At 42.7% G+C, this 285437-nt stretch overlaps 2 protein-coding genes across 7 annotated transcripts; both read right to left on the reverse strand.

Moving 5' to 3' along the window:
• Positions 1-51962: 51962 nt before the first annotated feature.
• Positions 51963-172164, reverse strand: SLC15A2 (solute carrier family 15 member 2). Of its 6 annotated transcripts, XM_061609115.1 has the most exons (24): positions 172101-172164; positions 153450-153496; positions 146588-146675; positions 144547-144688; positions 142749-142841; positions 138477-138576; positions 124271-124361; positions 118745-118822; positions 102517-102599; positions 98746-98832; positions 94201-94290; positions 90170-90214; positions 87868-87900; positions 86728-86816; positions 80525-80606; positions 79349-79474; positions 76845-77009; positions 72958-73004; positions 71907-71987; positions 67865-67975; positions 66029-66125; positions 61567-61713; positions 59370-59474; positions 51963-54267 (listed from the first exon to the last, which is right to left on the reverse strand). In XM_061609115.1, the coding sequence occupies exons 1-24, from the start codon at positions 172147-172149 to the stop codon at positions 54091-54093; spliced, it is 2253 nt and encodes a 750-aa protein (XP_061465099.1). In that variant the 5' UTR covers positions 172150-172164; the 3' UTR covers positions 51963-54090. The 6 variants fall into 6 exon arrangements, with proteins under 6 accessions (XP_061465099.1, XP_061465101.1, XP_061465098.1 ...); XM_061609117.1 differs by lacking the exon at positions 172101-172164 and having other exon boundaries at positions 51963-54176; positions 153450-153721; XM_061609114.1 differs by lacking the exon at positions 172101-172164 and having other exon boundaries at positions 153450-153721.
• A 14354-nt stretch (positions 172165-186518) lies between these two features.
• Positions 186519-198813, reverse strand: LOC133378184 (uncharacterized). The gene is made up of 8 exons (XM_061612967.1): positions 198740-198813; positions 198015-198124; positions 196465-196518; positions 195212-195295; positions 192762-192855; positions 191332-191402; positions 187091-188233; positions 186519-186883 (listed from the first exon to the last, which is right to left on the reverse strand). Exons 1-8 carry the CDS (start codon positions 198811-198813, stop codon positions 186519-186521), a joined length of 1995 nt encoding a protein of 664 aa, XP_061468951.1.
• Between the last annotated feature and the right edge of the window lie 86624 nt (positions 198814-285437).

Raw genomic sequence — 285437 nt, forward strand, 5'->3', positions numbered from 1 at the left:
CTAATGTTTATAATTTTATGATAGGTGACCCATGTTTAGGTCAGCAACAATGAAGGACAGGCTAGAAAAAATTAAGTAAAAATAAACAAATTAATTTGAACCCGATATGAATTGGGCCCATATTAATTAACTATTATATGGCCCACATCAGGTCCAAAGGAGGGTGTGTGTATGTGTGTATATGTGCACACACAAAAATAGATAGATTTTTATCCTGACAACAAATCTATGAGGTAGTGTAGACTAAGAGATATTAACTGGCTCAAGGTCATCCAGTGATCTTTATGACTGAATGGGGATTTCAGTGTCGGTTGCCTTGGTTCTAGACTGACAATCTAGCAGCTATAGCACACTTGTTTTGAGTTGGGCCCATTCTTACTCAGGCTGGGCATAGCTCATCCATCACTGATCTTATTAACAAGGTGGTGGATAATGATGCAATCACACAATAATTTTGGCCTGTGCCAAAGTCTACACAGATCTGTTCGATTCACATCTTCAACTCACCAGTTTGGATGTCTCTAAAATTAGGGCTCATTGAGACTATACTAAAAATCCATGTTTTCCATACTGGAATTGCTGGTAGTCCAAGCTTAATTGTTATGCAATTTCTTTGTTCTTGAATCAAACTTTCCCCTCATTCATACCTGTAGGTGTGCCCTTTTTTGTTTACAAACTCTCCCTCCCTCCTCATCTTGTTGTGTTGCTGATTCGCTCAGATCAGAAGAGAGAGGGGCGGGGGAACCAATGGGAACCCAACAGAATCAAGAGGCATGGAAAGAGGTGAAAATGCAAAACAATGCAACTGACATCTCTCCTCAGCAACTCTTTGCAATTGTTTCTCTCCTTTTCACAGTATAGCTGGTATGAGAAACTGCAGATTAAGGGAGAGGAAAGTGTGGGAAAGCAGTGATTAGAGGCCAACGTCATATGGAAGAGGGAAAATTAATGGAGACATTAGGGGCTTACATTGCAGATTAAATGGAAGTATGGATGAGCCATGAGACAAAATCTCAAATGAATTCAATTCTTAACCTGGCAGGATCATCTTTTCATTTTTTTTATTACCCCTCTTCAGGAAACATGCCATCCCATATGACAAACGTTATACTAACCTATGTCTCTCAGGAGCCTGCCTTGTCTAGACTTTCCTATCTTCCAGAGCTCCGTAAGTGAAGACTAGTGCACTAAAAGCATTCGATTTACAACAGTAACACTCAAATTTGGCATTTTGGTGACATATTGGACAAGTCATCTAGGGATGACAAATTTATTTTACTTTAAAATCTGTATGGGTAGGTCATGAATTTGTGCTCTGTTCATTCGTTTATCCAGCACCATTGACTTTTGAATCTATGTGCATGAAGTTATAATATACAATATATAGTAACAGATTTTAATTGTACTGTGCCTTGGTGAAAATTGGATTGCTGGCAGATCATCACTGCTGACCTTGTGCAGCTGTACAGGAGAATACTAATGTACCGGCAGCTTGCTCAGCAGATCAACAGCTTTATGGAGATCGTACCAAATATCATGAAGCCAAATCGAAACCACATTCTGTATCTGAATGGCTTTGGGGACAAACAAAGCCATGTTGAAAGCCAGTACCCATGTTCTTCTTTTGGGGGTCATGTAGGGCTTTGAGGGCATTGTGCAGTCTTCTGTTGTAGTGGTGACATTACCATAGGAGGAAGTTGCAAAGAGGAAGTTAGTAAGAGAGTAACAAAATATTTTGTCCCTCCTTCCCCCAGGACAAGAGTTATCTTGGAAGCAAATGGCCTGGGAAACAAATGGAATATAATCTCTGGGTTCAATATCCCACTGAATTCTAGCTGCTGCGAGTGGGTGAGTGGGTAGGTAAGCACTGAAGAAGGGCTGTTACTTTCATGTACTGGGCATTGTGATTCCCAGAAAGATGTGATTGGCCACTCTTGTAAGCAGGATACTGAATTAGGTAAGAGGACACAACCTTTTGTCTCTTCTGAATGGATGAAATAGGCAATTTCTGCCTTTTTGTATCATCGTGGCACACATACACAAATGGTGCTAATTTACTGATTAATTTAAATTACTTATAAATAGTCACACCAGTCCTAATCACTTGTGATGAATACAAACAGCTTTCAGATGACAGTCAAGGAAGCTCCTTTCTATCAGGTCACAAAACAACTAAAGCTGCAACCCTTGGATAAGCCACACTGGATACAGTGGAACTTGCTTCTAACTAAGCATGCATAGGATCGGGACAGTGAATATGTTTGTGGACTAGTAACTTTTTTAAATGATTTTAAAATGAATGAAAAATGAATGTACCTTTAACACCATATACTCCCTACCCAATTTATGAAACATTTCTTTACACTTAAATTTCTCTGGAAGCTAGCATTACATATGGTGAAATCCTATGCACAATCAAGCCATCAGAAGTTGCAATGCAGCAGAGTCTTTTGGGCAAACTCACTGGTTACTGCCAGGCGCCACTATGGAACTATTCTGAACAAGACTTTTAAGCAGAGTTCGTTCCCAGTTTGCATCTCTATTGGAATTGTTTTTATTGTTTGTGTGTTTGCCACCCTGGGCTCCTTTGGGAGAAAAGGCAGGATATCATCATCACCACCATCATCATCATCTCTGTGCCTCCACCCACCTCTGCTTGTCATGGTCTTGCTATGGTTAACATGATCATTTATTGCTACAGGGTTCTTGACACTGTCCAACAGAGGTTGCCTCCAGACTACTGATATTTTGTGGGAGGGATTCAAGCTCATACTGGAAATGTAGGTTTATTCAATTAAAGTGGATCAAAGTGCTCTGTTGGCATGGCACAACAAACAGGCCTTTTGCAGTTAGGAAAATAACCACGAAATTCATTGAAAAGTGTGGAATGGACAAAATGATTAATGGGACATGTAAACACCCTGCAAGCATATCAGGTTGAATGTTCATTGTCCTATAATCTTCTCCCATCCCCAACAAATCAGAATGAATGCTTAATAAAGACCAGATGTAATCTGAGCTCTGTGTAAGCTTTGTGCAAGCAAATCAGGATGGATGTTCAATAAACCAGCCATTTGGAGGAACCTTCATTGTCGCTTCTCATTCATACTGCTTTTAACATTTTTTTTTTAAAAAAAAACTGAATCAAAAGACGGTTGTGCTGGCAGTATCTGATTCTATAAGCAGCCTTAGGGAATTTACTGGCTCTTTCCTAAAATAGCATCCTTGAGAAGATTACCCCCCCAACACACACATGCAACACACCGTATGGTAACTTGCACTTTACAAAAACAGGCTTAGCAGACATTAAGGCGGTGAAAAAATACCCGTACCACTATATATGCTGCATCTTCATTTTGTCAGCATCCCTCCATAGAACGATTTGTAGAATTCTCCATCCATGAATTGCCATACATAACTTCTCCATAGTTCATTGGCTTCAAACATTTTATCGACTTTCATCACTATGTGAATCCCTGGATATTTATTCTGCAAGCCCTTGGGGACCCATTGAAAATAAAATTTATTTTATGAAGCTTTATGACAAAGGTTCTTCCACAGATAAAATCCTCCTGTTATTGCTCAGTTTTTGTTCTCTGGATGGAATACTTTGCCAACTCACCCCCTAAAACCCATTTTAGATTAGGATAGTGGCCATAAAGATGCCCACAGGATGTTAGTCCTCATGATTAAGTAGGAGGTTGCCTGGTTATTGCCTATCATTTGCTCAAGGGGAAATGTTAGGACAAAACAGGATGGCAGCAAAGATAAGGTACAGATATGGACCTTAAGCTTGAATTCTGTGCTGTCTCCTTCAAATGCACAAGGCACTTTGCTTCTTAAATTCTCATTCCAGCTTATTTGAAGACTGCATTTAAATAGAGGTTTGTCTCAATTTAAAGCCATTGTAAATTCATCCTGGGCTTTTTTCCAGTCATGTCACTCATCCATTTCCCTCAAACATACTTTTAATCTGGTGATCACAAGCAGAACAGGAATATTGAACAGAGTGAACATTTGCTAATTGACCACAGACCATTTCTGCTGGGCTGGAGGGGAGAGGCAGAAGCTCAATGGACAGTCATCACCTTCATGCTGCTCTGGTTATATGGTAATGCCATGTTAAAAGACAGGAAGGCATTTTCTCTCCAATTCAGCTTGACTGAGAATCTCTTGCAATTTTGTCATAGCTGTGGTTGTTGCAGAATGGTCTTCCCAGCAACAGTATGGCTATGGGTGCGCCCCACTTTCCATTTCCAAGCCTAAGGACACTGATTATCTGAGCTTCATTACCTTTTGGAGGAGATATCACTGGAGACTTATGGCATTTCTCTAATATTTGGGTTTATTTACAAATATACATGTTGAGCATAGATGGAGACAATCACAATAACACTCCTATGAACAGCAAACCTATTAGCTCTCATCAGATTCCCAGAGAGACAGCCCAGCACTCCCAAAGGTGCCTTACCCTTCCCTGCAGCTCACTCTCTGCTTCTTTCTCAGTATTTAATTACAGTCTTTCTGCTCTTTTCCAAAAAGAACTTATTTAATCCTATTTCACAGAGAGAGAGATCTCAAGGCCCACCCTTTGTCATGTGTGTGTGTGGGCATGCAGGGAGCCGCATCCCCTTTGGCTGCTTCTTAACTATTCAGGGTCATTTACCTGTAATTAATAAAAGATGTGGCTGGCATGCTAATGGCCACTGATCATTATGATGCATTAAGCAGTCATTCTGGCTAGGGGTGAATGAGTATCTTGATTTTGGTTTCTCCTGTAAGTCCAGACCTCCACATCATTTTGTGAATTTTTTCTGCATCATTTTGTGAATTATTAAAAAAAGTCCTCATGAAAACTCATCAGCATTTTATAATACATACTCATTTCTGTTGTTGTTGTTATGTGCCTCCAAGTCGACTACGACTTATGGCGACCCTATGAATCAGTGACCTCTAACAGCATCTGTCATGAACCACCCTGTTCAGATCTTGTAAGTTCAGGTCTGTGGCTTCCTTTATGGAATCAATCCATCTCTTGTTTGGCCTTCCTCTTTTTCTACTCCCTTCTGTTTTTCCCAGCATTATTATCTTTTCTAATGAATCATGTCTTCTCATTATGTGTCCAAAGTATGATAACCTCAGTTTCATCATTTTAGCTTCTAGTGATATACTGGGCTTTTGGCCTGATTAAAAGGGCTCTTTTTGTGTTCTTATGAAAGGTCATGATACAGGGGTGCTAAGTTTGGCAGCATTCACCCACCTCTAGTAATGTCTAATTCCAGTTGTCTTCTGCTACTTATAGAAAATACCCAGGCATGAGTCTTCCATGTGCTTCCCCCACCCCTGCCATTTGACTCTTGGTCTCCAGTAGTGACCCCCTCTAGTTGTGCAGAAGAAGCGTTATATTATCTTCTCCCCCATACTTTTATAAGATGATTTGTAGTAGAGTGTTGGATTAGGACCAGGTTTCAAATCCCTACTCAGCCTTGAAATATCTCTCACTCTAAACTTCACAGGATTGTTGCAAGCATAAATGGGGAAGGAGGGAAACATTTACACTTCCTTAAATTCCTCGGAGGAAGGATGGCATGTAAATGTAATGGATGGATAGATAGATAGATAGATAGATAGATAGATAGATAGATAGATAGATAGATAGATAGATAGATAGATAGATAGATAGATAGATAGATAGATAGATAGATACTTAAAACTTTCACCGAGTTGAGGTAGGCATTGGGAAAGCTGATAGATTCTCTATCGGCATCCATCTATGTGTCTTCACCTTCCATTCTGGCAGACAGTACTTCCCTTCCCTTTGTGATGGCTGTGACAGATTCCAGTTGGAGTGGAGAGTTATACCTTTTGTTATCACTGGTAATATTAACAGCCAGGAAGCCTGCTTAAGCCTGACGAAAATTAGTAATATTAAGAGCAAATTAATCAAGAGGGCAGACAGGTATGTCACTGGAGCCATTTATCTGCTGATCTCTTTGCTCTGAAAGGCCATATTTCATGTCCTCCTGACTTATTACTTGGGTAAGCTTCTAGATGTCCGTGATTTGCTTTAGGGGAGACAAGAGGCTGAGTAAAAAGACAGTGACGAGAAACCACTTTAGGACCCTGCCATTTGCCAAAGAAGAATTATCCATGACTATCCTCTGTGATTTGTCGGAAGAGCTCAACAACCAGAGGGGACTCTGCAGCCATAGATCCACTTTGCTTTTATCAGTTGCTAGTATGTTTATGGCCCACAGCAAGACATCATAGTGGATGGAGGAGACTCTTCCAACCACACGCAATTGCAGCCATTAGGCACAGCGTATGTTTCACAGGGTGAACAGAGACAATCTATACTGAGATTCATTTCTGGCGCAGTGTATTGAGGAAGGGAGCAAAACTGCCCAACCTGTGCAGGGCCAGCTTAAGACATTTTGCTGCCTGAGTTAAAGGACAAGATGGTGCCTCCCCTTCCCTCCCCAATTTCATGTAGAAAAGCTGACCAGACTGGCTGTTGAATCTTACTTCAACACTGGCCATGGAATGGAATCCTCCACCCCTCCTGAAGGTAAGGAATTTGATTCAGTTTGCATCGAAGGGCTAGTCTACCTAATTTACACTTCTTGAAACACACAAACGGAAAAACAACCATCCTCTGACATTCATATTTCTCTGAATTTTGCGATGCGGTTCTCCAGTCAAGTAATATGTGCAAAAACACATCTCGTTAAGGAAAATTGCTTTGCAAAACTGGGTGTATTAGGCAAGATTGTATAGCAAGGTGTCTATTAGGAGACATTCACACTAAAATGCTGATAAATTTCCATGGGGACTTTTAAAAAAAGAATGTATAAACTGATGTGGAAATGTGAAGAAATGAACTTAAAATTGGAAAAATGAGAAATGGAGATAACAACAACAACAACAACAACAATAATAATAATAATACATTTATAACACCTCTTCCAGCAAACCCAGAAACCCAGGACATAGGGCAGCCTGCATGGCTCACTACTGCTCCCTGCCTCCCAGCATCTGTTGCCTGAAGTAGGTGCCTTACTCTACCTATTGGTTGGGCCGGCCCTGGATCTGCGCCATATGCTGAGCAGTGGGTGCTGCTGATTATACCCATGGAGCCAATTCATGGTTCATGGCAGTCATCTTGAACCATCAATTGTTAATATAGCAAGCTGCTTTATGCTGAATCAGACCCATTGGTCCATCTAGCTCAGGAGTGTTGGTGCTGACTGGCATTGGCTGTCCAGGGTTTCAGGCAGGAGTCTCTCCCAGCTCTACCTAGAGATGCTGGGAATTGAACCTGGGACCCTCTGCATGCAAGGCAGATGCTCTGCCACTGAGCTACGGTGCTTCCATAAAGTCACTGGGGGCAACAAACAAAAGAGGAAGAATAATTGTACCAGTGTGAGCTCACCTATTTTAGTAACATTGTGCAGGTATCCCTAAATGGAGAAGAAGGGTCAATTGCACTCTGCCGCTTAATTGATTTCCCAATGCTATGCAATGCATCATGCTTATCAGATTATTATGTCATTTAAAATATGATCAAAACCTAACTAATATTATAGCCCCTAAATACTTTTGACTAACACAATATCTTCTCAAAGCAGAAGATTAAGCAATGTAAGTAGGCAATTTAGATTGACTAGAATGAAAAATTGGAGTCCATTTACATTTACAATTTCAGTAATGAAATGATAACACAAACTATTACTGTCTCTGATAGGAAGTGAGAACTCAGTTCCACCCTCCTAAAGTACCCATTTAGAACTGCACCAAAAATGACTGTTACTCAGAAACCATACAAAGTTATCCCAAAGCTTCACTGCCTTTATGGAGCTTTCCTCCTCATAGTGGTTTTCTGAAAACTGGGCGTCAAGTAATGTTGAGCAAAGCAATGGGAAATTTGTTCCATTGTTGCACATTTGGATGCCTCCGTGAGGCAATGATGCCGTCTCACTAGATATCTCTCACAGGAGCCGAGATTTTGATGAGAGTTCTGAGGCACAATACCAGGAGGTGTGTCGCGGAGGCAAGAGGGGAGTAGGGACAGCTCAGGGCAGCAGCCACGCCTGGAGAGTGGTTCAGTATTGATACATGCAGTGCCATCCTACTGCTTTTTAATGTTTGTAAGTGCCTTGCACAGGCTAATGATGTCATTGATGTGTACCCCAGCACAGGACTGCCAGATACTCTCTAGATTTGGTACCTGCTTTGTTCAGTCCCAGCACATCTATGGCCTTCGCCACTGTCAAGGTATGCACACTGAGCCCCTTCCCTCCATCCCAGCCACACACCCCAATGATTGCATGAGTGCTGCTATCAGCATCACCATCATCATCCCACCCCTACATGTGAACGGACTTGGGATCTCAATGGGGACATACCCTTAAAAGGGTGCTGTAAGACAAGGATGGGGAACCACAGGCCCAGGGATCAAATGCAGCCCTCCCAACCTATCTGGCCCCCAGGACACATGCTCCCCCCAGCCACCCACCTCAGTGGCCCTGCCTTGCAATGTCATGTGTCTTCTACCTCTAATAATACTTCTTGTTTCTCTAGATGGAGGACAGTGAGGTGAGTGTGTGTAAAACCTACCCTACTGTAGAAAGGTAACATGAGCATTTGTTGCTCTGTTCATTTTTGCCTCTGGTTCCACTAGGGGTGGAGAGATCTGTCAGTTTCAGTTCTCTCAGTTTCTCATTTTTCCAATGTTAAATTCAGTTCTGTACATTTCTGCAGCAATCTGATTTTTTTCCAAAAAACTCCTCATGAAAATTCTCCACCATTTTAGTGCGAATTTCTCCAAATAAACACATTTTTGTAGGCAGTTTTGACAAAGATACACATTTTTGCAAGCCATTTCTCATCATATCATGCCCTTTTGCATGTTATTTTCACTCATACATTCATTTTTATGTACAAGTTCCACTAATATAGGCATTTTTGAAAATATTGTTTAGTTGGCGAGCTGCACCCCAAAATTCAAATAAGTACAAATTTAGAAGGACGGCTGTGTTTCAGTTCTCATATTGTTTTGGAAAGTGCAAATTTAATAAATTCTGCTTCAAATGCGAATTGAATTGAAATTCTCACCCATCCCTAGGTCCCACCCATCACTGGCATGTAGCCCCTGGAAGATTGTCCAGAAGGGAATGTGCCCCTCAGGATCAAAGAGATTCCTCAACCCTGTTGTAAGATAACACAATCTGACAACAACAGAAGATCCTGTATAAAATTTTAAATATCAATTTTAAGACCCTATTTCCTATTCAATAGGAAAAGAAATTCTGTTTTGAAAACCGGCAGATCCATTGGTTTGAAAGGGGTCCAGGGAATGAATTGGTATAAGTTTTTGAGAATCCTGGTGGGAATCACCTTAACCTGAGTAACTGCACTGAGAAAATCAGAGACAGTTGGATGGAACTACAAAAGCAGCGGAAGGGTCATAGGGAAGCTGGCTGAGGAAGAACAGTCATTTTTCAAACAAGAATATTTAAATGCACAAAACTGATTGAGAAGGCAAGGGCACTGGATTGAAATCCCCATGGCTATTCAATAAAACATGGGCTAAATCCCTTCTTTTTTCTTTTTTTTGTTGACTATGATAAAAGAAAATCATAAGGACTTTGTTCATAATGAATATTGAAGGATTTCTGTGATGCTCAGAGTGCTGTGGAAGCTGTCAAATGAAGTAGCTCAATCCAGAACCGAAGATGGGAGTGATTCAAGGCAGCTGGGTCAGAATTGTGCTTTTTTTTGCTTTATTTAGATTGCAGTTTCCTCTTCTGACCCCAGCTGGTGAACTAAGTCATTCAGGTTTTTTCTTTTCACTTCCCGGTAATTTGTACAAACAACAAAACCTCTGAAGTTATCAAAATTATTGGAATCGTAGCATTTAAAAGAAAAAATCAGCCCTCATGGAGGACGTGCCTTTAAAATCATAGTTAGCAACTGGAGGCTCCTGTGCCAAAACTGCCCTTGTCCTGAGTGTTGTCTAGCCACACAGTTACCAACCTAGAAGCCAGCAAAGAGAAAATGGCAGCTGTGGCAACAGAACTTGCTGGTAGGCCACTTGAGGATATCCTGGTCCACTGCCTCTCATGTGCTTCTCAAACTGGCCCTTGGACATACAAAGGTGCCTAGTGGGAGTTGTAGTCTTAACATCATCTGGAGGGCATGAAGCTGGTGAAGCCTGCCTTACTGTGAGTTGGCCCACTGGACCATCTAACCCAGTACTGCTAGACTCAACTCCCAACATCCCATCATCTCCAATCAAAATAATAGGAATGGTAGTCCAACAATACCTGGAGGGCCACCAGTTCCCCCTTCCGTAGCCTTAACTATTTGAGTGCCCTAATATTCATCCAGGAATATTCAATAATACAGACAAGTTCCTTGACTGCTTTAGGGTTATATGCATTTAATCTCCTTTTCAGAGATACTTTGTATGAGATATTTTTAGCATCAGAATGTTTCTATGTGGGCATCATCATCTAGGATAATAGAGTTCTGGTGGTCAGAACACCTTCTGTTTTGATGTTTTCCTAGTCTTCTTAAACATATTTTATACTTTAGCAGAGATGCTTGTAAAATTCTGAAGGGTGAAAAGAAAAATGCCAAGGACTGCATGGATGAACTGTGAATTGAACAGGAACTAAACAAACTCCTTTTTGAATGGGGTGAACTGGAACGAATTGCTTTCTAAAATGAACTTTCCCAGCACTGGCCAGATGGATCTGAAACAGTCTTCCAGTACCTAGCTAAGACACAGTACTAGATGGTGCTCATTTGGACTGGTAGAGCTGAAGACAGGGAGGCCCACAGCAGGTGGAACCATAGCCAATGACAGGCAGAGCCAACTAACTCTAGTTTTGTCCCCATTCCCTCCCTGCTGAGTTCTACAAGGGCAAGACTGACATTAAGTGTGCAACTCAACTGATATTTATGCCGGGCTAAGGGGAGTTTGATATGGCCAACCCCTGGCAGAGCCGGCAGGGTCACAGCTCCAGTGGGCTCCACCAGCAGAAGCCTCCCACCCCGGCTCAGCCACAGCAGAGCTGGGACCCTGCTGGCTTAGCTGGGAGTCCAGCTTGGCAGAAGGGGTGCTGGCAAAAGCCATCGGAGGAGGGACCAGGGGGGAGGACTTCTGCAATATTCAGTTGCCATTGGGGTGCTCCTGCATGTCCTGATCTGGGCAAAAGTTTTGCTGAGAAAAAGGCCTGTCTAGGAAAATAATTGCAGTGGAAGTCTATGAAGAGTGCTTACTCCCCAGTAGGGGTATTTGTGAGAGCCGGCTTTTCCTTTCTGATCCCCGTATGCAGCTCCTGTCTGAGTCCATGTTCAGCCAGCCCAGAGGCTCCTGAATGCCAATTGGATACTGCAGACCTTCCCGCCAGCACCTCCTCCTCCGGCTTCCACCAGCTTCCTGTCAGTTGGATTGCTCTGCCTGGAAGAAGGCAGTTCAACCCTGAGCAGGTTGTAAGTGAGAGCATAGGCAACTGGAGGATGGCTGAGGGCAGTGCCCTACTTGCCCTAATGGATCAGCCTCAATTGCTGAGACCATTTTACCGGCAACCAACAGTCACAATAAGCAATTTTATTTATTAAATTCGCTCTTTCCGAAATGATATGAGAACCGAAACATAGCCATCCTTCAGTAATCCACACTTATCCAAATTTTGCGATGCAGTTCTCCCACCAAACAATGTTTACAAAAATGTACATATCAGGGGAAAGTGTGTTGACCCATAGGCATGACTGCCTTGTGTTTCCATCAAGACTAAAGCAAAGAAGAGCAGAGCAGGGGTTAAGCTGCTTGCAGAGCCTTGCAGAGCCTTGGCGAGGCTGTCAAGGCCAGCACCTGGTGCTGCCAAGGCAACCAAGGGAGATAAAGGCTGGACAGCTCTGCCAGCCGAGTGTGGGGGAAAAGTCTATGGAGGAAAGCGGAGCTGGTGTTTTGCATCTGTCTGAGGCTTGTGTTTTATCTACAAGTAAAAGACTCTTAAAACTTTCTGCACTTGTCTCTGTTCTCTGGTTATTCTTACCGGCTAACACCGGAACTGGGCACGCGCTTATTCACACGAACGACAAAGTGTGTACGAAAATGAATATGTTAGTGAAAATAGCATACAAAAATGCATTATATTAGGATTAAAATGCTTGCAAAACTGTGTACATTAGTCGAAACCAGAGCTTGGAAGATTACTTTTTAAAAGTAATAAATTACAGTTACAGTTACATGGCCCAAAAAGTAGTAATTACCGTTACAATTGCAATTGCTCTGAAAGTAACTGATTACTTTACTTTTCCTCCAAAGTAATCAGTACAATTACATTTCAGTTACTTTTCTTTAAAAAAAGGCCTACAAGATGCTGCACATCTAAGTAGCCTAAAAAAACATTAAAAATAAACAAACACATACAGAGGTGGTAGAATAATTATTTTTATTCATAAGATAGCAGTGGTGGTCTCTCCGCTGGTAAGGGTGGTGGGGAGGGAGGCTGAGGCCACTATTCAGATCTTTGCACATCAAACCAAGTGTACCCCCCACTCAACCAGCCAGCATAATCTCTCTCACTTAACCACCTCCCAGATCCTGCCCTGCCACCAACTAAGGGACACTCACTCAAGCAAACATTTTCCCCTGAGATGCAAAAACGTTAAAAAAACTGCAAATGCAGCACAGTAGCCAGAGAGGGTGGGGGAGGCCACTTTGTGTGCCAAGTGCAAACACAGTATTCACACACACACACACACACTGTGTCATCTTTCGCCTCCACAGTTCTTTATCTCCATTCTGTTGCTGCCTCCTTCTCCTCCTTTATCCATGTTCTTGACCTCCAGATCCTTTTTCCCTCCACTCCATTCTTCACTACCATTATCTGTTTTTTTAAATAATTGTTTTCTCCACTCCACCCCGTCTCACTCTCTGCCTCCTCCCTCGTTGCCTCCTGCCCATCCACAGGGCATGAGGAAAGAGCAACACTGCACAGAAGCCCAGTTTGAGGCACATGATTTTCATCCACAAATCAGAGGAGCAGAAGACTTCCCCTGCTCCTCCCCCCAAGTAATGCCCAAAAGTAATTCTGGAAACATTACAATTACTCCACAAAAGTAGTAAAATTACTCCTATTACAATCAAAATGTAAAGGAATTACCCATTCGTTACTCAAAAAAGTAATGAAGTACAAACAATTCGTTACTTGTAACTAGTTACTTCCAAGCTCTGGTCGAAACTGCATACAAAATGGTTTATTAGGAAAAAATTGGCACTAAAATGCTAAATAATTTTCATTAAAAAAACCCATAAATTAATGCAGAAATGTGAACTAAATTTCAGATTCAAAAAATGAGAAAAGGAGAGAACCAAAATTAACAGCTCTTTCTATCCCTATTTGAAAACCACAATTAAAAAAAAATGCCGTAAGGGGTCATTATTAATATTAATCCAAATAAATCACTTTCATGCACCAAAGGGCACTGATGCTTGCTGTATCAACTGCTGAACATCGAATCCATCAAGTACCAATGACTGTCCACACTGAGCAATACAGTAGAAGTCAAGGGCACTATATTAAAACAAAGTGAAAAAAAGCAACAGAAATGATGGAAATGATGTTGCCACCAAATTCACTTTTACAAACATCAATGCAAAAGCTGAAAGATATTTATAGAAGAAGCAATTAACTTCCAAACGAAGGGAAAATAGAAACAAACAAAGAGTGTTTGCCTGTTGGCTTACTGTGGAAATCTGTGCTTTGCTAACAAGGAGTCACCGGTGTTTGCGTTCTGATTAGGAGGGAGTGAACTGAGAGCAAGCCAAGAAGATAGAAAGTAAACTGTCCATAAAAGCTGACCTCCCATGTTGCATGCAGACTGTAATTCTTTTCACTCACTAAGGGAAACCAGATGTGCATTCATTAGCACTTTCCCTTTCCACAAGTTCTTTGTACTGATTACAAACAGGAGAACGGATTGGTGGGATTTGGGCAGTAATTGACCAGCCTAAAGGATCCGTAGTCCAACTGAATGAGACAGAGAGAAAGGAAGGTAGAAAGTAAACATAACACATTTATTTGAGCTAATAATAAGCTGCTTCAGCATATTTTTCTGCCCCAGTCAGAGGGAAGAAGAATCAGAATGAATGCAAAGTGCAACATTTTTGAATCCCAGCTTTGAACCTTGGAAATAAGAATTGCAATTTAGCTCACAATTACATATGCTTAAGTCCCTCTGAAAGCAGGAACGTAAATCAAGTGTATCTAACTGCACACTGGATTGCAGCCATTATTTGGGATTTATGTTAGAAAGCACAATTTTTCTGTAGCATATCTCAAAAGATGGGAGGTCATGATTCAGTTCAGACAAACAGGAAAAAGTAGGATATTACAGCAGTGTTTTGGCATGTTCATACCACAGAAGAGAAGTTTGTTGACTGTTCTGCTCCATCGGTCCTGGCTCTTATCCTGCTATGAAAATGTATTCAGAAGTGTTTGGCCTGCAGTGGGGCAAAAATGTTAGGTTGACTTCCTTTTCATTGCATTCACTGGTGCATGATGAGGGGTTACCTGCAATCAGAACAGGTACTGCATACTTTGTGTGAAGAACGCGCCAATCTATTGAGAAAGGGAAGGGTGTTTAGCCAGTACACCAGGTCAGATAGCCTTTGGCCCTCCAGATATTGTTGACTCCAACTCCCAGCCAGCATGGCCAATGCTGAGGGATGATGGCAGTCACAGTCCAATAATATCTGAATGGATACTGGTTAGCTACCCTGCACGGCACAGTAACTCCTAATTGCAGGGTAGTGGAGTCGTTTGCACACCCATCTCATTGCTTTTAGTCTGAGGAATGAAGAAGATGCATCGTTCCAGAATTCTTGCAGACAACAAGTACAGTCTACATAGGACATACATGCAAGACATACATGCAAGCCCACGAGGGTTTGGTTCACCTTTGCATCTGGAGGTCACCCAGCACACAAGACCTGGGTAATGCTGTTTCTCTTATAAAAGTGTAAAAGTGTAGGGTGAAAGGAGCCTGAAGGCACAGAGCCTTAAGAAAGCAATATTTTGGTATGGAATAGGGCAGTGGTTCTCAAACTTTTTTGGTTCGTGGTGCACTGTAAAACATATAAAAAATTTCTGCCACACTTCGTGTACAAAATTAAGAATATATTAATATATTTTAAACTATGAATAAAAATAACTGAAACTATAGAAAACTATTGCTTACCCTATACAAATGGGTTTCTTCTCATTTTTAAAATATACTTTCATAATATTTGAGGCACACCTAGACACCTCTTAGGGTGCACCAGTGTGCCTGGGCGCACCGTTTGAGAATCACTGGAATAGGGGTTGAAGGACATGTTGCAGATAGCAAACAGCAAGTTCAAATAGATTATCTGAAACTGGACAATATGCCACATTGAGCCGCTGGGGAAGGAAGCCTCTTTTTTGACACAGGAGCACAGACAGAACACACACACATACTGAAAGTAAGCAACAGTTCCCAATTTGAGGCAAACTGGTTCTACACAGCAATTATTTCAATTTAGATAGAGGCAAGGCTACTTCTGCTTCAGCGGAAAGCAGGAAGATGGTTCTTTGATTTACAGTGTATTCCTGGGGAAGGGTCATAGCTCAGGTAGAGTATCTGGTTTACGTGTAGAAGGTCCCATGTTAAATCTCCAGCATCTGCAGATAGGACTGGAAGACAACCCTGTCTGAAAATCTGCAGTGACTGCCAGTCAGTGTAAACATTACTGAGATGGATGGAACAATGCTCTTGACTTGACATAAGGCAGCTTGTTTCCCCAGAAGAACCACTGGGCTCAACACGGCTTATTCACTAGTAAGTGTACTTAGGATTGCATCCTTAAACTGCTTGCAACCAGTTTTAATATACCTGCAACTTGCCATTGCATAAAGCTAATGACCCTTAATATGGAAGATAATGGATTAGTGTGTCACCAGCAGTGCATAGAAACTAATTCTCCCAGCCCTGGAAACATTGTGAAAAGGAGGTTGGTGAAATGTGGACCTCATTTGAGTGCTACTTGGTGCAGCAAGGTAGTGCTCTGATGGCTTCATGACGTGGCATGTCCCTGATTTTGCAACATGAACGCGACTTTTTTTTTTTTTGGCCATGTCCCTACAGATGCAACAAACCATAAAATTATGGACAAGTGACTATCCTACCCTGCTCACTACCAAATCTAAACAGATGGAAATGCCTTCCTAAAGAACAAACAGCAACAAAAGGTTGCTTCTTCGGAGGTAAGGTCCTTTGTGGTCAGTGGGGCTTACTCTCAAGTAAACTTGCATAGGATTGCCACTTATGCACAGTAAGCCCCTTATTTCTGGATAACATTTATTGGATCAATCTGCACAAGTAGTTAAACATCTGTTAAGAATTTCATCCCTGGTGGCTGCGAGAAGTACAGATGCCATTTATTTCCCTAAGTATGCCCAGTCTCCTTTAATGCCATTAATTGCATTATTTCAATTAATGGAGCCGAACTAGCTGGCCTGGGCTAATGAGTTATTAATGAGATCATATTAGATTTGGACAACCCCAAGCATCAAGTGTATGAGTGTTCATCTTTTTGCAGCATGTCTTTTTCATTCATTGAATCTCCTCGAGAATCACCAAGGTTCCATTTTGCTTTCCCTTCACACCAGTCCTGTCAGCGATGTTCAGCTTTGCCTGGTATCAGTTATAGGCAGACTGGAGTCATATTTTACTTGCGATAGTGTATGTTCTAAAGGGCAGGGGGAATCAGTGGTTGTTTACATTGCCATTCCCCAATCCCCTGCTTTAAAGTAATTCATGACAAGGCTGAAACCATTCATTTTATTAAGCTGTTATTTGTGGCTCGATATTATTCTGCTTCATTGATCCTGAGGTGATGGAATTGCTCCTTATTAATTTAGGGCCATCTGTTACAGATTTCAATTTTCCTTTGGAGCCTAAATTCTTTTAAAAAACAAAAGGGGGAAGGGGGAGAACTGGAGCCACGACAGATATTTTGCTTGACTAAGGGTTGGGTTCATTTTTATTTTCTTTCTTTGCATGTTAAGGACACATCATTGAGATATTGAGGCACAAAGAAAATGTTTGGGTATGTGAGCAGATTTGCCTATTCTATCAAATCTGAACATTCTGATCTTGTGAAACTTGCCTTGGTAGCAATTCTCTCTCACTTCTGTTAGTCCTGGTTTACTTGTGGTGTAGTTTTCAACAAACCTCTACTGTAATGTCTTTCAAATAGGGTTTTAAAGATACAAAAGACCTCTTGGTTGCCAGGCCCAGCCTCCTAAAAGTCTTCTGTATCTTTAAAAGTTGTGCAGGGGGAAGGGAGAATTCCACCTTGTGGTTTTTCCCATTACAGGGTTGCAAGAACACCTGCACTTGGCTGACTTTCTCTTCTCCTAAAGATACAGGATCAGTCTCAGGCCTTGAACCTGGCAACCCTACTTTCAAAGGAATTAAAAATATGACATTCTTTGACATTTCATAGCTCAAATATGCAAGACAACATACACGCTGAACTAGACATACAAACCAAAGACTAAGTACACACAAATAAACTAAAACATGAAATTACCCAACCAAATAAAGTAACAGTTTATACTAATAACCAGTGCTTTTTGTGTGTGTGATACTCACTGGTACAGAGAACCACCATATTTTATTTTGTTGCCTCTAGCAACCATTTTGTGCTGGCACCAATGGCATTTTGAGCAAGGTATGAGTAATGGTACCTCATGCCTCATTTTTTTTACCAAAATAAGCACTGCTAACAACAACAGGTGCAGAGGTTTGAAAAAGAACTGGTTTTACTAGTGTTCTGCACACCCTGGCCATCAGCTGATGGGTGGGGCTTGCACAGGACTTTGCAGGTGTTGTTGCTCAGCTGATCAGCAGTGCTGCCAACCCCTTTCAGCCCAACTGCATCCTTACTCCCCCTCCATGTCATATATGAAGTCAAGTATAAGGTAGGTGGGCCAAATTTGGCTCGCAGGATAGAAGTTCCCCACCTCTGCCATATACCCATGAGAGGCCATGTCTGCCTGCTAAATCGCTATACTCTGCTGGTAGCATCTAGCAGGCTTGACAAATGGAGCCTTGAAATCACCTGGGGAGTGTCCACACCAGTAATAAGTGCCTCATGGAACAACCTAGAATACATTCAGGAGGATCCTCAAGGCAAATATCTTTAGGTGTTACAGCTGAGGCATGCACAAAAAGGGTACCTACAACTTTAATGGTTACATAAAGGAAAAGATTTATCAGGTGCAGCTGGCCATACAGGGCTGAGAAAAGCAGGTTTTTCTGAGTTTCCCTTCTAGGAAACAAAAGGAATTCTTCTCTGAATATGTTAATATGGATGCAAGATGCCCTTGTGCTGAATTTCTGCCTGTTCCGTAGCTGTTAAGGGTGCAGGAGCCTTTCTAGGAAAAAGTCCAACTACAGGGCACTTAGGAATATGTGGACAAACAATTTCATGGTGTACGGGTGGGATTCAACTGTGGGTTTATCCACATGGTGATTTACTGTGTATCTGGTGCTACTTGCACCTTCTTTTAATTCACAGGATTCACATGATGTTGCAGGCAAGCAGAAGCTATCATGCAGTTTCCCACTTTAAATCCGTTTAAACCCAATCCTGATATAATCTGAAAAGGGAAGGAAAAACGTCTCCACTTTGTATCTCTAGGGCTTACAGACACTTTGCTCCAATGCTCTTAGGTGGATGTGTCAATCATTCCCCTCTCCACGCCCACTTCCTCCTCCTCCCTTTGTTCATTTCATATCCTCTGGGCTGAACTTCTGCCACTCTCTCCCCTTTTCAAAGTAAGCCCTGGACAAGAAAGGGGGTGGTGGAGAGAGAATATCTGGAGAGGAAAAAAAGTCTAAATCACTCACAGCGGGAGCCACTTTAAAAAAGAACAAGAACCTCCATCCCTGTCTCCATGTTATTATTTTAATCAAATAAGTTTATTATTTGCAAGCAATGGGCTCAGTTTCCAGAGTATCTAATCCCCCTTTCTCTTTCAGCCTTTTCCCAGGGATGCTTTGCAAGAAGGGGAGGGATCTAGTCAGTTTCATTGTTTCTTGTCAATTGCACACTGAGGCATTCTCCCAGCTTCAGCCTTGAAGCCTGAACAACTGGAGGGAGTGCTTATCTACACAGGAGCCTAACTTCGTACTAAAAATGCTGCTTTTACCATCGCAATAGATTTTCAAGGTCCACAATTCTTATTCAATGGTAACTTCCAATCCACTATTTTCCATTCACACAAGTAGGATGCAAGTAAGATCCTCTGGGAAGGATTAGTGTTGCTGTTTCCTTGTGGGCCTGTCCTCTAATCTTATATGTTTACTCCCTCTGGTTGTTCGGGTTTCAAGGCTGAAGACGGGAGAGCGCCTCAGTATGCAATTGACAAGAAATAATGAAACAGACTAGACCCCTTCTCCTTCTGGCAATGAAAGCATCCCAGGGAAAAGGCTGGGTGAGAAAGGGGGATTAGATACTCTGGAAATGGAGCCCATCGATTGCAAATAATAAACTCACGTGATCAAAATAATAACGTGGAGACAGGGAGGGGGGTTGTTGATTTTTTTTGAAGTGGCTCCTGCTGGACAAAGTTCTGTTGGAAACTATTAAATATTATTATGGAACAAAGTGGTGCTGATGTAAATTGTTGGTGGGGGAGGGGGAGAGGTGCGACTGGGGTTTTCTTTTTGCCCACACCTACTCCCTTCTGCTGCAGCTTCCCATTATGAAATCACCAGGCAAGTCTAGGTGAGAAGCCCAGTAGCCAGAGACGGAGCCCAACAACAACCTGTTGTGCTCATTCAGCTTCCCCAGCCCTGATGGCTGGAATTCATTTACAAGCCGATCCTTCTGTTTTCTGAGTGATTGATGTCAAAGATTGTGCCCTGGGGTACTTGACCTCAGCAACCCCAAGGGGGTGTCTTTGCTTCCGAGAACAGTCCCAATTCCCTGGGCCACTGCATCCCGGACAACACTCACTTTCCTAGGGTTAGTTTATACCTAACGCCAACCCTAGAAGGTATACTGCCACCCCCCCTTTACTATCTCACACTCTGAGTAAGGGGAACTCAGAGCACTAATTTAAATCCTAGAGCAGACCAATTGTTAAACTCCTTGCTCTGGAGCATTAACCTAAATTAATCAACAGTAGTCAGTAGTGTGTGGTCAAGGACTGGATTTAGCATCATTAACTCCAAGCAATACACACCAATAAGAAAAGGTACTTTATTTAAAAGAAAAGAAAGGTACATATAAAAAAGAGAGCAGCATTACTTTCCTTTAAAGCCAGTTACCCACAACTGGGCTGAGCAAGAGATACATTTACATAATACTGTGAGAGATTCAAAACAGACAAAAAGAAAAATAACAAAACTTGCCTATTCTTGCTAATACTCAAATTGAAAGCCTGGTTCCCAATGGCTTACAAGCATCTTCAGGCAATTCAAGGTAGATGGAATAGGGAACAACTAACTGAAGGATCACCTTTATTTTATGGGGTTTAGTTGGCAACAGGGAGGGGACCAATTAGCCATCCTAGGCGCCCCTTCCGTGATCACCTTCTTTAAAGATAAGGAGGGCTAGACAGTCACACCAAGCGGTCCTTGATCTGCAATACCCAAACTCCTGACTTTGATCTTAGGAAGCAGATAAGTGATAATAGATAGGACTCAGCTGCATCTTCTTGACATTAGCAATTTGCAACTGCCTGGCACTAAAACACTTGGGTTTCCCCAGCACAGAGTATCCCGTAGGTCTTTGCAACAAAGCCCCCAGAATTCCCTCTGTTTGAGCCATTTTAGCTTGACCAAACTTAGCTATTCTTGACAATTTAGACTCCCCCCCCCAGACATTCTCTCCCCACCCCCTCTGTCTTGTCTGGGGTTTACTTTGAAAATGGGAGAGAGTGGCGGCAGTTGCTCTTCAGCCCAGAGGATATGAAATGAACGAAGGGAGGAGGAGCGAGTGGGCGTGGAGAGGGGAACGATTGACACATCCACCTAAGAGCATTGGAGCAAAGCATCTGCAAGCCCTAGAGATACGAAGTGGATACTTTTTTCCTTTCCTTTTTGGATTATATCAGGAGTGGGTTAATACAGATTTAAAGGGGAAAACTGTGTGATAGCTTCTGCAAATTAAAAGAGGATGCAAGTAGCACCAGATACACAGTAAACTGCAATGTGGATAAGCCCTAAACATGTAAAATACAGCGACACTAATCCTTCCCAGAGGATCCTACTTGCATCCTACTTGTGTGAATGGAAAACAGCAGATTGGAAGCTACCATTGAGCAAGCAGTGTGGACCTTGGAAATCTATTACGCTGATAAAAGCAGCATCTTTAGTATAAAGTTAGGCTCCCGTGTGGATAAGTCCTGTGTCCTCTGGTAGTGGAACAAACTTCCATTCACACAACAGGAAGTCCCTTCCTCTCCTCTCCTCCCTCCAGCCTGCTGTACACCCCCAAAAACTGTGAGGATTGGGGGGCAGGTTTTTGGGAGTAGGGTGGGCTGCAGTGGGGAGGGGAGGAAGGTGAAGCCCTGTTGCATGAGTGGAAGTTTGCTCATGTGACACTGGATATCACCCTGTGCATCAATTTATAACCCACTTCCTTACCCCTAAAAAGGACCCTCAGAGTGGTTAACAAAACATATAGAAACAATTCATATGCAAACAATAAACAATGAAACCAAGGCAGCAATGACAGTACAAGACAGAAATCTGAAAGCAGCAAAACCATCAAGAGCGAAGAAAATGAAGAGGTCAACACAATGCGTGAGAAAGTGTGCCTAAACAAGGCTGTTTTAACTTGCCATCTACATGCTCTACTAGGGCAGTGAATTCTATAGGACTTTTATTTCCAATCTTAGCACTCTGGCGCTTAGCATAGTCTCCAAAGAGCACTCAGAGGGATCTTTTCTCTTTGATTGTACCACTCAGCACCACAACGCTGAGTTGAGAGATAAGCCCCTCACCTTCTCTTTAAAAGGTAGCATTTCCCTCAACTCCCATCCCAGCATTGGGGGAGGATGCTCTCTTTTACTCTTAAAGAGCTAGCAGAGGGCTTTACCTCTCATCTTGGTGCTATGATGTTTAGTGCTAAGATCAGAGGTGTTTGGTTTTTTAAAGACCCCTCTACCTGCTCTTTAGAGAGGATCTACAATCTGTCTCTGATCAGGAGAAAACTTGCTCTGTCTGCTCTTTAGAGATTGCTTTTTAAAGAGCAGGCAGAATGCTTTGTTTCCTGATTAGCCAAATAAAGCTAATAAAGAGGTATTAAGATAAAGCTTCAGGAACTTCCAGTGACTTGGCGGCCTGGATTTTTCTCGGCAGGAAGCCACAGGTTAAACCCCCTCTCCCATATATTATAGAGCTTTGATAAGCTGAGCAATATAGATGATTAGTATTATTTTTGACCAGGACTGCTTTAGATCATTTTCAGTTCCACAAAGTTTAAAAGGCAGTAGCAACAATACTTTATTCCATGGGATAGTTACTTAGCAAACATTAAAAATTCTACAGAAACATAAAAAATAAAAAATGCAGCATATTTGTGTAAGCTATATATCATGCAGGGTAACAAATACATTGCGCAATAAATTGAGCACATTTTGTACGTAAAATGATGCATCACCTTCAAAATCAAATTTATCACCACTTCAGTTTCACTTCATGTGCTGAATCAGAGTCGCCACCTCCGTAATTAAACCAGTGGTTTGTATCACACTATAAATCAGGTCAAACTAGAATGAAATGTGTTGCATATTAAAATGCATTCATCAGCTCATAAGTTCATTATAAAACAAAAAGAACCTTTATGAAGATGTGCCAACAGAGAGCTCTTCATACAAGGTACACACACTTCCACACAGACAAAATCCGCTGAATGTAGTGGCATTGAAAAGCTGGCTTCATGTTAGGTATGTGATGCTGTAAATGCTCAGCAAAGATGATGGTGTGTGGCAGTGACCTATACTTGTCTGGACTCTAACCACCAGTTTACAATAGGAACAATCCACCTAGAAGGTTTGCTTTGTAAGCCCCATGAAAATGAATGGGTGTTGTGCAGCCCATAATAGTATTCTTACATAGCAATGCATGCTCATTTCAGTGGGGCTTGTGCAGGAGAGCTTGTCGTTGGATTGTGCTTCTTTAATTTAGTATTTATTATTTTGATATATTTTAAATATGATTGATGCCACACATGCATATTGTACACAAGCTTCCCAGTGTCATTCCTCTAGAGTAGTGATGTGGCTGGGATACTGTTCTCATCATGCATGAACTTGGGCCATACTTGTGAGAGATGATGGGAGTTGGAGTGCAACAACATGTGGGGGGGGCACAGTTTCCCCATCCCTGCTCTAACGTCATCTTGGACAAAATGGGCCCCTCCTAAAGCAGGAGGTCTAACATTCCCAGTTGCAGCACACGCTGTGGGGTGCCAATGCTGCTTGCTTGCCAGGACTGGGATGAACCAGGGCAGAGTGGTGGCGAGGATGGGGAAGCACCAGGTGGGTGGTGGCGGCAGTCACATACGTTTCCAGTAGCCACACTGCTGTTCCCCCCTCCTTCCCTCTCTTCCTTGCCCTGATCCCAGTGAGCAGAAGCACTGCTGCGGCTGGGAGGGTAACGCAGTGATGGCACCTCAGCTCTTATGACTGAGCATTTGTGAGCACACTCCAGCAGAGCTGGTTCTGCCCAGGGCCGACTTATCCATTAGGCACAGTAGGCACAGTGCCTAGGGCCCACGATATTTCTAGGGGCCCATAAAAATGTTTTAATTTCTTTTAAAATCAGAAGGGAAAAAATGAACTTTTAGGGTCGAAGAAAATCTTTTATTTTTTTTTCTCACATCAGAAAAAAATGAAATTTTTAGGGCTCACGAAAATCTATTAAATTTTGCCTAAAATAGAAAAAAAATAAAATGTTGGAAGTATTTAAAGTTATATCAAAAATAATTTTTAATATTGATATTATTATGGAGGAAGGGGCCCATGAAGGCAAAAGTGCCTAGGGCCCACGAAAGTCATAATGCGGCCCTGGTTCTGCCATGAGGCAAAGTGAGGCCCGTGCTTCAGAAACTTATTTTGGATGCCATGAAACAGTAGCAGATTGTTAGCTGGTACTGACATTCCATGAAGATGAATCCTGGAAGATTCAGGATATACAAAAGAATGTACTTCTTCACACAGCACATCGTAAAAACAATGTAAATTGCTTCCACAAGGAAGTGTGTATGCAGAAATATTTCTGGTCTATGAATTATTAGTTTGGGTCATTAGCACCCCACTCAACCCATCATTACATTTAGAATTCCAGAGGGTGTCTGCCCCTGCCCCCCCTGCAGACACCCTTGCCCTCAAGAGTCAGTGAAGGCCACCAACATGGATGGCTTTTAAAGAAGATTATACAAATTCATGGAGGATAAGGCTATCAGTGGCTACTGGCCATAATGGCTACTCTCTACCTCCGTTGTCAAATGCAGTATGCTTCTGAATAAAAGTTGCTGGAATCCACAGAAGGGGAGAGTGCTCTTGTGTTCAGGTCGTGCTTCCCATGGGCATCTGGTTGGTCACTGAGAACAGGATGCTGGACTAGACAGGCCACCGGTCTGATCCAACAGGCTGTTCTTATTTAGTCAGTAGCGACCTGTGGGGCAGTGCAGGTGGGGCTCCATTGGTCTCCTGGCTTTCCAACACAACAGCCCACTGCCACTGCCACTGCCACAGCCCAAGAGGCAGAGGGGCAAGAGGCGGGGAGCTTGATGTGGTGTGGCCCATGGCAGCAGGAGTGTTTCAAATAACTTGACCTGCCATGACTGGTGTGGCTGGGTGGGTGTGATTTGATGATTTGCCTTAGGCAGCAATATGCCTTGGGCTGGCCCTGACAGTGTACTTGAAACTTGCCATCTTGAAGGTGTTTTTGCTACTTTCCTGACAATGGGAGTGAAGGGTGCCATCCTGGAGCGTGTCTCCTCAGAAGTAGAAGTAAGCATCATGTGTTAAGTGGTGTTTATTCCCAGGTAAAAGGGTATAGGATTGCAGCCTAAGATTGGTTGGGGGGATGTTGCAGGCCACAAGCCCTTTATGTAACCTCTTAACTCCTTGCATGGGTGGGGAAGGGACGAGGTGCCACTCAGATGGCAGCAAACTTGTTCCATGTGTGTGGGCTGGCTGTGGCATATCTAGGAAATGATGATGCCATCCTAAAGCATCTAAGTGTTACCAACATGGATGTTGATATCATTCTCTGAGCCCCCCCCCATATTATATATGAGAGGAACAGTATCTCTTGTATGTTGATATTTTGATGTTGTGAACCGCCCAGAGAGCTTCGGCTATGGGGCGGTATAAAAATTTAATAAATAAATAAATAAATAAAATCTTACGTGAAATGTGTACACAATTTGCTGCCTCAGTTTTATGGTTGGTCAAATATGTCAGTTCTGGTTTCTCTCAGTTTCTCATTTTTCCAGGGGCGTCACCAGCCGGGTGCGGCAGGTGCGGGCCGCACCCGGGTGACACCATGGAGGGGGTGGCACCAGAGCCGCCTGGCCCCGCCCCTAGGCTGTGGACAGCACCAGGTTCAGGAAGAAGCAGGACAGGCAGACGCCACTGAGGGCCGGTGGAGATCTGAGCTGCCTGCCCGGCTTGTGCGGCATGCCACGTGTGCTTAGATGTCATCGGAGGCGCCGCGTGAGGGAAGGGCGCCAGCGGCCTGGATGATCTCCCGCGGGGCGGGACCTCAGGGTCCAGACTCCAGGATTTAATCACTGGGAGAGATCGTTAGCTTGGAGCGTGCGCGCAAGAGACCAGCCACCCCTGTCGATGCCCCTGGGAGGGTGCGCACCAGAGGTCCGCACCCCCCCGCACTCCCGCTAGTGATGTCGCTGCATTTTTCCAGTCTTAATTTGTGGCATCAGTTTCTGATTATTTATTTATTTATTAAGTCCTCATGGAAATTCATCAAAATTTTAATGTGAATTTCTCCTGACAGACACATGCTTCTATGCAATTTTGCCTAATATACCTATTTTTATAAAACAATCTAATCTAATACATTTTCTATGTTATTTTCACAAACATATGCACTGTTATGCACACTTTATATATGTATATGCAATTTTGCACACATTACTTCGCTGGTGAACTGCACTGCAAAATGCAGAGAAGTGTGAATTTCGAAGGATGGCTGTGTTTAGGTTCTCGTAATGTTTCAGAAAGTGCGGATGAGGTAGGGTTGCTGCCTTGAAATGCAAACAGAATCGAATTTCTCCCCCATCCCTATGCGGTTTGCATCAGCATGCCAAATTGTGACTGAGCCTGGTTTGCCTTCACAAACCTCCGTCTCTCCTTTTCTCTCTGCGTGGTTTGCTGTGCTTTTAGGCTGAATCCGTCAAGTGTGAGGGCATCCATTCTTCTTTTCCAAAGAGGAAAGTTAGAAATGGGATTTAGTAAGCTCTCTCTTTCCCCCCCAAGCATAGCTATGCTGCTTTCGTATTACCTGCCTTTTAATCTCACCTCCTCAATTCTAATTCAATTAGATCTTGACAGCTAGCAGATGACATAACTTCTATTAAATTAGCACTCCACCCCACAAGGTCCTGTTCATCAGTATTTCTCTCAACCAGACATTGCTTCTTCCAGTTTTCCCTGATGAGTCTTTCTATGGTTAGATACAAAGAGCATCTTGCTGACACCACATCCGTCAAGGAGGAAAACAGACACAACAAGCACAGCCGAAATGAAATCTCACAGAAATAGGATTGCTGTTTCATGATTTGAAGGGAGGGAAAACATCTGGCACAGAGGCTGGGCCTTGGCTAGAGCTTGGCAAGAGTCAGGAGGAAGAGTCAGGTGTGATAGACATCATCACATTTACCACATCACCATACTGCTGTGCCCCCCCCCACTGTCCTCAGTTCAACAGAGCCAGTGTGAATAGCCTCATAAATATATTCTACTCCTCAAGTAGTGCTTTTTCACCCTGAGGGCCACATTCTCTACTGGGCAACCTTCTGAGGGCCACATGCCAGTGATGGGCAGGGCCAGAGGATACAATGGGAAGAGCACCAAATGTAACTGTATGAGTTGCACAGCAGGCTAGTTTCTAAGCTCATTCATGCACCCATCTATGGTGTGTGTGTGTGTGTGTGTGTGTGTGTGTGTGTGTGTGTGAGAGAGAGAGAGAGAGAGAGAGAGAGAGAGAGAGAGTACTCACTAGTACAGGGTACCAGCACCTCTTTTTTGCTGTCCAATTGCAGCCATTTTGTGCTGGCACCCATAACACTTTTATCAAGATATGAGTAAGTACTAGCACCTCGTTTTTTTTACCTCCGCTTTCTATTCTCAATCCAGACAAGCAAGAGGCATTATCAGAGTTCAAGGACACATTCCAGCCAGGCAAAAATACTAAAGATGAGAAGCAGGGCCAGTGAGGAGTGTATGAAGCATCATCTGATATGATGTGCAGGGCTGACATCAACATCCAAATGCCCCAGTGCACATGCATTAGCTACAGTGATAGATAGAGAGGCCAATTGGGCACATGGGCAGTTGTCCAAAGGCCTGTCTGCCAGTTGTGAGTGGATGGATGGAGAAGTGGGGACATCTTTCTTCCTCTTTCACATGTGTGAATCACACACTTGTGTACTGGGCATAGGGTTGCCAGGTGTCCGGGTTTTGCCCAGAGACTCTGGATATTTAGGGTGCTCTCCAGACCTTCGGATGAGTTACTTTAATCTCTGGACTCAGCTTTCATTTTAAAAAAAATAAGTTTCTAGGTGGTCTGGTTCATGAGACATACGCCAAAATGTCAGCCACCCCACCACAACATCAGTTAAATGAGCTGGTAGCTGGCTGCTCTAATCCTACCCTTTCAGGTTTTGTAGCCAATAAGTGAAGTCAGGGTTGTGCTTGACAAGGCAGTAACCAGAGCCCTTTGAAAGTCAGGAAACTTGTTTGTTCCTCCTTTTCTGAAAATCTCATCAATTGAGTAAGTATATAGCTTTCAGTCTTTTTCTCTTTTGTGTGCAGGAGTCAAACAAGTTTAAATTTTCCTGGTCTGTTGAAGAGGGCACTGTTTTGAAAACCTTCCCAATATGAAGCTTTAATCCAATACTTGCTTTTCTGGGAGTAAAGCTGCAATGCTAATCCCACATATCCAAAGTAAACCCCACTGAATCCAATAGGACTTACTTTTGAGGCGACATGGTTAGGATTGCGCTGTAAATTAATGGGACTTTTGAGTGAACATAGCAAAGAATTGTGTTGTAAATCTTTCTCTCCCTCTCCAATCCTATTATTTAAAGCAATTAGGCAGGACTTACATAGGTATCATTGCTTTTATTATGTTGGAAACTAATACTGCTTTTTTAAAAAAATGTTCTGCAATGACCAACTGGTTTGAAAATAAACTATTAATATGGGGTGTATGTATTTTTACATCTCCAGGGTGTGTGTGTATATGGAGTCTTTCCAACAACCCTGAGAGGTAGGCTTGCAGACTGGAAATCAAGACAGCTCACAATAATAAATAAATCCCTTTAAATCCAATAACCATACAAACAAGTATAAACCATTGCAAAACAGCTTAAAGTGGCATGATTCTGAATTTTGGGTTGGGTGAATGAAGTTCCTTATCACTTGAGGTTGCAGTTCTGTGCACACTTCCCTGTTTGAGTAAGCCCCACTGAATACACTGGGACTTGCTTCTAAGTAAACAAATGTAAGATTGCACTATAAATATCTTTACAGGTTGTGTAAAAACATATTTGATAGTCATGCTTATTATACAGCCACGAGAGTGGCTGTATACTATAGTCAGCATGGATTTTTCACATTCCGCAATATTAAATTGAAAATACCCCCATGCCATTATGATTCTTCCCATAAGCTCATTTCAAAACAAAACCTTACAAAACATATAGTCCTGAACTCAGAAACACTTGCTTAACAACCCTCCAAATTTTCATGATGATACACAAAACAATCTGAGAGAATTGAGAGTTCAAAGTGTAAAAAGAGAGAGAAAACCCAGAGCCAAATTAATTAAAAATCAGCCATGTTCACAGAGTACCTGTAACCATATTACTGACCATGTCCATACTCTGACCTTCATCTTCTGCAGTTCAAAAGTTAAAAAAATTCCTGGCTGATTTTTAATTAAGAAATTTTGGCTTGAACTCAATGATAATGTCGGGTATGCTCAGTAAGAACCAACTGTCAGTCTTCTAAAAGCCAGACTCCCAGCTGCTTGGCTTGCATAATCAGGGGGCCACACCCACACCAGACTTTGATTTCACGTGAGACAGTCATGGCTTCCCACAAAGAATCCTGGGAAGTGTAGTTTGTGAAGGGTGCTGAGAGGAGACTCCTATTTCATTGACAGAGCTCCAGTGGCCATAGTCGTTTAACAGTCAGCTTCTCTGATTGAAGATCTGTGAGGGAAACAGGGCATCTCCTAGCAACTTTCAGCACCCTTCACTAACTACACTTCCCAGGATTCTTTGAGAGAAGCCATGACTGTCCAAAGTGAAATAAAGATCTGGTGTGGACGTGGCGAGTGACAGCTTTGGTTTAAATTTGGGTGGGAGGCTACATGTGCCTTCCGTAGAATAAAAAGATGAGGGAAACCCTGAAAAAGAATGATACTGTTCACAATGTTTTCCTTTTGAAAAGGAAAGGGGCTTCCCCTCTGCCCAGTGCCCACCCACCCAACCTCCTCCCCTCCTCCCCCCGCCCCTCCTCCTCCTCCTCCAGGACTGTGGAGTTGGAGTCGTGAGCAATTTTGGGTGGAGTCGGAGTTGGAGTCGGAGTCGGTAGAAATGTACCGACTCCGACTCCGATTCCAACTCTGACTCAGACTCCCACTCCTTCATAAATGGCAAATGTATATTAACTAGTAATAATACATTTACTGTAGTAAAATGGTAGCACAAGGCATTTCATCACCACCACGTGAATCCAGAGGTTGGAAAAGTTACTTTTTAAAACTACAACTCCCATCAGCCCCAGGGATTGGGCTCGTGGGAGTTGTAGTTCAAAAAAGTAACTTTTCCAAGCTCTGGATTCACGTGGTGGTGATGAAATGCCTTGTGCTACCATTTTACTACAGTAAATGTGTTATTACTAGTTAATATACATTTGCCATTTAAGAAGGAGTCGGAGTCGGACAGTAGACAATTGACATATATAAATGTTTGCAGTCCTTTTATAAGGCATCAGAATGTGAGCCCACTGGTCAAATCAGAAGTAAAATAAACTCATAAATAACATGTAAATGCAAGCAGTCAGCAAACTGATTCTGTTTCAAGGAGAAGCCACTGAGGAAGACTTTCCTAAAGTTGAAACGCATCTGGCTCCTTTGTTACTTTTATCTATTTTTGGTGTGCTTATTAGGCACCTTTGTTATAATCCAGTTTTCTTGGTGTGCATTTTATTGGCATTTTTACTGTTTTTATTCATTTCTGATGTGGAATTTTCTTTGCTTAGTGTTCATGTTCTGTATATTTTATGGTTATTACTTCCTATTATTGTTTTTGTATGTTTGTACCATGTTTTTATTATATCTTATTCACTAACAACTATTTATAGCATACCCATCTATTAAAAGTGCGTAAGTATTTCACTTTGGGCATGTTGGTATATTCTATCCTTCATTAGATATTTTTTCTTACTTCAGTATTTATTTGTATATTCTTTCTAGTGTGTTCATATCTTGCTTTTTTCTTTTTTCTTTTTAGCAGGTGCTGAAAACAGTAAAATGAAGGTGTCTGCCTAATGTCAATAGGCAGGGAGTTCCAAAGTGTAGGTGCTGTCACATTAAAGGACTGCTTTCTTACAAGAGCAGAACAAGTACTATGTGGCTCCTGTAGCATGGAAAGCACACCTTGAACTTGGCCTGGTAGCAAATTGGCAACCAGTGCAGATTTTGGAGCAGAGGTATTATGTGCTGACCTGGTCTCACTCTTGTCAGCAATCGTGCCACAGTATTCTGCACTAACTGCAACCCCAGCGTTAGATTGTGCTGCACGGGGATTTCTGTGACCTTAGCTGACTGGTTGCCAGGATTTTTTTAGTTTTGGTTTTTGGTTAGGAATCCTGACTGGTTGTGGGATGCTGAATTTTCTTTCTTACTCATATAAATCTTCTTGTGGTTGGTATGGTATTACACAGAGCTTGGAAAAGTTACTTTTTTGAACTACAACTCCCATCAGCCCCATCTAGTGGCCATACTGGCTGGGGCTGATGGGAGTTGTAGTTCAAAAAAGTAACTTTTCCAAGCTCTGGTATTACATTTAGGAAATCATCACTGTCTTTTGTTTTTCTTTTCTATTTGCATTTCATTTACCTTTATCCTCACTCCCGTACATCCATAAAAGCAACAATAGTGGTTCCATGTGCTCCTCTCAACCCTGTTAAATCCACTGATGATGCACCTTGTTGTTTTCATGACTGTTTGCTTCTTGTCCAATAGTGGTAAAACAGGATTCACATACTGGGCAGCGTGGCTGCAATTGTTTTTGTTCCCATGCTGCTGCCTATGAAGGTCTACCAAACCATGCATTTTTTCTCTCTGTCAATTATTATTGACTGGAATTGGGTTGGCTGTCAAAGTGAGTTTATAGTAGCCCACACGGAGATGGAAAAGAGTAGAGAATCTTCTTACTCATTTCTCAGACCTCTTTCTGAAGTGAAGGGTCAAATCTGTAAAGAAGTTTGGAGCAGCCAAGTTAAAGTGTAAGGGCAGGGCATTCCAGGCAGGGGGTTGACAACCTTACTTGGATATGGATATCTTTGCAGAGGATCCCAGGTCAAGCTTTACCAACAACACAATCCAAACCAGGGGATACCAATATGGTTGCGAAATTCTGTGCAGCCGCCATTGCTCGTAGGAGGGTGTTAGTTAAAGATTTTAAAATGTCTCACTAGTTTCTATTAATAATCAGTTTTAACGATACAGTTTTGTAAACGGAAGTTTCCCTCTGTAAATATTTATTTTATAATGCGAATTTGTTTTGTTCTGTATTTGCTGGTCTACGACTTAAATAAATAAATTCAGTCATCCAAACCATATCTCCTGAGAAGTAAGTCCTATTGAGTTCTATGGGGCTTAGTCCCTTTGTAAGTGTGTTTAGAATTGCAGCCTTCAGGGGCATCCATCTTTACTCCTGAATGCTCACATCTTACATCTCCACAACACTAGGGTCCTTTCTTCCTACCATGGCCTTCTGGTGACTGGCCTAGCCTGAGGGCACTTAAACCCTTTTTGCCAGAAGCAAGTAGGCTAGATTAAATGTTCCCTACCCAGGCTGTATCTTTTAGCTAAGATTTGTATCCTAATTTCCAATCAGATAAATGTTTTTGTTTGAATTGTATGTGCCAAGCAACTGTGGATGATGTATCATGTATCATGCCTAATGTTATCACTTGGGCCTGCCCGTGACATCAGTTGGGATTGCCCCATGACATCACTCAGGCAAGTCCCTATGACATCACTCAGGCCCGCCCCCCAAATGTCAGGGTTTGGGATGCTTCTGCATAGTTTGGGATGCGTAGTTTAAAACACTTGACTTTGGTCTTGTAGAAGAAATTCTGAGGTGAAAAGTTGCTTGTGAAGCAGTGGAACTCAGCAAGGAGTGGGGGTAGCCAAGCATGGGGGTGTGCCACAACCTGTGGCTGGTGGGTTACATTTAGCTTTGTAGTGACAAATCATGTAGGGCTGATTTTTAGAACATGACATGAATACAGAGGCACTGGAAGGTGCCGAGGTGTCTAACCAGGCAGTTCTCAAAGTTGTAGTTTCTGCTAATGTGAATGAGGCTGTGGGTGTGTTTAGAATCTGTTTGGAAGGGCTTTCTGTGATCTGCTGCAGCTGCCTGCCTAAGCCTTGGCTATTTCATTTCTCCCCTCCTGCAGGTATATAAACAGGGTGGGGCTTCCTGAGGCAGCGCCTTGGCATGGCGCCAAGTGCGACACTACGTGAGCACTTAGTTCACACTAGGAGTTGCCTTGGAGATTTGGAGTCCAGAGACATACCGCTATCACTGTAAGGAAGAACTGGGCTGTAAGCCAAGATAGCGAGTGAAAGGAGAGAGTGAGTGACCACCCTGCCATCGTTGCATCTGAGACTGCTGTTGAGACCTGTAAGATAAGGCCAAGCAAGAGACAACATGCACAAAAAAGATCAACCCCCCGCTGTTGCTCAGCCCCACCCTCAGAACACCAATTTTTGGGGGTTCCACCATGCTCCACTGGTGGGGATAGCACTGGGGAGCTACTGCCTACCCATTGGGGGGGATCTGCTGTGGCGGTGTGACTCTTGGCAGCAGGAGGCTGGCTGAAGCAACAGGAGAGATGCAAAGGGCTGAGGGGTAGGGAGTTGGATTACACCCTTAACAATTTGTTGTAATTGATGGAGGTATTTTTGTTTTATTGTCACTTGTGGATATTTTGTCAATATAATAATATGTGAAAGGGATCCTTGAATTTTACAAATTGTTCATTTTTAGTTACTGTATATTTTGAATTATTATAGGATGACAGTGCAATCTTTTTGTTTTGTTTTACATATTTCTATGGTTGTAAACCACCTTAAGTACAGTAATGTAAGAAGGCAAATGAAAAATGAAATGAAAAATTTAACACAAGCCGAGATTGGTGCCCAATGGTGTGTGTACATGTCTAGGGTTAGATCCCAATTCAATTGCTGTCTATTTATCAAGAATAGCTAAGGCTGAGCTAAGGGTGACCAAAGTAAAATGGTTTAGCCAGGGAGAATTATGGGGAATATTTTGCATAGGTTCCTGGGATGCTCTGTGCTGAGAAAAATTAGGGTGTCTTGTACCAGCCAGCTGCGGATTGTTATCTATCAGCCTGGTACCAAGGTCAGGAGGTCTGAGTTGTCGTAAATTAGTAGTCCTGCCCTTGCTATAAACTTTCTAGGCAATTTCATCATCAAGAGATGTCAGGATTGGCTAATTGGCCCTCTTGCTGTTGCCAGGCAAAACCCTCTTTCTAAAACTGAAAGTATCCTGGGGACATCAAAGCCAGTGCTAGTTATCCCCCTAAACAAGTTATTTTGTAAGCATTGTTTGCAACCCTGCCATTAAACTCCATTGAATTACAAAAATCAATTACTTTAGAACATTTCATAGATTATAAACATGATGATATATTTATAATTAATTATTACAAGAAAGCAGCTTTAATAGTTTTCTTCCTTGTGGTTGGCTTGATTCCTAATCTATAGTTGTTGCTGCTGGTGAATGCAAAAGGTAATTGGTTTGTTTTACTACGCTTGGTGCATCTAGCTGGAGACTGCAACGTCAATCCACTGACTAATGCTTAAAAAAAATGTCTCCATTTCCCCAGGAAAGCAGAGATGGGGAACCTGTGGCCCTCCAGATGTTGTTGGACTACAACTCCCATCAGCTCTATCCAGCATGACTAATGGTCAGGGATGATGGGAGTTGTAATCCAACAGCAACCAAAGGAGGTTCCCCATCCCTGCCATAAGCATTTGAAATCCACATGTAACAATGTTCATGTGTCAAAGAAGTTTGAAAGAAAATGGAGGTCCCATTAGAGAAGAATGTGTGTTTTGTGCCAGAAAGTCCCAAACTTTTATACTGGACCTTGGAGGCCCTGCACAGACATTCAAGCTTGTAGAAAGAATCATATTCTTTCATGGCAAAGGCTTTGCCTGTGGAAGGAAGCCAAGTTCTGTGCAGATGACATCTTCTACATGAAGTATATGGATCACACACATGAGGCAGTGGGAGTAGTAGACAGGGGTGTAAGAAGCATGCAGATTGGATAAATCATGCAGCCATTTGCATGCAAGATTCCTACATCACACAATATGGTGTTGGCATGGTGCTGTGTGAAGAAGGGGTCAAAATGTCTGTACTAGCTTTGTTGGCTGTCCACACCTATTGCCATCCACTCTCACAGCTGTCCTTCCCCTAAGTAAGAGGCATAACAGTGGAATAAACGTTATTTTCAGCAGAAGGAGAAAATAACTGATGCTGGTATTTTGAATAGAAAGGATTAATTTAGGGTCTTAGAATTTGGAGGCTTTAAAAAAAAATGCAATAGAGATCCTCCAAAACTTCATAGCTTTCCTGTGTGCAAGACCATAGCTCAGTGCGTGTAGAAGACACAAGGTTCAATCCAGGGTGTGGTCAATGCATCATTGCAGGAGGGACTGGTCCCAGCCACCTTGAAAGAGGCAGTGATCCAACCACTCCTGAAAAAGCCCACCCTGGATCCATTGGTTTGTGACAACTACCGACCGATTGCAAATACCCCCCTTTTAGGGAATGAGAGGGTTGTGGCACAGCAATTGCAAGTACTCTTGGATGAAACAGATTATCTTGACCCATCCCAGTCTGGGTTCAGGCCTGGTTATGGGACTGAATTGGCCTTGGTCGCCCTGATGGATGACCTTTATCAGGAGAAGGACAGGGGGAGTGCGACCCTGTTATTGTTACTTGATCTTTCAGTGGCTTTTGATACCATTGACCATGGTATCCTTCTGGGCCGACTTGGTGAGATGGGTATTGGAGGCACTGTTTTACAGTGGTTCCGATCCTATCTCCAAGGTCGCTCTCAGAGAATAGCATTGGGTGACTGTCTTTCGGTCCCCTGGCAGATGTGCTGTGGGGTTCCACAGGGTACCATCTTGTCCCCCATGGGAGCAGTCATCAGGAGGTTTAGGGCAAGGTGTCAGCAGTACGCTGATGATACCCAGCTCTATTTCTCCGTAACATCTGAATCAGGAGGGCCGTGCAAGCCCTGGATCGCTGCCTGGACTCGGTGGCGGGCTGGATAAGGGCCAATAAACTGAGTCTGAATCCTAGCAAGACGGAGGCACTGTGGGTTGGTGGTTCCCGAGTTCAGATAATTGGTCAGTTGCCTGCTTTGGATGGGGTCATACTCCCTCTGAAAGAGCAGATTCGTAGTCTGGGGGTGCTCCTGGATCCATCTATGTTGCTAGAGGCCCAAGTGACCTCCGTGGCTAGGAGTGCCTTTTACCAGCTTTGGCTGGTGAGACAGCTGAGGCCGTTTCTGGACCGGGATAGCCTGACCACTGTTGTCCACTCACTGGTAACCTCCAGGCTGGATTACTGGAATGCACTCTATGTGAGGCTGCCCTTGAGGTTGGTCTGGAAGCTGCAGCTGGTGCAAAGAGAGGCAGCAAGACTGCTCACTGGGGAAGGGTATCACTAGCATGTCAACCCACTGCTGAAAGAATTCCACTGGCTGTCCATTTGCTACCAGGCCAAGTTCAAGGTTCTAGTTTTGCTGTACAAAGCCCTATCCAGCTCGGGACCAGGATACCTGAAAGACCATCTTATCCCTTATATACCCAGTCAATTACTGCACTTTGCAGGTAAGGGCTTCCTGCAGATACCATCTTATCAGGAGGTTCGTTCTGCAATATAGGAAACGTACCTTTTGTGTGGCGGTACCTACCCTGTGGAATTCCCTCCCCTTGAATATTAGGCAAACACCATCTCTGCTAACTTTTCGGCGCCTTTTGAAGACTTTCCTCTTTCAACAAGCCTTTTGAATTGAGACCTATCCCATTCTGCCTCTGTTATAGAATTGCTTGTTAATATGTGGTTTTTTAAATATGTTTTAACCCTTTTTAAAAAGACTTGTTAAAAACTTTTAAAAAATGTTTTTAACGTTTTGTTTTAATGTATTTTGGGGTCTGTTTTTGTGATGTTTTGGGGTGTTTTTAGCGTTTCTGTTTGCTGCCCTGGGCTCCTGCCCGGAAGAATGGTGGGATATAAATCAAATAATAAATTAATAATAAATAGATAAATCCATGGCACCTCCATTTAAAAGGTTCCAGTAGCACTTGATGGGAAAGATGTCTGCCTGAGGCTTTAGACACTTCAAAGCTAGGTGGACAAATGATTTGGACAAAGTATAAGGCAGCTTGCCATGTTCCCAAACCAATATTTCTTCCTTAACTAGGACATGTTCATAAATTTGGGCTCGGTATCAACTAGTAAATGTTCCCTAAGGCTTTAAGTGGACCCTCTGCCTATGCCATTGACTACGCCCTTTAAATATTATTTATCATTTCTATTGTACTGTTCACTGAATAATTTTTTATCTTCTTTTTTTAGCCTCGCAACAGCTCTATGAAATAGGCTAGGCTGAGAGTTAATGCCTTGCCCAAGGCAAAGCCACATAGTGAACTTCATGACTGAGTGAGCAGAAATGAGTCTACTCCTCTCTAGTCTATACCTCTCAAAGCTATCATCTACTAAACATCAGATTTACCAATGAAATAGCAACTCAGAAAGAAAAATGGAGGAATTTTCAAAATGGTATTGATATCTTGGATTTAATTCAGCCCGTCCACTGAGCATCACTTTGCACACAGGCTTTGACCATCTATGATAATAGGATGTTTTAAGTGACATCATTGCTAACTGCAGCTGTAGCTGTCAATAAGATTAAAATCCCAAATCCTAGAAGAAGAAAAGGCAAGCCTGTTAATTTGTTTTGTTAAATTAAATGCTTGCAAAACTGTTGCATCAACAACGCACAACAAGAAAAGCCTGCCCTGAAGTAGTATGCTCAGTGCACACACAATGCAATGCACCACTGTATTGTACCTTAGCCATTGTTAGTGGCACATTTATTATCATAAAGGAAGAAAAAATAAACTTCCTGGCTGAAAACCCAAGATCAATTTGTGCTCAAGCCATCGCTCTGGATTCTAAGTGCTGTAATTAAAATGAAGGGTGGACATTCCTCAAAAGCAACAGCAGACATAAAGCCTTGTCATAATGAGGATGTGCTTGCAAGGCTGACTGAGCAGCCTGCCACAATCCCCATTACTTTTCAAGTCTGTGCTGTTTGGACTCTTGTTTTTCTGTTAGTTTGAGAGAGAAAGGTAGGTTAAGTGCCATGTTGCACTTGATGCTGCACATGATGTTTAAACAAGTGTGCTTAACCTGGTCAGTTTTCTTTTGAAGAAAAAGCAGCCATAGTTCCCAATCCAGGTAGCGGGGTGGATGCTGGTTTTCTGCTGAAAATTGCTCCATCCGGACTGCTTCTTGCCTCCGATAGTTCTCCTTAAAGCAAACAGCAGGCACCTTGGGGGGGGCAAATAGCTGCCAGACAGGGGACAATTTTCAGTCCCAAACTGGCACAACAGCCCTAATCTGGATCAGGGCCATATTCTGGATCAGGGCTCTGTGGCTGATTTCCTACTAAAATAAAAGCAGCTAGGTTATACAGTCAGGTATAGTTGCCCCAAAGTTATAATTGCCATTGGATCAATTTCGTTGGGGAGGAGTGCTGGCTTTTGAACATGCCCGAGCACTTCTGAGGCAAGGATTCCAAACATTTTAAATGTAAAGCAGCACTAAGGACAATACCTGAAGACTTATGATTTCTTCAGACATTGAGGTTATTGGAAGAAACAGCCTGACCTATCACTCACTGCCTTGCATCACTGCTATCTCTGCCTGGACATGCTTGGTTCTTCCCAAAATTTCTCCATGTGTGTTTGCCCAGATGGCAGCTACTGCAACAGTCAAGTATCCCGAGAAAAAGCAGCTTCCTTAACCATGGGAAGCCCACTTAAACCGATGGTTCAGCTCACTTCATCCTACACTGGTCCATGTCATAGGACCATCCAAAGCTGTCTTCTGTGGAGGTAAACCATTGGTCCATCTATCTCAGTATTGTCTCTAAAGGCTGGCAGTGGGTCTCTCCCAGCCCTGTCTGGAGATGCCTAGGATTGAACTTGGGACCATCTGCGTACAATACAGTTGCTCTACTGCTGTGCCATGTCCCTTCCCCTCTGTCTGTCTTATAGACCGGCAGGAAACGGTGTGTGTTCAATTCCCACACTTAAAGTGGTCTGCAAGTGTCCTTTAAATAATATATTGTTTGAATGAACACTTGAAACCTTGCCCATCTTCCCCCTGGTTGCTTGGGTGACACAGCGAAACATCTGTGTCTGTAGTGGTGCACTCTATTTCATCCTAGGCCTTTTGGGTTTTCAACCTATTGTTTCAGGATGGATGTACGTGTTATACAGAAATGCCAACTGACACACCCATTTGCTTTCCCCACATCTCAGACAATGTTCATTGCATACAAAGGCCCCGGTCCTACCATTAGGTAGGGTAAGGCAGCTCCTCGTGGTCAGATGGCAGAAGCTGGGGGTGCGGAGCAAAAACTTCTCTCTATCCTTTTTCTTTACATCATATATACATTTATATTTTATATACCCCATTTTTTATGGGTCCCCCTCACTACTTGTATTTTTAAGGGAAAGGGATGGGAGTAGCAGTCTGGCCCCCAAAGCCTAAACAGCTTCAGCTGAGCTCCAGGCATAGTTAGAGCTTGTTGTCTCATTGGACCTATCTAAGTCTCTGTAGACTTCACCAGCTATCTGCCTGACCAAATGCTGTTGTGTCCCATGGACTCCCATTCATGCTCAGGACAGGACATAGCTGTCATTAGTGCTAATAGCAGCTTCTTTACTAAAATTAATAGCTTGGGGGTGGAGTCACTGGGCATGCAATGAGGGAGAAGGGTTAACCCCTTTCCCGTGCTCTGTCGTCCAAGTTCTGATTCCCCTCCCCCCTTGCAGCTCTTACTAGTGCATGGGGAGGAACAGGACAACACACATTAAACACAATCATGCATTTAATGTCACACTTAATTTGACCCTAAGCTACTGGAGGGGAAATCTTACCTCTATGGTTAGGGGAAAAGGAAATACATTCATAAAGGTCAGTGCATTTATAATACGAGAAAAGTCTTGGACAATTATCTCAGTGGTTTCTTTTTTATAACCCCAATCTATCCCTTTGGAATTGTATAAATATCTCACACAGCATCCAAATTGGCTCATCAAATCAATTTATCAGGGAAACCAAATTTAATCTTGCTATTTGATGTAAAGGATGTCTATGCAGGGAAGCATGGATTTAATGATTTACTCAGCTTATCCTGCTTAAAGCACCATGAATGTAGTTCAACAGAACTCGAGGGAGCCATAATGGAAAGCATGATGGAGAAGATGGAGATGTCAGCCTGTTGACAGCTTTATCTCAGAGAAACTGCAAGGGGAATCCAGAATGATGTAGGAGACTGAAGAGATGAAATAAACATGGGGGCAAATGTCATCATTGGTAACAGTCAAGTGAGACAAGCAAACCCAGAATACAAACTTCTGTACAACATGAATACTTTTTGCCAGCAAGAGTGTGACCCTGAGTGCTCTTCTCTGGTAGTATTGAGTAGTCAAGGTCTGCCAACTGTTTGGGGAAAGATGCAACACAGTACAACTAATATGACTGTGTCAGAGACACTAACAGGAGGTGGTATGTTCTATACAGTGCGAAGGAGGAATGAAAAAAGATTTGATAAGCTGAAGGCTTGGGAATGTGGTGCCCAAGATCTCAATCCTAGACATTCTAAAAGGTATAAGAGCCACCTTTGGTCTCGAGGGGTGAAAATCCTATGCATTTTTTCCCTCTGAGAAAAAATTAAGTGGCAGAAACCGGTAAGGAGAACATTGATTTAATGGGTCAATCTCAGCTTGACGTGATGGCAGTTTTCCAGGGGCCATTCTATAGATATCCCAGCATGGTGAGGCTTTATTCATTTATATCAAAAATGAATACTGCTTTACTATAATAAAATCTCTAAGCGGTTGGTCAAAAAGTGACACAGGAAGCTGCCTTATAGACTATTTGTGCATTGAACCTAGCATTGTTTACATTGACTGCAGCAGGTCTCCAGAGTTTCAAGCACAGGCCTTTCCTGACATCTGATCTTTCTTAAACTGGAGATATCAGAGACTGAACCATGCAAAACGTGTTCTCTCCCAGTGTATGATGGTAAATGAAAGTGCAGGTGACTATGAATCTGCAAGCAACCCCTCTTGCATCGGCCCAGCAGACATCATAGTGGATTCTGATGTCAATGCCTGCAGTGCCTGAGGGACAATCAGGTGGCTCCTATAGCACTTGTTTTACCATGAGGTCAGTGCAAGCGGACATACATTCCTTATTGTATTTGGAAATCCATTGCCTGCTCCTGCTTTGAAATGCCTGTTGTCGATCTGCTTGGAATTTCTACGGATGGCAGAGAGGGGTTATTTTTTTTTAAAAAGGGTCCAAAGTATTCCAATATTTAATCATATGACCTTTATAGCTCTACAGTCTCATTTTCTCTCAGGTTAATGTGCCACAGTGAATTTGACCAGCCAACAGTTAGTGTGCCTCCATTTTCTTGGTCAATCTGCTCATTAAAAAGAATTGAGATGTTCTTGGTGGTTTCCAATCTTTTCTTTTGTGTTTGTGAGCTGAATGATACCATTATCGTTGCTGAGGAACACACTTTTAACTTCATCTTTTCAGACAGCACAGAAAAGTTTTAAAATTAAAAACAGACTTGTTTTTTCACCTTTAAAAAGCATCATCAAAGACTGTTCGTTTCCCATCCCACATATGAAGAAAGGTGATATACTGTAATAGAAATTAGTGCTGCCTATTGTGACCCAGTTGATCTAGGGGTGATGTTCAACCATTCGGTATGAAATTTTGTGACCTCTCTCAGTGGCCGTATTACATATTAATGCAGCCCGGGGGGGGGGGGAAGCACTATTTTAACATTCAAAAAGTGGTGCCCCATGACAATTCATTTTATAGTTCACCTGTATTGCATCCTATTAGAGGACGGGCAACTTGGCTTCCTAATAGGATGTTACAAATACACCCCCTCCATAGACCTTTTGCTCTCCTCCATGATTCTTTAAGCTGTGTGACAGTCACAAAAAGTGATTGGCAACAGGTTTTCTTAATTTACCAGATTTTCTGGGGAAAGAGTAAAGCCAGATTAAAAAGGGGGGGGAAATACAGGTTGCCATTTTGATGCTGACAGTGTTGCAGCACCAATCCCACAATGAACACCCATCCAGAAGCACCCTGGGTGTCATGATAAGGCAGCAAATTATTAGTTATTTAACTTATTTCTGGTGTTTTTTTAAAAATGCCAGGAAACAATGCAATAAGAGTGAGGTTAATGTTTGTTTTGCTTTGCTAGGAGTTGTTGCGTTTGGCATCTGCACACACAATCACTAGCGAAGTTGCATTTAAAAGGAAGACTGGCAAGCAGGGCTGGTTCTAAAGGGCGTCCAGGTGGGGCACTGGCCTGACGGCCCCTGGAGCTACAGGGGCCCCTCCGCTCCCCTTCTGTGATCCCCGGCAGCAGCCGTGGATCACAGGGCAGGAGCTTCCGCCTGCCCGCCATTCTCTCGCCCACCTACCTGTCTCCTGCCTTTTAGCATTGCCCTTAATGAAGATGGCAGCCGAGGTTTCCCTAAGGTGCTGAAGCCCCTGCCGCCATCTTGGTTGATGGCAGAGATGCACACGCATAGCATGCACACGTGCTATCAACCAAGATGGCGGCAGAGGCTTCATCCCCTTAGGGAAACTGTGGCTGCTATCTTCATTAAGGGCAATGCTAAAAGGCAGGAGACAGGTAGGTGGAAGGTTGCGTGTGTGCATGCACCCGTGCACACGTGTGCACATGCCAGGGCCCAGGGCAAGTTGATGCCCAAGGGCCCTGGCATGCCTGGGGCCAGCCCTGCTGGCAAGAGTCCTATGTATAAAACAAAGATATAAGTACTATATTTATTGTATGGTGACATGTGAAAAAGGGCCTTCTCTGTGGCAGTGCCCATTATGCCCATTATGGAATGTGCCCCTTCTCCTCCTCCCCTGTCATCTGTTTCACCTATCCTAAGCATGATTACACAGGAGTAAATTCCATTGAACTCAATAAGCATGCAAATGATCAGACATGCCCTCCTCCCCCTCTCCTCCCACCTGCTCCCATCCCCCCTCCTCTCTGCCCTCCCTCCCTCCTCTCACCTCCTCCCCAGTGGTCAGTGTAACCTATCCTAAGCATGATTGCAGGGGAGTAAATCCCACTGAACTCAATAAGCATGCAAATGACCAAACCTGTCCTCCTCCTCCCATCATCCTTTCTCCTGCTCCCCTTCCCTCTGCCCTCCTCCTCCCCTCCCTCCCCCTCCCTTCTCCTCCCCAATGGTCAGATTCACCTATCATAAGTATGATTGCAGAGGAGTAAATCCCACTGAACTCAGTAAGCACAAAAATGTCATGTTTTCAGTGCCAGGTCAAGACTTTCCTCTTCTCCCAGGCATTTTAGCATGTGTTTTAAATTGTTTTAAATTTTTAAATTGTGTTTTAAATTGTTTTTAAAAGATGTGTTTTTAAATTTGTATATTTGTTTTAATGTTTTTAGTTACTGTAAACCGCCCAGAGATCTTCGGCTATGGGTGGTATATAAGTACAATAAATAAATAAATAAATAAATAAATAAATAAATGATCAATCCATTCACAGCAAACTTGCACAGGATCCCATTTCTTACCTCCCAGATTTAAAAGCATAGAATTTCATTAATAGGCAAAAAAACCCCTTGCAGTTTAAGAATGTATCTATAGCCAACAGATATTTCTATCAAACTTTAAACAGCAGGGAAATTGGGCAGCTATAGTGAATGCACCAGGGCAACAGGAGACCTGACCTCCTCTCTGAGATATTGTACTGCCCTATAAATGTGTACAAATGCAAACACAATTTGGGTTCGTCTTTCTGTGTAGCTTGGAAGAATTTGGTAATGTGCCTCTGAGCATATGGTGAGCGGTGGCAACACTTGCAATTGGGCTAAATAACAGAAACAAGACTTTATTTATTTATTGTTTTATTTATATCCCGCCCTTCCTCCCAGCAGGAGCCCAGTGCTGATCTTGTGCTGATCTTGTTTTAGCAGGGAGGAAGCAACAATATTAAGACAGTTGATATAGTTCAGATAGTCACTTTAAATATGTTTGATTTACTTTGCAATTTTAGTGAAGCTTACTATAGTAAATTATTTTCTTTGTCTTCTGTTTCTGTGAAAATGGGAAGTACAGCAACACTTTGCATAATTTACACTTTTAAAACTTGAAAAACAATTGTGGAATAATGGCACTGCAGAATAGTCTCCAGTGGACATGAGGAGTATCTCCGGACTCTTAGCATTAATTTATTAAAAATTAAGTTTCTAGGTGCTCTGGTTCAAAAGATATAAACCAAAATGTTAGCCACATCCCTCGCAACTTCTGTTAGTACGGGCTACTCTAATCTCTACCCTTTCAGGTTTTTAGCCAATAAGTGAAGACAGGGTTGTGATTGACAATATTTGTTGAGCCCCCCAGGCAATACCTAAACCCCATTTCAAGTTCTGAGAACAGTTTCCTTTTCCTGCTTGTCTCACATCAGGAATTCAGTAAATATATAGCTTTCAGCAGCATCAGGGCTGGCTCCAGGAATGCCGGGGCCCTTGGGCATCAGCCTGCCCTGGGCCCCTCTGCTCCCCTTCCGTGATCCGTGGCATGAGCTGTGCCGCGGATCGCAAGACAAGAGCTTCTGAGCCACCCGCTGCCGCCGCCCGCCACCATCCCCGCCGCTTCACCTACCTTTCTCTGCTGTTCTTTGCGGCCGCGTGAACTGCGCACGCAGGGTTGCCATCAATCAAGATGGCGGCCGAGGTTTCCGTAAGGGACTGAAGCCTCTGCTGCCATCTTGGTTGATGGCATGCAGCACGCGCATTGCATTGTGCAGCTGGTGCCACGGATCGCAGAAGGGGAGCGGAGGGCCCCTCAGGGCCCCCCCAGGGGCTCCTGTAGCTGCGGGGCCCTCGGGCCAGTGCCCAACCTGGCCGCCCTTTGGAACCGGCCCTGAGCAGCATAAAGAGTAATTTCTCTGTACAAGATTGGGACTTGCTTCTGAGTAAACATGTATAGGATTGCACTACAACAGAAGATCACAGCAGGATCTTGGTGGGCAAACACAGTAAACATAATTATAATAAAAGTGTGCATGCAGGTGTTTTTAATTACTTGCAAAAATGGCATTTTATACATTTTATCTTTCAAATAATTTTTGAAAATAAGTTTTAAAAAGTGTACATGCTGCAGTGTTATACTTTTCTAATTAAGGAGTCAAACAAGTTTAAATTTTACTGGACTGTTGAAGAGGGCAGTTTATTTGTCTTATCCATAACCTGTTTTGAAAACCTTCCCAATATGAAGTTTTTCTGGGAGTAAAGCTGCAATGTAATTCCGTATATCTGGGAGTTAATCCATTGAATTGAGTAGGTCTTACTTTTGAGTAGACATGGTTAGGATTGAGCTGAAAATCAATGGGACTTTGGAGTGAAGATAGAAAAGGATTGTGTTGTAAATCTTTCTCTCTCCCCCCCCCCTTTTAAAGCAGTTAGGCAGGACTTACTTAGGTGTCACTGCTTTTACTTGGCAGGAAAATAATACTTTTTTGAAAAGAAAAAAGTTCTGCAATGGCCACCTGGTTTTGACAATAAACTATTATATGGAGTGTATGTATTTTTACATTTCCAATGTGTGTAACCAAGGCAGCTCACAACAAGAAATAAAGCTATTTAAAATCCAATAACCATAAAACAAGTATAAAACAGCTGCAAAACAGCTTAAAGTGGCATGATTCTGAATTTCGGATTGGATGAGTGAAGTTCCTTATCACTGAATTGCAGTCCTGTGTATGCTTCCCTGTTTGGGTAAGCTTCATTGAATATATTGGGACTTGCTTCTGAGTAAACATACACAGGAGTGCACTATAAATGTCTGTACAGGTTGTATAAATAATAAACATCTTTGACATTCATGCTTATATAAATATTTCTTCATACTATGTCTTGATATGTATCTGATTTCACACTATGGTTGTAAATTATTGTTTACAAATTATTTCCTCTACATTTTAAGTGTGCCCTTCTTCCTTGGGGTGGTCATGGTCCCCCTCTGTTGTTTTCACTCTGAGGGGCAGATTAGGCTGAGAGATGGTGCGTAGCCCATGGTCACCCAGTAAACCTTGTAGTTTATATCCATTTTAAATTTTAATTAAAATGATTTATATGTAGGCAAAGTTTATGAAGTAATGCAGATCCACATAATATATTTAAAGCACATCCAACTCCCATTTAAAGCTCATTACTTCCCCCAAAGAATCCTAGGAAATGTAGTTTTCCCCTCATAGTTATAGTTCCCACCACCCCTAACAAACTACAGTTCTTAGGATTCTGTGCTGGGATTCATGTGCTGCAAAGGTATGTTGAATGTACTTTAAATGCATGGTGTGGATCTGCCCTAGTATGCTGGGCATTCATTAGTGAATTGAAAAGAACCATTTTAAAAGATACTTTTTAAAACGGCTGTAGCTCAATGGTAGGGCACATGCTTTGCATGTAAAGGTCCAAAAGCCAGTGTCTGGAAGAGACTAATGCCTGGAATCCTGGAAAGTCAATGCTAGTCCATGTCATCAGTACTGAGCTAGATGATACCAAATGGCCTGTGTCTGCATAAGGCAGATTCCTTTGTGCCTAAAAGAGGAAAGAGACCCAAGGGTCACAGTGATTCCGAAATTTGTTTCTGTATTTTATTTACAACATTTATATACCACTATATTGTAAAAAAAAAAACCCTCAAAGCAGTTTATAAAAGGAATTTAAACAATAAAATTATTGGCAAAACAGTTAAAGACAGGTATTTAAAAACATCCAAAATAATAAAACCAACAATGAGTTAAAAACAGATAAAAAACATAATAGCTTCTACATGCCTGGGTAGGCTTGCCTAAACAAAAATGTTTTTAGCTGGTGCCGAAAAGAGTACAATGAAGAGCCTGTGTAATGTAAATAAGCAGGGAGTTCCAAAGTGTAAGTGCTGCCACGCTTAAGGATCGATTTCTTGGAAGTGCAGAACAAGTACTATGTGGAACCCGTAACATGGAAAGCACACCTTGAACTTGGCCTGGTAGCAATTTGGCAACCAGTGCAGATTTCAGGGCAGAGGTATTTTGTGCTGATAGTGTCTCACTCATGGCAGCAATTGTGCTGCAGCATTTTGTACTGTCGAGTTCTATGGAGCTTAGTTCCTTAATAAGTGTGTTTAGAATTGCAGCCTTTAGGGGCATCTGTTTTTACTCCTGAGCGCTCCCATCTAACAGCTCCACAACACTAGGCTCCTTTCTTCCTACAATGACCTTCTGGTGACTGGCCTGGCCTGAGGGAGCTTAAACCCTTCTTGTCAGAAGCAAGTAGGCTAGATTAAATGTTCCTTACCCAGGCTGTCTAAGCAGGTGAGAAGGAATAATCCCATCACTTCTGCTGGACTTGGAAACACCCTCATTTAGCTAAAATTTCTAGCTTAATTTCCCATCAGAGAATTTTTTGTTTGTTTGAGTGGTATGCTTCAAGCAACTGTGGTTGATGCTTAATGTATTATGCTTATTGACATCACTAGGGCCCGCCCCTGAAATCTCAGGGTTTGGGATGCTTCTGACCTGAATCTTCCAACATTCACCTTCATTGGATGTCCATAAATTCTTGTGTTATGAGAGAGGGAGAAAAGCTTTTCTGTATCCACTTTCTTCATGCCAATCATAATTTTAATAATAATAAATAAAATTTTATTTGTTAGTCGCCCATCTGTCTGACTTAACAGACATTCTGGGCGACATTTTATACACATCTATCATGTTACCTCTGATTCACCTTTTCTCTAAACTAAAAAGTCCTCAATGCTGCAACCTTTCCTCATAGGAGAGTCAGCGGCGTCACTAGCGGGAGTGGGGGGGGGGTGCGGACCTCCGGCACGTGCCCTCCCAGGGCATGGACGGGGGTGGTTGGTGTTGCGTGCACGTGCGCACGCACTCACCACGTGCTCCAGGCTGGTGGTGGAAGGCCCGTCCTGGCTTCACCGCCAGCGAGCGGGCGCCTGCTGTCGGCCTTGCCCGCCCGCCTCCGAGGAGGAGTTGGCTGCGCCGACAAGGAGCGCTTCTCGGCTCCTTTGCCGGCCAACAGCGCAGGGCGAGGCAGCTCTGGGTGTCACCCCCCTCAGGGTGTCACCCGGGTGTAGTCCACACCCTCCACACCCCGGTAGTGACGCCCCTGAGGAGAGTCGCTCCATCCCCCTGATAACTTTGGTTGTCCTTTTCTGAACCTTTTCCAGCTCTACAATATCCTTTCTGAGACAAGGCAACCAGAACTTTGCACAGTATTCCAAATGCAGCTGCACCATAGATTTATATAATGACATTATTATATTGGCAGTTTTGTTTTCAGTACCTTTCCTAATGATCCCTAGCATGGAATTTGCCTTTTTCATGTACAGCGAGTTGTACAGTCTTACTTTAAAAAACAACAACAAACTTATAATTGTCTCTTTTACCACCACTTGCAGATATGTATTTGGTAAAAACTCAGATGGGGGTATATTTGGCAATGTGAATGGAAAATAAAAAGTCATATTGAATGTAAAATTATTCTTATGTTACTGGAACTGGATTCCTTTAATTAAAGCTCTGTGTGTGCGACAATCTGTGCTCCCTTACTGAGACACACACTCTCTCTCTCCCTCTCGTAATTTTGATTATTTGTTTTTAAGAAAGAGCTTGTGGAAATTATGTGGTTTTAAAGAATATCTCATTGGGCCAGTGGCATTGCCTTCTGCAGATAAACCTTTTATTTCACAACAAAATAAAAATTCCCAGTAATTTTCATTCACTTGATGCCATGTGTGTTCCAAAAGCCAAGTATCCAAATTGAAGGCTTATAAAAATTTAAATGCTCCGCTAATTTAAAATCATGTCTGCTCATGCTAATCAATGCTGGAATTCAGCTGTTCCTTCAGGCATGGGATTTGGGATGAGTGGGTAAGAGGTCTATTTTTTCTATGTGTGCTTCAATTTGGAAGCAGCTCTGAAAGCATCACAGTTGTGCAGTTCAGCTGTTGCAGAGCTAATTTGCAATGCGTCATAAAACAGAATTAGGAAAAACAAACAAATTTCTTGAAGAATAAAAAATGTACCCTAGTAATCCCTGAACATAATAGGCATAAACAGAGAAAATGGTGGGAAAGTGAAACTTTTCAGGGGGAGGGGGAGCAAAAGAGAACACAGGGCTTTTGCACATTGAAGTTGCACGTTGAAAACATGAGCCCTGTGCAGGAGCCCTGTCCTTTTTTGCATCTGTTCTTCCTAAATACGGCCCTCTATAACTAGCACCTCAAGAAACCAAGAGTGCTATTTGACCTCACTAGAAAGAGCTTGGTAGCTTCCCACTCATTGTATTGCCCTCTGAATTGCTCTCATGCAAAGTACAGTACAGTTATATAGCTATCTTTGAAGTATAAATGAGTGTGCTTAAGCAGTTCCTTAACCTTGTGATTTCTGAGATATCTAGGGGGAAAATGTGTTTTTATATGCAATCAAATCAATACTTTTGCCAGGCCCATTCCCCTGTGCCCCTCTTTCATTTCCATCATGGATGTCCTGTAAAAATAACTGACAAGAAATTCAGGTGAGGTCTGTACTAGCCGATCTGAGTAGTGATTCCATCAGAGTGTATCTGTACCATAAGCACTTATGTTAAAGGAACTGACTTAACAAACACACTATATACACCACTTTTCATTTCTTCCACATAATTTGCACATATGAATACTTCCAAGAATTTGTATAGAAGGTCCTCCAGAGTAATGCAAGGATGTGACATTGACATTCTACGTTATCATTCCAGAGTCAATGTGGCTCTGACAGCCTATGGCAGGGCTTGGGGAACCTGTGGCCCTCCAGGTTTTGCCGGACTATAACTCCAATGATCCCTGGCCCCAAGCTATGCTGGCTTGGGGTGATGAAAACTGGAGACCAACAACAAGTTTTCCACCTCTGTTCTGCATGGAAATGAGGCTGGCACTTAAAAACTGGTGCCCTAAGGACAAGAATGGTGGAGGCTTCAGTTAGGGCCAATGCCAAGGATCAGCAAGGTAGGACACCTGCCAAGGGTCCAGTTTCAAAAGCCCCCTGGACCTGCTCCTCCCCTCCATCTTTACCATCTGCTTGTTCACCTGTCTCTTGTTCTGGCCCAGAAGGGATGAGCAAGCAAACAGCAGTGGAAGTGAGGAGCAGCTGCCAGTGCCTGTTTACTCATTGTCTTTGTCTGGTACATATGAATTTAAGAAGCTGCCTGACAGTGATTCAGACCATTAGTCCATCTAGCTCCTTAGGGTTGCCAGGTCCATGGCCTGAGACTGATCCTGTATCTTTAGAAGAGAAGGTCAGCCAAGTGCAGGTGTTCTTGCAACTTTGTAATGGGAAAAACCACAAGGTGGAATTCTCCCTCCTCCCCTCCACAACTTTTAAAGATACAGAAGACCTCTTGGAGGCCGGGCCTGGCAACCAAGAGGTCTTCTGTATCTTTAAAAGTTGTGCAGGGGGAAAGGAGAATTCCACCTTGTGGTTTTTCCCATTACAGTTTTGCAAGAACACCTGCACTTGGCTGACTTTCTCTTCTCCTAAAGATACAGGATCAGTTTCAGGCCAAGAACCTGGCAACCCTAAGCTCCATACTGTCTACACCGACTGGCAGTGGACATCCAGGGTTTCAGTCACAGGATATTCTTAGCCCTTGGTGGGGATGCCAGGGATTTGAACCTGGGACCATCTGTGTGCAAAGCAGATACTCTAACACTGAGCTATGGCCCTTTCCCGAACTACCAATGATGAGATAGAGGAGCAGTTGGCAATAATGGTGGTAGACTCATTGAAAGAGGGGGACATTAAGGGTGTCTTTTCCAAGGGCCCCCCAAAACTGAAGCCAGCACTAGCTTCAATGTAACCACTTGCAGTAGGAACAGAAAAAATGGCTGCCCAACAAAGGCTGTTGTAAAAGTCACCCTGAGGCGTTAGGTCTACGCAGCTTACTGTAATCAGATAGAGACATTTTCTCCATACCACCTCAACCTTTTAAAAACATTAAAATCTGTGTGAATGCCCCCCTAATTGGTGTGGATCAAACTACAGATCAGAACTAGATAATGTGAAAGATATGGAGCAAAAGGATGACTTTCTGCAAATTGTGGTTCTCATCTGGAAATTCATCTCTTTTCACTACATTTGTCACTGCATCGTATACAGACTGTGGTATGCCTCTCCTAGCCACAAGAGCCTATATTTTTTAAAAAGGCAATGGGTGGAGGTGGGAGAAATCTCCAACCATCTACGATTGGCATTAGAGCTCGGCCAATCTTTATGAGGCTATAACTTTCAAGTACAAAAATATAGTGTGCTTGTACAAGTTGAGAAATTGGACAATTATATTACAGCACTGCTGAAAAGTTGCAGTTCTAGGGATTGCAAAGAAATAAATGCATCTCTGATTAATTATTTTACAAGAGCAAACAGCATCATTTATGTTCTTATCTGCTCTCCTCTGAGCCTGAAGAACAGAAAGAGATAAGAAAACCCATCTCTTTTCTTTTGCACAGTCATATAAACCTTGGTGCTCTTATGCCCCAACTCTTAACATATCCTGATCAAGGAATTGTTGATGGGTTTTGGAGCTTCTTAGAGACACTTCCTGCAGATACTTTAATCCACAAGAACTTCTCAATTTAGATCTTATGTATATGCCAATCATGTACCTTCACTTAAATGAAAGCAAAAGCTTTGTGTATATATCAGAGTACAAGTGGAATCTGAACAGGGCTATGTGAGTGTTTTCATTGAAAGCAATCACTAACACTAAGCTTCCACATAACCACTACTATCCATATATTTGTGCTCGTGGATCTTTCCAGCGTTACTATTATTACCTGCTTCCTGCCATTTCTCATAAGACAGCTAACATGGGGTTTGATAGACTGAGAGACTGTGTCTGACCCAAAGCTACCCAGATCTTTCTAATCCATGTTCAAGAGTCTATCTATGAGGGACACTTTGGTGCAATAAAAAGAAATAGATGGATATAAAGTCACATGCAGCTTTCATGCTAGTTTGTACATGAAAATGATTTCTGTCTAGGAAAATGTCACATTTTAAGGGCTTATGGGTATATACAGACTTGAATAGTGATATTCCTGAGCAACAGCATAGTCAATCTGATCCATGTACAGGGAAAGATATACAATCACAGCACTCTCCAGGCCAATTCACTAGAGTTTAGTGAGTGGAACATACAAATATCTCAATGTGGGCTAAAATTTTACAGGTCTTACATGCATATGCGCCACTAGCCGATAACTCCAGGAACATTTCACCTTGCAAAATAGCAGATTGAGAAACCAACTAGATGTCACTTTAACAGTACGATTAGCAACCAGGTTTTTTTTTCAGGTGTATGTGCCGATTTTCATCAGAAGCACAGCACATGGGGAGGTGAGATTTAACCTCCCGCCTGGCAATTCACATTAGAAAAAAACCCTCTCCCATTGGTGCTAATGGAAGCTTTTATTCTTTAATGCCAATTGTCAAATTTTGGGGAAGGGGAAGTGATTTTCATCAAGATTGCAACTAGGGAGGGAGGGGGGCACACCTCCCCCCCCACAAGCTGTGGTCGCAATGAAAATCATCCCATTGTGCCTGGTATTTAAATTTTTAAAAAATCAGACATGGTTGCTAATCATGCTATTTAAGTCTGGCTTGGCCCTAAGAGCTAAACTTCACATTCAGAAATATATTGAGATACAGCCCTCCCAGGGTTCTATGACTTCAGAGTTCTGTAGGTGAGGTATTCCCTGCCCATAGAAACTGTTAGCCTACTGGGCCACACAACAACGTCCTTGTTCACACATATCACTAAACCAAATGATGGCTTAGCATGAATAAACAAACATACTGCTGCACAGTGAAAAAATCATGGCTGCTTTGTTCCTTCTGCTGCTGCTACACTATATGGAATTAAGCCATGGTTTGGCATAGTGTAATGTCCAAACCCAGGCTCATGGCTTCTTTCCCCCCAGCTTTCAAGAAGAAACCATGGTTACAGCTCACCATGAGCCCAAGTTTGGATGTAACGATAAGCCAAACCATGGCTTAGCAGTGGTTGTGATTTTCTCACTGTACATCAGCAAACTTGCTTATTCATGTCAAGCCATAGTCTGGCTTAGTGTTACGTGTGAACGAAGCATGTGCTTAAACCACATGCATTTGTAGAGAGAAGGAGTGGATGTAATATTTATGAATTTTATGCTGTTTTTAGTATTGATTGATGTAACTTGCCCTGGGATCACTTGAAGAGCAGAATAAAAATGAAATGAATAAAATAATGCTGAGTGATCCTTCGCTGTGAGATTCTAGTTTTCTATGTGTAGGGAGTTAACTGTGTGGGATAGTATTCAAATAGACACAACAAATCTGTGGTTCTAAGTGATCATGTCTAGGAAAAGACTGAGCCATGTGACATTTGGAGAAAATAGTGTGAGCACACTGGGGACAATGTCTCTAAACAAGCACCAGCATCAGCCCTTTCAACATTAATTTTAGAACTTTTTGGGAGCTTTAAAAAATCAGGTTGGTGATTCTGTAGGGAGGGCTGTGGAAAGGGAAACCTGGGGGGGGATACATAGGTAAGCATGTAGACAAAGAAATGGGACAAGTGGGGAGAGTGATTTTAAGCATATCTGATTCCCCCCCCAGATAGTACCCATTTTTGCATTACTTGGTAGAAACTGAAACTTTTTTTTTAGTTTATGCATTACTCATTTATTCTTTAGGACATTTCACTCATTCACTTCTTTACAGCTTTGTAAATAAACCTGACCTATTGCTTGGGAAGATTTAATTTACGCTCGCTCCCCACCATGTACACTTGAAAATAACTATTCCATCTACTTGATGGGGGCAGAAGAAATGGGCAGATTTAAACCTGCATTGCATTTATTTTTAATACTACAGTTCCAGGGAGTTTGTTTACATTTATTTGGCTGACTTTAAAGGAGCCTATTTTGCACTTTCCCCAGAATATAATACATTTTGTAAGATGCCCGCATGAAAAACAAATCCATTTCCTCAACATCTTGTTGAAAGAGAAAGGCTACAAAATCCCACTCCAATGTCCACAACTACCTTTATAGCTCTGTTTTCTTGACAACAAGTCCAATCATATTTTTACTGCTTGACGTCTCTTGTTTGTTCTCTCTGTCAACGAGTTCTTCTGGGTCCATGCCAATGTAGAAATATCCCATGATGGAGAAAATGACAAACACAATAAAGAGTAGCGCAGCAAAGAGGACAAACTCAATCCACTGGAGAAAGAAAAGATTGTGTTTTTGCTTTTTAAAAAAGCATTTATAATATTTATTTACCAGCAACACTTAGATACTACTCTTCTTCCAATAGTACAGAAGCTCAGTCAAAAAATGTTTCACTTCTAGTTGCCAGCTGCATATTGCAGGTGGAAGATGTACAAGAGTGGAAGTTTGAAAACCACCCAGGAGGCATTCTGGTAGGGCCAAACTAGATGTAACTTTTATCACATAGTTTGGTCTTTTTTCTTTAACCAATAGTTGGTATGGCCCCATCCCCAGCCACACCAAGCTTAATTGGGGCCATGGCCTGTGTGTGTGTGGGGGGTATGGATGGATTTAATCCTTTGCCCCCATTGCAGTACTGATCTGGATCAGGGGTCCTGAACCTGCTAGTTACATTAGGGAAAAGCTCCCATTTGCTGTAGTTTATAAAATGGCCCTGGAATGCCCCCCAGGAGAACACATAGTCAAAATGCTGGTCTTTTTGGCACGCATATGAAATATATGTCGTAAGTAGGGAATGGAGGGATCTGTCCATTTCAATTCTCTCTCTCCGTTTCTCTTTTTTCAATCTTAAATTCAGTTCTCCACATTTCTGCAACAATTTGTGGATTTTTTTAAAATCCTCATGAAAATTAATTAGCAATTTCCCCTTATATCATGTATTTTTGTATGTTATTTTCACTAATATATGTATTTTATGCACATTTTACATTTTACCCTGGTATATGCATCTTTGTACACATTAGTATGCCGAAGAACTGCATTGCAAAATTTGGAGAAGTGCGAATTTTGAAGGATGGCTGTGTTTTGGTTCACGTATTGTTCTGGAAAGTGCATATTTGGTAAGTTCTCATCATTAGTTCTCATAACCATAGCAAAATGTGGCTCTCTCTGTGTGTATTTATGTGTGTGGGAGAGGATTAACATAACAGGAACTGTTGCATTCACATTACCCGGGCACAGACACACTTCTGGTTCACATGGGCGGGACTTTGGGGCAGAAGTCGAGGTCCCCACTCAGCAGAATGAGCAGGAGGGCTCCGAAACACAGCAGAAGTAGCTTACTATTTTGCAGTAAGTTAAGTAATACACGTTGCCAGCTAAGGGGCCTTCCCCACCACTACTATAAGTCCATTAAGTCAAAAGTTTAAAAATACCTAGAGAATTCCTCTGTGCTGTGAAGAACACCCACATGCTGGAGAATGAGTGTGGATGAATTTGATACTGTCATGTAGAAGTAATTCTGTGGCACTGCCACACATCATGTAAGTGGTCACTTAGAGTCAGATGGATCTAGTTAACTTCTCTCTCTCTTTTTTCAATGTCCTTTCTATGAACATTTTCCAGCAATGTACATATATAGTTACTGCTACAGAATGTAACAACACATGCTCTCAGCTAAATGCCCTGGCATTAATTTTTTTTAGCTATTAATTTGTGAGGGAGGACACTAAATTGGATGGGCTACTAATTCCATTCTATTCTGCTTCTTGCATCAGCTCTATGACTTTATTAGTTAATTGCTCATTTGCTCAGTGGCCTTTCTCTGCATTATGCAGGTTAATCAGTTATGTTTTAGATATATCTCTTCCCCCTTGTAGAAGTTACTTACTTCTGTATTCATTATTTCTGGGATATATACTAGGACCATTGTAGGCAAGTATCCCAATCATATGTTAAATTGTTGGTAACAATCTAGATTATAAGTCTCTCTCTGATAATTTTAATTTAGCACCTATGTTCTTGAAAGGAGGGCTCAGTTTCCACTGGGTGTATCTATTCTTTTGGATATGCCTGAATCAATGCCTTCTGGCTTTTAGTGTCCACTGATGTGTTTGCCAAACTAACAGTGAAAATGCTCAGTCATATTAAGAGGCTGTATTCTTTACAGTATTCTTTACAGAGGTTGAAGTGATCACATATATGCCATACCTTTAAAGCACATTTAATGCACATTTAAAGCACATGGCTTCCCCTAAAGAATCCTGGGAACTGTAGTTCACAGAGGCTAGAACCCATGACAAACTGCAGTTCCTAGAACTCTTTGAGGAAAATGGACTGGACTGCCTTCAAGTCAATCCCGACTTATGGCTACCCTATAAATAGGGCTTTCATGGTAAGCGGTATTCAGAGGGGGGTTACCATTGCCTCCCTCTGGGGCTAGTCCTCCCCAGCTGGCTAGGGCCTGCTCAGCTTGCCACAGCTGCACAAGCCAGTCCCTTCCTTGTCTGCAACTGCCAGCTGGGGACAACTGGGCTCCTTGGGACTATGCAGCTTGCCCACGGCTGCACAGGTGGCAGGGCACGTAACCCCTGAGCCACTCACTGTGGGAGTGATCTTTAGCTGGCCCTTGACACCCAGGAGACACGAGCGGGGATTTGAACTCGCAGACTCTGGACTCCCAGCCAGGGTCTCCTCCCCACTGTGCTAAAAGCCATGTGCTTTAAATGTGTGATGTGAATGTGACCATCGTTGGGTCACACAGTCCATTTTAGAGCATTGCTCTTTTGTACAACATGCACTATTATCTCAATTGAGGAATATCTTTTTTTTATGTAAAAACAATCCTGGGTCTCTGGGTATGCATTCAAATATACAAATGTAATGCATGAACTGGGCAATCAGATCCATTTGTGGCCATGGGAATTAATTCTCAACTGTATTGGGGACTGTCAGTATAATCACCAGTGTAGTCAGGCCTAGGAAATAAATAGATGGCTGTCATTTCCATCTAGCCCTGTGCTGACCTCTTTCAATCTTCAAGGTCTCAGGCAGAGAAATGCTTCTCCCATCACCCACTACCTGATCCTTTTAACTGGAGAGGCCAGAGACTGAACCAGCATACAATGCACATATCTCTACCACTGAATATAGTCCCCCCCAACACATAGCTGATGTCAGATAGTGACATCTTTCATTTCTATTTAGATGTCATGTTCTGCATGATAGATCTGATCCTCAAATTAAGAAATATCTGGAAATACTGGGTTGTAATTCAACTAAATCCTACTCAGAGCACTGAAATTAATGATGCTCAGTTAGTCATGTCTATTAACTTCAGTGGGTTTACTCTGAATAGGACTAGCACTGAATACCACCCACTAGATCTAACATTGTTCCCAGGAATCCAGTGGTTCAACTTTGTAAGGCAAGCGAAGCTGGGATGATAAAGCAATGTTGGTTTTGGCTGAACCCAAAGCATAGTCTGGGGGCAGGGATGGCCAACCTTCCAACATTTAGACTCTTGTACTTTAAGTACTAAATGTAGCTAGGAGAATTTGGCCAAGTGCAGCTTTTGCATCTCCTGCAGTATTATGACACGATCAGTAGCACTGCTGAAATCTACTGCACATCTCATACAGGAATGCTATTGTTGAAAGGATGGCCATCTGGAGTAATTAGGTCAGTGTAAAAAATAAAATAAAAAATCAACTCATAAAGTGTAGGAAGATGTTTCTGGTTTGACATAGCACAGCTAAGCAGATCAAGAAAGGAAATACTGAGCAGGAGGCAACACACTGGTGAAATGAATTGCTCAAGAGGATTGGGCAGGAAGAAAATAGTGTGGTGTGTCAGGTCGATTGTGGTGCATGGACCAGAGTGACCTGAGTTTAGATCCTTGGTCAGCCATGAAGTTTACTGGGTGACTTTGGGCCACTCATACTTTCTTAGCCATCCTATCCCATGCGGGGGAGAATATGATAACTCCATATATGTTGCTCAGAATTCCCCAGAATTTGGATGGGATACGAGCACAGCAATAGCTTTATGTATGGGCACTGCCCAATCAGCAGTCAGTTAGTTGTATGACACGCTTGCTGAGAGTCTGGGTTCTTTTCTGTACCCTCAACCTTCCCCAGTCTGGTGCTCTCCATTTGTTTTGAACTACAGCTCCCAACATCCCTGATCATTGGCAAAGGTGACTAGAGCATAATGATGGGAGTCGTAGTACAAGACACCTTCTGAGCACTAGGTTAAGGAAGGCATGATTTAGCCACAGGAAGAAAGATTCCTATACTGCAGTTATAAGCATCCTATGGTAAAACTATGTAGCTTCCTTGGATGGCAACATTCAGAACAGAATTCATCTTTCCAAAGTCTATCTAAGCAATGTAATTGCCTGGGTTCTATACTGATTGCAGAATATAGCTTACACTTACTCTTCTAAAAGGGCACAGGGTGAGCTAGGAAAATAATCTGAATTGAACTCAGGCCCATGGCCCACTAGGGAGCAAAGCTTGACACAAAATAAAGCAATTTGTGTGTTAATTTATCCCTTAGGTTTTCCCAGATGTGCATAATTGGCTTTATTTTTATCCAGATGCATATGGAAAGTCATACTGTGTGTTGGGGGGTGGGTAGCACCACTGCCAAACAGCATTGCCAGTTCTTGGGAACTTCAGACTGTGAAAGGTGAGCAGGAGGGATGCTAGTGGAGGATCAGGGGGAAGAAGCTGGTGGAGAAGTGGCAGAGCCTAGTGACACCGGGAGATATACCAGATGGGTTATGGGGCAGAGTCTGGCTATGCTTGGTGGGGCTCAGTGATGGTGCCTAATGGGCATGGAGAGGAGCCACAAACGAAAGCTCTGATCAAGCCATGCGGAAAATAGTGTGTCACAGTTCTGGATCCTCACTCTGAGATTTTATTCTGTCACCTGGAGACCTTGAAAAAGAGGCTGAACCCTCTGAAACTTCAGGTCAGAACCTTAGAACTGGCAATGCTGTTGCCACTCCATAGATAGAACTAGAACCAATAATTAGCAGTGATTATTTCATGTGCTGCAAGGGTTGCTTTATCAAACCCACCAGACAAAGAGTCATTTCTGGCAAAAGATGTTCTCAGCTCTCCCTCTATAACATGGGTGCAGTCCTCCAGATGTTGCTAGACTACAACTCCTATCTGCCCTGCCAATTGGCCATGCTGACTGGGGCTGATGGAAGTTGGAGTCCCAACAACATAGGCCGAGCTGCCGCTTCCCCAGCCCTGCTCCACAAGAATGACCGCCAAATGTAATGAAAGCAGATCAGCATCTCCTGCAGAGTGTTGCCAACAATTCCAGTATTAGCACTGTGGATAATATATTCTACCCCATACCTGTTGCATTGGTGCAGCCTGGGCAACAACAAGCACAATTACATTTCCAAACGCCACAGTTAACAGCCAGCCTGCCTGCAACACCGACTTCATGCTGACAGGAGCCTGGGGGGGGGGGGAGGAAGAAAACGAATAAGAACAGTTCATTCCCAAACACTGAGAAATTTCCTCAGCAACCTCAGTTAATACCATGCTGGAACTGAGCACAACCATTTTCTTGTTTTGTGATGAAGCAAGCAAACCATCTCATGGCTTTGAGGGCCAGTCACACATCAATACATATTCATTAATTACTTGTTTCAACACTTGATGACTTGCCAGGGCTAGCTAAGACTGGAAGCACCTGTCATTTTAGGTTTTCTTGGTTTCTCATTTTTCCAATCCTAAATTCAGTTCCCCAGATTTCTGAAGCAATTCATGAAAATTCTTCAGCATTTTAGTGTGAATTTTTCCTAATAAACACATTTTTGTATGCAGTTTTGACTAGCGTACATATTTTTGCAATCAATTTATCCTAATATAATGCATTTTGGTGTGTTATTTTTACTAATACATTCATTTTTATGCACATTTCCCTCTAATATGTGCATTTCGTAATCTGGTTGGAGAACTGCATTGCAAAATTTAGAATAATGCAAATTTTGAAGGAAGTCTCATATTGTTACAGAAAGTGTGCATTTGATCAATTTGGCTTTAAACGTGAACTGAACTGAATTTGTCCCCCATCTCCAGGGCTAGCCCTATCATTCGGCAGACTGAGGTGGCCACCCCAGGCAGTGGTTGTGGAATATTGGAGTAGTGCAGTATTGGAGGACATGTGGCCTCACCTTCCTTCTTTTAGCTATCTAGCTATTTAGCTGCCCTCACGTGCAATGAAGGATACTGTCTCACTGCCAGAGCTGAAGTTGTTCAACTGCCAGTCCAGTTAGCTTCTAAAGGAGGGGCACCATTTACCTCAGGTAGAAAAACATCTTGGACTGGCCCAATGACTTGCAGCCAAATGTGTGAACTGACTCTGTTGAATAACACTGTATCATTCTGAGGTAATGTGAAGTGATCTGGAAGTTCTCGCTGAGGTGTCTGGCATGTAATGGTTCATTCTCCTCTGACTATCACAACCTGATGCTGCAGCCGTCGAGTGATGAGCATTATGTGTGTAAATCAATCAACCCTGAGTCATGGAAGAAAATGGCACTGAGATATCAGGGAGATTCTGAGAAGTAGTGCATCCTCCTTCTGCCCTCCGACAATGTTAATGTAAGTGTTGTTCCCCTCATTCTACCTGCCTGTGCCACGTGAGGCTTCTCTTTGTGTTCTCCCAGGGACCCCAACAAGGGACTTGAGGAACAGGGGGGAATGGAGAAATCCCACATAGCCTTTGAAATCAGTCTGGCTATATAAATGCCCCATTGTTTTCCTGGACGGCCGAGAGAAGGAACATAAGTGACTGCTTTATATCAGCACAGACTGTTTATTCAGCACAGACCATCTATCTTAGTATTTTTGTTCTGATTGGCACCAGCTCTTTGGGGTCGCAAGCACGGATTTCACCTCATCATCAGCAATCTGATCCTTCTTTTTTTTAATGCTGAAGATGCCAGGAACTGAACAGGGAGCATCCTGCATGCAAAGCATGTACTCTTTCACTGATCAATGGCCCTCCCCATTGGATACCACCAAGAAGAACTAATCCATGATTATGTCAGCACAATATAAGGAAAATATTTGAGAGAGAAAGCACATGGTGCCGGCTAAACCTGCTCCCAATTATCTTTCATTCCATATTGTTATAAGCCTAATATATTTCTAGACATTAAGTTTGAAAAGGATTACTTAATGTATGATAGACTAGTTTTTTCAGTCACCTAATAAATTGTAAGTCATCTATATTATATTGTGATAGCCAAAGCTAATATTTCCATTGACTCCTGAAGCCTTTGTGTGGACTGTGGTTCCTATCAATTTGACCTAGTTTATAGTTAAATAAGTTTACAGTTTTCTTGCAAGCCAATTCAGAATCAGCAAATTTGGTCAGGATTGTGGTGCAAATCTACACCAAGTCTGCACCATTTGTTTTCTCTGCTCTCAGCATTTGGAACACCTGGCAAGGTGGAACTTCCTCGCCTGTCATTCCAGTCACTGAGCATGACAGATTTCTGATTTTTTTTCTTTGTGCTCTAAGTTCTAAACACACTACCTGGGAGTAAGAGAAGGCAAGGCCTGTAATGGAGAACATCACTTCCCCAGCTGATATTAACAGGTACTGTGGAATCTGCCATGAAATATGGACGTTATTGGCTGCAATGTCTTCTGTCTTCCATGTCTTAAGGGTCTTTGTAGAAGTCTACGTTAGGGGGGGGAAAGTCATGATGATTAGGTGATGTTAATGCAGAATCTGCTTTGGTGATTTCAGGGGTGGGGGGGAAGAGAAGGCTTTTCTTTTGAAGACTGAAGCAATTTTCTCCTCTTGGGCTCACTAAACAACTGTGAACTCTGCTAGTGGACTGAAATAAAGTCACATTAAAAGCATCAGCAAACTCTGCTTTTACCGGGAAGGTGCTGGAATTGTTTATGAGATTTACTTAATCACCATAAAGGGGAAGGCAACACGAAGGCATGTTTTAGAAAGCTAAAAGGGGTGAGCAGTAATTGTTTGCATTACTCACTGGACTATGGAGAAATGTCACAAACACCTTCAAAAGAAGTTTGATGTTGACAAATGATTGGGCATAGAAGATAATGATCCTAGTGATTTACATACTGCAGTTCAGCCATATTGCGGCACCATATGCATAATTTAGTTTCTTTATGCTTATGTCACAAAGCATAATAGATCTGGAAGCTGAACAAAGCATACAATTAATTACAACAGCCAGATTGGAAAAGATCAGTCACTTGGTCAATAAGAAGAAGAATAGGTATATAATGAGAAGAGATACAGCCAACAGAAAATTCAAGGTAGGCCAGAATGACTTGAGTGCCATCAGTGGCAGTTTTTACCATCCTGAGACATACTGCTAAACTCACGATGGTTCATACTATTATAAATCTTGATCCTCCTTGTTCTGAAGGCAATACATGAATGTGCACCACCCCAACCTCCGAGCTGTGACAGACTTCCAGAGGTCCCTGAGCTTGCCCAGGGTTTGGTTTCCTTGGAAAGAAGGTCAGCAGAGGTTGTGGTATCTTTTAGGAAATATGGTTATTATTTACACATATTGCAACCTGAGATTAAGGTGGAGGGATTCAAAGCATTACTAGTCCAATAGATCTTGCTTTTCCATCAGGCTTACAGGAGGCATCCTGAAGCCATGCTACAGGCAGCAAGTCTCTCTGCGTGTCCCCCTAGTTCCCAGCTTCTCCAGTCTAGACTAAAAACATAAGCGTATCTTCCAGCTCTCAGATGGGTGGGAAGAAGGGCCTCTCTCCTGATAAGAGTTCCAATAACAACAGGATCTCTCTGCCCAAAATCTATTCACCTGTTAATGGGCACTTGATAGACCCATCAGCTAACCTGGCCACTCTATTATATTAACAAAAGTGACTAGTCTGACCAGTAGAGCACAGAGGTGTAGTTGTGCAAGGTCTTGGGGGGTCTTAGACCCCTTATGTTTTTGGAAGCAGGTCCCAGCAGGGTCCCTATGTCTCCAGCATCCTACAAGCCAATCAGTATGAAAGGGAAGCATGTTAGCCATTGAGAAAAGTCTTCTAACATGCTTCCTTGCCCTTTCCTGCTGACTGGAGCCAATCAGAGTGAAAGGAGGTGAGTAAAAGACTGAGAAGACTTCTCAGTGCTAACACTCTCCTCTTTCATGCTTATTGGCTCCTTGACATTAACAAGGATCTCATTCTCAACGCCACAGCAAAAAGGCAGGGAGGGGGGCATGGCTATGATTAATAGGAAGGGATCCTGCACTTCTGAATTTGCCACTACGTGACTGGTAGAGCAGATTTCTTGCTTGCATATCCCAGCTTCAGATACAAGATCACAGGCTTGAAGGGGACCCAAAGAAATCATCCATCTCATCCCACAATCCCATAGCAATACATGCTCCTCGTTATAATACAGCTACATGGGCTTTGGGTCTCTCACATCTATAAACTCAATTCAGAACATAACTGCTTGCAGGTAAAGACTAATTCACATGCCTTAGAAATGATGATGATGGTGCTGGTGGTGGGCAGTTATTGCCCATCCTTCACCCAGAGGTCTCAGGGTGGGTTACAACAACCTTAAAATACAGTGTTAAAAGCAATTAAAAACAACCAGAATCACAAACAGGGTGGGTCCTAAAAATATATGCCTCAGGTGTCAAAAGCCAGGGCAAAGCGGTGCTTCTTCAGCATTTGCCTAAAACCGTACAGTGTGGTTGCCAGATGCACCTCGGTGGGGAGTTCTACAACTAAGGGGCTGCCACAGAGAATGCCATCTCTCGCCCTCCCCCAAACTTCTATACTTTGTTGTCTGGAATGTGTGATACATCTGCTTGCCTGTTTTTTAATACAGTATGGGAAATCATGATGGACAAGGCAATATATCTACTAATTTTTCCAACACAGGAAGATATCCTCCCCTCTGAGGAAAGTCTAACTTATCTGGGGCTTTTTCATTTTTGGGGATGGGAGCAACTAAATATAGTTTATAAAATTATGCATGGTGTGGAGAAAGTGGGTAGAGAAGTTTTCCTCCCTCTCTTGTAACACCAGAAGTCAGAGTCATCCCATGGAATTCATTGGCACTAAATTCTGTACAGATAAAAAAGAGTGCATCTTCTCCCAATGCATAATTAATTTATGGAATTCATTGCCACAAGCTGTAGCGATGGCCACTAGCTCAGATGCCTTTAAACAGAATCCTGTTTAATTTGTGGAGGATCACTCTACCAGTGGCGACTAGTCATGATTGGTAGAGAGCCACCATTTGCTATGGAGCGACAGTGGGAGGAGGCTGTTGGGTTCATTCCCTGGTTATCAACGTCATGGAAGAAATAAATAATAATCATCTGGTTGCTCCCTATGGGAAACAGAACGTTGGACTAGGCAGACCTTTGATGTGATTCAGCAGGGCTGTTCTTATATTCTTATTGGATCCTAAATTCTACTGATTTTGAAGAGTCTTCGAGTAAGGGTGCAAGCTAACACCTCATACATATTATTGGAAATTAAATGGAACTGACTCCCCAATAAGCATGATTACTTTAGATATGCCATCTAACACAGCAAATATATGCATGCTTATTTGCGAGTTAACCATGACTTCCAATTCGGGTACATAGCAGTGGACTGCGTAAGTCTTGGTATGTGGTAGGGATGCCCATTGTACGTCAGAACTGTCTCCTTATTCAAAGTATACAAGTGCCTTAAGACTCCCTTTAAGATTCCCCAGCTTTAAAGGTCTGCTTAGTGGTTTCTCTTGTTATCTTAGTAAGCATTTATTTAAATATATATGGGCTTCATTTTATAACAAAAGGATCCATTGACCAACTATAACAAATAAATATTTGAATAAAGTGTAAAAAAGCAGCAGGGCTGGTTTCCCAGCCAGATAGAACAAAACGCCCTGATTGTCCAGACTAAAATTGTGTCCTGAGAAGCAGCTTACAGAGCTATGGACAATTCATAGCCAAGTATTAAATATTCAGAAAAAAAGGAAAAAAGGGACAATCTAGATCAGACCCTCAAGATATCTGTGAAATTTTAATTTCTGCCAGGCTCTATTCATACACATTCCTACTCATTCATCTGTTTATCAATCTGTTTATCTTCCACAAAACGGATACTTTAGCAATCTAATTCAATGCATATCTATTTGAAAGTAAGTACTGATCTTCCACTCTACATTGTTCTTCCACTCTATATCAGGGCACTGCCTCCACAATTTCCCCAGAATACCCCTGGGCCCTATGTCAGGACCCAGAAACACTGTGAGGAAATTAAGATGGAGTTGCCTCATCCAGTGCTTCCTTTCAGTACAATGGACATAAAAAAGTTTTTTTCAAGTTTTGCAATCAGAATCAGCAGGAATGGGCAGCATGCTGGGGGATGATGCCAGACCTGCAATCAATGCATATCTATTTAGAAGTAAGTCCCATTGAGTTCAGCCAGAGCCCCAGTGATGTAAATGGGTGAGGGAAGTATGTGGCTGTTTCCCTTTGACCTCAGTGGAACTTAAAAGTGTTAATTTTGCCTGGGTCATAGCCTATGTTTGCATAAAATATTAGCATAATGCCCTTCCTGTACGAGTACACGATGGCACTAACTCTGTTATCTTTTTAATGCCCAGTCAAATATTTCTGTTTGCCAGGAATTTTGGTCTGTCCTATTGTGGTTTACTGCCTTTTAGAGCTGTTTTGATGGGTTTGCTTTTTATTATTGTGCCTATGGTGGCATGAACATTTTGGGACTTATTTTGTATATTGTCCTGGTAGCTAAATGATGACAGTCATTTTGAAACAAATACATAATACATATATAAATTCAATTTGTGTTTCTTATCCTGATTTGTAGTCAATTTTTTGTTGTCATCATTTTAGTGGCAGTTTCTGATTTGCAGTTAAACAAAATGGTTTCATTTAAATAGCTGGCTAGACCCAAAGTGCAGTTCAGGAAGATCTGGAACGAGAGTGGAAATGGCATGCAAGAGTCAAAGGGTGACTTACATTTGTTAAAACAACTGTATATGAAGCTCCAAAATCAAAAAGGCCCAGGTGAAGGAAGAATTCTTCTGCTTCAGTTCTGCATTTGACATTGTTGTATCTTGATATGAAGAGGGAATACAATAGTTCCTGGTTAGCCTCTCATGGCCAAAAAGCCACAGGGTGTAGCTGTAAACAAGCTCCTTCAACCCATGTTTCCAGTTCTGTGTGAAGTACAGACGCACTAGCATTTTAATCATCAGTGCTATTGTTTTAGGGACAACTGAAGAAGGGCACTGATCAGAATTTATGCTGCATTTATTTTACATCATACAGTAAATTGCCAGCATTTTTGAAATCTTTGTTTGCTCCCTCATAACATACCTTTCCTTATTTTCCAGCTTTGGTTTTCTTTCAGGTTAAATGATAGATTAGATAGATGGATAGACAAGACAGATTCAAGATGCCTTGCTTACAGAACTATTTTCAACATTTGAAATTATTTATTTACTATATCTGTGAGCTTTCAGGATGGCTTCATATTCTCCCCCCCTCCCCCCCTCACACACACACGTCTATGAAAGTCACTTTCACATAGGTTGGCTTATCTAGATGAAAAGGAGCAGTACAGGTTTGCCAGAAGAGTAGTCTGGTTTTATATTTTCAGCAAGAGTTACCGAACGTAAGACTGGACCGAAGAGGAACTTTTGGTACTCATCATTTTCACACATACTAGTTCACTCATTAGTAAGATGAGATGCACAGTGAACATACTTTTCATGAGAAGAGACCATAGCTCAGTGGAAGAGGACCTGCTTTGTAAGGCAAAAGGTCACAGGGCACCTCCAGTTGAAAGATCTCTGAGGGCAAAGCTGTTAAAGGTCCCTGGTGTAAGCTTGGAGGACTGCTGCTAGCAACAGTAGACATTGCTGGACTCAAAGGATTAATGGCCTGACTCAGTATAAGGCAGCTTGAAGCATCTTTCCAAATGTGGCTCCCAGGGCCATTTCACTTCTCGACATCCCTTTTGAAATTGAGAATGGACAGTTGTAATGAAAGGAATTCATCCTTATCAATGGTAAATGGAAGTGAAAGGGAAAACTCTCTGCAGAGTTGGGGACAACAATGCATAAATATAATGGCTCCAAGCTAGATATATTTGAGAACAGCAAAAAGTGCTGTACCTGTTGAGGCCAACATTACACATAGGAAGCTGTCTTATACTTCGGCACACCATTTGTCTATATGGCCCAATATTGTTAGCTCTGACTGGCAATGCTTTTCCAGGGTTTCAGGCACAGGTCCTTCACATCACACACTGCCTGATCCTTTTAAATGGGTTGACCCTTTTGCATTCAAAGCATGAGCTCTAGCACCACCGAATCATGGCCCTTCCTCCATGTCAAGAGAGAATTCAAGCTGTCAGTTCTAACAATGCTGAATTTCCTTGTCATGGAGTATCCAACTATGGAATATGGAAAGTGGGATGCTTGGCCAGAACTGCTTGTGCTTAATCCCAGCATACATCTACAGGATCATTGACATACATTCTGTGCAATCATTTCAGGCTGGGAAAGCTCTACGTGACCATCATGGTTGAAGTCAGTGGAGTTTTGGCTTCTCGGAACATAGGACATCCATTGACCTGCCTAGCCTAGCCCATTCCCAGTGTATATCTACCCCCAATGTTTTGAATTGAAAAAGAACAGGCATTCATGGAGAAAGTGGACCAGGACCATGCCTTATAATAACAAGCAAGGGCCAAGTTTCTTGTGAACTGACCCAGAGATACTACAGAGAGAGTCCAGGAAGGGAAACGGAAGTTAGCTCTGGAGTCTGGCAATGTTCACAGCAACTCACCTTCCTCTTGCCAGGGTCCTATAGCTTGAAACACCATAACTTTTGTTAATGCTGACAAAATTCTCATTGCCAAGAGTGATGTTGACATCCAGGTCCAAAGTATTAATGAATCTGAAAGGAAACTTGATTTCATCATGACAGAAAGTGAATAAAGCACCAGATATTTCACTGGAGGCAGGCAATCTCTTTTTTGAAGGGGGCTTTGTCTATCTCATAATTTTTATGATAGGCTTACTAGCCGAAAATACTACCAATTAATCACCAATTCCTGCATCCCTATACATTTAACCCCTCAAGACAATGCAAGGATGCCCTTTTCCTTTCTGGGAAAAAGAAAATGATTGGTATGGGTAATTGTGTTGAAGAAACTGAATGGGATGGGATGGCTGAGAGAGGAAAAAATTCTCATTGGGATGTACTACGTATTACTCTCCTTCATGATATTACTCCAGAAAGAACCATTTCCTGTCTGCTATATCAGGCAAACACTAGGTATTTCCGAAGGTACTGATACAGTATGTGCCAGAGTTGCACCACTACTTATTTCAGAACAAACAACAACAAAAACTCAAGGTTCAGAGGCATCACTGTGCCTCCATCCATGGGACTGACAACAGGGGTTGGCTATTATGCCCTCATGTCCTACTTGTCATTCTCACCGAGGCATCTGTCTGAACACTGTCAGTAAACAGGATGTTGAACTCAGCAGAACAGTTCTTACACCACTGTTACCATATATCAGACCTGCACAACTCTTGAGTAACCAAGCTGAACATAGCTCACCAGGCCCTTGGCAATCTCCTCTGTTTTGCTGTCACAGAATGATAGAGTTGGAAGAGACTTTAGCGGTCATCTAGTCCAGCCCCCCTGCTCAGTACAGGACCTGCAATGCAGGATGCAACTATAGCATCTCTAGCAGTGGGCTACCCACTGCTTAAATTTTCTAGTGAAGGAAAGCCCACCACCTCTCAAGACATCGTGTTCCACTGTTGTACAACTCTTATTATTAGGATTCCACTCCCCCATATTTAGTCAAAATCTGCTTCCCTGGAAACGTCCACCCACTGGCTCTATTCCTGCCCTTAGGGATGGAAATATATGTCAATTTTGGTTCTCTCCGTTCCTCATTTTTTTCCAGTCTTAAATTCAGCCCTCCACATTATTGTAGCAATTTGTGATTAAAAAAAATACTAATGAAAATTCTTCAGCATTTTAGTGTGAATTTCTCCTAATGAACACATTTTTGTATGCAGTTTTGACTAAGATGCATATCTTTGTTAGCAATTTCTCCTAATATAACTGCATTTTTATATATTATTTTCACTAATTTATTCATTTCTATGCACACTTTCCCCTAACATATGCATCTTTGTAAACATTGCTTTTGCATTACAGAATTTGGATAAGTGCAAATTTTGAAGGATGGCTGTGTTTCAGCTCTCATACCATTTCAGAAAGTACGAATTTCATAGATGCGGCTTTAAATCTGAAGTACGTTAAATTTCTCCCACATCCCAACCTGCTCTCTGAAGCAATGTGAACAGGTCCACGTCATCTTCTGCATGACAGTCCTTCAGTTTTTTTAAGACTGCTATCATATTTCCCCTTAATCTTCTCTTGTATAGGCAGGCAGCAAAATAAGAGGTTCACTGTGGCCCTGAGAGGCCCCATTACTTGGCTGGTGGGCTGCATTTGGCTTGGTAGGCTACAAAATGCCAGGCAAGCCTGATATCTGGTGATTCAAAAGAGACCTTCCTTCTAAAAGAGAATTTCTAACATTAGTAGGAACTCCAAACTTGAATGAGGATTTTCATTGTTTTCTCCCTGAATGTTCTTTCCCTACATCTTTTCCTTTGTGTGCTCTCTGATTTTGCTAGCAATTTAAACAGAGCACTCTGTCAACAAGGCTGAGCAAACATATATTTTGGATAGTGAAATGGATTCCATTATCTCTTAAATATTCCATTTGGGGCAGATCCCAGCTGAGCACAGTTGCTGAACAAGGGCTAGTTTCATGCCAGACCACGTGCTTGTATGCTAAAGTTCCCAGGTTTAGTCTGTTTTTGGCAATTAATGGGTTGTGCAGGGTTCCAAGCTGCAGAGAGGATTTTAAACTCCTTCAGCTGAATAGGTGAAAAATCCCCCATCAGATCTTCCTTTATATGGGAATGTTGAGGATTGAGCCAACAGGAACTGGGGCATTGAGGGCAAGGGCAACACACACTCACACACCCTCTCCCACCACATATTTTTCATCCACACTTTAACAGAAGACCTGGATAACAGTTCCTTCTGATCTGGGATCCAGTGATTGTATTCAATGCTGCCTGGGTTGAGTTCCACTTGCGCAATAGGACTTCCCCTTCCTCTCCTCTCCTCTCCCTGTGCAACCTCAAAATCTATTCTGTAGCATCCCCCAACCCACTGCAACAGATTTTGAGGGTCAGCAGGGAGCTGCAGAGTAGAGGGGGGGGGAGAGAAGTTTTGGTGTGCAAGCAGAAGTCTGTTGCACAGATCTCCAAAGTGGGGTTGAGGGCAGGACCAAAATCTAATTTTGATATAAACTTTATGGTGTTCCAGGTTCTAAGTAAGCAGAATAGATCTGTCCAGCCCTGAGCAAAAAGGTTAGTTTCCTCCAATGTATTTCCCTTTTTCCTTGCAGCTAAGGACTAACCTTCTCTCGGTCCCACCAGTCAAAACAGCTAAGCTGGTGCGGACCAGAGAGAGGGCATTTTCAATTGTGGCCCCCGCCCTCTGGAACTCTCTGCCTTATGATCTCCGCCATGCCCCCTCCCTGACAGGCTTCCGCCGAGAACTGAAAACATGGCTTTTTAGGCAGGCATTCGAGACCTCTGTCTAATTTAGTTTAAATTTTTGTATGATGGGGGTAGGTTTGGATTGAGTATACTTATTGTTGTTTTGTATTATATGTTATATTTTACTCTATGTTATATTTTAGTCTATGTACACCACCTAGAGTGGCCGTTAATTCGGCCAGATAGGCGGCCTAGAAATAAAATTTTATTATTATTATTATTATTATTATTATTATTATTATTATTATTATTATATAACCTGTTTCTCTCTAGGACTGAACGAGCATCAGCAACCATGTAAACCTAGTGAGCTGTTGCCCTGCTCCTTCTAGGAGTGCCCAATGTAGATTGCTGCTACTTCTTACACAATGCAAAGAAAGAAAAACATAAGGATCTAATGGCTGCAGATCTGAACTATTTGCTTCTAGCTACCAAGGATTGTTTTCCTTTGTAGCATGGTGGAAGCTCTGATCCCTAGAGGTGGGCAATAGGTGTCAACACAACAATAATTAGGACAGGGGGAAAATAATGGATTAATTATTGCAGTTGATTAATTCATTAATCACAGGCTTTAATACAGGTTGTAATTTCCATGACATATTTCTCTTCCAAAGATTGTTCAGCAGAAATAACATTTGTAATATGCAAGCTGTGTCTCCACTCAAGTAAGGTTTTTAAGACGACTTTCCCAATAAATTATCTGAGATGTTATTCAGATGGGAGGGGTGCTATTTCCTTTATTAATACTCTCAGAATTATCTTCAGTTAATAAAATTAAAAGCAAGGCAGACGACAGCAATAATAAAGAATATTTACAAGTAATGTGGCAAACTTGCATCTCCTTCTTTAGGACATTGTTTTGATGGAGTAAGGCAGGGATGGGGAACTTGTGGCCCTCCAGATGTTGTTGGACTCTGACTTCCATCAGCTCCAACCAGCATGACCAGTTGTCAGGTATGATGGGAGTTAAAGCCTAGCGACCTCTGTAGGGAGGTTCCTCTCCCATGTCAACTTCCATTGGTCCTAGCCAACATGGCCAATGGTCAAGGATTATAGGAGTTGTAGGTCATCAACATCCAAGTCATGGGGTCTTCACCCCTAGCATAAGCCCACCACCACCATTTCAGTTTTGGACCACTCTGAGTTACACATTTCTAATGCCATTCAGGTCTGAAAGGCGTAGCCCTAAATTGCATTGCTGCTCATATAAGACTAAACCAGAATACCTGACTAATAGTGCTTTCTCCCAGAGCCTCTTCACATTGTATGTGGCAATTGTATTTGCTGCAGCTACATCAGAACAGTGTCTGCCTCCAGAAAACAAGAAAAATCAGAGATGGAGATGTGAATTGCTAAACACTTAGTCATATATCTAGGATAATGTGGACTCATGGCAGAACTCTGTCCTTGAATTTTTAGAAATGCATGTATTTCTGCTGTTCACCATTTACATGTTTGCTGTGGGGAACACTGGTATAGTCAAGCTTGGTTGATGACATGGAGTGATAGGCAGGAAGAGGCAGGGAAAGGTTGCCACTCCTGAGCAACAACCAAGGGGTGCACTTATGCAGGACCGGTGCCAGGGGTTGGCATCACTGGGCACATGCCAAGACTCACACCCCAACAGGGCCCCCATTGCCAGCCCTCTGGTCCTACTCCATTTCCTCACTGATGTCTCTGCCTGTTCACCTGTACCCTTCAAGTGTACACAGAGTGACAAGAACAAGAAGAAAGGATGCCTTGACCCTTCATTCTGGGGAGTGGTGTGAATTGGCGTGAGATTTACTGGTAGTGGTGAGAAGGAAGGACCCACTCAGGAAATGGGTCCCACTGAAGCTCTGCAAAACCTGGAGTCAGCACTGCACCGTTGCTCTTATCAGTCAGAGAAGCAAAGCTGGGAAAGGTGCAGGGGGCATCCGGAGTCAGCATTGTGTAGACATTTGGAAGGTAGCTGGTTAGGAGTGCTCAATGTGGACTGCTGCAATGGCTGCTCTTGGCCAGTCAGCTCTTGACCAGTCAGCAGCCACATAGCTGCCCTACACTTCCTGCCAGAAAAGGTCCTTGCTTCTTTGGTCACTGCTCAGCAATGATAATCTCTCCTTCCTAGCTGTACACTCCCTCGCTAGCTGCCAAAGGTAGCCACGGCAAGTATAATTGCCACATAGTACGGCCTTCATTCAAAACACACTGATCAGGTCCAAGCTCTGACTGAGCCTGAGTTAAGGGTTTCTGTCAAACAATGGGATTATAACAACAAAGAAACGGATCAGTTCATACCTCACAGCAGACATGCCTTCTGATGGCTTTCCCCCCATGTCTTTAATCTAAAACCAAAGGAAAACAAAATCAGTACATGGTTTCTGCTGCCTAACAAGCAAAGAATGTGTAAATAAAAACATGGATTCTGAACATGATCTCTTTAAATGGAGGGAGATGTTTACAGTGTTGTATTTTGTTAGGTCCTAGGTGGCTTGATTTCTGTTAGGGAGGTTTCTAATTCATAACCTACTTGGCTCTCATTGGTTGAAATGACAGGTGGGGCAGCTTTCTCATCTCCCTAAAGCCCCCTATTATCATGGCTGCAATGGGACCCTGTTGTGCCCAGACCTGTGTGGTTCTACTCTGAACTAGGCCTACTTTGTGACAAAAGCAGGTGCTTCGTTTGTTTTTACAGATTACAGGGAGAGAGAATAAGCAGAGAGGATAGAACAACAGGCGCTCGACCACCATTGGGTTGAGAAAGGAGTTGTGGAGAAGGACATATAGAAGCATTACAGTGAGTCCATGTCTAGAAGGCCTCTAGAGGAGTATGCAGCACCTTATATGTACACATCAATTGGAAATAAGAAATGAATATTGAATGGGCTGTCTGTCTGTGACCTTTATTTTCCACACAATAGGAACTGTGATCTGCATAGCAGCTCATGTCGGTTCAGAAACAGAATGCAAAAAGGCGTTTGGCAGACACATTGCTGATGTTGGGGGGAGAAAGATGCAAGAAGGAAACCTCACATAGGACTTAACAGAAGGTACTAACAATGGATTGGGTCAAAAAGTTTCCCATCACTAGAGGGACGCAACTGATAACAACCCACTGTTGCCTCACATTGAAAGGGATGCGAAGAGAGATGGAATGTTGAGTTTTCACATATTAGTCCAAAACAACTAGCAACATATTTTTTATCTAAGCCATGTTTTTACTCTTCAGGCTTCTAGAAAAGATGGTAATCCCAATAATATTACTCCCTAAAGTAAGCATACTGCATAGAGACGGGGGGGAAAGGCAGACAAAGAGGAAGGACCACAGTGAATAATGATCTGCAGCTTTACATGTTTTCCTCCCTTAATTACAATGCTTTTTAGAAGATGGTTTCTTCCTCATCTTTTCCCTCCCATGCCTATAAAAGGCCTTTGAGTGCTTTGGTGGTTATATATTGGTAAACAGACAGTAAGTTGTAAAACAAATAGCAGATAAACATGATTAATAATGAACAAATTACTTGTAAACGGGCAAGAGCAGCATTTCACTTGAGAATTCAAGCTGATTAGCAACTCACCAATGGATCCAAACGGTTATCAGTAATAACCAACAATGATAAATTTTTCACCAGTGGCTGTGATGCCATCAAATATATGGAGATGTTACTGAAGCCACCATGTAAAAGCAACAGGGCTTAAAACAGAAAATAAGTCATACGCATGTCTGCTCAGAAGCAGATCTATTGAGTTCAGTGGGCCTTACTCCCAGAGAAGTGTGCATGGGATTGAAGTTTAAATTACTTCTACGGTGTCCTGTTATAGAATAGGGGATGCGAAGGGGAGGGCAAAGAAAGAGAGAAGTACATAGCACCATCTTGTGCATCCTGATGTCTAGGTGTAGCTTTTGCAAGAGCCTGAGAATGGAAGCACTGAAGGGCAAATGTCTCTTCCATAACAGCATGGGAAATGAAAGAAAAAGGGAGACAAAGATCAAGGGGCAATGGCAGTCAGTGAGATAAAGTGAGGAGTCATGGGGAAGGGAGGAAATAAACTCTATTGAAGAAGGAAGAACTCCTGATCTTAAACTCCTGATAGGGCCAGCCCTACCATCAGACTCAGGGAGCAGGTGTCAGTGTGCATGCGTGAGAGGCAGCTGTAGCAGCTCTCCAGCCATTCCTTTTGAGGTCCCTAGCCTTTGTGGAAGTCTATGATCATGCAAACTACATTGTGCAAGAAAAAGAAAACAGCAAAAGGTGTCCCATCATTAAGACCTTGTCTCTGATTTTACTGCTTCAGTGTAGATAGCTATAGAAAGATAGGAGTTTGCTTAATCATCCACCCTATTCTGTCAACTTAATGGCTGCTCTGTTCATTTTCAAAGAGTCTTAATACAGCTGAAATGAAGCTAGAAAAGTTGCTTCATTGGCTGGGTCTGTCATGAAAATGGGGAGATATTTTAATCAAAGACAAATGATTCATTGTCAAAGTGACAACTTTTTTTTTTTAATGTAAAAGTGCTTTGCTGTAAGTGCTTTACTATTTCCAAATAGCCATATATAAGTCTAATGATTTGGATGGCTTCTGGTATGGTCATTTTAGCGACTTCTGTTCCAAATGGCTATGGCATCATGCAGCTACAGCAATCATTAAATACCTCTCATCCTTGATTTGATTTATCCCATTTGCTATTCTACAGCCTCTTTGCAAACTTTGTTTTATGTGAAGGCCTTTTGAAGAAAGTTTATTCTCATCTTCTACTCTTTTTGAACAGCTTTTCCATTCAGTAGGTTTTATTCCAATCTCTCACTGCAGTGTTTGGCAGTTTAAATTGGGTCATTTAGTTATTTAAATTTATATCTTGCCCTTCCTCCCAGAAGGAGCCCAGAGTGGCAAACAAATGATAAAGCTCTAAAAACACCTTAAAAACAACATCTTTAAAAACATCTAAAAAACATTTCCCATACAGATGCAGACTAGAGTCTATTTACTTATTTGTTTGTTTGCTTGTTTATTAGATCTATATCCTACCCTTTCTCCAGGGCGCCAGCTCAGAAGCTATAAAACTACCCAGCAGAAGTGATAGCAGAGGTAGTATCTAAAGACACTGAGAGTAATTGTAAATCCCCATGATGACTGAGCAGATGAGTTAATGAACTGGTTACCTCTTACTAATTTCATTATGCCATCCATTCAATAGATACTTCCTATGTAGAATCGGTGGGGCAATCTGCTACTCTGCCTACCAAAATCAAATTATAGCTATGGATTCCAAGGACTGTGGATGAAGTTTTTGGAACACGGCCCTTAGTTTCGGGTAAAAATGAACCAATTTTTTTCAGGATACATTTTTCTGATAATTTTTCTGAGGTTGTTTTTCTCGCCCACCCCACCCCCATCCCCAGAGGAAGAAGGGCTCTTTGCAGTTTTTTCTCCAAATATTGCCTACCATTGTTTTGTGGCAGCTAGTGTTCCCCACCCATCCCAATGTCCCAGAATGACAGATGGTCCAGGGCATCATTTGTGGAGGATAAATATGGTGGCCATGTTTTGTTTTTTTTAAACCCCTTAGGAAAACAGAAAGAAGCTATGAGCCCCATTCCCAAGAACTGCTGGAGAACTTCTCCACTTGGAGAACTCTGGTGAAGTGGTTCCCTCCCACCCACAAGATCTCTCCCCATAAATTCTCCCATAAAATGGACACTTTTGAGAGGTCTTTTTTGATCTCTAGTCTGGAGGAGCGAAACCTAAAATGCTAAAACTGGAAAATTGAATGATTGGGCCCAGCATATTCACTGTCTAATTTCCTTTTATTTTTGCTATATTGCCAAGAAATGTAATGTTGCCTGCTAACAAATGCAATATTGTTATATTTATAGTGTTGAAAAGGGTTTTGTGTTTGCTGTGGTTTTTGTTGTTATGGTACTGTTTTATTACTGTTGTTTTATTATTATTTTTATTATGAAATTGTTTTTGTAATTGTTGTTTACTTTGTTGTAAGCTGCTTTGAGCACCATTTTTTGTGGAAAAGCAGCATACAAATAAAAAGAATGATGATGGTGATGATTATGTTCTCAACTATTTGGTTGAGCAATGGAATCTTCCATTCAAATTCTCCATACAGAGTGATGTAGATTGTTGGATTTTCTCAAGTATCTGACTTTGCCCTATTTGATTTCCATACTTACTAAGTGGCTTCTTAGGCTTCTTTCTACCACGTAGACAATTAAGCTGTACACTGACTTTTCCTGGACAATATAATTAAATATGAACGATGATCCTTGGTACTGTATCTTCAAATGAAGGCTTTGTTGGTCACCTCTCAGAATTAATTTGGAGTAGTCAGCAGGATCCTGAGCAAAAAGAAAGAAAGAAAATATATATAATATTCATTGTCATGGAAGATTGTATCACTTTGTTAGTTTTTATCCATTGTTTCTTCATAAATTGTGAATTTGCTCCATTGCATCCATGCATATCCCAAACATTTTATGAAGTTTGCCAGAAAAAAGGCTCACAAGATGGGTCATGGGGTAGGTAACCTAAAAGAATTTGAAAGATTAGTGTTTATATAATACTAGACTGTTCAAAACATTTTGCATCTCAGTTGGGTTATCTCAATGACCCAACATTCCCACTGAATAGGCCAACAGTATTGTCCCCATATTGCACTTCTAACATAGAATCTACCTGGGTAGGAGATCAGTGAATAGGCTGTTGAAGCTTTTAGGGGCTGCTGTGCCTTTACTTAAAGTTTTTTCTTTGCTAGTTTTGTTCTTTTATGGCTTCCTTTTGAGTTTTGCTGGAGGAATAGTGATGAATTGCCCCTTAACTGCCCCTTGAATAGGTTCTCTAAATTGCCCCTTGTTGTCAGTTCCTGTTCCTGCAGTAGAGCAGGGAGGTTAGTTACTAATGCTGTCTCATTATTTTATTTTATTTTAATTTTTATATAGCAAATCAATACTATTTCACTATATAAAAATAAAAATAATAATAATGGAAGAAACTGGGAACCAAAACTCTCCCCATCTCATGGGGACAGAAACTGACAATCAGAATCAATCAAGAGAGTCTATTCAAGAGGCACTTAAAGGAAAATTATTCAGAAGTCCCCTAGCTACACTCTAGAGCAGGGGTTCCCAAACTGTGGTCTGTAGTCCGCAGTAGTCCACAATGTATTTGCGAAGAGCAGCAGGAGCAGGTGTAGTGCATTAAACATTTATATTGATTTTCATTGAATTTTTATTGCTTCTTTTATTATATTGTATTTTATTTTTTATTATTGCATTTTATATTCTATTCTATGGAATTCAAATTGTAATACAATAAAATACAATGTAAGAAATAAAAGAAATAAAACTATTAAAAAAATCATACAGCATCTAGTAGAAAGCATTATAATTGCCAAAACAGGCAGGAAAATCATTAAATGGTCTGCCAAGACTCTACACATTCTTAGTAGTCTGTGGGAAAAACTTTTTGGGAACCTCTTTTCTAAAGGAAGCCATAAAATGGCAGAACCTGCAAGGAGGAAGCTTTAATTAAAGCCACAGAAGTCCGTAAGAGTGTCCATAGCAATTTGTCCACACTAGAGAGGTTGGCCCTGCAACTGTATTTTATAGTAAGCGCACAGACACACACACAAATCACAAATCAGGCCTAACAAAAATGGGAGGACAACCCAGAAAATGGAATGCAGTAATCTGCCAGATATGTCATCTGGTTTCTCTGAAAAGGCAAGTTAATCAAGGATGGCAGATACAGACTGAACTACTATTGTGGAAGCAACGTCAGTCTCAAGCCACTCCACTCCACTCGTTCTCATATCTAGACGAATGAGGTGGGCAGGAAGTTCAAATTCAAAAGAGAAGACAAGGAAAATATAAGCCAAGAAGAAGGACATGACAAAACTCCATCCCAGACCTCTTTAATGAAGACCAAGCTTTTGCATGAACAAATCAAAGGAAGGGGAGTATAAATGATTACAGATCAGGAGAACTCCCTCCTTGAGCAGGTGTCAGCAGCAAATCATGCAAAAAGACGGCCAGCTGGACACACAGCATGCTTGAAATTCCTTGTGACAAACCTAGAATTATGAAAAAAGGCAGCGATTCACACTTTCAGGGTTTTCAGTTAAATTACCCCATTCTTTATATTCTTCTTGTACATTTCGTTGTTATTTTTGCTGTTCAAGCGTGTTCCTTTCAGATCTAAACTGAGAGCGAGCTATGGGAAACACAGATCATATAAAGGGGCTTTTCTGGAACATATTCATCCCAGAAGAACTAACCCTTTTTCCTAATTATAAGTAAATATAGTCAGCCATCTGTCCCTTTTTTGTTGAAATACACTGGGGTGGGGGGGATTGCTGTCAAAGGCACAGTACCCTGTAGATATGTGCCACCACTCCATATGGTAGGATAGACACAAGAGAAGGGAGGTCAAATCTTCTTGTTCCTCTGAACATAGAAGGGAACGGAGGCTTCCTTTGTTGTATAGAAACAATTACCACAATGCCTGACAAAGCATTCATACAATAATAAGCGCATATAGAATGTAAAACCCGGAACCAACAATTATGGCATGTGCTTAATTTTGCCACAGTCTGTGGTATCTTGGAAATGTAGGTATTGACTTCAAAAAGGAACAATCCTGCTATGAAAAAAAGGAAGAAAATCACCAATAGGCTCACATGAAAAGGTTTGACTGGCTGTCGAAATAGGTCATAATCTTGGATTGCCACTTCAATATCATTGTCTGCCAAATTCAGGACCTGAATGTAGCTTTCTTTTGGAGCTGGTGTTGGCATAGCATTTTCCTAATGAAAAGAAAGTGTATAACTATAATACTATAGTGGATGACTGTAATACTAAGCACTCAGATAGTCGAAAATCCATCCCCACCTTTACCAAAGTGGTACAATGAAAACAGAACATAGCTCCCACTTAGAGAGATCTTGCTGTAAAAGAGGCGTTTTCCACAGATGCACAGACTTTGTCTCAACCTGATAATATATACAAGAATACACATACACCTACACACATACAGGAGGATTATTTTGTAACTTTAGGGCTGATGTTACCTTTGTGGTGTGATCATTGCTTCTTTGTGGCCATGTCCCATGATGCACCACTAATATTTGGAACAGGAAGACTGTGCAGGCAGTGACCAGGAAAGCATAATGCTCATCTGGGATGAAACTACAGCATCTGCCTATCCCACATGGTCTTGTTCCAAACATTAGCAGTTTGGCATGCAGAACAGCAACTGAACCGCAAAGGACAAGAACTGGACCTTAGCACTGAGTCACATTATGGGTTCCAGGGTGCTTTTGATAGGATTATGTCTGTCAAATGTGGGGTTTGAATGCAATTTTCTTTTGGACTTGGCTTTGGCATAGCATTCTCCTAATTGAAAGGAAGATTATTCCAACAATATCATCGTCATTTTCCCCTGAATTCCAGTTATTATTGATCCAGATCAGCTCCAGATCAGTTACTGATCTACAGATTAGGAACATACGAAGCTGCCTTATACTGAGTCAGATCATTGATCCATCTAGCTCGGTAGTGTCTACACTGACTGGCAGTGCTCTCTAGAGTTTCAAGCAATAGTCTCTCTCAGCCCTTCCTGGAGGTGCCAAGGTTTGAACCTGGGAACTTCTGCATGCAAGGCAGATGCTCTGCCACTGAGCTATGGCCCTTCTCCAGATTTATTATGCTCAATCTCTGTTCCAAAACTAGAACTTGCACCCATATTTTAAAACAAGTATTCAGTAGGCAATAGCATAAAACAAATCTGAAAAAAATGCCCATTTGTACATGTACATGTATCTGTATCTTTCGGAATGCAGCTTCTCAGCACTTACCTTTATCTTGAGTTCTACAACAGCTGCAACTGCAAATGCCAGGCCCGCAAGGATCATGCCAGTTGCCATCTTTTTAATGGGCCTGACAGTAAATAAATGTAACTTAATTACAAAAATGTGTAATATAAGATGAATCATGTGATTCTTCTGAGTCTGAGATTATTACACATTAAGCCATATGAAAAGGTACCAACTGAGTTATGAACTGCTGAACCCAGCAAAACCTCCATGCTATATTATTGTAAGGCTATAACCAAGGCCCATTCAAATTGATAACTGTTTTTAAAATGTTTCATATTATCTTCTCTTTAGCTCTTCTAGGAGGTAATGTTGTTTGGCATTTAGTTAATGTGTGAAGTGGAAGAAAGCACCATTGATGATCTATCTTACACTCCCTTCTAGGGTAGGGCAGCAGACAGACAAATTGCCTTGGGTTATTGAACTACAAGTGCTGAAGGCATGTAAGAAATAAACTGCACATCTCCCAAAGCTCCTGTCATGACCAACATTTTCAAAGTGGGATATCTCTGTGTTGTTGGAAGTGGGGCAAGAGCAACTCCTGTTTTGTTCTTTTATTTGTGCTCCAGAAGGAAGATAGAGCTAGGGTTCTCCAGATGGATAGGCTTGTTTATCTTTTACCTGTGAGGCTCTGACTGACTTCCTTCTGTCACTAGACTGTGACATCTTTAGGGAAGCTTACCTGCCCCTCCTCCTTCCACCCTTTCCATTCCTTTGTTCTCCAGCTGTCCAGGAGAGAAGAGACATCCCTTTGTCTCTGCTCTCTTCAAGCATGGGGCTAACTCCTACACCTGGGCATTATGCCTCCAACTTAGTTAGTTAGTTAGAACTAGGTATGCTTTTCTATCTACAATGTATTTCTATAAAGTAGCTTTTCTTATTTTACCAAGTCTCAAGTCTCAGTGATGATGATGCAGGGTAAAAGCCTGCTTTCTTAGGCAAAAGCACTCACACGCTGGCACACTTGCATTTCAACATCTGCTGTTACTCTGCTGCTGTGGTGGTGCTTTTAAACAAAATTAAGCAACACAAACACACACAGTGCAACATGTGTGTGCATATCCCTTAGGTCTAAATGAAGTGAATCACAGGTTAAGAGGGTATTTCAATAGGTGAAGATGCTCTACCCTTGCAAAAAAAATATTGGAGGATTAGAAATATTGGAATCTCCCCCACAAGCGACTAAAAGTCGCACCACATACCAGTGGGACTCCCCTATTTACCCTGAAGGAGGACAGGACAAAGCACAAACCATTCCAATGCAATTAGAAAGAAAGAAAAGGCAGTAGAGGCTATGGACGGGAAGGATGCTCCAGTGGTGGTAACTTACAAGGTGTGTGCAATGTTTGTTTTCTTGGCTGAGAACAACATGGTGTACACGTGCAACAAGTGCAAGCTGGTGGCACTGTTGGAAGAAAAAGTGAGGGGCCTGGAATGGCAGGTGGCCACACTGAAGAGTATAAGAGAAGATGAACAGTTCTTATATAGAATGCTGGAACAACAACAGCAAAGAGAAGTACCGGAGTTGGAAGAACAACATCATGTTGAAGCAGAAGGGGAGACTGTTGTGGAGAGCAACAACAAAGTGGAGGAAACTCCATGGAAAAGGGTGACATTAGGAGCAGAAGAACTAGAAGACACCCTTCACCAGTGGAACTATGGAACCGCTTCCAGGCACTTGAGGATGAAACTGGAGGACAGTCTGCAGGGGAATTACAGGAGACCCCAAGTGACAGCGAGCGAGAGGCTGAAGCTCAGTCAAGCACAGGCAAAGAAACCATGACTCATGACAAGAAGAGAAGAGTACTAGTGGTGGGAGACTCCCTTCAGCATGGGATTGAAACCCAAGTATGCCGAGAAGATCCATGAACTCACCAGGTATGCTGCTTTCCTGGAGGACAGATTAGAAATGTGACTGAAGGGTTGCCATTGCTCATAAACCCCAATGACAGATATCCCTTTCTTCTCATTGACATGGGAACAAATGATACTGCTAAGCGGAGCTATGAAGAAATCATGTCAGACTTTGAAGCTCTGGAAAGGAAACTCAAGGACTTTGGGGCCCAGATAGTTTTCTCATCCATCCTTCCAATACTTAGAAGATGAGTAGAAAGGGAAGGAAAAATATTCCGGGTGAATGACTGGCTATGAAGATGGTGCCAATGTGAGAGATTTGGATTCTATGACTACGGGCTACACTTCTGGAAGATGGACTGCTGGCAAGTGATGGGTTGTACCTCACAAGGACTGGAAAGAATGTGTTTGGCCATAGCATGGAGAAATTCATCAGGAGAGTTTTAAACTGAATCCTAAGAGGGAGGGAGACATAAACTTGGCGGTAACAACTAACAAAGGCTTCTGCACATTAAGGGGAACTGAGGGAACGCCTCTAATGGGGCCCAGTAATAGTCTCCATAAAAATGTAAGAAGGAAGCCAGGCTGTAAATCTCATGGTCTTGGATGTATTTTTACTAATGCCCACAGTATAGGAAACAAACAGGACAAATGTGAACTCTTAATACAGGAGAGTCAATACGACTTGAAAGGTATAAATGAAACTTGGTGGGATGACTACCATGACTGGAATACAGCAACTGAAGGATATAACTTGTTCAAAAAGAACAGAAGGAATAGAAAGTGAGTCAGAGTCGTGCTATATGTTAAAAATATATATCCCTGCACAGAAATTCAGGAAGATGAGCTTGGTAGCTCCACTGAGAGTATCTGGATTAAAATAAACAGGGCAAGGAATAAAAGGAACATGGTGGTTGGAGTCTACTACTTACCACCCAATCAAAGAGAAGACGAGGATGAAACTTTTGAAAAGCAAATTGCCAGCATTTTGAGAAGATAACTTGTGTTATGACTTGTGTTGAAGATAACTTTCTCTTACAGAAAGTGGAGGAAGCAACTAGAGGATCAGCTATCCTTGACTTGATTCTAACCAATAGAGATGATTTGGTGGATGAAGTGGCAGTTATGGGAACTCTGGGGGAAAGAGACCACACCATACTTGAGTTCTTGACTTTAAAAGGAAGCAAAAGCTGAGAATAGCCATACACGTACCCTAGACTTCAGGAAAGCCAATTTTAATAAACTCAGAACAATGATAAGAAAGGTTCCACAGCAAGCGACACTAATGAGAAAAGGAGTCCAAGATGGGTGGGAGTTTCTAAAAGAGTAAATTCCAAAGGTACAATGGCAAACAATTGCATCATGGAAAAATGTAGGAAGACAGTAGAAAAAGCCAATGTGGCTTCACAGAAAGCTTAGAGATGACCTGAAAATAAAAAGGACACATACAGCAAGGAAGGCCAGGCCACAAAGGAAGAGTACAGACAGGTAGCACGGAATTGCAGGGATGATGTCAGGAAGGCTAAAGCTGATAATGAGCTGAGGTTAGTGAGAGATACCAAAAGCAACAAAAAAGCTTTCTTCAGGTACATCCATAGTAAAAGACAGAGAAAAGAAATGGTGGTACAGCTACTCAGTGAGGATGGCAAAATGATAACAGATTACAAAGAAAAGGCAGAAGTCCTCAATTCCTACTTTGGCTCAGTCTTCTCCCAAAAAAGGCCTATGACCCTCCTGCCAAATGTGAAATTGAAGGGGCAGGATTGGCGCTTGAGATTGATAGACAAATGGTCAAGGAATACCTAACCACTTTTAAAGAGTTCAAATCTCCAAGGCCCGATGAACTTGAATCCTAGATTGAAGGAACTGACTGAAGAACTCTTGGAACCACTGTCTATTATCTTTGCAAAATCATGGAGGATGGGTGAAGTGCTGGATGACTGGAGGAGGGCTAATATTGTCCCTATCTTCAAAAAGGGCAAAAAGGAGGAATCTGGGGACCAGTCAGCTTGATATCGATTCCTGGGAAAATTCTAGAGCAGATTATAATGCAGTCAGTCTTTAAGAACCTTGAAAACAATGCAGTGATTACTAGAAGCCAACATGGATTTATTAAGAACAAATCCTGCCAGACTAATCTTACCTCATTTTTTGATCAGGTAACCTCCCTGGTAGACTGTGGGAATGGTGTGGACATAATATGAACCTACCCGTTCACTTCGTTCAGTATCCAAGGCCCTCCTCCGGGTACCAACTCATCAGGATGCCCGGAGGATTGTTATTAGATCTAGGGCCTTTTCTGTGGTGGCCCCTGAACTGTGGAACAGCCTACCTGAGGAGATACACCTGGCGCCTTCGGTACTTTCTTTTAGGCGCCAGGTTAAGACCTGGCTATACTCCCAGGCATTTTAATGTTCAATGTGTTTCATTTAATGTTTTTCGTTTAACTTGTTGCTGATTTTATTGTAATTTTATTGTAATATTGTATTTTAATCTTGTTTTGTTCACTGCCCAGAGAGCTACTTGCTATGGGCGGTTTAAAAATGAAATAAAATAAATAAATAAATAAATAAATAAATAAATATCTCAACTTGAGCAAAGCTTTTGACAAAGTGCCCCATGATATTCTGATTAGCAAGCTAGCTAAATGTAGGTTGGATGGAACAACTATCAAGTGGATCCACAGTTGGCTACAGTATCATATTCAAAGAATGCTTATCAATGGTTCCTTCTCAAACTGGGGGGAGGTAACGAGCAGGGTACTGCAGGACTCGGTCCTGGATCCAGTGCTCTTCAACATTTTTATTAATGACCTGAATGAGGAGGTGCAGGGAATGCTTATCAAATTTGCAGATGATACAAAATTGGGAGGGATAGCTAATACCTTGGATGACAGAAACACAATTCAAAGGGATCTTGATAGGCTGGAGCATTGGGCTGAAAACAACAGAATGAAATTTAACAGGCAAGTGCAAAGTTCCAGCGGTGTCACTAGCTGGACTGCGGGGGGGGGGTGCGGACCTCCGGCACGCACCCTCCCAGGTGCATGGATGGGCGTGGCTGGCCCTGTGTGTGTGCGTGCACATGCACGCGCACGCACACTCACCTCTCACTCCAGGGCACCTGCTTTCGGTCTCGTCTGCCTGCCCGCCTCCGAGGAGGAGTTGGCTGCTCCGACGCTGACCCGGAGCACTTCTCAGCTCCACAACGGCACGGGGCAGGGCAGCTCTGGGTGTCACCCCCCTCAAGGTGTCACCCGGGTGTGGTCCGCACCCTCAACACCCCGGTAGTGACGCCCCTGCAAAGTTCTACATCAAGGACAAAGAAACCAAATGCACAGTTATAAGGTGGGGGACACTTGGCTCAGCAATACTACATGCGAGAAGGATCTTGGGATTGTTGCTGATCACAAGCTGAATATGAAGAAACAGTGCGATGTGGCTGCAAAAAATGGAAATGCTATATTAGGCTGCATTAACAGAAATATAGTTTCCAAACCATGTGAAGTATTGGTTCAGTACTGGTTAGGCCTCATCTTTAGTACTGCGTCCAGTTCTGGATGCCACACTTTAAGATGGATGCAGACAAACTGGAACGGGTTCAAAGGAGGTCAACAAGGATGATCAGGGGACTAGAACCAAAGCCCTATGAAGAGAGACTGAAAGAACTGAGCATGTTTAGCCTGAAGAAGAGAAGACTGAGGGGTGATATGATAGCACTCTTCAAGTACATAAAAGGTTGTCACACAGAGGAGGGCCAGGATCTCTTCTGAATCGCCTCAGAGTGTAGGACACAGAATAATGGACTCAAACTGCAGGAAGCCAGATTTCAACTGGACATCAGGAAAAACTTCCTGTTAGAGCCATATGACAATGGAATAAATTCCTAGGGAGGTGGTGGGCTCTCCAACACTGGGGGCATCCAAGAGGCAGCTGGACAGCCACCTGCCAGGTATACTTTAATTTGGATTCCTGTGATGAGCAGGGGTTGGACTCAATGGCCTTATAGGCTCCTTCCAACTCTATGATTCTAAGTAGACAGGACGGAGGCCATATTTACATGCAGCCCTTGTGCTGCAAAGAAATATCTAAAAGCTGCAGGACAGTCTGCTGGAATGTTTTTCCTGCCTAGAAACTACTAGAAAGAACTAGGTTTTCCTGGAACTTTAAAGCCATAGAGATTAAAGTAGATTTCAATTATCTCCTTATTCTCAAAATATTCATGCTTGATGGCTAATAATCTTAGATGTTTTCAGCCTACAAGAGTGTAGTGTGTGTGCATGAATTTGCACTGTGTTTTCTAAAAGAAGGGAAACAAGTTCAGTTACTTACGTGAAATTAAATTTGCACAGATTTATCACGGGGTATAGCCCAAAGTCAAAAACCAGGATAAAGACAAGGATCAAGAGAGGATTTAAAAACTGAAAAACCAAAGAATGCATTAGATTAGCCATTTATGTTAATTTAGGCTGCAGTCCTAAATACACCATAGGGAGAAAGCCAAATCAAACACAAGCAGTACTTCCTTCTGAGGAAACATGCATGGGATTTCATGTCATAGTCATAATGAGCTATTCTTCAGGAACAGTGAGGAAGGACACAGGTAAATACTCTGAACCTTCCTTTACAACTCTCATCTTAGTCAATACTCCAGGAGTTTATCCTGCTTTTTTATATATATTAGGGCTATGCATTCATTTCATAACAAATGACTAATTCGGCCAATCAGGGCTGGTTTCTTGCAAAACTATGGTCTAACTGGTGTGAATGGGTTTGCCAAAGTTATCCCATTCATATCCTTCCATCACTCATTTGGGACTGGAGGGTTTACTTTTTTCCACTGGTGGCAGCTGAGTCTGCTGGCCACCTCCTAGTTGCCACCATTTTATCTTCCCAGAACACCTTGAATGTTGCATTAATCTAAGGCATGGAGTGGGGGGGGGAGGGGAGGAAACTGCAACCAACAGTGTGGGCCACCATTCATTGCTCAGAATTTCTCAGAATGATATAATGTCCAAACCATTCAGGGGAAATAAAATGACAACTGTCAGGAGGCAGCCACCAAAGTCAGCTCCACTGCCAATAACATCATAAGTAGCAGCAAACAAACAAATACAACAGAGAAAAAGAGACGTCAGAAACAGCCATAAGAGATGAAAAGGAGCATTCATGAAATGAATGAATAACAAAATGAATATAATTTAAATAAATGAATAACAAAAATATGAAGATTTTATTACTGAAAACAAAGGGGAAAGCAAAAACAATTTCCCCTCCCCATATTCCTAATATGCAGAGTGATTATCCACATGACCCTACAATTCACAGCTTGTGCTGATGCAATGCCAGGATATAGTCTGTGATAGTGTATATGAAGTGATTACACAATTGAATGACTGGTGCTATGCCAGTGCAATCAATAGGGGTACAGATATAGTGGACACATGGCCTAGCCGATAGCCATTGCCTTACCTGCATCTGGTCAGGTTGAAGGACAAAACCTCCCTGAAATATAGTGGCGTTGAAATTGGTTAGACAGTAACAAAGCAGGCAGCTAACACATGAGGGAGGAGGGGGTCTTAACAGCTGAAGTGACTTCCCAGTGGGTCAGTATTTATTTTTATGGTCGACTCAACTCAATATTGTCCTTGACATGAACAATGCTTTAGAAGTGTGCCATCTGCAGAACATAACTGAGATTGTGTAGCAGAAAATTTTATTATATCACCAGACCCAACTGCCTGTGGATAGCATCTCTCAACAGAGGTGGGACCAGGCAGTCACAGGGACATGGTGTTTGTTTCAGAACAGGACTGTCTCCATTTATGAACAGCATAATGAATAATTAGTATTTATCTGATGCTTCCTTGAAGTTCTACTGTCAGTCCTGTCCTATCCAATTTCCTGGTCATCTATCATGATACCTGACCTCTACAACCTTGCAGGACGCAGCATGGACTCAGGCCACTTCCTCAGGGAGAGAATAATCAGTACCGTATTTGGGCCCCTCCATCCTCCCAGCCTCACAGAAGTCAAAGGCTGTAAAATCAGACAAGGGCCCTTTCACAACCCAGCCACCTCCTGCAGGAAGGCAGAGTCAACCACACTACAAGTCTGGTTTGCTTACATAAAGTTGGCTTTAGCCCACTGCTGAGGCAACATCTTCCTATAACTACCTTAGTTGGAGAGAGCTTTAGGCAGCAGTCCAAGGTCCTTTTTCCTGACTGGACTTGCCTTGCTTGGCCTGCTGTGACTTGGCCTTGCCTACCTGGCTGGACTTTAAAAACTTGGTTTGACTTTGCCTACCATGACCAGACTATACCTGCCTTCACTTCATGCTATCTGCTTCCCCAAAGAGTCTCAGGCACCCATGGAATAGGATAGTATCTTGGACATGGAGTTAATCTAATGTGGGTAATTTGTGTACTCTTGATGTGAGTCAGTGAATGGAAAATTGTCCCTTGGGGTTGGAGCTTGAATGAGATCTTCATGCTCCTTCCAAGTCCAATAAAGCTCCTGATTATACATTATGTTTTGCCACTGCACCTCTTTGCCCAGTGTCTAGCAGCACCTCTTTGCACCAGGATCATGGATTTTTGGACTTTGGCTACTGGATTTCAAATTCCCATCCAGTACGGAAGCTCACTGGGTGGCCTCGGGCAAGTAATCTATCTCTCTGCCTAACCCTCCTCACAGGAATATTGTGAGCATGACAAGAACCTGAACTCCATCCGCATGGAAAGGGTGGGATACAAATGAATATCAGCATATGAAGTGCCCTTATACCAAATAAGACTGTTGGTCCATCTAGCCTGGATTCTCTATTCTGACTGAAAAAGGCTTTCCAACAGAGCTGTATCCCAGCCTTGTTGCCCGATACCCATTTTTAACAGGAACTGTTAGGGATCGAACCTGGGATTTTATACATGCAAAGCATATGAACGAAGACTGAGCTGTGGCCCATTCCCTAAACCAAATCTGCTGCTGTTACTACTAGGGATGGGTGAGAATTTCGATTCAGTTCACATTTCAAGCAGAATTTATCAAATTTGCACTTTCCAAAACAATATGAGAACCGGAACAGCCATCCTTCAAAATTCACATTTATTAGAATTTTGGGATGCAGTTCACCAGCTAAACAATATTTATAAAAATGAATATATTAGGGGAAAGTGTGCATAAAAATGAAAATATGACTGAAAATAATATGCAAAAAGCCATGATGGGATGAGAAATGGCTTGCAAAAATGTGTGCCTTTGTCAAAATTGCCTACAACAATGTGTTTATTTGGAGAAATTCACACTAAAATGGTGGAGAATTTTCATGAGGATTTTTTTTAATTGCAGATTGCTGCAGAAATGTAGAGAACTGAATTGAACATTAGAAAAGTGAGAAACTGAGAGAACCAAAATGGACAGATCTTTTCATTCCTAGTTACTACTACTACTACTACGAATAATAATAATAATATGATATGGCAGAAGACCAAATGGGAATGTCCTTAGAAACTCTCAGAATCTCACTGAGCCAAAATGTATTAATTGCTGGAGGATACTCTATCTCTTCCATTCCATATTATATTGCTCTTGCTTTTTGCAGTTATGCTCCCCAGCCATTAAAGCTATAATTACTGTCCCTTTAAAGATTTATTTATTTTATAAATCAGTAGAAGCATGAACCTTTATTACACTGCCAGTCCATCATTTAAAATATTGACTTGAATTTTTTTGGAAGAAGAAATATCATTATCATGAATAAATCTTATCCACTTACAAAGTCAGCATTCATTTTAGTAGCTTGTAGTGTCCACCTAGAACCCTAAGGAAAGGGAAACAGACAATAATAAATACTATAGTCTACTGCATGCATGGCTAGCCTGAAAAAGCAATAACAAATTACAAAAAGGCCATAAAATATTATTAAAATTTAGAACATGAACATGCAGCTTAAACTTACATTTTTATCATACAGAACCATTGCAAGTAACTGAAAGCCTATGCATTCTCTCCTTATCTGTAATCATCAGACAGACACAGAACCTTGCCAATTCTTTTCTTAAAAGCCTTCCTTTCAAATACAGAGGAAACTCCATGGAATCACATCTAGCAGACAAAGAAAAGGCTTAAGTGACAGGTTGAACTTTGCATACAACCAAGGACGGAAGGCCATCCTTAAAAATGGAATCAACTGTGCGATATTCCATGAAATGCCCAGTTCTTGACATGTATATTTCTAACTCAAGGAACAACATCCCCTTTTCTGCCACCCAAATGCTTTCTTGTCTCACCAGTTTGAACTGGTCATATTTGGTTTACAAGATATGTTTAAACTGCTTTTTAAAATTGCAGTGTGCATGTATTCAAACATTCCTCACCTCCACTACCACCATATATCATTCTTATAATTTTCTAGAATAAAAGAATAAAAAAAATCACAAACCCAAGAAGAAAGCCCAGGAAAATGTTTATCCATGAGAAAGAAAAATAGCAAGCATTGACCAATAATTCTTACTTTCAGATGCATATATATGCAATCCTGCGCAAGTCTATTCAGAAGCAAGTCCCACTGAGTTCATTGAAACTTACTCCCATGTAAGTGTGCATAGAGTCTGAGGCCTCTCAATCCCCAAGAGGAAAAACTTGATAGTTAAACTGGTGTAAATAAATCTGATAAAAGCTTGTAGTGTAGATGTACCCCAGGATCTCTTAAGAGGAACTGGGGGGAATGCCCACGACATCATGTCACATGTGTTGCTGTTGTTGTTATGTCCCTTCAAGTCGAGTATGACTTACGGCGACCCTATGAATCAGTGACCTCCAAGAGCATCTGTCATGAACCACCCTGTTCAGATCTTGTAAGTTCAGGTCTGTGGCTTCCTTTATGGAATCAATCCATCTCTTGTTTGGTCTTCCTCTTTTCGTACTCCCTGCTGTTTTTTCCTAGCATTATTGTCTTTTCTAGTGAATCATGTCTTCTCATGATGTGTCCAAAGTATGATAACCTCAGTTTCATCATTTTAGCTCTAGTGACAGTTCTGGTTTAATTTGTTCTAACACCCAATTATTTGTCTTTTTCGCGGTCCATGGTATCCGCAAAGCTCTCCTCCAACACCACATTTCAAATGAGTTGATTTTTCTCTTATCCACCTTTTTCACTGTCCAACTTTCACATCCATACATAGAGATCGGGAATACCATGGTCTGAATCATCCTGACTTTGGTGTTCAGTGATACATCATTGCATTTGAGGACCTTTTCTAGTTCTCTCACAGCTGCCCTCCCCAGTCCTAGCCTTCTTCTGATTTCTTGACTATTGTCTCCATTTTGGTTAATGACTGTGCCGAGGTATTGATAATCCTTGACAAGTTCAATGTCCTTGTTGTCAACTTTAAAGTTACATAAATCTTCTGTTGCCATTACTTTAGTCTTTTTGACGTTCAGCTGTAGTCCTGCTTTTGTGCTTTCCTCTTTAACTTTCATCAGCATTCGTTTCAAATCATTACCAGTTTCTGCTAAGAGTATGGCATCATCTGCATATCTTAAATTATTGATGTTTCTCCCTCCAATTTTCACACCTCCTTCATCTTGGTCCAATCCCGCTTTCCGTATGATATGTTCTGCGTACAGATTAAACAAATAGGAAGATAAAATACACCCGTCTCACACCCTTTCCGATAGGAAACCAATCAGTTTCCTTCATATTCTGTCCTTACAGTAGCCTCTTGTGCAGAGTATAGATTGCACATCAGGACAATCAGATGCTGTGGCACCCCCATTTCTTTTAAAGCATCCCATAGTTTTCCATGATCTACACAGTCAAAGGCTTTGCTGTAAACTATAAAGCACAGGGTGATTTTCTTCTGAAATTCCTTGCTCCGTTCCATTATCCAACGTATGTTTGCGATATGATCTCTGGTGCCTCTTCCCTTTCTAAAACCAGCTTGGACGTCTGGCATTTCTTGCTCCATATATGGTAAGAGCCTTTGTTGTAGAATCTTGAGCATTACTTTACTTGCATGGGATATTAAGGCAATAGTTCAATAATTACTGCATTCTCTGGGATCCCCTTTCTTTGGAAGTGGGATATATATTGAACGCTTCCAGTCTGTGAGCCATTGTTTAGTTTTCCATATTTCTTCACGAATTTTTGTCAAAATTTGGACAGATTCAGTCTCAGTAGCTTGTAGCAACTCTATTGTTATGCCATCTGTTCCTGGTGGTTTGTTTCTTCCAAGAATTTTAAGAGCAGCTTTCACCTCACATTCTAAAATTTCTGGTTCTTCATCATATGGTTCCTCCGTGAATGAATCTGTCATCCTGCTATTCAGAGGTGGTTTACCATTGCCTTCCTCTGAGTTTGGATGCAGCTTAGTCTGGTGTCTCAGCTTTGACTATTCTGCCATGGGTGCCCCTGCTAGCAGTCTAGCCTCTTGGTCTAGACTCCTGATGGCATTGCTCTCAGCTTCTTCAACAGAAGTTTCTTGTAATGTACACATTCAACCAATTAAAAAAAAACACCTCTGATATTACTAGAGAAGGGGGAGAAATTTGATTCCGTTCACATTTAAAAGCGAACCTGCCTAATCTGCACTTTCTAAAATAATATGTGGACCAAAACAAAGCCATCCTTCAAAAGTTGTGTTTTTTTTAATTTTGCAATGCAGTTCCCAGCAATGTGATGTCTATAAAAATGCATATCCTAGGGTAAAGTCTGCATAAAAATGCACATAGTGAAAACAACATACACAAATGCCTTATATTAAGGAAAACGTCTCTGCAAAAATGTCTATATTATGCAAAATTGTATACAGAAACATGCATGTTTAGGATAATGGTATGAAGGCACATGAGGCCAGCGCCCTGCTGAAGCTAAGCAGGGTCAGGCCTGGTCAGTGCCTGGGTGGACACCACCTGGGAACCATATGTAAGCCACCTTGGGTTTCTATCATGAAAAGAAAGGTAGCGTATATATGTAATAATTAATTAATTAATTAATTACTAATAAATTTGCGGATGAATTTTATGAGGGCTTTTTTTAAATAATTGCAAATGTGTGAAAATGCGGAGAAATGAACTTAAGATTGGAAAAATAAGAAACCAAGAGAAACTAAAATTGACAGATTTGCCCATCCTTAGTTATTATTGACAAAAAGAAGGCCTTTGTGGAAGTCAGTTGTGAAGGTAGCCTTTACAGTGGTGTAGTAGTAAATTTTGAAGTGCAGGAGCTAATAATGACATTTCCTATACACAAAATCTAAAAATGCAGACAGCTATATAAAGGAGTGTTACTACACAAATGAAGGAAGAATGAAGGAAGTCTTTCAAGAAGGAGTGCTTTAGCTCTATAAAGACGAAACTTTCTGTAGCCTGACTGTAGCCCTATATCTAGTTATCTGAAAGTAAGCTCCATTGAACTCAGTGGTGCTTATTCCTGACTGCAAAGGTTAAACTTGCAAAACACATTGAGCTTTAACAAAAGATCTTCAGCCCAGCTAAAACGTAACCTTAAGCTTTTAATTAGAAATGAAAACAGCCTTGCAAAGAAATTGTTACCCTAGTGTGAAGTAGGAATCCCATTAGAGAAATGGTCCTGAAAACCTTGTTACCACTTCATTCACTGGTCAGAGCAAGGAGGGTCTGTCAATTACCTAGGCACTGTAGCTGATGGTGTCATTGCTTCTGCTCTGAAAAAAGACCTGGAGCTGTGCTCCCCCATGTTCCCCCTCCACTACGACTGATTGCGCATATTTTGAGATCAGAGCCGAAGGGTGCAGTGAAACTGCACTTGGTCCTGCTGTACATTACCTGCTGATCAAAGAGAGCCCAGAACATTGGCAGTGGGATAAAGAGGAACAGAACTCGTGTCACCATTTTTACTTCAGTGATCAGCTGGTTCTGTTAAAGCAAAAGTTAGAGACAGGAATAGTTATTAGGCAAGGGTAACAGGCAAAAATCTTATACAACATAATTTTGCTGCAAGGAGATGAGCTCTGAATAGGAAAACATGCTGTAAGTACGCCAGTTTTGCACTTGATGTGTTCAGGCACTTCCCAATCTGTTTAATTCCTTTGTGGAACATTTTAGATGCAAGGACAACTTAGGAGGCTGTTAAAAAGAGAGCTACACCTAGGCATATTCGGGATAACCCAGTTACCGCAGAATAATCACACATGCAGACCAAGATATATTTGTAATGTGGGAGCAAATGTACATAAGCTAATATTGCATGCACACGGAAAAAGCAAAGAAATCTGGTTAGGAGGCACACACCAAATAAGTGTATCTCAGGATCACTGAATGCATTATGTTTTTGGTGGCAAACACATATTTGCAAACCTGTCTTATCTCAAAGCTGAGACTGGATGAACCTTCCTGACTAGTGTACTCTTGGTGGCAAACATGGATTGGTCGAGATCTAAAACTCTCTTTTGCTCTTGGATGGTTTGTTTTGGGAAGGGTACAGTTGCATTTACAAACAAATCTACACTATGACTGGAAAAGGGAACTTCAACTTCCCTGTACTCAAGCTACTTTTCCCAGAGTTGCAAAAAACGTGTATGCACCCCATAAAGGAAGCACACATGCACAAAAAATGACAAGCCAATTTAGAATTTTGAAAAAAACAAACCTCTTTTTTTAACATTCTCCAGTATCACTTGCAATCCCGTTCTGCGCCCGGTACTTACCGGGCGAAGGGGCGCGTTTGCGGCCGCAGCCAAAGCCTGGGCTGCCATCTTGGGGGGGGGCATGCAGCACGCTGGCGCACTGACGTGTCATGCAGCAAGGGGGCGGGGCGGCTGAGGGCTATTTAAGGCCGCTCTGCCAGCTTCCCGCCCTCCTTTGAATTTCAGCGGCAACAGGCTTCGGACGCAGCAAGGCCTTTGGTGTTGCGAGGCCGTGCTGCGGTGGCGCCGAGGCCTGGTGAAGTGGGACTTGCCTGGGCAGCAGCAGCGAGGCTTCGGGCCGGGCAAGGCCCTGTGACTCTGGCACCCGCGGGACGGCGGCGAGGCTTGTGGTGGCACTTTCCAGGGCGGAGGCAGAGAGGCTTTGGGGCTTTGTGGCAGCAGCCGCATCAGCTGCTCCGGGGCTTCGGCGGAGGCCTGTGGCTGGCCAAGGCTTTGGCAAGGCGGGCCTTTTCCTGGTGGCGGCGGCGGCAGCGGAGGCCCCCCCTTTCCTGGCCTGAACTTCGCGGTAGCAACAACGTGGGAGCAGATACGGCGGCAGCAAGGAGCACAGCTAGGTGGCCTTGGGGCTGCTTTTATTTGCGGGGTTCTTTGGGAAGGGGGTTTGCGGTAGTCAGGCTCCCCCTGGGAAATTCGGGGTCAGGCGATTAACGCCATCATCACTGGGAGGCCTGGGTGACTGGGGGCAGGAGTGGGGAGCCAGTGGCCCAGGGATTAAGGGGGTGCAGGTTGACGCAGGGATAAAACAAGGCTAGCCCCCCCTTTGGTGCAGCAGCCACCCCACTTCTCGCTTCTGAAAGTGGTGCCCCATCTTCCTTCTGAGCAGTGTATAGGCCAGCTGCATGCAAGGCGCTAAGGATGCCATCCAAAAAAGGGCAAGGTGGGCCAAAAGGGAAAGGAAAGGCCCCCAAGGTAGGGGGTGGACGCCCACCCCCGGCGCCGATGGATAGAAAGGGCAAGGAGGGGCCGCCATGGGCGGCCATACTGGCTAGGTTGGAAGCCCTAGAGCATGGCTCACGCCAGCCTAGTGCGCCTCAGGTCCAACCTGTGCCAGGGGGAGTGAATGAGCCACCCCCAAACGTCCCCAGAAAAAAACACAGCATCCAGTAAGTGGGGCTAATAAGGGAGCCCTAGGGCATGGCTCAAGCCAGCCTAGTGTGCCCCCAGCCCAACCCGTGCCGGGGGGAGCTAATGAGCCACCCCCTAAATGCTCCCGGGGAAAAACGCAGCGCCCAATGAGCGGGGCTAACGAAGGGGCTATTGCTTCCATCCTACCGTGACTGGACGCACTTGAGGCTGGTCCCAGCAGGGCTGAGGCAAGGATGCCCAGCGCTGAAGCAGCTCCCACTTTACAAGCGGCCTCGGCAATGCAGGACACGCAAGGGTCTTCAGCAGGCAGCACACTGGGTGAGTCTCCCATTGCACCACACCAACAGGGGCAGCAGCAGTGGAGCTGGCCCCTGTGGGGATACCCCTACTGGCCCTTTTCTCCACCAGCTGGAACTGAAGGGTGCGGGCAAGCAGGGACTCCCACAAGGGGAGGGGATGGTGTGCCATCTCAGCAGCATCCGCAAAGGGAGGCCTGCGAGCAGGTCTGGCAAGCCACCACTGGGACAGCGAGGGAAGGAGGGACCCAGTCCTCCTTGTCTGCCAACCCCCCGGCAGAGACGGCTGACCCTCTGGGATCAGTCCGAGACGGGGCTATACCTTTTGGGGAGACATCAGCCCCACTAGGTTTTCACCTGCTGCCTGCTACGAAGAAGAAAATATGGAAGGGGGAATATGTGGACCTATTCTCGCTTCTGTATAGGGAGCCGGTGAAGAAGGATAAGGATAAGGGTGAAGATGTGGACCCCGATAGGCCCAAGTGGCGACGTATAGAGCGCACTTGGGCTAACTGGTTGCCTGCATTTCTGACGTACATGGGGGTTGTCATACAGAGGCAGCCTCAGAGGGCCTCAGTATTTATCAAATACCTCAATATCATATATTGGGGCTACTCTGAGTTCCAGGGGACGGCATGGCTCACCTATGACGAGGCATTCTGTATGAGGGCGGCCTTTGACACCTCCCTCCCCTGGGACAAAAAGGAGGCCGACCTGTGGCTGCAATTTATGTCACACTCCAAGCCCATGGTCGGTGATAGGGCGGACAGCGGCCACCTCTTGGTGCGGCATGGGTCAGCAGCTCCTTCCCGCGGGCCGGTGGGGCAGGGGGTTCAACCAGTCAGGGTACCTGTTTGTGCACAGGGACTCCCAGCCCCTTACCAGGTATCAGTTTTGGTCAGTGGCAAAGGCCACACTGCGGAACTTAGGAGTGAACCCCAGTAAGTTCTGGATGCATTCCTTCCGTATAGGCACGGCCTCCACTACGGCCCACCTGGGTTTCTCCAAGGAGAGGCTGCAGGCAGTGGGCCGGTGGTCTTCGGACACATACAAGGCTTATGTTAGGCCACTGGAGGAGATGCATGAGGCCTGACGTCAATTGTTGGTGTTTTGACAGGTTGCTGGGAAAGATTGGAGCAGGAACGCATCCTCCTCTGCGGCCACAGCATGGTTTTCTGGGCAGGCCGCAGGGCGGCGAAGTCTTGCTTCAGAACGCAGCTGGGGCTTAGTCAATGGGCCGTGGTGCGGTGGCTGGGACGCCGGGGGATGCATTGGGACGGGCTCCTACCTGCCTTGTTTCAGCCGGCTGTGGACCGGGCGGTGCCCCGGGTGCTGGTAATCCACCTGGGAGGTAACGAATTGGGGCTGTTGAAGGGCAAGGCCCTCATTGAACAGGCCGGTAGTGACCTCCGGGCCACTGCACGTCTCTGGCTGGGGGTGCACTTGGTGTGGTCAGACATCCTGCCGCACAGGAAGTGGAACTGTGCTGGTGACCCACGGGGAATGGACAGGGCTCGGAAAAAGGTCAATAGACAAATTCAGAAGGCCATCAAGGACTTAGGGGGTTCCGTCATTCCCCACCCAGAGATCAAGCACGACAGGCTGGAATTGTTCAGGCCAGACGGCATGCATTTGACTGACATGGGCAATGACATCTTCCTGATGGACCGGCAGAGGGGCTTACACCAGATTCTTATCGGGTGTGGGGTAAAGGGAGACTAAGCAGAGGCTTGTCCCCCTTTTGTGGCAAAGAAGTGCGGGGAAAGGTTAAAAGGAAAGGGGCAGCTAGGTGACACCTTTAGGCACCTTTGGGGGTGACAGGAGGTATGGAGGCCTGCAGCTCAGGGCTATACGGCCCAGGGGCAGAATACAGGCCACCTTTGGGGCCAACGTGCCTCATCCGCTCGGAGTTTCAGGGCTCCGGGGGGCGGTGATGCAGGTTGGACCCCCTACAAATCTTCAGGGTGTGGCTGGAGCCGGGGGGCTGGCACAGGGCAGCCCCTGGCTCAGGCAGGGTTTGGTTGCTCTATAGCTGCAAGCAGGCTTTGCCTGGATTGTCAGAATGCTCCCGCACTTAATTTCTCCTCTGCAGGTTCATGATTCTAATTGATTATAAAGTGGCCCATGATTTAACCCAAGGAATGTTTGTGTGTTATTTCGGCAATAGGCCGCAATGGTCAGCCTGAATTTGAATCACTACCCTCTAGCTGAAGCATTCTGATAGCCCACATCTTATTAGAGGAATATATATTAAAATATTTCAGATACAAATATTTACTTACTGAATATTTTTCTGATGCCCAGTCCAGCCAGTGCTCCCTTTTAGGAATGTGCTGGGACCGATTTTTGATCCGGTTTGTAACAGCAAACTAGAGAAGAACAGAAGTAATTAAGAGATATGTAGGTTTGTTTCCTACGTTTGCTTCGATTAGTCAACTACCAAAAACCCATCACATTTATTTACATCATTTTTAAAAACAATATTATCCTGTTTTCTTGATTCTATTTTCATGCTACATATCAGTGATAGGAAACCTGTGGTCCTCCAGATATTGGTGGATGCCAACTCCCATCAACCTCAGCCAGCATGGCCAACAGTCAAGGATGATGGGAGTTGCAGTCTAGCAATATCTGGAAAGTCACAGGATCCCCATTCAAGTCTTATTCTTTCTGTTGTTTCACTGGATGACCTCCACAAGACAGAAAGGACATTGTTATCAGAGTAAGGGACAGGCATATTGTTCCTACAGTCCTTAGTTTTCCTTTTCTTTTTGCCAGAAAAAAAGTGGCAAGATTAAACTGCGTCCAGTTTGAGAGGTGGATCATTAGTTTGATTCCATATTAGGCAGTTCATCTAAGTAGCTTCATAGCAGACAACTTCTCTGCAGTGTCAGTAATTTTTGAAATGCTGATCTGAGAATCTAGATGATAAAGGTTCCCTGTCCTTAAAAAGTAAGACCCATTTAAATTTTATTTAGTCCAGCACTCTGAGAGTTCCAGTGCTACTAACTATTGGCTGGATGACATCAGTGGACCCCTTCCCTGAGAGAGTCCACCTCTTCCTAGCTGCTGTTCCCACTGGGCATTATCTTCCCCAGTGTATACTACCGCCCAGAGGAATAATGCAAGGCATGTTAAGAGTGCTGCTTTTCCCCTCCTTGCTCTTATCACTACTTGCATGCTCAGAGGGGGCAGGAGAACACACAGTGACAGCAAGGAAAATGAACATCAGGGTCAGGAGGCTCTGGGGGTCAACTGTGGGGCACCTGCAGGGCTGTGGCCATCAGCAGGTGCCCAACAATGCCTGCTCCTGAAGCCAGCCCTGCAGTGGCCAACCATGTTTAATGAGAAGGGTGTGATCAGCTTATCCCATCCCACTGCTTATCCCCAGCACCTGATCATCAATTATATTTTCTCTGGATGCAGAATTTCCATCTAGCTGTGATAGCTAACCCATCCTCTACTAAACTGTCTAATCCATTTTCTTTCTTTTTAAATCTTAAACTTGTGGCCATCACCATATCTGATGGTAATGAATTTCATATGTTACTTATGAATTAATGATTGTATGAGGAAGGACTTATTTTTACCTCAATTAATACAGTGTCAATGAATTTCACTGGTTGACCCTGGATTCTAATATGCCAGGTGAGGGAGAACAAGACAAAGAGATGTAACATCTCCCTTCATCCCATTCATAATTTTGTACATGTCCATTGCATCACATCCCTGCGTCATCTTTTTTCCTAAACTTAAAAGAAAAGCCCCTAATGCCTTGCTGTGCAAATTGTCACAGTGACTTCAGCGCTGGAGTAAAGTAATACTAATCAGGATGATGGATGGTAGGGCACCGATCTGGATGGTAAGGAACACAGCCAATGAGCATTTTGGCCTCAAGCCCCCTGGTCTAGCTCCAACATGCACTTATGCTCTGAAAGGCGTTGGACAAAATATTCCCATGTAATGCCTTTGATCCTGAATGGCTCCTTGGGTAAAGTGGTAGGTAAATTTGAAGTGGTCCTTGGGTAAAGTGTCTCATGCAATCAGATACTAGCTCCTGAAATCATTGGCATAAAAGTCCTATGCAGATATCTGAAAGTGTGAGGATAATAAATGCATCCAGGGGGAAATAGGATCATGTCAGCTGGCTCTCCTCCTTGACTCCTTGTGTTGATCTATCCTCTGCCCAGAACCTATGTGTGTGCAGCTTACAGGCCAAACGCAGCAGGGCTGGCACCAGACCACAGCACACACACACCCCGTGTGTGAGTGCTTAAATACACCCAGTCATCCACGCCGCCATCTTGGGTGATGGCAGGCATGCACATGCAGTGTGCTGATGAGGCAACACAAGAGGTGGAGCTACCAGGCATACTTAAGTGCGTGCGGGAGTGGTGTTGCCTGGGAGAGCTCCTGCTCCATGATCCATGACACTGTCCAGATGCAATTTGCAATCACACCCCACGACTCAATGCTGACAAGGATCACAGAGAGGGAGTTCCATCCTCCTAGCCACAGCTTCAGGGGTCCTTGACCAGTGCCCAACCTGGCCGCCCACTGGGGTCAGGCCTGAGAAGCAGCACCAATGGGCTTGATTCCAGTGCCCCCCATGCACTGATTCTCTTTGGTTATCTGCACAGGTCTGAGAGCCCCAGGCAAAGTGTCCTTTAGTGGTCCTGCCCCTCCCTCTGCTATTAGTGGGCCCTGGTAGACTTACCTGGTCATGGTGGCAAGTACAAGCTGTTCTCTAAGCAGTATCAGGTGGTTGGGGGCTGCCATTTTAATTTCCCTCAATTCCCCAAAGTGAGTCTATGTTAGGAGGAAGGTGGGAAGTTAAAATGGCATCCCCTAACCACCTACCCTGTTCAGGGGGACCTGGGCAGGTGTCAGCAGTAGGTTCTACCAGGTTGTTGGGGCCCCAGCAGCAGCCCACAGATGCCAGGTGCTGCCACCAGCCCTGTTGTACAAAGCTCATGACTGCCTTGAGATGGGGGAGCTACCTTATACACATACATACTAATTAGGGCTGTAATGTTTTATATAGGGTAGGGAACATTGTGGGGCCTGAAGGTCACTTTCCCTTCTGGGCAAAATTCTGGGAGCCACACAGCTTTGGCAAAGTGGCAAAAGTGGATGGACCATCAAATATAAACTTGACCATTGTACAGGAGGCTAGTTTCTACACATACTCACACGTCCCTCTCTATGCTCCATCCAACCAAGCAAGATGCATTGTTAGAGTTCAAGGATGCATTCACACACCAGGCAAAAACACTCAAGGAGAGTGTGAAGCAACACGAATGAGGGATGTAGCCTGGAGAGAGAGGGTGTGAGTGGGAAGGGCTTCAGCCTGGGGAGAGTCCCAAGGACCAGACACAAAGGCCCAGAAGGCTGCATTTGGTTCCCCTCTCCTGATTTAATAGATCAATCAGTGATCAAAAACCTTTTAAGAGACTAAAAAGATGCTCCCAATTAATTGGGCATAATATCATCATTAAGTATTATTGGACTGGGATGATGATGACTTAGGTACTACTGGATTTTGCAAGGAGTTTACAATAACAGACAACATGTTAAAAGGCATTCTATCCCTTCCTCCCTAGACCCACCTATCACCCTTAACACCAAATAAAGTAAATACATTTTAGGGCAAGTATTTGTAAAAACTGTGGGTTTAGGCACCATCTTGAAAGATCAATTTCTCTTTTTCTTTGAGGCAGGAGGAAATGGATATTTTAACATTATGCCTGCTACAACATATGCATGCAACACCTAAGGATGCTTCTGGTTTCTGAAATTTTGCGTTTACTCCTCTGCAAATTCATACAAATGTAACTGATAGATTTATTGACAGGTAAGGCTGCAATCCTGTACCTACTTAACTGGGAGCAAGCTCAACTGAATTCAGCAGGATTTACTTCTAAGTAGGCATTTACAGGATTGTGTTGTAAAACTCATATGGTTAATCAATTGAAATCATGAATATACATATGGAAAATATGATTTTACAGGCTTAAAACCAAGCATAAAGAATATCTAAGAAACACACTTACCCCAATGCACTTGCAAACTTTGAGCAAGATATTTCCCTCTGGCGGAGTCTTTTTGTATATTCCATTTCCAGCAATAAACACAACTATAAAAGAATTTTAGTTTAAATGGAAGCAAAAGGAGTTGTATCCAATGTAGCTTTACACTAGCATGAAGAACGTCCACTTGTGCAAAGTGGGGCACCCACCTGTCATTGCTCTCCCCTACCCATTGTCACCCCCTGCCCGAAAAGTTGTTCCTGAGAGTTAGAGGACCTTCCAGAATAGTATGGTATATGTCATGGAGGGTGGAAGTAGGTAGGGTGCACTGCCAAAAATCAGGTGACCCGCCTTGCCCAAGCAGAGGCACTTCCTACTAGCACAAAGCCATAATTGGATATTGCTAGTAAAAACTACTTTAGAACTCGGTTAAGAGAGTGTCCATTGACATATACACGGTAGACAAGGAATGCATCTTTTGGCATCAGGGTATTCCCAAACATTGATGGTCATAAACCCTATTCAGGCAATGCACAAGGGAAAAAATTGTGGAGGGGAGTGTTAGTGTATGCTGCTGCACATCCAATCCACACTGTAACATAAGAAGAGCCTGCTATATCAGGCCAAAGGCTCATCTCGTCCAGCATCCTGTTCTCACAGTGGCCAACCAGATGCCCAGAAGAAGCCTGCAAGCAGAACCTGAGTGCCAGAGCCTGCAGCAGCAGCAGCATGATTCCCAGCAATGGATATTCAGAGGCACACTGCCTCTGACAATGGCAGGTAGAACATAGCCATCATGGCTAGTAGCCACTGATAGCATTATCCTCCACGAATTTGTCTAATCCCTTTTTAAAAGCATCAAATTTACTGGTCACCACTACCTCTTTGGGAGCGAATTTCAAATGTGTGCTGTGTAAAAAAGCATTTTCTTTTGTCTGTCCTGAATCTTCTAATATTCAGCTTCATTGGGTGTCCATGAGTTCTAGTGTTATGAGGGAGAAAACCTTTCTCTATACACTTTCTCCACACCATGCATAATTTGATATGCCTCTATCATGTCTCCTCTTATTCACCTTTTCTCTTTATCTCCGTATGCTTTCTTTGTTGCAAACAGACCAGCACGTTTTTCCATGATCACCTTTTTCCATGAGTGATGCAAGTGATGAGATGTGGTCTCATCTATGCCATAACCTTTGATCCAGCACAGTTCATACTTTGCTGCCCATTGTCTTCACATAAAAGCTTGCACCTCATTAAAAAGTGCATCTTTTGTGTGATACATCTGGGCAAAAAAACCCTCCCTTTTCCTTGTCATTGTCCCAAAACTCTTCTTCATTTGCAGACCCATTCTCTTCTTAACTTTTTTAAATGGTGAATTTTCACCATTGTACCCATGTACCCTTTTGCCATGTACTCATTGCACCCATGTACTAATTTTCCTTGTTAAATTTAATCTACAAATTCATTTTAGTAGCAACTTTTATTTATTAGGGTGTGCATGGGCATTTGAGTACATATAGGCAACTGTGAAAATCCAGCTTTATTGAGAGAGAGAGAGAGAGAGAGAGAGAGGGAGGGAGGGAGGGAGGGAGGGAGGGAGAGAGAGAGAAGGAGAGAGAGAGAGAGAGAGAGAGAGAGAAGCCAGCAATGTCATGGGAAACTGCATGTATATAAAATGCATGAACCCTGGTTCCAAGGCAATGAGGGCCATATGAAATATGACAGGGTTCTTCATCTAGTGGTGTATGTGGATGAGGAGACCTGAACTTCTTTTTCTTGCCTTACTGGTTTCACTCTCTCTCTTTGCAGACACTTTTCTCCAAGCCTGGCTCCATTGATGGAAGTGAGGAAATGACTGAAGTGGGGGAGAAGGGAAGATTAAACTCCTTTGACCTACATACACCTTTTGTTATAAAAAGTAGACTCCCCATTCCTGGCTTTGGGTGAATGGTGTGGGCATCGGAAACAAACAAGGCTGCTTGCTATCAACTTCCATTGTATCTAGTTTGTCCCTGAGGGATTTTTAAAACATGAATTATACAGCCAGCATGGATTTTTATTTTGCATTCCACCATGTTAAATTGAAAATACCCCCATGCCATTCTGCTGCTTCCCAGAAGCTCATTTCAAAACTAAATCTTACAAAATGTATAGTCCTGAACTCAGAAACCCTTGCTTAACAACTGTGTACATTTTATGGCAAAACACAAAACACTCAGAGAGATCCAGAGTTTAAATTCTGAAACAGGAGTAAAAAAATCCCAGCCCGTTGGACTTTTTTCTGTCAATGGTCTCACAATTTGTTGAAATTAATTAAATATCAGCCATGTTCACAGAGTACTTGTAATCCTATTACTGACCTTGTCCCATACTCTGACCTTCATCGTCTGTAGTTTAAAAGTTAAAAAATACATGGCTGTTTTTTAATTAATGTACGAAAATTAATGTTGGAGTCTAAGATAGCACAGGTATGCTCAGTAAGAACCAACTATCGGTGTTCTAAATATCTAACAGCTGTTTGGCTTGGCTAATCAGGGTCAGCTTTGGTTTAAATTTGGGTGGGAGACTACAGATATCTGCTGTAGAATAAAAAGGTGGGGAAAACTCCAAAAGATGATACTGTTAACAATGTTTCCCTTTACCCTACTCCTCCCCTCCCCCTTCCTCCCTACTGCTACACTTCCTCCCCTCCTTCCTCTTCCACTCCACACCATATGCTCAGAGGCACATGTTAACAAATTCTTCCAAGCTACACAGCAAATGAATTGGTCTGTGAAAGACCAACCCAAATCGTGTTTGCATTTTGACAAATTTGTAGGGCAGTACAATATCTCAGAGAGGAGGTCAGGTCTCCTGCTCCCCTGGTGCATTCACTATAGCTGCCCACTTTCCCTGCTTTTTAGAGTTTGATAGAAATATCTGTTGGCTATGGGTACATTCTTAAACTGCAAGCCCCCCCTGTGCTGTAATATCTCTTTAAGGTCTTGGAATTGTCAGTTAAGGGCAGTTGGAGTGCAGTTGAGATGGGTGAAGCACAGCATAAGCAGATGTAAAGACTGTGCCCTATGGAATGGTGATTAAAGTATACTATTCTTATTGTTAAAGAATCAAGATGTGTTTATTGTGAAACAAAACACATTATATGGTGTCAGAAGTCCAAAATGGACTCATTCTGGCCTCCACCTCCTCTGGTATTGCAAGGTAATCTAGCTGAGACATGGAAGCGATGGGACCAAGCTTTTATTTTATATCTTTCTGCAGCTGGAGTTGATAATGTTGCTAAGAATCGACAAATTGCTATTTTATTACATTGTGTTGGAGAGGAAGCGTTGGCAGTTTACAATACTTTTGATTTACCTGAAGAGGGGCCACAAGACATAGAGGAAGTTCTTGAACAACTTAGGATATATTGTACTCCTAGTAAAAATGTGATATTTGAACGCTATGCTTTTTGGAACCACTCTCAGAGATATCAAGAAACTAGTGAACAGTTTGTGACTGAGCTTAAGCTTAAGGCTAGTAAGTGTGAGTTTGGTGCAACAGTTAATGATATGATACGAGATAAGATTGTGTTCAGCGTTAAAGATGAAAAATTGAAGAAAAGATTGATTGCGGAACCTGAGCTTACTTTGGAGAAAGCGATTGAAATATGTCGGTTAGAAGAAATAACAAGAGTTCAACTACAAGCTATGTCAACTCCCTCAAGAGATGGTCAAGAGCTACATACAGTACCTGTGATTGATAAAACCCATGGGAAAAGTCCAGTACAGGCTTTTGGATCTGATAAGTTTCAATCTAAAGATAAATATGAGCAGATTAAATATAGTAGATGCTCCTGTTGTGGTACTGTGCATCCACCTCGAAATTGTCCAGCGTTTGGAAAAACCTGTTATAAATGTCGTATGAAAAATCATTTTGCTAGAGTATGCAAAGTAAATTTAGTCAGTGCCAAAAAGGAGCAACAGAATTATTCGATGCATGAGCTAGATTTAAACAGTTTGTTTATAGGAGAATTAACTCATGAAGCTGGTAAAGATTTGGTGAATGGATGGTATGTTGATATAGTTCTGCAAGGACTCTCAGTACGGTTTAAGTTGGATACAGGAGCTGAAGCAAATGTTTTGCCTCTACAAATATTTCATGAGTTACCAGACAAAAAGGTGTTTAAAACTGATGTTTGTCTTGTGTCTTATGGTGGGAATCGTATAAAGCCTGTGGGAGCTATTGTTCTTGATTGTCGTACTTCCAGAGGGGCAGCAAAGCTGATGTTTTATGTAACAGACGGATCCTCTCTTCCATTGCTTGGGCGAGCAGCTTGTGAGACTCTGGATTTAGTTTGTCGAATTGATAATGTGACTACAGTTCAATCATTAATGAAAGAACAGCTACTTGAGAAATATTCTGGTGTGTTTGATGGGCTTGGTGAATTTGAAGGTATCCACCACATACATATTGATCCTACTGTGGCTCCTGTTATTCATGGATGTAGAAAAATTCCTTTTGCCATATTGAATAAACTGAAAGAGACTTTAGGACAAATGAGAAATGCTGGAGTGATATCCAGGGTGATAGGTCCTACAGAGTGGGTCAGTAGTCTTGTTATTACAGAGAAGAAGAATGGAAAGTTACGGATATGTCTTGATCCTCGGGATTTGAATAAAGCAGTTCGTCGACAACATTATACAATTCCTACAACAGAGGATGTTTTGAGACGTCTAGCAGGAATGAAGTTCTTTACTATTTTTGATGAAAAGGATGGTTATTGGCAAGTCAAGCTAGATGCACATTCTTCACGGTTATGTACATTTAATACACCTTGGGGTCGATATTGTTTTAATCGTTTGCCATTTGGGCTTAAGTCTTCTAGTGAAGTATTTCAACAGAAAAATGAGGAAGTTTTTGGTCATATAAGAGGGGGTTATATGATAGCTGATGATATGATTATTGCGGCAGCAACCTAAGAGCAGCATGATCAGATTCTTTGTCAAGTTATGGATACAGCACGTACTAAAAACATCGTTTAATATGGATAAAATTCAATTTAAGGTTGACTCTGTAAAGTACATGGGTCAAATAGTTACTGCTCAAGGAGTATGTCCCGACCCTGATAAAGTGAAGGCTATTTCTGAGATGAAGTGTCCGCAAGATAAACAAAGTGTTCTTAGATTTTTAGGGTCTGTGCAGTATTTATCCAAATATATTCTGGGTGAGGCAGAACTAACAGCACCTTTGCGTAATTTATTAAGAAAATATATTTCATTTAAGTGGATGCCTGAACATAAAAAAGCTTTTGAGTTGCTTAAAATGCAACTATGTCAAGCACCTGTACTGCAATATTTTGATATTACCAAACCAGTTACTGTGCAAGCAGATGCATCAAAAGATGGTCTGGGAGCATGTTTGCTTCAAGGAAATAAACCTGTGTGTTACGCGTCAAGGTCACTTAGTTCAGCAGAGCAAAATTATGGTCAAATAGAGAAACAGCTACTTGCGGTATTATATGCAATGAGAAAGTTTCATCAGTATGTATTTGGTTTATTGTTGCTGTATTGGTTTATTTGTTTTATTGTTACAGAACAGAGATGTGCTGTAATATCTCTTTAAGGTCTTGGAATTGTCAGTTAAGGGCAGTTGGAGTGCAGTTGAGATGGGTGAAGCACAGCATAAGCAGATGTAAAGACTGTGCCCTATGGAATGGTGATTAAAGTATACTATTCTTATTGTTAAAGAATCAAGATGTGTTTATTGTGAAACAAAACACATTATACCCCCCCATTAGTTAGAGTATATAGGGACACTGATCTGGATGCACATTAAATGGTGTTTCATACATGAGGCTTATACCTAATTACAGTGGGCAGTATTCAACTAACCTGCTGCACTAGCTCTAGAGTTAGCAGTAGTGCAATGGGTTTCCCTCTCTCCTGTCCCCATGCCTGCCCTGTGCCACTCCCAAATCTGCTCTGGAGGGTTGGGAGAACCCCCAGAACAGATTTAGGGGTGCACAGGGAGAGAAGAGGAGGGAGAGACTGTTCCATCACTTGTACTGACAGAACGATTGCCTTCGTGCTGTGTTGAATACAACACAGTATATTTAATACCCTCTAGGATGCACACCTTAACGTGGTGAAAGGGTTTGAGAGTGTTGAAGAAGCTGAGAGCAATGCCATCAGGAGTCTAGACCAAGAGGCTAGACTCCTAGCAGGGGCACCCATGGCAGAATGGTCAAAGCGGAGACACCAGACTAAGATGCATCCAAACTCAGAGGAAGGCAATAGTAAACCACCTCTGAATGCCTCTTACCATGAAAACGCTATGAACAGAGTATCCAAAATGCTACACAAGGTAGTGCTGGAAGATGAGACTCCCAGGTCAGAAGGCACTCACCGAGTTACTGGTGAGTAGGACACGTATGACTAGAGCTGTGACTAATGACACAGCTGGGTCAAAGCCAAAAGGAAGCCCAGAGGCTGATGCGCACAGATGCAAAAGGAGAGTCTGGAGTTGTACAACGCATACAATAGGAACATAGAATGTGAGAAGCATGAACCAGGGAAAATTAGAAATTGTCAAGAAAGAAATGGAGCGTATCAACAGTACAGTAGTTGGCATGAGTGAATTAAAATGGACGGGAATGGGACATTTTCAATCAGGCAACTACAAAATATTTTATGCAGGAAATGAGAAATTAAGAAGAAACGGGGTTGCTTTAACAGTGAGAAGTGACATAGCAAAAACAATTAAGAGCTATAAAGCAAGGTCTGAGCCAGTTATATCAATGAGATTTAATGGGAAACCTATTAGCATAACCATCATCCAAGTCTACTCTCCAACAGCAAATGCAGAAGAAGAGGAATTGGAGAGATTTTACGCAGAAGTACAGGAGGAAATTGATCACACGCCCAAAACAAGATTGCTGATAATCATGGGGGATTGGAATGCAAAAGTAGGGAACAGAGAAGAACTAGGAATTGTGAGGAAATGGGGCTTAGGAGATAAAAATGAGGCAGGAGAAAGACTTACTGAATTCTGTGAAGCCAATAATTGGTTTCTTGCAAACACATTTTTTGAGCAACCAAAAAGACAACTGTACATCACCAAATGGTCATTATAGGAATCAAATTGATTATGTAATTGGTAGCAGAAGATGGAGAAGTTTCATACTTTCTGCAAAAACAAGACCAGGAGCAGACTGTGGTACAGATCATGAACTGGTCATATCAAAAATCAGAGTAAAGCTAAAGAAGAACAACAAAGCAATCATAAGGCCAAAACACAATTTAAATAACATCACAGAAGAATATAAAGATCAAATAAGGAACAGATTTGAGGCTTTAAACTGAGTTGACAGAGAACCAGAACTATGGACTGAAGTCAGAGACATTATCAAGGAAGAATGCAAAAATACAATACCTCTCATTAAAAAGAGAGAAAGACTTCAATGGATGACTAAAGAAACTCTTTAAATGGTTAGAGAGAAGGAAAGCAAAAGCAAAAGGAGATAGAAACACAGTCAGAACCCTAAATACAACAATACAGCGACTAGTACGTAGGGACAAAGAGGACTATTGTAATAGTTATTATATAGAAATAGAAGAGGACAACAAAAATGGTAGAACAAGAGCCCTATTCCAAAAGATCAGAGAAATGAAAGGGAAATTTAAACCAAGGATAGGGATGTTGAATAATCAACAGGGGAACATACTGACTGACTGAGATGAAGTAAAAGGAAGATGGAAACAATACACTAAAGAACTCTATAAAAGAGATGCAAGGATGACATATTCATTCACAGAGGAACTGTATGTTGAAGAACCAGAAATTTTAGAAAGTGAGATGAAAGCTGCTCTTCAAATACTTGGAAGAAACAAATCACCAGGAACAGATGGCATACCAACAGAGTTGCTACAAGTACTGAGACTGAATCTGTCCAAATTTTGACAAAAAATTGTCAACAAATACGGAAAACTAAACAATGGCCCACAGACTGGAAACGTTCACTATACAACCCAATTCCAAAGAAAGGAGATCCCAGGGAGTGCGGTAATTATCGAACTATTGTCTTAATATCCCATGCAAGTAAAGTAATGCTCAAGATTCTGCAACAAAGGCTCTTACCATATATGGAGCAAGAAATGCCAACCTGGATTCAGAAAGGGAAGAGGTACCAGAGATCATATTGCAAACATACGTTGGATAATGGAAGGGACCAAGGAATTTCAGAAGAAAATCACCCTGTGCTTTACAGATTACTGTTGAGCCCAGGGGTGTTGGGGGTGTTGAGCCCAGCCTCTTTCCTGAGGATCAAGGAGGGGGAAGGCATGAGTTGCAGGAGCCTCAGCCGTCAGCAGGCATGGACGATTCAGCTGTTGTTGAGTCTAGCCCAGACCTTGAGGAAGAGAGCGAGCTAGCCGCCCTGCCAGTTCCCACGGATGGCCCTGCCCCTGAATGGGACAGCGCTCAGCCATCAAGCACCCCCATGGAGCCGTTAGGGGAGGATTCCGAAAGAGCAGTAACTCCTGCGCCAAGCAGTATCCCAGAGACGCCCAACGCAGATAAGGACCCTGTTCTGTCAGATGAGCCCGTGGAGACTTGCCCCCCTTCACCACGCTCACAACGTAGGGAGAAGTGGACAGGGCAGAGGGCGTGTGTGCGAAGGACAGGTTACGCTCCAACACCTCTCCTATTTAAGACTGCCGGACTGTGAATGGGGCGTTGAGTCAACTTTCATCACACGTTGCAGAGCATGTCTAGAGGGTAGTTAGGGACTTGCAGTGAGTTAGCATAGGGTCTTTTCTATGAGGCGCTCAGCCTTTGATGTATCCATTACATTAATAAAGCAAGAGTTCCTTGCACCCTCGTCTCCAACTCGTGATTCCTGCTCTGAACCGGACAGTTTGACTCAACCACCATCCCTCCTTGTCTCTGCTCCCATGACGGACGACATGGATGTGAACGGGGCCATCGGGGGAATCCAGTAACCGTGGAAACTTTGGATGCCGACCTCCAGAATCTCCGCATGGCTACGCAAGCCCTGGAAGCGGAAAACCAGACTCTTCGAACAGCCACTCAAGCTTTGCAAGTGGACAATCAGAATCTCTGAGCCCTGATTGCCCAGATCCAAGCCGCACTGCCCAGGGCGGCGGCGGCCCCAGCCCCAGTCAAGTCTCCTGTGGGGCTCCCTGCTCGTTATGGGGGCCAGAGGGACCAGTTTGCCACATTCCTAGCCCAATGTGAGTTATACATCCATGTGCGACAAGCTGAGTTCCTGACTGATGATGCTAAGGTGGCATTCATCATTAGCCTCCTGGAGGGGGAGGTGGCAAAATGGGCTACGCCGTACTTGATTTGCAATGACCCTGTACTGTGGCAGTTTGATGCCTTTAAGAATGTGATGTCCAAGATGTTTCGTGACCCGCAGAGGAAGGAGACGGTTGCCCGCCAACTGGGAACCCTACGGCAGGGAAAGGGCTCAGTGGGTGCGTATACCAATGCTTTTTGCGTCTTGTCCCAGGAAATGGATTACAATGACCTAGCCTTGATGTACTTTTACCAGAATGGACTTAGTTTGGAAGTTTTGGATAAGCTGGCACGCGCTACGCCCCCCGACACGCTGAGAGGCTTGATCCAACTGTATATGCAAATAGAAAGCCGCCTGGAGGGAAGAAAGCTTGAACATCAGATGGACTCCTCTCATGCACAGACCGCTGCCCCTCTTCCCCGGGTGTGCCATTCGCCCAACGTGGAAGCCCCTACCCCATTGGGGGAAGAGCCCATGCAGATTGGGGGAGCTAGACCACGACTGTCAGAGGAGGAGAAGGAGAAGCGATGGAGAGAAGGATTGTGTCTGTACTGCAGGAAGGCTGGCCATCTGGCCTGGAACTGTTCAGCCAAGTCCGGGAAACCCCAACCGCTGGAAAACTATACATCCCAGCTCTTGTAGAGGCCAAAGAGTTGGGGAGCAGTGCCAACATTAGGCCTCTGCCACGTCCCCTTCTGTCCCAAGTCGCTCCATTGATTCCTATCCAGGTCACCCTGCCATCGGGGCAAAGTTTCCAGGCTCAGGTTATGATTGACAGTTGGGCCTCCTCTTGTTTCTTGGACAGGGACCTTGCGCGAAAGCATGCCATTCCGACCAGAGAACTGCCCATTGGAAGTGGAGACCATAGATGGACGGCCCTTGAAGTCAGGCAGGGTGACCCGGGTGACGGAGAACTTGGTGGTGGACATCCCGGGGCATCGGGAAGGGATGTCGTTTTATGTAGCATCCTTGCCTCGTTTCCCGGTGGTGCTGGGAATGCCTTGGCTGGTTCAGCACAGCCCCACCATCTTCTGGGAGGAAGCCATAGTAGTTTTTACTTCTAAATACTGTCATCAGCATTGTCAGCCCCCAGAGGCACTGGAGATAGCAGCAGGAGCACTTTCCCCAGAGGAAATAACACTACCCGCTAAGCATGGGGAGTTCCAGGATGTATTTGACAAGAAAGACGTGGACCAGTTGCCTCCTCACCGTCCCTATGATTGCGCCATCAACTTGATGCCTGGGGCGCGCATTCCCACTGGATGGATCTACTCACTGTCTGAGCCAGAGTTGGCTGCCTTACAGGAGTTTCTGGATACCAATTTGAAGAGAGGCTTCATACGCCCGCCGCAATTCCCTGCTGTGGCGCCGGTGTTGTTTGTCAAGAAGAAGGGGGGGAGCTCCGTCCCTGTAATGACTATAGAGCCCTCAACCAAATCACGATCCCCAATAGTTATCCTTTACCCCTCTTCAGGGAGATGCTGGAGCAGTTGCAGTCCGCCAAGATTTACACGAAACTAGACTTGTGGGGGGCTTATTATTTGGCACGCATCAGAGAAGGGGATGAGTGGAAGACTGCCTTTAAGACCCGCTATGGACAGTATGAGTATCTAGTGATGCCTTTTGGATTGTGTGGGGCGCCCAGAGTCTTCCAGAATTTTATGAACGACATCTTCAGAGACTATGTGGACCACTTTATGATCGTGTATTTGGATGATATCTTGGTGTATTCGGACTCCCCTGAGGAACATGAAACACATGTGCGCGCTGTGCTGCAGAGACTGCGAGATCACCGTCTTTACGCTAAGTTGGAGAAATGTGAGTTTGATCTAACCACTATGGACTTTTTGGGGTAGCGCATCTCTCCCACGGGAGTGGAGATGGACCCTGCGAAGGTCCGTTGCATTCTTGCTTGGCAGCCCCCTAAGACGAAGAAGGATTTACGGTTCCTAGGGTTTGCCAACTACTACCATCGTTCATAGCTAATTACTCCAAGCAGACCGCCCCCCCCTTACAGATTGCCTGAAGAGCTCAGGACCATTCCGGTGGACAGAAGCCGCGCAAGAAGCCTTCGAAGGACTGAAGCAGAATTTTGCCTCAGAGCCCATCTTGCAACATGTGGATCCTAGCCTTCCGTTTGTGGTGGAGTCAGATGCATTTGACTTCGCGATCGGAGGGGTCCTTTTGCAACTGACTAGAAAAGGGGGAGGGCTGAGCCTGTGCGCTTACTTCTTGAGGAAACTCACTGATTCTGAACAGAACTACACCGTGTGGGAAAAGGAGCTACTGGCCATTTGAGACTCCTTCGAAGCCTGGCAACATCATCTGGAGGGGGCTCAGCATGAGATTGAGGTGCTCACGGACCACCGTAATCTAGAGAGCCTACACATGGCTCATAAACTCAATCAGAGGCAAGTGTACTGGGCTCAGTTTTTTGCACGTTTCCATTTCAAAATCTACTACGTTCCCCAAGCACAGAACAAGCGCACCAACACTCTGTCACACAAGCCAGAGTACCTTGAAAACCTCAACCCCAAGCCTTTACAGTACATCATTCCTCCCGAGAAGGGGGTAGTTGGGGCTTGCCAGGATTCTTGGGAGTCGGAATTGCGGGAAGCGCAAAAACAAGATCCATACGTCCAAGAGCGGCTCTCGGAACTAGCTACGCAGCCTGAAGCGGTTCAAGGGGAGTTCTTTTGTAAAGGGGATATCCTATACCATCAGGACTCTATCTATGTACCCCAAGGCGAATTGAGAGCCAGAGTGCTACATCAACGCCACGACTCCCCCACAGTGGGGCATTTCGGAGTCTTTAAGACTATTCAGTCAGTAACCTGGGAATTCTGGTGGCCCAAGGTGAAGAAAGATGTGGAAAACTATGTTTGGTCCTGTCCCATTTGCATGAGAGCCAAACATGCCACTGGATGGCTGCCAGAGTTCCTGGAACCCCTCCCCACATCACAGGGACCTTGGCAGATGGTCACCATGGATTTTATTACAGATCTCCCTTCCCCTCAAGGGAAGACCACAATTCTAGTAGTAGTGGATACCTTCACGAAAATGGCTCACTTCATTCCATGTTCCGGACTCCCAAATGTCCAGGACACCACCCAACTGTATATGCAACACGTATACTGGTTGCATGGGCTGCCAGACAGCTTGGTCTCGGACTGGGGAACCCAATTTACTGCCCGTTTTTGGCAAGCCTTGTGGCACTTACTGCAGAGTGAATTAAGACTGTCATCTGCACACCACCCCCAAACAGATGGTCAGACCAAGAGGGTGAATGCGGTTTTGGAGCAATATTTATGTTGTTACGTGCGGTACCAGCAGGACAATTGGATGTCCTATTTGCCTCTAGCTGAATTCGCCTATAACAATGCAGTGTATTCGCACACGCAACAGACTCCTTTCTTTACCGACTTGGGATATCATCCTAGAGCTTTCCCAACCCCTTTAACCCATCCCTCTGTCCCAGCAGCTGAGGAGTCTATGTGGGAACTTCAAGCCATGCAGCAGTTGCTAAAGGAACAGTTGGACCGGGTCAAAGCAGATTATAAGTGAGCAGCCGACCAGGATCGACAAGAGGGTCCCACCATCCAAGTGAGAGACAGGGTGTGGTTGTCTACACGCTATCTGCCCATGACTGGCCACTGTCAGAAGTTACAAGACCGGAGGGTGGGACCGTTTGAGGTGGAAGCGCAGATCAACCCTGTGGCTTACAGGCTCAGGTTACCCTCCACTTTCAAGACGCATCCAGTGTTCCACCGGGAGCTGCTGATGCCGGAAGCTCCCCCCCAATCTGCATCGATCGCAGACCGAGCTGGCCCCTCCACTCTTAGTAAATGGAGTGGAGGAATACGAACTGGCACAGATACTGGACTTGTGGAAATGCCAGGGGTGCCTCCAATACCTGGTTCATTGGAAAGGGTATGATCAGACTGAATGTTCCTGGGAGTCAGTGGAGGATGTGCATGCACCGGAGTTGGTGAGAGACTTCCATGACGCTTATCCAGAGAAGCCCTGACTGAGGGGTTGGGGGGAGGGGATACCTGGAGGGGGGAATGATGTTGAGCTCAGGGATGTTGGGGGTGTTGAGCCCAGCCTCTTTCCTGAGGATCAAGGAGGGGGAAGGCATGAGTTGCAGGTGCCTCAGCCGTCAGCGGGCATGGACGATCCAGCTGTTGTTGAGTCTAGCCCAGACCTTGAGGAAGAGAGTGAGCTAGCCGCCCTGCCAGTTCCCACGGATGGCCCTGCCCCTCAATGGGACAGTGCTCAGCCATCAGGCACCCCCATGGAGCCGTTAGGGGAGGATTCTGAAAGAGCAGTAACTCCTCCTGTGCCAAGCAGTATCCCAGAGACGCCCGATGCTTCCCAGCCCTCTGCTTCCCCGCCTGCAGATAAGGACCCTGTTCTGTCAGATGAGCCCGTGGAGACTTGCCCCCCTTCACCACGCTCACGACGTAGGGAGAAGCGGACAGGGCAGAGGGCGTGTATGCGAAGGAGTGAGAGGTTATGCTCCAACACCTCTCCTATTTAAGACTGCCACACTGTGAACGGGGCATTGAGTCAACTTTCATCACATGTTGCAGAGCATGTCTAGAGGGTAGTTAGGGACTTGCAGTGAGTTAGCATAGGGTCTTTTCTATGAGGCGCTCAGCCTTTGATGTATCCATTACGTTAATAAAGCAAGAGTTCCTTGCACCCTTGTCTCTGACTCGTGATTCCCGCTCTGAACTGGACAATTACAGCAAAGCCTTCGATTGTGTAGATCATGAAAAACTATGGAATGCTTTAAAAGAAATGGGGGTGCCACAGCATCTGATTGTCCTGATGCGCAACCTTACAAGAGGCTACTGTAAGGACAGAATATGGAGGAAACTGATTGGTTCCCGGTCGGAAAGGGTATGAGACAGGGGTGTATTTTATCACCCTAGTTGTTTAATCTATACGCAGAACATATCATACAGAAAGCGGGATTGGACCAAGATGAAGGAGGTGTGAAAATTGGAGGGAGAAATATCAGTAATTTAAGATACGCAGACAATACCATACTACTAGCAGAAACCAGTAATGATTTGAAACAAATGCTGATGAAAGTTAAAGAGGAAAGCACAAAAGCAGGACTACAGCTGAATGTCAAGAAATCTAAAGTAATGACAACAGAAGATTTATGTAACTTTAAAGTTGACAATGAGGACATTGAACTTGTGAAGGATTATCAATACCTTGGCATAGTCATTAACCAAAATGGAGACAATAGTCAAGAAATCAGAAGAAGGCTAGGACTGGGCAGGGCAGCTATGAGAGAACTAGAAATGTCCTAAATGCAATGATGTATCACTGAACACCAAAGTCAGGATCATTCAAACCATGGTATTCCTGATCTCTATGTATGGATGTGAAAGTTGAACAGTAAAAAAAGCAGAGTTTTGTGCATACCATGGATTGCAAAAAAGACGAATAGTTGGGTGTTAGAACAAATTAAACCAGAACTATCACTAGAAGCTAAAATGATGAAACTAAGGTTATCATACTTTGTACGTTGGTCACATAATGAAAAGTCATGATTCACTAGAAAAGACAATCATGCTGGGAAAAACAGAAGGGAATATAAAAAGAGGAAGACCAAACAAGAGATGGGTTGATTCCATAAAGGAAGCCACAGACCTGAACTTACAAGGTCTGAACAGGATGGTTCACGACATATGCTATTGGAGGTCGCTGATTCATAAGGTCGCCATAAGTCGTGATCAGCTTGAAGGCAAATAACAACGTTTAATCATTCATACAGAAGAGAAAATTGTGGGGGTGGGGAGCATTTGTGATGTGAATGAACATTCTGGACTATGTGGCTTTTATATTTGCATAACAAACCCAACAGAAGCAAGAGCTGTTTTTATGTTCACCGCCCAGAGAGCTATCGCTAGTCGGGCGGTATATAAATCTAATAAAATAAATAAATAAATAAATAAGTATCCTCATGAGTAAATGTGCCCCAAGTTTGAATGTTCTAATCTTGGACATTGTGACAGATGAAATATTGGACTAGATGGCCCAGTTGTCTGATTTGCTCTGGCATTTTATTTATTTATTTATTGCTATCACAGTCATATTCATACAGAATACACAAAGAAGATATATGCAAGTTTTGCAATTGGCATTTAATCAGTGCTCTTGTGCCTCTCTCTCTCTCTCTCTCTCTCTCTCTCTTTGTGTGCCTTTAGCCATAATTATGAATAACCCACATTTTGGAAAAAGGGAACTAAAAAAAAACCTTAAATTTGATCCAGTCCTAAAGATTATCTTCATATCTGGATCTGGATGGTTTGAAACTCAGTTGTGCCCACCTCATATTACTGAAGGATCTGCAGCAGTATCAACAAAGAGCAGCAGCAGCAACAAATCCATTTTGATTGGGGGTGGGTGGGTTAAGAACTGCAGCATTTCCTGGTGTGTTTTCCCTTGGCTGCTTCCATGATGTACTTTTCAAACCGTATTGTCAGATGATATCTGACAAGCACAATACATGAATACAAAGAAACCATGTGGTAGGTAAACAGGAAGCTTCTGGGAGTCTGCGGGCATGTTGTTGGATTTTTTTGGAAGGCAGGGTGGGGTGAGTGAAAGAAACTCTCCTGTAACCCCTGTAACATCATCGGCTTGCTAGTGGCATCTCCTGGTGTTTGCTTGGAAGGCTCTTATCCCACAGGGAATGATAAGGCATTAAAGCAGTTAGACACATAGAAGCTGGGCTGCGGGTGGCTGGAAAATGCTGCCTTTTACTTTGCAAAGATTGTTCTGTGCAAAGTAAAAGGCAGCATTTCTCCCCACCATTACACCACTGGAGAGGATGAGCAATGATTCCTCTACTTCAAGTAATACAGTGTTGCAGAGGGACAGACTAGACGGTAGCATTGTCAGTCCTCTGTTATAGCGCCTACTACTTACCAAGAGCTATGACCATTAAAGCTGCAGGAACACCAAAAGCCAGGGCATAACAGTCTCCACCAAAGCACTCCATATTGCCTAAGATAATGAGAAACAGAACTCTGCATCATTGTGTTTCAGTTCTGATTTCTATTCCTTCTTTCCAATGCCATAATATAAAGAGATTCCCATTACCACTTTTTCTTCATTTGAAGGCAGCACATGAGAAGTTTTCCCCAGAAGGTTTGCATGCATTGAATCAGTCTTGTGAATGGTTCAGTATGAATACAGATCAAGAAATAGCATGCCTTGGTTCTACTCACTTTCAAAGATTTTTCAGGATGCGACACTGTGAGCTAGTCACAGAAGACAACTGTAGCACAAATCCACTACAGTGAAACTTGTGTTGATACCAACCTTGGAAATTTAAATATGTGGATCTGCATATTGGACCCATGGCACATGTTTGCAAGTGGTTGGTCTCTTTGACTTCTATGTACAGCTATGTCACTGATGACACTAACTGTTTGAGGCATTTAGTTAGATATGTAGTGAATGTTGGAAGTGGGGCAAGAGCAACTCCTGTTTTGTTCTTTTGTTTGTGCTCCAGAAGGAAGATAGAGCTAGGGTCCTCCAGATGGATAGCTTGTTTAACTTTACCTGTGATGCTCTGACTGACTTCCTTCTGTCGCTAGACTGTTACGTCTTTAGGGAAACTTATCTGCCCCCCCTCCTCCTCCCCTTTCCACGTCTTCCTTCTCTGACTGTCTGGGAAAGAGGAGACATCCCTTCGTATGCTCTCTCTCCTAGCTATGGGGCCAACTCCTACACCTGGGTGTTATGTCTCCAACTTAGTTAGTTAGAACTAGGTTTGCCTTTCTATCTACTATGTATTTCTATAAATAAAGTAGCTTTTCTTATTTTATTAAGTCTCAAGTCTCAGTGATCCTGATGCAGGGTAAAAGCCTGCTTTCTTAGGTAAACGCACACACATGCTGGCACACTCGCATTTCAACATCTGCTGTTACTCTCTGCTTGCTGTTGTGCTGCCTTAAAATGAAATTAAGCACACACACACAGCAACAGTGAAACAATCTCATACTTGCATTACAATCCACTATTTATTATTATTTATGAACTAGGCACCATTCCATATAACCCACATTCTCAATATACTATTCTACAGGTGTCAGTTGGTCCCACATGTCAGAGCAGATGCTGACCAGGGCCACATTCACACCATGCATTTATTCCACGTTAAGCAGTCACAGCTTCTCCCAAAGAATCCTGGGAAGTGAGGTTTGTGAAGGGTACTGAGAGTTGTTGGGAGACCCCTATTGCCCTCATAGAGCAACAATTCCCAGAGTTCTCTGGGAAGAGGGGTTGACTGATTGTTAAACCACTTGGGGAGCCCTATTCTTTGGGGGTTTCTTTGAGGGAAGCCATGACTGTTTCAAGTGGAATAATAGTGGAATAAATGTATGGTGTAAATGTGGCTCAGGTCAAGATGATAAGAACTCAAGCAAAGTCTGAGAGCAGCTTAGAGTTGCTTACAGTCTAAGGAGCTAGGCCAGAATCAGAGGCTTTATAAGAACAAGGGAAGCCCAATGGATCCTTGTGTCATCTGATCCCTGCTGAGTTGGTAGCTGCAATACCACCCTTAAGCCATCTCCAGTGGTGGTGCTAAAGTGAAGCAGAGAGCAGGTCAGCAGCTTGCCTACCTCTGTCTGGCATGCACAGAGTAAGGTGCCTGGGTTCAGCTGCCAAATTCCCTGATTTAAGACTCCAGGCACCTTACATCAAAGGAGAGTGTTCAGCAACTATTGAAAATGCAGTCAAATACTGAAAGTACTGAACCACCAAACACTGAAAAAGGTTGGGAAAACAGGGTATTAATATTGCTGGAAGAGATCAAAATCTGAGCAAAAGTGTGTGAACTAGTGCCTTAAGTCAAGGGTTGCAAATGTGGCACCCGTAGGTACACATGTGCCTGCAGAGATGTTCCTTGGTGCCCGCAGGGTCCCCCACCCTCACTGGAATTAAGCTTGAAAGAAGCATTCTATTGTAGCTAATAGAATAAATTGTAGTATGTACTTGGTTGCGGTGTGTGTGGGGCCCACAACATTTTTTCTGGTTTGTAAATGTGTCCACAGGCCCCAAAAGGTTGATGACTCATGCCTTAAGTGGTCTGGCCTACTCAAAAGATTAACACTGCACTTGCTCCAAAAGCCACGACATTAAGAATACTCGCCTAATTCTAACAGCATGTGCCTGGACATATGCAGAAGGTGTGGATGTGATGGGGAGGAAACAACTACTCAAGCATCCAAACTGGGGTCCCAGGCTCACCTGAGTGGATGCTCAAGGCAGAACAGAGTCAAAGACAGAGAACAACCTCCAGACACATGAATGTGGCCTGATATCTGAATCAAGAGTTACATATAGCCAGCTGTTTGCAAAGTTGCGGTTTAACAACCTCCATCATGTATTCTGCACCAGAACAAATGAAAACAAAACCTTTTCACAGCAACAGGATAAAACATGATTATTATTAATGTGTGATATCTGTATCTAAAGTTCACACTGCTGTCTCTGTAAATGTGTTTGACATTAATTGTTTTGCTTTCAGAGGGCTTAGCTAAAACTTGACAGTCTGGGAACTGCCCATATTATTTCTGATTTGTATCAGGGGACATTTTTAGCTGCTCGGGACATTGGGTTGCTCAATACAGTAGCCACAAAGACCACACAAAAGACGTTTCTAAAGAAATGTGCTTCTTTTTTCCTCTTCAAGGAAGGCTCTCAAGAACCAAATATCCTCATTCCACTCCACACCATGTCACAGTATTTATTTGCCTTGGCAGTGGCCTGTATTGACAGAGATTAAGATTTTTAAAAAAGCTGTTCTTTCAATCAGCTACAAAATGATCTGAGCAACAGCTACTTACCAGTGTTTACATAGGTAAATAGCTTTGCTTTCTGCCTTGTACTGCAGAGCAAACATAGAAGACAGTGAATCCCCCCCCACCCAACCCCAGAAATTAATCAGGTTTTCAAAACATTTGCAACACCATTCAAAACACTTTCTTGGTGATGGTGGGGAAAACACACATACACATAAAACATACTGTCTTTGCCCCTGTGGATATGTGGTTGTCGTCCCCCCCCCCGAGAATTACTCTGTGGAATGTGAAATGCAAGGTTTTGTTTTGACTGCTTCCATTCTTTGTGTCTCTGGGCATGGGCTGAGAACGCATAACACAACAACTTAGCTGAAGCTCAGCAGGTCTGGGGCTGGTCAGTGCCTGGATGGGAGGTGGTCTAGGGACCTTATGAACACAGCTTTGCTAATATTTCTGCCAGCATAGGTCTCACAGGATGGTTGTGGGTGGGTGGCCATGCAGAGTCAATGCCAGTGTAGTTTACAAAGGCCTGCAAGCGTTCAATCTCACCAGGTGACGCTCACCAGGTGCTGCCATGCTGCATTCCACTAACTCCTCTAACTCTCATGGAAAAACCTAACACATTCTAAAGTCCTGTTCCACATCAGGTAAGATTTCTGCTAATCCCCTCGTTGCCACTTTCCTACCACTTTTTTTCTCTTTGTTTTTTTTACGGTATGGGGCCTCTGATTCTTGACATGGCTTAGGGCCTTAGCGTGTTGTAATCTGACCCTGCAGAACACCCTGTACACTTCTGCCTCCACTGTTTTTACTGAAGAACCCATAATGATCCTGGGATGGCCCCTGCTCCCCTTCCACATTGAGGAGTCAAAACACAAGGCATCTGCAAGAAAAGGAAGGCACGTGGCCTGCCTTGGACATGTTGGATATCAGAATGTTAGTGAAGTTTTGATTGACATGGGCTTTTGCAACCCGGGGGACCTAGAAGAACTTCACTCAGTCATGTGTACTAAAAATCTGTGCTCATCTATAATGTTCTTGAAAGTTGCCACCATGTACCTAAGTAGAGAAAGTGGTATTCTGTTGTTTTCCTAAACTATTTTCCTGGGCACATTCCAGAATTTATAATTCTGAAAAACTATAATGGCGAAGGTGCAGAGCCATGTTTAACTTTTGGTGGCTATCAGAATATTTGAGTTGCAAAGAACCTTCATGGCTTCATGGGTCTTGGTGTTCTCCTGGTTTTGAGGCTGCTAGAAGCAGAAAGTTCTGAAGCAAAGTGGAAACAAACAGTTCAGGTCCACTCTTCCATCTAACTGGGGAAGAGACGCAGGTCAGTGGTTGAGCAACTGCTTTCCATGCAGAAGGTCCCAGGTTCGATCCCCAATGTCTCCAGGTAGAGGCGGAGATATTGGAGCTTTTGTCTGAAACCTTGGAGAGCCACTGCCAGGCAGTATAGACATTACTGAGCTAGATGGACTAATGGTCTGTCTCAGTATAAGGCAGCTTCCTGTGTTCCTTCCTAACACACATAAGGAAAGAAGATTTGGAAGAGTAAATCTGCCTCCAGTCTAGTCTCCAAGAAGAACAGAGTCCATTATCTCTTTACTTGTCATGTCTTCTCTCTGAGAGAAGATAAGACCTGGAGGGAAAACTCCATTCTCTAGTTTCCTATAAGATATGACCTCCTTCCTACACTGTCTCTGTCCAGGGTAAAATACAGAACAAATGGGCAATAGGGTAGTGCAGCTCTGGCAGCATCTTGTACTGGCTCCCATTTTATTTGTTCCACATCCATGGGTCACAGGCCAGTATAGATTTGTGTGTGTTTTAACTCAATGGGATATAGAGGATAGCCCTTCTGTATAGGATTGGAATGAATTGCATGAACAGAAGCCAGAAAATTTAAGTGGAATCCATAACAGACCTTTATACCACAGAAAGACTTATGATGCTCTTATTGGAAAAATAAACATGGGGCATAACCTTTTACAACATAGCTGCAGCATCTGCATATGAAGAAATCCCCATAGGAGATAAAAGAGCACTGTTCCTGTCTCTAGTCTCCATTCCACTCACTCAGAGAGCACGAACTCAGAGTTGGCGATCCTTCACTAAGTACAGAAAGTAGGTTAGACGAGACTCCCATTTACAGGTCTTCCATTCTCCAGAATGCCTTGGTACTCTTTCTGAAGATTCACTCATTTGTGTCCACATCTTAAGGGGGGAAAGGGTTCTGTTGTGCTCTTTGAGGATCCTTCTAAGCATAGGCACTGTACCCATGCAAGGAGGCGCTGCGCCATAGTTGCAGTGCAGCATATACAAAACTTTATCCTGTTTTAAAAACAAACTGCTCTCTCAGCAGAATCAACAAGGCATAATTACAATGATCCAGTCACTCCAAAGAAGCATATAATTTTCTTCATTCACAAGTCAGGAGAACCAAATTAGCTAAGAAAGTAGCACAGTCATGCTGCATCAAATTTCCATGGTCTTTATAAATCAGAGATGGAAACATGTGGTCCTCCATATATTTCCATCCACCCCAGCCATCATGGTCAACGGTCAAGGATAATGGGAGTTGTAGTGCAACAAGATCTGGATGACCACAGCTTCCCCATCCCTGTTCTAAATCAACACTGACCTCTCAGCACAGGAGTAATGAAAGTGGAGATCAAACCTCCTGCATTAATGGATAGGTAGAAGACAGAGAAGAACTTGCTTCTTTCCTGGGCCTGAAATGAGACAAGATCACATCAACATCACAGCTTTTAAAACATTGCTTAGAAACACAGCAGCAGATATGTCAAAGGGGCTCCATCAGTTCCATTCCACTATGAATTATACATTCATGTTGACCTAAAATAAAATGCAAGGTTGAAATCAAGGCAAGATATAGATTTCTCTCTCTCCATATATCTGTTGTTGTTGTTGTTATGTGCCTCCAAGTCGACTACGACCTATGGCGACTCTATGAATCAGTGACCTCCAAGAGCATCTGTCATGAACTACCCTGTTCAGATCTTGTACGTTCAGGTCTGTGGCTTCCTTTATGGAATCAATCCATCCCTTGTTTGGTCTTCCTCTTTTTCTACTCGCTTCTGTTTTCCCAAGCATTATTATTTTTTCTAATGAATAATGAATCATATATCTATATGCACACATAACTAGAAGGAAAGATTCCCTTCTCTTTGCATCATGGAGGGAGGGTTTGCAAACAGAGTAGTAGTTACTTATTCAGAACAAGAATTTTAATTGAGTCTCAATATAGCCTCATTCAATCCAACTTGGCACTGCTTGACAGTTCATCATGTCTAGACAATATTCTTCCAAAAACATAAATAGAAAAAGAAACATATTCATTATAAAAAGCATACACTGACAGCTCAGAAAAGGAATAGAGTGGAAGAAGTTGGCAAAGTGAAAAGCCATACTTAGAAAAGATATAATTGGGAAGATATAAATTACATTTCAGTCTTAAATACATTTGCTTGGAAGTATTAATTTATTTATTTCAATGGAATTTACTTCTATGGGCTAAAAATATCCTTGCTACACAAATTCAAGGGGCTGTTAATTTTTATTTATGCTAACCAGGAGCAAGGAGGAAGAACTGATTATACAAATAAGCGTTATATTACAGTATGGAGTACTCCTCTTCAGGATTCCAGCGAGCCAGCCATGCCTTTTTCCACAATACTCCATTTTCCCATCCCCTGGGTTTGTATTGCCTTCCTCCCTCTACCTGAACAGTGTGTCAGCATTCCGCTTGATGGCCACTGAGCATGCTCAGTCCTCCTCACTGGGCTCTTTTGGGTTTTCTCCCCTACTTAGGGTTTTTCCCTTACAGATTTTGTTAAACTCCAAAAACCTGCTGATACCTCCCATCTTGTGTGTGGATGGTGCCATTTTAGCTACATAAGGACCCAAACATGGAGAAGGAGTTTGATATTAGTATCTAAGATTACATGGGCAGCTACCTTCAGATTTTGCTTCCCTTCCCATTATTGTTCATGTTACATTACATATCCCTGAATATCAGAATACTATGGATGAAAAAAAATTGCACAGAAGAAGTGGCTTTGCAACATGGTACCATCCAGATGTTGTTATACTGCAACTCCTATTGGCCCCAGCCAGCACAACTAATGGTTACAGATTATGGGAGTTGTTATCCAACAACATCTGGAAGACACCATATTGACTATGCCTGGTTGAGATTTCATAAGACAGCTGTACACAAACACTGAAGTAAAAGTTGATTGAGCTTATTTATTTATTTATTTATTACATTTAGATCCCATCTTTCCTTCATCAAAAAAACCCAAGGTGGCATACATGTGGTTTCTAGGTGGTTTCCCATTCAGGCAGTGACCAGACCCAGACCTGCTTAGCTTCAGCAAGGTGGTGGCCTCATATGCCTTCAGACCATACCCTTTTACTGAGAATGGCTTAGTCCAGGAACTAGTTGACATTTTTTCTTCATTTAAATTGCTTTGGGGCATAATATGAACTTCACTGAGCAGCTGGCCAACTTTCATGGCTCACAGGCATCTACCTGAAACTCATGTTCATCATTGGGCATTCTAAAAAAGTTGAAGAAGCCCTGCAGAATTGTATGGCTCCTTTTCATTAATCTGAGCACAACTCAAAATAAGTCATAAAAATCAAGAGTGACTGCGCTCCAATCACTCAGCTCAGGAAATTAGAAACCAAGCAAGGACAACAAGTATCCAGGGAAGAGGCCAAAGATTCAGATTTCACAATTTCTTATTTAATTGCGGGTGACAGAGTAGAGCAAGGTGCTGCCAGGGAAACAGATGAAATAAGTGCTCAGAAGACTTATCCAATTTACAGCTATTCAGCTACACTCTGGTGTCAGTAGCACAGTTAGGTAATTTTAGATTCTGGACTTACAGAGGGGGCTCTTTAGATGGTAATGTGCATAACATCATGCACTGTGGTACGCCAGTCCTACTGTGTTTGGGGGCCCTCCTGCTGAGTGGGGGCCCTCGACTACTGCCCCAAAGTGCTGCTCTAACATAGCCTCTGTCTACTATTGACTTTGAAGGCAGCAAAAATAATAGGCAGACTCCGTTTTCCTTGGGGAAGATCTGTAGCTTAATGCTAGAGTCCCAGGTTCAATCCCTAGCATTTCTAGGTAGGACAGGGAGAGACTCCTGCCTGAAATCCTGGAGAGCTGCTGCCAGTCAGTGTAGACAATACTGAGCTAGACGGACCAATGGTCTGACTCAGTGTGAGGCTGCATCCTATGTACTTGGCACAATCTGATTCTACTTGAGAAGATGGCAGGATGGAGAGCAATATATGTAAATGTCTGCTCCTCTTGAAATATGACATGTGATGCAGCGGTTATTTCATTTATAGCAAGGTTCAAAATTGTTTTATAATAATGGGAACTTGCCCCATATAGCTTTTCTATGTGCAGAGGTATCTTCTGGTGCTCAAGGCTGTGGAGCTTCCATGGCAGACTCTAATAAAGAATGGATGGAATGCAAAGGAAGACAACCATGTTGAATATTAGGGTATACAGGGAAGCATTTTCTGAAGCTGGGGTGCATTCTTTCAACATATCCAGTCCTTTCAAGACAGAAAACACTTCTCTACAGCCTGTTCTGTCCATCATCTTCACTGCAGATAATGCAGAATTGAGGGGTAGTTTCAGGGGAGGACATGTGGACTCAGTCAGAATGAGACATCTATGGCTCATGCCCTTAATGTGTGCAGAGATAGTTAAGGTAAAATGTAACGTCAGCCAGCTTAAGACAATCTGCAGCACGAAAACATAAATATTATTAGTCCATTAGAGAAAATGGAAAATGGAAAGGGTTACAGTCTCTGCAATTTGCACAATAAATTGTGGTAAAATCAGAAAAGTAAATACAGAGTTTCTAGTTCCTATTCTTTCATATAAAAACTAGGCTTTGTAGATATTGTAAGTAAGAACAGATCTGAGGCTTAAAACTTAGTTGACAGAGAACCAGAAGAATATGGACTGAAGTCAGAGACATTATCAGGGAAGAATGCAAAAACGACAATACCTCTAGTTAAAAAGAGAGAAAGACCTCAATGGATGACTGAAGAAACTCTTAAAAAGGTTAAAGAAAGAAGGAAAGCAAAAGCAAAAGGAGATAGAAACACGGTTAGAACCCTAAATGCAACTATACACCAACTTGTATGGAGGGACAAAGAGAACTATTACAATAGTTATTGTCTAGAAATAGAAGACGACAACAAAAAAGTTAGAACAAGAGCCATATTCCAAAAGATTACAGATTGCAAAGATGTATCACTGAACACTAAAGTCAGGATCATTCAGACCATGGTATTCCCCATCTCTATGTATGGATGTGAAAGTTGGTCAGTGAAAAAAGCGGATAAGAGGAAAATCAACTCATTTGAAATGTGGTGTTGGAGGAGAGCTTTGTGCATACCACAGACCGCGAAAAAGACAAATAATTGGGTGGTAAAACAAATTAAACCAGAACTATCACTAGAAGCTAAAATGATGAAACGGAGGTTATCATACTTTGGACACATAATGATAAGACATGATTCACTAGAAAAGACAATAATGCTAGGAAAAACAGGAGGGAGTAGAAAAGAGGAAGGCCAAACAAGAGATGGATTGATTCCATAAAGGAAACCACAGACCTGAATTTACAAGATCTGAACAGGGTAGTTCATGACATATGCTACTGGAGGTCACTAATTCATAGGGTCGCCATAAGTCGTAATTGACTTGAAGTCACATAACAAGAAGACACATAGAGTGAGTTTTTATCATTTATTTATTTGCACACTCTAAAGAAATACGGCCAATATGGCCTATCAAAGTAAAAGCCAGTTGCAATTTTTTTTACCACACAATGATTTTGATGCAGAAATCTAGAGAAAGTGTTACGTTTTTATTTATTTTTGTTGCTTTCATTATTGTATTTCATATTTTTAAAGAGTTGTCAGCTGCCTAAAGAATTGTATTGATGGGCAGCCTAATCATTTTAATCATCATCATCATCAGCTAAGTGAGGTTTGAAAATGAGACATAACTGTTTCTTCCCTATGCTTAATTCACCTGTTAGAACAAAAACCTCTTGATTTTTTTTAAAAAAGGTAATGCAAGTTGCCCTGATCTGAATCAGTTATTCCTCATCTCTCTAGCAACGGCAAAAAACTTACAGAAAATCCAGACTAAGAGCTATTTCCTATCTGTGCATACAAACCAAAACACAAAGAGAAGAAGATTTGGACTCTTCCTTAGTAATGTTACATTTATTTAACATACCCTTTACAGATCAATAGCAACCTAGGATAGAGGCATGCCCTTAGAGGAATATTGACAGGTAAATGCATAATTCTTGGAACAGGGCCTGTGGACAGTTAATCTTGTAGATATCATAACCATGCAGGATTAAATGAAACAATCTCATCTATAAACTAATAGTGAAAAATCATACAAAAGGACCACTTTAAAAGCAAATCGATACTGCACCATTGACTTGCATATGCACCAATGGATCCATTCAGAAATGAATTGCCTCCTGTTAGCTTGTAGTTCATGGTGCCTTGCCTTGTAGTTCATGGTGCCTTGCCTCTGGAACAACCTCCTCCTGCACACCCATGAGGCTCCCTCACTGATTATTTTTGGAATGAAATTGAGAAAGTCTTTGCTGTTTTTAGCTTTTAATAGGTCAGCTCAACCACTGAGAACATCTGGAGGAGCACTGTTAGTTTTCCCCCATGTTACAGAGGCCCAACTGGCCTCAACTTTAAGTCAGGCATTTAGAATCACTGGTCCCATGCTGTGGTACACTCTTCCAGCAGAGATTTGGCAGGCGCCCTCGCTATAGACTTTCAGGGCTCTCTTGAAGACTTTTTTATTTCGACAAGCGTATGCAGCTGTTTAAATTTTCTTGAATAGCAAGTAATTTTACTGATTATTTTGTTCTCTTTTTATGGTATTTTATATTTTATTGTATATATTGTTGTACACTGCCTTCATAGTTTATATGAGCTGGCAGTATAGAATTGTTTTTATAAATAAATAAAAATAAATAATAGCATTTGAAGTTACTGTTGTTACTGAATGGGTTTTGCTGATCATTTTTATATATTTAATTTGACTATTGCTGATTTTCCCACACAGTTGTTGGAAATTTTTCATAAACACACACACTGGAGATGTAAAAATACATACACCCATTATAATGGTTTAGTGTCAAATCCAGTTGGCCATTGTAGAACTTTTTTTTTAAGTATTAGTTTCCTACCAAATAAAAGCAGTGACACCTAAGTAAGTCCTGCCTAACTACTTTGTTTAAAAAAAAGGATCAGAGGGGGAGAGAAGGATTTACAACACAATCCTTTTCTATCTTCGCTCAAAAGTCCCATTGATTTTCAGCACAATCCTAACATGTCTACTCAAAAGTAAGTCCTACTGAATTCAATGGGGTTAACTCCCAGGTATGTGGAATTAGCATTGCCGCTTTACTCCCAGAAAAACTTCATATTGGGAAGGTTTTCAAAATAGGTTATGAATAATACAAATAAACTGCCCTCTTCAACAGTCCAGTAAAATTTAAACTTGTTTGACTCCTTAATTAGAAAAGTATAACACTGCAGCATGTACACTTTTTAAAACTTATTTTCAAAAATTATTTGAAAGATAAAGCATATAATATGCCATGTTTTGCAAGTAATTAAAAAACCTGCATGTACACTTTTATTATAATTATAACTAAAATAGTTTACTGTGTATGCCCACCAAGATCCTGCTGTGATCTTCTGTTGTAGTGCAGTCCTATGCATGTTAACTCAGAAGGAAGTCCCAACCCTGTACAGAGAAAGCACTCTTTATGCTGCTGAAAGCAGAGCTTGGAAGATTACTTTTAAAAAGTAATAAATTACAGTTACAGTTACGTGGCCCCAAAAAGTAGTAATTACCGTTACAATTACAATTGCACTGAAAGTAACTGATTACTTTACTTTTCTTCCAAAGTAATCACTACAATTACATTTCAGTTACTTTAAAAAAATGCCTACAAGGTGCTGGCCTTGGCTGCTGCACATCTAAGTAGTCTAAAACAACATTAAAAATAAACAAACACATACAGAGGTAATAGAATAATTATTTTTATTCATAAGATAGCAATGGTGGTCTCTCCACTGGTAAGGGTGGTGGGGAGGGAGGCTGAGGCCACTACTCAGATCTTTGCACGCCAAACCAAGTGCAACCCCCCCACTCAGCCAGCAAGCATAATCTCTCTCACTTAACCACCTCCCAGACCCTGCCCTGCCACCAAGAACACACACCCAAGCAAACATTTTCCCCTTAGACGCAAAAAAGTTAAAATACTGCAAATGCAGCAAAGTAGCCAGAGAGGGTGGTGGAGGCCACTTTGTATGCCAAGTGCAAAAACAGTTCTCTCTCTCTCTCTCCCTCCCTCTCTCTCTCTCTCTCTCACACACACACACACGTTGTCACAGAGCTTGGAAGTAACTAGTTACAAGTAACGAATTACTTTTAATTCATTACTTTTTTCAGTAACGAGTGGGTAATTCCTTTACATTTTGATTGTAATAGAACTAGGAGTAATTTTACTACTTTTGTGTAGTAATTGTAACTTTTCCAGAATTACTTTTGGGCATTACTTGGGGGGGGAGCAGGGGAAGTCTTCTGCTCCTCTGATTTGTGGATGAAAATTATGTGCCTCAAACTGGGCTTCTGTGCAGTGTCTCTCTTTCCTCATGCTCTGTGGATGGGCAGGAGGCGACGAGGGAGGAGGCGGAGAGTGAGATGGGGTGGAGTGGAGAAAACAATTATTTAAAAAAACAGATAGTGGTGGTGAAGAATGGAGTGGAGGGGAAAAGGATCCGGAGATCAAGAACATGAATAAAGGAGGAGAAGGAGGCAGCAGCAAAATGGAGATAAAGAACTGTGGAGGCGAAAGATGACACAGTGTGTGTGTGTGTGTGTGAATACTGTGTTTGCACTTGGCACACAAAGTGGCCTCCACCACCCTCTCTGGCTACTGTGCTGCATTTGCAGTTTTTTAACGTTTTTGCATCTCAGGGGAAAATGTTTGCTTGAGTGAGTGTCCCTTAGTTGGTGGCAGGGCAGGGTCTGGGAGGTGGTTAAGTGAGAGAGATTATGCTGGCTGGCTGAGGGGGGGTTGCACTTGGTTTGACATGCAAAGATCTGAGTAGTGGTCTCAGCCTCCCTTCCCACCACCCTTACCAGCAGAGAGATCACCAATGCTATCTTATGAATAAAAATAATTATTCTACTACCTCTGTATGTGTTTGTTTATTTTTAATGTTGTTTTAGGCTAGTTAGATGTGCAGCAGCCAAGGCCAGCACCTTGTAGGTGTTTTTTTTAAGTAACTGAAATGTAATTGTAGTGATTACTTTGGAGGAAAAGTAAAGTAATCAGTTACTTTCAGAGCAATTGTAATTGTAATGGTAATTACTACTTTTTGGGCCATGTAACTGTAACTGTAATTTATTACTTTTTAAATGTAATCTTCCAAGCTCTGCGTTGTCATCTTCCACCTCCACAGTTCTTTATCTCCATTCTGCTGCTGCCTCTTTCTCCTCCTTTATTCATGTTCTTGACCTCTGGATCCTTTTTCCCTCCATTCTTCACCACCATTATCCATTTTTTTAAATAATTGTTTTCTCCACTCCACCCCGTCTCACTCTCCGCCTCCTCCCTCGCCGCCTCCTACCCATCCACAGAGCATGAGGAAAGAGCGACACTGCACGGAAGCCCAGTTTGAGGCACATGATTTTCATCCACAAATCAGAGGAGCAGAAGACTTCCCCTGCTCCCCCCCAAGTAATACCCAAAAGTAATTCTGGAAACATTACAATTACTCCACAAAAGTAGTAAAATTACTTCTAGTTCTATTACAATCAAAATATAAAGGAATTACCCACTCGTTACTCAAAAAAGTAATGAATTACAAGTAATTCGTTACTTGTGGCTAGTTACTTCCAAGCTCTGGCTGAAAGCTATATATTTAGAGTTCCTGATGTGAGACAAGCTGGGAAAGGAAACTGTTCTCAGAACTTGAAATGGGGAGGATGAGCGAGCAGGCAGGGGGGAAGGTGAGCCTGGGGGTCAACAAATCTTGTCAATCACAACCTTGACTTCACTTATTGGCTTAAAAACCTGAAAGGGCAGGGATTAGAGCAGCCAGTACTAACAGAAGTTGCGGGGTGGTGGTGGCTGGCATTTTTGTTTATATCTGTTGAACCAGAGCACCTAGAAACTTAATTTTTTGAAGGGCCCCTCATTATGGTAGGGGAGTAGTGTTCCTCTTCCGTGGCAGAGCCTGCCGCAGATTGCAGGGAGGGAGCTGCCCGCCTGCTCACTCACTCTCCCCATGCCTGCCTGCCTGCCTGCCCACTCGCTCTCCCTCCACCCCCGCCTGCTCACCCTCCACCCCACCTGCTCATCCTCCCTCCCCCCTGCCTGCTCACCTTTCCCTCTGCCTGCTCGCTCGCCCTCCCCCTCTCACTCACTTGCTCACCCTCTCCCCCCACCCACCAGCCCATCCCCCCGCTCGCTCACCCACCCCCTGCCCACTCGCTGGCTTGCTGGCTCGCCGGCTCATTCACTCACCTGCCCACCCAATCTCCACCTGCCTGGTAGTTAGGTAGGTAGGTGGGGCATGCGTGTGTGGGGGTGGGTGCCAGGGCCCAGGGCAGGCTGGTGCCCAACGGCCCCGGCATGCCTGGGACTGGTGCTGCAGATAGGCATCCTGTGCGCTCAAACAAGCTCCAGCCTAAGGAGAACTACGGGGGAAATAGCCACACCAACAAGTAATCCTCTTCATAGCAATAGGCCAGAGTAGGCCATGTGGCGCTGCCTATAAAAGCTGCCAGGTCACCCTTGCTCACTAGGCTAAACAACAAAATCTCAGGTCCCTATGATTAGGGATGGAAGGATCTGTCAATTTCAGTTCTCTCTGTTTCTAATTTTTCCAGTCTTAAATTCAGTTCTCCACATTTCTGCAGGGATTTGCATTTTTTTTTAAAAAAAAATCATGAAGATTTTTCAGCATTTTAGTTGCATTTCTCCTAATAAACAAATTTTAGTATGCTGTTTTTTTTGTTTTGTTTTTCAATTAATTTTTATTCCAATTTTCAAAACCAAAACAATACAAAAAGAAAACAACACAAATCAATAACTAGTACAATATAAAAAGAAATATATATATATATATATATATATATATAAAAGAAAGAATATTGACTTCCGATTTGTCATAGTTCAGCTATAAATCTATAATATATAACAAACCTATCTCTTAATAGATTATAAAATCACCTTCCTCCAGCGGTTATCTTAGTTGGTTTCAAATCTCATTAACATCATATCATTTTAATCTTCCACAAAAAGTCAAAGAGAAGTTTCCAATCCTTGAGATATATGTCAATCAATTTTTTTTTCTAAATAAACATGCCGATTAATCCAACTCATCAAATCTACTAAGTCCAGTAATTTCAAATCGCTATAATTCAGCTATAAATCTATAATATATAACAAACCTATCTCTTAATAGATTATAAAATCACCTTCCTCCAGCGGTTATCTTAGTTGGTTTCAAATCTCATTAACATCCTATCATTTTAATCTTCCACAAAAAGTCAAAGAGAAGTTTCCAATCCTTGAGATATATATCAATCAATTTTTTTACTAAATAAACATATCAATTAATCCAACTCATCAAATCTACTAAGTCCAGTAATTTTAAATCGCTCTTCTGTCATTATCCATATTGGGTCCATCTTCCATCTTCCATCTTTACGCACCCAAAAATCTTGCTGTCATAGTCATATAATAAAAGTCTGATAGGAATTTCCTCCATCACAGATATTTTCTTGCCATCAAATCCAAACGTATCACTGAAGTATTGTTGCAAAGCCGCATCTCTGTTCCTCTTTTCCACATGATACACTAGTACATCTCTTGAAGGTTTTTCCATTGACACAAAACAGGGATTAATTCTGTTAACTTTCTCCATTTCAAGTTCCATCAAATCCTTCCAGTCCAGGAATTTTTTTGAACCGATAATATCTTTATCTCCAATCTCTTCAATTCCTTCAGGGACAGCGCTGAATTCCAAACTGTAATATTTGTCTCCAGGATCCATCACAGCCAGGAAATCCAAATCTTTTTTCATGTCCATAATTAAGCCAATCTCCATAGTTTGAACCTTGCCTTTAATTTCTCTTTCATCCTTTTTTTGTTTTCCAGATCTATCTTTATTCTCCTTTCTCATAGAATCCTGAGTTTCTTTCAGCTCCTGTCTCATTTCGTGAAATTCAATTCTCCACGCTTGTCTATTATTTCTCAGTTCTTGTTTTATTGAGTTAATCCCATTCATTATTTTCTGAAACATGTCTAGAGATAAAGTCCCTTCTTGTACATCCATGATCTTCTTAATTGTCATTCTTAAAGCCAAAGGAACAAAACTCCTTCAATTTTCAATGTCCCAAACAAAGAGCAGCTTATTTCTTTAACCAGTTACAAAGGAGTTAATCTTTCCAACCAACTAACGTCACATGCTAGACAGCCCTTATCTCTTATCTGCCCGGAAGTGTAAGAACGGCTTTAGTTCACAGCGTCGAAATAGCTAGTAGCAGAGAGAATGAGCAGATTCGTCAAAAAAAAAGTAGATCAGGAAAAATAGTCCCAGCCATAAATCAAAAAGATTTCTTATCTCTTCCAATCAGAAATCTCTCATCCGTTGTAATCTTTAAAATGCTATTTTCCATGTCAGCTTTTTGCAATAAAAAAAGATAAGCTATTTATATTTTCTTCCCCCTTAGTTCCGTGAATAAAAAAAGGAAAGTCTTACCTCACCTAGGTTATCTCAATTGCTGTTACTTTGACAAATCTCTTTAGCTGTATAGATAAGAAAATGATGAATGTAGACAGGAGGATGTTTGCCTGTTAATCCGTATAAAAAAAAACGGGTCACTTATCCAGCTGAGCTAGCATAAAAATCCTCGCTCTGTCTGAGCTGCTGGAAGACAGGCAATTCTGACGAATTCCAGACTCCAACAATCAAAACAAAGCTGTGTGGGAAATCTCACGTTTCTTCCTTATCCAGAAGAAATTATTCCCAGTCAGAAAAGAGCCTTCTGACTGAATTTAAACTGGATAAGTTTCATCCAAGACGGAGCTCGTCTCAGAGGCTGCACAGGTGTAGGGATCCTCCTGGGAAGTTCACAAATTTTAGTATGCTGTTTTGACTAATATACACATTTTTTCAAGCAATTTCTCCTAATATAATGTATTGTTGTATACCATTTTCACTAATATATTCATTTTTATGCACATTTTCCCCAAATATATGCATCACAAAATTGGGGTATGTGCGGATTTGCAAGGATGGCTGTGTTTTGGTTCTGACATTGTTCAGGAAAGGGCAAATTTCATCAATAAGGTTTTAAATGTGAATGGAATCGCATTTCTCCCCCATCCCTACCTGTGACAGGCTGCCTTCCCCATACTCTACCCCTGCTTTCTTTGTAGGAACCAAGTGAGACAAGGGTCACCCTTCTCCCTAATGTGCTTCTGGGACCTACACACATCGAAGCCGACACATGTCGACCTGCAGGAGAAAACCATAAACTTGCAGATTTTTTTTTACAGGCTAAATAAGACACAGAAATTAGAAATATGAATGGGCTAACATGCCTGCATTTCACAGCTTCTTGTTACAAATGAAGCAAACCTCAGCATATTCTCCGTTAAGGAGTGTGTGGCTTGGGCAGAGGACACATATTCAAAAAGGGGGGGGCAGAAACCAGCTCTTCTTCATTCAGAGGCTGGAATTTTAGGGTGAAACATTCAAAGGTCTCCTAGCCTCAGTTAACAATTAGCCTTTAGCAACCAGGAAGGTAATACTTAACTTCTGAGACAAGAGTGCAGTGATTAATTTGGAGGAAATCTGGAAAGCATTTTGAAAACAAGTGCTGTGTGTTCTTTTTATAATCTCAAACTAATTAGCTGTTAATTAAAAGAGGATTACAAAATATTACTAATTATTATTATTCATAAATGTTGCACTTCTGGGAATGACATAATCCTCAAGAGCTGCTACTCTAACATAAGCCGTGGAAGATGCCTAATTTGTCTATTACATTTGATTGATTGATTTTGAAAACCCAGACAAATCTTGTGTTTTCCCCACCTCCACCAAATTACATGATTTATGAACAGGGTGGTTTATAACAGATGCTATTGGAGGTCGCTGATTCATAGGGTTGCCATAAGTTATAATCAACTTGAAAGCATATAACAACAAATGTGATTCTGATGTTACAGCCTCCCTCTCTAACAAAAATACCTCTCCCAATCTGAAATCTGTTCTTATAGATACTTTAATATTACTTTTCAGACACAGGCCCAGATGCAAACTTCAGTGCAGAGATAATACCCAATCTCATGTAAAATCAAAAGTACTGGCCACTTGATCTTTAATAAACAGGCTTTTGGATAGTGTTGGGGATTTGCAATTTCCTGAAGGGGCATTATTGTTTAGCTCTCATAAGCCAAGTGAGATACTGAGTGGAGTTTGTAGTAGGACTATGCACCGGGTTTGGCCACAGCCTGAATCGCAAACCATATTGGGCAGACTCAGGTGGATTCAGGCTTTGACTGAATTGGGTGAAGACAGCCCTGGATCAAGTCAGGCCACCCAGAGTGATCTGGGGCTGTCAGGGGAGAAGGAGGTTGTTGGGTGGGAAGGAGGCAGCCCCTGCAAAGAGCAATGAGGGACCATTTGTAAGAGAGCTTTCAAACAGTCCAGCACTGTGCTTTGGCTGCAGGTGCCTGTTTCTACTGGGGGAACACACCCATGCAGTCAAACTGAGCAGCACTGAATGCTCTGCTCACCAGGATACAGTCTTGCCAGCTCCAGGAGTCTGCTTTGCCAGCAGGTTCACAACAAGGAATGCACTGGGGAAGCAGAGCCCAGCAGGGTTGCATGGAGGGTTCAGTCATTACAGCTGCAGCCACAGGACTGATGCAAGATCCAATCCTGAGAGGAAGGTGCTTGCAAAGGCGCACCAAGCAGGATTGTACTCTCTCCGCTCACCAACTGCAAGGGTCGATTTCACCAGCAGGGCCGGTGCCAGGTGTGACTGGGCCCTTGGCCACCAGCCCACCCTGGGTCCGTGGTGTCGTATACACATTGACACATATATACCCGCCGACAGCAGAGATGGGGAGACAAGCAGCTTGCACACACAGTGGAGAGCAAGGGTAGGGGGAGAGAGACAGACTCAGCAGCATGCTTTTGCTCCCTAGGGCAGGGCTGCTAGAGGAGGTTCTCTTCTTGTTCCAGCATTGCTCTGGGGAGCTGAAACACAGCCTCTTTTTTCACTTTTGCAAAAGAGCCCCTTCTTCCTCTGGTTGTGGTGTCGTTGCGGAGCATTTCTTCCTATTTCCTAAATGTCCCTGAGACCTTCTAACAATGGTGCCAAAGTTCTAAAATGGTGCCAGGCCAGAGGGAGGAGGGGCCCTTTTGACAGTAATAAGAGGCAACACTGTCCCCTCCAACTGCTTCTGAGACTGGCAGAGAGGTTGAAGCCCCTCTGCTCTCACCAACGTGATGGTGGGGCCCAACAGCACCACCTGCTGAGCAACTGTTTTTTAAAAAGGAGTCAATTTATGGGGGGAGGTTTGGGCCCCCCAGAAATTGCTCGAGGAGGCCAGATATGGGTCATGTGGGTTGGCCATCCTTGCTATAAGCCCTGTTTTTAAAAAAGGATTAAGAAACTACATTGAGAAAAGAAACAAAAATCTTACATGCTCCTCTTCAAACTGGTCTCCACCGAACGCTGCCACGCAGGGTTTGATACCTCCTGTTCCAAGAGCAATCAGAGTCAGGCCAGTCATTGACAGAACCCTTCAAACAGGGATGAAAAGAAGTTCAGCGCCATGAAAGGACTTGGGAGAATAGTAGAGCCCCCTACCTACATTGCATACTGGAATCCTTTGAAGGCCCATCCACATGATAGCAGCAGTACGTGATGGTTGCATTTCTGCAGCAAGAGGCTGAACGGAGGAACCATGCAAGTGCGGTGACATGAGTCCATTCCACTCAGTTGTCAACCAGTCAGAAAAGAGTGGCAACCAGGTGGGCTCAGCCCTGCCCCTGTAAATCTTTATTCAGGAAAATGAAATGGACTGCCTTCAAGTCGATCCTGCCTTATGGCTACCCTATAAATAGGGTTTTCATGGTAAGCGGTATTCAGAGGGGGTTTACCATTGCCTCCCTCTGAGCCAATCCTCCCCAGCTGGCTAGGGCCTGCTCAGCTTGCCACAGCTGCACAAGCCAGTCCCTTCCTTGTCTGCGAATGCCAGCTGGGGAGCAACTGGGCTCCTTGGGACTATGCAGCTTGCCCAAGGCTGCACAGGTGGCAGGGCACTCACTGTGGGGGTGATCTTTAGCTGGCCCTTGACACCCAGGAGACACAAGCAGGGATTTGAACTCACAGACTCTGGACTCCCAGCCAGGCTCTCCTCCACACTGTGCTATACCGTGCGCCACCAGAGAGCCTGGTGTGCCATGAAAAAAAAATCAAACCACCATGTTGGATGTCTTTTGGAATGGGATAGCCCTGTGCGGCATTCATTCTTCCACTTTCTCTACCACTTTATTTTATTTATTTATTTATTATTTGATTTATATCCCGCCCTTCCTCCCAGCAGGAGCCCACTTTCTGGGCAGTGATAATCGTCCTGACTCGAGTGCACTAGAAATCCCTGATGCAGATCATGCTACAGCTGACAGGTGCAGGAGAATCCCAGAAGCACCATTATTCAGGCCTGGCTCCAGGTTTTGGGGGTCCTTCCCTGGTCAGGCTGCCCTTGGTGAGCTCCCCAGTGCCGACTGGCCCCCTCAGAACTGACCCCTTCTAGTGGCAGCACTGCTGCAGCTGCCAGCCTCACCTTTCCCTTGCTCACTCTCTGGCTTCCTGGCACCATTCTTACTGGTTCCTGGCCCATTCCAGGGCCACTGCAACAAGGTAGACCCACTCCTGAGGGTAAGGTGGAGGAGGTTGAGCAGCTGCCAGTTTTGCCTTTGCACACTTGGAAGTGAGTGGACTTACTTGGCACTGGCCATACTGTAATTGCCTGGGAATCAACCTGTTGCTTTGCTCCTCATCAATTAGAGCACTGCCAAACAGGCACTGGGTAGAGACAGAATGTGCTGGAAGGGCAAACAAGGCATTAATGGGCCCTGCCAGGGTACATTAATTTCAGCAAATGCCCAAGTACACCAAGTGTCGATGATTGAGCCTATCACCACTGCAGGTATGCATGATGCTCAAAGACAATATAAATGAGAAAGAGTCCTGTCTGAAACCGTGGAGGGCCACAGCACAGTGTAGATAGATAACCCAGAGCTAGATGGACCAATGGTCTGACTTGGAATAAGACAGGTTTTATTCCTTTGTGCTGAGCCCAAGGCATCTGGAAAATGTTGAGATATTGTAGTATTAGTGTGCCTTCCGTTTTAAACCATGAAAAAAAAACATTTTCAATCCAGGAAAAAAATGTCCTAACTATCCAAAGTTTGGGAAATCTTGTTGTATTCACTAGCTTGAAGTGTGAATGATGCCTCGGGTCTGATTCAAACATTCAGAAAAATCACATGATGCAGTTCTGGAATGAGTTGCCAAAGGAAGTCTGCTAACAGGCTTCCTTAGCGAGATATTGGAAGCTTTGCCAATCTTATTAGGCAAGATGTTGAAAGTTGAGCCGTTCAAAGTAATTAACTGGGGTTATCTGTTGGATGAAATTTGGATTTGTGCTGTTAATCACAGACACCACCATTCTGGCTTATTCTGAGCTGGCCTTGCCATACAAGTGCAGCAAAATTTCAAGTGAGTCTAAGATGCAAAATGCAAGTTGCTTGCAATCCATGCAGTCTCAACTATCTTGAATTTTGTAGCGTATGCACAGTCTAACCACTGCATATAAACAAACAAAAGACTGTGGTGCTTATGACACACATCTTAATAAGACCCTCTTTGTCCTCCATTCTGGAACCTAGAAAATAATCCAAAAACTATGGAAGATTTCCCCCAAAGGCAGAGGAAAACATCATGCAGAGATTTAAGATGAGATTCAAAACTTGTCAAACTTTAGCCCATTCTAATTAGGAATACAATATCTGTCTTATTTATTTATTTATTTATTTATAAAAATACTTAGATCCTGCAGTTTCATAAAAAATCAAAGTGGTGTGCAATGTGTATATACACACTAGAAACCACATGAAAACCAAGATCACAGATCACCAGCTAACTGTAAAAGAAAACATTTTTTCCTTGAATTGTCTGCATACGCCTGAGGTTTTCAGCAAATGTTTAAAAATTAATACTCAAGGCACTTGCTGAATCTCTATTGGAACAGCATTCCACAAGACTGGACCAGTAACACAGAAGGCTCAATTTCATGGTGACGTCAAGTCAGGGCACAACCAAAGTCACTCCTACAGATGATCTCAGTGATTGAGCTGGGAGTGAAGATACCCTGGACCCAAATTGTTCAGGGCACTGTAAATTTAGTACAGGAACTTTGAACCTGGCTCAGTAGCACATGGGCAGCCAGTGCAGATGTTCTAATAATGGTGCCACATATTGTCAGATATCTGCCCTCATCAGTAGTCTAGTTGCTGCATTTCGCACCAGCTGGAGCTTCTGGTCGAGGCCCAACAACAGCTCCACATAGAGTGCACTGCAGTAATCCAGCCTCAAGGTTAGCAACACATGGACTACAATGGTCAGGCTATCCCTGTCCAGGAACAGCTGTAGGTGGCAAACCAGGCAGAGCCAGTAGAAAGCACTCCTAGCCACAGAGGAGACTTGAGCCTCTAGTGGTAAAGATATACCCAGGAGTACCCCAAAACTATGTACCTGCTCCTTCAGAGGGAGCATGACTCCATCCAGAACAGGCACCTTGCCTATTTCCTGGACACAGGAACCATCCATCCAAAGTTCCTCTGTCTTCTCAGAATTCAAACAGCTTATTGGGCCTCCTCCAGTCCACCACTGCATCTAAGCACTGGTCCAGAGCTTGCATAGTCACTGCTGATTCATTTATTATGGAGACAACACAGAACAACTCTGCTAAGCAGCCCTTTGAGAATGCAATAGAAGCAGTGGAGTATTATCTCTTTGCTGCCCCCACAGGTACATGGTAGGCCCAATTATGAGCCCACCATGTACTTGGTTGGCTGTGGAGTGAGATTTCTTCCTATACTGCGAAACATCACTGCAATCCATGAATCAGCGTTGTGTTAACACTGGGGCAGTTGACTTAACTATCAACCACCATTCCTACTATCAGAATTTGTCTCTATGTTAAATTCACCATTGGGATCAGCAACCCTATAGTGAATTTTGTCATTTCCAGCCATGTCATCTAATTAATTCACTGTTTGAATTGGGGCCACCACCCAACAAGTTTCCCTGCCTCTGTCGTAAATGCAATTGAGGTGGACACAAAAACTCACTACGTGATTTCCTTTTAGGACAATAGAAGTAGGTCTGATGGTCAACTTATAAGGCTTCTGCAGGGTTCCTGGGGGGACTCTTATCTGCCTACACCATTCACCTCTGACAATGCTCAACATACCCTTTAAAAAAAAAAAAAAACACCTGTGGTTTAGTTTCCCCTGCAGTTTGTGGCTTCTCATGCATGTAGCTCTGGACCGAAGTTCACTTGCCCCTCAGTCGTAAACCGCTTCCTAAGGGCCCATTGCTCCAAACTGTGCTCTTGCCACTGAAATAAATGGAGGCTCTGCTAGTACAAGACTTGATGAATTTTCCCCAGAGACTCAAGATTTTGGAAAGACTAGTGGATTTTCTAACACAAGGCGCTAGCAGCTTTCAAGGCTGTGATGTCCTGACACAATAAGGATGAACACATTGTGCCAAGATTAACAAAAGGCCTGAAAGAGCCATATAAGACTGATTGCAAGGTGCATATGAACAATCTATACCCTAACACAAGTCAATTAATAATAATGTTATCAAAACATAGCAGGCCCATCTCTTCATTACTTACACATGAACAATCTGGTTTCCCACACTTGGTATTGCCCCAACTGACTTGATCACGTGCCCAATAACGTAAACAATGGAGAGATAAATGATTGTTCTGTGGAAGGAGAGAGAAAAGTGGGAAAATGCTATCAGTCAAAGGCAGCGGCAGGATTTATCATCTGAAAACAGAACGTGTGTCTGTGTTTCCTGATAGAGAAGTGACAAGGATTTTCTGTTACTCATTTTTCTACCAGTGCTGGAACTCCTCTTTCCTCATCATTCTTCAAAGCATTGAAGAGAGGCTACAGCTGAACAGAAGGTTGGGACAGCACAGCACTGATGTACACAGCTGTGCTGTTTGTAGTGGGCTGTGTTTCCTACTTCTTGCGGTAGCAGGGTCTGCCCAAGACAGAGCAGCAAATGCTGCCCACCCCCTCCCCACTTCCCAAGTCAAGGTTCACAGTACCCAAGTAGCAAAGCTTGGAAATGTTACTTTTTTACACTACAACTCCCATCAGCTGCAGCCAGTATGGCCACTGGATTGGGCTGATGGGAGTTGTAGTTCAAAAAAGTAACTTTTCCAAGCTCTGCCAAGTAGACCAAGTTGATTTTATTCATGTACCACATGTGTATATTGTCCATAAACTTTTGTATAACAAAAAGTTCTCTGAGCAGCTTACAGTAAAAGTTAAAACAGTTAAGTTTACAAATAGAGCATAAACACAAAACCAACAACAGAATAAAAACAGCAGCAGAATAAAACCAGTAACGAGTAGTAGTGCAAAATTCCTAAAAAGCACTGGACCGTTATTTGGGCACTTGAGACAGAAAATCCCACAAACACCACTCCCAGGGAGTAATAAATTAAATAAACAACTAATCTATTTGCTGCCCTTTCATGACACCCACGATCAGGTGCCTGAGGCAGCCACCTCACTCTGCCTAATGTTAGAGCTGGCCCTGAACCATTCTTTGCAATAAAAAGAAGGTACCCCACCACCACTACCACCACTGAGTACAATATGGTAGAGTGGTACTTGGTGTCCTGTCTCCTGAAGACCCTATGGGTGCAATCCAGAGAAATTTAGATAAACTTGAATCCCTTTGAAAGTTGTGATGTTGAGGTGTGTGAGTAAACAGATCCAGTGGAGTTTGGCCCTAACCCTTATTGACATGAGTGAAGCCCACCTAGAAATAACAAGGCAGTTCTTCACACACCTGTCCTATTCCTACAGAAAATGTATCTACTCTTTTTGTGAGGCAACTCTTTACATGAAAAAGACCATATGAGGGAGGAAAGTGAATGCCCCCCATCCCTTAGCCTCATTTGCGTTCCACTGCTTTAAGCACTTTTCTCCCAGTCTTTCTCCAGTGCCATTACTGAGCTGGATAAGAGGGAGATTGCTTAAATCAAGATTTAATTGTAAGAAGACTGATCAAAGTGTAAACAAAAACCTCACGAGTTTTTGCTAAAGTTCAATGGCAAACTAATGTGACAGTTTGTGAGAATATATATCAATGGTTTTTAAAAATAGTAATAGTTATTCATTTGCTAGAAAATGCCCTATATAATACATTTTATGTTATTTTCACTAATATATGTATTTTATGGACATTTTACCCCAGTAAATGCATTTCTGTACGCATTACTTGGCTAGAGAACTGCACTGAAAAATTCAAAGTGTGAATTTCAAAGGCTAGCTGTGTTTCAGTTCACGTATTGTTTCAGGAAGTACAAATAAGATAGGTTTGCATTAGAAGGTAAACTGAACTGAATTTCTCCCCCATCTTTAGCTAGAGGTGATGAATTTTATCCTTACTTGTATTTTCCCAGCCAAGAGTCAGCCATAAATGCACCAATGACAGGTGTAAAATAACACAGACTTGAGAAGGCATGGTACACTGAAGTGGATGTATTCTCATCCCAGTGGAGGAAGTAGAGAAAATACAAAGTCAGAACAGCTGAGGGAGAAAAAACGACAAAAGCAATGAGTTTCATAAACAATATGTGAGCCCCAAGAGTGCGACAATAATTGCCATTTTCTTTTCCCGATAGGGATCTGTGCTTTTGCCAGTGGTATAACAGAAAGAAATTCAATGAAGCTCAGCTTTTGCTGCCATGAAAACACAGCAATGAGCAAATTATCCTTTCTGAATCTTTAGTTATCCTGTTGATAAAAGCATACACCCTCCTATAGAGGAAAAGGTGAAAATCCTGGGCACCAGACCAACGGTACTTTTCTCTCGCTCTTGATTTTTCTCCCCTATTCTCCCGCCTTGCTGCCTAACTTCTAGCTCTGCATCCATATTATTGTCCCAAAGGGAAGAGACAGGATATATTCAGGGTGTTTCCACCATAGGGGTGAGATCCAACATAAAATTAGGGCAAGAAATTTGAGAGTTGATGTTGTTGCACAAGCAGTAGCACACCTGATCACCCAAGCTAAAATAGTCACCAAGTATAATAACAATAGAAGTTTCACTAGGGGGTGTGCAACATCTTTCACAAGCACAGACACCCATTGGATTTGTCTGTTGTACTACACTAAAAATAAGGCTCCCACTAATGGAAGAGCTGTTGCACAAGTGGGCTGCCACACTTGGTGTTTAGTGTGGAATTGCTATGCTTTGTTCACTCACTTTTTACAGGACATCCACACAATGTCATCAACTAGTCATTGTCCCTGGGGTTCTTCCTGTCTTTTCTGTGAAGGCAGGAAGTCTGACATTTTTCAGAATAGAAGAGTAGTGAAATCTCCACAGGTGTAGATGCCTTTAGCTCTACTCTTCTATCTTTTTTAGAGGATGGGGGTTTGATGTGGGCAGTGACATTTTGGGAAAGTAAGCCTGTTACACCTCAGCACACATTAATTATAACCTATGTGGTAGACACCATTTTATGATCAGATTTTTTATTTAATTAGTGTTAAAATGCTTGTATGTATGTGTATGAATGAGAGGTGTAGCACTATAACACCATAATATTATGATGTTATTTAAAAAATTAAATTAAATTAAACCTTTTCTGGTCACCTACATTAACCCTCTTGCTAAAATTGCACTGGAAGGTTATTTTAGAAATACACATGCACACAATATTGTATATATTTTATAAATAGACAGTACTATGTGTAGTATTGTGGCACTATACCTCTCTTTTTAAAAAAGCACAAATGAGAAGTATACCACTACAACACCAAATTTGTTATAATGTTCCTTTTTAATGGTTAAAAAGAAATATTTTTTCTGACCACTGCATTTTAGCAAGAGGGTTGATAGTGGTGACCTGAAAGGGTGATTAAAAATCATTTAAAAATTAAAGCATTATGGTGTTAGAGCACTATACCTTTCTCTCATTTTTTAAAATAAAACAGACAGGAAAGCATTTTAGTGCTTATCAGAAGACCAAGTTTAAAAATGGGGTCATAAACAGGCCTGCTGCAAGGATGATAGTCCCCATTCACAGCAAGTATGTCACATGCACTTTCATACAGAACACAGAGGGATGTAGACCTAGAAAAAGTGCAATACTCCTGAGCGTGTGTAAAGTCAATTGCAACTCCACTTGTAGCTTATAGCAGAAAAGCAATGATGAGATGGCCCTAGGGCCCACCCATCTGGAAACCGCCTCTGGTGCCATGTTTATAACCTCTCAGTCTCTCCTGTATAATGAGTACAGGCATCAGAGGCAGCTGAGGTATCTGAGGCAATTCAAGATCTAAAGGCAAGGAATCTTTTCAGGTAATTCCTACTATTAATTCTCCACCACCTTTTATTGTCCTGAAGGCAAAACAAATTGGAAAGGGAGCCAAACTAGTCTCTGAAAAGCTGAGGAGAAATGATGAAAGATACAACACACACCTTTCATGCCATAGTAGGAGAAGCGCTCGCAAAACTCATTCACCACAATGAAGGCAATGCTGAGAGGGTAATTGGTACCACATACTTTCTAAAGAAACAAACCAGAAAAGGTAGTGTCACATAAAAACTTGCCCTTGGGTCATATGTACAGTTGACATGACACACAGCACCCAGAGTCCCAGAATCAAAAGTACTTACCTATATTTCAATACTTAATTGACAGATGCCCCTGGGGAAGGGATTCAAGGGAAAACACAATGCTTATAATAAATAAAGGCTTGCCCCAAAGACTGACAATCAACACAGTGAGGGAATATCAAATGGAGATGAAGAAGCTTGAATATATTTTCCCTCTATAAATTTTCCAGCTGTAGCAGACATAATTGTGGGTGTATTCACACATGATGCAAAAATGCTGAAACAGGAACCACAAATGTGTGTCCATGATTTTTTATCTCACCCCTCATATACCCAACCAATCAAAGCAGTATGCAGGAAAAGGCCTCCTGCAGATACCCACTCATCAGGAGTCCTGTTCTATACAATGTAGGAATCACGTCTTTTGTAGGGCAATGACTACCCTTTGCAACTCCCTCTCATTACCTGTCAGACATGGCCCCTCACTCTCTATTAGCTTTTCTGCACCTATTGAAGACCTTCTTTTTCCAACAAGCCTTTTAAGTGGAGATTTTTATTCCAGTATGTATCTGTATCAGACCTGAAATTGTTTTATACATGTTTTTATATTATGGATGTTTTTACTGTTAAATTACTTTGGGGTGTTTTATAAGAAGTGAGTCATAAATGAAATTAAATAAATAAACACACGCCCACTTGGCAAAGAGTCTGCTTATGTGAGGGGAAACTACTGTAGGCAAAAAATAAATAAATAAAAAGCTTTTTTGTGCAGCAGAAGACATCAGGGCATATGACAACTATTTTCTAGAACGTTCCCTTTGTTACACTGAGTGATCAGTTCTAACCAAGAAACAAATCCCAACAGAGACGTGTGCTACCAGGGGATAAAAAAATAAATAAAAAGAAAAGGAACATGATAATTTTAGTGTCAGTAGGGCTTGTGTCTCCAGACATCACAAGCAAAAGGATTACTACATGCCTGAAAACAGAGTGACACTGCTTTCAGAGGCAAGCCCTTACTTTTGCCCTTAATTTTGTGAGGTTTCACTGTACAACAAGGAAACAATGTTAGCTGGCATTTTCCCCAGAGTGCAGTTGCATAATTTTGTGGTGTTATCCCAGGATGTTAAAAGGGCAGCACAGGGAAACAAACCCGTCTGACAGTGAAAAAACAACATATCCAGCGCTGCTAACATGGGTCTGACAGCAACTAGCTGTTCAGGTGAACGTTAAGGTCCAAATCTAAAAATCTGAATATTATATTTTAGGTGCAACACATTTTAATAACTAATTAGACTTCTACATCCTAAGTTTATAGAATCATAGAATAGTAGAGTTGGAAGGGGCCTATAAGGTCATCAAGTCCAACCCCCTGCTCAATGCAGGAATCCAATTATGTTCTTGATGGTCCTTGACAGCAAAACACATCTTAAGAAGTAGGATTGAGGAATGGGAATCATGGCAGCAGGCTCTACCCCATGCTATGTGAATTCATTTGAATATGCACAAAGAGCTCATTCATATACAACTTGCATAGGTAGAAGCCTTGCTCCATGAGATCAGGAACTCTGAAATTGCAGAGCTTTTCAAAACCTTCCACATGCACAGTTCTACATGCAGGAATTCTCTACACATGTTCAAATGAATGGTCATTGGTAAGAGCTGGAGTCTCCTGCAGCAAACCTGCTATTCACTGAAACATTTGCAAGGGGCATATGCGCTCTCTTATCAGGAATATTCACTTATCAGGTGTGTGCTATCATGATGTTTAAAACCTGGATGACTCTAATATGAGGACTAGTACATAAAGTTTACCAAACATGCTCCTAAGCACTGATTCCTGTATTGTATTCTGCTTGGATTCACCCAAACTTTAGCCATTGTCTAGTGAACAATTATTTTCTTTCACAGTAAAAATAGCATCTGCCTACCATCTTTTTATGCATCTTAGGATGCACGCCTTAATTTGGTGAGAGGGTTTGAGAGTGTTGAAGAAGCTGAGAGCAATGCCATCAGGAGTCTTGACCAAGAGACTAGATTTCTAGCAGGGTCACCCAAGGCGGGAATGGTCAAAGCTGAGACACGAGACTAAGATGCATCCAGACTCAGACGAAGGCAATGGTAAACTACCTCTGAATACCTCTTACCATAAAAACCCTATGAAAAGAGTATCCTAAATGCAACACAAGATAGTGCTGGAAGATGAGATCCCCAGCTCAGATGGCACTCAATGAGCTACTGGGGAAGAACAACGGACAAGTACAAGTTGTGCTGTGACTAATGACACCGCTGGGTCAAAGACAAAAGGAAGCCCAGAAGCTGATGCGCACAGATGCAAAAGGAGAGTCCAGAGTTGTATAGCGTGACTACTATAGTAACATGGAATGTGAGAAGCATGAACCAGGGAAAGTTAGAAATTGTCAAGCAAGAAATGGAAAGCATCAGCATTACAATACTTGACATGAGTGAATTAAAATGGACAGGAATGGGACACTTTGAAACAGCCAACTACAAAATATTTTATGCAGGAGATTAGAAATTAAGAAGAAACGGGGTTGCTTTAATAGTGAGAAGTGATGTAGCAAAAGCAATTAGGAGCTATTTCACAAGGTCTGAGTGAGTGATATCAATGAAATTTAATGGGAAACCTATTAACATAACCATCATCCAAGTCTATGCTCCAATGACAAACGCAGGAGGAATTGGAGTTATTTTATGCAGAAGTACAGGAAGAAATTGATCACACACCAAAACAAGATGTGCTGATAACCATGGGGGACTGGAATGCAAAAGTAGGGAACAGAGAAGAACTAGGAATTGTGAGGAAATGGGGCTTAGGAGATAAAAATGAAGCAGTAGAAAGAGTTATTGAATTCTGTGAACCCAATAATTGGTTTCTCACAAACACATTTTTTGAGCAACTGAAAAGACGACTATACACAAGGACATCACCAAATGGTCATTATAGGAATCCAACTGATTATATAATTGGTATCAGAAGATGGAGAAGTTCCATACTTGCTGTGAAAACAAGACCAGGAGCAGACTGCAGTACAGATAATGAACTAGTAATATTGAAAATCAGAGTAAAGCTAAAAAACAACAACAAAGCAATCAGGGAGGAAGGGCAAGGGGTGTGGTAGGAAAGGGAAGAGATTGGGTGGGTGAGCACTGGGCAGAGGGGAAGCCCCTTTCCTTTCTAAAAGGAAAACATTGTGAACAGTATCATTGCTTTTCAGCGTTTCCCCCACCTTTTTATTGTACAGCAGGCATATGTATCCTCCCACCCAAATTTAAACCAAAGCTGTCCCTGGCCACATCCACACCAGACTGTTATTTCACTTTAGGCAATCATGGCTTCTCCCAAAGAATCCTGGGAAGTGTAGTTAGTAAAGGGTGCTGAGAGTTGCCAGGAGATGCCCTGTTCCACTCACAGAGCTTCAGTCAGAACAGCTGACTGTTAAATCACTCTGGCCACTGGAGCTCTGTCAAGAGAATAGGATTCTCCTCTCAGCACCCTTCACAAACTACACTTCCCAGGACTCTTTGCAGGAAGCCATGACTGTCTCATGTGAAATTGAAGTCTGGTGTGGGTGTGGCCCCCTGATTAGGCAAGCCCTGCAGCTGTGAGTCTGGCTTTTAGAACACTGACAGTTGGTTCTTACTGAGCATGCCCAGCATTATCATTAAGTTCAAGCCAAAATTTCTTAAATTAATTAAAAATCAGCCAGGTACTTTTTTAACTTTTAAACTGCAGAAGATGAAGGTCAGAGTATGGGGCAAGGTCAGTAATAGGATTACAGGTACTCTGTGAACATGGCTGATTTTTTATGAATTTCAACAGATTATAAGAACTCTGACAGTCTAAAAGGGCTCTGGGGGTTTTCTCTCTCTTGTTAGACTTTGAACTCTCTATTCTCTCTGACTGTTTTGTGTATCACCATGAAAATTTAGAGGGTTGTTAAGCAAGCGTTTCTGAGTTCAGGACTATAGGTTTTGTAAGGCTTTGTTTTGCAACGAGCTTATGGGAAGTGTTATGAGGTATCAAATATTTGGAATTTTTAATCTTTGATTCATCTCAGTGAACCAAAGTTTGGAAAGGCCTGCAACAGCAAAGATTCCTGGGAAACAGCCCCTCTGTGACCTCTGAGTACATATCTTGCAATGCCTGAAGGTATAGACTTCCTGACTCATGGAAATTTGGGATTTATCACCCAGTAAGAATAGGCGCTCCTTTCAAACAAAGGAAAGGTTTATGATAATCTAGGCCATCAGGAGGAAACAGAATAGCTCCTTTCAAACTAGGAGGTGTTGTGCATTTCTAAGCCTTTGGAGAAGACAGGATAAACTCCTGTCAAACAAAGAAACTGTTTTAGACAAGGATTATGATAATCTTAACCTTGAGGAATCATCAGGAATCTACAGCAGGAGATCACACCTATTATCTGGGAACTTATCAGGAAATGAGTGGGTCCACATCCTCCTGGAGACTTTGGGTTTACTTTGGGGTCAGTTTAGTTAGGAAAAGGTATAAAACATGAGGAGTGAGAAGGGGAGTTCAGTTCCTCTTCTGGGGGGCTGCAACAACTGCTTTTCTTATCAACGCACGCTAGCATTTTTGGGACAATTTCAGAGCTATGGATTTGGGTGAGAACTTTCAAATCTGGAGCTGGTTACAAAGGGTGGAGCTTTTGCTCATTGGACTAGATATGAAAGGTCTCTCTCAGTTTTAGGTTTGCAGCAACTCTCCAGGAAAGGTATATGCAACTATCTGGGCCTTTTTCTTTCCTTTTTTTCTTTCTTTCTGTGTGGGTGAACTTAATGTGAAAGTGTTCATAGGGTTAGTCTCTTTGCTTTAGTCTATCCAGTGTTGTTGAATGAATGAATGGATAATAGTTAGAAAGCTACTCATTGTTAACTGGAATTGTATACTGCAATATTTTTTTCCTTGTTCCTTCTCTTAATAAAACCACTCTTTATTTTACTTTCAGTTTATGTGTTATTGGGTTAAGGGTAAAATTATACATGCTCTGGGGGTGACGTGCGGCTAACTCCAGCAAAATATCCTACTGCTCTCTTTTTGGGGACTTGGATTTCTAGTGAGCTCTGCTCATGAGGAAGTTCAAGGTCCTGTCGTAACAGAAACATCAGAATGGCATGGGGGTATTTTCAATTTAACATTGCGGAATGCGAAAAATCCATGCTGACTATAGTATACAGCCACTCTTGTGGCTGTATAATAATGCAGTCGTTTTTAGCCCATAGGCTCTTCTAAGAGGCCATTGATATTGACAAAAATGTTGATTCATTCCTTGAGGTAATTACAGTATTCACTTATGAACTTGAACAGATGTCAAAGCTAATGCATTCCTGCATTCATCCATGAATCTGAACAGATAACAAAGCTGCATACAGTGAAAAATGTTCATCTGATCAAGATTTAAATAAGAAGGCCTTTCCAGATGATCACATTTACATGCCATGAATATAAGGGCTGCTCATTTGTTGCACAGGACACCTTTCTTCAGGGAAATGTCTGTGGTGTGGGATTATTTCATTCTCTCATCGTTCAAGCCATGCTATGTTGTTGCTGAGAAAATGTGATTGTTTCCCCAACATACACCGCTATTCCAAATGCTGTGCGGAGGGTGATCATAGAATCTGTCATCAGTAGCGATGATTAAGAGTAGCCCAACTAGGACCTCTAGCCATGGCTACGTTATTTTTCTTTTCTTTTTTAATTTATTTTTTTTATTTTAAAATGGGGTGACTTTTTTAAAAAAAAAGTTTTTTATTAACATTATTATTTAAAAAAACTGGTTGAGAGGCTACTCCAGCACACAAGCACTTCTCAAGCCCCCTCCCCTTTTTGCTAAAATAGTTAATACTAGCAAGGCCCCCCTTTTCTCTACCTGTACCAGCATGTGCCCTTCCTCTTCATGAATGTTTTGGCTTTTACAAATATATTTATCATTTGTTTTATCTCATTCTTTGAAGGTTATGTACTTCTTACCCCAGTGCTTGACTGCACATCTACCTTAATTCACCACTTTTCTAAAAAAGTGAACACTATTCCACCATTGCAAATATATTCTGCTTGCAGCAACCTGTAAACTAACTGTCCACAAATACAGCATGGAGAATAAAATGTGTTCTTTTTAATAAGCTAGAAATGCCCAAGGACATTTATCCTCAGAGAGGGGAAAGAACAAAACGTCTAGTGGAAAGTATGACAATAAAACTAACCCATACCAAAATGTTGTTGCTGAATTTGGAAGCTGACTTCGCTTTTGAAACACAGCAAGCAAATTCACAAGCTCCCTTCCCCTCCTCTACATATATAATTCTTCTTTCCTTCAAAAGAGAAAATTCACCAGGGTGTTGGTTTTGCCTGGAAAATGCTTTCCAAGAAGTGGCAATTCCCAAAGAAAGCATTGGCTCAGTTTTGTTCCTCTCTTGTTGCCTTTTAAATACATTAATCAGGTTAGCAAGCAAGACTTTCATTTTGAATCTCTAATGCTAATATCAATCCTAGGCAAGAAATGGTGCTTGTTGGTCTGAGGCCAAAACACAACAGAGAAGGAAGAACAGCAAGCTATTGATAATTTTTCCAGGGAAGTTAAAAGAAACAAGACAAAAACAAAAAGCTCACCTCCAAAGAAACAAACAAAAAACCCTGCATAAAAAAGCAAACCCCACCACCAAATCCAGATAAAATACGTACCAGGGATTTTTTCTCAGGAGGACAAACTCCTTTTGAGGGATTATCTCCTGCAGAAATAAAAGTGAACAGAGTCTCCTTAGATTGTCTTCTCCCTAAGAGGTTCATCCTGTGTGTGTTTTTTTCTTTCAATTTGCCTCACACAACTCTTAGCTGTCATGGTGAATTGGCTGGGAAGACTTCCAACCTGTCGCTTGGAGTTTAGTTCAGATTTAAGTTAACCCTGATAGTGCACATTTTTTGTGCCATGCTGAGGGAGGGCGGACAGTTTTACTAGGAAGGAGACGACCAAAGTTAAATTGGACTGGGTGAACTATCGATAAATCAGTGTGGTCACCGGGCTGTCCTCAGCACCTGCTGCCCAGTGGCGTCACTAGGGTTGGTGTTTTTGTTCATAATCAAAGTAATAAGTAAAAGGGTAATGCCAGAGATGAAGTTTGTTAGCTCAGCTGCAGTCTTCTGAAGTACTTGCACGAAAAATGTCTGCTGCTCCCTTAACTGGGAGATACTTTTATCAGTTAGATCAATTTAAAAACTTTATTTGATTACTTCGGAAGACTGCAGCTGAGCTGACAGACTTCATCTCTGGCATTACCCTTTTTCTCTGACTAAGGACGAAATGCCTTTTCAACATTATGTAGGCATGATCTAAAACAAAATGTGATTCTTGCTTTAGAGCTACTGTTTTATCCATATGCAAATTTTAAAAAATACTTATTACTTTGATTATGAACAAAAACACGTGATGCATTTACTATGATTTCTTTAAACACGTGACAGTCCCATATTGCCCCCCTCCCACAGTGTTTTGTTTCTCCTTTGTTAACTTACCTGCTTTTAGGGCTATCAGATGTTGCTTATTATGCAGCCTGAGCTTCTCTCAGCTTCTCTTGTTGGCACTTGTGATTACGTTGTGTAAGTGGGGACCTACAACATAACACCCAGTGTGTGCCTTCACTTGAAGAGGAGTGTTCCTGTTCCTGGCTCCAGCCAAGTTCCTGGAACAGGCACTTTATGGTAATGTTCAGGCATCTAAGGGGAGTCTCAGAAGGGACGATGGGATAAAATATACCATCCTTCCCCTCCTCTTTCCTTTTAGTGCTATATAGCTGACCACCAACTGAACATTTATTTGCTAAATAATAATAATAATATAGCAGTGAGGTGGTTCTGGTGAGTGGAAAGGGAAAATATATCCTTTTTACTTCCCATCTTCTCCAAAACTCCCTGTATACTGGAGGGGAGTTTTTTAATCTCATGGCATACACACATGCCCCAAACCCAAAAGATACTATATACACTTGATTTGAGCAGGTGAGTTTCCATCCTCCCCATGCCCTTCATTTTCCATTTTTTCTCCCCAGCTCACATCCTAATCGAGTGATCTGGTTTGCATACAGCATTAAACCATGTGCCTGACTGTGCCATGAGGTGAAAATAAGCCAGTCTGGCTTATCATGACAAGTAAACTGGGTTTGTGGTTTCTCTCCAGACAAACCATGAGCAGAAACCAAAGTTTGTTCTTGCTTACCATTCGTGTTTTGTTTGGTGGAAACAAACCACAAGCCACGGTTCACATACCACTTGCTTAACTGATAGAGTCACACAGTATACCTGATCTCTGCTTCCTTTAGACCATGGATGGGGAACGTGTGTTCTTCCAGATGCTACTTCCAACTCCCACTAGCCCCAGCCAGCATGGCCAATGGTCAGGGATGGTGAGAGCTGTAGTCTAACAACATACAAAGGGCCACAGGTTCCCTATTCCTACTTTCCCCCCACTTCCCCAGGACAGAAGTGTGGCAGTTATGAAAAATGTGAACTCCATGTTAGGGATCATTAGGAAGGGGTTTGAAAAGGAACTGTCAATATTATGAAAATTTGGACACAAGAGGTGCAGCACAAGGTCTTTTGCCTGCTGTCTGTGATTTCACTTTTCTGTGCTACCTGTACTTCTGGTGCGATGTACTTCAGGAAGTTAATCTTACACAGCAGTACCTGCAGACTAAGGGCTTAACTCTCAACAAGGTGGTGACAAAGCTAGAGGCGCTAAGACTTTTTCTGCACGAGGAGCGCAGTCACCTAGTGGAGCATGCAATTGAACAGGCGCTTTTAAAATCAGACGAATATGGAATTGCAGTAGAGAGAAGAGCCAGGTTCAAGAAGAGGATGGCAGGGGAGCAAGCAAGCGATGCTGGACTCACTCTGCAAGAAGAAAATAAGAGGGCGATGCTTGAGTGCATTGATCGCTTTCATTCTGAACTCCAAATCAGATCAAGAGCCATCAAGGAAGTAGCAGCCATGTTTGAGGCTGTTCAAGCGAAGAGTTTCATATCTGCCACTGCAGAAGAGTTAAAGGTGTCCATTCCAAAATTGACCACTTTCTATGATGAGGTATCCGAGAGTGAGCTTTTAATAGAAATACCAAGGCTGAGAAGGCACCTGAAAGCAGCAGAGATTGATCTGTGTAATTTTGTCTGCGGTCATAAAGGAGTGGCTGGCAGTCTCCGGGGTGGGTTTTCGCTTTTATTATTGTTTTAGGTTAGGCCTGTCCATTAGGCAGCAGGGATAGAGGCATGTGTAAACCAAGGGGGGATGGAACAGAGAAGGATGGGGGCCAAGTTATACCAAGATTGGGCGGCAGGCGCTGGACTGATGCTAGGGGCAGACCACGTCAATTTAGAGGAACAGGGGATAGATGCGTAATACCCATCCCCTGTTCCAGGTCTGCCCAAAACCAGAAGTTAACTGGAGTACGCAGGATTCCTACCGACCTTCGACTGCTGCTCTGTAATGCCAGGTCTGTGACACAAAAAACATCTGTCATCCATGATTTGATACTGGATGAGCGCGCAGACCTGGTGTGTATTACGGAAACCTGGCTGGACGAGGCCTCAGCTCCCATCCTTGAGGCCATGTGTCAGCCAGGTTTCCATTATGCGCAGCAACCGAGGGTAGGAAGGCGGGGAGGGGGTGTGGCAGTCATCTATCGGGAGTCTTTGATTTTCACCAGGCCCCTGCTTCCTAAGACCAAGTTTGTAGATTGCATGTACTGGAGGTTGGGCTCGAAGGGCAGTTTGGGGATCCTGCTTGTGTACCGCCCGCCCCGCTGCACGGCAGACTCCCTGACCGAGGTACTAGAGGTGGTCTCGGATGTACGACTGCTCTCCCCAGAACTGTTAGTGTTGGGGGACTTTAACGTGCATGCTGAGAACACTCTCATCAGAGCCCCTCGGGATTTCCTCGAAACCATGGCTTCCTGGGAACTGCACCTTAGTAACACTGAGCCCACCCATGTAGCCGGTCATGCCCTCGACCTTGTATTTGTCTTGGGAATGGCAGGGAGTGTTCTGAAGTTGGGGGCTATTTCTTTTACCCCCGTGTCATGGTCAGTTCACTATCTGGTGAACTTTGACCTCTCGTTGCCACACACCCTCTGCAGGGGTAAAGGACCTATTAGAATGGTCCGCCCCAGGCGCCTGATGGATCCGGATGGATTCCTGACTGCGCTGGGGGAATTGAAACCTGCTGAAGGTCGCCCGGTCGAAACCCTGGTGATGGAGTGGAATGAGGGAATCACCAGGGCATTAGACCGGGTGGCTCCAAAATGTCCTCTCCCCCTGAACAGAATTCAGACCGCACCGTGGTACACACCCCAGTTGTGAAGTCTGAGACAGGAGGTGAGATGACTAGAACACCGGTGGCGGAAATCCCGCTCTGAAGATGTTCGGACACAGGTTAGAGCAGCAATAGCTGCCTACCAGGTGGCAATAAAGGCAACAAAGAAGGATTTCTTTGCTGCCTCTATTGCATCAGCAGAGTGCTGTCCCAGGAAGCTGTTCCAAGTGGTCCGAAGCCTGGTCGGTCCAGTTGCTCAGGAACCCTTGGAGCACTCTAAGGCTTCCTGTGACAAATTGGCAAGGCACTTTGCTGATAAAATCGAACACCTGAAGAACTCGATTCCGTACGCTGTGGATGCAGTAGAAGATCCAGAGTTGACCAGTTGCAATCCGGTTCAGTGGGATCGGTTCCAGCCTCTTCCTTCTGAGGATGTGGACAAGGTACTTTCAACAGTGAAGCCTACCACCTGTCTGACTGATCCTTGCCCATCATGGTTCCTTATGAATTGCAAGGAGAAATTGGGCGAAGGGATCAGGGCGGTGGTAAATGCATCCTTGAAAGAGGGTGTACTGCCACCGGCCCTCAAGGAAGCAATTATAAAACCCATTTTGAAAAAACCCTCCTTGGATCCCCAAGTCTTGAACAACTTTCGCCCCATTTCGAATTTGCCATTTTTGGGCAAGATCATTGAGCGAGTGGTGGCTAGCCAGTTGTCAGCACACTTGGATGAAACGGATTATTTGGATCCATACCAATCAGGTTTCAGGACTGGACATGGTACTGAAACAGCCTTGGTCGCTCTGGTGAATGATATGAGGAGGGCATTAGACAGGGGAGAATTCACCTTTCTTGTCCTCCTGGATCTCTCAGCGGCTTTTGATACCATCGACCACGGTATCCTGTTAGATTGCCTGGAAGGATTGGGAATAGCAGGCACTGTTTTACAGTGGTTCCGTTCCTTTCTCTCTGACAGGCATCAACAGGTAGCATTGGGGGATGAGGTTTCAGACCCTTGGCCCCTCACTTGTGGAGTGCCACAGGGTTCTATCCTCTCTCCCATGCTATTTAACATCTATATAAAACCGCTGGGAGCTATCATCAGGAGTTTTGGGCTGCGGTGTCACCAATATGCTGATGACACGCAGCTCTACCTCTCTTTTAAATCCTCACCGGAGTTGGCTGTGGAGACCTTGCCCAAGTGCCTGGAATCCGTGAGTGGGTGGATGGGAAGGAACAGGCTGAAGCTTAATCCTGATAAGACCGAGGTGCTGCTTGTGGGTGACAGGGGAAGGTTGGGTGTTGTTGACCTGAGGCTTAATGGGGTGAGTTTACCCCTGAAGGATCAGGTCCGCAGCCTCGGGGTTGTTCTTGATTCCAAGCTGTCCATGGAGGCGCAGATTTCGGCAGTGAGCCGGGCAGCTTGGTATCAACTACACCTCATATGGAGGCTGCAACCCTACCTCCCTATTCATCAGCTCCCACTGGTAGTACATGCCCTGGTCACCTCTCGATTAGACTACTGCAATGCGCTCTACGTGGGGTTACCCTTGAAAACAGTCTGGAAACTACAATTGGTGCAGAATGCGGCAGCTCGGTTGCTTACAAACAGCCGCCGCCGCGATCACATCACACCAGTGTTATTTCATCTACATTGGCTTCCAGTTGTTTTCCGGGCCCAATTCAAGGTGTTGGTGTTAACCTTTAAATCCCTATACGGTCTCGGCCCAGTTTACCTGAAGGACCACCTCCAGTACCACAAATTAAGCCGCCCGAATAGATCAGCCACGCAGGGCCTTCTCTCAGTCCCACCAACGAAAACAGCTAGGTTGGTGGGGACTAGAGAGAGGGCATTTTCAGTGGCGGCCCCCACTCGCTGGAACTCCCTCCCGTTTGATCTTCGCCATGCCCCTTTCCTGGATACATTTCGCCGAGCCTTAAAAACTTGGCTCTTTGGACAGGCCTTTGGGATCTCCGGGGTGGGCTAATTTTTCTGTGATTGTTTATTGTTTCTGATTGCCCTACATAGTTTTACGCCTGCATTAGTGTTGACTGCATTGTATTTTATTCTGTAATTATATTGTATTTTATTGAATTTTAATATGTACGTCGCCTAGAGTGGCTTCGGCCAAATAGGCGACACAAAAATTAAATTTATTATTATTATTATTATCGGGAAGAAGCCAAAGATTGGGCAATATTAGACGTTTTGACATTCAGAGCTGAATGGGACTTCGTAGAATCTCTCCCAACCCCTTTCACTAAGCCTAAAATTATTTCTGACAATCTGTGTGTCTGTGGCTCCATGTGAGAGGAGCTTTTCAAAGCTGAAAGTTATAAAGAACTATTTGCGATCTACCATGGGACAGTCAAGGCTTTCCGATCTTGCGATATTATCCATTGAAAGTGAGTTGGCGAAAGGCATTGATTTCGATGAAGTGATTCACAAGTTCGCAGCTTTGAAGGCCAGAAAAGCAAAGTTCTGATTTAGTCGAGATGTTCACTAAGTGCTGAAATGCTTGTGTATTTGTTCCTGTTTATTTTTTTGGTATTATTTCATTTATGAGTATATTTCCATATGCATTTGTCTACAACTTCTACATTATTTGGGCCATTATTGATTATGCAAACCTAATCCATTAATGTATCTCATGTAACAGTAAAGTTTAATGTTAAAATGAACATAATTTTGATGTAGTTCTTAAACATTTTTACTTTGAATTTATTGTTTTCTTACAGAATTTTCACTTTAACCACATGAGACTATGTATAAATGTAAATACATTTAGGCTGTGCGTATGATATTGTAATTTAAAGGTGTAGTTTTAATTTTGCTAGTTGTTTATGTCACTACTATTGCTATTACATTCAGTGATATACGGGAATTACGATTTATGAGTAACATTAGTACAAAAAACATTACTAAGGATTCTGTATGGTCTGGTACGGGAGGAGGTCCATGGGGGTGATACCATGAGTTACCGCACCGGGTGACACCAACCCTAGTGACACCACTGTCCTCACCCCTTCCGCAGGCTGGAAACGGTGCAGCTGCCTCAGCTGGGGAGGTTGCAGTTGTTGCTGGGGCTCAAAGATGGTCCTAACGTGGTGGGGCCGGTGCAGTCCTTGCCACCATCGCCCGAGCATGGGACAGGCCGCCCCCGCCACATCTCCATCTTTTCCCTCAGGCGGCGGCAATGACTGCTTGCTCAGAGGCGGGAAGAGCTCCTTCTCCTGTAGCGCAGGGGCGAGCCTTTGGCCCATTTACCACCAGCTCCCACCTCTTCTTGTCTCTCGGGCTCAGGGTCCCACTGACGATGGAGGGAGGCATTTTTACTGGGGCAGCCTCCGCCATGCTGGGTACTGGCTGAGGGCCTTCAGAAGCTCGCTTCCCGGTGGTGGTGCCTAGGGCGGGGGGCGGCTCTGGGTGTCACCCCCGTCTCGGGGTGTCACCCGGTGTGGCCCGCACCTGCCGCACCGCTCTAGTGATGCCCCTGCTGCTGCCTAGGCTGCGCACAGTTGGCTATAAGCACACTTAAGGTGCTCTAAACACTCATGTTCAGTCAAGCAGAATGCATACTGAATGATAACCCCTATTCCAAATGTTAAAACTCATAATTAGGGGCACAGTTCGTGGCTTTGGGTCATCTCTGCTATAACAGTAGGCTTATTCTGCAGGAACCACAGGCATCCCTGCCTATTTTAAATTAGCTGGCTGAAGCAAAATGATGCTCTGAGCATACAGAGCCAATGAGCTCCGTGTGGCTTACACTTAGATTTCTGTTTCTCATTTACTATTTAGGTGCTGCTTGCCTTTAAAAGGCATTAGTGTAACTCTAATAAAATGTTTCCCAATAAGTTTGCCAAAGGAAGAACAGGATGTAAGGGCAAGAAATAAATACACATAATAAATAACTATGAAGAGCTCCCTGCATTTCTTTCTTTCTTTCTTTTACTAAACTCCCTTTAACAGGCTGTCATCTGTACAGCCATCCTACATTATTAGGATAGGTAATAAATGAGTTCCCTCATGCGCCCCTCAGCAGAGATGAGAACAGGGCTTGCTTGTAACTGTGTGTGTGTTTTGTGGGATGCTTTCAGCAGGGTTGTTTATATCTTACCCTGTTTCATGGGCTGAGAGCAGGTATAAACCCTATTACCTCACAAAGGGCTGACAATTTTTAAGCATATAGGAGAAAGAAAGAAAACTTAAAACTACCGTGCAGGCCAGGGTCCAGCAATGGGCCACACTGGGCACTGGCTGAGAGCCCAGGAGCTCCGAGCGACACCTCACTGGCCCCAGTCCAATCTTGCCAGTTGATCCACCTTAAGGATGCTGCTATATCATCAAATATTATTCATGGATGTACTTCTTTCCTCCACAAGATGGGTTGCCAAGATGCCTACTGTGCAAGTGGTGCAGTAGCAATGCTGAGGCCTGAGGGCGGTGCCCTGGCTTGTCACTGCTTGCTTTGGCACTCACTCTGGCTCTCTCCCCCATGGGTCAGTAAGCTTCCTCTCCACACACAGACAAGTCACCAAACTTCCCCCCCCCCGGGTTGTGAAGCCTCCCTCTGACGAGTCACCAAATTTTCTACTTTGGAGGCCTCATGATAGTGATGCTGAGGCCTCCCAGAGCTGCCCTGGCCTGTCACTCCCCAGGTCCCCCAGGCTGCTGCCTGCCACTGTCCCACTCTCCACTGCCGAGGTTGTCATGCTGTAGTTTGCATCTTTACAGACCATAGCACCACCTGTCTGTGGCACTGCAAACTGTAGTGTGACAGAATCAGGGCTTATTCTATATATAGTTAGAAAAGGAAGGGTGAAATGAGATTATAATATAGAGGCCAAAGGGTTAATTTTAGATGTGTGGAAGTGGTGTATCCATTCAGTGATGAAGAAATGGCACTCATCATTTCAAGAGTTCAAAATGTATTGTTTATATTTGACAACAGGGGTTTGCCTTATCAGTCAAGATCTGTTTTACTTTAAAGGGGTGGGGCCAAGAGGGAGGAGGAGTGTGATATGAAGAGGAAAGCAAGGGGACAAGGGGCCTGTGCCCCAGGGCCCCCAGAAACTTGGAGCCGGCCCTGCTACTATGTATAATTATATGTGTATAACATGCTATGCTTGTTTGGAAAGCATTTTGTCAATAAAATTGCTTGCATTCGCCAGGACCTTGACTCCACATTTATAGCAAATGAGTCTCAAGAGGTGCCCAGAACACTGTCTTGTCCTGTTGTGTTGGATGAATTTCAGTTAGTAAAGTTCAAGGATGTGGACAAGGCACTTGGTTCGGTCAGGGCAACCATTTGTGCTCTTGCCCCTTGTCCCTCATGGCTGATAAAAACTAGCAGGGAGGGGACAGCCAGCTAAGTCAGGGAGGTGATTAATCCATCCTTGTGAGAGGGGTTGTCCCTGGCTTTTTAAAGGAGGCAGTGTATACCACTCCTTAAGAAACCCTCCCTGGATGCAGAAAATCTAAGTGATTATTGACCAGTTGCTAATCTCCCCTTTAGGGGCAAGGTTCTTGAGCATGTGGTTACAGACCAGATCCAGGCTCTCTTGGATGAAATTGATTTTCTAGATCCATATCAATCAGGGTTTGGGCCCATTTTTGGCCTGGAAACTACCTTGGTCACCCCGAATGTTGGCATATATTGGGAGACAGACAGGGGGAATGTATCCAGTTAATTCTTCTTGATCTCTCAGTGGCTTTCATTACCATCGACCAAGGTATTCTTCTGGAGCGGCTGTATAAGTTGGAGGTGGGCAGTACTGCTTTGCAGTGGTTCCAGTCCTACTTGATGCCTGTATTCAGAGGGTGGTGCTTTGGGAATGCTGTTTGGCCCTGTGGAACCTTCAAGGAGACATTTGGGCCCTTCTCTTAATATTTTTCAATAAATAAACTTACCTCAGAATATTTGGTGGTGTTGGTTTTTTTTACTGCGAGGGTGGATAATTGTCTACAGTATGTGATATGTAGTAGTAATGATATGTGTTTAGGAGTCCCTGGGTGATGGTGGTGGGTGTTTTGAGTCCCTAGGTGTGTGTGTGTGTGTATGGGAGCACCCCCCCCTCTCTCTGTGTTTGTGTGTGTGATGTAACCTCTGACTAACTGATAGGCATTTGGCAGGAAGACTATTACTGCTATGAAAACTGCTGTTAAGCCTTGTTTCTTTGGGGCTGATGTATGATGCCTATTCTAGAAGGATCTGATATATTTGGCTCTAGTTACATATTCACTAGATATTTGTCACCATTGCTATCACAGCTCCGGCTACCACAAGACGGTTTGTCAGTAGCCATGGAGAATAGGTGGAATGTATCCTACTGTACAAAGGTAAGATTCACATGCATTGCTCTGCCCACATTTGCATTGGGCCCTGCCTACCACTGGCAAGCGACTCCTCCCCCAAATTGCTAATTGCAAATGTGGGCCTCAGGCTGAAAAGAGTTTCCCAACACTTTAAAAAGTCTTGCTGCACCATTTGAGCACAGTTCCTGTCTTCACTTATCCCCACTCACACTGCTGCCTGAAGCAGATTGCTTCACCATCTGCTGCATGGCAGGGCCAGTCCTGATTGTGATCAAGGTTTTGTGGCTTCGTGTGTAATAAATACAAGATGTCCGACTGCATGTGCAAAGAGAGACTGGAATAGAAATGTATATCTTCTTCTCTTTTCAGTTGTAATAGATTGGTTAACGTATGGCCCTCCAGATGTTGTTGGACTCCAACTCCCATCAGCCCCAAACCACATGGTCAGCAGTCAGGGATGAAGGGAGTTGGTATCCAGCAACATCTGGAAGCCCACAGTTTCCCCACTCCTGCTCTAGACAAATGGGTTATAAGCATCAACCAACTAGAACTAAATTACAACCTGAAGTTCACAATCTCACATTTCTTATCAGTCCCAGGATCAAATTGCTTGCTACCTCTGTAATCAATATAGAAACAGCAAACATTATTTCCATTGTATCACTCCCTTCAGGGACATCCATGACTAGGGCTCCTGCTTGCTAGCAGTGTTTTACCAGCTCCCTGTTTTGTTTTTATAACATATGACGCTTATTTCATTGCTGCTGTGTGTCGCTTAGCATTTTAAGGTAATCATCATATAAGCCCTGTTCGCAGATAACAGCCTGACTCCTAACTGAGCAGAGCAGACGGAGCTGCGTCAGCTGGTCCAGAGGAGATACAAGCAAGCCAGCTCTCAGCAAGTGAACAGTGAGAGCTTACAGGAGTTTGGCAGAGGAGTTTGGCAGGGGAGGTCCCCCCCCCCAAGTTTTCCCCTTGTACGGTATACCACATACCAGTGGAACTCTCCTATTTACCCTGAAGGAAGACCGGTCACAGCACAGGCCATTCCAATACAAGTAGGAAGGAAGGAAGGAAGGAAGGAAGGAAGGAAGGAAGGAAGGAAGGAAGGAAGGAAGGAAGGAAGGAAGGAAGGAAGGAAGGAAGGGCAGTAGAGACTATGGACAGGAAGGACACTCCAGTGGTGGTAACTTACAAGGTGTGTGCCATGTTTGTTTTCTTGGCTGAGAACAACATGGCGTACACGTGCAACAAGTGCAAGCTGATGGCATTGTTGGAAGAAAAAGTGAGGGACCTGGAACAGCAGGTGGCCACACTGAAGAATATAAGAGAAGATGAAGAGTTCTTATATAGAATGCTGGAACAACAACAGCAAAGAGAAGTACAGGAGGTGGAAGAACAACAGCATGTTGAAGCAGAAGAGCAGACTGTTGTGGAGAGCAACAATGGAGGAAACTCCATGGAAAAGGGTGACAGGTGTAGACGAGCTAGAAGACACTCTTCACCGGTGGAACTATGGAACCGCTTCCAGGTACTTGAGGATGAGACCAGAGGACAGTCTGCAGGGGAAGAATTACAGGAAGCCCCACATGACATTGAGAGGCTGAAGCTCAGTCAAGCAGAGGCAAAGAAACCACACCCCACAACAACAAGAAGAGAAGAGTAGCAGTGGTGGGAGACTCCCTACTGAGTGGGATTGAAACTCAAGTATGCTGAGAAGATCCATGGACTCGCCAGGTGTGCTGCGTCCCTGGAAGATAGATTAGAGATGTGATGGAAGGGTGGCCATTACTCATAAAGCCCACTTACAGATATCCGTTTCTTCTCATCCATGTGGGAACAAATGACACTGCCAAGTGAAGCTACGAAGAAATCACATCAGACTTTGAAGCTCTGGGAAGGAAACTCAAGGACTTTGGGGCCCAGATAGTTTTCTTGTCCATCCGATACTTAGAAGAGGAGTAGAAAAGGAAAGAAAAATACTCTGGGTGAATGACTGGCTATGAAGGTGGAGCTGACACAAGAGATTCGGATTCTGAGACCACAGTCTATGCTTCCTGGAAGATGGATTGCTGGCAAGTGATAGGCTGCACCTCACAAGGACTGGGAAGAATGTGTTTGGCCACAGCATGGTGAAATTCATCAGGAGAGATTTATACTGAATCCTAAAGTGGAGGGAGACATAAACTTGGTGGTAACATCTAACAAAGGCTTGTGCATAGTAAGAGGAATTGAGGGAATGCCTCTAATGAGGCTTCATAAAAATGTAAGAAGGAAGCCAGGTCATAAACCTCATGGTCTTCAGTGTGTGTATACTAATGCCTAGAATATGGGAAACAAACAGGACGAACTTGAACTCTTAATACAGGAGAGTTAATACGGCTTGATAGGTGTAACTGAAACTTGGTGGGATGACTCCCATGACTGGAATACAGCAATTGAAGGATATAACGTGGGCTCCTGCTGGGAGGAAGGGCAGGATATAAATCAAATAATAAATAAATAAATAACTTGTTCAAAAAGAACAGAAGGAATAGAAAGGGAGGCGGAGTTGTGCTATATGTTAAAAATATATATGTTTGCACACATACAGGAGGATGAGCTTGGTAGCTCCACTGAGAGTATCTGGATTAAAATAAATGGGGCAAGGAATAAAAGGAACATGGTAGTTGGAGTCTACTACCAACCACCCAATCAAGGAGAAGACAGGGATGAAACTTTTGCAAAGCAAATCGCCAATGTTTTGAGAAGGCATGATGTAGTAGTAATGGGGGACTTCAATTATCCCAATATCTGTTGGGAAACAAATTCTCCCAAACACAGCCCCTCCAAGAAATTCCTGATTTGTGTTGGAGATAACTTTCTCCTACAGAAAGTGGAGGAAGCAACTACAGGATCAGCTATCCTTGACTTGATTCTAACCAATAGAAATGACTTCGTGGATGAAGTGGCAGTTATAAGAACTCTGGGGGAAAGTGACTATGCTATACTTGAGATCTTTCTTTTAAAGGAAGCAAAAGCTGAGAGTAGCCATACACGTACCCTGGACTTCAGGAAAGCCGATTTTAATAAACTAAGAGCAATGGTAAGTAAAGTTTCATAGCAAACAACCCTAATGAGAAAAGGAGTCCAAGATGGGTGGTAGTTTATAAAAGAGGAAATTCTAAAGGCACAATGACAAACAATTCCATCAAGGAAGAAAGGGGGAAGACAGCAAAAGAAGCCAATGTGGCTTCACAGAAAGCTTAGAGATTACCTGAAACCAAAAAAGGACACATACAGGAAGTGGAAGGAAGGCCAGACCATAAAGGAAAAGTTCAGACAGCATGGAATTGCAGGGATGGCGTCAGGAAGGCTAAAGGTGAGAATGAGCTGAGGTTATCGAGACATGCCAAAAGCAACAAAAAAGCTTTCTTCAGATACAACCATCGGAAAAGACAGAGAAATGAAATGGTGGTACAGCTACTCAATGAGGACGGCAAAATGAGAACAGATGACAAAAAAAGGCAGGAATAATTCCTACTTTGGCTCAGTCTTCCCCCAAAAGAAGGTCTATGACTCTCTTGGGAAACATGAAGGGGCAGGATTGCAGCTTGAGATCGACAGACAAATGGTCAAGAAATATCTAATCACTTTGAATGAGCTGAAATCTGCAGGGCCCAATGAAATGCATCGTAGAGCACTGAATCTTATCTCATTTTTTGATTGGGTAGTCTCCTTGGGAGACTGTGGGAATGCTGTGGACATAATATATCTCAACTTTAGCAAAACTTTTGACAAAGTGCCCCATGATATTCTGATTAGCAAGCTAGCTAAATGTGGGCTGGATGGAACTACTATCAGGTGGATCCACAGTTGGCTACAGAATCGTACTCAAAGAGTGCTTATCAATGGTTCCTTCTCAAACTGGGGGAAGTAACGAGCAGCGTACCGCAGGGCTCGTTCCTGGGTCCAGTGCTCTTCAACATTTTTATTAATGACTTGGATGAGGAGGTGCAGGGAATGCTTATCAAATTTGGAGATGATACAAAATTGGGAGGGATAGTTAATACCTTGGCTGACAGAAACAAAATTCAAAGGGATCTTGATAGGCTGGAGCATTTGGCTGAAAACAACAGAATGAAATTTAACAGGCATAAGTGCGAAATTCTACACCTGGGAAAAAGAAACCAAACGCATAGTTATAAGGTGGGGAATACTTGCCTCAGCAATACTACATGCGAGAAGGATCTCGGGATTGTTCACAAGTTGAATATGAGCCAACAGTGTGATGTGGCTGCAAAAAAGGCGAATGCTATTTTAGGCCGCATTTACAGAAGTATAGTTTCCAAATCATGTGAACTATTAGTTCCCCTCTATTCGGCACTGGTTAGGCCTCATCTTGAGTATTGCGTACAGTTCTAGAAACCACATTTTAAGAAGGATGCAGACAAATTGGAATGGGTTCAGAAGAGAGCAACAAGGATGATCAGGGGACTAGAAACAAAGCCCTGGGAGGAGAGACTGAAAGAACTGGGCATGTTTAGCCTTGCAAATAGAATATTTGAGGGGAGATATGATAACGCTGTTCAAGTATTTAAAAGGTTGCCACACAGAGGAGGGCCAGAATCTCTTCTCGATCATCCCAGAGTGCAGGGCCACAGAATAATGGGCTCAAGTTACAAGAAGCCAGATTTCATATGAACATCAGGAAAAGCTTCCTAACTGTTAGAGCAGTATAACAATGAAACCAGTTACCTAGGGAGGTGGTGGGCTCTCCAACACTGGAGGCATTCAAGAGGCAGCTGGACAGCCACCTGTCGGGTATGCTTTAATTTGGATTCCTGCATTGAGCAGGGGAGTTGGACTCGATGGCCTTATAGGCCCCTTCTGACTCTGTGATTCTATGACTCTGTTCTATGATTCTAACAGAAAAGTCTTGGCAAAATACTATGCCCCCCTTTTTTTGCTAGAAGTGCTCATACAAGTGCTGACAGACTTAATAAAGGGCAGATCTGTACAAAATGACCTGAGAGGTGCCATTCACAGCCTTCCTGTGAGGTCTTTACTGACTGCTTTACATTTACAACCAAAAGCAACATCATCCATATTAAAAAGGCCATTCACACCATCCCTGTCAGTGGACAGAACAACACACAACTGCAGCTAGGGGTAGTGGAGAAATTTGATTCAGTTCACATTTCAAGTCACATCTGTCATTTTGCACTTTCTGAAGCAATATCAGATCTGAATTTTGCAATACAGTTCTCCAGCCAACCAGTGTATGCAAAAAATGTGTATATTAGGGTAAAGTGTGCATATAAATGCATATATCAGTAAAATACAAAAATGCAGTACGTTAGGAGAAATTGCTTGTAGAAATGTGTACATTAATCAAAACTGCATATAGGAATGGGTTGATTAGGATAAATTTGTGCTAAAGTATTTAAGAATTTTCTGGAGGATTTTTTTTAAAGTCTGAAATTGCTGCAAAAATGTGGGGAACTGCATTAAAGGCTGGAAAAATGAGAATCTGGGAGAACCGAAATAGATGGATCCTTCCATCCCCAGCTGTAACTCGGTGGTAGAGCATCTGCTTTGCATGCAGAAGGTCCCAGGTTCGATCTCTGGCATCTGCAGGTAGGGCTGGGAATGTCCCCTGTCTGAAACTCTAGGGAGCTGCTGCCAGTTAGTGCGGACTCTACTGAGCTAGATGGATCAGTGGTCTGACCCAACATAAGGCAGCTTCCTATGTTCACATTGACAAAGGGCTACTGCTGAAAATGGCACTGCATGTCTAGCTATCCTTTCTTTTCCATTAAAGTTTCAGCCACACTTCTTACATTTGTGGCGAGGTCATCAAGCTGTGACTTTTCCTGCCATCACTCCACATTTGGCTCCTGCTGGCAGCAGTGGGGGAGCACAGAATGTGACGATATTACAACAGAAGTAGATGCGCCTAAATGATATGCTGATGATGCAGTAATTTTGTCCCAGACACCTACAGGAATGAAGAGAGCCTTGCGAGCTCTTGCCCAATATTGCCATGATGAATAGCTACAAATAAATTTCCAAAAAACAAAGGTCATAGCTTTTGCTAAAAGACCAAGGATGTACAGATGGTCTATAAGTGGGCATGAGATTGAACAGGTAAAGACCTTTAAATATCTGGGTGTTGTTTTTCAGGCAAATGGCAGCCGGAAGGCCCATGCAGAGTATGTCGCTCAGACAGCCCAAAGGAGTGCTTCTGCTATATTAAATTTTATCCACACTAGAGGGGGTCACTATACACCAGCAGCAATAAAGCTATTTAAGATCAAATCATTAACTCAGCTGTTATATAGAGCACAACTTGGACCCTATTCCAACTTTACACCCCTGTAAGTAGTACAATCCAGATTTTTGAGGGCTGTCTTTCAGGTACCTCACTGTGTCCCAAATGTTGTTCTGCGGTTAGAGGCTGGCCTCCAGAAGGCCAAAACCAGGGCCTGGCTCGTTACTCTCAAATTCTGTCTGAAATTAATCTTTTTCCCAACTGGTCTGGCTCCATTAACGTTACAGGATGAGTTCCAGTCAGTATGGAAACAAACCTTGCCTCAAAAGCTCCAATTATATGGACTCTCCCTGGGTTATCTTAAGGATATGATACGGCTAGACTGATACTCAGTCAATGTATTGCTGATATTGAGCGCCAACAAAATCTGGGCCTATCCTCCAACTATGCCTCGATTGATAGAGCATTACAACCCAACAAACCTGCAAACTATCTTTTCACACTGCAGGTTCAAAAACATCGTCAAGCTTTCACAATGGCATGTTTTAATGTCCTTGCCTCTACAGTTCTGGAGGGTAAATACCAAAAAATCCCTTATCAAGATCATAAGTGTCCTTGTGATGCTGGAGAGATGGAAACAGTGACTCATGTCCTTCTATACTGTAGCTCAAATTTCTCCTCTTTGTTCCATCCCACATGAGAAAGTAATTTTTTTCTGTCCCCCCTTTTTTGCGCAGCCAATTAAACATCTTCATTATGTTTTCATTTCAGAAGCAATCACGTTCCACATCCAGCTTCTTTTACTAAGCAGATAGCCTGGCATATTCCCCATTGTTGGGATAATGAGCCTTTGCACAAAGAAAGAATTGGCCAAGTTCAGGTAATTTGTTGCTAGAGCAGGTAATGGTCAGAGATATCATTTGGAATCAGTAGTATAATGTACAGTATGGCATCACATAATGAATAAAATTGCTCTTTTTACAGCACCAGAACACACTCAGGAATTCACCACACACATTGCCAGGACACATAAGACAGGGAGGCTAGTTCCTAGGTGAACTTTGGGGTGCTAGAACACCCCAAGTACCCTCATGATACCTAAAAGGGCTTCACCTTCTGATTAATGGCAGGATGCACTGCAGTGCACCCAGATGAGTCTCAGACAAAAGGGATGGGAAAGAGCTCAATAAATTGGCTGAAGGGGCAGGAGCTTCCAGTAGTTTTTCTGGCCCCCCACAAGATCTTCACTGGCTGACTGATATTTAACAATATACGCAACCACGTTCAACATTTTTTAAAAGGGGATTCACAATTATTTTAAAACTGAAAAGGACCATCTGAATTTTCACAGGCTAGAACTACGCTTAGGCTCAACACAATTCAGCCACAAAGATACATCCCCACACTGAGCTCTCCCTGCTATCCCTGTAACATTTAGACAAACTTCCCCATGTTGTGATGTTATCATGGTGTGCATTTCCTGACCCACATCACTGGCTGCTGCTAGTAGGGGTTGGGAAACTCAGAAAAGAGATGGAGGGTGCCATATGATGAATTGTATATTATATTGATTCAATTTTAGTGACTGTTTTTCTATTCCATTGTGTTTTTTAAATTATTTTTCATCTTTCTGCTTTGCTTTATTACTCTGCTGTAAGCTGCCATGGAGGCTTTTGCCTGTACCTTTAATAGTTGTTCAGATGAGCTACATTCAGCAGCTTTGTAACTGCTCACTCTTTGTGGGTAAGCTTCTTTGCATTGAAGTTCCATCTGTACACCCAAGTGCACAAGAAGCAACATAATACAATTATTTCCCATTAATATAATGAAACATTGAAAACACTCCCTAAATCTACTAACTTATAAACCTAGCCTAATATGTAGGCTTCTACAGCTTTGTGTTACCTTATGCTGTTCCCCCTCCTTTAGGATCTACCACCACAAAACCTTTGATAAGGAGCCTGCCAAAGGACAATTATCAAACAAGTATGTGGTGGAGCCAAGAAAAGAACTCAGGAGTACTATGCACCAGACACCATATCTAGCCAACAGGAGACATGACCAATTATAAATATGCAACATATCCCAATGAAGTGACTGGCCCTCAAAAGGTCTTCACTGCACCCAGAGATTCTCCATATATGCACTGATCCAGCACTTTATTGTAGCAACAGGAGTTCTGATCCTTTGTGGTCAGAGAAGTAACTCTACTAGAGACGTTTTAGTGGAGGACAACTCTACTAAGATGGCAAAAGAGGGCAGGGCTCCTATACCTTTACACTAGTTGTTCAGAAGAGGGTATTTCAGCAGCTCTGTAACTGCTCACTCTTTCAGAGTCAGTGGGTAAGCTTCTTAGCATTGAAGCTCTGTCTGTACACCCAAGTGCAGAAGAAGCTCGGAATGATGGCCATAATTGCTTCAGTTTGGAAGGAAGGGAGTGGGGAAGCCTCAAATAATCACTGACCTCTTTGCTTCTCTTTTCTTTCTTTTCCACTGCTTTCCTCCTCAGCCATTTTTGCCTTTTCTTCTGCACTGTGCAAATTCAGCTGTGACCTGGCAGAGGAAGATTTTCTCTGAGACATCCTGCCTTGTTAATATTTTACTTTACTGTATTGGCTTCCTTAACCACCTCTAAAATACAGCCAAGTTCTGCATTCTCCACCACCACCACCACCTCCCCTCAGCTAAAGTTTGTGTGTGTGTTTTATCTACAGGTTTAAAGTTACTTATTCTCAGTTTGGCCAGATTAAAAACCTTGCATAAACAGGCCACATTTGCATTTAAATGTAGGCTATTGATAAAAACAGCTCAACATGTTTTTGAGGATTACAGTTCAGAAATCACCATTCATTACAGCAGTGGAGGTTTTTGAGTGTGTATGTGTGTTGTTGTGGAAACAGGATGTTTGTTCCAGATGAATTAGGCCCAATTCGCAGCTTGGCATAAATAGTCACAATCTCCTTGGCTTGGATAGGGTGATGCCAATTTACACCAACTGGGATTCAAAACCTTTAGTTGGGTCCATGTGACAGTTCTTAACTTCAGAAGAGACCTGCTTCTTTCAGTCTAACAAGCCAGCTTTTATCCTGTTTCTGCACCCTAGATAAGGTTTTCATTGTTCATATTAACTGTTATAGACTATTCATATTTAAGGGCCTTTGCCCGTACCAAGCAGAAAACACATTTCATAATATAAACTTGAGTGTTACAACACTATATACTCCAGATGAAGAGCTGAGGCTAAGAGAGTGCAGTTGGTCTACAGCTACTTTTTGAGGTTGTGGGTGAAGTTGGATTGCCAGGTCTCTGGTTTTCACCTGCATATTCTGTTTTTTTGGGGTACTGACTGGGTCTTCGGGTTAATCACCCAATCACTGGACTCTTAGCTTTCATTTTTTTAAAAATAAGTTCTTATGTGGTCTGGCTCAAGAGATATTCACCAAAATGTCAGCCACAGACCCCCACCTCTGCAACTTCTGCTAAATGAGCTGGTAGTTGGCTCTACTAATCCCTGCCCTTTCAGATTTTTAGCCAATAAGTGAAGTCAGGGTTGTGATTAACAAGGGATTTATTGACTTCCAGACAATGGCTAGAACCCATTGCAGTAGTAGTAGTAGTTTATTACAGTCAAAGACCAGACGAAATACACTCAGGGTCAAATAATAATAAAACAGATAATTATGACAGGACACACATTTTTTGGATAAAGATAATCAATAAAAACCCAGACTCAGGTCTGTATTGGCAGTTGAGTTAATTGTGCTCTTTGGAGTGAAATAGCAGCAGCACAAAATCTTGCTGCCTTAATTGTGACCTGCGAAATTTGGTCAGATAAAAGATATCTAACATGGAACGCAGCGTCCCTGCCTGGGAGACTTTGCATGATCGGGGTGATCATCGTGTGTCGGAGATCATTATAAAGCACAGTCCAATAGAACATGTCCCACAGTCTCTACGGCACCCACTCCACAGGGGCATAATCGCTCGGCATAGGGGATTTTTTGAAATATGCCATCTAAAAAGGCCGAGGGTAGTACATTAAACTTGGCCATCGTGAATGCTTTCCGGAGCCTTGGGGTAGGAAGGGAAGCAAGGTAACATGCAGGGGTAAAGGGTCCAGGACAATGTATAACTCCAAAATTGGGCACTGGTCAAGAACAATGATTTTGGAGTTCAGCATCGAGGATTCGTTGAGAGATTGCCTCCAGCGCCTCGGTATGGCCTAACAAAAGCACAGAAGTAGCCAAAAATCCTAGACTGGAAAGTTTCATAGTTAAAGTTTTCTTCCACCTCGACTGGAAGATGTCTGACAGGACAAGAGGGGCCAGACCCACAGGTAGAAACAGGAGTTTTAACCAGTACTTAAACTTAAGTGGCCATATACGGGCCTCTATCGAGGGAAGGTAGGCATTAGGGACTCAGGATGGAATGCCCAAAATCATCCTCAGGAATTTGGTTTGGATCACTTCATATGGTGTGTATTTATCGTATACACTAATCTGGGAGCCGTATGCATTTGTGAGATAACTTTGGCAACAAAGACTTGTATGACAGAGGAAACATGTTGCCCACCTTTGGTGAAAAAAAAGGACAGGAGAGCCTTAATGTTCCTCTGTGCATTAGTAATGACAGTTTTAGTTTGTAGTTGCCATGATCCCGTAGAATGGAAAGTTACTCCCAGGTACCTAAATGATGGTACTTGTTCAATCTGGCAGCCATTTAAGAGGCAGCAGTGCTTCAGCTTCTTTTTGGTAAACACCACTACCTTCGATTTGGCCTGGTTAATTTCTAGCAGATCTTTTTTGCAATAGTTCCCAAGCGCCCTCAGCAGGCGACGGAGACCAACACTTGTTAGAGATAAAAGTACTGCGTCATCAGCATACAGGAGAACTGACAGGGGTTTATTCGCCAGAGTGGGGTGATGGGAGGAGACCGACGTCAAGCTGCTGACCAGAGAGTTGATGTAAAAATTGAACAGGGAGGGGGCCAGGATACAGCCCTGTTTAACTCCCTTAAAAGTGGGAATGGGTCTAGTCAGGCTACCGGAGTTGTTACATCTTATGCATGAGTATTTTCATGCAGCCGCCGAATAAGTAATAGCAGACGCCTGTCGATGTTTGTGGCCTCAAATTTTTCCCACAGCCTATCTCTGGGAATAAGATAGAAAGCTGATTTAAAATCTATGAAGGCGGCGTAAAGGGCTCCTTCCGATTTGGTTGAGTATTTTTCCACCAAGTGTTGGAGCACCAGACCATGATCAATAGTGGAACGCTCCGCCCTAAATCCAGCTTGTTCCTCTGCCAAGATGTTTTCATGGTCCAGCCAGCTTTGTAGTTTTTCCAATAGGTGGCTGGCGTATAATTTACTGACAATGTTTAACAAACTAATAGGTCTGTAGTTGGCGGGATCTAAACAGAAACCTTTTTTGTAAATTGGGATAATAATTGCTGAGCCCCAGTCATCAGGAATATCAGCAGTGCGATCGATATACGTAAATAGTGCTGCTAGAACCGGTGCCCACCATTCAGTGTTTGATTTAAAAGCTTCCGGGGGAATATTATCGGGTCCAGAAGCCTTAGCCGGCTTCAGCATTGCAATTAATGTAGTAACTTCCTTAGTTGTAACCGGAGGCCATTCAGGAAGATCTTTTATAGAAATTTCAGCAAAATGAGAACGAATTTGGCCTCTAGCATAAATGTTGTAAAAATGCAGTTCCCAGGAATACACGGGAATATAATAGTCCAGATTGGTGGAGGTTTTGGGCCAGCCCCTAGCCACCAACCTCCAAAAGGTGGCTGAGTCCTTAGATCTAGAGGCTTGTATCGGAGACTGCCAAAGCTGTTTCTGAGCCAGATTTTTTTTGTCTTAATTAAAAGTTTTTATCTTTTCTTTAGATCTAAGCATTCAGTGGGTAATACTGGTAAATTCATGTCTCTGTACAATCTGTATTTCTTAATTAGCACTTTTTTCATGTCCGTACATTCCCTGTCAAACCATGGTTTGGAATTGCACGAGTGCGGATGGAGCCTCGTTGAGGGCATATCAGATAGACAATTTTGGAGGTCTGCCAACAGGGCTTGATACGGGACGAGCAGGAACCCATTGCAAGTCCTGAAAATAGCTTTCTTTTCCTGCTTATCTGCACATCATGAGCTGAATAGGTTTATAACTTTCTGTAGCAGCAAGAGTGCCTTTTTCTCTGTGAGATCTAGAACAGAAGATCACAGCAAGAGCTTGGTAGGCATGCACAGTAAACAATGTCAGTTATGATTATAACAAAAGTGTACATGCAGGGTTTTTAAAATTACATATATTTTATCTTTCAATTATTTTTTGAACAAAACTGTTAAAAATGTACATGTGTCTTATGATGTCATTACAATGCGTTATACTTTTCTAATTCAGACTAATTTCTAGTTTAAATTTTACTGAACTGTTGAACAGGGCATTTTCTCTAATTCATAACCTGTTGTGAAAACCTTCCCAGTATGAAGTTCTAATCCTATACTCACTTTTCTAAGGGTAAAGCTACAATGCTAATCCCACATACCTGGGAGTCAACCCCATTGAAGTCAGTAGGACTTACTTTTGAGTAGACATGGTTAGGATTGTGCTGTAATTCAATGGGACTTTGAGTGAACATAGCAATGGATTGTGTTGTAAATCTTTCCTCCTCCATTCCTATTTTTTAAGCAGTTAAGCAGGGCTTACTTAGGTGTCACTGCTTTTATTTGGCAGGAAACTAACACTAATTTTTAAAAAAGTTCTGCAGTGACCAACTGGTTTTGACAATAAACTATTATAGTGTATGTATTTTTACATCTCCTGTGTGTGTGTGTATGAAATCTTTCCAAGAACCCTGTGAGGTAGGGTTGCCAACTGGAAACCAAGGCAGCTCTCAGCAAGAAACAAATCCACTTAAAATCTCATATCCATAAAACAAGTATAAAACAGTTGCAAAACAGCTTAAAGTGTAATGACTTTGAATTTTGGGTTGGGTGAGTGAAATATCTTATCACTTGAGGCTGCAGTCCCGTGCACACTTCCCTGTTTAAGTAAGCCCCATCGAATACATTGGGACTTGCTTCTGAGTATACATGCATAGGATTGCACTATAAATATCTTTATGGGTTGTATAAATAATAAATATATTTGACAGTCATGCTTACATAAATATTTATCCACACTGTCATGATAAGTATCTGATTTCACACTATGGTTGTAAATTATTATTTCCTCTACATTTTAAGTGTGCACTTCTTCCTTGGAGTGGTCATGGTCCCCCTCTGTTGTTTCTGCCCTGAGAGGAAGTTTAGGCTGAGAGATGGTGAGTAGCCCATGGTCACCCAGTAAACTTTATAGCTGATTTCCATTTTTAAAAATTAATTACAAATTTTAATTAAACTTTTAATTAAGATGATTTATATGCTGGCAAATCCACACAATACATTTAAAGCACATCCAAAGTGCATGACTTCCCCAAAGAACCAAGGGAAGTATAGTTTTCCCCTCACAGTTATAGTTCCCACCACCTTTAATAAACTACAGTTCCCATGATCCTGTGGTGAGATTCATATGTTTCAAGTGTGTGTGGAATGTGTTTTCAATGCATGGTGTGGATCTGCCCTAGGTATGCTGTGTATTCATTAGTGAATTGAAAAGAACAATTTTAAAAGATCATTTTTAAGCTGGGGAAGGGCTTTAGCTTAGTGGTAGGACACATACTTTGCATGCAAAGGTCCAAAATCCAATCTCTGAAAAAGACTATTTCCTGGAATCCTGGACAGCCAATGTTAGTCCCTGTCATCAGTATGGTACCCAATGGCCTGAGTAGGTATAGAACAGATTCCTTTGTTCCTAAAAGAGGAAAGAGACCCAAAGGCCACAGTGACTTTGACACTTGTTTATGCATTTTATTTACAATATTTATATACTGCTTTATTGTAAAAAAAAAAATGAAAGCAGATTACAAAAGGAAATAAAATAATAAAATTATTGGCAAAAACAGTTAAAGACAGGTATGTAAAAACATTCAAAATAATAAAACCAACAATGATTTAAAAACAGATGAAAACATAATGGCTTCTATATGCCTAGGTAGGTTTGCCTAAACAAAATGTTTTTAGCAGGTGCCAAAAAGAGTATAATGAAGGTGCCTGCCTAATGTCAACAGGCAAGGAGTTCCAAAGTGTAGGTACTGCCACACTCAAGGATCGATTTCTTACAAGAACAGAACAAGTACTATGTGGCTCCTGTAACACGGAAAGCACACCTTGAACTTGGCCTGGTAGCAAATCGGCAACCAGTGCAGATTTCAGAGCAGAGGTATTATGTGCTGATAGGGTCTCACTCATGTCAGCAATCATGCTGCAGCATTCTGCACTAACTGCAGCCCCTGTGTCAGGTTGTGCTGCATGGGGATTTCTGTGGCCTTGGCTGACTGGCTGTCAGGATTTTTTTTAGTTTTAGTTGGGAACCCTGACTCGTTGTGGGATGCTGAGTTTTCTTTCTTACTCATAGAAATCTTGTGGTTAGTATGGTATTGCATTTAGGAAATCATCACTATCTTGTTTTTCTTTTTTCTATTTGCATTTCATTTATCTCTGACCTTACTCCCTTACATCCATAGAAGCAACAGTAGTGTTTCCCTGTGCTCCGCTCAACTCCCTTAAACCCACTGATGATGCATTTGTTATTTGCATGATACTTTATTTCTTGCCCAAACGTGGTAAAAGAGAATTCGCATACTGTGTGGCTTCAATTGCTGCTGTTCCCAATCTACTGCCTGTGTTTTCTCTCTGTCAATTATTACTCACTGGAATTAGGTAGGCTGTCAAAGTGAGTTTATACCAGCCCACAGGGTAGGCAGGAAAAAGTAGAGAATCTTCTTACTCAATTCTTTCTCTGCAGTGAATGGTCAAGACTGTACAGGAATACCCCGATTTACGTACCTTTGTTTAATGGACCCTCGCGATAATGGACATGTTCCATACGCCACCATACCCCACTTAACATACGCGCGCTTTGCAATTACGGACACTTAATGGCATGACGCCGCTGCCATCTAGTGGTGATTGCAGTGCAGTACATGCATAGGTAATTGCTTCACTTTAAGTACATTTTCACTTTACATACACGCTCCGGTCCCATTGCGTATGTTAATGTGGGGTATTCCTGTAAAGAAGTTTGGAGCAGCCATGTTAAAAGGCAAGGAAAGGGCATTCCAAGCAGGGGGTTGCCAACCCTGTTTGGATATGGATATCTTTGCAGAGGATCCCTAGTCAAACGTTACCAACAGCACAATCCTAACCATATCTACTCAGAAGTAAGTCCTATTGCGTTCTATGAAGTTTAGTCCCTTAGTATGTTTAGAATTGCAGCCTTCAGGAGCATCCATCTTTACTCCTGATTGCTCTAATCTTAACATCTCCACAATACTAGGTTCCCTTCTTCCTACAATGGCCTTCTGGTGACTGGGCTGGCCTGAGGGCACTAAAACCCTTCTTGGGAAATAGGCTAGATTAAATGTTACCAACCCAGGCTCCCTAAGCAGGTGAGAAGGAATGATCCCATCACTTCAGCTGGACCTGGGAACACCCTCTTTTAGCTAAGATTTCTATCTTAATTTCCAATCAGTTATTTGTTTGTTTGTTTGAATAGTATGCTCCAAGCAACCATGGTTGATGCTTAATGTACCATGATGAATGACTAGGGCCTGCCCCTGTGACATTACTAGTGGCCGTCCTTGAAATCTCAGGGTTTGGGATACTTCTGACCTGGCAACCCTAGGGTGAAGTGAGATCATATGATGCTGTCTTAAACGGAGTCAAACTCTTGGTCCATCTAATCCAGTGTTGTCTAACATCATGCTACAGACCACATCAGCCAGCTCAGATCAAATTGTGGATGAGCATGGTCATCTGGCATTAAATAGCACCAGCACTAAACCAGAGGGCTCAGCGGATGACCCACTAGGAACGTCTGGAGGCGTGGAGGGACAGGAAGACAGAGACCAGATATCTAGGCCTCTGCCCCAGATGGTAAGTAGCCCCTCCATTCAAGGTATACTTTCCCCTGTCCACAACCCCCAAAACTGAGGCAGATTCATTGTTACTTCCTGTTGCACGCCCACCCGACAGCTTCAACCAATAACTCTGTATACAGCACCCCAATAATCATAAGCACAACCCACACTCTCAGGTGGAAGGTAGTAATTCTGTAACTGTACTCATTCCCTCACCTCCTACTCAACAGGACCCCACCAAAACCAGACTTTCTACTCACCAAGTCTCTCACCCTGGGTCAGAGCTACAGGTTTGTTTTCTCCACAGAACTTGGTCTGACAGGGGGGCACTCCCACCCAGGTGATTCCCCATCCCCCTCAGGCATGATCCCACTGTGATTGTATTCAACTAAGTCATAGAAATATTGTCCTTTGAATATTGCTTGAAAGTTCATTTATTAGAACAGCATGTTTCCATCTTCTTAATTTGTTTTCTTTTCTATCTGCTGTTTGGTTTAGTAACACTACACACATTTTATACCACTTTTGTGTGCAAAACATTTTTTAAAAGACCACACCTTGGCACAATCAATAAACTGCACAATGATGATTTACATTTATGAGGCAGGTCAACAATACCATCCATGAAGGGTTTCATCATTCATGAAAAAAGGAGAACTGCAGTCTTATTTAAGAGAAGAATATTAACCAAGGCTGCAGTCCTATATGCACTTACCTTGCAGTAAGCCCCATTGAACTCAAAGACATGCATGGGATTGCACTGTAAAACTGCAGTCCAAAACACACTAGGGAGTAATCCCTATTGAACAAAATGGGACCCACTTCTGAGTAAACCTGTATATAGGACTGCATTGTAAATAATCTATAAGAAAATATGGCTAACATTTGTCTTACAAGAGTGTTAAAACCTGAAACTCTAAGAACGAAGGGGCTGCAGTATTTTATAGCTCACATGAATGGCTGGATCAAGATAAGCGTTTAAGTGGTCAGGGAATATTCGTAAACTTGGACAGAATTAAGCATAGATGGAACTTTTCCTGAAAGAAGTTCTGTGCCTTTAATGGCTATGCAATTTTTCAACAGGCATTTCTGTGCCAAATATGAAGATGCAATTATGGAGGACCAGGAGCAGCCCTGCCATGCAGGGAGAGAGAGATATTAAGCCAAGAATCTGTGTCTGACTGTTGCAGCAAATTAAAGTCTTGATCCTGGACTAGGGGCTGCCATTTGGGCTCCGCGTCAGACAGCAAAATGACTTGACTGGCGCTGAAGGGGACAGCTGAACCTAGTGGATTTCTGCCTGTTATGCTTTTAAAGGACAGAGTGGCATCCCTAAAGAGGTTGTCAGTACAATGTTGCCCTATGCTGTTTATTTTATTTATATACAGTTTCATATTTCAACAGAATCCTCCGAGTAGTTTACAAATCCAACAAAAACTGATTTTTTGTCTTATGAGTCCCTGATCCATCCCAGTTCTTGGTATTTCTGCCAGCTCCATATCTTTGCCATCTTGCCATGTGTGCCCATCTTTCCACAATTCCTGGCCTCCCTTGTATGCCTCCCCTCTCTCATTCTTCTCATTATTTGTTTGGGCTGGATGTAATGTCATGAGTTGATGTCCTAACTTTTACTTCGCTATCAGATTGCCTCCTTCTGGGCTTTGATGATGCTGTCTTCAGGAACTGACTTAGCAAGACAAGTTGTGTGTGGTACCACTGGGCCAAGTCCTATCTTCTTGGATCTGACCCTGGGGAAGTCACTTGTGCCCCCAAGGCATACATAACGCCCATAGGTTAGCACATAATTTCATTTCAAAAATCACTTTAAAAAAAAGATGAGATATTGTGTCATTTTATTGCTCAACAATTTCTCCTTCTGATGCAGTAGAGAAGCAATTTTAAAACTGTCACAAGGATCAGAAAGAGCACCTTATTTTAGGATTTAATTAATTTACTGCTATCCAAATACAGCTGTTGTCATTAAGTTTATTAGTTTATTATGGCAATGTATAGAGCTTTTACGGCAATTTATAGTTATTCATAAGTTATGTGACTTAGATAATTCTAAGAGTTCTAAGCGAGAAGTACATGATCATGCTTCTGAACTTTGAAACATCCCTGTTTTGTTTCTTTTCAGACTCCCAAGCTTTTTCCAACAACAGCCCTCCTCTGGGAGTGTTCAGGGCAGCAATCTCTAGGATTATGATGTTGTAAAATAAATTTAATCAAGAGACCCAAGAATGGATCTTTAGCTTTGAAGGGCTCTGTCTCCATATGCACAGCTTCTCAGTAAGCCATGTGTCTATTGGTGAGATGCCGAAGATGCAACTGGTAAATCTGATCCATCTAATCTTGGTTCTAATCTCAAATTCAGCAGATCTGAAACTGAAATTGGATCAATCAGATCTACTAATTGCATCTTCCATATTACATAATTAATCCCCATTGGTTTACCAACAGTATTGGTTGGTATGGTGGGGCAGAGCCATGGAGTTGCCCTCCCAATACCAGGATTACTGTAGCTCACTTGGATGAGGCCCAGACAGGATAGGGCAGTAGTGAGATCTGTGAAGAGATTTACCAATGGAGCTAATCCAGTGCTCCGCCAGTGTGTCCACACAGCCTTTCAGTGAAACCTAGGACACATTCACACCATACATTTGTTTCACTATTATTCCACTTTAAACAGTCATGGCTTCCCCAAAAGAATCTTGGGAAGTGGTAGTTTGTGAATGGTGCTGATAGTTGTGAGGAGACTCCTTTTTCCCTCAGAGAGCTACAATTCTCATACTGTTTTAACAGTCAGTCCCTCTTCCCAGAGAACTCTGGGAACTGCAGCTCTGTGAGGGGAATAGGATCTCTTAACAACTCTTTGCACCTTTCACGAACTACACTTCCCAGGATTCTTGGGGGAAGCCATGAAGTGGAATAATAGTGGAATAAATGGGTGGTATGAATATGGCCCTATGATGCATTTTGTATACTGCATTTTTATCAAAGAATGTTAGAATTATATATTAGGGGTATGCATCAGCTCTGTATGAACCCTGAACTACAAGATGAATCAAGTTATTCAGGGTTGTTTCTGAGTCAGCTTGCACCATTAACAAGGCATCTTGTGGCAGTTCAGGAATTTACTAAGCGTCCAAATAGCTCGGTAGCCTCAGCTGATAAAAATGCATAGCAGCCCCCCCGCCCCTGAGAAACAAAACCAGGTGAACTGGGGAAACACCCAGAACTCAAGAGGGGTGAGAGGAGAAAGGTGTGGGTCTTTCATTTTGATGGACAGCTTTAACTTTTAATCACAGTGAATTATTTTGGGAGAGAGATTAAAAACCTTATGTGTTTTTCACGTGGATCTATTCTTTGCCCTATGCAAGTAAATTCAGAGATCTCTACTGTATCTCCTCAAAATCCTGGGGGAGGGGGAGAAGTCCACCCCCATCTACCTTGAGGTATTAAAATGTATTTACTCCAAATAATATTTAATTATTTCAAAGGCATGGCCGACTGAGTTTCCTGACCTTTCTAAGCAATCGAGGTGTGTGTCTGAATGGTGGCACTATACCCCATGCACTCATTGTTTCCATGAGGGAGTGCCAAAGATCTAAAGAAGAAAGATGAAATCCTCCTTTACACATGAACTGTGTGAGGGGGACATCACCCAGTTACTAGGGAGAGGGACTGCGCCATTGTCCATGCCCCTGGATGTCACACAGTGGCAAGTATGTCGGCACTTAAGACGCTTACAAATGAACAGCTGCCACATGACTGCAGGTCCCAGTAATCACATGATATAGATACATGTGATCCAGATCAGTTGTTCGATCCATGCCAGCATACATACATACATTGTAAAGTCACAAAATGGTGCAGCCACTGCACATGGGAGAGGAGTTCTATTGTTGTCACAGTACTGTGATAGTCACTAGTCAAGGCAATCATTTATCTTGACATTCACATGACTAATCCAGACTGCAAAAATTGTCTGGTGTACTACCCCAGGGGAAATTCACATTTTCACAGTGACAAAATATTGCTATCTGAGTGATGAAAAATTTCCCCCCACATCATAAGTATCACTCGAGGAAAGACATCTGGATTCTCTGCAACAGCAGCCCATTTATTGCTTAAAAGTAATCCTGTATGTGCTGAAGCCCAGAACCATATCATAACTGACAGCATGAAAAGAAATTTTCAGCTTCACCCAGAACCTGAGTTTTGTCCATCTCATAATTTCATGCCCAGTAGTTCAGTTATTAAGCCACCAGCGGGCATGTTACTTATCTAATAAGGACCTTTGAAGAGTGATGTGTTAATCATTTTAGAGGGGATAAACAAGTCATTAAAGGATGCTTGTGAATTGCCTCAAAATAAATTACAGAGCATGATAAGATGCTATAGTGTATCTCATCAACAGAAGATTGGAATTAATATTATAAGGATGTGCTCCGTGTCAAATTTAATATAATGTGGCATGGAAGCAACAATATCGGAGCAATCACATTCACATTTGCAGAGAAATAGTTATAATTACAACCTCTGTAGGTACTTTTGGGTGATGCATTTGCCCTGAGATGGTGATATTGCCCTCAGATAAAAGTACAATCTATTTTTACAGAAGGGAATCTTACCCCACTTCCCAGAGCGGTAAGGAGCAGTTAGAAGGTTCTCTTTCTGCAGCTACTAATGGAAAATCTTGACTACCCACATTGTTCTGCTTTGCTGAATCCTAGTATAATTGTTAAATCTTCAACTACAAATCCTTTGTGTTAGTTCTTATAATTTGATTAATAGGGCGGGGCTTGAGATAACATGCTACAAGTCAAAAGATAACATGCAGCTACTGTAGTGTGGTGATTAGAGTGTTGGGCTGGGAGCTGGGAGACCACAGTTTAAATCCCTATTCAGTCATGAAGCTCACTGGGTGACCATGGGCCAAGTCACTGTCCCTCAGACTAAGCTACATCACAGAATTGTAAAGAGAAAATGGGGAGGAGAACTATGCAAACCACCTTGAACACCTGGGATGAAAGGTAGGATAAATTGTAATAATAAAAATAGAATAAATAAAACTAAAACAAGAGCTGTGGTTCACAATTTGCTGAAAACACACATTTTAGATATTACTGTTTTTGTTTGATACCAAGAGCTGCCTGTACAACAAGCAAGCAAGCAGTTTTGCCAAGTTCACGGCTGGAATAACCTTGAGGCCTTGAGGCATTAACTTCAAGGTTCATCTGAGGCAGTAATACAGAAATTAATATTTGTAGGGTAGGTCTGATACAGATCTGCCCCCCCCCCGGATGCCAAGATCAATCATTTTGTGGGGCTTGCTTACAGCAGAGGGGTTGTATAACTCACCATAAAAGCTGCTAGAGTACAATATACTGACCTAAGACTACTCTTTATGGCAGTGGTAGAGAGCCTTTGATGTATAGGCCATGTACTTTCATGAGGCCCTCTACACCAGATGGAGGGAACTTTGGCCCTCCAGATGTTGCTGAACTACAATTCCCATCAGCCCCAGCAAGCATGGCCGATGGCTAGGGATGGTGGGAGTTGTAATTCAGAAACATCTGGAGGGGCAAAGGTGTCCCACACCTGCTCTAGACACTTGCAGGGCCACTCTTGCTCTCTAGAACACCATTATGGAGCTCACTTCCTCTTCCATCTCATGTGCGTAAGAGTGAGAGAAAGAGGATTAGATCTGGAAAGGAGATGCAGCTGAGCTGGGGAGGGTTAATGTCAGGAAGCATTGCGAGAAACCATCAAGCAGTGGGAGTCCAGAGGAAGAGAAGGAGTGCGGGAGGGGGAAATCAAAATTATACAGCGCCAAAATGGACAGAGAAATGGAAGGAAGGAAGCCCTCTGCAAACAATCTGTTCTGACCTGTGTTAAGGGAGGGGGGTGGAACTTGAAGGAAGCCAAAATGGACAGAGGAGAGAAAGCACGCACACACAGGGAGAAATGGGGAGCCAGAAAGAGAGAGAGTGAGAGTGCTGTGTATTCCTGAAAATTCTGCCCAGTTTTGGTTCTGCCTCTGCCCACTTTATTTTAATTTATTTTATGTTAACATATTTTTTATTGTTGTCATTTAAAAGCAGTCATACAAATATGTGATCATTCTGAATGTCAGGAGATCCAAAAACAGTGTTAGACATGTATGAAGTACCAAGTATACAGTATTTTCTTACATTTGAATCCCACCTTTCTTCTATCATGGAACACAAATCAGAGTACATGTAGACTTTGGCCTCTGGCCCAGCCTACTGGCTGCATGTGGCCTCCAACAGAGTATCCCAGAGGGAATGTGACCCTCGAGAAAAAAAAAAAGATTGCCCAGCCCTGCTTTATAGCATAGTGCCGGACGTGCTGTGTATTTACTTTATGGTTGAGAAGGCAATAGGCAAAATCACACCCCAGATTGTAACTTGCAAGGCCTGTGTATGCATAGTCCTATCCTCTAATCTACAAGCACAGACTTTGCAATTGCAATAAGCTGGTAAATGAAAAGTGAGCGGATGCACAGTGAATCAAAATCTGTCTTGATTATGGAACATCAGGTGCAGAAAAGTTGAAGGTAGAAATCTAGGTATAATTGGGCATCTCCTGGATATCTCATTTCTTACCCAATAATATATACATACTAAGAAATGGTAAGAGTTACATTACAGTCTTTATTGAAAATATGCCTCCCCTGCCGACCATAACCTCTTGGAATTCCACTTCCTATTGGAGCTCAGCAAATGTGGGGTTCTTCACTGCCTGTTGTGAACACAGAAATCAGAGCGATCACAACCTGTGAGCAAGGCTGTGAGCTTACTTGTGTGACAGCTATCTTGATCATGTCCCTGGTCAACGAGTCACATTTGGGAGCTGATTCACTCCAAGTTTCTGGCCTTGAATACTTGGTAGATGTGCATTGAGCAGGGACGGTTTCATCAGCCTCCCTCTCCGTTGGCCATTTATGTCAAGGAGTTGACTAGTTTCAGAGATGTACTGATGCTTTTCACCCCGAGTTTCAGGTGGGAGGCGGTGTGCCCTTCTTCTGAGCAGTCTCTTTTTGGGCAAGAAAGAAATGTCACCCTCTTGGAGGGCTGGAAAAGAACCCTTTTTCCTACTTGGTGGAGCACCCTTACAATCTAGAGGTGTCTGCTTCCCTTTTGGAGCCACCTCCCTGCCTCCATTAGCTAAGTCATTCCCGTCAAGCTCACATTTACCTTTAGTAAAGGTAGCTGAGTCATTCCCTTCAAGCTCACCTTCACCTTTAGCTGATTTGTTCCCCTCAGTCCCTCCTTTTTTGGGTCCTTTAGCTGAGTCATTCCCTTCAGGCTCTCCTTTGCTGTGACCTTTAGATGAGTCTTTCCCCTCAGACTCTCCTTTACTGGATCCTTTAGATGAGTCGTTTTCCTCAGGCTCTTCTTTACTTTGTCCATCAGGCATTCTATTATTTCCTGCCTGGAACTTGCTCCTACTACCATATGATGACATGCTTCTTCCAGCCTGAGACTTGCTCCTCTTGCCATACGGCTTTCTTATCCGAATCTGGGGCTCTCTCCTTTTCAGTGGCATCCCTTTGGCACCACAGCAACTCAGCCGTGGTTTGGGAGTCAACTTAGCATCAGGGCAAGACTTCTTCTGCATACCACCAAATTTTGTTCCCTCCCCTACTTCAGACTCTGAAGTAGACCCCCCATTCTCACCTTTGGGGTCGAGTTTTTCATCCTTCCACTCATTCTTTCCTAGTGGCTTTTTGCTTTTCACAACACGTGGTTTACTTCCTTCTGCCTCTTGCTTCTGCTTCTTGTGGGGGCCCCTATTCCCAGCAGCCTGAGAGTTGTGTTCAGAAGCTGCCTTGTGTTTCATAGGAAATTCATTACACGCAGGGTCTGTTTTTTTGTGACCAGGAGACCCTTTGTCTAGCCTGGACTGCCCCTCCTCTGGCCTAGGTTGCTCTTTTTTCCTTCTGACATGCCCCTCATCCTGATCAGTATGTCCCTCCCCCAGCCTAGCAAATCCAGGGCTGTACTTATCTGACAAAGCATGCCCCTCCTCTGGTCTCTGTTGCTTCTTGTTGGCCTTGGGATGCCCTTCATCTGGCCCAGAATTCTTCTCACCTGGCTTGGGAAACACAAAATACCCTTTATCTGGCTTAGAGTGTTCCTCTTCTGGTTGAGTTTGTCCCTTGTTTGTCTTATAATGCCCCTCTTTCAGATCACATTTCCCTTCCCCTGGCATGGAAAACTTCCCTTCAGGACTGGGACAACCCTTGTCTGACCTGAGATGTTCCTCACTAGCCTTTGGACCCTGTGCTGCATTTGCCCGGCGATGCCCAGCATAAGCTCCAGAAGAGCTCTTGTCTTTCTGATGTGGCTTTCCTTCAGCCCAGTCACGGCATTCTTCTGCCCAGTCTCGCCATTTGCTTGCCCAGCGCCGCCAATCATCTGCCCACCGACGCCTTTCACACGTCCAAAAACGATACTTTTCTGGACAGTAGTAGCCCCTGTCCAGCCTGTAATCCCAGTCATTTCCTGATGGTCCATTAATTTCTCTATCAAAAACAGGTATGCCTGCAAGAACCAGAGTAGGTTAGTCAACTGGAGCACCATTCCAGCAATGGAACTGGAGATATAGGGCCAGCTTTCACCTACGCTCCCTCATGTTCAGCATGATTTGCCTCTCAGTTTCGAAAAGAAGCTCTAAAGCTTCTTTAGAATTTAGCTATTGCCACACAATTTCAGGGCATGGTTTATGTTTCTTCCATAGAATGAGAGTTGAATGACATGTAAATGACCAGAATTCAGGTAAACTCACTGACCAAAAAGTTAAAACATTCTGGATTGCCTGCAGATTTAGACTGCAATCCAGTAGGCACTTAACTGGGAGTAAGTCCCATTGAACCCAATGGAGCTTACTGATGAGAAGACATTCGTGGATTGCAGCCTTAGTCATGCTTAGAGTAGACCCACTAAAGTCAATGGAATTTAAGATAATTACAATCAACTTAAGTCCTATTGATTTCAGTGGGTCCACACTAAATATAACTAAGTCTAGATACAATCCTTTTTGTCATCAATATATCCTATTTAGGCTAAGGGCATGTTGATAACAGAGATTTTAAAACTTTTTTAGCCATTGAATGAGAGAGAAAGCTAATGTATAGCCTACATTCACTGTGCTTGCTATTGGAAATATTTCATGCATCTCTCCTTCAGGATAAGAGATCCTATGAAGGCTTGCCTTACTTTTAAATTTTATATTTTATATTTTATTTATCCCTTTGTCCAAGGAGTCTTTTATCCGTACAACAATCCTGTGAGGTATGTTAGGCTGAGAAATGGTGAATGGCTCAAGGTCATAACTTCAAGCTTCATAACTAAGTGAGGATTTGAATCTGGGTCTCTCCAGTCCTACTCCAGCACTCTAACCACTACACTAGGGATGAGCTGAATTCGGCCGTGCATGTTCTTTCTTTCTCTCTCAGTCCCTATAGTCTGACAATGTTCTTTATATTTGCAAGTCAAGATTGTTGCATATTCAGGATATCTTAGCAGTTGGCTTAACTATTCTGTAGCAAAGGATCCTGAACATTCTGAGAGCCAAGTCTAGCAAGTATCCCACCATCCACCAGCTAATCCACCAGAATTTGGTTAGTGGCCTACCAGTGGTCTACCAAGTGTACTCTACCCATCTCTGAATTTGATGGTATTAATAGGTACACCAATAGTATGCAGACAAAGAGAATTCCCATGAAAAAGGGTAATCAGATTGGGTTGCATATCCAACGCTGTGCAAGCAGAGTTCCATTCATGTAACGGGATGTCCTCTTCCTCTCCTCCCACTGCATGCCCCGCAAATCTGCACTCTGGGGCAGATTTTGGGGGGGGACTGCATGGGGAGGAAAGGAAGGGGAAGGTTGTTTGCACAAATGGATGTATGTTGCATGAATGGAACAGCAGCACTACATACCACCCATTATCTATAACTTCAGGGATCTCTGTCTCATAGGAAGTTAGGATTATAATGCACCGTGCACATACTTGAATTCATCAAGACAGAGAGAAGAACTCATCGAAAGGGTTATGATGAGGAACAGTGGGAAGGGCTATAGCTCAGGTAGAGCACCTGCTTTGCATGCAGATGGTCCCAGGTTCAACCCCCAGCATCTCCAGGTGGGGATCTCCCCTGTCCAAAACCCTGGAGAGCCACTGCCAGTCAGTGTAGACGATACTGAGCTAGATGGACCGTTGGTCTGACTCAGAACAAGGCAGCTCCCTATGTTCCTATGTAACAGCGCCTGCATTGGCTAAGGGGTATAATTTTGCTATGTAAAACTGCACAATCTAGCAAGGGGGGGCTCCTACTAGAACAATCCATGCGGGTGGCAGAGATGAATATATTTTATAATAAATTACAATAGATTGGCTGCTTCAATTTTTTTTGGACAAAGCTTCCCCTTGCTGTGCTTTATGCTGCTTTTCTGCTGGTTATAATTATTTTAACTGCTGTGCTTTGTGCTGATTTAAGGATGGTGGTTGTTTTGCTAGGCTTTCTGCTTTTGTTTGTTTGTTTTAAAGGGTTTGGGTGTGGGATATTTTGGTAAACTTTCTGTTTTATTGTCTGAGTAAACCACCTGGAGAACTTGGTTAGATGGACAGTATATAAATACTGCTGTATATCGCTGTTGTTATTATTAACAAAACTTAAAAGGTTGTGTCCAATGTTAGTCATACTTGGGAGACTCTTACGGATTGATTCTATACTCCCAGAAGTAAATCTTATTGACTGCTATGGGAATTACTTCCAAGTAAGTATGCTTGGAATTGCAGCTTTTAGGTCATGTTTAATAGCCACCTTGTATCAAATTGAACAGAATACAGTTTCCAATCAGATTTAAACACTAACCACTTAAACTGGTCAGAGTGTCATTCCCTCTATTTCTGAAGCTCAGGCTGGAAGTGTTGTTGTTTATGTAGCCATGGTATCGCCATCCATACCACACATAATAAGGAGTATTAGCGGGCAAGAGGGAACCCCAAGTGTTGCAGAATACAAAAAAAGTGAGAAAAAACAGAAAGAGGATGACTCCATAAGAACATAAGAAGAGCCTGCTGGATCAGGCCAGTGGCCCATCTAGTCCAGCATCCTGTTCTCACAGTGGTAAACATGAATAACTTGGGTCCATTAACTTCAATGGGTCTACTCTAACTATTACTTAGTTGGCTACAACCCAATACTACCTTCTGTTTCCACCTCTGTCATTCCAGGCATTAATATATTGTGAATATTGTAGAATTCCCAAACACACAAACATAGCATATGCAAATCATTGCAAGTATTTTGTCATTTCCACTGTTTATTCCAGATGTGAATATCTTTGGGATATATTATGCACCTTTATTTAGTCATCCCTATCTATAATACATAGAATGACAAAGAACAGGTTATCTTATTGGTTTTTTGCCTGATGAGCTGCGAGAGAATGAATTATGTGGTTTTAAAAAGAAAACAAACCAACAAAAACTCTGAGCCAGATTTTCTGGATGTCTCAATTTTCAACAGGGCAAAGAGCACTTTTGAAAATCAGGCTCCTGTGCAGTGCCTTACGCACACTGAAGGGAACATTCAACAATGGCCACGAGGCACAATCCAGCCCACTCAAATTTACCATTAACATGGATAGATACCGTCTTCCCGTCCTCTTCAACTTCCAAATACTTGCTTTCATTCTCAAGATGTCTGAAGGGGAGAAAAGACACATAATTACCATACCAAACAAGGGAGAGATGCTTTAGGAATACGAGAATCCTCCATATTGTGGCCCCCTTGTTCACACACTCAGATTAAGATATTCCTCTGTGCATGTGAGAACTTTACCAGCTCAGACATGTGGGAATCAGCTTCTGAAGTCGCCTAACAGTGCTGCCCTCCAAGTCACTGTTGGCTTATATTTTCACCTAATAAAAGCTCCCTCTTGAATTCCGTAAGGCAGACATATGACTCACGCTCAGATACTTATATCTTGCCTCTAAAGCCTTTTTGCCCACACTCTGCATTGGACAGGCACCCTCTCATACCCTGTATATCTGTGCACGCACAAGCACACGCACACACAAAACAAGCCTCCGTAACAGCCACAGGAAGCTTTGGCGGCATGCAAATAACAAACAACATCATCTCAGTCTTTCAAAAGCCTGGGGAAAAAGGAAAGTCTTTCCCTGAATGCCAGAAGAATATTAATCAAGGCACTGGGTAGACCTGACTTGGGAGAACGCTTACGTGCTAACATCCAAAGCTTCTTTCCCCCAAACCCTAATTTTTATGTTACTGTTTGCGTACACCTCTCATACTTTCATAGCTGTTCCTCTGATTTTCCCAAATGAACAAGTGCCACTTGTGCACTGCTGCCTAAACACCCATCCAAATACTGTCTTCTTGTGCTCCTGCCTGGTGGTATACCGCCAGAAGTGACCCTAAGACAGCCGCATGCCTTTTTCCCTGGGACAACTCACACCTGCCCATCTCTCTCACACAGCCAAGGGGGTGAAAGAAAGAATCAATGTTGGCGGAAGCAGCTCAAACATCTGGCCTGTGGGTATTCCCTGCAAATTAAAGATGTGTGGGTTCACACAAGAATACTTTTACAGCCATTCCACAGGAACCAAGTTGTTGAATCTTTCATCATCTGTTGACTGTCCTTAGGATAGCATTTTAAACACAGACAGGTGGTAGCCACCAATGGGAGAAAGCTAGACTGAATCCGTGACTACACCAGTGAAGCATTAATGGGTCCTCCAAACCCAACCATTCCCATTCCCATACAGCAGTACCCTCTTCCACAGTCCACAATTAAACAGATAAAACCTGCTTTTCTTGTCTGTCATTAAACTACTAGACTTTGATCTTCTTGGGCAAGGGGCAGGAGGTTTTTGTATTCAGATGCCACGTTTGTGGAAAATCTGGATAGGGAGGTCCCATGAGATTCCACTCAGGACTTCTGGGCATGCTTGCTCTTTCCAAACATAAAGAGTTAAGCGGGAGGGAGAGTGAAGACTTAAAGGGAGGGTTCATACAAAGGCAGTCACTTTCCTTCCATACCTTTTCGTTGTAATTTTTTTGCCATTGATGAAGGCAGTCATGATGGAAAAGTGATGGAACCTTTTAGGAGCGCTGAAGAAGGATACAGAAAAATCTGAAACACAGGTTGGCACATACTCATTACCAAGTGCTTCCAGACCATACATTTCCTCCATACAAATGCTAAATAAGCTCTTTGTAACCCCCCCCGGATGTCCTCTGTTTTAAGATGATCTAGCTCAGGGGTGGCTCTCCAGATGTTGTTATGATAATCATCATGCCTGACCCTTAGCAATCCTGGCTGGTGTTGATGGGAGTTGGGGGTCCAGCAACATTGGGAGGGCACCAGGTTGGCTACCTTTGCTCTAGCCAACTACCCCAGCAATACAATCTGTAGGAATGAAAAGGGCCTCTAGAGCAGTGGTTCCCAACCTTTATGAGTACGGGACCCCCTTTATAAGCTCAAAAGCTTTTGTAACTCCCCCCATGCTAATTGTAATTTTAGCCTCTGTTAATTGAAAAAATGGTGCGTGGCAAAATCACATCTCCAAATATCCCTTTCCATAAAAGGCTCCCTGCAGACTGGGAGGTGTTGCTTTCTTTTCTTAATGCAAAAGTCCAATCAAATTAGTATCCCCCCTCCACACGCACACACATAGTCTGAAGATGTACAGTCCTGTATCCTAACAGCAGTGGGTTACAGTGTTGAACTAAGATCCAGGTTCAAATCGCCACCCAGCCATGAAGCCCACTGGGTGGTCTTGGACCAGACACAGTCTCTTAGCCTGACCTATCTCACAGGGTTGGTGTAAGGATAAAATGGAAAGGGGTGGGGACTATGTGCACCACCTTGAGCAAGTTGGAGGAAAAGTGGGATATAAATGCAGTAATAATTAAATAAATACATTTCAGCTGCAGTATGTGGACCCAGCCTCAGCCAACCTGCTGAGTTTTATTATTATTGTTGTTGTTGTTGTTGTTATAAAAACAACAATAACAATAAAACAGCAATGTGGTAGTGGTGGGGATGCTAGATTGTGAAGACAACAAGGTGCACAGATGGAGTAAGGGGGTTAGTGCTTTTAGGCCTCAGGATGATAATCAAAACTACTTGGTTAGTGTACACTTGGGGAATTAAAGTGGAACAGAAGATAGATCAGCTCAGGCACACACACAAACACATCTGCTCCTCCTGCAAGCAACTGCATGCATGCATGCGTTTGGGCACGTGGGAGAGGGGAAGCCCTCAACTGCCACAACATCTTGGAGAAAGAGATTGGGGGGACAGAGTGTAGGTGGAAGAAAAGGGGGATGCTGGCACACACACTTAGCCTCAGAGATGGAGGGCAAGCAAGTCCTGAGCTTCCTCACTGCTCCTTGGCTCCATCTGGGCCAAAGGTGAGATCTGGGCGGCCTTGCAAATAAGAATAATTTTTAAAAGGCGATGGCATTGATTCAGGAGCCAAGAAAGGCAGGCAGCCTGGCTGCTAGGAAGAAAGGGGGAAAGCAGCCGTTCCTTGCAGCCTTGCTTCTTTATGCTTCATGAAAAGCCCTCTCCTCTTTTTCTGAGTAAGAGTGTTGTCAGCAGTGGCAGTGCAAGGAGACAGGAGTCGGGATAGTAATCCCCTCTTCTTCCTGGTAGCTCTACCCTCAGCCTCCTTTGACATCTGCCACGTGTTTTATAGGCAGATGCCTGCCTTCTGAAAGATGCTCTGGCACTTCAGCAAAAGTCTCCCCCTCTTGTTTGGAGCAAGGGGGAGGTGTTGTCTGCACAGTAGTGGGGAGCAGACAGTGTCCAGGGAATGATGACTTTAAAAAAAATCATTTCTTTACTGTTCGTGGCCCCTCTGGATTACTTTGAGGGCCCCCTGGGGATCACGGCCCCCAGGTTGGGAGCCCTGCTCTAGAGCTATTGAGCCTGCTCTCTCAGGATCAAATCATCTCCATAGTTGCCTCCACCACAGAAGACATCTACATGAGCTTCAGTGGTTTTCTTGCTCATTGTGTGAGCAAGGGAAGGAAGGCTTCCTTTTTCTGTTGCTTACTGGTAACAGCAGCAGAAACCCACCACTGTCATTTGGGCACCATTTAGACACATTGCACCAGGAGGACAAGTTGACCAAATTATTGAAACTAGCAATAAGCATAGATACTGTAGATAGATAGATTAGATAGATTACTGTCAACATATCCCTCCAAACCCTCTTTTCCTAGGAATACATACAACCACTGATTTTGTGCTTTCCTTCTACATCACAGTTTTTTTTCTAGCTAGTCTGCATTCTCAATTTGGCTAAAATCCTTAAAATCTTACTATTTTTAAAAATAAATCTGAATACTGTGCTGCAGACAGAAGTCTAATCACAGATATGTAACGCAGGTACCTATATTAAATGTATCCCAGGTTAGCTGTGGTGGCAACCAACAGGGTTCACAGCAGAGTAGATTTCCAGATACGATTTAAAGATTACCTGAAGAGGAACGTTGTCCTGTGAAGAATATTTTTATGCCATCCTGATCAAACACAGACAGATGTTTCTCAGCCTCAGTTTTCTCTAAGGAGAGATAAAGAGAAACAATTTCAAATGCTGTACCCACTGTAAGGGCTTTTGGAAAAAGATTTTTTACAAAATAAAAGTAAACAGTAACAACATCACCAAAGTTGTTGCATCTTGTCATTCAAAGATCTATGTGAGCATTAAGGAAAGGAGACAAAGGAGCACACTGCTTGGAGGCCAGAATCAATTCCTTCCATTTGCACAATAGTCTGGCCTTCAGTGATTGTATTCATGAGGCAGTGAGGAAAACAGGCTGTTTTCACACTGTAAAAACTCTGTGCATTCAGTTGTTACTTACTCTTTATTTCTATGGGGGATATCCAAGGTTAGTCATACACAGAGTAGACCCAGTGAGATCAATCAAGTAACATAGGTCCATTGATTTCAATGGTTCTGTTCAGAGTATGACTAACATTAGACATGATATTATGTTTAAAAACCAACCCTTTTAAGAATTACCACCACTACTTGTTTATTTCAACTTGCTTTCCCATCTATCAGACTGCACCCCTCATACATATTTTAGTAGCTATATTCAAGTGGCAGTAGGCCACTTTGGGGTGTAGGGAAAGAATTAGATTCTGGGTCTCTTTAAACACATCTGGGTGAAGAGGACTTTTGAAAACCATTCACAGTTCTTGGGGTATGAGTTGACGACTATTAATATCTGTTCCTTGTCAACAGATCCACCAAACCCCTAGTAGGTATGGCAGAGAAGTTTGTTCACTTTGCATGTTAATGCGAATGTGCCTGATTTGCACTTCCTAAAGCAAACAAAGCAAAATGCAGCTATATCTCAAAATCTGGGCCTCTTCAAATTTTGCAACACCATTCTCCAACAAAAAATGTCTACAAATAGACAAATATTCATGAAAATAATGTTCAAAAATACATTATATTAGAGGAACTTTCTTCTGAAAATGCATAAATTGTGCAAAGTTACATACAAAGTGTGTGTTTTAGGAGAAATGAGCACAAAAGCATGTTTCAATTTTCATGTGGACTTTAAAAAAAATGCAAACGAATATGGAAATGTGGTGAACTGAGCTTAAGGTTGGAAAAATGAAAAACTAAGAGAAACCCAAATGGACATATTAGTTGATCCCAAACCCCTAGTGAAGTCACTGGGGTTGATCAGATGTTGTCCTCTTTTCTGGAGCACTCACTTGTCTCTTTGAAAGTGTCCGTGCTGCTTCCATCATAGTGGTCACGTGTGGTTCCTGGAATAGAAGTCAAAGCTGAAGGAAATTTCAGGCAGCCTCTTTGAATTATTCCACTTTTATTGCTGCTGTTCTGAATCACATTCAACAAACCAGGAAGCCCCTAGTTCACATCACACCACCAAAGTGATAAATTCAGCTAGGTGACCCTAAGGCAAGCCACGATCTTGAACTGCAGTTCTGTCCCCCTCCCTCAGACTCTCCCATATCTTTAATATGGGGATATGACCTATGTTATTAGGCTGTTCTAAGAATGATTGAAATAATGGATGTGAAGTGTATGTGAATAATTTATTCCCAGTTTGGCAGTGGAAATATGCATATTACACAGGTGAGGAACCTTTTCCGGCTGGTGGGCCAGATTCAGACCTCCACCAACATCCATGGGCCACTTTGACAGGTGGGCGGGGTTGCCCATCTGTTAGTCACCTGACATCATTATGACATTGGGTGACAACTTCAGAGAGGTCATTCTCAGTACTGATCAGCTGATTGATGCTGACAGTGAGCCCAACTTTGTCCTTTTGTGAGCGTGTTTTGGATTCAAACTGCACCTGCAAAGGGACATTTTTTCTCTGCAGACCAACAAAGCTTTGTTTGCAAAGCTGGTCTACAAAAAAAACCTGTCTGACTGCAAGTGACTCTAAACCATGTCTGCAAACAGACCACTGCAAAGGGGCCTGCTGTCAGTGAGCCCTGCTTGCCAAGGAAAAAAATCAGGAGTGCACTTTAAGTTCCAGATTGCTGCTTTGCAGCTGTGTCTTTACCTGCCTCATACCATATGATATCAGGCGTGGGACAGGTGGATGTGATTTGGGAACAACAGCCTTGTAGTCCCCAAATTAAGACCCTGGCCAGACCTAATCTGGTCCACAGGTTGGAGGCTCCCTATGTCTGGCATATTGTATTATTATGCTATACATTGCTGGGAAGTGGAGATAAAGAGGCACAGATCCATGTTTGTTGATAGATCCATATTTCTTTCAATTTTAGTTTGAACACTAGTTAGTTCCCCTGGATTCGGGGCTATTTTTTTATTAATACAATCAACACAGTAAAAGAGTGGAATTCCTTGTCCTTCCAAAGATAATTTTAAAGTGATTATGAGAGCAGTTCAGGCTGTTTAATGTAGAGAGCAAGAAAACAACAAAGATCAAATGTGAGAATGGTCTTATAGTATGTGTATTGAAGGGTTGGGAGAAAACGACCATCCTACCATGTTTTGACAATTCTGATCACATGAACAAAAAGGTAAATGAAGTAAGTTTGGGATAAAGTAGTCCACCTTATGCAAACTTGTGTCAATGCCTAAAGAATGGAGTGTTGCTATTTTTATTTTTTTGTTTATTTACATTCTAGCGTAAATAAACCTTATCCATGTTAATTATATTTATTCTTTGGATTAATCTGTCAAAAATAAATGAGTTGTGTGTTCATGAATGTCCTCTGGGAGACAGGAAGAGAGAATGGCACTAGAGAAAAATTGGGTGCCTTACTGTCTGAAAGGACTTTGTAGGCTTCCACAATCTCCTTGAACTTCTGTTCAGCCTCTTTCCTGTTATCTGGATTTTTATCTGGGTGCCATCTGAGCACTTTACTTCTGTACCTGCACAGTTCCACAAGATGCAACAAATATTAGTGGCCATCCATCCATCTATCTAGGCTACAGCTATCCACCTATGCTAACCACTGTGATAGTGGCTAGAACCATCCACCTATGCTAGTGACCATCTTCCAATACCATTATTCTCATTCTCGGTTTGACAGACAGTAACTTGCCATAATGATGAGGCAATCACCTACAACTGGATTCCTGCCTCAATTATCCATGGAAGAATCCTGCTGCAATCAAGAATCTGTGAACAACCTGAGAGAGGGCAAAGCTACCAAAAGAAACCAAGTTAGGAACATAGGAAGGTGCCTTATACTGAGTTGGACCACTGGTCCATCTAGCTCAGTATTGTCTACACTGACTGGCAGCAGTTCTCCAGAGTTTCAGGCAGGTGACATTCCCAGCCCTACTTGGAGATGCCAGGGATTGAACCTAGGACCTTCTGCATGCAAAGCAAATGTGCTACCACTGAGCGATGGTCCCTTCCCTGATATTAAGTTACTTAATATCAGCCCCTGCTGGAGAATGTTGACAGAGAAGCAAAAAGGCTAAGGATAGGATGGCTGGGGTTGTAGGGAAAAGGGCACGCTGAGGAAGGATTTCTCTTACGCTCTTTTAATATCATTCATAGAGGCACTTTGGGGAACATCCAGAATTTTGTAGTAATCCACCATGATGTCCATCCATCCAGTGCAAAGGCCAGCAGGGTAGGTGAGGAAGAAGAGCAGCCAGATGTGAGGGCAGTTTCTTTCTCTGAAAACACAATGGGAGCACAGAACCCTTAAAATGCCTCAAGGTAAGCAGAGATAGAATATGTTCAGGGGCAGAAGATCTGCCATTCCAATTTGACATTGATGCCACAACTCCCAGCTCCATCAGCTCTCCCCATGTGCTACCCCTTCATTCATGAAATGCGACTTTGTATCACTACATGACATGGCATCATTACACAGCATCCAACCAGAGAGCACTTCCCAGGGTTTCCTTGGGCTGGGAAATGACTATTATAAAGACATTTAAGCCTGTGGTGCAATAGCAACTTCTTGCATTGATACAAACATATTTAGACCCAGGAGACAGTGCCCCAGTTGCATGCTCTTCAGACCTGGTTGAGGGGCATAACAAGAATCCCAACTTCAAAAGGCGATGGAGTCATGTCTCCTTTGCCACAGCAACCACATCTCCTCACTTCCGTTTCTCCTCTCCTTCTTTGTCCATTCTTCATCCTCCTTCCAAGGGACCAGCACCAACTAACTTGGGGGGGAAAGGAAGCATTCTGCTGCCACATGTTCTCTCCAGTGCCAGTTTCCCTATGGTAATTGAAACAAACTATAAGGCAACCCTTGAAAGGATGTCCTGTTAATGAGTGAACAGGACAGGAACACAACTAACAGAGCACTATTATTATTTTGTCTTGTGTTTTTATTCTGTATAATTTTATTATGTGTGTGTGTGATTTTATGCCGTCCTGAGTGCCCCATTGTGGGGTTGAAGGGCAGAACAGAAATATTTCAAATAAATAAATACAATTATTTACCTTACTAAGGAGCATGATCCTCATACCACCCATACTTGTTTCACTCACCAGTTAGAATTTCAAACTACATTCCCAGATAGTGTGGTTAAAGTTTAAAATATTGGAAGGGCTAAGAAGAATGGGGGGGGGACATGTCATAAGAAGAGCCCTGCTGTATCAGACCAACTTTCCACTGAGTCCAGCATCCTGCCCCTACAGTGGCCAACCACAGGCCTCTGAGAAGCCTACAAGAAGGGAATGAAGGCATTAGTCCTCTCCTGATATTGATCCTCAGCAGCCACTATTCAGTGACATACTGAAACTGAAGGGTGCACATAGCCAACATGACTAGTAGCCATTGATAGACTTACCTCCCATGAATTACCACAGCTTCACCTGTACCCTTCAAGCCTCTCCAATGCAAGCAACAAGACTACCCACAGCTTCACATATACCCCAACCTGGCCTTGATTAGACTTGCAGGTTCAATACTACTGTGGCATAGTACATGCAGGTTCACTTGCCCAAGAGCTTCAGCTCCCCAGATATGATCACATTAAGTCTGAGTCACCAGTGTCTTGCTCAACATTTGGATATCTGATGGCAGCACTACATTTTCCTCTTAGAAGACTGTATTGTGATTGGTGTTTCACTGACCACCACAACGGTGTAGTTTGGATAGCAATGTTAAACCATAGTTTAGTGCTATGAGAACAAGCCTGGGCGAATCTCAAACTCACATATTCATCCTACTCTTCTCCTCTAGTGCGAGGAAGAGATCAAATGTGTTTGCTTTCTGTTTTAATGACCGACATCTGACATTGCGTCCAAACCAGGACAAACTGTGGTTAGTTTTAAATCACTTCGAGCCATGATTTGCGATCCTGGCTTGTGTGAATAAATCATCATTAAAAACTAACAGCATTTCCCAATTTGGACATAACAATAAACCACAGTTACTTGGAAACAGAAGCAAATGCTTCAGGTCATCTCCTTACAACTGTGCCAGAGGAGAAGAAGGGAGGGAGAACAAGTGAACTCAAGGCTCTCCCAAGCTCTTTTCTGTAGTCTTAAACTAAGGTTCAATGTTACATCTTTTTTTAAAAAAAAATTGACTTCTGTTGGCAATGGTATAATGCTTCACGTTAATGCATAGTAGCATCTGAAGACATTAACAGGGTGTGCTGTTGCCTGCTTCCTATGAAGAACTCTCCAATACTAAAATATTTTCCTCCTATGATCAAGAAAAACTGAGACACCAGCTGAAGATACTCTTAAGCAGGGTTGGCTGGTTTGGCTTCTTTCCAAAGACAGCTAGAAAAAAAAATCTAAATTCTTTTAGGAAGACTCTAATGACTTTTTCAGGCACATTGCTTCTTGGCTGAGGAGTAAATGGACACTTGAAATCCTTTAACAGAGGCTGAGTGTTGCTAGAAGTTTGAAGGACAAACTACTTCTGGAACAGAGTGGATCCTGTTTACATGGTCATCTACTCCTCCACAACATATCTGCTTTAGCCTACTTATACATTATATACATTAAGACAGGGATGGTGAAACAGTGGCCCTCCAGATGTTGTTGGACTACAACCAGTTGACATGGCTAATGCCCAGGGATGATGGGGGTTGTAGTCAGGGCTGGCTCCACAGTAAGATGGCAGCAGGTGCTTCAGTACTTTAGAGAAACCGTGGCCGCCATCTTCATTAAGGGCAATACTGAAAGGCAGGAGACAGGTAAGTAGGGGGCGTGGGGGGGCTGCGGATCGCCGTGGATCACGGAAGGGGAGCAGAGGGGCCACTGAGGAGCCCCCTGTTACCCTGTAGCTCCAGGGGCCCTTGGGCCAGTGCCCCACCTGGCAGCCCTTTAGAACCGGCCCTGGCTGGAGCTGATAGGAGCTGGCATCCAACAACATCTGGTGGGCCAGTAGTTCAACATCCTTCACCTCCTTTTACAAGTTATATCTGCAAAGGGGATGGGAATGCAATACAAACTCTGGAATGACTTCTATAAAAGGAACCAAAACAGTACATACACCTTTGCAGGATGCCTCTGACCATGTAGATTTTGATTCAAAATCAGCTAAAGTGATCCATTTGTGCTTTCTTAAAAATGCTTCTTTATGCAAGGACTTTGGGCTAGAAGGCTGCACAGGAAATCTGCCTCCAAAGCAATGAAGCAAGTATCTGTCTCCATTAACAGTCTTTCTTTTGGTATGAAAGGGACTGTTAAGTTAATTGTTTATGGGAGCAATGATGACTAGCAGGAGACTCAGGAGAACTGAGTCTGAGAATGTAATAAAGTACAGAAGCATCCAAAAGCAACACCAGGAAATGGTTTGGAAGCAGCTTTCCTCCACGCATAAAAAATCAGTTCATAAGTCATGGGGGAACCCTTCATTTCTTCTGGATAGCTTCTCTGCAGCTTCCTGGACAGCAAGGAAGGGAGACTGTGACAGGGATTTGTTATATTGCTTTCCAACCATAGCTGTTCCTAGGTCTGAACAGTGAGTTATGCAGCTGTTCTAGACTAATCTTGGCAATAAAGTTGTTCTCTTAGGCATCCATTTTAGCCTGGCCTCTTCTCTTAAAAAAATAAAACCCTCACCAAGTCATAAACTCCACTGTGCATTGCCATCAGAACTTAGGGTTGGCCACTAACGTCCCTACCATCTTGCTCTGGCAATGCCACACTCACATACTAGGGCAGCAACAGCCATCAGTGTCTCTCTGCCAGCGCTGGAGGGCAGGGGGAAGCCTCTTCATCACTCATTACTGCCACAGCTAGGCACTTTGATGGTAGGTGGGACTGCCAGCAACTATTGCCACATCCTGGAAGGCCTACAAAGCAGTCCTGTTACCCTATAGCCAGCATGTTGTAGCATCAGACAATGAACGTTTCTTATTTAAGAGGTACATGCTCTGCATGGCAAGAAGGGAAATTGGATGAGGCTGTAATGCAGCCTTCTGCCAATCTAGTTCTTCCCAGATGCTTTGGAATTACAACTCCCATCAGCTCCAACCTATAGGCTGATGGGAGCTGTAGTCCAACACTTCTGGAGGGAACTAGTTTGGGGGAGGATGCTGTAATACTTCTTGATTACCAAAATCCCCAAAGTTCAGCTTTGATATTGAAGTCAAAATTTTGGTCAAAGAACTATATTTGAAAATGTATACACAGTTTTGGTCTACAGCAGGGGTGGGGAAATTTTGGCCCTCCAGATGTTGCTGAACTACAACTCCCATCAGTCCCAACCAGCATGGCCAATAGTCAAGGCTGTTGGGAGTTTTAGTCCAACAACATCCAGAGGGCCTAAGGTTCTCCATCCCTGGTGTACACCTTAGAAGCAGGGACAGCAGGGATTGGATGGGGCTACCCTCTGTTCTTATGAAACTCATGCTACACTCCTCTTTCCACAGGCATTCTGCTGTGCTGTAGTCCAATGCTGGATCCTACGGACAAAGCGGCAAGGCTGGTCAAAAGTTGCTGGATCATGGATAGCTCCAAGTGAGCAACTTGCTCCAACAAAGGTTGGGAAGAAAATGAGATTTTTTAAGCCTTTTCTCCAGACTACCTCTTCCAGGCTCCACTGCCTTGTATAGAGGCTCAGAGCTTTAAAGCGCCACCTTCTGGACCGAAGACTGGCACTCTCCCTCTGTTCCATAGCTTGCCTCCTGGTGCAGTCCCAGCACTGCCGGACTGGTGATGTGCAGTGGGGGGCATCTGGTTCTTCAGGCTCAGGAAAAAGCCCATATGAGGGTACAGGGTCTGGCCCTATAGGCCCTGGTGGTCTGGGAGGTTCCTCCAGGGACTCCTTCCAACAGCCTCAGGCACAACGGACTCCCTGTCTTCAGCACTCAGCTCTGAGGCCTGAACCCGCCCTGGCTCCTCATCTGGTGCCTCTGCAGCCTCTGACTCCATGTCTGGATCACTGCTAGGTTGAGGGCTCATGACACATCCTTTCCTATTATGCTCCCATCTCTCTGTTCTTCCCTTTGTCCAGATTTCTACTGATGCTCAGCAAGGTTTCAAGGCCAGCTCTTGTTTATACTCAAGACAAAATTGCAAAAATAGACATGGATTTTAAGAACATATTTTATGGTAATCTTTTTTATACCCCCATATAATAACTGCAGTGCTGTCATCAACATAGGTCGAACAGTTCCCTCTCCTTTTCTCCCCTAAAACAAAGGACTTTATATCTTTTGAATGCATATCTAGTACATAGATCCATCTTCCTTATAATTATAGCCATTCAGAGCATAGAACAGTGTTAGCTAGAAATATAGATGCCCCTAAGGAATAATCACATTTGACCTGAAACATTGGGCAGGGGGGCTTCTCCAGTGAAGCCCTTGCTACTGTCTCATATCCCTACCAAAACAAAGCCAAATTCTACAGGTAATCAATTAATACTGGGGGATGGGGGGAATAATTTGCATCCCACTGAGCTTATCAAGACTAACTGTCAAGTAAGTAAAGTGTGCTTAAATTTACTATAATCTGTCCAGTTTATTCAATTGGTTCTCAATTTTGTTTTCCTGGCCAAATAATTTGTCTGCCATTGCAAAATTTGATTCCCTCCACCTCTATCACTCCTGCGGCAGTAATGATGCTTAATTGGCCTTCTTATTGCTCTCCTCATGAATTTTCCTTTTTGCTTCCTCACAGCCTACAAAGGAAATTCAGAATGTAAGACTTTATTTTTCAGTTCAAAAGCTTTTATAATAAACCTTCATTTTTAAAGCTCAAGCTCACAGCCATTCTGTTGACATGGTGCAGTATGTTCCTATTTGTGGACTTTTTTCTTCCTTCCTTCCTTTAACCATCTGACCTTTTAGTATTTTATCTGTCACTTACTTTTTCTTTTCCCACTGGATGACTGAGCCTTGGAGCAGTTATTGCTCTGTTCTATCACTGTAACCAATTCTTCAGTAATTTTCTTGAAGTTCAATTCATTCTTCTGCTTGCCTAACGAGTGATAAAAATTTATACCTATTGTAAAACTGTGAATAAAACGCTGATTGCAGAAAGTAAAGACAATCATGCACTATAACATTAACTAGCTCCATTGCAAGGCATCACTGTTTAAAAGAAGATTTGTCTCATCATCAAAAGAGTGGTGATTTCAGTTTCTTGTTAACTTGTTAAAACGATTGCCATTAAAAAATAAGTGTGTTTTATTACATTGGTACAGTTATCCATAGTAAGACCATGGCCTTTACCTTTGTTGCCAAGAGTGATCAGTCTAATAATTATTAAGCCAAATGGTTTTGTTGAGAGATGTGGGCAAAAACTCTTTCTCCAAAACAAAACAAAGTTTTTTAAAAGGTAAATCAGTCGGCTGAGTGAAAGAGGGAACAGAAGTCGGAGGCAGCAGAGCTTATTGTTCTCCAACAGTCCATGGAATGGAAGCTTCTGCTGAAGTGAGTCGGAATTCCACATGCAGAACAAGACCAATGATGTCACACATGCGATGGAACTACAGTCCTTCAAACAAATCAACTCTTTCCTTGAGGAATTGCAAATGGTTTGCTAAGAGCAATGTAAGTGAGACCTTTCTCAGCCTAATTTGTGCATCTCTTATGGGCAGCACCAGATATTCAGGAGCAGAGGCAGGTCTAGAAGCCTGTCGCTGCTGAGCAGCAGCTAAACTAAATGGGGGTTAGAGCAACTTGCAAAAGACAAGTGTCAGGTAGCCACTTTTCCCCTGTACCTGTTGCTTGTTTCCATGCAATAAAGCAAACAGAGTATGGAGGGAGGTTCAGGATCATGCGTACTGGATCCACACACCCCACCTTCCCCATATCAGTCAGGTCTTCTGTGGCTTATACATGCCTGGGCTCTATTCAGAAGGCCTGATAACATGTGGAGCGTCAGGAGCAAGGACAGCAAATGCAAATGGACTCCCCCCTGCCCCTGCCATTTGTTATGTCTGTGAACATAATATATCTCGACTTCAGCAAAGCTTTTGACAAAGTGACCCATGATATTCTGATTAGCAAGCTAGCTAAATGTGGGCTGGATGGAACAACTATCAGGTGGATCCACAGCTGGCTCCAGAATCGTACTCAAAGAGTGCTTATCAATGGTTCCTTCTCAAATTGGTCAGAAGTAATGAGTGGGGTACCACAGGGCTCAGTCCTGGGCCCAGTGCTCTTCAACATTTTTATTAACGACTTGGATGAGGAGGTACAATGCATGCTTATCAAATTTGTAGATGATACAAAATTGGGGGGCATAGCTAATACCATGGAAGACAGAAACAAAATTCAAAGGGACCTTGATAGGCTGGAGCATTGGGCTGAAAACAACAGAATGCAATTCAACAGGGATAAATGCAAAGTTCTACACTTAGGAAAAAGAAACCAAATGCACAGTTATAAGATGGGGGATACTTGGCTCAGCCATACGACATGTGAGAAGGATCTTGGAATTGTCGTTGATCACAAGCTGAATATGAGTCAACAGTGTGATGTGGGTGCAAAAAAGGCAAACGCTATATTAGGCTGCATTAACAGAAGTATAGTTTCCAAATAGCGTGAAGTATTAGTTCCCCTCTATTCCGCACTAGTTAGGCCTCATCTTGAATACTGCATCAAGTTCTGGTCTCCGCACTTCAAGAAGGATGCAGACAAACTGGAATAGGTTCAGAGGAGGGCAACAAGGATGATCAGGGGACTAGAAACCAAGCCCTATGAGGAGAGACTGAAAGAACTGGGCATGTTTAGCCTGGAGAAGAGAAGACTGAGGGGAGATATGATAGCACTCTTCAAGTACATGAAAGGTTGTCACACAGAGGAGGGCCGGGATCTCTTCTCAATCATCCCAGAGTGCAGGACACGGAATAATGGGCTCAAGTTGCAGGAAGCCAGATTTCGACTGGACATCAGGAAAAACTTCCTAACTGTTAGAGCCATATGACAATGGAACCAATTACCTAGAGAGGTAGTGGGCTCTCCGACACTGGAGGCATTCAAGAGGCAGCTGGACAGCCATCTGTTGGGAATGCTTTGATTTGGATTCCTGCATTGAGCAGGGGGTTGGACTTGATGGCCTTATAGGCCCCTTCCAACTCTACTATTCTATGATTATCCCTATATTCTAGTTGCCAGCACAAGGCTTTGGTCACTGGGAAAAGGCAGCCTATTGCAGGCTTTTGGTGGTCAAGACAAGTAGTGGCAGGAGCTGAGGACAGCTTCAAGCACTTGCCTAGACCCATAGGTTCCTTGCTGCCTTACCAGCATGAGGTTATCCAGTTTGCCTTCTCATTAAGTCAGGCAGCAGCAAGATAAATGGCATGTCCACGCTCCACTGTGTGTCCTGCCAGGGGAAATGACAAAAGCAGGGAGGGGTGTTGGTGAGATCTGTGGATCTGCAATTTCAGAGGGGTGTTCCCACAAAGACCGGTAGTCGCTAACAAATGGAGCAAAGTGGACAGAGAAGATTTTAAAACCACTAAAGGCAAGAGCAATGGATTTATGATAGGAAGATTGAAAGAGATAAATATTGCTATAAAGCTCATCAGAGAGGTTATTAGATCAGGAGAAGATAGTAGCCCTCATAGTACTGAGATATAAATACCGAGGAAAGGACAGGATTACCTTGCAAAGTGAAGGAGAATAAACAAAATGCAAAGGGCAGGATGAAAAAGAAAGGTCTACAGTCCCAGATTTAAAATGATCACAGTTCTGTCAGGCTGCTTTATGTGGTCTGGCATAATTCACTACCATTCCAACCTGCTGTGCGGTGGGAATGAGTCTGTCTCAGAAATTTCAGTCTTAATGCTCCTTCTGCGCCATAAAGGCGAGTACGGAGGTGCATTATTTGATCAGTGCGCTCAGCTTGCAGTCAACACATTTTGTGGAGATGTGTACTCTTTTCTCCCAGACCAAGCTCAAACTGGTTTTGTGTGGTTCCAGCAGAAGTTATTAGGGATGGGGGAGAAATGTGATTCAGTTTACAATTAAAAGTGAACCTGCCCTAATCAACACTTTCGAAAGATGACAGGGACTGAAACACAGCCATCCTTTGAAACTGGCACTTCTCTGAATTTTACAGCGCAGTTCTCCAGCAAGTAATTATGTACAAAAATGCATATGCTCAGGTAAAGGGTGCATAAAATGCATATATTAATGGAAATTATACACAAAATGCACTATATTAAGGGGAATGGCTTTGCAACAATGTATATATTAGGCAAAATTGCATACAAACGTGGATATTAGGAGGAACTTGTGCTGAAGTGCTGATGAATTTTCATGAGGACTTACAAAAATATCACCAACTGGTGTGGAAATGTGGAGAACTGAATTTAAGTTTGGAAAAATGGGAAATGGAGAGAAGCTGAAATGGACAGATTTGCCCATCCCTATCTGCAGGGCATGCACTGTCTTGATTGGGCGTTGAAAGTGTCTGGGGATGGGCATTGGGGATGGGAGGTATATTTTAGGATGTGATGGGACTGCAGTCCTCAGCACCAGTAATGTAGTGGCAAATTCAGAAGTGCAGGGTCCCTTCATGATAGTCAGAGCCACACACCCTCTGCCTTTTTTTCTTTTGCTGCTGGGATGAGAATGAGATCCTTGTTAATGCCTTCTCCCATAGCAACAGGTGTCCCTAGGAGCCAATCAGTATGAAAGGGGAAAGTGTTAGCTACTGAGAAGAGTCTTCTCAGTGGATGATTCACCTCCTTTCACTCTGATTGGCTCCAATCAGCAGGAAAGGACAAGGAAGCAAGTTAGAAAACTCTTCTCAGTGGCTAATACACTCCCTTTTCATGCTGATTGGGTCATAGGACATTGGAGACATAGGGACTTGCTCCCAAAAATGTAAAGGGTCTAAGACACTCCCCCCAAGACCCTGGACGACTATAACCCTGCTCAGCACCCTTAACTGAGCAGAATCTGCTTATCTGCCCCATTCTCTGTTGTGGTCCTCATCTAGGGTAGCAACCTTGAGACATGAGCACTGGACACAGACATTTAACTCTTCAGTGGAAGTGGAGACAAGGCAACTGTTGCTTCCTCCATGGCTCCTCCCGCTGATTCATTTCTCAGGCATGTCATTCACCCTTCTCCCTTACTTGGCATAGCAAAGAGGACGTCAGATAAGCTGCACAGCAAGGGAGGCAGGGACTTCTGGACTTTGCTATCACCGTTGTCATGGGTGGATGGGTCAATATTATCCTTTTGGCCTCTCTTTCCCGTTTTTAGTCCCTGTTGCCTCTCACCTGACTCTGCTGGTTTCAGGATTGCAATAGGACACCTTTTACGATACACTGGAGTCTAGGGGTGGGTGAATCTGTCCATTTCTCAATTTTCGAGTCCTAAATTCAGTTCTCCATATTTCCACATCAGTTTGTGATTTTTTTTTTAGAAGGCCTCATGAAAATTAATCAGCATTGTAGTGTGCATTTCTCCAAATAAACACATTTTTATATGACTGTAACTTCTGAGCTAGGGTGACAGACTGTTTTCTTGCATTCCTCCCCCTCCCCTTGCTCTTGGAACATCTGCCCTGCTGAGGACTAGTGGCACCTTAAGTGCAATGGAACTTTTCTGGACACTCAAGAGTACAGGTGAAGGGAAATGATGTTACCCTGATTTCCAACCCAGCAACACTTGAGCTAGCTCTGGACACTTCCTTAGGAGGGCTTTGGCTGGTGTTTGGGACAGGGATAAAAGGAGGTGCTGTTGTGAACCCTTCCTTGACAGTGACAGGAACCAGCAGAGGCTAAAGCATCTATGCTGGAGTGATGAAACTGTTTTTTGCTTTTTTTTGTATTGGAATGTTCATTATGTTTGTCATTAACTGACATGTTTTCATTGATCGATGGTTTATTTTTTATTAATTATATCTTTATTGAGTATCAAAAACAAAACAAGGCACGTCAATAGTATTTCCAGTTCAATCTCTTTCATTTACCCTTTCCTTCCCCTTTCCCTTGTACAGGCCTGAATGATAAAAAAATCTGGTACAATCTACAACATGATATTACATTACATTTCATTCATTTTATGTATTTACTTCAACTGCCATTCATGATTTTCCTTAGATAAATAATAACATAATTATGCCATTACTTGTTTATTTCTGCTATCCAGCAGCATTCTCTTCAGGTAAGTATTATGACAGCATAGTTAATAAATTCATATCCTTTGAACTAACCAGACCTTAAACTTTCCCCCATCTATTCACCCTCCTTTTTTTCTTGACCTCTAATCTGAAAGTTTGTTTTAAGATTATTTTAAATGTTATAATGTTTATGTAATCCATCCGAGTTATTTGTTGGACTGTTATATTTTGGAATGATGTAGCATGAATTATATGTTATAATGTTTAGCATGATTTTAGATGTTATAATGTTTATGTAATCCATCCAACTGAGTTATTTGTTGGAGTGTTATGTTTTGAAATGATGTAGCATTTGTTATTGATGTAGCGATTTGCATTTCTGTTCTGCTGTGAGCCACTTTAAGCACATTTACATGGAAAAGTGACGTATAAATTTAAATAAATGTAAATAACTACGCACTAAAACATGCATGTTTATGCACAATTTACCCTACTATGTGCACTTTTGTACACATTACATGGCTGGAAAACTGCACTGCAAAATTCGGACAAGTATGAATTTCATTGGCTGTGTTCCAAAATGTGCAAATTAAGTAGGTTCACCTTCAAATGTGAACTGAATTGAATTTCTTCCCCATCCCTACCACCAGATGAAGTACCATTTCTCAAGGAGAATTCAGTTCCATTACTGAATTTGATTAGGATGCACAAATCTGGAGCACAGCTCTCTTCAAGGTTCTTAAAATACTGAAGCAAAAAGAAAGAATTTTGGATTGGATCCAGAGTTTGCCGTTTACTTTCCAAGGGCATGACAAGGAAATATCAGTCCAATTCTTTAGGCAGTAACAATGCATCTCCCTTTGGGGAGTGGGGGGGAAGCACCAAAGAATGGAAGGGCTCTTATACATACACTTTGATCACCAGCTTCTTACTTTCGAAGTGGGCATTACATTTGGATGGCGATTGGGCACCTCTCAGCAGGCTAAAAAGGGGGGAGGGAGGGAGGGAGAGCTACTTCAGTGTAAGTTCTATGCAAAAAATATGTTGTTCCTTAAGTTCTTTGGGGTAGATTTAACTATTCCCTCCCCCACAACTACATGTTAAAGGGTTATATAAGAAAAAATGACTGTGAACCAAAAACTCAGGTGATCCATATGGCATAATAATGGTGTCAATTTTAAGAGCAGCATCTGAGAAGTGAAGAGGCCTTGTTTGGAATCTCAAAGAAAAGGGTATTTGGCAGTCTCGCCCAATATGGAAGCCTTGCAGAAGCCTTGGTCTAGTTTTGCAATATGCCTCATTTACACCCAGTCTCCTTCAGCTGCTTAGCAGAGAATGCCTACCTCATGCTTCATTTGAGTGCTGGTATTTATTTATTTATTACATTTATACCCCACCTTTCTTTTCATGATAGAAACCCAAGGCGGCTTACATATGGTTCCCAGGCGGTCTCCCATCCAGGCACTGACCAGACCTGACCCTGCAGGGCGCTGGCCTTATGTGCCTTCAGACCACAACACAGCCAAGAGATGGTTGGTGACATTGGATCACTTCTGACAGTCCTTCTCATCCATTCAAGCAAGAATAAGACAGCAAGGCCATCTTCCCTCTCTACTTGTTGTTCCCAGTTGTACTTCTGAAGCAGCAGGAATTAAGCAGCTACAATTCTTAACCGTCTTTATCTGTCCTACACACATACGAGTCACCTCCAGTAGCACTATTAAGTTATTACATTGCGTTTTTATATGAACATCATTCCCGTTTTCAGAGAGAAGATAAGCTTTCAATTAACTGCAGATTTAAACAAGCTTTATTGGGAGGGAGGCCAGTCTCATTTCCCACACAAGAAGAGCGAGCAAGCACTTTTTTCCTTTCCTCTCTGCGCTGTAAAATAATGATGAAAAGAAACATCTCTATTCATTATAAGAACACCTTTGATTATATCAAGGGGGGTTAACCTCCAACCTGGCTTGTTAGAACTGATTTTTAGCCTTTGACAACTGCGTAGGAGAGCAATATGGGGCCCTAGCTTTGTGGAGTGCCTGAGCAATCTTAACACAGAGATATAAGAATATTTGAAGGTATTCGAGCACTGCTATGGAAAAGTTAAACATACTATGAAGGACACTGTTCAGATTTTAATTACGATTTTCACCAGAAATCCATTGAAACTGTGATTAAATTCCTAATTGCTTTTAAAGAAGTAAATAAACAGTCAATAAGATGAACAGCTGTTTGTGTTTTCTTCCTTCTGCAGAGATTTAGTGCAAGTAATAAGAATCAAATGTAATCATTGAGCATTAGCCTTCTCATGGATTCACCATCACTGTGAACAAGTGCCAAGCAGTAGACAAAATCTAGGCCTTGGACTAGGAAGACCTGAGTTCAAGTGCCCACCTAGCAAAACCATGAAGCTCATTATGCAAGCGTCTATCTGTCAATCTGACCTATCTCTCAAGATTGATCTGAAGATAGAATGGGATAACCTCTGACACCCCTGTATACAAATGTGATAAATACATTCTAAAGCCCTTAGAGCCATTCTAGGCAGCCTGAAGGATTAGACTATAAGTGCCCTACTGAATTAAGTACTAACTGAAGTGACAAAAAAGCAAAGTGCTGATAAAACAAAATTAGACTGTTCAACACAAAAGGTTTTTAAATGCAAGTAGAATGTCATTTTATTTAGTACACATCAAGGAGGTTACATTATTATGGTTGCTTTTTTCAACTCTAAAATGCAGTACAACGATTTTTATCCTAGTAGAGAGCAAGAAGTGCTGAAAAGGAGGGGGACAGAAACAAAGCTGGATATCTCAGCTTCAAGATAAACAGAAAGTGCTATTTACATATTAGCCCACTGTAGAGTAAGAAAAAGAGCCTGTTCACACGACCATTTTCTTACTGTGCTATGGCTTTTGAGAGGCATATTATCTGAAGAACATATATGTAGAACGTGACTGCATAACATTGGGTACCCTCACCCTGCCAGCTCTGCTTTTAAGAATCTGTTGGAACGAGATGGTGGGGGAGTCCAGCAGAATGCTGAGCCCACGCACATCACCAACTTCCACGTGGATGACCAGCACAAGGAGATTACTAGATGTCTCTTTCCATTTTAAAATGAACATCTGACTTAGGCTGCTTTCATTCTGGCAGCTCCAAATGCTACCCAATCATTGCTCTTCTATTGTAAGCTATAAGCAGGATTGCAATTAACTTTCTACACTATTGTTGAGTATTGCGCTTCTTTTGGTGTGTACATTCCCCTTTGTTCTGTCAATTGGTATGATGCAGCTGCTGTGGGTGGGAAGTGGTGTGCCTTGGTGTCCTGATGAATCTCAGGGTTGAAGCTCAGCACACATTCACTATAACTCTTGTGGTGGATGTCATTTTATTATCCCATTAACTTTTCAGGTATAGAGCTGCAACACTAATTTGTTTGCATGATGGTGTTGTAATCCTATAACATTATGGTGGTATTCAAAGCTAATCCTACTTAGAGTTTTTGTTGTTATGTGCCTCCAAGTCGACTACGACTTATGGCGACCCTATGAATCAGTGACCTCCAAGAGCATCTGTCATGAACTACCCTGTTCAGATCTTGTACGTTCAGGTCTGTGACTTCCTTTACGGAATCAATCCATCTCTTGTTTGGCCTTCCTTTTTTTGTACTCCCTGCTGTTTTCCCAAGCATTATTATCTTTTCTAATGAATCATGTCTCCTCATTATGTGTCCAAAGTATGATAACCTCAGTTACTTAGAGCAGACCCACTGAAATTAGTAGAAATTGCTAACTTTGTTATGTGCCTTCCAGTCAATCATGTATGGCGACCCTATGAATCAGCGACCTCCAATAGCATCTCTCATGAACCACCCTGTTCAGATCTTATAAATTCAGGTCTGTGGCTTCCTTTATGGAATCAATCCATCTCTTGTTTGCTCTTCCCCTTTTTCTACTCCCTTCTGTTTTTCCCAGCATTATTGTCTTTTCTAGTGAATTTTGTCTTTTCATTATGTGTCCAAAGTATGATAACCTCAGTTTCATCATTTTAGCTTCTAGTGATAGTTCTGGTTTAATTTGTTCTAACACCCAATTATTGTCTTTTTCGCAGTCCATGGTATGAAGAGAGCTCTCCTCCAACACCACATTTCAAATGAGTTGATTTTTCTCGTATCCACCATGGTCTGAATGATCCTGACTTTGGTGTTCAGTGATACATCTTTGCATTTGAGGACCTTTTCTAGTTCTCTCATAACTGCCCTCCCCAGTCCTAGCCTTCTTCTGATTTCTTGACTATTGTCTCCCTTTTGGTTAATGACTATGCCAAGGTATTAATAATCCTTCACAAGTTCAATGTCCTCGTTGTCAACTTTAAAGTTACATGAATCTTCTGTTTCCATTACTTTAGTCTTCTTGATGTTCAACTGTAGTCCTGCTTTTGTGGTTTCCTCTTTAACTTTCATCAGCATTTGTTTCAAATCATTACTGGTTTCTGCTAGTAGTATGGTATCCTCTGCATATCTTAAATTATTGATATTTCTCCCTCCAGTTTTCACACCTCCTTCATCTTGGTCCAATCCCGCTTTCCGTATGGTATGTTCTGCATATAGATTAAACAAATAGGGTGATAAAATACAGTGCCTCCAATACCCATCTCACCAAGTTGGCCCAGAAGGATACCATGGTCAATGATATCTAAAGCCGCTGAGAGATCAAGTAAGAATAACAGGGTCGCACTCCCCCTGTCCTTCTCCCAATAAAGGTCATCCATCAGGGCAACCAAGGCTGATTCAGTCCCATAACCAGGCCTGAACCCAGACTGGGATGGGTCAAGATAATCTGTTTCATCCAAGACATGGGGCTTATCCACATGGGAGCATAACTTCATGCTAAAACACTGTTTTTACCTCCATTTTCTGTTTGAAATGTCCACAGTAAGGGCTCAGTGCCAGCTGCAAACATGGTGTTTTCTAGGCACACTTGAGGGGAAGCATCAATCACGCAGTTTCCCAAAGAGCATGACCTCTAATTTAACATTTCCACTCCCTCTGGTTACCTGGCAACCAAGCATGCTCAGTTTGTTCTACCAGTAAGTTTCATTTAAAACAACAACCCGGAAGTGCGATTATTTGTATTTTCACTGGTACAATACAGCTAAAATACAAATCTTTGTTTGAGCAGTGTTACGCTTTTGTGCACAAGTTGGGGGGGGGGGAGAAAATAAAGGCATCATAAGAGATATTAGAGGCTGACGAATTCACACCAAGACCCATCCTTGGTCACTAGTGCTGTTAAGCAGATTTTGACTGGACATAATGGTCTTATGGAACACTCGTTAGATTTCAATGTGTATTAGGGACAGACTGTACCTCTTGGTAGAACATCTTGTTTGTGTGCAGAGGGCCCCAGGTTCAGTTCCTGACATTTCTAGGTAGGGCTGGGAGAGACCCCTGCCTGAAACCCTGGAGAGCTGCTGCCAGTCAGTGTAGACAGTACTGAGCTGATGGACCAAGGTTCTGACTCAGTATGAGGCAGTTTCCTAGGTTACTACAATATGTGGTACGCCAGTCCTGCTACTTTTGAGGGCCCTTTTGCTCACTCTGCTGAGTGGGGCCCTGGAATTCTGCCCCAAAGTCTTACCATGTTGCAGCCCTGTAGCCAACTTTTCTTGTTAAGTGGGGCAACCACATTTCTAGGTGGGGTGGACACATTTCTAAGTAGGGCATTGGAGGGGCGAAAGACACATAATGCCAGCCAATCCCCTCCCCTCACTGGTGGAGAAGATGTGAGGGCCAGGCCAGGGGAAGGGAAAGGCAGTAACCTTCCCCCCCACGCCTCCTCCATTCAGAGAGTGTGCTAACTTACATGCATGAGGTTTAATGGGTTGAATTGTCTCACCCTTTTTTGAGAAATCCCCAGGAATACCAGACTCAAAAGTTTGACTTTGCCTATAGCTACAGTCCTCTTTCACCTGTGGTCTGTCCCTGTGTTTTCACCACTGTGTTTGTGAGCTTCTGAGCTTGGCTTTCATGCTGCATGAGGTAACTCGGGTTTAAATTCCACCTGAAAAGCAAACTGGTCCATACTACCAATTTAGGGAAGGGCAGAAAGAAAACAAATACTATAGGGTATGTTTGTTAACTCCTCCTTGAGAGTTCCTCCTTCTTGTCTTGTTCCAGGCCTTTAAATTTTCCTTCCTGTTAGTCAATCAAAGGAAACACTGTAACTGGCTGCTATATAAAAGAAGAACTAAGCAACTGGAAGCTAATTGTGGGAAACAATTGGATATATTTTTTTACTGGTTGCTGGGTTGATTTTTCTGTCCAGAAACCCTGAAAAGCCTTCATGCTGAGCTGCACATTTTGGGGAAATCAGGTTAGGCCTCAGTTATGGTCTAGGTGTCCAGCTAGCCAGCTAACTAACTGTAGCATACACAGCAATATTTCTATTTCTCTATGGCTGTTTTCATCCTTTGCCATGAAGCAATCAAGAAAAAAATAGCCACTATGATTGTGAGTACAGTGAGTAATGGGTAGCCATTTTTTCAGATCTCTTTAAGTTATCTCTTTAATTCACCCTTTACCAATAACCACCAATCCTGCTCTACTCATTATAATAACTGCAGAATAAACAAGCTTTTACTTCTTATGGCAAGCAAACAAACATGCTTCTTTATTGCTGGCTGAAACTGAAACTGAAAAGCAGAACAAAAGAAACTCCTAGGGGTGAAGGCTAACTCTAGTCCATAACACAAACTCTTCAAGTTTCATGTTACTATACATGCTCCCCCCCCCAGGATCACTTAAGTAGTTATAGGGCGATTGTGATCATGAAAAATCCACCCTCAGTCAGATAAAGTCTTGAAAGAGCAGACTTTTAGGGGCTCTTCCAGATTAGGCTTTCGTTGTGCACTTGCCCTGTCTTATTCATTGAATTTTTCAGAGAGTCCTATGCTTAAATTGCTCCTCTTCTTAAAACAAGCTATCAAGTCATTAAATGGAGGTTGTCATTGTATGTCATGTTACAAATTAAAAAGAAAACAATTTCCAAACAAAATCCAAGAGGAGGCTAAGCACAGCTGTAGGGGGGGGTGCCCCCATTCCCCCCCCCGGCTATAGGCCTGCCCTGTAGTCACTACTGTTCTGTGCTTCTCATGTTTAGTAGTTTGTGTTTCATCAAAGAGCAAAAGCAGGCATCCCTCCATTCAAAACAGGACATGATCAAACTTCCACAAAAGTGCTTCATGGAGCAGCTTTGTTTTCATTCATTCTGAAAGCTTTAAAATTCATATAAAGCTGCTGCCACCTAGAGGGTACTTTATATTAATTACAAATGCGTTCTCCGACTGTTGACAGCAGTATGGCGGGGGAAGGATTAGATTTGTTTTCCTTAAAGAAATCTTTTAGACTACACTAATTAAAAAACCATTTTATGATAACATTATTAACTTAATCTATATCCCTATAGATCAAGATCTGACCCTCAAGGTGGCTAACAACAATCACAAGCTACAAAATGACATTGTATCAAAACAAATAGTACAAAAGACTGTATAAGAGAAAGTCATCTTCACAATCAGAGTCACTAGCATACATAAAATGTGAAAAATTGGAAATAGACTGCCTTCAAGTCGATCCCAACTTATGGCGACCCTCTGAATAGGGTTTTCATGGTAGGTGGTATTCATTGGGGGTTTCACCATTGCCTTCCTCTGAGGCTGAGAGGCAGTGACCGGCCCAAGGTCACCCAGTGAGCTTCATGGCTGTGTGGGGATTCGAACCCTGTTCTCCCAGGTTGTAGTCCAACACTCTAACCACTATGCCACACTGGCTCTCTAAATAAAATGTACTCCTCCCAAAAGTGTTTTAAGGTTCGACTTTTCCTTCTGAAAGCATGGAGGCTTAGGGCTGAGGTTAACCTTCTTGAGCAGAATGTTCCAGGGAGTCATCAGCGATCCAAGATATTTAACCCACATAGTAAAGGAAATCTGAAGTATTTATTTATTGTGAAATATTTCTAGGCCACCTTTCCAGCCAATGCCCATCCAAGGCAGTTTACAACAATAACAATGTTTTTAAAAATGCAGCAAAGAGAAAAAGTACAATGCTCAAATCTCCCAGAAGAACAAGGCCAATAATATATATTCATTCCAAATCAAACAGTAAAAAATACAGTAGTGCTATGTACTAACTACAGTCTAGCTATTAAATATAAACAACAATCCCAGAAGGCCAGTTGGAACAAATACATCATTACGGCCTTCTGGAATCCTTGAAGCGTAGTAGTCTACTGGGCAAGTTCAAAAGCTGCACAACAACCATGTAAACAGGCCCTCTTCCCCAGGCCTTAATGGATAGGTGAGCTTGTAAGGGGAAAGGTACTAACCAAGACTGCAATCCTAAGCATAGCTATACAGATAAAAGACCCAGTGAACTCTGTGGGATGTAGGCTGCAATCCTGCGCCAGCTTGCCTGGGAGTAAGCTCTACTGAATTCAGTAGGACTTACGACTGAGTAGACATGTATAGAATTGTGCTGATACTTCTGAAGAAATGTGTTGCATAATTCAACAAAGTAATGTCATCAGTGCAAGAAATTATGGCTGTGCAATGGAACTTCCCCTCCCTCTCCTCTCCCTGTGCGCACCCCAAACACACCCTAAATCTGTTATGGGGTTCCTCCTCCCCCCAGAGGAATTGGGGAAGGTGTAGGAGGCACATGGGGAGAGGAGAGGGAAAGAGATCCGTTGCACAAACAGAAATCCTTGCGCAAATGGAACTACTTTGTTGGATACCACCCACGCTTATGTTAGGATTGCACTGCATAATGCCAAGCTGGGTTGTATTTTTTTAAAGGTATCCCTAGCTTGACTATGATCCCAGTGATAAGCATACCACACAGCAGAGCTTGGAAGATTACTTTTAAAAAGTAATAAATTACAGTTACGATTACTTGGCCAAAAAAGTAGTAATTACAGTTACAATTACAATTGCTCTAAAAGTAACTGATTACTTTACTTTTTCTCAAAAGTAATCACTACAATTACATTTCAGTTACTTTTTTTAAAAATGCCTACAAGGTGCTGGCCTTGGCTGCTTCACATCTAAGTATCCTAAAACAATATTAAAACTAAACACATACACACAGGGGGCAGTAGAAGGGTTCGAATCCCCACATAGCCATGAAGCTCACTGGGTGACCTTGGGCCAGTCACTGCCTCTCATGAAAACCCTATTCATAGGGTCGCCACAAGTCGGAATCAACTTGAAGGCAGTACATTTATTTTTTATTTTGAAGATGATGATTATGATAATGCATTTCAAATTAATTCTGTATGAGAAGCATTCCATGCCAAGCTTGGAAAACCAAGGAGGAGGTATAAAATGTAGACAAAAATACTTTTGACAAAATGCCATTTATCCTTTATATCTATATCTATAATTAACAATACAGCTGAATGGTGTATGTAAAGTATTTTTTCTCTTTCCCTTTTTTATTAGTATTTTAGTACTACTGCTAAAGTTCTGATGAAAGAATAAAGCATTCATTAGCCAAATTCAAATGATTAGAACATATCACATAAATTCCACTGAAGTTGGAGTTTTTGCCATAGAAAAGGCAAAAAATACATACCCTATGATAGCCCAATAGACAATCAGAACTAATATAAAACCCTATTGCTTCTCATTTGCAAATGTTGCAAGATCTAAGGTAACTCTAGATCATGTGAGTTCAGGTGATGCATTTTATGTAAATTTGTATAGATATTAGCAGAGATTGTCAACAGTCTGAGGTGTGTGTGTGCCAATGTGTGCGTTTACCTAAGTGGCAGGCTTTTACCCTGCACTGAGATCACTGAGACTTAAGACTTAGTAAAATAAGAAAAGCTATTTTATTTATAGAAATACATAGTAGATAGGAAAGGCATACCTAGTTCTAACTAACTTGGAGGCGCAACAGTCAGGTTTGGGAGTTGCCCTCCTGGCTCAGGAGGGAGAGAGCAGAGACAAAGGTGTCTCCTCTCTCTTGGATTACTTTATTGCTTAACTGCATTCTGTGTTTGCCTCTGTAATTCTCACTTTTTTTTACCCACTGTTTGAATGTCTTTTGGGAATGCCTACTGATTATTTGTTATCATTTTGGGCTGATTACCTTCAGCTATTATCTCACCAAAGTTCCATACACATGACAGATTTAAAGCACATTTCCACCACCACCCCAAAAAAGAATCCTGGGAACTGTAGTTTGTTATGGGTGCTGGGAATTGTAGCTCTGTGAGGAGTAAACTACAGTCCCCAAGATTCTTGGGGAAAAGCCATGTGCTTACATGTATGGTGTCTACTGGGAGACTCTTACGGATTGATTCTATACTCCCAGAAGTAAATCCTATTTACTGCTATGGGAATTACTTCCAAGTAAGTATGCTTGGAATTGCAGCTTTTAGGTCATGCTTAATAGCCACCTTGTATCAAACTGAACAGTTTCCAATCAGATTTAAATACTAACCACTTAAACTGGTCAGAGTGTCATTCCCTCTATTTCTGAAGCTCAGGCTGGAAGTGTTGTTGCTTATGTAGCCATGGTATCACCATCCATACCCACATAATAAGGAGTATTAGTGGGCAAGAGGGAACCCCAAGTGTTGCAGTATACAAAAAAGTGAGAGAGAAAACAGAAAGGGGATGACTCCCAAAACAGCCCAAATGAGTACTGAGCATGCTCTGTTATGAAATACTCAGTGGCTGTGTGAGTGAGTGAGTGAGTGTGTGTGTGTGTGTGTGAGAGAGAGAGAGAGAGAGAGAGAGAGAGAGAGAGATGTCTCAGCTAACAGAAAATTACAGAATAGTAGAGTTGGAAGGAACCTTTAAGGTCATCGAGTCCACACCCCTGCTCAATGCAGGAATCCAAGTTAAAGCACACCTGACAGGCCAATTCCCCCCACAGAACTCCAGTCACAGAATTGTCTGAGAAGAGGGGCTGACTGTTAAATCACTCTGGACATTGGAGCTCTGTCGGGAGAATAGGAGTCTCCTAATAACACTCAGCACCCGTCACAAACTACACTTGCCAGGATTCTTTGGGGGAAGTCATGACTGTTTAAAGTGGCATAAATGTCTGGCGTGGGTGTGGCCAGAAGGTCATCCAGCGAGTTCATGGCTGTGGTAAGATATGAACTCAGAATGTCCCAGCTGCACCCAGCATGGAACTACACTTTCAGCAGCAAATACCAGAAAACCAACTAAATGTGTGCTGTCAATGTGCAAAGCATTTGCTGGGGTGCATTTGGGTAGGTGAAGCAGGAGATAGATGGAAGGGGCTGTTTTCCATGCCTGCCACTTTACCAGTGCAATGCCCCATGTTTTTCCTTATTGACCTCCATCAGCTAGGGAAAAGTGGCCAGGGAAGGCGTTGCAGATAAAAAGTTTCAGCAGCAAATTACCCCCTCTCATCACTTCTCCCTAACAAAATGCCCCCCACATCAGTAGCAGACACCAGCAGGAAAGTTCTTTTTTGAGTTGTAATTCAGCTCTCATTCTGTTAATTCCCAAACTACACCAGTTGTCATTTTGACCTACATGCATAGGGAGAAAGACAGTGTAAAGGGTGTGCACAAGGGGGAGGGGATGACAAAGGATTTAGGACTTAAAGATTTAATATTCCATGAGTAGAAAAAAATACCCAAATGCAAATGTCTATATTATTGCAGAAAAGTTCAGTTCTACATGTTTGCCATCTTTTCCTCAAGCACAACTGTTTTTGAGATAACAGTCTTATTCTCTCTTGCCCTTCACCAAAAAGCCATGTTAGTTGTCCAGTATGTGAAATGACTGCAAGCAGGTGCAGCCCAAGACATTTTGCTACTTGAAGCAGAAGAGCAAATGGTGCCCTGCCCCCAAGTCAAGGTCATAGTACCATAGCTTGAAAAGTTATGTTGGCATTGAGGCAGAAAATCTCACAAGTACCTCTTCCTGACAGTAAATATACAACAACCAAAAATTAAAATAGCTAATAATTTGTTGCATGGTGCCCCAAATTAGTTGCTTGGGGTAGTCATCTCTTGCTGCCTAGTGAGAGTCACTCTATGAGAGGCACATAACTGAAGCAAAACACACAAACAGAAGTATGAGACTGCACATACCTCCTAGTCTCTTGCCAGTTCCCAATTTTCACCCTCTCTGGAGGGGTGCAAGGACAAGTGGAGGGGATGCAAAGAGGGTGCAAGGACAAGCGGAGGGGATGCAAAGAGGGTGCAAGGACAAGCAGAGGGGATGCAAAGAGGGTGCAAGGACAAGCGGAGGGGATGCAAAGAGGGTGCAAGAACAAGCAGAGGGGATGCAAAGAGGGTGCAAGGACAAGCTGAGGGGATGCAAAGAGAGTGCAAGGACAAGTGGAGGGGATGCAAAGAGGGTGCAAGGACAAGCAGAGGGGATGCAAAGAGGGTGCAAGGACAAGCGGAGGGGATACAAGGACAAGCAGGTTGTGCCAGGAAGAGCAGAGGGGGTGGGCAAGCAGGCTGAGGGAGGCAGGACGAGCGGGGGGGGCAGGGAGAGTAGGCTGGAAAGGGTAACACATACACTCACCTCCACAGCTCTTCACTTCCATTCTGCTGCTTCTGCCTTCTACTCCTCATTGCCCTCCAGCTCTGTCTGACTCTCCACTTCCTCCCTCGTGCCTCCATAGAGCACAAGGGAAGAGCTAAACAGCGCAGAAGCCCAGTTTGAGACACATATCTTTCTTCCACCATTCCACCAATCACAGCAGCAGATGATTTCCCCTGCTTTCCCCCCCAGTAACGTCCAAATGTAACACAAAAAAGTTACATTTGCAGCTCAAAAGTAATGAAATTACCACTCGTTACCCACTCATGCAAAATAGTAACGAATTACAAGTAACTCGTTATTTCTAACGAGTTACTTCCAAGCTCTGCCACACAGAAATTACAAACCAAACTGTTAACAATGGTTAGTAAAATAATATTGTTTGTATGTGAGTGCACATGCACATACATACCTATCTATACACACACACAATATACAAGCAGGCACACATATCCATATGGCTGTATAATAACAACACAACAGTGTACATACAGTATTTGTTTCCATTTCTGTGGCTTGCTAAAATGAACATAATGTATAGATATGCATTCTGTGCACATATATTGGGTTGGATGCAAAGCTCGTGTGAGCACAGTTTCACTCACAGAAAGAGCACTCTAAAAGCCCACAAATGGAAGGAAGGGGAGAGGTGATTTTTACTTTCTTCCTGCATTCCATGAAAATTATTGATAATGTTATTCTTACGATTTATAATCCCTGTTGTTCAGAGCAATCCTCGCAAAGCAGTTTACAGATGTATATGCAAACACAATTCAGAAACAATACAAAAATGCCATATAAAATAGGTAAAACTTCACCATGGCTTTGCCAATGCCTAAGGCAGAAATAACAGTAAATTCAAAGAGGCCTCAGCATCCAGGTGCCCACCAGCCTGTCTTCACAGGAGTTCAATCTACTCCAGAGGGTTGAGGACATTTTTGAATAACATGGGAGATGGCACAGGGGGATCGAAAAAATTCGCTCCCCCCATCTGCGAGCAGAGGCCTCAGTGGTCAAAGGGCCTTGTATTCACAGAAATACTCCTTCCAAAAACGGAAGGTACCTTTGGATCCAACCTATGGAATGACAGATTCACCCACTGCTAATGTTGACAGACAGATCAGAATGCTATCACTGCCGAGTAAAGTTCATATCTGTATGAATGGTTAAACAAAGTCAATCATATATTTACATTTCCTTAATTAACTTTTCATAAAATGGCTCCATACAATGGAGCAAAAAAGATGAGCAATTAGCCCAATCACCTTTTTGAAAGTATCTTCTTTTTCCTCTTGGTTCTGTTGTGCTGTGTGTAGTTGTGTTGCTTAATTTCGTTTAAAAGCAGCACCACAGCAGCAGAGAGTAACAGCAGATGTTGAAATGCGAGTGTGCCAGCGTGTGCGTGTGTTTGCCTAAGACAGCAGGCTTTTACCCTGCATCAGCATCACTGAGACTGGAGACTAAGTAAAATAAGAAAAGCTACTTTATTTATAGAAATACATTGTAGGTAGAAAAGGTATACCTACTTCTAACTAACTAGCTAAGTTGGAGGCATAACGCCCAGGTGTGGGAGTCAGCCCCATGCTTGGAGAGAGCAGAGACAAAGGGATGTCTCCTCTCTCCCGGACAGCCAGAGAAGAAAGGAATGGAAAGGGTGGAAGGAGGAGGGGCAGGTAAGCTTCCCTAAAGGCATCACAGTCTAGCGACAGAAGGAAGTCAGTCGGAGCATCACAGGTAAAAGGTAAACAAGCCTATCCATCTGGAGGACCCTAGCTCTATCTTCCTTCTGGAGCACAAACAAAAGAACAAAACAGGAGTTGCTCTTGCCCCACTTCCAACAGGTTCCATTTCGTTTCCTCAACTGATTGAGCAAATAACAGATCCGTGTTAGCCATGTTCCAGTTTAAAATAAGAGCATCACTTTGGATTTGTTAATCAGGATCCATGTTTGCACACTGGTTGTCAAGGTTCAGTGAAACAAAAGGGAGAAGGCAAGCCAAAGAGAGAAGAACAGTGAAAAGAGTAACTTGTTCCCATCTGGTATGTAAAATAGCGGTAACTTTGAACTGCTTCTGTTTAGTCAGCATTAGCAAGGCTGTGGAAGTTTTAAATTACCTCATAAACCGGAAAGCAAATGAAAGCATAGCATCACTTAAACAATCAAAAAAGTATAATTTGATGCTGTAAAACAGTGTAGAAGCTTATTAAATAGAGAAAACATTACACCGCAGCATTTATGAGTTATTATTTATTAATGTAGCTTTGCCACTCTAGCTGCAGTGCTTGATGTTATGAACTCTAAATGACATTCTACCTTTTGGACAATAGCTATTTGTCTAGTTTTCAGTTATATGTATTTCTTTTCAAACTTAGCATAGTCAGGGTTTTTCCTCCCCCCCTTCAACCCACTGAGATTAAATAAGAGAGATTTAGATTTAGCATCATCTTCAAATTCAAGATGGGCTGTAGAATTCCCTGTAGGTAAAATAGGAGAAATAATTATCTTCCTCATAGGACTGTTGTGTGGATAATGAGCTATGACTTGTAGAAAGATGGCTTGTAAAACGAACTGCTGTGCAGGTTGTACATGCAATCTGTGCCTTAAAAGGCTATTCCTGTGCTATATAGAGGATAGAGTACAATAAAGGTTTTATCATTATCAGCCTGAAGGAGCTTTGAGGTTTAAATCAGCTTTCTGTTGAATCAGCTCCTGACATGAATGCAAAACCTACATGGATGGCAGCGTACAATCTATTTTATTTCTGGGTTCTGTCCCACATTAATAGTATCCATGCATGTCAGGAAATCCACAAGGGTGACTCAAATGCATTTTAGTGTAAAAATATCCTGAAAGAGTCAACAGTAACATTCAATTGACCTATTGGTTTTAATCCAGGTTCTATGGTATTTCAGAAGTTGGCTCCTCTTTGGAATATAGTGCATATCTTTCAAAGTTCTGCTGGATACTTCCAGTTTAACATTTGGGGTTGGAAATAGCCATTTTGGTGGGAGAGCAATATTTTTTTAAAAAAACCTGTGCAGATATTCTCTGTTGTTTGATTCAGGTCAGGGCCACTGTTTCACCTAGCTGCTACTGCTTTGGTATAGTTTCACCCCTGCCTGCTGCTTCTTCAACCTTTCTGGATCAGTCATATAGGTGACTGATACAGTGGATGGGATAACATCATGAATCAAGTACAAGCAGCCAATCAGATTTGGCTATATGATGATGCCACTGAGGTCAAATCAGGATAATTAAGAGTGAAGGCAATGCTTTCTATATGAAGCAATATTTCCTAGATGAGTCACATAGGTGGTCTCAGCCAATGAGAGATCACATTATTAAAGGGAATATGTTACACTGGCACATAGCCAATCAGACTTAATTACATGATGATATCACTGAGAGCAAGTGATATCAAATTGAGAGTAAGAACTCATTAGACAAATATAAATGAAAAAGCAGACATTTCTCAAATAGAAAAAAGGAGGCTTTTTCAACACTATCAAAAAATATTTGCAAAAAACACCTTCTATGAATAATTTTGGCTTAGTGTATTTTATTTTAGAACACACCTCTCTGCATATCTTCCTAAAGCAGAGAACTTTAACATTCTAATCTAATGAATCTGAAATAACACATGGTGACTATCAAAGTAACATTTTAATCTTAATATAAAAATCATCCCATCGGTTTATGCTGTTCGATACTGATAATGGGCATTCCCAGATTTTTTGTGAGATATAAGATTTCTATTTCTATCTATGATTATATCCAAGACACCAGTCAATGATTTCCATTTCTTTGGATCAAGGAAGAACAAAATGCTTACTGGAAGTTGTAGAAAAATAGGTCATTGACTGGAGGGCTCAGCATTGTTTCAAAGATCTGGGTCCTGTTTATATATATATATATATGTTTATATATATAAGTTTATATATATTTAAGGAGCAGGAACAAAGAGGGGGAAAGCACCAAGTGGTGATCAACAAAGAAGAAGAGATGGACTCTGGTGCTATGTAATGACGTATTGTGGTGCTCTATGCATTTTGGAGAATATATCTCTCTCCTCAGAAGCTAATTTGGCCAGATAGGCGACTCACAAATAAAATTTTATTATTATTATTATTATAAGCTAAAAACACAAACATTCAAAAAGAGCAAATTAATCTCTTTGAGACCACACAGTGGTCATTAATGTAAACGTAACATTTTACAGACCACATTCAAGGTTAAAACTATTTTTTTTAAAAAAAAAACTTTTTAATAATGATTTTAAGTGGATACACCCATAATCACTAACAGGAAACTAAAATATTACTACGCCCTAGCGTTTAGCTAGACAAATGATTGCCTTATTTCATTACTGCAGAGCTGCATAAAAAAACTCTTATCCCTATATTCCATAGGTTGTTTTCTTCCATATTGTCGCTAATATATACTTTGTTTCTGTTTTCTTTCAGTTATGAAGTTAACATATTCTAGAACCAGCACAATTGTGTTATCATTATACAGAACTTCACAGAAAACATATGCTTTTGTCACATTTGCTTCCACTGTTACTAGTAGTATAAATAATATCCTCTATTTCACTACCAAGCAACCATGCGGATGCACCAACATGTGGTGTCATTTATTTCCCTATCATTCAGCCAAATGCATTGTGGGGTATCATCTACATCAGCCTTCCCAACTCAATCTAATGGCTCCAACCTGGTCCATCTCCTATGAGCCCTAGTCATCAGGGCCAATGGACAGGGATAATGGGAGTTGTAGTCCAGCAACATCTGGAGAGCACCAGGTTCGGGAAGCTTGACCTAGATATTGAAGGGTGGGCAAGATTGGTCATGATAGCAGACTATCATGATAATATCCCACTTAATTAAACAAGGCTCCAAAACCCCTAATGTTAATAAATGGAAAGGACCAGCCCAAAGAGTGGACAGAAACATTTCTACTACTTTTTCCATGAGGTAATGGAGAATCAAAGCAGGATATTGTGTTTTCAAAGGACAGAAACAAAGCAAAGGAGTTTTTCACATGTCAGTTGAAGCAACCCTTTAAAGGACATCTGTATCTTTCCAATACTGTAAAGCAAGTGGATTATTATTATTATTATTATTATTAATTGCCCACCCTTCACCTATAGGTTCCAGGGCAGGTTACAAAATCTAAAATCTAATATTAAAAAGAATTAAAACACATTTCAGTCACAAGCATAGGGCGGGTTCTGAAAACATACATGTCAGGAGCCGAAGGCCATGGTAAAGAGGTGTGCCTTTACCATTCACTGAAAACTGTACAGTGAGGGTGCCAGACACACCTCTGTAGGGAGGGAATTCCACAACTTAGGGGCTGCCACAGAGAAAGCCCTCTCCCGGAACTTCTGAGGGTGATGGAACTACCAAGAAGACCCCCTCTGCTGTTCTTAACACCTGAGAGGGTCTGTAGGAAAGGAGACAGTCTCTGAGATACTTGGGGCCTAAGTCATTTAGGGATTTAAACACTAATGTGAGCACCTTGAATTGGGCCCAGAAATGAACTGGCAACCAATGCAACTGTTTTAGAACAGGGGTTATATGAGTTCTAAAAGAAGCCCCAGCCAGTAATCTGGCTGCTGTATTTTGGACCAGTTGAAGTTTCCAATTTGTCTTCAAGGGCAGACCACTTAAGAGTGCATTGCTGTGATCAAATCTGGAAGTTACCAGAGCATGGAGTACTGTTGCAAAGTTATCTCTGTCCGAAAGGGGCCATAGCTGGTAAACCAGCCAGAGCTGGAAATACGCACCCTAGCCACCGAGGCCACCTGAGCCTCCAGTGACAATACTAGATTGAGGTGTACCCCCAAGGTCCGAACCAGCTCCTTCCAAAGAGTGCAACCCCATTCAGAATAGTCCGTCTTCCCATGTCCTGGACTCAAGAATTTATTACACATAACACTTTTGTCTTTTTAGGATTTATATGGGGGACAGGATATAAATAAACAAATAGAGCCAGGATCATTTTCCAGAAGATCTGATTTTTCTAATCCTTATTATACCTCCCTGGGCTATCTCTGCAGTCTTCGGAGGAAATTTAATCAGACTGACTTGTAAATTTTATCACCAAGACTAATGAAGCTACAAAAAATGAAATTGGATTACAGTTCAAACATCCTGATCTAAAGTTTGCTTTTATTTCATAAGCATGAGCAAAGTGGAGTACTGGGTTTTCATCTTTAAGGCCGTTAGATGATCTGGTTATGCAGAGACCCCTTCAGCTAGTGCCAGATTTAACTGCAGTGAGCATCATGGCAACAGGAGCCTGTTGAACTGGGGCAGGGGACATGAGAATACAGATTCACTGTTGTAAAAGCTGTGCATCTTGAACAAAAAAGAATTCATCCTTTTTCCAAGCTCTGCTTTGAAGTGTCTGTGGATACAGTGGTAGAGGTGAGGCACAAACTCAGTGGTAGGGCACATGCTTCCAACACAGAAGATGATCTCAGGCTAAGTCTCCAGCATTCCCAGGGGAATACTGTTCAGCCCCATGGAGCCTTCAGTGTGAGGTTCTGCAGGGTTTGATTTTATCCCCCATGCTGTTCAACATCTACATGAAACTGCTAAGTGGAGTCATCCAGAGATTGGAGTACGTTGTCAGCAATATGCTGACGACACACAACTCTGTCTCTCCTTTACATCCCCAAGTGTGGCAGTGGATATGTTAGACCAATGTTTTGCCTTGTTAATGGACTGGATGAGAGCTGATAAACTGAAGCTCAATCCAGATAAGACTGAGGCATCGTTAGTAGATGGTGTCCTAGATCAGATGGAGGGGATATGGCCTGCTCTTGATGGGGTTACACTCCCTCTGAAGGAGCAGGTGCGTAGCTTGGGGGTACTTCTGGATCCACTACTGTCGCTTGAGGCTCAAGTGGCTTCAGTGGTGAGGAGTGCCTTCTATCAGCTTTGGCTGCTTGCCTAGTTACGACCCTATCTGAACAGGGATAGCTTGACTTCTGTAGTCTATGCTCTGTTAACCTCTAGGCTAGATTACTGCAATGCATTATACGTGGGGCTGCCTTTGAGGATAGTTTGGAAAATGCAGTTGGTGCAGAATTCAGCAGCCAAATTGTTCACTGGGGTAAGATGGTCTGAGCACCCAACACCAATTCTGGCACAACTGTACTGGCTACCAATTAGTTTCCAGACTCAATTCAAACTGCTGGTTTTGACCTATAAAGCCTTATACAGCTGAAGGATAACCTCTCCCTATATGAACCAACCTAGACCCCACATTCAGCATCTGAAGCCCTTCTTCACATGCCCCCTCCGAGGGAGGCATGGAGGGTGGTGATATGAGAACAATCCTTCTCAGTGGTGCCACACACACACACCCTGTTTATGGAACGTTCTCCCAGGGAGGCACGCCTGCTGCCATCGTTATGTATTTTCAAGAGCCAGGCAAAAACGTTTCTCTTCTCCCAAGTATTTGGCCCTTAATTTTGGCAGGTTTTTGGAGAGCTTCACGTTGTTACTTCTTTTAGGAGGTGGGTTATTCCACCACCTTTTATATTGATGTATTGTCTTGTTTTACTTTTCATTGCCTTACTTTTTTATATTGGTTTTAAACTTTTTATTGATTGTAAGTTGCTTTGGCTTCACTTTTGTGAAGAAAACCAACTAATAAATAATTAATAATAATAATGCTGGGAAAGACCCCTGACCAAAGTCTTGGGAGACTCGCTGTGAGTGCGCATAGACAATACTGAGCTAGATGGACCAATGATCTGACTCTGTATAAGGCAGCTTCACAAGTTCATCTATATGTTTATCTAACTTCCATTTCTATTGGACTAGGGTTCTATTGCACAAAAATTAGCCCCATATGGACTCAGCATAGTGCCTTCAGGGTCTATGCATACCTTTGTATAGATTTAGCATATGCAGTTGAACAATAACTTCTTCTGGCTTGGGACTTTCCTTCTTCCCTCCCACAAGGAAATATGGTATTAGAAAGCATTGGTACCGATGTATGGATATGGAATGCGTGATAGTGCATCAGTCACACCAATTGAAGTAACCCCTACATTGTGTCAACATGAGTCAGGATATAATAAGATGTTTTGATATATTATGTTTTATTTAACGGTTTGGGACATAAGACAGTCCCTCGGCACACAATAGATCACTTGCTACACTGTAATCATAGGCTCCGATACTCATTTTGAATACTTGCTTGTAAGGCATCCTTTGCATGGTTTAGTTAGTTACTTTTTGTTTGTTAATACATGTGGAGAATTGGGAGGGACTCCAATATATGAAAGTTGTATTTGAAACACGGCTTTAAGGGAACCGTTACCTGCATGTAGTATGTCTTGTAGGAATATGTAGGGTTGGCTTGACGTTCTCCTGAAGTCATTTGTATACTTTCTTTCTGGAAAACAAAAAGTTAATAAAAAATACTTTAAAAGAAAGAAAGAAAGAAAGAAAGAAAGAAAGAAAGAAAGAAAGAAAGAAAGAAAGAAAGAAAGAAAGAAAGAAAGAAAGAAAGAAAGAAAGAAAGAAAGAAAGAAAGAATTGGGACAGTTAGTTCATATTAGTTTGTACTCCCTGAGTCCCTGAGTGGTACAAAGCTAAAGGGCATCTTGTTATGAGATCAGTTTCCTTGCAAGAAGTGAACACTTGAGACTGAGCTTTTTTAGAACCTTTTTGACAGAAAGGTGTACAGGGTGAGCAGATGGGAAGCAAACACACCCATAAGTTATAATAACCTGCAAACCACCAATAACCTACAAACATCCTCAGTACCTAAGCAGCAGCCTTTTTCACTAAGTTCCAGACTTGCTCACATTCAAGTTCCAAAAGCCGTGCATAGGTCAAATGACATACATAACAGGAAACACATTAGCAGATCTCTCAATATTTAGGGGGAAAAACCCTTAAGATCAATAGTTTGGAGCATAGAGATTGGATTGAGACAGGTGTGCCGGGAAAGGGGGTGCTTGACCCTTTCCCTGATCAAAATCACATATGCCATAAAGCTGCTATTTGTCCTGCTGGGAAATAAGCCCTCTATTATGCCTCCCTTCTTTCTAGCACTGAACTGAAAGTTCTCATATGATCTTTGGGCAGCTATTCATATGAGAACGTTTCAGGGGGCTGGTCGGAGAGTGAAATTTCAGAGTGTGTAATTTATTGCTGGTTTCTGTAGCTGCCTCTTTTCCTCTCCTCAAAGCCCCCTGAAGTGGCACACCATAATAACAAAGCATCACTTTGAAGGGGGCTTGTGTGAGGAGAGAGTTGTGGCTGCCTTAAGGCACTCTGGAAGCAGGCAGTGAATTCACCTGACCATCGAGTGTCACCCTCCATGAAAAGCAGCTGAAATGCACCTCAATTTCTCACCTGCAAATGCAAAGGCAAAATTGGGGGGTAGGATTTAGTTTGGTCTACTTTTCCCCCATAGTAAGGTTAATCGCACCTTTAAGGGATGATTTCAAATGAGTAAATGGCTTAGGGGAAAAGATTAAATGCCCTCTCCGCTGTTGGTCCTGCCTCAGTCCCATTCTGCAACCCTGCAATTGCTCTTAAATTTTAAAAAAGGAACTTTGAGATATAGGGTGATATCCAACATTTGTCATACTCACAGCAGACCCACTGAAATTAAGGTAACTTAATCCCTTTGCTTTCAACAGGTCTCCTCTGAGCATGACAGATGGATATCACCCAAACGTCACAGATCTCCTGTGTAAGCCTGGCCCTCGGTTTCCAGGCAGATGGATGTGCCAAAAATGTCAGTGGGTTTAAATGGCCTCTACCAGCCTCTGAAGTCCATTAATCAGAACCAACAAAAGACAGGCTATGTAAAAACATGTCATAGAGAGTGGGCCATAGTCATAGATATTGTTTAAAGGAATGCATTGTGTAGTTCATATTGTGGATTGTACTAGAGAGACACAGCTGCCACTCTCAAGCTCCTAGAAGACTTGGGGTTGGGGAACAGAGAAATCCTGAATTTTGGTACGCTAGATCTCCTGGTGTACATCTTAGCAGCGTCATTTGTTCATCAGCTATGTGTGTTGCCTGAAGCACATTCTTCCATTATGTGAGACTCACCAGCCTGGGACTCAAAAGCATTCAAAGTGAGGTGCTTAAGCCAAAAGGTAATGAGGAATATGAGCAATAAGAGGAATTGCATTAAAAATGTAAACCATCTACGCTAGAGAGGAACTTCACAAATCCACAAAAACAAGGGGAAGTGAATTAGAAAGATTAGTAAAAGGGCAGAAACAGATATTATCAGATTTTAGGAAGGGTTTTTGGTTTTTGTTTCTTTGTTTTTAGAAAACAGCTCCCTGCAAAGAGATTCTCAATAGACAAGAGCACAAATAAAAATGTGGCACTAAAATGAAAGGGAAACAGCAGCAGCAGCATTTGATGAAATGGCAGATTTTATGAAGTAAAGGGGCAGGGAAGGAGTGATTTAGATGTAGGAAGATCTGTAACATAGTCAAAGCTATGTAGGCCTATATAGGATGAGAACAGAAAGGTAATAGGAAATAAAATAAAATGGGAATGGTTTGAGAACAAATTTGGCGTTTGTTTTGAAATGCAAATGCAATTAATGAAAACAGGCATCTGGCAGCTCCTGTGAAAGATGAAAGGGGAGTGAAAGAAGAAGATTATTCAGGAAGCCAAACTAATAGGGTTGCCAGAAATTAAACAGGTGCAGCTTACTCTAGATGCAGCAGTTGGGAAAGCTTCATCTGTTGAATTCTTGGCTGCTGATAAACATACTTTCAGAAATAAGGTGGCAGCCCTAAAATTGAGTAATGCCCATGAAGTTCATCTTGTAGCTACACCCATACAGCATCTGGCTTTTAAAACAAAGGCAAGGGAGATAGCAGAGCTGTTTGAAATTGTAATCCAGCAGCTAGAAAACAGCTCTGCTATCCCTTCCAGCAACAGAAGGAAGGATACCTGCCAGGTAAGGATGTCTAGTAAGGATCAAGGGAGTACTGGAGAGAAGGCCTAGTCCTATATTTTCTAAGGACTGCTTCATTTCCCCATGTCTGTTTTGAAATTGTGTTAGGAAGCACCCAGACAATGTACAGAAATGACCCACCTTTGGTTTTGCAATATGACTTTCCATTAGTGCTGCACCAAATTTTCATGTGATTTGCTATTCACTGGGAAACTATTTGAGGAATGTGAAAATGTTCACTTACACATAAGATCCTGCTTTCTACTCTTTCATGCACCACTGCAACTATTTCTCCAATCCACTGCTGCTCAGGTAGGGAAGTGGAAGCTTATTCTCAGCTGCTGCAGTAACCCAGTCAAAGCTCTGACTTATTGGGATGTCCATCCCAAAGTCTACCCCATTGGAAAGTAATGCAGTGCAGAGAAACACCATCTGAATGCAGATGCTGGTTCTCTACAATCTGAAGCCCTCCAACTACTCCCATCAGCCCCAGCCAATACAACCAACAGTGAGGGATGATGGGAGCAATAGTCCAACTATATATGAAGAATGCCATGGTAGGTGCCCCTGCTCTATACCTCAGTAGGGCAGACATTGTGATGAACATCCGAATGCAAAGAAGCATTGGCCTAATTGCCTTAGCAATGGATATACATATAACATCCATATCCTTAAAAAACAGTTTTGGAATCACAACAGTTTCACCAAGAGAGCCAAATCATAGCTGAAAGGAGAGACTCACTCAATGGGGAATGGAAATATTTGCAAGAAGCCTTCCCTCCCCTGCTCTCTCTCTCACTAACTCACTCACACAACTCAGCAGTACTTACCATTGTTGCCTGGGCTGCATTTTTATTTATGCTACCAACAAGTTGCAAATATCCATGGTTATTGAGCTCAGTTTTTATGACAAATCTCCATGCATGGTGACGGTGCCCTGTTCACCCCAGAAGCTGTAGAGTGGAATGGTAGAAAACTTTGGTCAAGAAGCTCTGGCCCATGACTGAAGTAGGCCTGAATGTCTGTCAAGAGGGCAGAAAACTTTTTCTGCCTAAAGTGTGAGAAGCAGAAATGCTGACAAGGCCTTAGTGGAGGTAAGACAACACAACAGAGTGGAGATACATGATTTGGTACACTATGTGGATAGCAGCACTTGGTGATCTTCATGAGTCTTCCAGTACCCCGATAAGGCTTGAGCTCACATCAACCCCAAAACAATGGAAAACTGTTTCTGAAAGTGTTTTGTCCTGTGCTTTGTCATTTACCAATACAGAAGAAACATTAGTAGTTAGCAAAGGAGATTAAATGAAACAAAGAAAAGGAAAAATAGGTTTTGGGGATTGAGGAACAGAGAAAAGTTTCACTTTCTCCTATGGACTCCATCTTAACTTCAACTCTATTTCCCATAAGCGGCTTTTTCTGGTGTCTTTTTGTGTTGTAACTTATCTAGAACATATACACACACAAAAAAGAGAGGAGAAAATGTGGCTTTTAGACTCTATTCTTACTGCTTGTAGTAACTTTACACTAGATTAGATATTTCTGTGCTGCGTTTTCCACATATTTTTGTACAGCTCTGATTAATCTTTGATACTAATTTTGGAGAGATTCTACTTCTCCCTTATCAAAATTGATCTTTGTGATGATTGCACAGAACTAGATTCCCCCTCCCAAATCTAGCCTATGGACAACTTTGAACAGATTTAATAATTATATGGATTATTTTCTTCTCAGGTAAGGATCAGACTTTGCTTTTTTGTTTTTAAACATTTTGCCTTTGTTTTTCTGTTTGGATTTTCCTGGATTCTATATCATAGACACCAGATGGATCTAGTAACATACATTTAAGACCACAGCAGCCTGTTTCCCATAATTTCACTCTGGATTGGTAAAGGCCCCGTAATTAGGACAACTGAGATTATGTAGTAAACTTTAACTAGAGGGCTGGGGGGTTCAGGTGGGCGAACATAGGATTCAGCAACTATTAAAATGTAGCTAATTTTAATCTTATATATCACAATCCTTGCATGTTATAGCCACCTCATTGTTTTTTAGATTTTTCATCCCTCAAGATTCATTTATGTATAATGTATTTTTTCTTTTTCACATTGTTATCCTTATATTTTTTACAAACTGAAATGAATTCACTGGTCTTCTAATTATGTATTTTCCATAAATCTTTCCACAGATTAGCCTCTCAAGCCTTGCTTGGTTACCTCTCACTCACCCACTGGAGCAAATTAAGAACCTCACTTTCAGCTACACTTACCAACTGCGTCAGAGCCAGTGTGATGAATCAAGTGGTGGACTTGGAACAGGGGGGTGGGGGAGGGCTGAGTTCAAATCCTTATTCAGGCATGGAGCCTGGTGCCTTTGGCCAGGCATTATCTCTCAGTCTAACCTACTTTGAAGAGTTGTTGTTAGTATAAAATGGGATTCACTCTATGTACTCTGCTCTCACCTAGGAAAACTAGGGGAATATATATGTGTGTGGGAGGGATAATGTAAGTTGAGTGGTTAATGTACATAACAACTAGCCATTGTGCACTTTCACAAGGCCTCATGAAAAATGTGCACATAATCTGTCTATGAAGAGGGAATTCTGCTACTGTAAGCATCCAGCTGGATTCCTTCTCTTTTCACTAGGGAGCTGAGCACAGCTGCCATATTAATTTCAAAAATTATTGTAGAGGAGAAACTCTTTAAGGCATAAAGAACTTGCATGGCATCCAGTTCTAACATAATGACAAGAGGTGCTGCTCCAGGAAGTTTAGGAATGATGGACTCCACTTGCCTCACTCCCTTCAACACCACAATTAATACAATTCCATTAACTTTCAAAGGTGTTTTAAATAGTAATGCACTGGGCCATAAATCGTAACAATGTCAGCATGCTCTTGCTATGACATTTACCCTAATTAGTAACACAGCCTGTTATTTAGCACCAGCTTTCACCCGAGATAATTTATATCTGGGCTCTGTAATCAAACAGAAGCACTTTAGACTCCACTGCTGAAGTAACAAGATCAAGATCTAGGTACTGAAATGGGCTTATTTGGACATCGTGACAAAGCAAGGTTTGTTGTGATGGGAATGAACTGAACCTAACCTCCCTTTGGGCTCATATATTCACCCCTCCCCTCTTTTTCCCCAGCATAACCATGAAGAGGAGACTGGAAGGTTTGGTTTAAGTTTCAATTAACCACAGTTTAGCATTACATCTGAATCTTAAACTACGGTGAATCATAACTATGAGTTGTTGAAAGAAGCAGCTTCATAAACCAGGGTTTGAATTTAGCTTCTTACAAACATACTATAGCTATGATTAACCAGTTCATTGGGCTCACACAACATGTCAAACCGTGCTTAATAAAAAGCAGAAATAAAGGCTTCTGAACTACTTCTTGTGGCCATGTTTGGGGAGTGGATGAACAGAGTAGCCCAGGAGAAGGCTAGGTTCATTCCTATCATGATAAACCATGGCTTATTATGGCGTCTGAATGCTGATAGATCAGAAGCCAAGGGAAAAATACAGCACAAGAACAATATTGAGAAACATATCTAACATTTAGTCCTCTTTTTTTATAATGTTTTTCTCTCTCAAAACATTGGCTTCGAATTTTCCTTTCCCTCCCATTACTTATTTTCTCTCCCCCATCTTCCTTTGAATGGCTGTTTTACAACACAATCCTATAAATGTATACTCAGAAGTAAGTCCCATTGAGTTCAATGGGACTTGCTCCCAGGTAAATGGATATCATATTGGACTCTTAGTTCCAACAACTGGGTTGAAAGGAGAGAGCCCTAGCTTACTGAATGGTTCAAGCTATTAATATGTTTGATTTCATAATCTGTTTTAAATTGGGCGGTTTTGTTTTGTTTTTGCATTTGATCCTTATATTCAGACTTAGTAAATCATTTGTGTGCATTTCATTAAAAAAATCAAGGTAGATCGTGCTCATTATTGTCATAAATGTAATCTTCCTAAAGATGCTACATTGCCTAAACTGGAAATAGATCATGCCCCTTGCTGAAAACAAATGCACTTCATCGGTTAAGAAAGCAGTTTGTCTTAAGTATTGGTGAGTACCAATACATTTTATATTTTTAATAAATCTCTGCTTAGTTGTCGGTGACAAAACAAAAATAAGCTAGAAGAGTGGGGTGATTAGCCAGTGCATGCTAAGTGGTGTCATGGAGAGTTGATGTTCTAAATGCTATAGGAAAATCTGATTTGAACAGTATCCTATGAATTTAAAAGTTATGCTTATGACCCACAGCAATCTGCACAGGATTAAGCCACGATTTCTTTCTGGGGAATGTATTCACACATGCTTCTTTCCTTAAAACTATCAATCTGATTCTGTTCCCATATTAATTTACTTGGTAATTCCTTTGTTTCACCCATAAGTTGCAAGTAGCTACAACTTTTCTTCTCACATTTTACAAGGGAAGAGTCAGTATGGCATTATGGCCATTAGAGTGAGTGCTGGGAGTTGGACCAAGATGATCCGTATGCAGATCCTCGCTTGGCTATGAAGCAGTTTGGATAACCTTGGTCTAATCATTATCTCTCAGCCTAACTTACCTCACAGGGTTGTTGCGACTATACAATTGCTAAGGCTGCAATCCAATAATATCTATTCAGAAGTAAGCTCCATTGGGATCAGTGGGGCTTACTCCCAGGTAAGTGTCTATTAGATTGCAAATGTCGCCCCAGTCTTCTGCAAAGCAGTCTGGGTATAGATTAAACACATGGATGGATGGATGTCAGGAATAGCTATGCCCAAAGCCGCTCCTAGGCACTGGGAAGTGGGGCAGTTGCCCTGGGCCCCGCATTTTGGGGGGGGCGCACTTGGCAATCTGAGAAGCTGGGCTGCAGCAGTTTTTCCTCTCTCTTCAGCCGTGCAGCAGCCGTCTCACCAGCCGCTTCCCGAGCTGATTTTAGGCGGGAGGTTTGAATCCCCTGCCTGCTCTTCGGCTGCGTGCCTGAGTCAGTGGCTTTCCTGTGCTGCCGCCGCTCATCAGCTGTGAAAATCTAGATTTTGACAAATTGATTAATAATTTTGCAGAAGTGAAAGCAAGGAAAATAAATCTTTGAGAACAAATATATAGTTTCTTATATTTGTATTATTTTAATTTTAATCCGAAAGTAATTGCCCATCAACAAAGCAGCCAGGCTCAGACATTTACAGAAATGATTAAATTCTGTCATCCTTGATATTTAAAATAATGGTTCTGCACAAAGTGTTTTCAATTGTTTAGTTAGGAAGATAAAGAAGGGAAAATATGCCTAGAAATAGACTGCCATATCTAGCAGATATCAACAAAGGGAAGACAGATGTCGAGAGACCAGTGAAGAAATGGATATGTATGGAACAGGTTGACTAGAGGCCTATTCCCTGAAGTGAAGGTAATCATATTTGTATTTAATAGGTTGTTAGCCTCATATGTAAATATTATAATTACATATATTTGTAAATATATATACAGAGAGAGAAAGAATGTGGGGAGGCCCCAACTATGCTTTTGCCCCGGGCCCCACACATGCTAAGGGTGGACCTGGCTATGCCATACATAGTCGGTAGGTCTATTTAAGTTTATGGCACAGCATTAGCTAGGACATCTTGTGCTCTGCATTAGTATTATATTTATTTTTAAAGTATTTTAATTTTTACCCCCCTTTTTAGCCAAAAAAGGCTCCTAGAGCAGCTTACAAAAATCAGTAGTAAGTAGGGATGGAAACATCTGTCAGTTTTGGTTCTCTCATTTTTCCAATCTTAAATTCAGTTCTCCACATTTCTGCAGAAATTTATGATTTTTTAAAAATCCTAATGAAAATTTTCCAGCATTTTAATTTCTCCAAATAAACACATTTTTGTAGACCATTTTGTACAGATTTTTGCAAGCAATTTCTCACCATGTTATTTTCACTCATATTTATTTTATGCACACTTTCCCCTAGCAAACACATTTTTGTAAACTTTGGTTGGCGAAATGCATTGCAAAATTCAAGGGTGCAAATTTCAAAGAATGGCTGTGTTTTGCTTCTCATATTGTTTTGGAAAGTGTGGATTTGATAGATTTGGCCTGAAATGCTAACTGAACTGAATTTCTCACCCACCCCTGGTAGTAAGACAGTCCCTGATTTCAGGCTTACAATCTAAAAGGCATGTGACATAAGGAAACAGGGGTGGGGAGGAAGAATGGGGAGGAAGAAGCAAGCCCAGGCACCAGTTTTTAAAGCTACAGTTTTAAAAATGACCAGCCAGGATGGAAACCTTTCAGGTAGCCTGATGGAATGGCTGCTACTAGGGAACAGTAATCTAGCCTAATTGTTGATAGAACATGGATAACCATGACCATGAAGATATCCTTTCAAAGAAGGAACACAGCAGACCCATCAGCTGAAAATGCTGGTGGAAGAAACTCCATGTTAACTAGTGACAAAGAGAGGGAAATGATGTCTGTACTCTAAATTCAGAGGAAGGAGGTCATGCGGGTATCATGTCACTGACACTGTAATTGTTTGTTTATTAGGAAACAATAAATTGAATCTTGAAATGAAAGTTGCTGTCACTAAGTAGCCACAGGGTTTTTATAAATAAATATGGCTGGCACATACCACAAGAACATCCTTCCAGATGGACGGCGGTTTTGTTATGATAGCCAAGCCTACATGCATCTCCACAGTGTGCCTGACATAAATGAAATTTAATTGGATTGGACAGTTACGATGTTCATAAGATTGTTTTTCCTAATGCAGAGATAGCAAGTGGTCTGACAATGAAAGCGCAGAACAGTAGAGAGCTTGGCTGAGTGTAAAGGGTAAATGGTGCCACCTGGCTTCCTTGTCAGTCCTGCCTTGATGAACGAGCAGTAGGGAGCTGCACACTTTCTACCTGCGTCACACATGGACTATTCCTTCCATATCCCAGGTATGTCTTTCCAAACTTAAATGCTGTCCCCTTTACACATATCCTCTTCCTCAGAAACCTGGCAAGTACATTATATTGAGGGGATGAAGAATGCAGACTGTTACATTTTTAACATATGTCAAGAATGTATGTGCATGAATAGTTTGTTTAATTGCACTGCATTGTTTTCTTGGCACCTTACTTTCTGTTTATCCAAGATCAGTGGAACCCTTGATTTGTGAGGGTTGAAGAGTTATACACCTGCTGTGGGAGAAAACCTTGGACTCATGAAATTGGCCAGCTTCTGGCTGGAGGGGAAATGGATTACCAAAGAGTGAAACTGACCAGACCCGGGTTGATGGAAAAGAGACTGAGGAACTTTCTGGAACAGGCAAAGTACACTCTGCAAAGAACTGAAACAAAACATCCAAAATGTAAACAGCTAAGTTCATAAAATGGGCATTGCTCCAGGAAGAAGAGGGCACTGTGCTCACCACACTAATGCTATCTCAGAAATTATGCAACCACTGGAATTTTGATGCTAGTGCAACCACATTCTACACAGCACTCATGCTTGCAACAGAGCTATGGTCTGAGTACCACCTGGAAAATGCAAAGTCCCAGCAACAGATGTACCACTACAAAGAAAGAAGTCTGGATTTCATAAAAACAAATGCACATTTATTTATTTGAACACAAACACACACACATAATCTGGAAAGACCCATCCCCAAGATATTGACTGTAAATTCTGGTAAAGTACCTGCTCATGATTCTTTATAAATTGAAACTGAGACCATTTCTCATATTTTTAGCGCACTGGTCAGTATTTAAAACAGGGGTGGCAAACCTGTGCCCCTTTAGATATTGTTAGACTATAGCTCCCATTATCCCTGGCCATTGGCCATATGGCTGGGGCTGATGGGAATTGGGTCCAACAACATCTGAAGGGTCACAGGTTCCCCATCTTGATCAGATATTCAGAATCATGCCTAAATATAGGGGCCTGATGAGAGGATGAGAGGTCCTGTCTAGAGCCTGTGGCTTTATGAAATGCTCATTACACTTTAGTAATGGAATAGCCTCCCACAATGGAAATATACTTTGGAGGAACAGGAAAGCAAATCAGCAGAAAAAGCAAATTCCTCCACGATTCATCGACTTTGATCTGGCATTGGGTGCAAAAGTGATGACCTAAGTCACAAACGTCCACATACACCAACCTAGTCTGTACATTATGAAGAGATGCAATTTACTGGAAGATAAAGCACATGAAGAGGGACACTGTAAACAACCCAGGAGGTGCCTTTGAAAGTGCTTGGAGCACCCCAAGGATATTGGTTCATGGCCCAAGCTACCTATAATAGCACATTACAACAATGTATAGCCCTATTTCCTTCAGATGTTACACTTGCGTGAATATTGATATTCCCACAAGGACATAATGAGCTTTTTTTAAAAAAATAAAGAAATCACATTGAAGGTGAGGTTCATTTTAATAATGCAATATATTCTGAGGGATTTATAGAGCATAAATATCTTGCTAACCATAATTGACACATTAATCAAATGCTGGTCTATCTACTCAAGGCCATGTACACCGTTAAGCCATCAGCAGACCCTGCAGGTTGACAGCAACCACTGCTGTGCCCCAATTGGGGTTATAAATAACCAGTTTTCTGTCCACGGAAGGCTGCCAGTTCTGTCCCCTCCTACCCATCACCCAGAAAAGGTGTCCGCCACCTGCATCAGAAAGGATTGTCTGAGAAATTATAGTTACAATAAGTTCAGAAAACAGAAGTATTTTTCAATATTGCAAAAATATTTATAGGATGTCTTTCTAAGGGCCTATTGCATGAGCAAAAGTCTGTTAAATTGTGCACTCTTGGATGTTACCCTCAAATTCTACAACACCCCCAACGTTACTAAGCCAGCAGTAGTAAAACAACAACAACACAAGAACAAGATATAAGACATAATTTCACAGCATAGAAGATAATGGAAACTAACGCAGAGATCAGTGTCATTAACATGTTGATGACACTGCAGCCCACAACTCCAGACCACTTCCCCCAGCGGTTGCATGCAGATGTTGAAAAGTACAAGGAACAATACTGACTCCTGTGGTATCCCACAACCCAACAGTCATGGGGAGGAGCACAAGTTCCCCAGCACCACCTTCTGAAAACATTCATCAAGGAAGGAATGGAACCACAATAAAATTGTGCCTCCTAAGCCCAACCCAGACAGTGATCCAGAAGGATACCATGGCTAATGGTTTTGAAAGCCACTAAGAGGCCCAGAATGGGGTAGCACTCCTCCGCCTCTGCCCCAGTCCATTGTCCAGTTTAAGTAATCCACCAGGGCAACCAGGACTGCAGATTACAGATTGGAATGGATCTAAATAATCGGCATGATCCAAGACCACGTGTGTGTATGTGTTAGAGTGGTAAAGGTGTCCTCCTGCTAGTGGCAGTGCTACATTCACTGGGATTGGGCTGGGAAAGGCATTAGCAAGTTCAGGGAGGCCTTGCCAGCACCTCGCCCCATCCCATTCCCATTCTGGTGGACATAGTGCCACCACCTGGAGGGCACTGCCAACACTGTGTTCCCCTTACATATGTCACTGCTGCTTGGCCCTAAAATTAACTAAGATAGGCCCATGGTTAACATGGTGGACATGAAATCTTGAGTGGTTCCAATCCTGGCAAGGTTCCCCAGGACCAAAGGCCTTAGGGTCCTCAATACCATGCCCGAGACCGCCTCCGTCAGCTCAGGCAAGGAGACTGTAGGTAGCAAGGTAATCAGTGCATTAATAGAATCCCTATCCTGTCTCAAGAGCCAAGCGCCAGGTGCTGACAGCTAACCTGGTCATCTGTGGAAGCAAGTATCTGACTAGGGAAACAATATCCCTGCACACTAAGGCTACTCCCCCTCCCCTCAAGATTCCACAACCAACCAGATTGCCCCTGGGAATCTGATGGATACATCTGGGAAATGTTTACACCTTCCCCCCTCATCCAAACAGGCTTCTGTAATTCAGACACGGTCAGTGTAATGTAACAGGATGCTGTCCTGTTCCAGGAACTAGGGCAAGTGACCAGTCCGGATCTTTCTCCCTGTGCAAAAGGACTGTAAGCTATTCCAGGCTGCTCTCTACAAGCAGAAAATGAGCATCAACACCTATCATGGTAAAGAGGTATTTGCTGTAAAAGATCTCCAGTGCTGCCACCACATGAATTTTGGCAGAAAGGATGTAAGGATTTAACTTATGAGTGCCTCTCTTCCCCTCTTCATAAAGAGGAGGGAGGAGATTGCCTGGATGAGGATCCCATGAGCACCATCTGTTCTAACTGGCAAGAGTATCCTGTCCATAAGGGTTCTGTGCAGACAGAAGGAAAGAGAGGCTAAAAGGAATCATGCACTTGTATAAAAGTATGTTTTTGTGAAAAGGAAATTAAAACAAACAAGGCAAATAGATGACATGCCCAAATGGCCTTGGGTGCCCAAAATAATGCGATAGCCAGAAACACTTATGTATATTGGAATCATTGTTTGTTAATTAGTGTAATCCAAGAGTGGGGAACCTCAGGCCCAGGGGCTGAATGAATCTCCCCAGGCCTCTCTAGCTGGCCCTTGGGACTCTCCACAGACCACACCTCCTCCTCAGCCACACTCCTCACTGGCTCCTGCTTCACACCCTCCTTGCATGTTTTGGCCTGGCCAGAATGTGTCCTTGAGCTCTGGGGATGCCTCTCGCTGGCCTGGATAGAGGATACAGAGCAGTGTGCTTACAAACGGGCCGACTGTATAAAGGTAGGCTACACCCACCACTGGCATGTGACCTGTGGAAGGTAGCCAAGAAGGGAATGTGCTCCTTGGGCTAAAAAGGGCTCCCTGGTGTAATCCATTACATGTCCACTCAAAAGTAAGCCCAACTGAGTTCTATGGGATTTTCTGCCAGATGCGGGAGTATGGGATTGCAGCCATGGTTGCATGCAGCCTTTGCTCCAAGGAGCTCAGGACAGTATACATTGATTTATCTGATTGTATCTTCATAACATCCCTGGAAGGTAGGTCAAAATCAAAGACTAGTCCAAGGCCTAGGGTGTCCATGTGTACTACTTTACAGAGTATAGTCTTCTGAAGGGCTGTCAGAGGACAATTCTCTATTTGAAGGGCAGGGCAACTCAAGTCTAGTTTAAAGATAGGGAACCCTAAGAAGGGAGAGCAGAGACACTGAAGTTTCTCATCAACACCGACCACTGGGACAGCAGACTAAGAAAAAATGGGGCTATTAGTACCTTTACTAATTGGCAAAACGCAGGTTGTAGCACATTTGCTGACTGGTTAAGGAGTGATGAAACACACACCCAAAGGTGTAGCCCAGTCCCTTCTCTATTCCTCACATTCATATTTGCTACATTACTTCACATTTAGATACACTCTGGACTTGTTTCTGTCCACCACCTGTGCTGGCCAATCATCTCTGGACAGCACAGCCAATCACAATCATCCCTATGGTCCCATTCCTGTCTCCAGGGGTAAAAAAATAAATAATTTATTTAGATGGGGGTAAACTGAATATGTTATAATTGTATTTATATGTGTGTTTTATAACTGCATTTTAAAATTAATTATGTATGCCGCCTAGAGTGGCTGTTCACTCAGCCAGATAGGCGGCCTAAAAATATTTTTTTTAATTATTATTATTATTATTATATAATAAATAAATACATCCAGTAGGAATGGCTTGTGGAGGGCAGTGGACCTCTCTGTTTTTTTTTTATCATTAATTTTATTCAAATTTTCAAACAAAACAAAACAAAACAAAACAGAAACAAATTAAACAATAAAATAAAATGTTGACTTCCGATTTGTCGCAGATCAGTTATAGACCTATGATATATAGCAAACCTGTCTCTTAATATATTACAAAATCACTTTCCTCCAGTAGTTATCTTAATTAATCATCAAATCTCATTAACATCACTTTATTCTTTCCGCAAAAAGTCAAAGAGAGGTTTCCACTCCTTGAGAAATATATCCCTCGATTTTTCTCCAAATAAACATGTCAATTAATCCATCTCATCAAGTCTACTAGGACCAGTAATTTCAATAGCCATTTTCCATTATCAGTGTTAATTCCATCTTCCAACTTCCATCCTTGCACCCATAATAATCTTGCTGTCATAGTCATAGTCATATAGTAAGAGTCTGATGGGAATTTCCTTCATCACAAATAGTTCCTTGCCATCAATTCTGAATGTGTTGCTGAAATATTGTTGTAAAGTCATATCTCTGTTCCTCTTTTTTACGAAATGCACTAGCACATCTCTTGAGAGTTTTTCCATTGTCACATATCTGGAACTAATTCTATAAATTTTCTCTATTTCAAGTTCCATCAAATCATTCCAGTCCAGAAATTCCATCGAAACATTGATAGCTTTATCTCTGATATCTTCATCAATTTCTCCAGGGACAACGCCGAATTCCAAACAGTAATCTTTATCTCCAGGATCCACAAACTCCAAATATTTTTCCAGTTCCACACTTGATATATCTGTTCCAATCTCCAGGACTTGCATCCTCCCTTCAATTTTTGCCATAAAGTCCAAATCTTTTTCCAATTCCACATTTGATATATCTGATCCAATCTCCAGAATTTGCTCCTTCCCTTTAATTTCTTTTTCATATTCTATTGCTTGTGGCCGTGGACCTCTCTGAACCTCCATTTTGATTGGTTTTGCCCATTGAATTAAACTACTAGTCAATTAAGAGTTTCACAGAAATGCACTGAAAATTCTATAGCATTTGGGCAGCAGTATAAACTACCTCCCCTATCAATCAGATGCATGCATTTGCAATCTGCCTGTTGCTCTTTTCTCAGTTTACATTGCCATTCTCTCACTTTTGCTAGCAGACAGAAGTAAGCCCCACTGTGATCATTTAAGTGGGAACAGAATAGGAGTCCTGAATTGAATCCCTTGCCTTTGCATTTCCTCTGTGTTGACTTGTAATCTCTTCAGGGTAGGGACCTGTCTTCTTGACAGGCACACCAGGATGGAAAATAACTGCTGTCTTCTTGTTTGGTTATGTTGTATACTGCTTTGTTGTAATGGCACATTGAATATTAGATGTTAAATATATATCATCACTATTATTATGTTGAAGAATTCCTTGGCTCTGCCCCAATAACCTCCTTGGCTCAGTTCCTTCTTAGCCACCAAGCTGTCCCCTTACGTCCAGGTTTCACCAGCCACCACTGGATTTGGAAACTTAGGGTAAGTAGTACCCCACTCGCAGTAAGTGAGGAACCTCCACTTGTGATCATGTAGTATCTTTAACACAGATGAGGAATAGACTAGGAGATGTGAAAACAATACAGTAGGGCCCTACTTATACAGCAGGTTAGGGACCAGACCCCCACCGTAAAGCGAAAATCACCAAAAAGCGGAACATCGATCAGCTGTAGTGCAGGGAGCTCCAGCTGAGAATGCTTGGCCCCTGAAGCTCCCCCCACAACAGCTGATCAATGTTCCACTTTTCCGTGCATTGCACTCCCCCCCCTCGCTCACCCTCATTATGGTGGGGGAGTAGTGCTCCCCTTCCGCGGCAGGCTCCCTCCAGCGGATCATAGGGAGGGAGCTGCCCACCTGCCCGTGCCTCCTCACTCGCCCTCTGCTGCCTCCCTCGCTCATCCACCCTTGCCTGCTCGCCCTCCCCCTGCCTGTTCGCTTGCTCTCTGACGCCTCCATCGCTCATCCCCCCTTGCCTGCTCGCCCTCCCCTGCCTGTTCACTCATGCGCTTGCTCGCTCTCCACTGCCTCCCTCGCTCATTCCCCCTTGCCTGCTTGCCCTCCCCCCACCTGTTTGCTCAATCACTTGCTCACTCTCTGCCACCTCCCTCGCTCATCCCCGCTTGACCGCTCACCCTCCCCCACCCGTTCGCTCATGCGCTTGCTCACTCTCCACCGCCTCCCTCTCTCAACCTCCCTTGACCACTTGCCCTCCCCCTGCCTGTTCACTCAAATGCTTGTTCGCCCTCCGCCACCTCCCTCACTTGTCCCCCCTTGCTTGCTTGCCCTCCCCCTGCCTGTTCACTCAAGCGCTCGCTCGCCCTCCGCCACCTCCCTCGCTTGTCCCCCCTTGTCTGCTCTCCCTCCTCCCTGCCTGTTCACTCTTGCTCTCTCTGCCGCCTTCCTCGCTCATCCCCCCTTGTCCGCTCACTCTCCCCCCTGCCAGTTCATTCATGCGCTTGCTTGCTCTCCGCCACCTCCCTCAACAATAAAATGGCGCTGGACGCCCTTCTTGGACTCAGCTGCTGAGCGTGTTGTCAGAGCTTGGAAACGTTTCTTTTTTGAACTACAACTCCCATCAGCCCAACTGTAGTTTAAAAAAGAAACGTTTCTAAGCTCTGACGATGAGCTCAGGGTGTCAGGCGCCATCAATTCACGTCATGCTGCAAAATCACAGCAAAAACGGAACAAGCGCTGAACATATGGGACATGGACACAATTCAAAACCTCCGCATTAGCGAAGCGCTGAGAAGCGAAGCGCCGCAAAGTGGGGCCCTACTGTATTTGAATATTTTCAGAATTTGAATGAATGAATGATTCTCTCATAACTAGACAAATGCATAGGTTCTACATGAAGACAAGCTTTAATTGTACTCTGACATCTCAATAGATAGCCAGTTATCATCATCCTTATAAAACCCATTGTCTTCGCCTGATAAGGCACATAACTGGGAAATATGAAAACAAAAACATTTTCTGTTACTGAAGGGGAAAAAAAGCAATGGGGATTGCATAAATAAAGAAAGTAATAAATTCACTGCCGAGGACCAATTTAAATCAAGAACTGAAAGTTCAGCCATGTCATCTGGTCCACATTGATTCCATTCCTAGCTAATCAGAGACTTGTGATAGGCTTTTTCAGTGCCCCTGTTTTCAACATCCTACACTATTCATGAACGCCATCTCCTGGAACAAGCACTGCAACAGTCACAAATGTACCTTTTCTATTTTGTCAGACAGACTGAGCCAATTCTGGTTCCTAATCTTCATTTCTTGTTAGTTTCTCACCCACCTCCCAAATACTTGATATATATTCTTGACAGATTTTATAAAGCAGCTAGAATAAAATTCGGAAACATTTCAAGGACGTTTTGCCTAAGTTGCTTCCTGAATGAGTAATGATGACCATGAAATGCAGTCTCCTAAACTACTATGTAATCAACATGCAGAATGCTTTGCAGTCCCTACCAGACATGATATATCGCTGTTGCATTCAGTGACCCTCTGCTGAAGTGTAGGAAAACAACAACAGCAGCAACCGAAAACAAAAAAGAACCTAAATAATTTGACGATTTAGTGCTTATCTAGCAAATTGCCACCCTATTCACAATGACTAAACACTGGTGATGGATATTTCAAGGAAAATAGGAAGAAACATTCTAGGGATATTTCCATATGAAGGCTTAATACTAGAAATGGGTCATTTAAATATCACAGACAGGACTGGGCAACACGGGTTTTTTTAAGCATCAGATTTTCCATGGAAAGGGTAAATCCTCATTGAATGGGGAAGGGAGACTTAATTGTGCAGATGCTTGAAAAGCTTATTTTATTTTTATTTATTAAATCATTGAGCAGCAGTGAACCCACAACACACACCTGTCTGGAACAACCCCAGATTGCAACAGCTAACTGATGTTCTCTAAGCCAGATCACACCCTGAAGAAATGTGATGTAGTCGTCCAACCAAATTTTAAATCTAACAAGTGACAATTAAAAGTGTGCTTGGGGAGAGTATTATACATAAGGGGAAATGGGGTTGACTTCTATATCAGTTTTTTGCCACTTTGATGTAACTTCACTCCTATGGATTTTGTATGTAACGCCTTGGTTATACCTGAGCACATGCGCTGCATATCTGCAAAACCCTAGCTGCTAAGAGGTGTAACTCAAACAGCTGGTGTCATAAAATGCACAAGTAACAAACTGGAAAGTACTCTAGAGAAGCGCCTCTTTCATAAGATTACCACCTCCATGATCTCCCAAGCTTTGAAGGTGAAGACACTTCAAAGCTATGGGAATTCCTAAGAGGAGAGAAGTAACACCAGGTAGACTCAATCCTGTTATGCTCATTCACCTCTCCTTACAAAATCTAAAGCATGAACCCAAGCTGGTTAGACACTTGGGTGACAGAGAGCCGAAGTTAGACATACGTCAGTCAACCAAAGTTCAAAATATTTTTATTAAAAGGTCAAAGGTAAAGAGAGTGAGAGAAATAAGAGGCTCATTAAAATGAAATTAACTGTATATTCTAACTAGCTTTACACTTGGTATAGATCTGAAAATTAGTTTCAGTAACTTGCAGTCAAAAGTCTTGCATTCTACATTTCAGTGGCTTGGGCTCTATTCTGAAAGGAGTGGAACAGGCAGAGCTTCACTGGGTAAGACAAAGAACAAAGTATGTTGAGAACTATCAGTTTTTATGTTGTGTTCTACAGGCAGTGACAGATAAAGGGGAAAGCAAGTGATCCATCAGCATCTTTAGATTTCACATGTACACAGGATGGTGATGCTGAACACACTGCTTCATCCATGGAGCACTTTATTCTTTAAGGCTGCAATCCTTGGGTTCAATGGGGCTTACTCCCAGGTAAGTGCATATTGGATTGCAGCTTAAGAGGTGTCTACTTGAGGAGATATTTCTCCTCCTCTCTCTCTCTCTCTCTCTCTCTCTCTCTCATCTCCCGTCGTTCCTCCCAGAATCCTACTAGACAGGATCAATCCAGAGAAATCATTATTTTCTGGATTTATGGGATGCTCAGGCTACATGACAGCTGTCTCAATGTTATGGAAGAACTGTAGGCCCCTCCAGAATGGTGTGCTGGTTTTGTTTGTTTTTGCAGGTGTATTCTGCAACATTTCATTGGTACAGTAATAGTGCATTAGTAATGGTGCACCTATTAGCAATAGGTGGACAGGGCAACAAAAGCAGAGCAACCCCGCCCCCGCCCCAGAACATTTGTGGTATGAAAAATTACCAGATTTCAGCAGGAAGTGAAAACAAAGATTGGAAACAAAACAGTATGTCCACTCCAAAACGTTTGCAGATGTAAATAGTATTGAAAGTGAGATTTCATATAACTGCCCCAATACCTTCATGACCAGAAATCATCACGAATGCATAATAAAAAGGACATCTGGAGGGATCCAGGGTCCTTGGCAGATATAGTGAAAAATGGGTTGAGGTTTTGGATTCTGTTATATCACATCAGTGCCCCAACTATTCTGGAACCTTAAATGGTCACCAAGAAAATAGAAACCTAGATATTACAATGGACAGATAAGGTGACAAACAAACTGAGTTTAATTCATCACTTTTGGAACTTCATTTCCACTGAGATCTGTGGCCTGGCAAAAGTTACCCTGCTCTTCCTTGTACAGCTGCAGTTCTTTGTCTCCGTGAGCCTCCTTCAGGCTGCAGTCGTAAGCTCTCTCAGGGAATAAATACCTGATCAAACAAAATCCAAACCTGTTAAGAAGGATCATGCTACACATGAAAAAAAAGCTTGGCCAAGCTTCTCCAATGATAAGTAGTGATCAGCTGATGTTACTGAGCCATTTAACAATGTCAGTACAAAATTATTGTTGCCGCAGCTACATTCTAGGTCCAGAAAATGGAGTCTTCTGGTTTCAGTTAGTGCTGGAAAATATGGAGCTATCTTTGGGCCTTCTACCGTCAGACAAAAAAAGGAATCCTTTATCAAATGTATGTGCATTTCATTCCTACCCCACCCACTGCAAGTTATTGCCCCTGCAGTTCAGCACTAGAATGCACCTCTGTTACACGTAAAGTTAGAACTTGTGGACATCCAATGAAGGTGAATGATGGAAGATTCAGGACAGACAAAAGAAAGTACTTCTTCACACAGCACATCGTTAAACTATGGAATTCACTCCCACAGGAAGCAGTGATGGCCACTAACCTGGGTGGCTTTAAAAGAGGTTTAGACAAATTCATGGAAGACAAGGCTATAAATGGCTACTAGCCGTGATGGCTATGCTCTGCCTCCATGGAAACCACAGGAGGGGAGAGTGCTCTTGCACTCGGATCCTGCTTTCAGGCTTCCCATGGGCATCTGGCTGGCCACTGTGATAACAGGATGTTGGACTAGATGGGCCTTTGGACTGATCCAGTAGGCTCTTCTTATGTTCTCCCAAATATGTAAATAATCTCCAACAAGCTATTTCTCTTCCTAGCTATTTCTCTCCCTTGCAAGGCTTTTCATACATGGGAACTAGGGTGGGGGATATAGTGGCAAGGTGCCAAAACTTTTATGGCACAGTTGTGCTGAATGCCCCAGCTCCTCCAGTGTCCGGTCACAAACCAAAGCGCAAGACATAGGACACATGTACATCAATCTACATCTGCATCATACTCACAAGTGCACCTCATTTAATCTTAATCCATACAAATGGAAGGCCATGCTAGAAATGACAATACTGCGTTTACAAATTTAAAAGGATACACTTGGAAAGGCACCTGGACAAGCAGCTACAACTGTAAACTGCCTTAAGATTTGAGAATGAACGAATCTTTATTGTTCAAAGCTATAGGCCACCACAATTAAACAGGCATAAAAAATACAAAATACAGATTAAAACAGATCATATTACAATAAAACACAGTTCTTCAGCATAAAATGGAAGAGCAGCAGTACAATTCAAATAAAATTTCCTCTCCTGGAAGATACCTTGACCCATCCCATATCTTAATGCATAGATGCTACCATCAAAATAGCGCAAGGGCACAGCCCAGTCATCCTGCATGATGTTTTAGATAGCCAGCTCTTACTTTTCCTGCAGCTAATGCAAATTTTGCCACCTGAGTAGTAATAAATTGGTCATTGCCTGCTAACAAGACACATATCTGCTCCAGGGGAGTTTTATTAGATAAAGAGTGCAGGATGCAAAGGAGAAATTTTAATCTTAGGGATTTGTATAGGGGGCATCTTAGTAAGTAATGTGTAATGTCCTCAACTTCACCGGAGTGGCAGATACAAAGTCTTTGTTGGATCGGAGTTTTAGAAAACCTCCCATCCAGAAAAGCAGAGGGCATAGTCTGAAGTTGTAAAGCTGTGAATGATTTTCTCAAGGGTGTCACTTTTAGAAATGTAAAGTAGTGCTCCATGCCAAATGTTGTTTTATATAGTGGGTACCAAATAGAATATGACATTTGGGAAACTGAAAAGAGGTCCCACCATTTAGTGTAAAGATAAATTCTGTCTTTGAACAGCTGTTTTACTCCATCCGAAATGAAAGTGGGTAAAACTTCCATGCTAATGCCACAAGCAGACAAAATAGATTTAACAGAATTTACCCAGCAAATTGGGTTGGGGCTTGCAATTGTTCTAAAAAACATTTCTTTGACAGGCACCAATCATTCATGCAAGACAGCTTCAGCCAATACAAAGCAAGTGCAGCATGAGCACTGGATTCTATAGAATGGAGCCCTGTTTCTGCCCTCAAAAGAAATGCAGGTGTACTTTGAGGGACAGCTAACAGGGGCCTCATGAAGGAATTCTGCATTTGAATTTCTCCAAAGTAGAGACATTTGTATACCCCCCAAAGCTCTGCTCCATACAGCAGTTGTGGGACTATCTTCTTCCAAAATACCTCAACTGCAGGTGCAACCAAGCTCCCCCCTTGGAACTTTGAAAAGCGCTTCAGAGCCTGGATAGAATGGGAGGATTTCAACTTAACTGTCTACAGATGTAACTTCCATGAAAGTTGGGCATTAAACCCAAGTCCCAAATATCTGAAATTACGCTGTTGTTCAGTGGGTTTGTCAGTCAACTTCCAGATGTGGGTTTTTTTCTTTCTCCCAAAGACCACCACTTTTGTTTTGGCGTGATTGATAAATAAATGCTCCTTTGAGCAAAAAGTATTTAAACTTCTTAATAACCTTAAGACTTGTATAATGTAATGTATATTGATGACTATGTGGTCATATCCTTGTACTTTGGTTCATTATACACATATACAAAAAACAACCTAAGGCTCATCACCTGATTGAGCTAGTGTGAACCAGAACAGCATTCAAATTAATCATTTAATGGGACGTAGCTCAGTGGATAGAGTGTCTGGGTCGCAGGTTCAGTCCCTGGCATCTTCAGGTAAGACCCTGCCTGAAACCCTGAACAGTCAGAGTAGGCAATACTGAGCTAGATGGACCAATGATCTGACTTAGTATAAAGCAGTTTCCTATGTTTCCCTTTTTCAGTACTAGTACTTGAGACAGAGAGGAATTCGTAAGAGCTATTGGGCTTTTTCTGCGCAGGTTTTAAGGAAGAAGATTCAGTGAAGTGATTCAGCTGTTCTGTACTTCATGCACAAACAACGTGTATGAACTCTGTGCATTTGCACTAGAACGTTATTGTGTAATATAATAACTGTACTCAGTATGGCTTTCTCCTGCATATGCAATACAACATGATGCCTCGTTTTTTTTAGATATTTGCATGTAAAAAGACCTTTTGCAAGTTATATTAGTATATTGGATTCATATTCCATTCCATATGCAGCAGCCTTATATTCTTGCAGAATCACCTGAGAGCCTTCCTGCATTTTTTCTGTTAACCAATGTTCCTGTGCAAACAGCTGGTGGATTGAAGACACCGCTTGAGAGAAGTGTGAAGAATTAAGCAGATTAAACTGTGCAGAGACATCCAGCAGATGGCACCATTTTCTTATTGTTCAGTCCTCTGAGTTACACAGATTGGAAATGTATTTTAGCGAGGAATTGAAGGTCAAGGTTCTGTTAATGTTTCTTTCAGTGTCTCGTTTTCTCAATCTTAAATTCAGTTCTCCACATTTCTGCAGCAATATGTGATTTAAAAAAAAATCCTCATGAAAATTCTTCAGCATTTTAGTGCTAATTTCTCTTAATAAACACATTTTTGTTTGCAGTTTTGACTAATGTAAGCAAAATAATGTAAGTTTTGTAAGCAATTTCTCCTAATACAATGCATTTTACATGTTATATTCACTAACATATTTATTTTTATGCACATTTCCCATAATATATGAATTTTTGTAAACACTGGTTGGAGAACTGCATCACCAAATTCGGATAACTGCAAATTTTGATGGATGGCTGTGTTTTCATTGTCGTACCATTTTGGAAAGTGTGAATTTGATAGATTCAGCTTTAAATGTGAACCAAATTGAATTTCTTCCCCATCCCTAATTTTAGCATGGTTGTATTCTGACTAAAGATACAATGCTTAGAGTAGGTAAATGTTTATATGCTTCAGTAGTCTTGAGGTCTCTTCACCTTTTGTATAAATGATAAAAGGACAGATTGTCTTATGATAAGTAACTGCTTAAAATGACAGGAACCATAAGAGAACAAAGTGTTAATATGGGGCAAAATAGAAGAAACAAGCAGCTGTTGTTTCTCAGGGATCTATATTGGGACTGTTGATATTTAACTTACAAATTATCAGGACTCATGATTGATTAGTGAGGTAGTGAGGTCTGCACATGGACCAAATTACTCAGGATAATAAAAGATCAAGAGATGTAACCTGAAATACTTCTCTCCAGACTTGCTGACTGGATAACAATATAAAAATGAAATTCAGTATGTCAGGGTGCTTTCTTCAGACTGGAGTTTATTGTGGAATCGGTGCAGCTCATGAAAGCAAGCTTTCCCCAGCATCCACAAAACATCATCAAAATTCCAGTCTGTTCTTTATTTACATTTAATCTGGATTTCCCCTTGTTGTGGACAATCTGAAAAGTAAAAATATTTGTTATACCTTTCACAATAACTGCTGGTGTGGAAACTTATTAGCACATTTTTTTAAAAAAATTATTTGTTTATTTTTATTTTTGGTAGATGGTTTCTCACATGCATGGTGATGTTCCAGTGGGTAGCTTCTATCAGCACACCCCTACTTCCATTTGCTCCTCACCTGAGCACAACCTAACAATTTTATTTCCAGAGGCCCAAATGCTGCATGCTGAAGTCACATCTAAAGCATACCTATTTCCACTAATCGCTACATGCTGAAGGCACATCCAAATTTCAACAACCACTTCTAAGGAACTGTTCTCTCTAGGGTTGCCAGGTTCAGGGCCGGAGACTGATCCTGTATCTTTAGGAGAAGAGAAAGTCAGCCAAGTGCAGGTGTTCTTGCAACCCTGTAATGGGAAAAACCACCAGGAGTAATTCACCCTTCCCCTGCACAACTTTTAAAGATACAGAAGACCTCTTGGAGGCTGGGCCTGCCAAGTTCTTCACACAATCCATGTGGGGGATTACCTCAGAAACGATAACTGTATTACATCCATTGGGACATTTTAAAAAAAAATCAGTACAGGGATCTTATGCAAGACCTCTTTATCAGAATTTCAGTATCTCATTGTTGCTGTTTTTTTTGCATTGGGGGAGAATGTGACCCCATCCCCACTCTATACTTAAAGCAGTATCATGCCACTTTAAACAGTCATGGCTTCCCCTACAGAATCCTGGGAACTGTAGTTTGTTGAGGTTGCTGAGAGTTCTTACAGAGCTACAATTTCAGAGTTCCCTGAGAAGAGGGATTGTTAAATCACTCTGACATTTGAAGCTCTGTGAGGAGAACATCTCTTAGCAACCTCAACAAACTATAGTTCCCAGGATGCTTTGGGGGGAAATGACTGTTTGAAGTGGTAAGATATTGCTTTAAATGTATAGTGCAAATGATGCCTGTGTGGTTGTGCTGTTAACAGTTACAGAGGTTTATAGTACGGGTGTTCTTGATTTTGGGGATATTGCCACGCACACCTACGCCCATCAACTAAAACAGCAGATCGGTATAGCTAAATATCACTTTTGTTCAAGTTCTCTGCATTAAAAACAAAAACAAAAGGAAATGATAAACCCTCATTTTGCCTATTGTGAAACATGATAACTCAGAGCTGGTAATTATTTGCTCTTGCACACTTCCGGTGATTTTTTTTTTTTAAGTGCTTGTGCATAGGTAGAGACATACCTGAACACATGCCCCAAACAGAAAAGGGTAGTTGCAGGCAGGGGAGGAGCAATTGAAGGAAGGGACAAATAAGCAAAGTACTGATACATTCCATTAAGTTCTGCTAATTAGTGTGAAAAGTAAAATGCAGAATAGCAAGAAATGTCCACAACGGAAAAGAAAAACAAAACAGACTGTTCAGAAGGTGCATACATAAAAATGGATCAGAATGACCCATTTGTGATATAAAGACCCTGCTTGGAAGCACCCCCAAGTGACATTAGCATATTTTGATGAAAAAAATTACATAAAACTTATCTTCATATGCTTATAGATGGGGGCTAAACTGAGTGGGACTACTCAGGAAACTGATCTTGAAGACATAGTAGAAACTGAAAAATATCAACTTATTTTGCAATCCTATACATGTCTACTCAGAATGAAGCTCCACTGAGTTCAATGGGATTTACTCCCATTCCGGGTAAATGAGTATAGGATTGCAGCAGTGTGCTGTGGTCATTAAAAAGACTATGTGGGGGAGTATTAAGAAAGGGACTGAAAACTTCAATCATTATAATTCCACTATATAAATCTATGATTAAGGATGGGGGAGAAATTCAATTCAGTTCACATTTAAAGGTAAACTTACCTAATTAGCACTTTCTGAAACAATACAGGAACTTAAATGCAATCATCCATTAAAATTTACACTTCTCTGAATTTTGCAATGCAATTCCCCAGCCAAGTAATTTGTACAAAAATGCATATACCAAGGTTAGGTGTGCATCAAAAAATATATTAGTCACCATAACGTACAAAAATGCACCATATGAAGGAAAATTGCTTTGCAAAAATGTGCATATTAGGCAAAGTTGCATACAAACATATGCACATGAAGAGATATTCGCACTAAAATGCTGATAAATGTTCAAGAGAACTTGCTTTTTTTAAAAATTACAAACTGATGTGGAAATGTGGAGAACTGAAGATCAGAAAAAATGAGAAACTGAGAGAAGCCGAAATTGACAGGTTCGCCCATCCCTACATTTGGAATACTGTGCACAGTTCTATTTGCTTGTCTCAAAAAAAATGCAATAATGCTGAACTTGATGGCTGATCCAGAAAGTTAATTCTTAGGTTCCTGTATGGAAGCACACATTCAGATGGGTTTTGTAAAGCAGTGAGGTATTGTCTATAAGCTCCTTTGTTTTACGTGTCTTGGGTTGGTTTGCTTTTTAATGCCGTTTGGAAAATGTTCACCCTTCTTCTATGTGTGATATAATCCAACTAGCTAGGTCTTTTTTTTTAAGGGACAAAAGCTGTCTTCACAAGGCTATTTCAACTTCAGTTTAATAAATGGAAATGTTATACTGTGCCATTTTCAGTGGAAGGAGGGAGAGATGTCATTATCATGCCATGCCTAAAATGCAGTGTAGCTTTCAGTGTCCATGCAGAAAACCACTTGTTGTTATATGCCTTCAAGTCAACTACGACTTATGGCGACCCTATGAATCAGTGACCTCCAATAGCATCTGTGATGAACCACCCTGTTCAGATCTTGTAAGTTCAGGTCTTTGGCTTCCTTTATGGAATCAATTCATCTCTTGTTTGGCCTTCCTCTTTTTCTACTCCCTTCTATTTTGCCCAGCATTATTGTCTTTTCTAGCGAATCATGTCTTCTCATTATGTGTAATGTTGATACGTTCCATTTCTTGCTTGACAATTTCTAACTTTCCCTGGTTCATGCTTCTCACATTCCATGTTCCTATTGTGTGTGTCATAAAACTCCGGACTCTCCTTTCGCATCTGTGCGCATCAGCCTCTGGGCTTCCTTTTGGCTTTGACCCAGCTGCGTCATTAGTCACAGCGCTACTCATACTTGTCCTTTGTTCTTCCCCAGTAGCTTGGTGAGTGCCTTCTGACCTGGGGTCTCATCTTCCAGCACTATCTCATGTTGCATTTTGGATATTCTGTTCATAGGGTTTTTGTGGTAAGAGGTATTCAGAGGTGGTTTACCATTGCCTTCCTCTGAGTTTGGATGCATCTTAGTCTGGTGTCTCAGCTTTGACCATTCCACCTTGGGTGCCCCTGCTAGGAGTCTAGCCTCTTTGTCTAGACTCTGACGACATTGCTCTCAGCTTCTTCGACATTCTCAACCCCCCTCACCATGTTAAGGTGTGCATCCTAGAGGGGGAGGAAACCACTATGAGATGCTTAGGACAACCCTGCCATCAGGTACAAAGAAGAATTCAGTTATTCCTTTTCCCAGACAAATTCAGTAAAATTCCCCCCCTCCCAAAAAAAAGTGACAGAAAGCCTGAGAAGGGGCATGAGAGAAAGGAGCAAGATTTTGCTGATCTTAGTATGAAACCATATTTTTGAATGAGTAGCTAACACACAGGTTTAATTTAAAAACAGTCCTCTTGGTCAACAAAGAGTGTTGTGGCACCTTGAAGACTAACACATTTTGGCATGGCATATGCTTTCTTGGTGCCATTCAATCATTCATTCTCATCACATCAGCTTATATTTAAAGTAAGTAAGCATCTTCTTCCCTTGGAAGTCAGGGAGAAAAATGAAAGCCTATTTTATACAGTCTATTTCTATCAATAGAGGTTGCGGTTTTCAGTCAGTCAACTTGAGTCATACTGACTTCCAGCCACATCTGCTTGTGGTGAAGTCATTGTACTCATGTCACCGGCCCAGACTGAAGTCAAACCACGTTGGCTTTTGGCACATCACTACAAACCCAGTGCTTCTTAAGCACTTGTGGGATTCTGCCCAAAAGCTTCCTGTGAGCGGCAGCTAATGTAATATGTAGTCAGTATTGCCAATATAGTCATGTGATCAGGCCCTTCATTTAATTCTTGGCTTACCATATTTACAGTAGATTTAGAATTCATGTACTTGCAACCTGTTTTCTTCTCCAGTCACACAGAGGCCCAGACCAAGAGTCAACCCACGTAGCCTTTCCACCAATACTAAGGATTGCTCATGCAAGCTGATCTGTTAGAGGGTCCCCTTAACAACCAAGAAGGACAACACTGGTTTCACAAGCTCTTACTCACTAGATGGGCTGGTCAAGCATCAAACTTCCAACTCAGGGGGCAAGGTCAGATGCAGTGAAATAAGGACTAGATCGAGCTCAAGATAAGCACATAAACATCAGCAAAGTCCTATTTTGCTCAGGCAGAGGTAGTGTGACCTGGAAGCTTTCATACTGATGCCTCAATCTTTTCAGCAACAGATTGACATTTTTATCTGCCCTGGGAAATAAATACTTCTGTTTGCTCTCACTTATTGCAGTTTGAAAGATGTTCATTTATATTATTGTTGTTGTTGTTGTTATATCGTATTTTGCTCAATGTACACTGGTTTGGAATCCATTGGATGTAGGAATGGGGGAGAAATCTGATTCAGTTTGCATTTAAAGGCAAACCTACCTAATTCACACTTTCTGAAAATAATACAAGAACAGAAACACAACCATCCTTCAAAATTTGTATTTCTCTGACTTTTTCAATGCAGTTCTCCAGCCAAGTAATATGTTTGGTGATGTGTGTATAAAAATGCATACGATAATGAAAATAACATACAAAAATGCATTTTATTAGGGAAAATTGCTTTGTAAAAATGTGTACATTAGGGAAAACTGCATACAAAAATGTATATATTAGGAGAAAAATGCACTAAAATGCTGATGAATTTTCGTGAGAGATTTTTTAAAAAAAGAAATGACAACTGATATGGAAATGTGGATGAAAGGTGGGTTAGAAATTTTAAAAATAAATAATTAAAACAGATAGGGGCCAGGATTTACCATAGGACCATTATTGTCCAAATAGTTTCTTCTCATATTGTGCCATGCTTCAGCCAAAGCTGGGTGACAGCACATGGGCCAAATCTTTGCCTGACAGCCATAGCAACAATTCAGAAGTTCACACCAAATTGCAAGCTACGTTGATTCAGTTTGCTCACAAAGGCCATGGAAAATAAATAAAATGGCTCCCTCTCTACACACTGTAGTAGCTGACTCACTCATTGTGTATCCTCTACACGTGTTTCTTTTCAGTGCTAGATTTTGAGATGGGAGCATGGAAGTTCCTTGGGTATTTAAAGCTCTTACAATCAAGATGAAAGTCTGGTGCAGTGTGACAATTGTTTTTTTGCTTTGCTCAGCTCCTCAAACCTATAAATAGACTGAGAGGCTTATTAAAACGTTAACGAGTTTCACTCTCGGGGAGTTCAATTACTCACCTGTGAGAAGCGGCTGTTTCATCATCGCTAGCAAGGGAGTCAAAGAGAAAAGACAGCACACAAGGGAAAGAGAAACTCAAAGCATTCAACAAAGCCTTATAAGAAAAACAAAATATTCAAATTCATGGTTTGGGTTTTTAAAAATCCCAGAATGTACATGACATCCTGTCCAGATGGTACTTTCCAAATTGAGAACATTTCTTGTTAGAAACATTCTATAAATGTCTCATTTATAGAAATGAGGAAGCACACCCTTGTCAATGCATCAGCGATTCATGATCTCTCAACAAATCACTCTGATTTTGCTTGGTTTATTAGAGCAGAAGGCAAGCAAAATGCAGCACAGACTTGACGATTGGGAAGAAGTCACTGTAGTCTATAGCAGTGGTTCCCAACCTTTATGAGTACAGGACCCCCATTGTAAGCTCAAAAGAATTTGTGACCCCCCACTACACTAATTGTAATTTTAGTTTCTGTTAATTGAAAAAATGGCAAAATCACATCTCCAAATATCCCTTTCCATAAAAAGCTCCCTGCAGACAGAGAGGTGTTGCTTTATTTTCTTAATGCAAAGGTCCAATCAAATTGGGATCCCCCTCTGCCCCGACAGTCTTAAGATGTACAGTCCTGTCTCCCGACACCCGTGGGTTACAGTGTTGGGCTAAGATCCAGGTTCAAATCCCCACCCAGCCAGGATGCCCACTGGGTCATCTTGGGCAAGATACAGTCTCTCAGCCTGACCTATCTCACAGGGTTGGTGTAAGGATAAAATGGAAAAGGAGGGGGAACCATGTGCCCCACCTTGAGCAACCTTGAGGAAAGGTGGGATATAAATGCAATAAATAAATAAATAAATAAATACATTTCAGCTGCAGTATGTGGACCCCAGCCTCAGCCAACCTACTGAGCTTTTTAAAAATCATCATCATCATCGTCAAGAGCAGCAATATTATTTATTTATTTATTTATTTTATTAATTAAATTTATATACCGCCCCATAGCCGAAGCTCTCTGGGCGGTGCATTACCATATGGTAATGGTGGGGATGCTAGATTGTGAAGACAAAAGGGTTGCACAGATTGAGGAGGCGGTTAGTACTTTTAGGCCTTGGGATGATCATCAGAACTGATAACTTGGTTAGAATGCGCTTGGGAAATGAGAGTGGAGCAGAAGACACATCAGCACATGCATGCACACAAACACATCTGCCCCTCCTGCAAGCATCTGCAGGCATGCATGCATTTGGGAATGTGGGGGGGGGAACCCTCAACTGTTGCAGCATCTTGGAGAGAGAGGTTGGGGAGGGGGAATGTAGGTGGAAGAAAGGAATTGGCACACACACTTAGCCTCAGAGATGGTGGGTGAGCAAGTCCTGAGCTTCCTCACTGCTCCTTGGCTCTGTCCGAAGGTGAAATCCGGGCGGCCTTGCAAATAAGAATAATTTTTAAAAGGAGATGGCAGTGAATCAGGAGCCAAGAAAGGCAGGTTGGCTGGCTGCCAGGAAGGAAGGGGGAAAGCACCCTTTCCTTACACCCTCGCTTCTTTTTGCTTCACAAAAACCCCTCTCCTCTAATTCTGAGTAAGGGTGGCAGCAGCAGCAGCAGTGCGAGGAGATGGGAGTTGGGACAGTAATCCCCTCTTCTTCTCAGCCATGTGTGGTATAGGCAGATGCCTGCCCTTGGCGTGCCTGAAAGACACTCTGGCGCTTCAGCAAAGTCCTCCCTTCTTGTTTGGAGCAAGGGAGGTGTAATCTGCAACAGCAGTGGGGTGCAGACAGCATCCAGGAAGTGAAGACTTTTTTAAAAAAAATTAAGAAATAATTCATTTCTTTGCTGTTATCAGACCCCTATGGATTACTGGGGGTCACAGACTCCAGGTTGGGAACCACTGGTCTATAGAGAGTCCATCTACCTCTCCAAGTTCCTTGTCCAGCTGTTACCTGGTTATTGAATCATAGATTTGGAGGGGACCTTGTAGGCCAGCTAAGCCCAACCCCTTACTGGATGCAGAAAAATCAGAGATAGAACATCCTTAATGGATGGCTGCCCAGTCTCTGCTTGAAAACCCGTCGTCCCCCTAGGGAATGGGTTCACTGTCAAACCACTCTTAGTTTCTCCTATTGTTCAACCTAAATCTACCCTCCTGTACCTTAAGCCCATTAGATATTGTTCTGCCCTTTAGGGTAGCAAAGAGCCTGTTCTTTGTGACAGTTCCTTGAGTATTGGAATATTATTTCTACCATCACCACCCCCATCTTATCGACTTCAGGCTATGGAAACGATGTTTCTGTTCATGCAGTCCAAAATGACATTAAACCTTTTTTGAAGTTGTATCACACAGCTTGGGCAATCAACCAGAATCCCAAGATCCTTGTCACATATACTGCTGCCAAACCAGATACCTGTGCATTTCTTCTTTTAGTTGCCTAAATATGGAACTTTGAATCTGTCTTTGTTGAATTTCGTTTTGTTAGTTTATTGACATCAGGTTTCTGTTCTATCAAGGTCATTTTTAATTTTATTCACATCTTCATTGTTAGCTGTCCCTCACAGTTTTAGATTTCCTCCATCACTTCATCTAAGTCATTGCTACAAATGTTGAAGAGTACTGGGCCCAGAACAGCACCTGCAGTGCCTCAATCAAAACATCCCTTCACCTTGATGAAAAAGCATTGATGAATATTCTTTGAGCATGGTTTTCCAACAAGCTCTTCATGCACCTGTCCTTATTGTCAGCTTTACACTGCATCAGCAGGGTCAGGGGGGGCTGGAAATTCCTGGGTCTTTGGCAGGGAAGAACATAAGAACATAAGAAGAGCCTGCTGGATCAGGCCAGTGGCCCATCTAGTCAAGCATCCTGTTCTCACAGTGGCCAACCAGGTGCCTGGGGGAAGCCCGCAAGCAGGACCCGAGTGCAAGAACACTCTCCCCTCCTGAGGCTTCCGGCAACTGGTTTTCAGAAGCATGCTGCCTCTGACTAGGGTGGCACAGCACAGCCATCACGGCTAGTAGCCATTGATAGCCCTGTCCTCCATGAATTTGTCTAATCTTCTTTTAAAGCTGTCCAAGCTGGTGGCCATTACTGCATCTTGTGGGAGCAAATTCCATAGTTTAACTATGCGCTGAGTAAAGAAGTACTTCCTTTTGTCTGTCCTGAATCTTCCAACATTCAGCTTCTTTGAATGTCCACGAGTTCTAGTATTATGAGAGAGGGAGAAGAACTTTTCTCTATCCACTTTCTCAATGCCATGCATAATTTTATACACTTCTATCATGTCTCCTCTGACCCGCCTTTTCTCTAAACTAAAAAGCCCCAAATGCTGCAACCTTTCCTCGTAAGGGAGTCGCTCCATCCCCTTGATCATTCTGGTTGCCCTCTTCTGAACCTTTTCCAACTCTAGAATATCCTTTTTGAGATGAGGCGACCAGAACTGTACACAGTATTCCAAATGCGGCCGCACCATAGATTTATACAACGGCATTATGATATCGGCTGTTTTATTTTCAATACCTTTCCTAATTATCGCTAGCATGGAATTTGCCTTTTTCACAGCTGCCGCACACTGGGTCGACATTTTCATCGTGCTGTCCACTACAACCCCGAGGTCTCTCTCCTGGTCAGTCACCGCCAGTTCAGACCCCATGAGCGTATATGTGAAATTCAGATTTTTTGCTCCAATATGCATAATTTTACACTTGTTTATATTGAATTGCATTTGCCATTTTTCCGCCCATTCACTCAGTTTGGAGAGATCTTTTTGGAGCTCTTCACAATCCCTTTTTGTTTTAACAACCCTGAACAATTTAGTGTCGTCAGCAAACTTGGCCACTTCACTGCTCACTCCTAATTCTAGGTCATTAATGAACAAGTTGAAAAGTACAGGTCCCAATACCGATCCTTGAGGGACTCCACTTTCTACAGCCCTCCATTGGGAGAACTGTCCGTTTATTCCTACTCTCTGCTTTCTGCTTCTTAACCAATTCCTTATCCACAAGAGGACCTCTCCTCTTATTCCATGACTGCTAAGCTTCCTCAGAAGTCTTTGGTGAGGTACCTTGTCAAACGCTTTTTGAAAGTCTAAGTACACTATGTCCACTGGATCACCTCTATCTATATGCTTGTTGACACTCTCAAAGAATTCTAATAGGTTACTGAGACAGGACTTTCCCTTGCAGAAGCCATGCTGGCTCTGCTTCAGCAAGGCTTGTTCTTCTATGTGCTTAGTTAATCTAGCTTTAATAATACTTTCTACCAGTTTTCCAGGGACAGAAGTTAAGCTAACTAGCCAGCAGTCGGGTTGCCGAGTCAGAAGTCCAGAAGCGAGGTCAGTGGAGGTCCGGGATCAATTGCCAAGGAGGTCAGTCAAAGAGATGCTGCAGGGAAACTAGGTCTACACAAAGCCACGCCTGATGTTGCAGTCAGCAACAAGCTGCAGCCAAGGTGTGCCTTATAAAGAGCAGGATGGACAGCAGGTGTGAGCCCTCAGCATTTGGGCCTTAAGGAGACAGGCCTGCTTCTCTTCTGCCTGACCTTCTGCTGTCTACGTTCTGCAGGTGAGGGGGGAGTATCTTGTTCACTGTCTGTGTCTGGCTGCAGGGCCTCTGCTGTCCCTGGGGTGCTCTGCAGCTGAGGGGCAGAAGGAGCTGGATTCTCAGGGGGCTCCTCCGTGTCTCCTGCTGCTCCTGGGTCTGCTGCTGTTACTCCCGAGTCGTCCTCATCTGAGGAGTCCTCTGACGGGGCCATGACACTTATTATGATCTAGCCCACATTTAATCAATTTGCTAGCTAAAATATAACAGGGAAATTTTGTCAAATGCTAAATTACATCCACAGCGTTCCCATGCTCCACTAAACTAGTCACCCAATTAAAAAAAGATATAAAATTATTCTGGCAGGATTTATTACCAACAAATTCATGTTGACAACTACTAATCACTGGTTATTAAGATACTTAGTAATCCTTTATTATCTGTTCTAGGATCTTCTCTGAGGAAGGTGTCAGCAAGGTATGTTGGAGATTCCATGTTAAGTGACAGGGCCAGTCCAAGACATTTTGCTGCTTGAAGTAAAGGACAAGATGGCACCCTCTTCCATTTCATGTACAACTAGTCAGACTAACAGTTGCATTTTGTTTCAACACTTGTGACTAGACAAATATCCTCTGTTATAGGGGTTCCCAAACTGTGGTCCACTAGCTTCATTCAGGTGGTCTGGAGCGTGACTGTAAAAATACAATTAAAAAATCATATAGCATCTAGTACAGTGCAGTATAATTGTTACAACAGGCAGAAAAATCATGAAGTGGTCTGCCAAGACCCTCAGCAATTTTCCAGAGGTCCATGGAGAAGAAAGGTTGTTAACCACTGCTTTACTACGCCGGAGAGAAGCAGGCTAGCTTAGGGGTCCCAGGCAGGCTGCATGACAAACATAGCTCTTCCCTCTAACACAGCCTTTCCCAATCAGTGTGCCTCCAGATGTTGTTGGACCACAACTCCCATCAGCCTCAGCCAGCATTGCCAATGGTCAGGAAAGATGGGAATTGTGGTCCAACAACATCTGGAGGCACACTGGTTGGGAAAGGCTGCACATCTCACCATTCCCCAGCACCTGATGCCTGAGGCAACCACCTCACTCTGTTTAATGGTAGGTCCAGCCCTACTTAGTGGATTTGTCTTCCAGGCCCAGCAGATATCAAGGCCATTAAAGTGGTGCTGGTGGTGTTACCGCAGGGGGTTGCCCAGTTGGCATTGACCACAGGGCCTTATCAGTGGCAATTCCCCATTTGTGGAATGAGGTGCATCTGTGTCTCTCATTATTGATTTTCAGGAGAAATTTAAAACATTCCTGTTTACTCATGGATTTGATGGCTGAAAGACATTGTTTCTGGCAATTCTGAGATCACTTGTTGAGAAAATGCTTTTGATTGCTTTTAAATAAGTAAGTAAATAAATAAATAATGTGTTTGCCACCTTGAGCTCCTTTGGGAAGAAGGGCAGGATGTAACTTGAATAAATAAATAATAGCCCCCTATTACTACTAATTCTTGCTTCCCTAAAATAGCTGTAATTTATTTTTATTTATTTTAGAAACCATCACCTGCTTTCTCTCCTTTGGATGGTGGTCTGTAGTGGACTTCAACCACAATCCTGTTTTTATCCCTATCCAATTTTTTTTAACCCAGATGCTCTCCAGAGGGCTACTCCACTATCTTGAATGTCAGTGCAATTTTTTAAAAACATAGAATGCTACTCTCCCTCCCTTTCAGTTGCATCTGTTCTGCTTGAACAAGTTATATCCCTCCAAAGTTTTTTTTCAATCAAGGTAGACATTCCGCTGAATCTTAGTTATACCTATCAAGTCATATTTACCTTCCTGTACTAGGAATTCAAGCTCAGCTTATTTCCCATTTTCTGTGCGTTAGTGCAGGGATTGCCAGGCCTTTGGGGCCAGTGGGCACATTTGGAATGTTGAGAAAGTGCTGTGGGTGCCAGTCACAAATTGGCTGCTGTGCTTGTGGGAAGGGGGAGTAACTCATCCAAAAGAGCAGAAAAAGGAACAGGACCACAAAAGGGTGTGGGCATGAACCCATCAGCCCCCCCCTTCATCAATGGGGAGAAAGACACCAACCTCAGCTTGCTCACAGGGAGATGCTCTTTGAACTTCTCTTCTGTTCAGAATGGAACGAAGCGTGGATGTTCAGTCCTGGGATTAACTAAAATGTCGGCATTCTTAAATGGGCGTGTTCTGTGTAGGAGATGCTGAGCCCATGCAAACAGGTACTGAGCAGGAAGACCCAACCGTTTCTCTTGTATTGTGAATTTTAGAGGGGATATTTGGAGGTACTGGTGCCCCCTGCATCGGTATACAGGCATCAAAAGCCTTGGATATTCTGTCTGTCCCTGATGTTGGACTGTAGGAACATAATACAGATTCTGTTAGTGGTGTACCAGCCACTTCAATGCCTAAGTCTCCCTGCCTCAGCTGATAGGGACGGTTCTGGACTTGCTGCTGTCGACTCACAACACTTCCCACCCCATCCCCCGGATGAGCCATAATCCCAGATTCCCAACTTTCATTTTACAAAGAAAGAGTGACTGCCCCTCCAAACATCCTTTTTATTGTGCATTCATGATTATTTGTGGTCATTATGCTATTTAGGCGACCTCACACAATCCCACTTTCAATACTGATTGCACATGCAAAAGTTCTGCACACACTCACATACACTCTCAAATAATTGTTGGAAAGATAAAGTATAAATTCAGTAAATAAAGAAAGGTATCTCCACATTTGTAGAGCAACCAGACTCAATCATTCTCAGCACAGTCTAGATCGGAAGTGGATCAGTTTGTTTCAGATTTGCATAATCTGGCTATTTTATTTATTTATTTGGGAGAACCTGTGTGGTCTCTACTGTCATTCTTTAATGAGGAGAAAGTGCAAACTCGGGATCTGTTTTAACTGTAAAAGTGTAATTAATCTATGTTAAGTGATAATGACGCCGCTTAAGAATATAACCAGTACCTTGCTGGTTTAGAGAACAGAGAATCTCAGCAACCAGCAGTTGCTCAGTGGTCTACTGGAAATTGTCCCATGATCCACTGATGGCATATAGGATGTTTTATAGCCTCCTCTCATATAAATACCAGAGCTTGGCAGTAAACATGTCATACAAGGCCTAGCCCTATCCTGAGGCAGCCCTTGCAGCCATTCCTCCTAAGCCTAAGCCTATCCTCCTGAGCTGTTGCCCCAGCAACAACAGTGTTTGCTTTTTGCTGGCCAGGTCCAGCTGACTGATTTGCCTAGTGACTTTTTCTGAATGTACCACAAACAGCCTGGGCCATGCTCCCCAGCAGGAAGCATGTGTGTGTATGCATGTGCTGCTCTGTCCACATGCTGGTGCCATCACTGCTGAATTGCAATGTCCGTTGGAGCAGGCAGTGCAGAGGAGCCAAGCAGAGCTGCAAGTGAGCAGGAGCAAGGTGTTGGGGGTCAGACCTGTGCGTGCCATTCACACCCTGAGCCAGGGATATGGAACCTTGTTCAGCCAGAGGACTGTAATAACTTCTGGGCAGCCTTCCAGGGGGCTGTATGCCAGTGGTGGATGGGGCCAGAGGGAAAAGTGGGCGGAGCAACAGATGCAAATTTTACCTCTGTACATTAGACTACTTTCTGCACACACTCACACACACCCCTCTCTGTCCTCCATCCTGTCTATAGTATGAGGCACTATCAAAGTTCAAGGGCACATTCCGGCTAGGCAAAAAACGTGAAGGAGGGTATGAAGCAGGGTCTATGAGAGGGGCATGGCTGGAGAGGGCATGAGACTTGGAGAGAGTCCAAAGGGCCAGACACAGAGGCCTGGAGGGTCACATTAGTCCCTGGGGGTCCAGGTGCACATTCCCCAGTTCTAAACTATCCTCAGGTGTGGTGGCGGAGGCAGTTCTGTCTGGTGTGGTGTGGTGGATGCTCTCCGTGTTGAAGGAAGATTCAACTGCCAGCACCTCATGGAAAGGGAGTGCCATTTTGTCCTTCACTCCAGGTAGCAAAACACCCCAGATAACCACCTTCAGGCCAGCCCTGATATGTTATTGTGTTATTGGGAACTGAAAAGGGAAGCCAGGTTGGGAAGACCTATACCAAGGGGGGTGGGACCCATGCCAGCACATCCAAATTTGGGATCCTGTTAGCAGGCAGGCAACACCTCTCCTCCTGTTTATTTCCACCAGCTGTGAGGGGCAGGTGGTCCTACAGGAGGACAAGGACATCATCAGTAGTGGAGCTTGGAGTCCCAGGGTAAAAACACTCTCACTGTTCCTGTTGGCTATCATAGAGCCGGCAGTTGCCCTCACAAACAAGGTAGAAAAGGGTTAAGCTACTCTTGGGCAGAGCCAGGGAGATAACGAGACTCAGGTTACTGCTATCAGGCAGCTGTAACCACTAATGAGCCCAAGGCCCTATAAATCCAGCAGGAGGGAATGTGTTGAGTGTGGGGGGAAAGTTGGATGGAGTTAACAGTGAGCAACGTATATCGAGACTGTATGCTGTCGGGGACTGCCGCCGCCGCCGCCGCCGCCGCCGCCGCCGCCGCCGCCGCCGCCGCCGCCGCCGCCGCCGCCGTGTACCCTGTACCCTGTATTCTGTAACCAGTATGCTGTATGCTGTATGCTGTATGCTGTATGCTGTATGCTGTATGCTGTATGCTGTATGCTGTATGCTGTATGCTGTATGCTGAACGCACAAGTAAAGTATTATTGCACATAGACTGCTGTATATTATTGCTACCTCCCTCTGTGTCTTACATGACTACATTTTTGCCAGCTTCCAACAGTTCCAGTTCCACAGCATCTCCACCTCTTCTTCTGAAAATGGGAGCATACAACACTAGTCAAACCCTGCCACTTTTTACTGTAAAACCTGGTGGGAACAGCTTGAGTGCATTTTAAAAAACAAATCCACTTCAAAGAGATTTCACAACTGATCGGCAGATCAACCCATTCCCCCTCCAGGTGTGGCTAATGGAAACGCTTTGATCTGGCGACCTGTGCGTTTACAGTCCCAGAAAGGAGGGTCCAGGACAGCAGTGTCAGCAGGGCAGGCGCTCAGCAGTTGCCTGACAATGGTGGCTGCTGTCAAGAGGAAAACCCACATTTAAATCCCAAATCAGCTATAGATTTCCTTCAGTACCTCACATGGCAGTGATGGTGATTTATTTTTTTATACAAAGCTGGGGGGGGAGTTAGTTCCTTGGAGGAAGGGTGGGATGCAAAATGTAAAAAAATGAATTCTTAAGAGGAGAGCAGGTGCTGTTCAGCAGAGAGAGTGTTATTACTAGACCAGAGAGAGCTGGATTATAATCATTATTTAGGCATGGGCTCAGTGGAATCGCCTTCCCACAACTCTGTAAAAACGGATGCAATGGTGATCTATCTCACAGGGGAGGGATTGTGACTGAGGGGCTGCTATATACTGCAAGTGCTGTATATGCAATGCTTAAACCTGCCATGTTCATACTGAAATAGAGTTGTGCTGTTGTTAACAAGTTTCAGTCCCAACGGTATCTTCTCTGCAAAGCTCACCACCAAGTCTTTTTCTTTCACATCATCTTTTAGTACACATTTGCTATTTGTTATTTATAGAGCCCCGGTTCGGTGTCTTTACAATGTAAAAAAGCAAGAGACAGAATGAATGCAGAGAAGGAGAGAAGGGCTAACACCCAGACAAGCCCTCAGCAGAAGAGGGGGAGAGGGGGAAGGTTACTTTTCAAAAGAACAAAGTCAGATTTTGTGTGACTAAAATGACTCAAAGTGAGAGAAAAGACACAGTCCAAAACGTTGTTTTGTGCAGGAAAGGCTGTCGGCGGCAGAGCGCATGCTTTGCATACAAAAAGGTCAAAGTTCAAACCTTGACATCTCCAGGCAGCGTAAATGTTCAGTATTGAGCAAGATGGGCCCATGGGAGTCAGTCTCCTGTATCCTTAAGCGTCTTGAAATAAGAGAATGGGGCATGACAGATGGGAAGGACCTTAGCTCGGTGGAAGAGCACCTGCTTTGCCTGCAGAAGGTCCCAGGTTCAACCCCCAGCATCTCCATGTAGGGCTGGGAACAACCCCTGTCTGAAACCTGGAGAGCTGCTCCTGGTGAGCATGGAGAATTCTGCGTTAGATGGACCAATGGCCTTCTTGGATGTAAGGCAGCTTCCTATATTGTATAGAAGAGAATTTCAGACATGAGTAGAGGAATGGAGGAAGAGAGGAAAAGATCCAGGGCTCTGACAAAAGAGAACACAAGCATCCAAGAGAAATCTAATAAGAAATGAAGTAAGACAGATAAGAAGGAATAAATGTCTCGAGATATAGGTCCCAATATCTAGAGTAGAACTCTGCTAATTGGATGCCCCTGCTGCTAGAATGGGGAGGGCAATTTTGCCCCTGCAGCTGTCTATCCAAACCATCTACCCCTGCACAAATCCGCTCCAGAGGCTCTCTGGAACAGCGGTGGAACAAGGGAAATCCACAGAAATTGCCCCTCTCTCCCTCTCCCTCTCCCTCAGAAACAAGAATAAAACAGGGCCTTGGAGTACTAAAGAGAAAGGGTTGATAATTTGGGCAATCTGATACTGTTCTTAACGTTCCTATATTTGGGGTACCCATTACCATCCAAACCAATCATACTCTTTTCCTCATGTGATATGGAAGAACCAGTACAAAATTTCAAAACAAATGAAACACTAAAGTGAACAAATGAATGAATGACCAAATATTTTCTTTTGAAAAGTTCAGAGAGAAAGCTTTATGAGTTCAGACACGTTTGTTTTGAACCAGAACATTCAACACAAAAAAACTGAACATACAGAAAATTACTTTAAATATTTGTTTTAGCACCATGGAAAGTCATATCTAAAGGTAGATGATTCTTGGCAGATTTAAGGGCTCTGCTTGTTGGTTTTTTTAGTCCTACATTTAAGGAAAACACCACATTCTTCCCTAGTGTCTTCTTTCATCAGGCATGCTTATTTTTAATTAAGAAAAAACATTCTGGTTGCATACACACTGTACATTCAAATCATAACTGCCCCTCAAGAACCTTGGGAGCTGCATTAGTAACACAGGAATGAATCAAAGTAAGAAGGACACCAACAAACATACAAAAATATAATTCTCCATCTTTGGAGATGGCAGGTGTTGCCACCACTCACCATATGCTCAGAGGCACATGTTACCAAATTCTTCCAAGCTACACAGCAAGTGGATTGGACTGTGAAAGACCAACCCAAATTGGGTTTGCATTTTGACCAATTTGTAGGGCAGTACAATATCTCAGAGAGGAGGTCAGGTTTCCTGCTCCCCTGGTGCATTCACTATAGCTGCCCAATTGCCCTGCTTTTTAAAGTTTGGTAGAAATATCTGTGGGCTATAGGTACATTCTTAAACCGCAAGGTTTTTTGCGTATTTATAGTACTAGGGATGGGGGACGCAGTTGCTCTCAGAATTGACATAGGCAGGGCCAGTCTTAAGGCAATTAGTAACACAGAGCACCCATATTTAAGTGGTGTTCATTGTAGCCAAGCATGTGGTTGTGCAACTGCTTTGGGGGGATTTTTAAAACTAGTAGAGCAAGATAGTTGGCGTATAAAAGTGAAACCAGAGATTCATAAGAGCAACAATATTTGCTCGTCAGATTATCTCTATACAGCAGAGGGAACAGAAGAGTCACAATACAGTTGGCCAAGTCTTTTCCAAATCCCAGATTAGAGATTTGAAATAATGGGGCAGGCTAAAACATGAGACAAATCTCATACTATACAGGGGACAAAATATACAAGTAAGACTAGGAAAGATGGACAGATGCATTCATTAGTTGTCATCCTCTGGACTAAAATAGAACAAATATCAGCCCTCTCCTTTAGGACCTATAATCTGCCTGTTGAAAATAATCTTTTATTTTAAAAAAGACTTATCCTGTAGTGTTAGAAATAAGCCTCAATGAGTGCAGTGGGACACTGGCTGGATGCACACCATACATTTAATGCACATGGCTTCCTCCAAAGAATCCTGGGAACTGTAGTTTATTAAGGGCGCTGGGACTTGTAGATCTGTGAGGGTTAAACAACAGTTCCCAGGATTCTTTGCGGGAAGCCATGTGCTTTAAATGTGTTTTAAATGTATGGTGTGTACACAGCTCACTCCCAAGTGAGCATAAGACTGGAGTGAGCACAATTATTTCTATTGAATTTTCTGTGCAAGGCGAGACTTCCTACAGAATGCAGCTGTAGAAGCTGAAGATCTGACCCACCCTCTGCAAATTCCATGCTCTGATTTTCAGAGAAACAAACAGTGACAGGATTCAGTGTTGCATTGATTGCAGCATGTGCTTTTGACAACTTCATCAGGAGCTTGTATGGATTTTTAATACTACAGAAACAGAGAGAAGGGGTAAAACAGTGGGCCTAAACGGCAATGCAGCCTGACATTTCTACACTAAGATCAAATGTATACAGGATAAATATCATGACCCTTCACAACACAGAAACTGGCAATGGGGACTTGCAGGGCAATCAAAATGATGGGAAGCCAGTGGAGGGAGGGGCCGGCAGAAAGCTCTGCGGCATTCACTCCCCATTCAGCAGCCGCTGGCCTGGCTGAATGCAGGCTCTGTCAGGAGCTGCATGTAGGAGCCGGAAGAGAAGAGCTGGCTCCCACGAATAGCACTACTAGGGAGTAAGCAGTCCCCATTGACCCGCAGTTCAATTGTTTTCCTCTCCCGACTAGGGTTGCCAGGTCTCTGGTTTTCTGCCGGAGTCTCCAGCAAAAGTGGGCCGTCTCCGGCCTCCAGCCATATTTGGTGTGAAGAGGCTGATCTCCGGCTTTTGGACGTCCCTCTCAGGCACGCATGCGTGATTGACACGCATGGCTGCTGGGTGGGAGGAGCGGCCGCGATGGGCGTTTCTGGCTGCGGTTTGCATCGTGGCCGATAGAGCAGTTTGGAATCTCGTTTGGAAGCAGAAGGCTGCTGGGTTGCAGGAGCTGGAGCAGGTTGGACTGCGGCTGATTGCAGAGAGAGAGAGAGAGAGGCCAGAGAGAGAGAGAGGGGGGGGAGGCCTGAGAGAGAGAGAGAGAGGCCTGAGAGAGAGAGAGAGAGAGAGAGAGAGAGAGAGGCCTGAGAGGGAGAGGCCTGAGAGAGAGAGAGAGAGAGAGGCCTGAGAGAGAGAGGCCTGAGAGAGAGAGAGAGAGAGAGGCTTGAGAGGCCAGAGAGAGAGAGAGAGAGAGAGGCTTGAGAGGCCAGAGAGAGAGAGAGAGAGGCCTGAGAGAGAGAGGCCTGAGAGGCCAGAGAGAGAGAGAGAGAGGGGCCTGAGAGAGAGAGAGAGAGAGAGAGGCCTGAGAGATGGGGCTCAGCAGTCTCTGGCCATCACCACACCTTGGGGGAGGAAATTCCATCACACACACTCTCACACCCTGGGCCCCCCCTCTTCCTTTTCTGATTGTGGAAAGCTGGTGGTTCCATGTCTGCCACTGCTCCTTGGATTGTTGAAAACCAAATGTTTAAATAAGCAAAATGTATAGCAGGATGAGGTTGCCATGTGATTTTTCCAGCTGGGTTTGTGTGTGTATGGAACTTCAGCAGGTGAACAGGCCCGTCCCCTCATCTCTGTGACAATGAAAGTTCTATGTCTTGAATTTCTGGCTGCCACCCAAAGAAAGCTGGCAGCCCCGGGAACAGGTGGGTGCAGAGTGGGTCTTAAAATAAAGAAAGAATCTTGCAGATGGAAGGCAGGGAAAACCAGGCCAGGTTCCCCAGGAACAATGTCTGTTTCCTAATCCCTGTCCCTATAAATCACAGTTTCCATTTTAAGCATCACTTGTGTTGGAATTGTGGAAATGCAACTTGATTTGGGTGTTTCCACGTCTGCAGGGAGACAGAGAGGAGACCTCCAGGTTGGTAGGCTGTGCCTTTCCTTTGGTCATATGCTCATCTTCCTTCCTGAAAACTGATACCTCTTAGGAATGTCGACCACACCTTCCAACTCTCTCCTTCCTGCTTCTTCTCTGTCTCTTGAAGAGATGTCTTTGCTTTGTCTCTCTCACCTGCAGCATGAGGGCAAAGGCCATGTCAGGTCCATGAACCTCCAATGCAGGTAGTTTACTAGAACTAGAATCCCTTTCCTATCTATTGTGTATTTCCTTCAATGAAGCAAGCTGTTCCTTATTTTACTAAGTCTGAATCCTCAGTTATTGCTGCAGCGTAAAAGTCTGCTACTTCACAGGAAAAGTCTCTCTCTCTCTCTCTCTCTCTCTCACACACACACACACACACAGACACACATACACACACACACACATCAGCGCTGGGTCTGCTCTTGATCCCAAACCTAACTCTGCTAACAAGTTTCTAGTCTTTTTTCAGCATTGAGTTGCCTCCACTCAAGACTCTGGAAGTTAAACCTCTCAGTGTGCGTGCAAAGCCCCCCGCAGCAGAGTAGGAAGCCTCTTTTTGTCTGTCAAGAGCCATTGACCACCAGCAGCCAAATCAACCTGAGGCCCCAGCTGGCTTTGTCTGTGGGTCATTGGCCTGAGGAGATGCCTTGGGTCAGCTGCCAGCCTGCCCAATGTGCACTTTTAAAATTCTCCTCAAGCAGAGACTGCCCAGTGCTGAACACCCTCCCGCCTGAGAAGAGCCTGTGGAGCAGGTGATATTGGGGGACCTGCAGGCGAGAGCCCGTCCCCCCCTTTTAAATCAAGGGAAGATGGCTGTAACTCAGTGGTAGAGAACATGGACAGTCGCGGACAGTCGCTGTAGACAGTGCTGATGCTGAACCAGATGGACCAATGGCCTAACTCAGTATAAAGCAGCTCCCTGTTTAAATCACCCTTCATTCAGAACCATAAGGACTAGAAACTTTATTTTTAGGGAAACTGTTGCGCATGCAGAAGGGCCCAGGTTCAGTCCTCAGTGGCATCTCCAGGTAGGGCTGAGAGACACCCCTGCCTGAAGCCCTGAGAGCCGCTGCCAGTGCAGACAGCACTGGGCTAGAGAGCACCCATGGGTCTGCATCCAACATTCCTGGGTAAATGAAGCGGATCCTCGCATCTGGTCCAATCCTGCCTCAGGCCAGGGCTCGGAGTCTTAGTTTGCCTTGGCCACCCTGCTTCATCCGCCCGTGCTGGGAGCTGCACAGCAGGAGTTGCGCCCATCTATTCTCCTGGTACCTTTCAGTAGTTTTCAGGTTCCCTTAAGGACATAAGAACATCTAGTTCCTCACCCCAACCGTAATAGGAAGCCTGCAAGCAGGACCCTTCTGGGAGGAAGGGCGGGATATCAGTTTAATAGATAAATAAAATAAATAAGCGCAACTGGCCTTCAGAGGCATATTGCCTCCAAATGTTAATGCAGCTTCAAATAGCATTTGCCTTTTTTGCAGCCACATCACACTGTTGGCTCATATTCAGTTTGTGATCAACAACAATCCCAAGATCCTTCTTGCATGTAGTATTGCTGAGCCAAGTATCCCCCATCTTAATAACTGCATTTGGTTTCTTTTTCCTAGGTGTAGAACTTTACACTTATCCCTGTTAAATTTCATTCTGCTGTTTTTAGCCCAATGCTCCAGCCTATTAAGATCCCTTTGAATTTTGTTTCTGTCTTCCAGGGAATTAGGTATTCCTCCCAATTTTGCATCATCTACAAGTTTGATAAGCATTCCCTGCCCCTCCTCATCCAAGTCATTAATAAAAATGTTGAAGAGCACTGGGTCCAAGACCAAGCCCTATAGTAGCCCGCTAGTTACCCCCCCCCAGGTTGAGAAGAAACCATTGATTGGCACTCTGAATATGATTGTGTAGCCAACTGTGGATCCACCCAATAGCTGTTCCATCCAGTCCACATTCAGCTAGTTTGCTAATCAGAATATCATGTGGCATTTTGTCAAAAGCTTTGCTAAAGTTGAAATATATTGTGTCCACAGCATTCCCACAGTCTATCAGGGAGGTTTGTTGTTGTTGTTATGTGCCTTCAAGTCGATTATAACTTATAGCGACCCTATGAATCAGTGACCTCCAAGAGCATCTGTCATGAACCACCCTGTTCACATCATGTAAGTTCAGGTGTGTGGCTTCCTGTATGGAATCAATCCATCTCTTGTTTGGCCTTCCTCTTTTTCTATTCCCTTCTGTTTTTCGCAGCATTATTGTCTTTTCTAGTGAATCATGTCTTCTCATGATGTGTCCAAAGTATGATAACCTCAGTTTCATCATTTTAGCTTCTAGTGATAGTTCTGGTTTAATTTGTTCTGACACCCAATTATTTGTCTGTTTTGCCTAGAATGCCCTCCCTTGTCCTTAACATGGCTGCAACCATATCTACTCAGAAGTAAGTCCTATTGAGTTCTATGGGGCTTAGTTCCTTAATAAGCATGCTTACAGTTGCTGCCTTCAGGGGCATCTATCTGTGCTCCCATCTAACGTCTCTGCAACACTAAGCTCCTTTCTTCCAATAATGGCCTGGCCTGAGGGCACGTAAACCCTTCTTGCCAGAAGCAAGTAAGCTAGATTAAATGTTCCCTAAAGGCATTGAACTGTGACCTGGCAGACCAGGGTTTGAATCCCCACACAGCCATGAAGCTCCCTGGGTGACCTTGGGCCAGTCACTGCCTCTCAGACTCAGAGGAAGGCAATAGTAAACCACCTCTGTCTGAGTACTGCTTACCATGAAGACCCTATCTGGGATCAACTTGAAGGCAGTCCATTTCCATTTTGCATCACCCTAAGCTTGTGAGAAAGAATGACCTTGTCACTTCAGATGGACCTAGGAACACCCTATTTTAGGTAAGATTTCTATTTTAATCTCCAGAGAATTTTTTTTGAATGGTATGCTCCAAGCAACTGTGGTTGATACAATGTATCATGTTTAATGATATCACTAGGGCCCGCCCTGTGATGTCACTAGGACCCACCCTGTGATGTCACTAGGGCCCGCCCCTGACATCACTAGGGCCCGCCCCCATTTTCTCAGGTTTTTGGATGGTTCCGACCTGGCAACCCTACTCCCGACCTTTTTGCTGGTGGAATTCCTGTCTGGATCGGGACATGCAGGACTGCCCTGAGGGGAACTTGGAAGTCCCCCCTGTGGTTCCTTCCCTAGAACACCCCATTTTGGGGGCTACTGCCGGCTTCCACTGGCTCTCCATCTGCCAAGCTGACCGGCTCTGGTTGACCTCTGGTGACACCAGCAGGGTCCAGGTGGTGCGCAGCTGAGCTGGGACGAGGGGCTTCTGCCAGTGGAGCCTAGCGGCACCAGGAGCCTACCAGATCAGCTGAGGATCCGCCACATCCAACTCCCCCTAGCTCGACATAAACTCAGGTTGGATTGCTCCCTTGGTTTGTCTAGTTCACACACACACTGTAGGTGTAAAATTAGTAAAAAGATCACCAGTTATAACTGTGTGGTCATTTGAAGCTACAAATCTACTGACCTCTTACATTTTATGGGCTTCCAACTCTCACTGTTTACAACTCCCCCCCCAAATATTGTAAGTACATATCTGCAACCTGAGGATAGCATCTTTTTGCATCTCATAAAGTATCCTCTACTTTCCAGTATGAATGACAAAAATAAATTTGTTAGGGCCGCAAGACTTTTCTTTTCAGTGGAATGGGTGCACATGCCAACTAAACTAATACAGTACATATCTGGAATGTAGTATTTTAGTGCAATGCTGGCATAGGGAGATCTGCTGTGAAGAAATCAGGCTGCTAGTGTGCCAAGTACAGTTGTCCTCTTATATCCATGTTATGTTATTCGTCGCTGTATTATAATCAATAGAAGCTCTGCAATGGCTTCAGCAGGAAAATGTATTCCTTTTTTAAAAAATTGGCTCAGCTTATGCAGTCTAATATGCAAGCCTTCAAGCATTGCTGAGCACATGAGACATGATAAATGGTGACTAGATCTCAGTTTCAAAACTAATTGCAGCAGTATAGAAACATGAGTGACTTTGGGTAGGGCTCTGACTGAGTATGGTGCTTGCTGAAGTCAGTAGAGAACTTGTCAACCATTTTAACAGGAAGACATTGTAATAAAATGATGGGAATCTGGTTTTTTCTTTCTTATAAACTGTGCTTTAACTCACTCTCTCTTCATTTCAAATCTGCAACTTGGAATTTGGAAATAATTTTGGTATCTCCCCCCTTTGGGTGCTGTTGCATGCAGGTCCCACCCCTCAGTCCCAAATGCCTTTTAAAAAACACGCACATTGTGATGTTGGATTTGGAATCAGTTTATGGGATGCTTGGTCCTAACAAATATCTATGTATTTCATTCAGTTGTTAAGTAATTAAGGAGCCAGCCCTTGTCACTACAAATTTATGATCAGAAACAGGGATGGGCAGCATTGTATCACCTGAAAACCGTGAGTCACCTTTCAGTTTTAGCAGGCTTGTAGGTGGATGCAAATCCTGACAGTCTTGCTTTTGCAGGATTTGCTTCTGTCAGCAGAATAATACAATAAGCAAAAAAAAAAATTGAAAGGCAAGAAAGTGAGAAGCATATTAAGATGATTTAATCTGAACATTTGTAGAACTGATGTGAGTCTCTGAAATAAAATAAAAAATAGCAGAATAAAGTACAAGATGGTCAGCAGCCAACGTAGATGGCAGAATAAAGTTTAAAATGGTCCAGCATCGCTCTATTGATCATTTATAGATGCAAACCAGTAATGCACATACAGTTTTCTAGGTTTTCCAGAAAGGTCTTCAGAAGCCAAACAGGTTATGTGCCAATTATTTAAAATGAATTACAAGAAAAACTTCCTGCCAGCCAGTGACTTTGGAAGCACTAGACACTGCATTACTAAACAAGATTATCTGCTACCAGCAAGAAAGTTTCCTTAGGCAGGTCTAGGGCGGGAACCATAGTATCTAACATGTTATTACCATGCACACCCAATGTAAACGCTAATGTTTTTCTGATGGATAACAATTATCTTATAGCTTATAGGAACTTGACTGAGCAGTTCTTTGCTCTAAACAACTGTTTCCTCTATAACAACCCTTACAGCTTCCACATAATGCATTTGTTTAATACGCTGTGGTAGTGCAAAAACTGTGTATGGAGTACTTTGAATAAGGACAGAATAGAGCGATATCTATTGTCTTGTAATGGCTAACCAGCTTCATTTGGATTAAGCAGTTTTTTTAAAAAAAATACAATAATAAACTATACGAACAGACAAAAATAGTAAGATGGAAAACAAGAGATAGGAAGTTTTGGATTAAAAACAAGGAACAGGTACATCTGCCTGTTGTTTTAATGTATATAACTATATATAAAATGTTCTGTATTCCAACGTAGGCCACTTTATCTACCTATCTCTGTAACATGTTCGGAATTGGCACCACTAATAGTTCATTTCATTTAAAGAATGGGCCACCAATAAGACCAAGATGAGATTAGAAATGATCAGGTAATGATTTTAGGGTGTCTCCAGATTGTCAGTATTTTTGGAGAAGGGATTTATGCACATTCCAGAAATCTACTTTTTAAAAAATGGCTTTTTGCCATTTTGAAAGTGATGGAAGAAATGGATTGAAAAGTGTGGCTGAATGAAGGAATAAGTGGGAACACCCTGCAAGCAAATTGGGACAAGTGTCCAATAAAGGCTGGACACAATCTAACCACTGTGTAAACTGTACACAAGCAAGTCAGGATGGAGGAGCTCTTAGACTACTTCTGATAATAACCTTAACAACCGCCCTAATACCCATGTTAAGAATATTGACCTGCAGGTCTCTCATATAATTCACTTTTTTAAGCATTTACAGTTTCACAGTGAATTCTTCAAAGTAAAAAAATTAAAAAGTCACCTTCCATGAGAGGTCTTTTAAAAAGCAGCTTCCCAATGTTGATGCAGCAGGGTGACAAAACTCAGGGCGCAGGTGGCAGTAGCCACTCAGATACTAGGAATACCTTTTATGTTCTGTAGGAAGGCGATTCTGCGGACAGGCAACAAGTAGCGGTGGGGGAGGTATTATTATGCCCAATTGTTTCTGTGGACTGCTTTAAGTGAGGGAAACCAAAGAATAAAAAGGGGAAAGAGGGCAAGGAACATAGAGCTCCCATGTTCTGTCATTACAGGTATTTCTGCTCCATATTAAGGCTAACCTCCCTTGGGCTTGCATAAGGCACTGAGGAGTCTTCGACTAGCACATTTTCCCATTCATTTACAGCCACTCTGGTGGGTGGAAAGGATCTCTTCCAAAAGAGTATCCAGCACCATGCCTGCTGGGCTTAGTCTCAGTCAGCTGTGGCTGTGCTGTCAGGGAAAGTTTTCTGCTTCCTTCCTGAAGCCCCAGCCCTCCTTAACCTATTGGGGCAGCTTAGTCAACTCATCTACCTCTGCGTCAGTAGAAGTGGAATAGGCCAACTGTATCAGGCCAATTCAACATACACTTGAGACCAAAGAATGGAGAGCTTCCCCGACTTCATAAGCTGAGAGCAAAGGGCATGGCATTTTAAGTGTGTTGTTTTCCACCTGCCTTTGAAAGGCACCAATTTATTATTTTTTTACCAAAGAAATTTCTATTAACTATAAAATCTATTCCAGCCTGGGTTCAGGCCTGGTTGTGGGACTGAATCGGCTTTGGTCACCCTGATGGATGACCTTTATTGGGAGGACAGGGGGAGTGTGACCCTGTTACTCTTAGTTGATCTTTCAGTGACTTTTGATACCATTGACCATGGTATCCTTCTGGGCCAACTTGGTGAGATAGGTATCAGAGGCACTGTTTTAGAGTGTCTCTGATCCTATCTCTAAGGTCGTTTTCAGAGAACAGCATTGGGTGATTGTCTTTGGCCCCAATTGTGCTGTGGGGTGCCACGGGGTACCATCTTGTCCCCTGTGCTGTTTAACATCTATATGAAGCCCTTGGGAGCAGTCATAGGAGATTTGGGGTGAGGTGTCAGCAGTACGCTGATGATACCCAGCTCTATTTCTCTGTAACATCTGAATCGGGAGAGACCGTGCAAGCCCTGGACCACTGCCTGGACTCAGTGTTGGGCCGGATGAGGGCCAATAAACAGAGACGCTGTGGGCTGGTGGTTCCCAAGTGCAGATAATTGGTCAGTTGCCTGCTTTGGATGGGGTCGTACTCCCTCTGAAAGAGCAGGTCTGTAGTCTGGGCGTGCTCCTGGATCCATCTTTGTTGCTAGAGGCCCAGGTGACCTCAGTGTCTAGGAGTGCCTTTTACCAGCTTCAGCAGGTAAGACAACTATGGCCGTTTCTGGGCAGGGATAGCCTGACCACTGTTGTCCACGGACTGGTAACCTCTAGGCTCGATTACTGTAATACGCTCTACGGTGGGCTGCTCTTGAGGTTGGTCCAGAAGCTGCAGATGGTGCAAAATGCAGCGGCGAGACTGCTCACTGGGGCAGGGTATCGCCAACATGTCACCCTGCTGCTGAAAGAATTGCACTGGCTGCCCATTTGCTACCGGGCTGAGTTCAAGGTTCTAGTCTTGGTGTACAAAGCCCTATACAGCTTGGGGCCAGGATACCTGGAAGACCATCTTATCCCTTATAGACCCAGTCGAACACTGTGCTCTGCAGGTAAGAGCCTCCTGCAGATACCATCTTATCAGGAGGTCCGTTCCGCACAACATAGGAAGCAGACCTTTAGTGTGGCTACCCTATGGAATTCCCTTCCCTTAAATATCAGACAGGTGCCATCTCTGTTATCTTTTCAGTGCCTATTGAAGACCTTCCTCTTCCAACAAGCCTTTTAAGTCCAGACCCTATCCCAGTCTGCATTTGTGTTGGAATTGCTTTTTAATCTGTTTTTAAACCTTTAAAAAATGACATTTTTAACCTTTTTTTAAAAAAAAATGTCTTCAAAGCTTTTAAAAAATGTTTTTAAAGAAGTTTTGTTTTAATATATTTTAAAGTTTATTTTTATGATGTTTCAAAGTGTTTTTAGTGCTTTTGTTTGCCGCCCTGGGCTCCTGCTGGGAGGAAGGACGGGATATAAATCAAATAATAAATAAACTGATATGCTATAAGCATGGTAAGCATTCTAACCATTTCCATTAAAGCAGCTTAGGAGGTTACTCCCAGTTGCCAAACTAATACAAGCAGTGCCATACATGAACGATACTTCATCTACTTATTTGCCCTTCATCCATAGCCACTAGATAAAGCATGTAGGTAGGGCAAATCAGATCTCTTAGGACTTCCCCCTGCAGTTGACACCTGGCATCCCAAACAAAGTTCACCATCCATAAGAAATCGCATCACGAGAAAAGTAGAATCCACACAACTGAATGTGAAGCAAATTTTAATGTCAAGACCAAAGTGGGTTCTACTAATCAGGCTTGAAAGAGAAGTGGCATCTTCAGTTAATGAGAACTGTATCTGGGGGAGTTCACAGAACAGCACTAATGCATTTTCTCATTTTGCTCATAATCCTTTAGATCAGGTCTCCTATGGGTCCTAACTTGGCTCAAAGACCGTTTTTCTCAGCCATGCCCATCTGCCCCATGCCTGATGTCACGGATACCGTAGGTCAATTTGTGGCTGCAAAAAATGCAAGCCCTGCTGGGATCAGCTCTGCTCAGGAGCGAAGCTCTGATGTCAAATTGAAAAGGTACAAAATGCAAGCCCTGCTTTCAGCATGCTCCTTTGCAACTGTGGCTTGAATCCCTTCTCCCTTTTGTCTGCTTGTGGTACTACCTCATTTTTGTGGTTGGTTCTCTTTTGTATCTACATGGAAAAGTGAGTTAATGGGAAAAGTAGCTCGTTCGTCTCCTATCTGCTGTCATTTAGTAAAACCCAAATCTAGGGTTAAACAGGAAAGATATGGAGGCACAAAACTTACATGTGTCAGCTCAAGGGCCATGTACACTATGGTCACTAAGCCTACCCATTCTACCTCTCAGAGATGTATGCCACATCTAGATTTCCTCACAATACTCAAGTATAGAAGAGCAATTTTGTTGGCCTATTTTGATGTTTTGCTCTAAGATCCTAGATGGCAGATTTGCCAAAACTCCTCTCAAGGACAGGTGCTGCCCTTGCAATCAGAGATTGATACAGTCTCATGTCTTCTTTGACTCCAGGTTTTATCAAGGATTTAAGAGAATGCATAATTTATCCTCTAATGAGAGTGTCCTGATCCTTGAAGGAACTAAATCTATTATAAAACAGTTTTGTCAACAAATGGCAAAATATTTTAATATTGTCATGTTCCTCAAACCTGCTATGACTGATAGTTGCTAGCTTGCCTCTATTGAGGCTGTGGTTTTTTATTTTACTAGGGGCTACCACCCCTGCTCGCTTTGTTTGCCAACCCTGCCTACACCCCCCTCTGTAGCACCTGCAAGGCCTCCCCCACCCCCTTTGCCAGGTACCCCCTAACCATCTCTCCATCCACTCTACCATGCTGCCCCTGACCACTTCCCCCACTGCCTCTGCCAGGTGCCCCTAGCCAACCCCACCATACACAAGTTCTCACCATACACCATACACCAACCACAGTTCTCCAAGCCTCTTCCCCACTTACCTTATGGCCTTGCTACTACTCACTCGCTTGGCCCCATCTAGGCGCCGCCTGCTATGCCTCCTCAGCTGTTCCTCTCATCATCATCGCTGCCTTCTCCTCCTCGCCTCGCCATTGCAGCAAAGGCTTGCCTCTCCTTGCCCTTCTCGCCTGTGTCGTGCTACCTGTGAATGCTTCAGTGCAAGCACATGCCTGCACTGATGCATTCATGGGTAGCGTGACCCTTACAGAAATATAGTAAGACAAGATATTTTGTAACTGGCCAGTTTACCATAACAAACTCTTGATTGCCTGAATTATTACACGCACATATTATTGGGAAGTCAAAGCTCCAATACCTCACTGTCACAGAGAGTTGGGAAGGTTAGGGTTAAATTATAGAAAATGCATCAGATGTTTACGTTAACCTTCAGCTGTATCCCAAGACCTCAGTGATCCATCCTGCATTCCTTCCTCAGTGAGTAACCAAGGTTGACCTTTGTTTCACCCCTCATCCTGATGCTGTGCAGGCCTTTATGTCAACTTCACAGGCAAAGACCTATAAAGGTTTAGCCCTGTGCCTAGAGTCTTAAGGTGGAGTTAGCTGGGGAAGCCATCTTCCAGGAAGGAAGACTGTTGATTTTATGCTGATCTAGGCCTGCAGCATGTAAGAGAAGTTACCTGCCTATATTAGTGAGTCGGGCAAGTTTAGAAGCTAGAATCCATCTTTTATTGTTTATTTTACTGCAATTCCATGTTCTGTATGTTTTGTTAATAAAAGAAACTGTTGTGCTGTTTGATCCAAGGGGATTCAGTATAAGCTATATTATCTTATCTCACATCCTTGCCTTAGGCCTTTTAGCCAAGCAACATAGAATCCTACTGCTCTATTAGTAGGTGATGGCACCTATCCACCAGGA

Source organism: Rhineura floridana, chromosome 2 (genome assembly GCF_030035675.1).
Source record: "Rhineura floridana isolate rRhiFlo1 chromosome 2, rRhiFlo1.hap2, whole genome shotgun sequence".
Classification (NCBI taxonomy): Eukaryota; Metazoa; Chordata; class Lepidosauria; order Squamata; family Rhineuridae; genus Rhineura; species Rhineura floridana.

Excerpts from the sequence above, each read along its gene's own strand:
- LOC133378184 (XM_061612967.1), bottom strand. The coding sequence starts at position 198,813 with ATGGACATCATGGTGGATTACTACAAAATTCTGGATGTTCCCCAAAGT. Across the intron at positions 195,296-196,464 it reads GGACACTTTCAAAGAGACAA|AGAAAACTGAGGCTGAGAAA; the intron begins GTGAGTGCTCCA and ends ATCTCTCCTTAG. Across the intron at positions 192,856-195,211 it reads AGGACAACGTTCCTCTTCAG|ATTTTTCTGTATCCTTCTTC; the intron begins GTAATCTTTAAA and ends CCTGTGTTTCAG.
- SLC15A2 (XM_061609114.1), bottom strand. The coding sequence starts at position 153,554 with ATGAACCTCTTAGGGAGAAGACAATCTAAGGAGACTCTGTTCACTTTT. Across the intron at positions 146,676-153,449 it reads CTCCTGAGAAAAAATCCCTG|AAAGTATGTGGTACCAATTA; the intron begins GTACGTATTTTA and ends TTGTTTCTTTAG. Across the intron at positions 87,901-90,169 it reads CTAAAATGAATGCTGACTTT|GGAGGTTTTGTCCTTCAACC; the intron begins GTAAGTGGATAA and ends ACTATATTTCAG.